Source organism: Manacus candei, unplaced genomic scaffold (assembly GCF_025592945.1).
Source record: "Manacus candei isolate 608988 ecotype Guabito, Panama unplaced genomic scaffold, ASM2559294v1 h1tg000023l, whole genome shotgun sequence".
NCBI lineage: Eukaryota > Metazoa > Chordata > Aves > Passeriformes > Pipridae > Manacus > Manacus candei.
Genome location: NW_026138071.1, coordinates 7,585,320 through 7,852,210, shown reverse-complemented (window position 1 = coordinate 7,852,210; position 266,891 = coordinate 7,585,320). Strand labels below are relative to the sequence as shown.

General features: G+C 56.5%; 19 protein-coding genes across 45 annotated transcripts in view; 13 read left to right on the top strand and 6 right to left on the bottom strand.

Annotated features, from left to right (window-relative positions):
• SPEG (striated muscle enriched protein kinase) overlaps nt 1-18,647 on the bottom strand; it is a 39,100-nt gene extending 20,453 nt beyond the window's left edge. Inside the window, exons 1-8 of one of the 4 annotated variants that reach the window (XM_051787908.1) lie at nt 10,301-10,510; nt 7,094-7,133; nt 5,978-6,007; nt 5,497-5,586; nt 4,854-5,235; nt 2,215-3,746; nt 1,078-1,221; nt 105-287 (exon numbers count right to left, since the gene is read on the bottom strand). In XM_051787908.1, the coding sequence (XP_051643868.1) occupies nt 105-287; nt 1,078-1,221; nt 2,215-3,746; nt 4,854-5,235; nt 5,497-5,586; nt 5,978-6,007; nt 7,094-7,133; nt 10,301-10,333 (2,434 nt within the window). In that variant the 5' untranslated portion in view covers nt 10,334-10,510. Of the gene's footprint in view, nt 1-104; nt 288-1,077; nt 1,222-2,214; nt 3,747-4,853; nt 5,236-5,496; nt 5,587-5,977; nt 6,008-7,093; nt 7,134-10,300; nt 10,511-17,792 lie in introns of those variants that run through there. The other 3 variants (XM_051787905.1, XM_051787906.1, XM_051787907.1) reach the window with 3 other exon arrangements.
• Nucleotides 18,648-20,629: 1,982 nt separating this feature from the next.
• DES (desmin) lies at nt 20,630-26,046 on the bottom strand. Its single transcript, XM_051787921.1, has 9 exons — nt 25,409-26,046; nt 23,884-23,944; nt 23,613-23,708; nt 23,364-23,525; nt 23,147-23,272; nt 22,221-22,441; nt 22,039-22,088; nt 21,693-21,775; nt 20,630-21,574 (listed from the first exon to the last, which is right to left on the bottom strand). The coding sequence occupies exons 1-9, from the start codon at nt 25,957-25,959 to the stop codon at nt 21,533-21,535; spliced, it is 1,392 nt and encodes a 463-aa protein (XP_051643881.1). The 5' UTR covers nt 25,960-26,046; the 3' UTR covers nt 20,630-21,532.
• Nucleotides 26,047-32,406: 6,360 nt separating this feature from the next.
• On the top strand, nt 32,407-37,705 carry DNPEP (aspartyl aminopeptidase). Its single transcript, XM_051787920.1, has 15 exons — nt 32,407-32,547; nt 32,674-32,761; nt 32,839-32,927; nt 33,010-33,123; nt 33,440-33,565; nt 33,704-33,834; nt 34,196-34,280; nt 34,707-34,814; nt 35,049-35,126; nt 35,455-35,538; nt 35,806-35,966; nt 36,121-36,160; nt 36,557-36,658; nt 37,013-37,180; nt 37,593-37,705. The coding sequence occupies exons 1-15, from the start codon at nt 32,542-32,544 to the stop codon at nt 37,641-37,643; spliced, it is 1,431 nt and encodes a 476-aa protein (XP_051643880.1). The 5' UTR covers nt 32,407-32,541; the 3' UTR covers nt 37,644-37,705.
• A 756-nt stretch (nt 37,706-38,461) lies between these two features.
• PTPRN (protein tyrosine phosphatase receptor type N) lies at nt 38,462-50,130 on the top strand. Of its 3 annotated transcripts, none has more exons than XM_051788049.1 (23): nt 38,462-38,587; nt 40,255-40,305; nt 40,460-40,573; nt 40,829-40,934; nt 41,068-41,266; nt 41,586-41,745; nt 41,954-42,070; nt 42,198-42,277; nt 42,353-42,639; nt 43,080-43,166; nt 43,318-43,397; nt 43,632-43,696; nt 46,038-46,250; nt 46,379-46,588; nt 46,677-46,824; nt 46,990-47,063; nt 47,362-47,439; nt 47,573-47,692; nt 47,800-47,966; nt 49,025-49,078; nt 49,195-49,259; nt 49,360-49,433; nt 49,525-50,130. In XM_051788049.1, exons 1-23 carry the CDS (start codon nt 38,491-38,493, stop codon nt 49,594-49,596), a joined length of 2,718 nt encoding a protein of 905 aa, XP_051644009.1. In that variant the 5' UTR covers nt 38,462-38,490; the 3' UTR covers nt 49,597-50,130. The 3 variants fall into 3 exon arrangements, with proteins under 3 accessions (XP_051644009.1, XP_051644008.1, XP_051644006.1); XM_051788048.1 differs by having other exon boundaries at nt 41,421-41,745; nt 42,198-42,232; XM_051788046.1 differs by having other exon boundaries at nt 41,421-41,745.
• Nucleotides 50,063-56,064, bottom strand: DNAJB2 (DnaJ heat shock protein family (Hsp40) member B2). Of its 4 annotated transcripts, none has more exons than XM_051788058.1 (10): nt 55,661-55,769; nt 54,677-54,765; nt 53,499-53,608; nt 53,034-53,087; nt 52,763-52,879; nt 52,500-52,589; nt 52,268-52,373; nt 52,062-52,132; nt 51,632-51,853; nt 50,063-50,235 (listed from the first exon to the last, which is right to left on the bottom strand). In XM_051788058.1, the coding sequence occupies exons 2-10, from the start codon at nt 54,739-54,741 to the stop codon at nt 50,195-50,197; spliced, it is 876 nt and encodes a 291-aa protein (XP_051644018.1). In that variant the 5' UTR covers nt 54,742-54,765; nt 55,661-55,769; the 3' UTR covers nt 50,063-50,194. The 4 variants fall into 4 exon arrangements, with proteins under 4 accessions (XP_051644018.1, XP_051644019.1, XP_051644017.1 ...); XM_051788059.1 differs by lacking the exon at nt 50,063-50,235 and adding an exon at nt 50,290-50,689; XM_051788057.1 differs by lacking the exons at nt 50,063-50,235; nt 55,661-55,769 and adding an exon at nt 55,967-56,064 and having other exon boundaries at nt 50,707-51,853.
• A 10,528-nt stretch (nt 56,065-66,592) lies between these two features.
• On the top strand, nt 66,593-70,501 carry LOC127471263 (tubulin alpha-5 chain-like). Of its 2 annotated transcripts, XM_051788054.1 has the most exons (4): nt 66,593-66,610; nt 68,739-68,961; nt 69,101-69,249; nt 69,435-70,501. In XM_051788054.1, the coding sequence occupies exons 1-4, from the start codon at nt 66,608-66,610 to the stop codon at nt 70,404-70,406; spliced, it is 1,347 nt and encodes a 448-aa protein (XP_051644014.1). In that variant the 5' UTR covers nt 66,593-66,607; the 3' UTR covers nt 70,407-70,501. The 2 variants fall into 2 exon arrangements, with proteins under 2 accessions (XP_051644014.1, XP_051644013.1); XM_051788053.1 differs by lacking the exon at nt 66,593-66,610 and having other exon boundaries at nt 67,950-68,961.
• A 1,709-nt stretch (nt 70,502-72,210) lies between these two features.
• LOC127471264 (tubulin alpha-4A chain) lies at nt 72,211-76,126 on the top strand. Its single transcript, XM_051788055.1, has 4 exons — nt 72,211-72,325; nt 73,990-74,212; nt 74,700-74,848; nt 75,060-76,126. Exons 1-4 carry the CDS (start codon nt 72,323-72,325, stop codon nt 76,029-76,031), a joined length of 1,347 nt encoding a protein of 448 aa, XP_051644015.1. The 5' UTR covers nt 72,211-72,322; the 3' UTR covers nt 76,032-76,126.
• Nucleotides 76,127-77,192: 1,066 nt separating this feature from the next.
• Nucleotides 77,193-92,654, bottom strand: STK16 (serine/threonine kinase 16). 2 transcript variants are annotated; one of them, XM_051788062.1, is made up of 20 exons: nt 92,448-92,654; nt 92,035-92,144; nt 91,544-91,646; nt 90,969-91,153; nt 90,579-90,694; nt 90,308-90,455; nt 89,854-90,076; nt 89,576-89,677; nt 89,222-89,377; nt 89,008-89,124; nt 88,292-88,565; nt 87,699-87,810; nt 87,408-87,575; nt 87,219-87,289; nt 78,658-78,877; nt 78,452-78,585; nt 78,257-78,377; nt 78,087-78,182; nt 77,895-78,016; nt 77,193-77,806 (listed from the first exon to the last, which is right to left on the bottom strand). In XM_051788062.1, the coding sequence occupies exons 1-20, from the start codon at nt 92,572-92,574 to the stop codon at nt 77,668-77,670; spliced, it is 2,844 nt and encodes a 947-aa protein (XP_051644022.1). In that variant the 5' UTR covers nt 92,575-92,654; the 3' UTR covers nt 77,193-77,667. The 2 variants fall into 2 exon arrangements, with proteins under 2 accessions (XP_051644022.1, XP_051644021.1); XM_051788061.1 differs by lacking the exons at nt 87,219-87,289; nt 87,408-87,575; nt 87,699-87,810; ... (9 more) ...; nt 92,035-92,144; nt 92,448-92,654 and adding an exon at nt 79,581-79,709.
• Nucleotides 80,408-85,816, top strand: GLB1L (galactosidase beta 1 like). Of its 3 annotated transcripts, XM_051788052.1 has the most exons (17): nt 80,408-80,573; nt 81,018-81,190; nt 81,506-81,656; nt 81,890-81,950; nt 82,225-82,319; nt 82,703-82,883; nt 82,972-83,030; nt 83,198-83,319; nt 83,500-83,540; nt 83,836-83,954; nt 84,092-84,166; nt 84,244-84,333; nt 84,465-84,578; nt 84,836-84,967; nt 85,295-85,372; nt 85,431-85,510; nt 85,580-85,816. In XM_051788052.1, the coding sequence occupies exons 1-16, from the start codon at nt 80,460-80,462 to the stop codon at nt 85,488-85,490; spliced, it is 1,665 nt and encodes a 554-aa protein (XP_051644012.1). In that variant the 5' UTR covers nt 80,408-80,459; the 3' UTR covers nt 85,491-85,510; nt 85,580-85,816. The 3 variants fall into 3 exon arrangements, with proteins under 3 accessions (XP_051644012.1, XP_051644010.1, XP_051644011.1); XM_051788050.1 differs by having other exon boundaries at nt 85,295-85,510; XM_051788051.1 differs by lacking the exons at nt 84,092-84,166; nt 84,244-84,333 and having other exon boundaries at nt 85,295-85,510.
• Nucleotides 92,655-93,294: 640 nt separating the features above from the next.
• ATG9A (autophagy related 9A) lies at nt 93,295-103,590 on the top strand. Of its 2 annotated transcripts, none has more exons than XM_051787883.1 (14): nt 93,295-93,457; nt 93,684-93,727; nt 95,050-95,114; nt 95,417-95,578; nt 95,682-95,823; nt 96,752-97,500; nt 97,825-97,978; nt 98,203-98,382; nt 99,243-99,488; nt 99,789-100,009; nt 100,423-100,540; nt 100,718-100,940; nt 101,071-101,213; nt 101,315-103,590. In XM_051787883.1, exons 1-14 carry the CDS (start codon nt 93,355-93,357, stop codon nt 101,318-101,320), a joined length of 2,556 nt encoding a protein of 851 aa, XP_051643843.1. In that variant the 5' UTR covers nt 93,295-93,354; the 3' UTR covers nt 101,321-103,590. The 2 variants fall into 2 exon arrangements, with proteins under 2 accessions (XP_051643843.1, XP_051643844.1); XM_051787884.1 differs by having other exon boundaries at nt 93,295-93,476.
• A 226-nt stretch (nt 103,591-103,816) lies between these two features.
• ABCB6 (ATP binding cassette subfamily B member 6 (Langereis blood group)) lies at nt 103,817-110,881 on the top strand. 3 transcript variants are annotated; one of them, XM_051787886.1, is made up of 20 exons: nt 103,819-103,994; nt 104,831-105,362; nt 105,908-106,045; nt 106,330-106,519; nt 106,711-106,803; nt 107,060-107,252; nt 107,338-107,459; nt 107,540-107,649; nt 107,733-107,798; nt 107,934-108,059; nt 108,148-108,224; nt 108,329-108,392; nt 108,489-108,574; nt 108,681-108,738; nt 108,915-109,019; nt 109,421-109,595; nt 109,901-110,013; nt 110,111-110,205; nt 110,401-110,469; nt 110,569-110,881. In XM_051787886.1, the coding sequence occupies exons 2-20, from the start codon at nt 104,847-104,849 to the stop codon at nt 110,672-110,674; spliced, it is 2,502 nt and encodes an 833-aa protein (XP_051643846.1). In that variant the 5' UTR covers nt 103,819-103,994; nt 104,831-104,846; the 3' UTR covers nt 110,675-110,881. The 3 variants fall into 3 exon arrangements, with proteins under 3 accessions (XP_051643847.1, XP_051643846.1, XP_051643845.1); XM_051787885.1 differs by having other exon boundaries at nt 103,819-104,218; XM_051787887.1 differs by lacking the exons at nt 109,901-110,013; nt 110,111-110,205 and having other exon boundaries at nt 103,817-104,218.
• Nucleotides 110,882-111,184: 303 nt separating this feature from the next.
• ZFAND2B (zinc finger AN1-type containing 2B) lies at nt 111,185-117,042 on the bottom strand. Of its 2 annotated transcripts, none has more exons than XM_051787895.1 (9): nt 116,889-117,042; nt 116,133-116,227; nt 115,574-115,705; nt 114,772-114,923; nt 114,195-114,302; nt 113,978-114,047; nt 113,371-113,447; nt 112,727-112,808; nt 111,185-112,460 (listed from the first exon to the last, which is right to left on the bottom strand). In XM_051787895.1, the coding sequence occupies exons 1-9, from the start codon at nt 116,941-116,943 to the stop codon at nt 112,422-112,424; spliced, it is 810 nt and encodes a 269-aa protein (XP_051643855.1). In that variant the 5' UTR covers nt 116,944-117,042; the 3' UTR covers nt 111,185-112,421. The 2 variants fall into 2 exon arrangements, with proteins under 2 accessions (XP_051643855.1, XP_051643856.1); XM_051787896.1 differs by having other exon boundaries at nt 112,727-112,805.
• Nucleotides 117,043-117,391: 349 nt separating this feature from the next.
• On the bottom strand, nt 117,392-131,586 carry RETREG2 (reticulophagy regulator family member 2). Its single transcript, XM_051787893.1, has 9 exons — nt 131,280-131,586; nt 128,949-129,055; nt 124,157-124,187; nt 123,277-123,412; nt 121,886-121,970; nt 121,015-121,152; nt 120,607-120,701; nt 119,578-119,713; nt 117,392-118,845 (listed from the first exon to the last, which is right to left on the bottom strand). Exons 1-9 carry the CDS (start codon nt 131,492-131,494, stop codon nt 118,115-118,117), a joined length of 1,674 nt encoding a protein of 557 aa, XP_051643853.1. The 5' UTR covers nt 131,495-131,586; the 3' UTR covers nt 117,392-118,114.
• A 117-nt stretch (nt 131,587-131,703) lies between these two features.
• Nucleotides 131,704-138,248, top strand: CNPPD1 (cyclin Pas1/PHO80 domain containing 1). The gene is made up of 8 exons (XM_051787894.1): nt 131,704-131,954; nt 132,171-132,273; nt 134,688-134,769; nt 135,360-135,480; nt 135,571-135,699; nt 135,875-135,936; nt 136,166-136,283; nt 136,781-138,248. The coding sequence occupies exons 1-8, from the start codon at nt 131,886-131,888 to the stop codon at nt 137,411-137,413; spliced, it is 1,317 nt and encodes a 438-aa protein (XP_051643854.1). The 5' UTR covers nt 131,704-131,885; the 3' UTR covers nt 137,414-138,248.
• A 662-nt stretch (nt 138,249-138,910) lies between these two features.
• Nucleotides 138,911-143,920, top strand: SLC23A3 (solute carrier family 23 member 3). 4 transcript variants are annotated; one of them, XM_051787888.1, is made up of 12 exons: nt 138,934-139,275; nt 139,545-139,705; nt 140,191-140,285; nt 140,622-140,695; nt 141,009-141,190; nt 141,339-141,462; nt 141,759-141,906; nt 141,987-142,240; nt 142,419-142,524; nt 142,609-142,776; nt 142,979-143,074; nt 143,246-143,756. In XM_051787888.1, the coding sequence occupies exons 1-12, from the start codon at nt 139,168-139,170 to the stop codon at nt 143,578-143,580; spliced, it is 1,851 nt and encodes a 616-aa protein (XP_051643848.1). In that variant the 5' UTR covers nt 138,934-139,167; the 3' UTR covers nt 143,581-143,756. The 4 variants fall into 4 exon arrangements, with proteins under 4 accessions (XP_051643852.1, XP_051643848.1, XP_051643850.1 ...); XM_051787890.1 differs by lacking the exon at nt 143,246-143,756 and adding an exon at nt 143,772-143,920 and having other exon boundaries at nt 138,944-139,275; XM_051787889.1 differs by having other exon boundaries at nt 139,039-139,275; nt 142,152-142,240.
• A 1,121-nt stretch (nt 143,921-145,041) lies between these two features.
• NHEJ1 (non-homologous end joining factor 1) lies at nt 145,042-190,250 on the top strand. 2 transcript variants are annotated; one of them, XM_051787899.1, is made up of 8 exons: nt 145,047-145,851; nt 146,411-146,596; nt 147,475-147,684; nt 151,238-151,376; nt 152,844-152,902; nt 189,047-189,164; nt 189,396-189,499; nt 189,803-190,008. In XM_051787899.1, exons 2-8 carry the CDS (start codon nt 146,411-146,413, stop codon nt 189,881-189,883), a joined length of 897 nt encoding a protein of 298 aa, XP_051643859.1. In that variant the 5' UTR covers nt 145,047-145,851; the 3' UTR covers nt 189,884-190,008. The 2 variants fall into 2 exon arrangements, with proteins under 2 accessions (XP_051643858.1, XP_051643859.1); XM_051787898.1 differs by lacking the exon at nt 189,047-189,164 and having other exon boundaries at nt 145,042-145,851; nt 189,803-190,250.
• A 4,527-nt stretch (nt 190,251-194,777) lies between these two features.
• Nucleotides 194,778-206,045, top strand: IHH (Indian hedgehog signaling molecule). The gene is made up of 3 exons (XM_051787897.1): nt 194,778-195,600; nt 200,830-201,091; nt 204,172-206,045. Exons 1-3 carry the CDS (start codon nt 195,298-195,300, stop codon nt 204,831-204,833), a joined length of 1,227 nt encoding a protein of 408 aa, XP_051643857.1. The 5' UTR covers nt 194,778-195,297; the 3' UTR covers nt 204,834-206,045.
• Nucleotides 206,046-218,460: 12,415 nt separating this feature from the next.
• On the top strand, nt 218,461-227,412 carry LOC127471196 (motor neuron and pancreas homeobox protein 1-like). The gene is made up of 3 exons (XM_051787902.1): nt 218,461-219,211; nt 226,234-226,394; nt 226,918-227,412. Exons 1-3 carry the CDS (start codon nt 218,776-218,778, stop codon nt 227,230-227,232), a joined length of 912 nt encoding a protein of 303 aa, XP_051643862.1. The 5' UTR covers nt 218,461-218,775; the 3' UTR covers nt 227,233-227,412.
• Nucleotides 227,413-230,301: 2,889 nt separating this feature from the next.
• Nucleotides 230,302-262,480, top strand: CFAP65 (cilia and flagella associated protein 65). 7 transcript variants are annotated; one of them, XR_007904587.1, is made up of 33 exons: nt 230,303-230,462; nt 231,403-231,557; nt 232,252-232,354; nt 233,773-233,939; nt 235,028-235,227; nt 235,897-236,042; nt 237,139-237,361; nt 237,703-237,968; nt 239,188-239,388; nt 239,819-240,181; nt 240,993-241,130; nt 241,997-242,242; nt 242,661-242,885; nt 243,157-243,309; nt 244,590-244,755; nt 245,318-245,446; nt 245,952-246,177; nt 247,050-247,178; nt 247,479-247,655; nt 248,350-248,416; nt 252,246-252,356; nt 253,125-253,316; nt 254,050-254,208; nt 255,480-255,623; nt 256,069-256,185; nt 256,741-256,878; nt 257,364-257,429; nt 258,993-259,207; nt 259,582-259,731; nt 260,237-260,518; nt 261,186-261,323; nt 261,894-262,068; nt 262,232-262,480. XR_007904587.1 is itself a non-coding variant. In XM_051787879.1 (32 exons), the coding sequence occupies exons 1-32, from the start codon at nt 230,388-230,390 to the stop codon at nt 262,132-262,134; spliced, it is 5,304 nt and encodes a 1,767-aa protein (XP_051643839.1). In that variant the 5' UTR covers nt 230,302-230,387; the 3' UTR covers nt 262,135-262,480. The 7 variants fall into 7 exon arrangements, 6 of the variants coding, with proteins under 6 accessions (XP_051643839.1, XP_051643836.1, XP_051643842.1 ...); XM_051787879.1 differs by lacking the exon at nt 261,894-262,068 and having other exon boundaries at nt 230,302-230,462; nt 245,958-246,177; nt 262,092-262,480; XM_051787876.1 differs by lacking the exon at nt 261,894-262,068 and having other exon boundaries at nt 230,302-230,462; nt 262,092-262,480.
• Nucleotides 262,481-266,891: the final 4,411 nt, after the last annotated feature.

The following is a 266,891-nucleotide window of genomic DNA, read 5'->3' as shown; positions in this document are numbered from 1 at the left end:
CCGAGCTGGCAGCCAGCCTGCCGCGGCGCCAGACCTTGCTCCACGCTTGCCTGCCGCCCTCCTTCCCTTCCTCCCTCCCTCCATCCGCCGGCCGCGGCACTCACCGGGCCGCACGCTGAGGATGGCACTGCAGCAGGTGGCCCCCACTTCGTTGGTCGCGGTGACAGTGTACAGCCCGGCGTCGGCCACCCGGGCGCTCCGCACCAGCAGCGTGTGGCGCTCGCCCTCCGCCTTGATGGGGCGCGTGGTGCTGCTTCGCAGCGGAACCCCGTCCTTCCTCCAGGACACTGCCGGCAGAGGCGGGGGTCACGAGTGGGCAGGACAGCTCGAGCTCCCCCGGGGGTCTGCGCAGGGTCCCAGAGAGACCAGGCGCTCCCCTGCCTGGCCTGAGGACCCATTTGCCATAGGTAGCAGCCCCTGGATCCCACAGCCCCTGACAGAGAGACCGGGGCTGGTCCCTTTCTGCTTCCTGGCATCCGCCTGCCCTCCAGTGGAGGCTGAAAGAGGGAATCAAGGCGGCTTCGCGTCTGACCGGCTTTGGCGACTGCTACCGGCTTTGGATGCCCAGCTGCCCACGTCCTAGCTACGGCGTGCCCGGAGTCCATCAGCCCTGAGCCTCTGCCCCAGGAAGACACCTGAGCTGTCCCGACAGCAGCCCAGAGTATCATTGAATCATAGAATGGTTTGGGTTGGAAGGCATCCTGTTGATCATCTAGTTCCAACACCCCCTCCCCCACCATGGGCAGCGCTGCCACCCACTGGATCAGGTTGCGTCACCCGTCCCTGCCCGCGCAGGGCTCAGCAGCCCTTCTCCCACTTTCCCAACAGCCCAGCCCAGCACAGGCAGACAGCAGGCATCCTGCCCTCTGCATACTGGCAGGCGGTGCCCAAGCACTTCGCTCCTGTCTGGGGGGAGTTAGGGCAGAAGAGGTGCTCCCAGGGTGGGCACATCACCTCCCCTGAGACACCCAGCTCAGGTTTGGGTGTCCCACTCACACAGTGGGGGTGGGACAAGGACATGCAGAAAGCCCCTCTGCCACACTCGCACCCCTGACCCCCAGCCCCGGGGTCACTCACCTTCTGGCTGGGGGTTGGCTGTCACAATGCACTTGAGCAGCACCTCTGCCCCCACGACCACTGCCATGTCCTGGATGGGGATCTCAAAGATGGGGGCTTCCAGGGGGTCTTCACCCGCTGAGACGTAGGAGTCGTCTGAGGACTCTGCACAGGGAGAGACGAGCCCCGTGGCTGTCAGTGGGGTGGAGCAAGTGGGTCCTGTGCCACGCTGGGCTGCATGCAGGCAGAGCAGGGGTCTCACAACCCTCTGCCCATCCCTGCCACCACGTGCTCCACACCCTCACTGGGGCATTAGCAAGTACCCAGGCCATGCAGTGGAGGAAAAGGCCACATCAGGGGCCACCTCAGCACAGAGCAAGAAGCAGGACAGGGCAAGGGACAATAGGGCAGGAAGTGTACAGCCTATTTTACATCCCCATAGGACATATGAGGTGACAGTGGGATGTGAAAGGAGGGGCAGCTGCTGCCCCCACTCTGAGCTTCCCCCAACCCCGCATGGGATGCTGGCCGCTGTAATCCATCATATCAGCACCCACCTCCCAGTTCCTTCCCTCTCATGGACCCAGCACACGAGCAAAGGTCTTGGGGCTATGCCAGGAGCATCAGGCATGTGGACCTGGCACTGCTCTGGCCAGAGCAGAGCCTAGAAGCTCCCAGCCCAGGTATAGTCTGGTCTCACTGTTGCATGCTAGGACGGGCAGGACATCTTTCCCCCAGCCATGCCACCACAGCATCCCCTGGGGATGCTTGGACTTCATGCCCTCCCTGGAGCACCAAGCACAGTCTAAATGGCACAAGCTGCAATGGGTGCCCTGTGCCCCAGGGTGCTGAACCAGTACAGGGCTAGAAGTCAGCACCCTGCATCTTCGCTGTGCCAGGCAAGAGATATGGAGAAGACAGCAAGCATCATGACCTCAAAGCCCAGAAAAACTGGTAGCTAGGCTGGTCTATCTTATGGCATTGGTTCGTGCCAACTATCCCAGCCTCCAGTCACATCCCTCCACTCCACCCTTGTGCTCTCTGTCACAGCCTGGACTTCCCATGCCTCCCAGGGGTAGGCTGGAGGTCCCCCATCCCACTCAGGGGCTGGTCAGGCCAGCTCTGTGCCTGCAGGAGGACAGAAAGCTGTGCCCCTACCTAGCTCTGGAGAGGTGGGCCTGGCTCGGCGTCCCTTCCCCTTGCTCCGCGTGCTCCTGCCTTCTTGAGCCATCCGACCACTCTCTTTCTTCTCTGACACTTTCATCTGCCTTCTCTCCACGTCCCTGCCCACACCATGCTGTCCTGCCAAGCTCCTCTCCAGACGAGCCTCCTGCTCCATCCCTGGTTTCGCCCAGGGCAGGAATCGCACCTCCGTGGGTGTCTCCGGCCGCCGATACAGTCCATGGGGCACAGCCAGTCGGGCAGCCAGAGCTTCGCTCACTGCCCTGGGGCCACGGGCTCCACTGGTGGGGCCTCCATCTGGGCATGGGCTGCCTTCAGTGGGACCTGCCTGCGAAAGGGACATCCTTCCCTGCGGGGTGGCTTGTGCTAATGGCCACTGCTCCTTCTTCTTCACTTCCCCAGTGCCTTCTTGCTGCAGACCCTTCCTGGCAGCCGCATCCTCCGCTGAGCTGAGCTGTCCAGCCCCCCCACCACCCACTGCTGGGGCTCTCTTCCCCCGCTGTCCCCCTGTCTCTGGCTCCCCGTCGGGTCCCACCAGCACCACGCTGGAAAGTGCCAGGTGCTGGATGACGTGCGTGCTCTCTGCTGGTGGGCAGGTCTTTGGTGGCAGTGCCTTGCGTCCGCCGGCGCCCTGAGTGGAGGGGGTGCGAGGGGTACGGGGGCCAGGGGGCTCGCTGGCTGCTGGGGGCGAGGGTGCCGGGGGCAACCCGGCTTTGCACAGCTCCTGGGAGCGCCGCAGCTGCTGCTTGGAGACCGTCCGTTTGATGCGGGTCAGCTCCTCTGCAAACTTGTGCTCGATGGCATAGACACGGTTGGCGAACTTGCCCCGCTCGTCAAAGGATGCAGCTTTCTGCCGGAAGGCCAAACGCCGGCACGCTGCCGTGCTGCCCGGCTCCCAGTGGCCGCCTTCCCGCAGGTCCTCCCGCGAGCCACCCGGCGTGCTGGCATGGCGCAAGCCAGAGCCAGGCTGGTCAAATGAGCGCGTCTTGCGCAAGGGCAGGCTGGAGTGTGGGGGGAAGGGGCTGTCAGCCTGCTCCAGGCTCCTCTGCCGCTCCTCAAAGTACTGCAGCCTCTCAAAGATCCTGGAGCCAGCACGCACCAGCTTGGGGGATGCCCGGACAGAGATGCGGCCAGATGTGTCACTCATTGGTGTCTGGGGACGGGACTCTTGTGTGCTGCCCTGTGAGTACCCACAGGACTTGGGCCTCTTGATCTTCTCCTCGTACTCCTCAGGGACAACGTCCTGGTACTCAACTGGCACTGAGGACTTCTTCCGAGGGGTCACGGGTGTGAAGGAGGGGACGCCAGGGCCACGGGCAGCAGGCTGGGATGCTGCACCAGTGGGCGGTGGCAGGCACGTGCCAGCACGGGGAGATGGTGAGCGGACGATGGGTGGCTTGGCAGTCAGTGGCAGGGCAGCGGGGGATCTCGGGGGCTCTGCCCCAGGCTTCGGAGAGACGGGGCCTCTGTGGAGGTCATCTCTCCGGTAGCCCCCCTGGGGGATGCTGCTGCAAGGGCAGAGACAGAGGAGCATGGTTCAGAGCCCACCCTCACACCTGGCTGCATCCCAGCTCCCAGCCTGCGCCACAGTGCCCAATGGGACATGGCAAGGGGGGCAGACAGTCAGAGCAGCTATGGAACATGGGAGCCTCAAGGAGCCCTGGTGAGGGCATCTGGTCATCCCAAGGCCACTGGGAGCTGGCTGAGTTATGTGAGAGTCCTGGGCTGCTGGAACACAGCCATGTCCCCTTGCCCAGGAATACTCACGTGGGGCAGCAGGGTGATGCTGGAATACCCAGTGAATGCCCTCCTCAGGGCCACCATGCAGACAGGACCCAGGGCTGGGGAGGTGCCCCAGTTTGCTGGAGTGTCTTGGTGTGCCGAGGCAGGGCAGCACAGGCCAACTTTTCCACAAGCCAGAGGGGGTCCCCAAGGCTACAAGCCCTGCCTGTGCACATGCTGCTGTGGGCCCATCCTCCCACCCCACTGCCCACAGAGGGCCTCAGCAAATGCAGAGCAGAAATCATAAGGTGGAGATGAGGTTCTGGTGGAACAAGCAGCCTTGAACAAAAAAAAGGGCGGGATGGAAGTCGAAGGAGCAGGCCTGCAGGGATGGGAACCAAAAGTGGCAGGGAGGGACAGGGGCTCTGAGCATGTCAGCAGGACCTGCGGAAGCAGCATGTCCTTGGCCCCTACTGCCGCCCCTATGTGGTGGAGGCTCTTGGTGATAGAGACTTGCCAGTAGGTGTCCCAGACTGCCATGCACCTCCAGCTCCTGACACTCTAGGCTGCACAGAGTGCCATGTCTCGGTGGGATGGGAAACATCCATGGCACAGTCTGTGGGTGGGATACTGTGGCTCACGCAGTGGCGCAGAGGACACCCCCAGCCTCAACCTGGCCACAGCAGAAAGGGACCCTACCCTACATCACCCCTAGCCTCGGCTGCTCCCACCTCCTCACTAGAAACAGGCTGCCTATTGCTCAGAGTCCCCACTCCTCATCCAGGATGGTAAAGGCAAAGAAAGCCCAGGCAGAGGGGAGGAGATGGCTGCAGGGATTGGAAGGAGATGGCCCCAGCATGATGTCCCCTCCATGTGCTTCCCCGGCTACTTACACGTGGAGCGAGAGCGCCCGTCCTCGGTACAGGCTGAAGGCGCTGCCGTAGGGGTCGCTGGCCACTGAAAGGCTATCCTCCGACCCCCAGCTTGTGCCCACCAGATTAGCCCGTGATGCCCGCACTAGCGGCTCCACGCCCAGGTGCCGGACCTCGGCGCCACGTGGGGCCGGTGTGTTTGCTTGCCTTGGGGTTCCCTGTGGCTGCGGCCAGGCAGCGGGGCGGAGGTAGGGTCCCCGTGAGGGGAGGCTGGCATCTGTCTCCTTCTCCACCACGGTCTGCTGGCTGCCGGACCAGCTGGAGCGCTCCTCTGCCTGTGACAGGGCCAGCACCGAGGTTGGCGTCGTGTTCATGGAGGCGTCCACGAGGGTGTCAGACCCACCTGAAAGGAGAGGGATGAGCCGACACCAGGTGCATGTGGAGACAAGCCCAGTATCCTGCTTGAAGAGGGCTGAGCCACCATGGGGTGTCCCAACATGTCCTGAGCAGCACCCTACTGCCTCAAGCCCTCTCCCCTTTGCATGGGTGGATCACAGCTCCCCCTCCCTGGAGACCCTCGAAGCTGGGTCAGCAGAGGCTTTGCAAGGAGTCATGTCCAGCAGCCAGCGCTGGGTCTCTGCGCCAGGCAGGCATCCCTGCTCACCCGTGGGGGTGCTGAAGGCCGTCTCATCCTGGAGATCGCTGCGCTGCGTCACCTGGGGGTCGCTGGATTCATCCTCGCCTGTCTCCGAGTCTGGGATGGAAAGGGAAAGCAGGTGGTGAGGGAATACGGAGACAGCAGACCACACTGGCACTGCCCCTTGCAGACCCACTGGCTCCAGAAGGAGGAGAGCAGTGCCCAGGCAGCTCCAGGGCAGGGGCCATGATTGTGACCTGCAAGGACAAGCTGCCTGGGAAAGGCAGGACTGAGAGTGGGAAAGTGCAGCAAGGCAAAGCAGGCAGGAGCAGCGTTAGATGATGGGAGAAAGGGAGACAGTGCCAATGATGGGAATGCAGCTGGCAGAGGCGGCATGGGGATGAAAAGGCAGAGCAGGGGGATAATGGTGGTGATGGGGCAGGGTGGCAGGCTGGGGCACAGGGCCCACTATGGGTACAGAGCTGGCATCAGGAAGGGGTCTTCCTACCGTAGCTTTGTTTCCTGCAGGAGCGGAAAACTTCGCTTCCATAGGGGCAGCAAGAGAGAGAGAGACATCAACACCCGGTTATCGGCCCGGCCTGCAGAGACGCGGGGGGCAGCAGGGAGGGCTCTCGTCCCCAGCATTTCCCCACCATGTCTCCAGTCTGCACCATATTCACTGCACGCCGCTCCAGCACTGCACAGAGACCCTCTTCGCACACGCCCTCCCACCTGCACAGTGCACAGCACCATCCCCTCCCCCACGCCACAGCCACATCCTGCCCAGCAGGACAGCCACCTCCTGTCCCTGGAGCTGCTGGCCTCACCACTGCAGTATCCATACATCACTATGCTTCGCAGGACACCGCAGCCTGGGACTGGACCTCCCAATATGTGCCCCAGATGGGTGCTCTGAGGGTGCTGGAGTACACGGAGACGCGTGTCCATGTGCAAGAAGCCTCCCTCTGGCATGTACATGTGCATCCCCTGCCCCACCAGTGCAAGAGTTGCACAATACAGCTGTGCTGTGGGGCACAGCTGCGGTTAAAAGCCAAGATGCTCAGGGTATCAGTAAGAACCTCCCCATGGGCAGGATGTGGCAAGGCCAGATCAGTGTTATCCTAATGTCCCATTCCAGGAAAGCCAGTGCGATGCTGCCTGGGAGAGACTGAGTATCCTCCTTGCCACTGCCCAAGCTCTCGCAAGCTGCCACAACAGACACCTGCAGTAAGGAACATGTCCCCCGCCCTACAACTGCTCCCCTCCCCTGCACTGTCAAGGCATAAGGGGGAGCCACGCTGCTTCCTCCATTCCAAGCCACCCCTCTGCAGCTCGGCACACCACCAGCTGCCCCATGCACTGCCACTGCCATTGCATCAGGCTCCCCATCCTGGCCACAACAGCCTGGCAGCCCCTAAGGAAGTAGAGCTGCAGGGCCAGGAGCAGACCAGCCTTGTGGGGAACACTATGAGTCCCTGGCTGACCAGGACCCTATTTTGGAATTGGCAAGATGCAGCCCAGCCCTGCCTAGCCTCTGCTCGCTGCCCCATGCAGCATGGTGGAGGACCCCATCCTGGCACACTTGGGGTGGCGGGGGGAGTCGGGTCCTGGTAACTCAACGCACCATGCGTGAAGCGCCCGAAGCGCCGCGAGTGGCCTGTCTTCTGCAAAGGAAAAGAGAAGAGAGTGTTACCCATGGCAGGGCGATATGCACCTGCTCACACACGCACACACGCACACTGCTGGCATGGCGCATCCGCACGCACACACCCCACCCTGACACACGCAGCGCTGCTCACACCCACAGCTGCTCACACACAGTCCGGCACAGCGCACTCGGTGCTGCTCACACCCTCCCACTGGCAGGGCACACCCGGCACCACACACACGCACACTCGCTGCACACCCGCAGGGTACCCACAGGCATACACCCCCACACGCACGCGGAGATGGATGGGTGTAGGTGGGCACGTGTAGCGCATGCCCAGCCATGCACGCACACTCACATACACCTGTGCGCGCACGCACACACACACAGAGTCCCCCTGGTGATGGCACTGTGCACCCCATCCTTGCACCTCAGCCCATGCCCAGGAGTGACAGCCCTGGGCAGCACAGGTGCCCCAGAACCGCTGCCTGTAGCCAGCACCACCTGCAGCAAGGTTTTTGCCTGGGTTGCTGCCAAATGCCCCTTCAAAGCCACCCAGCCAGTGTGGAGACTGGGCCAGCAAAATGTCTTTCAAGCACTGGCCCAGGCACTGCCATGGGCACTGTCCCAGCCACTGTCCCCCATCCCCAGAGGAAGCTGTGCCAGTTGCAAGAGAGCTTGCCTGGCACATGCAGCACGGAACTGGCCCATCAGTGCAGGGCTGGAAGTGAGGGGTTGTGCTCGCCCACGCTGTCTGGGCAGGCAGGTGGGACCTGAGCATGGTTTGGAGATGCCAAGAGCTCCCTGCCAACTTGGCTGCCCTCTGCGCCGCAGCCCAGGGCTGGGCACCTACTTGCCAAGGGAGGGACGGGCTAAGGGCAGCCTGTCTGCCAGGCTGTGCACCAGCATCATCTCCCAGGAAAGTAGAGGGATGGGGTGATCTCCAAGGCAGGCAGGAGCGGGAATGTGGAGTGCAGACAGGCAGGGTTGGGCTGCCAGGACTAAGCATCCTTCCCAGCCAGTCTGGGTGACAGGGTCTCCCCAGGACACTGACATCCCATGCCCTATCTCCCCAGCATGGAGCCTAGGGCTGGACACCCAGCTGTCTTAAAGCTCTTTGTTCTGCCAGCCCCTCCTGCCCCCCACAGCTCCCAAGTAGGTCATGGACAGCTAGACCCCAGGGACAGCCAGCCACCAGGAACAGACAGCCAAGCATGGCCAGCAGTTAGTTGCCCTTGGAAGGGCAGCAGGCTCATTTTACATGTCCCAAAGCTGCTGCCACTGTAGCAGCAGCCCCTGCACATGGGCAGAATTTGGGGGCTCCCACCAGCCCCCTGCCTGCATGCAGTGCTGGCCAGAGGGCAGCGGCTGCACGAGACACATTTGTATTCAGGCTGAGCCAGGCTTCACCTCCCCTCCTCGGCTGACTGTGCTGGTTCTGGCTGGCAGCCCGTCTTCCAGGCCAGGGAAAGATAGATGAGTGATTAACTGCACCATCGGCGGATAATTCCCCCATTAAAAAATGAAAATGCAATTGAGTGCCATTATCGGGTACTCTTGTGGCTTCCCCAGGGACTGGCGCCATCGGCTCCCCATCAAATATGGTGACTGCACCCAGCAGGCCTGGGCTGGGCTCCGTTGCCCAGAGCTACGAGACCCCTCCCCTCTGCCCCACAACCGGTCCCTGCGGGATCAGGGCTCCCCACAGACTGGACCCGCCTCGGGCACACAGCGCCCACCCACAGCCCATCAGGGAGCAAGCACTGGGTGATGCAGTGTCACCCCCAACCAGGAGGTGAAAAGGGGGCAGGAGCAGCTCGGGGCTCGCTGTGGGGCCGGGGTCTGCACAAAGGTGACAGACGGAGAGCAAGGTGATCCTCCTACCTGAGATTTCATTTGCATTTGGGGTGGAGGAGCCCCAGGAGCATGCTCTGTGCCTACCCAGCCCAGGGTGGAGAGAAGAGCTGGCTGAGACCAGCACCCAGTTTCAGCACTGCCCCACAGGGCAGCTAGGTGAGGTCTTCTTCCCATGTGCTAGACATGGATCCACCTGCTCAGGTTGGGGTCCTGCCCTGGCCCAGGTATGAGACATCCCTCACCATGGCCATAGGGCCAAGAGGAGTCAGGGGAGTGAAGAGCTCCTGGGACCATGGAGCCTGCCACCACCTTACATGTGGAGCCCAGCACCACACGGCATGGTGCCACTCGTGACAGGTAGACAAGGAGCAGGGATGCAGCGAGGAGGAGAGGGAATGTGTGGCTTGCCTGGTGCAGAGACACGGCCACTGTGGGTGTTCTGATACTCCCCCATGCTCGGCCAGCGGTGCAGGACCCTGCCCCACCACACGGGCAAGTCCCTGGGCTTGCTGCCCCCAAGGGCGTATGGGGCAGCCAGGCTGTGCAAACCCCCCTGCCTCAGAGGGATGCCCAACACCTGGCTCCCAGCGCCCCTGCAGACCTGTATCCCCCCCAGTGCATCCTGCACCCCTGGGAAGGAGCTGCGGGTGACAGCCGCTCCTCGGTCCCTTCTGGGCCACCAGGCGGGGTGACAGCGGGGAGGTTATGTGCCCGCATCGGGTCTATATGCCTCGGGGAACTGGGGCTTGGGGGCTTCCTGGAAGTATGCTTTCCATCCTCCACCCCCCGCCGAGGCCAAGTGACGTCCTTGCTCCTTGCTCGGCAGCGGAGCGTGCGGCGGGCCCGCGGAGGAGCCTTGCCTGTGCCAGGCATGCTCCTGACGCGGAGGGGATGACGCATGCAAAGCCTCGTCTCCAGCTCCGTGACCACCGGCAGCGGGGCTGGGGGGAGCCATGAAGCAGCCTCCATTTCCCCCCGGCTCCAGAGGGCAGCGAGGGGAGAGAGTGGCGTGGGGGAAAGCCCCCGACGGGTGTCCCATCCTGGCTGCTGGCACAGGCGGTGCTGATCCCCTGCCCCCTGCCCCTCCTGCCCGGGCTTGCGAGGCCAGGCAAGCAGCTGGAGGCTCTGCAAGCGGGGCTGGAGCCGGCGATGGGCAAAGCCCTGGGGAGCTCCGGCGGTAACGGCAGGGCTGGAGGAACATCCCCATCCCCATCTTTATCCCCATCTCCATCCCCGTCCCCACTAGCATCCATTCGCATCCCGATACGCTCCCGGCACTGCCCCCTCCTCCCGGCACCCGCCGGCGCGGCAGCCCAGAGCCCTTACCTGGAAACGCTTCTTCACCCAGATCTTCTTCATGCTTCTGCAGAGCCCTGCTGGCGCGGTGACGCCGGCTCAGGCCCGTCAGGACGGCAGCCCGCTCCCGGCGGGGTCCCCTCTGTCAGCACGCCGGGGGGGCAAGCGGTGCTCCGTGCATCCTCCACCGCCGGCAGCCGAGGACGGTGGAGGGAGAGGAACGGGCTAGCCAGGTTGGGCTCTCAGAAGGGCTGGAGCATGAAGCATCACTGGAGCGCTCCTCCCTCCATCCTTCCCCCGCCTGCCTCCGCCTCCGCCTCCCCGCCAGCCCTGGCACACAGTGACAGCGGCGGGGGACAGGCAGGGCACAGGTGGTGCCGACGTTGGGGACGGGGGGAGAGAGGTGCAGCTGGGGCGGGCACATGGCCTCCCCTCCTCTGGCTTTGGCTGTACAGCACCCAGGACTCCGAGTCCCTTGCCAGGCAATGTGGCTGTATCACTGTTCTCCATCCTGCCCCACAGCTTGGGACAGGGGTTCTTCTCTCCTAGGACACAGACCACCACTGCAACTCCCACATGAAGGCCAACTGGAATAGCAACAGCACAACACACCACGCCAGCACTCCATGTGCTACCTCCAAAGTGTCCCCAAACAGGGCAGTTTCACTGCCACAGCTCCACAACCCTGCACCTAGCAGCACAGCCACAATGTGCTATGGCACTGCCCAGCCAAGATCCAGGTTTGCCATCACTCTGCCAGCCTCCACGCAGTCCCCCACATCTTCCAGTCACTGGCAATGCAGAAAGATCCCCTTACCAAGACAGGTGTGGGTCACAGCGCTGCTGACCTGCTTGTATGTGACAGGAGCTAATATGGGCACAGTCTTTCACAGCAATCCCCCTGGCAAACCACATGGTCTCCAGCCCCAAGCACCCAGTGCTCTAGGGCAGACCTGCCCCCCAGGTGCCTCAGGGCCCACACAGGATGGCAGGGCTGGGCTGCTCAGCCCTGGGGTAGCATCACTGCCTCGTGGCTGGGGACACGATCTTGACCAGGGAAGGTAGGTTGTTCTCCCTGTCCATGTGGCGTGACACACCCAAGACATCCCCTTGTGCTGGGGTGAGGACCCACAGCACAGCTCAGAGCCAAGAGTGGGTGCCCAGGACTGAGCTGTGATGGGGCTCCTAGGATGTGGGCAGAAGCTGTGGGTGGGAGTCCCCAGTGAGGTTGGTCAGGGCCATTAAGACCTATTAGTGCTCCTGGGGTGCTGGCACACCTGCCCTAGCTGACTGTTCCCACCCCTGCTGGCCTATCCCTGTTCTCTGGGTGATGCTGAAAATAGGACAGAGGGGCAGTTTCAGCCCCACAGCCTCAGCAGGGTCTGCCCTGCCTGCCATGCCACCCACAGCTCTTGGTGCCCCACAGCTCAGTGCCCTGCCTCACCAACTCACCAAACCCCACCATGCTCATCAGCCCCCTTCCCAGGCTCCTGGATAGGCTGCCAAGGTCCCAGCCCCATCAGCTGTTTGCGCTGCCTCCTCCCACTGCAGAGCATCCATGGGGACACTGCTGGAGGCCTCCCCACCCAGTGCTTGTCCCCATGCTGTTCACCTGTCCCCTGGGGAGGCAGCCACCCCACAAATGGCTGTACACAGGCATCACACTCCCCATGATCCTTGGCAGCGCTGGCAGATTTTTTTCTGCTTCCCCTCCCAGCTCATGACTCCAAACGTGAGGCTTTTCATGACTCCATAATAACTTGCAAATTACCCAGTACAAAAGTAGCTGTTTATACAACATTTCTGTCAGTCCCACAATTCGAGTGATGCTGCGGGGTTTCCGTGGAGACCCCGCACGTCAGACGAATCCTACAAATGCCAGAACTGGCATTAAGGGAATCTCCTGTCAGAGCCAGAGGTCTGTGCTGGGCTCCCCAGCACTGGGGACAGAGATGGGTACCCCTGAGCCAGGGCCAGGTAAAGAGGTGAATTATGGGGCTCATGTCTGTCAGAGTACCTGCATCCAGGGTTTCCCTGCCAGGTGCTGTCACCCTGGCTGTGCATGCCTGTGATCCTGATGCATACCCACAGAGCCTGTGCCTTTTTTTTCACACTCCAGTGGGATTAAAAGCCTCATCAGGGATGCTGGGAAGAAGCACCAAGGCTTGGATTTGGCACATGGTGGTGCCAGGGCAAGGGTGCTGTCACCACAGCACCCTCAGGTCCAGCCCCAGTGCTGGCCCCAGGGAGCGACCACCTGTATCCAGCCAAAATATGGTCACTCTTGTATCCTCCGACTGACAGATCTGCTGCCTCATTGGCCACGGCTCCTGGCTGGCTGGGCACAAAGCCCTTCCCTGCAACTGTGGCTCTGTAGCCATCCCTCAGCAAAAGCCTCAGGAGTGACTGGTCTGCCCCAGAGATGCTGCACTCCTGGGAATAACTGGGTCACCTCCAAGGGGCTGTGCCAGCTGCAGGGACCAAAAGTCCTTTCCAGAGGCAACAGCACCTGCAAATCCCTGCTCCAGGGCAAAGCCAGGGTCTGCAGAAGGGGTCTTTTATGGGAGGTAATGGCTGCCTGCACCCAGGGCAGCCCCTCTGCCCTGCCCCAGCCCGCGGGCAGCCCTGACACTGCCCTGCTCCTGTGCAGGTCAGGGACATAGGGCAGGGGATGGGAGCCAATGCAACCATAAGATGAACAAGAGGCAGAGCTGAAGCAGGTCACCCGTTGCCACCCAGCTCCAGCTTCACCCACTGGACACGCATTGGCCCTGAGCAAGGCAGACAGCAAACATTTGCTCAAAATGCAGAATCAATTCCACTGTTCCAAGAACCGAAGCTCTCTATGCCTTGCTGGGCCTCTTAGGAGCCCTGCATGGATCCTGATCCAGCACCACATCTCCAGCCTGGCACCAGCGCCCGGCCCCAGCCAGCAGCCCACTTTTCTCCGTGCTTGAATAATTGATGTTGGTGTGTGCATGCAGCGTCTTGGGTAGGAGGAGATCAGGGCATGAATCTTTCATGCATTTGCACCTTCCGGAGCTGCTGGGGATGGTCTGCAGGAGGAGGTGATGTTCTGGGAGCCTGGGAAGGTGGGGACCATCCCCAGTCCTGTCCCCAGAGGAAATAAGTACGGCAGCAGGATGTCCCTTGTCAATGGGCAGGGCAGCACCACAGCAGTTTTTGGCCCTGGGCAAGAGCAGTACTGTGCTGTGACCCCTCTCCCAAGGGCTGGGACACCCCAGTGCCCTCCCCAGCATCACTTCCCCTTGCTGCCATGAGAATGGTTCCTGAGCACACAGTGCTCACTGCAGGCAGAGAGCACAAGGATGCAGGACAGCAACGTGACCTTGGCTTTGGGTGCCTGAACATAGAGCAGGACAGCAGAAGGCATTTCATCTCTGCCCTGCCAGCCCCACTCCCGGCATCCCCCTTGCCAGGACTGAAGGGCTGCATGCAGCGGATGGGGGAAAGCAGGCAAGAGTGCAGGCAGCAGGGTGGAAGTAACCAGCCCTTTCCCAGTGCTACCATGCCAGGGCAGTAACCTTTTGGTGTCAGGAGGTGGGAGGGGCACTGGGAGTGCTGGGAGGAGGAAAAGGCTGTCATCCCATCATGCAGTCCTGAACGTCGGTGCTATATTTACCCAACTGCAGGCCTGGGTTTCGGCCTCATGCCTGTAACACAAGCCCTGCAGCCCGCCAGAATCCGAGGGGATGGCACATTCCTCAGCAAAAATAACCCCCCAGCAGCAGGCGAGAGGGCAGGGGTGGAGGTGACTGACTGGACAGCTGCACCCACCACCCTGCTCACCGGGGAGCAGCACTCTCACTCCACCAGACCTGGGATGGGGACCCAGCACATGTGGCCACCACACCAGCCCCCTGCCCAGGTGGCTGGGGGCAGAGCTGGGAGCTGCTCTGGGGCAGCTGGCATTCGACATGGGCATGGCACCACAAAGTATGGGACTAAAATTAGGCACTGAGATAAATGGCTAGAGATGCCGAGCCATCGGGGACACTGTTATCACAGCCATCCCCAGTGGGGTTCATTGTCATCACCATGCACCACCAGCTGAAAAATAACGCCTACACTGTCCCACTGTAACTCCCTGCACAGGAAAGGGCTTTGCAGGGCCACCACACACAAGCAGCTCCTGCCCCCAAATCCAGGCGGGTGCAAGCTGTTCCTTGGGCAGAGGAAAGGTTCCAAGGCAGTTTGATTGCTGAGTCCAGGTGGAGGCAAACAGAGCAAGACTCTGCACTGGGAGCCCAAGATGGACACATCCAACCTTGAAACAAGAGGCAGCTCAGATGGGGAGGATCAGGCAGTGCTGGCACAGTGAGAGAGGGCTGGGCTCTAAAAGGATATTAGCTCAGGTTCTTAAGAGGTGATTTAATCCAGTTTACAGGGAAAAAATTCAGAAGATACAGCTGAGAGGTGATAGAGGCTTTAGCAAGCCTTGTGGCAGTGGAGCCATGGTGGGGACCAGGGCTAGCTGGAAGAGTGTGGAAGGAGGATCTCTGAATGGACCTGGGAAGCCCCTGGATCAGCCTGGTGCTGGTGTGAGAAGAGTCAATGCACCCTACCTGCACCCATGTAGCCAGGGCATGAGGGAGAACCTGCAGCAGGAGAAGGACAGAGCAATGGGACAAGGAGAAGACGGCATGGTACAGTGGGGATGATATGCCCCTGGTAGCCCCTGCCCCTGGCTGTCTGGACAGCCCCACACATGTGCTCCCCACTCCCCTTGCCGAGCACTGACGCACTCAGGGAACCTGGGAGAAGAGCAGGAGAAAATCATTAGTGGGGTGGAGCGACAGATTCAGGGCAAGAGATTAGAAGAGCTAAATCGGGCTTGTGTGAGCAAGGGGGACTGCTGAGCTGGTGCAGGAGGAGCTGCCAGGGCTGAGTGCAGAGATGGGCAGCATAGAGCCCCCCTTAAGCCACCTGAGCTGATGCTGGCCCCAGAGAGAGCTGCAGCCTGGCCTGTGCACCACAGAGAAAAGGGGGAGGACTGGACTCTGTGCCCACCAGAGACCACAACCCATCAGACGCAAATGGAGCAAGGGCATCCCAATACCTCTAGATACAGGGGATTGAGACTGCAAGTTCAGAGAAAGACTTCATCCTGCCCGGGGACCTTGCACACATTTCCCTTGCCCCACAACTGGCTGATGACCTGGCTCACAGAGTGCCCCAGGGAGCAAGGATGCAGTGTCCCTTCCCGGTATAAGGATAGTGGAGCCATGAGTGGAACTTCCACAATCCCTGGAGAGCTAGGTCTTGGTGGGAAGTGTGTGTAGGCCCTAAGCAGGGCCTCTATGCCAGAGGCCAGTGAGCCATGGCACATGTCCCAGCAAGGTGTCAGGGCAGATGGGTGTAGAGCAGTGACACAGCTCCTCTCTTTTCACACAATGACCTGTCTCACTGCTCAGCTGATGGCAGGGAGAAAGTGGCCACAGGAGGTGAACACGTTGAGTGCCAGAACCCCTCAATGGGGCCGGGTGATAGGGCTGGACCCCCACTGCATCCCATCCATCACCTCCACATCAGCATCCAGCAGGACATGGTGCTCCCTGGGCACTGCCACATCACACCACAGAGACTGTTCTGCCCTGGTGCAGGGACAAACCCACATTGGGGGCTGCCCTGCTCCTCACCCATCCCTGTGCCCCAGATTGTGCATAGCACCAGAGGCATCTCTGCCACAGGGCTGGTTTTTTGGGTGCCCGTTTGCTCAACGGTGGTGCATCCATGGCCAAGAGCCTGCTGGGAGGAGTGCCCATGGCAGGGTGACATTCACACTGCACGTTAGGCAATCCTGGCTGCTCGATCCCTCCCTCAGCTGTCCCAGAAAGGCGGTGGTGAGGGCCAGCAGCTGGGAATTGGGAGCAGGGACGAGTGCGTCAGCACAACGGGAACGGGCACCTGGGGAAATCAGACTGGGCCATGCTGCTGGGCAGAGGCAGTGAGGCCCAGGCTGGTGTGGCCATGGTAAGGTGCAGCTGCACACCAGAGTGTGAGAACAGGGTGATGCCCTGCTGCCCCACCCCTGGGACAGTGTCTGTCTCCCATTCTGCACACATCACACCACACATCCGACTGCACAGTGACACCATTCCCAAAGGTGTGATGTACTGTCACACTCTGCAGATCCACTGCAGGGCAGAACCCCTCTTGCATGCTTCTCCAATCCTCCTGTTATCCCACCAGGCTCGTGAGCAGCACATACATCTTCTTCCATCCTCCAAACACCACTTTTCCAGACTCCTGGCTCTCAGAGCACAATACCTCCTATTCCTCCAGTGCTCCTCTTCAGCACTGACAGCATTTCTTATGACCTGCCACTGCCATCCAGTCCCCCCTCAAGGGGCAACATCTCTGCTGTGCCTCCTGTGCTGCAGCTCCTTCCCTGGAATCTCAGGGCTCAGTGTTGCTTTCCTCACTCCATGCCCTCATTGTCCCCATGCAGGCAGCTCAGCTCACATTTCAGAGCAGTGCCACCAGCCTCCACATTTCCCAACACTTCAGTGTCTCAAGCAGGTTGCATCCATCCTCCATGGGGAAATGGCCTCCATTTGTGCCAGGGAAGACTTAGTACTGGAACAGGATGCCCAGGGAAGTGGTGGAGTCACCATCCCCAGAGGTATTTAGAAGACATGCAGTTGTGTCACTTGGGGACATGGTTTGATGATGGACTTGACAGTGATGGGTTAACAGTTGGACTCAATGATCTTAGAGGTCTTTTCTGACACAAATGATTCTATGACGTGATTCCATGATGATGGGGCAGAGTGGGCTGAGCCCCAAACCTGCCTGGCCCCTGTACAGGATGAGGCCCACTCCCTGTCTGGCTGCTGCACTCAGAGGTCATGGTGATGAGCAGAGGGGCTGCCACAGGGACCAGCAAATGCTGTTTAATTTTCCTTGGCTAATTAACAACTAGGTCCCGCCCACTGCAGGGCACAGGCTCCACCTACTTGTCAGCCCTGCCTCTTACCATGTTGTGTTCACCCAGCCCACCGGGGTCCCTGTTTTCCCAGTGCAGCTCCAGTGCCTGGTAAAGCTGTGATGGTGATACCACAGAAGTTCTGCCCACGGACAGCTGGTGCTCAGGGTGTATTGGGGACCATGTTGGTAGCTGTGGTGGGTGGTACCACCAATGCTGTGCGCCCGACCCCCATACCTATCTCTCTCTGTCTCTATCTCTCTCTCTCCTCCTGCCCTGAGCAGGCTTGGCATCACATGCTCCCGACAGCTCTGTGCCCAGCCCTGGCACCCAGCCTTGCCTGGCAGTGAGTACTGCAGCCACATGCTTGCTCCAGGCAGGAGAGCCACCCCGGTGCTGCCGGCACTGGGCACCCCAGCCTGCAGCAGGGTGAAAACAGCAAAGCTCAGCAACCCTGTCTGGCCCCAGGGCACACACTGAATCAAGAGCTTGCAAAGCACCTCTGCCACCCTCGGCAAACCTGTGCCCCCATCTGTGCCAGCACACCCATGCTGGCAGCCACGCCACCCTTACCTTCCATGTCAATGATGGCCAGCACAGCGCTGGTCATGGCTTCTCCCCGCTCATTTTCAGCGACGCATGTGTACACGCCAGCGTCCTCCTTCTTGCTGTCTCGGATCCAGAGGGTGCCATACTCCTCCCCGCCCTGGGGCAGCTGCTCTTGGTTTCGGTACCAGCGGAGGCTGGGCCGGGGGTTGCCCACCACCACCACCCGCAGCCGGATGTCACAGCCAGTGCCGATTGCAGCGTTCTTCAATTTCCGCACAAAACATGGTGCCGCCAGGCGAACCGGGCCCTCCTTGGGCACTCCCGGTTCCACTGTGACCTTGGCACGCTTTGGGGGGATGCCGGGGCTCGGCGGGGCTGCACGGGGCTCTCCACCATCCCTACTCGTGCCACCACATCCCTGTGCTCGGTGCATGGTCTGCAGCTCCCCCACCACCACCCGTGACTCCTGTCACCCCAAACCAGCACGTTGTGCCCCTCTTCTCCCCCTGCCTGCAGTCTGGGGGTGTTGGGTGCCTGCCAGGGGCACCGGGGCAGTAGCAACCCCCCGGTCCTGATGCTGTCTAGTTCAGCGTCTCCCCCCCACAGCCTGCAGCCCCGAAGGTCGAAGTGCTGTGGGTAAGCAAGGGGCTATATTTAGGCCGGGGGTCGGGTTCCTGCTTGCCCAGCCGCCGCTCACCGAGCGCCCAATGCAGCGTGGCACTCGCACCCCATGCTCCGCTGCAACCCCAAGCCCGCCCAGCACCTCGGCACCTGCTCCTTGCCAGCCTGGGTATGAGTCCCACGGTGCCGGCCGCTCGCTGAGCCGTCCCAGTGCTGGGGCCGTGGCGTCCCCCCCCCTCACCCGTCCCGTCCCGCACGGCCCCCGGCGAGCTGTGCTCTCTCTGCCCCCTCTCCTGAAGTGGCAGCTGCCTCTGATATGTCACATTCCTTGGCTAGGCTCCCCTTCTCCGCGCCTGCCGCCCTGGGCCTGCAGCTCAGCTCCACTTGCAAAGATAGAAAAGGGCCAGCACCTTTCCATATTAGCAGAGAGGCTCGTGGGGAACCTAGCCGACCTCCCCCTCTTCCCCTTCTCCAGCAGTGTCATTGGATCAGGGCAGAGAGAGACCCTGGCGGCATGTGGAGGGAAAGGACACCATCATACTTCCTGCAACGCGAGACCCCAGGCAGGAGCCAGCCTGAGGGGCCCCTTCGTCCCATTCCCAGCAGGCAGTAGAGGCAGGGATCCCAGCATCCCTGATGACCCCAAATCCATCCTCCCAGGGGGCTGCAAACACAACAAGACTGTATTTCCCTCACCAAACCCCTGCCTCACTGCCTAAGGGTAACCAGAGTCCTGGTCAGCCCTGCTTGGAGCAGGAGCACCCCACCATTTGGTTTTTGGGGCACCCCATTGGAGCTCCCACATGCTGTGCTCCAGGCAGCAAGCAGCCAGGACTATCTGTAACAGATGCTGCCTGGCCACCCCCGGGCAAGGCAGGGCTTCCCCATCTCTGGTGTGATGGCACCTGGCCCCAGCCGCCCTCGCCAGGGGCTGTAAATCTGGGTGAACAGGATGCCAGTGACATGGCACGGTGCTTCCCAGCTGCAGGCCAACCCTGATGTCTTTGGCACAGCCCACTGCCACCAGCCCGAAGGTGCCAGCATCAGTGGAGCATCACCAGTGAGGAGAAGACCCCAGGATCTCCCAACTTGGATAGCTGGGGCACAACAGAGTGGGATGCCTTGCTAGACCCACATCCTCACTGCAGAGTGGCTGAGCCAGCCCCAGGGTCTTTGTGACTGGAGAAGAAGCCCGAGAGAGGCCTGGAGGAAGGAAAAGGAATGCTCTGTCTCCTGTCTGTCCCCAGGGGATGAGCTCTGTCACAGCTAGTCTGGGCCAGTGGGGAGGGAGGTGTCATCCCTCCCCATCCAGCCTGGGGACTGTCCTCGATGTCACAGGGCCACCTGCTGGAGACAGACCTTGAAATCCAACACCCTCTAACTGGGGTTTGACACACTGGCCTCTCCATCAGGGACCCCTCAGCCCTGCTGGTAGTGGCACATGCCTTGTCCTAAAACATCACTCCCTGCCAGGCCCACTACCCTCCCTGGGATCTGCTTCCTAGCAGAGGAGTGTGAACCCTTCAGCACCTCCTGGGGCAGAACAACCCTGAATTGCTCTCTCTCATGGGATACTTGACCCTGGGTTCCCCTGCAGCATCCCCCATCGCTGAGGTGAAGGACACAAAGCCAAAACCCCCACATTCTGACCACAGGGAGCACGGCACATACATTGGGAGGAAGGTACTGGCAGGTTGAGGCTGCAGGCTGAGCCTGGAATGCAAGCATAGGGTGGTGGGTCTGATGCTCACAGGGTACCAGGAAGGAGTTTGATTTGGGATGAGGGGGGCTTTGCTTGCAGGTCAGTGACAGTGGGCAGGGCTGTGAAAAGCCCCAGGCAGGTGTGGATTTGGGCAGGGCTGTCCCAGATGAGGGCAAAAAGGAGGTGGCTGTAGAGCCCCCAGGACATGGTGTGTGGCCCTGGGTGTGTGTGGGGGACATGGCACCATCACCGAGAGCCCCTCTAAACCTGATCAGGGCTTGACTGTTACTGCCTCCTGTCCCAGCAGGGCTCCCCCACCCAGCGCAACTGGGAAATGCACCACCACAAGCAACAAAATGCTCTGGGACACCTTCAGCGTGAGGGCCCACAGCTTTTGGGGGACCCAGCAGCCAGGGAAGAGCAGCCCAGGGAATTACTGGCCCCTCCATCCACCTGGCCCTTGTGATGGCCCCCCCCACGTGCTGCCTCCTCACCACCCACCCTTTCTCTGCCCCAGAGATGCACTGAGAGGACAGGGTGATGCTCCGCTGTTTATTTTGGCCGCCTGAAGAGTCACATAGATGTGGTGGGGTGGGGGTGCATTGGGGTGAGGGGTGGGGATGCCTGCCCTGGCCCCCCGGGCCTCTCTCTGGCTCCTCCCATTCTCTCCCCCCTCTCTCCCATTCACTCACTCCTCATCTCTCCTACGTCCACCTACGGGTACCCTCTCGGCTCACGAGCCCAGACCCGTGCAGCCTCCGGCTGCTGGGGGTCCCCGCCATGGTGGGGGCGGGCACTGCCCTCCTCTGCCCCACAGGCCTTTATCTTGGCTGGGGGGAGCAAAGGGCCCCAGCCCCCCTGGGCTGGGGGGGACATGCAAGCTGGGAGCCCCCTTGCTCTGAGCCAGGCAGAGAACAAGGGGCTCAGCCCGGACCACCCCTAGTTTGTCCCCATCCCTGGCATCGCCACTATGCACCTGGAGAAGCGCCAGCTCCAGGAGGACGGCAGTGCTGGCACAGGGGGACGGGTTCCCCAATCCTATAGAATGAACCCCAAGCCTGTGCCCGGTGTGGGAGGGGCCTGTGGGGGGATCCAGAACCCGCTGCTGGGACCGTCCAGCTCTCCATGGAGCTGGTCCAGGCCACCACCTGCTCCCCCCAGCCCCTCCTGCCTGTCCCCTCCCTCCTGCCACCCCCCTTTGGCCCCAGCCTGATCCTGACACTGGTGTGGCTGCTGTGAAGCTGCGAAAGCAGACCAAGTCTTTCGAAGCCAAAGGAGAGAGCCCAGGGGGTGTGGGGGGCCCAGAGGCGGCTGCATGGGGAAACCCCTCAGGCAGTGCCAGGGGATCACTGAGGGGCGAGGCAGGGGGGCAGGAGGGAGGCATGGCGGCAGGACGGAGGCAGGGACAGAAGGTGCCAGTGGGCTGCTGGAGCAACGTCCTCTACAGCACTTCATGCTGCTGCTGGGTCGCCTCACTCACCACCTGTGGGAGAGAGGCACTGTGAGTCTCCGTGCCACACTAGTGCCCAGAGTGCAGGAACAGGCGTCGTGCTCGGCCCCCTGTCTCCCCACCACCGTTGGGTGGCACCCTCTGTGCTCACCTCCCCATCACGGGTTTCGATGGTTTTGATCATCACGGTCTTTTTGGTGTGCACTTCAGAGCCCCGCTGCTCTGGGCTGGTCTCTGCAGGGAGAGGACACAGGATAGGACCACAGGATATGTGGGGGCATGGGGGCACAGCAGTGGGGCTGGGGCTGCTGGGGGGCTTCAGCAACCCTGGCTCAACCCCTCTCTCAGCTCATGGCAACACCCAAACAAGTGCCCCCACATCAGGAACTCCATGTGGCAGCTGTGGGTCCCCAACTTGCCAGCTTGGCTGCAGCCCCCCAAGAGGGAGCTTTGCCCCCAAACTGGGGACCCTGGGGGACTCATGGGGTGATGCTCACCTCGGAAATTAAGTGCAGAGGCGAAGGTCTGGTGCATGGGGATGCTGATCCTGCGGGGACACAGAGGGGAAGCTTAGTGCCAGTTAGCTCTAGCCCTCAGGTGGCTGCTCACGAGGTTGGAGCCCCAAAAAACAGCTGACCCTGCTGGTCTCCCCAGCCTGTCCTGCACCCCTGCCACTCACCGGTTCTCCTCGCCCTCCAGCAGCTTGCGGTATGTGGCGATCTCTACATCCAAGGCCATCTTGACATTGAGCAGGTCCTGGTACTCACGCAGATGCCGGGCCATCTCATCCTTCAGATGCCGGATCTCCTCCTCCAGGCGGGCAATGGTGTCCTGGTACCCACCGGCCTCCCCCGCAAAGCGCTCCTCCATCTCCCTCATCTGGCGCATCAGCGAGTCGTTCTGGAGAGACAGAGGTCTCAATAAGGGACAGAACCCAGAGGAGCCAGGAGTCACCTGGGGTGGGAGCTGGGGATGACAGGGGGTCCTGGGGAGAGCTGTGGTCAGCCCTGGGCTGGATCCAGCTGATGTGGGACCATGATGAGTGACTGTCATCCTCCATCAGCCCAGTGCTGACCAGCAGGATCTGGCAGGGCAAGCTGGGCATATCCTGGGCAACCCTAGCACTCTGGTGTCCAGGCTCCTCAGCAAAGCCATCCTACCCCAGCAGGAGGGCAAGGAGAGCTGCAGGAGCACTGGATAGCTGCCTGGGGTTGGCACTGACACACTGGTGGCTGCTGGCTGGCTTCTTTGAGTATGACTGTGTCGGAATGGAACTGTTGTGTACTGTTTGTTTGCAACCACCTTCCCAGCCTGCAACCAGACACCCTGAGCCCTGCGCCCGCCTGCCTGGAGCCTCCCAGTCTGGATCACCTTTTACAATCTGTGCCTTGATCCCAGGACTCTGTCAAAACACCTCGCAGGAGCCAGGCCACTGTTGGGGGAGGTACAGCCCACATGTGGGGTACAAGTTCCCTTGTGGCAGCAACTCAGAGAGCTGGAAAGAGCCCTCCACCCCAGAGATGTCCCAGAGGTCCCTGAGCAGCCCTGGAGCAGCAGGTCCCTGCAGGAAAGCTGGAGGTCTCCCCAGTGCTGCCCTCAGCTCACCGTGCCCTTGAGGGCATCAATCTCGCAGGTGTAGGACTGGATCTGGTGCCGGTACTCCAGCATCTCCTGTTTTGCTTGCCGCAGTGCATCATTGTTCTTGTTGGCTGCCTGCGTCAGGTCGTTCACCTGAGGAGAGACCAGGGTCAGTGGGCATGGCCACCAAGATGGCCGAGACCCACCGCACTGGAGCCAGCCTGGAGCCCACCACCCCCTGTACCTTGGACTTGTACCACTCCTCGGCCTCAGCGATGTTCTTGGCAGCAATGCTCTCGTACTGAGCACGGATGTCCCGCAGCGCAGCCGTCAAGTCGGGCTTGGAGATGTCCATCTCCACCTGAATGTGCTGCTCCTGCAGCTGTGCCTGCAGCTCCCGGATTTCCTGGGTGGGCAAGGTGACATCTCAGGGCACCCACTCCACCCTCCCTGCCCCACAGGTGCCACTGGGAAAGGGGACACCCCAACCAACCTCTTCGTGCACCTTCTTGAGGAAGGCGATCTCCTCCTGTAGGGACTCGATACGTCTTTCCAGGTCGATGCGTGCCAGTGTGGCCGCGTCCACATCCTGGGGGGGACACAGAGTGAGGGGTATTGGGGGGTTGCTGGGAGAGCACCAGGGTTGGAAAGTGCAAAGCTGTGTCCAGGACCATGCCATGGTGCTGGGGCCAGGCTACCGGGGGAAGATGGAAGTGGGAAGGGAGGCAAGGGTCTCACACCACATGAAGGGGACAGGTACTCACAGCTCTGAATGCAGCGAGGTTGTTCTCAGCCTCCTCCTTCAGCTGGATCTCCTCTTGGAGCCTGTGGACAGAGAGGGGAGGCTAGGGGGTTCTGGAGGAAGCCCTGTCCCTCCGTGGTGATGTCCCCCCAAGCTGTCCCTTAGTCCAGCATGTCCTGGTGGGAAGACGGCAGATTGTCCTGTGTTCCTGGCAGGCAGCAGAGGGCTGGCAGGGGGCCAGGGGCTCTTCCTCCCATTCCCTATTATAGTCAACGCCGGAGAGATCACAAAGGCATGAGGTCAGCTCGGTGCCATGCGTGCTGCCCCAGCCCTTATAGGGGAGAGTGACCAGCAGCTGGGGGGGATCTGGCACTAGGGGTCCAAGAGATAGCCATCAACTGAGCCATCCCAGGCAGAGCAGGAGGACAGACAGGTCTCAGCGATGCTGCAGGATGGGGTATGGAAAAGGGACTGCTGCTGGGGGTCCCAGCTCAGGGTTGGAGATCCGGGCTTGTGCCAGGGGACAGGACACTACTGAAGGCTGCAGGCCCATGGAAAGGCAGTGGGGAGGAGATGGAGGTACCCAGGCAGTACTGGCACATGAGGTGACAGGAACCTGACACCTGTTTGTTCTGGGCCTTGCTCCTCCCCTGTCATTGAAAGTTCCTCCATGCCACCACTCCCAACCCCCCAGCACTGGGGCTTTGCCCCATTAGGAGCATCTATGTTGTGGCTGGGGTTACAGAGGGATGCAGCAGGCTGTGTCACCCCCAGGGGATGGGTACTGGTGTCCCCAGGGCACAGGGTCCAGGAGGGAAGGTGCAGGTCAGCATCAGAACATGCAGCTCCCCCTGATCATTCGCCCCTACTGCCAGGTGCCCCACACTGTTCAGTCCCTGGGGGTTCCTTCAGCCTGGCCACCCTTGTGGCTAATCCCCACTGGCCCCAGCTCTCTTCCCCAGCATCAGCCAGGTCCACAGCATCCTTGGGATCTCCTGCCACTCACAGGGCATTATGGACACCCACAGCAGGCCTGGAGCATCTCTGGCCTGCGGAAGTGCTGCTTCCTCCCCTCCCTCCTTCATGTCCGGAGCTGATGGAGCACCCTCCCCGGGTTATCCTCCCCCTCACTTCCGCCTGTCTGGCTGCCTCTGTCTGCTCATTTATCCCACAGAGCTCAGCTCACTCATGGGCTCGCCAGCCCTCCCTGGTGTGAGCAGAGATGGGGACCCCATGGTGAGGTGCACTTCGATCTCCCTTCTCTGGGTGTCCTGTGGCATCCCAGCCCAGCCTCAGCTCCACCGTAAGGGAGGGCATAGGGACACCCCTACTACCAGAGCCGTCCTGCCCACTGGGTGCTGCCTGGGCATCGGGACAGGGGTCAAGGGGAACAGAGTAGTGGGGACATGATAGTCTATGAGCATGAGGCACAAGGATGACAGTAACCACCAAAGGGGCTGTCAGGGCGATCTCTGCCACCACCCATCCCTGGGGATAGAGATGCACAGATGGATGCCCGCAGGGACACTCCAAGGGCCCCCACTCACTTCTGCTTGAGCTTCTGCAGGTCATCGAGCAGGTTGTCGCGCTCGACCTCCACACGAGCTCGCTGGTTGGTGAGCAGGTCCACCTGGCGCCGGAGCTCCCGCAGCTCCTCCTCATACATCTCAGCCACACGGGTGGGCTCCTTGCCCCGCAGGCGGTTCACCTCGGCCACCATGAGGGCATTCTGCTGCTCCAAGAACCTCACCTTTTCAATGTAGTTGGCAAAACGGTCATTGAGCTCCTGCAGCTCCACCTTCTCATTGGTGCGGGTCTGAAGGAACTCCTGGTTCATGGCATCGGCCAGGCTGAAGTCCAGCAGCTCACCGGCACCTTGGTAGGCACTTTGGTAGGAGCGCAGGGGCGTCACACGGGTGGTGCGGAAGCTGGACAGGCTGGGGACGGCCGAGGTGCGGGACACCTGGTAGACGCGGGAGGTGACGGAGCTCCCGCTGCTGCCCTTGCTCCCGAAGGAGGCACGGGGAAAGACCGGGGAGCCGCCGAAGGTGCGGCGGTAAGAAGAGACGCGCTGGCTGGAGGAGTAGGACTGGCTCATGGTGGTGGCGTGGGTCGGCGAGGCCGGAGCAGGGAGCAGGCGGCGGGGCTGGCGAGCGGCCGGCAGCTCGGAGAGGCGTCAGGAGGGGAGCTGCGCGCCGCTATTTGTATCCTGCTGACATCACCCGCCCCTCCTGCTGCCGGGCAGCTGGGGGATGCTGCTGCGGGGGGGATGGCCACCAGCCCCCGCCCACTGCCCCTCACCTGCCCGCACCCCCTGGCAGACAAGAATGATACAACGATACCCATGGACCCCTGAGCACCGCCGGAGTCCCCTGGAGCCTTGACTCCGGCCCCCAGTGCTCTGCCCTGTCCCTGGGGGTGTGAGGAGAGTTAACTGGGGCAGGCTGATTGTGACCCCCCTATCAGGGTGCAGTGCCACCCACGAGGGGCCCAGACAGACAGACAGCTTAGGTGGGTGCCACGAGGGAGAGAAGGGGACTCAGACCCTCACAACAAACCCTCATTTGACACTCTTAAGCCAAACCTCATGACTGCTAGCCATGGTCCCAAAATTGGTCTTGAGAGCCCCAAAAGGCCTCTGATGATGCCCTGACCCACCCCCTGTCAAGAGTACCAGGGGTGCCCACAGCTCTCCATGTGGGGCCAGACTCCAGCCCCCCAGAGAGTGAACAAGGAAGAGCCCAGGAGAGGGGTTGATGTGGGGGGACTCCTGCCCTGAGTGTGCTTGTACAGACCCACCACCCCAACTCCCTTTCTGACATGGGGGGCTGAGCACTGGCCAGGGTCTGGGCACTTTTGAGTGCTGCTGAGTGACCCCAAGCAGGTGCTGGGTCTGAGCCCCAGTGACGGTGACGTCAGCCCCCTGTCCTTGCTCAGGCACATTCCCAAAGCAGCAGGCACCCAACCAAAATAGCCTTTCGAGCTCATACTCATGGGGCGTGGGACATACATACATGGTATTTATAGCTGGGTGCCTCCCTGTTAACCCTTCTTGCTCCAGGCATGTGGAGAGCACAGCTGGATGGGGACCCTGCCTGGAGCAGCTCCAGGCCCTCTCTGGCCCCCATCACTCCAAGAGCAGAACAAGGTCCCCAGGTTATCCCGAGGCACTGCAGGCTCTGTCCTGTCTCCTCAGTCTTCCTCTTGGCCAGAAAGTACATTGAGGATCAGAAAGCCCAGCCCATCTCTGCAAAAATTCACAGAATGGGGAATACCCCAGTCCTGTATAGGCAGCCCCACAGCTTCCCACTTCCTGGACAGATGGTAGGCCAGATCAGGGAACCCCAGGGCCATGCACAAACCTGTGCCAGCTAAAGAGGTCATCCTGAGGGAGGGGAGCTGTGCTGGGGGAGGGTGCCCCTTGCCTGGGAAGCACCCCCTCCTCTCAAGCCCCCCAGCACACTTGGTGACCCCCAGCTCTGTCCAAGCTGCACTGTTTTGGCTGACATCAGCTGGCTCAGCTCCAGTGACTCTGTCCCTGGAGGCCCTGGTGTAGGGGACCGTGGTGCCACTGGGCACGGGGTGACTCAGCAGCAGGAGCAGTGCTCAGCCCTGACTGGCCCCGCACCTTCTGGCCTTCTGTCCTGTCTGTAACATAGACACCAAGCAGTGCCATGGCTCACCCATGGCAGCATCAGGATGGCAAAAGGTTGGGCTTAATCATGGAATCATTCTCAACTGCCCTGGCTCTGGAGGCACTCCTGCCTGCTGCCTGCCTGCTCCATGCCATCTGAGGGCCAGCGAGGGTCTTGGTCCCATATCCATGCAGGTGGGCAGGGGCTTGATGCCCCACATCCCTTTAGCCCCTCCAAGCCCCCCATCCCTGGAGCTCCTCCCAGCCACCCAGTTGCAGCATGATGTGGCATCTTCCCAAGGGTGCAAGCTGCCTGGCGGAGCCTGCCTTTAAAAGGGAAGGTATTTCCAGATGGGGTTGTTTCATACCATCACAGGGGGAGGATGGAAGAAAGGGGGGCTTGTGGGGGGAGAGTAGATGGAAAAACAGACAGCATCCTTCCTCCTTCTGGCCCTGTGCCGAGCATGCCCTGCACATCCCTGAGCTCCGCACGTGTGCCCTGCAGGGTGGCAAGCCAGTCCTTAGCTTGTGTGCAGAGGGGTAGGCAGGTGCCCACACCAGTGAGGGGGACCCCAGGGATCTGGGACAGCACACCTCCAGCTGTGGAATTCAGCCATCCCTTCCCATGACCCTATCCTGCTGCCGTGCCAGCTGGGGTGTGGGGAGGAGGGACTCCCTAGGGGTGCTGTGTCCAGCAGTGCCTGGCACCGTACCCTGGTAGGGCAATGCAAACCCCATCCCAGTCCCAGGGAGCCCTTGTTTCCATCGTCATCCCACATAGCAGGGGTATGCAGGGTTGGGGTGCTCCAGGGAGGGGAAATGCACTCTTGGGCACTGGTGCTTGGAGGGGAAGTAGCTCAGAGTGGTTAACAAGGAGCATCCTCCTGGCCCTGTTCTAGGACAGAGTGCTTGAAGTGGCCTTTCCTCAGCTGCTGTGACAACCTTCCGGGCTGGCTCTGTGCAGGCAGGGGGCCCCATGGCTTGCAGAGGGTGGACAAAAGCCTTGGACTTTCCACAGCCTCTTAGGAAAGCCCCGTCTGTTTGCAGGACCCAGCATAACGGGAAGAAGGGACAAAGTGCAGGACCCAGAAACCCTGCCTGAATCCCACGACAGGGACATGACGCCAAATTCCATGCCGACCAAAGACCCAGAGGCTGCAGAAAGTGAGGAGGCTGCAGAGAGCAACAGTGCAAGGCTGATTCCTGTCCTGTCCAGCCCCATTCTGCCTCCCCACAACTACATCCCAGGCCAGGCTGACCCAGACCAGCAGAGCCTGGGAAGCGGCTCCTGAACCCCCGCACTGGCTTGGTCCCAACTTCCACCGAGCTGTGGATGAGGCTGCTGCTGGAGAGGCATTTGGAGCTGGAATGTCAAACAACTCCCTCTGGTCATGACATCCCTGTGAGCAAAGCCAGCTGCATCCTGCAGCCACCCCTCCTCCCCAGCCCTCCCTCCCTCCCTCCCGCTCCCCCAGGATTTAAGCCCTTCACAGTCTCCCCAGGCTGCGGGCATCTCGGGGCTCAAAGGATGCAGGGACGGGGTGCTGACCCCTCCTTGGCCCTGGACCCTGCCACCAGACCCCAGTGCCCCCCTCACGCCTGGCCCTAGCTCAGGGATGAGTGGAGGGATGGGAATGAAGCAGCGAGGGCATCCATCCCCTCACTCCTGACCCCTAGCTGTCTCCCTTCATCCCACTCCTTTTACAGCCATGAGCCTCCCAGGCATCTTTACCCTAAGAGGGAAGGACTGTGTGGCCCATTCCTCGGTGCTGACGGACCCAGGGCACGATCTATTGTCTAAATAAGAGATGTTCTCCTTCCTTGCCTGGACCATGGCCCAGCCTGGCACAACAGGGTCCCAGAAGCTGGTGGGTGCCCTAAAGTCTTCAGCCCCCCATCCACTGTTCACCTCAGCTGTCCCCATGCCTTCACCCACTCCAGAGCTCAGGACAGCACCAGTGGGCACACAGCCTGTCTGGCTGTTTCTGGTCCCCATCCCTGTGTCCCCAAGTGATGGGGATGCTGAGGACAATGTCCTGTCTCTGAGTGGCACAAGGATGCTGGGGGCGCCTGGATGCCCCATGGCATGAATGGATGCTGCCGGTGTCCAGCTGCAACCTTTGTGGATGCCGAGAGGTGTTCACTTGCCCCCCTTGGTCTTTGAATATCCTTGGGTTGAGTTGTTGTCTCCATGTTTCACAAAGTTGCTGGGGGTGACCTGTTGCTCCCAGGGCCATGTAGCTGCTGGGGATGATCAGCTACCTCCGTGTCCACGCAGATGCCTGAAGCATGCGTCTGCCCCTCCATCTAGAGCTAGCCCTGTCATCTGTGGGGATGTTGGGAGTGTTCACCCATCCCTGCAGCCCAGGGGCAGGCTTGGTGCCCTCATGGTCCATGGGGGTGTTCACCTGCCCCAGTGGTGTGGAGACACTAGGGATGCTCAGCTGCCCTCGTGGTCCACATGGATGTAGGGATGACTGGGTGGCCCACGAGGACGCTGGGGTGTCTGTCTGCCCTCCCACAGGCCTCGATAGTGTCACCCATGCCAGTGAGATGAGGTAGCATTAGCCACTGCATCGCTGGCAGCTCACGTAAGGCATGGTGGCCATTCACTCAGCCTCCAGCAATGCCTGGGCAGTGATTTCACTTTCCCATGCTCAGACACGTGGGCTGGGATGCGGGGGACCGCCTTTGATGGATGCCATCCTTTTGCTCATCCTGGCAGGGCTGGCTAGGGGGGATCCAGGCAGCCTGGCAGGCAGTGGGAGAAGGGGGTGGCACTTCCTGGAGCTCTGGCTGTTTACAGGCTCTGTCCTGGGCCGTCTTTCCATTAACCCCTTCCAGCAGGGCTAAGCACTGTCTGCCAATTCCCGAAGAGTCCTACCATCAGGGAACACTTCCCAGAACAAACCCTGCCCAGAATCCCACTCTGGGCTGCCAGGGGACATGGGAAGGGCCACAGTGCCCTGTCCCTACTGGTTCTGTCCCTGCCAGGCACCCCTGGGCACATGCATGAGCCCAGTTCCAAGGTGCATGCACTCCAAGGATAAGCTGGTGCCTTTTTGGGAGGGCTGCACTAGGTGGTCCACGGGGCAGTGTGGAATGCGGACAGGAGCAGTGTCTTCCCAGGAGCATGGTGATGGGGTGGGGGGCAGCCACGACAGGTGCTGCGCAGCCCTTGGCACCCAGCCAGGGGTGAGTCAGAGCCCACCCGGAAATAGCCATCGTGAGCTTTTTCTGGAAGCCTCTCTGTTCCGGGAATAGCTGTGGCATGCCAAGGCACTGCCCTTTGCCCGCTCCAGCAGGGCTGGACGAAGGCCACACCCGGCCCTGCCACTCACCCCTGTTCTGACACCCCAGATCCAGGCACCCCCTGCTCCTGCACACATCCCCACTGGGACCCATCTACCCTGGGCACCTGGCTACTCACCCGCTCTGGGTATCTACCAGCTGGGGAGCCATGGGCTCCAAATGTCCCCAGGTGTCCTTCAGGCAGAGCCCGGAAACCACCCAACAGCATCTGACCCTGAGCTGGGTGCTGGCAGCAGCAGGGGGTGATGCTGGCAGGAGGAGCATGGGCACAGCCGCCTGGTACCCACTTCCCTTTGGCTGGGGTGTACTGGGCAGTGGCACATGCATGCCAGCTCCGGGCAGGGGTGCTGGGTGCTCCCAGTCTGGTCCCGTTTCAGTGGGATGCTGGTCCTGTGTTTTGCTGTGGTTGACTTGGAGACCCTCCAGCTGTCTGTTTGCATGGTGCCAGGCAGTGGGAGTGCTTGTTCCCTTTTTCTGGGGAGGAGAGGCAGGTGCTGGGGGCTGGGAGCATAAATCCAGAGCTGTCAGGAGCTCTTGGCACGATAGGTCACAGGGTCAGGTGGAACAGGACCACCATTTTCCAGTCCCCAGGACACAGACAGCATTCTCCAGCTAACAGGGTGTCCATGCTAGTGACTCAGGAGATGGGAATTCAACTGGCACCCAACACCTGGGCCCTATGCAGCTCTCACAGGCTGCCACATCCCTCTCCCAAGGCTGCACACCCATTGTCTGGAAGACAAAGGATCCTGCTGGGAAACGATACACATGGACTGATGGAAACCCAAAACCCCACTGCTGCACCCAGCCCATGCAGAGGACCCAGCCAAGAGTAAGAGGCACCCCAACCCATGCGAGTCCAAGGGCTCCTATCCCCTGGGAGCACCCCAGCTGGGGTGCTGCCCTGCCACTGTGCCAACTCTCAGAACCCTGTGCATCACTGTCACTTGGAGACATTGGTCCTCAACATGGCACCAGGGGCTTGTGCCTTGTTTCCTGTGAGGGTTGAGCAGTACCAAGGCAGGGGAGCAGCAATGATGGGGGGCAACATCTTGCTTTACACCAGCGACCTACCCTAGAGATACTCAGCCTTTGGGAAGTGTTCCCCTGTGCACCTGTACCCCACTGTGCATGGGCCAAGCCCTGTTTTGGGGCAGCCCCTATTCACCCAGTGGCTGCAATTCGGGCACACCCCAGGGCAGGATAGGTGATCATCCCTGGAGAGCCTGTGTCAGCGCCTTCTGGCTGTGTCCCACTTCCACTCACCCATAACACAGCTCTGTCCTGGCTTTGGCAGGCACCGGGTTTGCCTGGCCTGGGCCATGGTGCAGGGTGAGTGGTGCATGGTGTGGATTGCAGGGTGCGAATTTTCAGGGGGCAGGGTGTGGGTTGTGGGATGCGGGGTGCAGGATGCAGGGTGAGGGGTGTGGGGTTAGGGTGTGCGGTGCAGGGTGCACAATGTAGATTGCATGACGTGGGGTGCAGGGTGAGGGTGCGACGTGCAAGGCATGGGGTGCATGGGGTGCATAGGGTGCAAGGTGCAGGGTGCAGGGTGTGGATTGCAAGGTGTGGATTGCATGGTGCGGGGCGTATGGTGTGGATTGCGGGGTGCGGATTGCGGGGTGCGGATTGCGGGGTGCGGATTGCGGGGTGCAGGGTTCGGGGTTCCGGGTGCGCGTTCCTCCGCGCCGGCAGGGGGCGCTGTGCGGCGCGGGGCGCGGGGCGGTGGCGGCCATGCAGGTACCGGGCGGGCGGCGGGCGCGGGGCGGGAGGGGCGCGCCCGGGCTGGGGGTCCCCAGTCCCGCGGGGATCCCCGGCCCGGGGCGGGGTGTTGCCGGTGCTGTGCGGTGACGGCGGTGCCCACAGGCGGCGGCGCAGGGCTCGAAGGCGGCGGCGCAGGCGGCGGCGCAGGAGCTGGTGAAGTTCGTGAACCGCAGCCCCTCGCCGTACCACGGTGAGGAGCCGCCCGGGCCCCCGCCCTGCCCTATTCCCCTCCCTGCAGGCGGCCCTGACGGCTCTTCCCCCCCGCAGTGGTGGCCGAGTGCCGCAGCCGGCTGCTGCAGGCCGGTTTCCAGGAGCTGAAGGAGACGGAGCACTGGGACGTGCGGCCGGCGCAGAAGGTGAGCCCGGCGGGGACGAGACGGCGGGGGCTGGATGGGGCCGAGGGGCCCTCACCCCTCACCTCTGGCCCTCTGCCCCCAGTATTTCATCACTAGAAACTACTCCACCCTCATCGCCTTCGCCGTCGGCGGCCAGTTCCAGCCCGGGAATGGGTTCAGCCTTCTGGGGGCCCACACCGACAGCCCCTGCCTCAGGGTAAGGCCGCCCAGCCAAGTGCTGGGACCTTCTCTGGGGCCCTCCAGTTTCATGCCACAAGCAAAAACAACCCTTACTTCCCCTGTACCAAGGAGCACCATTGTTGGCTCCTTACACATCCCAGATCTTCCTCCCAGAGCAGCCCATGCTGACCCACTGCATTGCTTTGCCTGCTGCTGTGTCCTCTGTGTCCCCTGTCCTGCAAAGCCCCTTGCAGCACCCTGTGCTGGCACCGTCAGCGATGAGGCTCTGGGCCTGCTGTGGCCAGTCCCCAGCATTTCGCAGTGCCATTAGTGACACCTCTGCTGTCACTCAGGTGAAACGTCGCTCTAAGCGGGGGCAGGTGGGCATAGTCCAAGTTGGTGTGGAGACCTATGGAGGTGGCATCTGGAACACCTGGTTTGACCGTGACCTCACCGTGGCTGGGAGGGTGATCATAAAGGTGAGTCTGATTTGGGGCAGGCACAGTGGGATAGCTGTGTGCCCCCAGCTCTGGGTCCTTGACTCCCACACAGAGTGAGACCTGCTGCAACCTCTCAGCTTTACAGGCCTGGCCCCAGCAGCCCTCCTTGTGTTTCAGGACCCGGCCACAGGGCGCCTGGAGCAGCGCCTGGTACGCGTGGAACGGCCCATCCTCCGCATCCCTCACCTGGCCATCCATCTGCAGCGCAGCATCAATGAGAACTTTGGGCCCAACACCGAGCATCACCTGTAAGGCCTGGTCCGGCCCCAACCCCTGGCCAGCCCTTGGGAGGGATGGGACGCAGCTGGAGCAGTTGCCCACCCTCAGCTCGCCCTTTGCCAGCTGCTGATTGCAGTGAGGAGGTCTACAGTGGCTTTTCTTAGCCCCACAGAGTCCTTTCAGGAGATGCTTCCAAGCTTAGGACTTGGGAAGGACACTGGGGTGTCCTGAGGTGGCACAATAGATCTGTGCTTCAGGGGCTACCATGTTCAGCATGGTAGTTGCTCCCTGGAGGAGCAAGGCAGACACTTGGGAAGGATTTGTTGTGTGTGGCCCAAGCAGGTGAGGTGAGCAAAGCCCTGGGGGCTAACATCATTGTCTCCCACACAGGGTTCCCATTCTGGCCACTGCTGTGCAGGAGGAGCTGGAAAAGGAGGTGCTTATGGAGTCCACACCTTGCAGTGCTGTGGCCCAGGTGAGCTGGGTGCCAAGGATCAGTGGGGACTCTTGCTAGGACCTCACACTTGTCACCTTTGATCTCCATTCCTCAGGGACCTCCCACCAGGTTCCTCTTCCCCTTCTCCCCATGGACTGGTGGTAAACTTCCACTTGGCCTCACAGCTGTGTATGTGGCACATCTGCTCAGCCATCTCTGTCTTCTCACCCTGCTCTGCAGCCACTGTGTAGAATTGGGTGCACTTCCCCAAGGAGGCAGGGCAGGGGCCTTGCACAGGGGGCAGAGACCTGTCCTGGATGAGGTGGGGGCTTGAGCACAGGACATGTTAGCAGGAGAGAGGACACATCAACATGAGTGGGGTGTGGGACAGCTCTGCAGGGTGAAACAGGGAGCTTCCCCTGCCACCCACAGCCTGCCCTGCCCACAGCTCTGCTTTCTTCCCAGGCAGAGCGCCACAGCCCTGTCCTGCTTTCCCTGATCTGCCCCCAGCTGGGGGTGAAACCGGAGCAGATTGTAGAGCTGGAACTATGCCTGGCAGATACACAGCCAGCGGTGAGTAAGGGCAGGAGCCTCCTTCTGCCGGCACACAGCCTGCGGGCTGGCACTACACAGGTGTTTCCTGGCACACGTCCTCGGCCTGGGGCATGCCAGGGCTGGAAGCTGAGTGGAACAAGAGGAGGCAGCTCCTTAGGGGCACAGATGAGGGGACTGGAATGGGGACCCCGTGCAGATACTTTTTGGTGTGCCAGAGGCTGTGCCCTACTCCTCCTGGCTCTCTAATTGCAGACACTGGGTGGTGCCTTCGATGAGTTCATCTTCTCCCCACGTCTGGACAACTTGCACAGCTGCTACTGCGCCCTGCAGGTGAGAGTGAAAAGAGCCTGGAGGCTGCAGCATGGTCCCAAGGCACCCTGGCTCAACTTTGAGCTGGCCCAAGGCTTTGCAAGGAGGTGTGTTCCCATGAGATGGCTCTGGCTTATAGGAGGATCTGGTTTTGGGAGCTGCCCACTTTGCTGAGTGTGTGGGGTTCCCAGCAGCTCCCAGGGGTGTCTCCTGCTGTCACCGGGCCATGTGTGTGCCCACAGCTCCCTTCCTCCATGCTTTGGGCTCTCCTGGGAAAGTTCCTGATGGCTCGGTCCTCAGACTCCCAGGATGGCACTCAGGCTGATGTCCATTCCCCCCAATCCTGCAGGCCTTGATTGACTCGTGTGCGGCGCCCTCCTCACTCTCCCAGGAGCCCAATGTGCGTCTCATCGCACTCTATGACAATGAGGAGGTGAGTAAAGGCACAGTCTGGGATGGCTGGCACTGGGAGGGGCTCCATGTTCTTTGCTCTCCCCCAGCCATGCCTGGCAAGAGAGAGACATCCCATGCCCCAGTGGAGGAAGCTGGGATTTGCCTACACCTACATGGAGTGTGGCCTGGTCAGGGGGTGGAAAGCACTCGTGTGATAGGAAGCAACTCTGCTGGCTTTGGGGAGTCCCCTGTCACTCAGCTGGCCCCTGGAGTGTTGGGGGGTTGTGCTGATGGTGGTTCTTGGCAGGTAGGGTCGGAGAGTGCACAGGGCGCGGAGTCCTTGCTAACGGAGCTGGTGCTGCGTCGGATCTCGGCATCACCACACAACCTGACAGCCTTTGAGGAGGCCGTGGCCAAGTCCTACATGATCAGCGCTGATATGGCCCATGCTGTGCACCCCAACTATGTGTGAGTAGCCTGAGCAGTGCCACAGGTCAGGACAGCTTCCCCTGCCACCTGAGGGGACATGTCCCCATCATTCCCCAGGGAGTACAGACCATGCAGTCTTTGTTGTGGCAGGGAGGGAGGGCTGTAGCATGAAACTCCTGCTTCTCTTTCGCAGGGACAAGCATGAGGAAAATCATCGTCCAGCCTTCCACAAGGTGAGGGCAGCCCTCTGCTTTGTGTTGGGACAGACACTTTGGGTCTGTCCTGCAGTGCTGTGGATTGTCCAGCTGCTCCCTGGAGCACAGTTTCGGGGTGCAACTCAGCAGCTCTCAAATGGGAAACATTTGTCCTGCAACAGGATTTGCCTGTGCCACACGTCTGATGTTGATCACTTGGGATCTCAGTCTTGTCCCTGGAGCCCTTCCCTGCTCTGAGCTGGGCTGCCCCTGTCGCAGGGCTGTCTCCATCCCCATAGGCTCACCCAGGGAGGAGAGAATGGTCTGGTGTGATGTGTGATGGGGTGGGACAGCATTGCCTGGGCATGAGTGTTTCCAGAGCCACTGATTATCCCTGGGTCCCATCATGGACCTGCGGCGCCTTTGCTTGTGCAGGGCCCTGTCATCAAAGTGAACAGCAACCAGCGCTACGCCTCCACAGCTGTCACCGAAGCCATAATCCGGGACATCGCCGCCCGCGTGGGTGTCCCTCTGCAGGTGAGCGCAGCTGAGTGAGCCCTCCTGGAACATTGCGAGTTTGGGCTGCAGCCCTGCCCCTCAGTTCATGAGAGGGGGCCTGTGCCAGAGCCCCACTCCTGTTACCATATCTGTGCCCACTGTGGTCTGTGCTGCCTGCTGCTCTGGGGCTCCAGCTCCACTGCTGCCTCAGGGAGCAGGCTGGGGAACAGGAAGGGAATCTGGCCTCAGTGTGTCCCACCTCTGGAGGATTTTGCACCCTGGCTTGGATCAGTGCTGCTTCCTTGTCCCAGGTTGTCTCCCTTCAGGGCTGAGGGCCCATGTGGGAGGCCATGGGGCAGCATGGGGAGCTGCTGAGGCCTTGTCCCCCTGCAGGAGTTCATGGTGCGCAACGACACGCCCTGCGGCACCACCATTGGCCCCATCCTGGCCTCCCGCCTGGGGCTGCGCGTGCTGGACATTGGCTGCCCGCAGCTGGCCATGCATTCCATCCGGGAGATGTGCTGCACCTCAGGGGTGCTCCAGAGCATTACCCTCTTCAAGGTAAGCCCTATGGACTTCATCCTGTGCTGAATCCCCCTCCCTGCTCCTCTGCATTTCTTGCATCCCCATGTCCCTATCCAACCCCTGCCTTGGGACTGAGCTTTCCCACTCTCGAACCCTCTGGAGCAGCGCAGGTACCGGCTGCTTCCAGAGGTGCCCCCTTGCATACCAGCCTCCCCCAGTGACTGCCATCCCCAAATAGTTACTATGGCAACCAGTGCTAGCCTTGAGTCAGTGATGGGTTACTATGGCGACGTGGTCCTGCTCTCTGCGAGTAGCATGCCTGCTACAACGCTGCCTGCGTAACCCAACAGGGAGCCACTGCCTGCCCCCGCTGCCTGTCCCCCCACTCCACCCCACCCCACCCTAAGTTACCCTGCCTGGCCCACTCTGACAGCCTCTCTCCTTCCAGGGCTTCTTCGAACTTCTGCCGACAGTCAGCAGCAGCCTGGTGGTCGACTGAGCACAGTGGGGAGGGAGCAGCAGTGGGTTCAGTGCTGGGGCCATTAAAGCATCTCTAGCTCACTGGCGAGTGGTCCATGACTGCGGCTGGGGTTGGGGGTAACATATGTAGCTACCACTGGGGACTCCCATGGCTCCTAATCCATGCTGTCCTCCCCTGGGGCTGGGAGCGGAACCTATTCACCCACCCCCAGCACTGGCGATCTCAGCTGAGGGGCAGAACATGGCTTTGCCTGCACCCAGGGAGAACTGGCTGGATGATGTCCCCTCTCTCTGCGGTGCTGAGGCCGCCCCTTTCCGCAGGGCTGAGCCTGCCGTGTGTGCAGCTGCTCTCCGGGGCCGGGCCGGGGGTCCCTGCGCGGGGGCTGCGCGCTCCCCTCGGTGGGTGCCGGGGCGCTGCCACTGGGCGGGGCACGAGGGTGCGGCTCCGCGCTCGCCGCCCATTGGCCCCTTCTCAGGGGCGTGTCCCGCCCAGGAGCCAGTGGGATCGCAGAACTGGGCAGGGGCCGGCACTGATTGGCGGAGGCGCTCCTGGCGCGGTGACACACCCCCGGGGGCGTGGCTCACCCCCAAGGAGGCCGCGATTGGCGCGCCGCTGGGCCGCCTCTTCCCCAGGCGCGACGTGATTGGCCACGCTCGACAGCGAGGGGCGTGAGCGCGGCGCCGGGGGCAGCAGCACGGGTTTCTGATTGGCTGCGGCGCGGGGGGGCGCGGCGCGGCGGCAGCGCGCCCGGCGCCATTGGCCGGGCGGTGGCGGTGGGCGGGGCGCGCGGCTCGGCGGGGCGCGGGTTGGCGGCGGCGGCGGGGGCGCGGCCGCGGGTGCGCCATGGTGCGACCGTGAGCGGAGCATGGGGCGGCGGCTCCTCCGGGCGCTCCTCTGCCTCCTCCTCCTGGCCGGCCGCGGGCAGCTGCGGGACGGCGCCTCCGCCGCCACCGCCGCGCACGGTGAGACCGCGATCCCGCGCGGGGCGGCTTTGCGGGGGCCAGGGGGCGCCTTCCGGGGAGCGGCGGGGCAGGGGGCTCCGCGGCCGGTGCGGTCGTCGCAGCCGTAGGTGCTGTCACGGCGCGCGGCGGTGGAGCCGACCGATCCCCGGCGGAGAACAGGGGACGGGGGCCCGGGACCGGCACCGCGGGTGCGTCACTGGCGCCGGGGGCGCCCCTCTCCCGGGGCTGCCGCACCAGTGGGGGTGCTGGTCCCGGGGCCCCCCGTCGGCTGAGAGTTTCCGCCCCGTCGGGGCCGGCGAGACAGGACGGGAGCAAAACGGTGCTTGCTCATGCCCGAGGCAAAGCCAGTGCCTGGAGCTGCCGCGAGAATGGGGAGCCCGGGGCAGCGGCCCTGAGCGCGGCTCCCTCCGGGACCCCACCGCCCCTCGGCCACCTTCCTCTAGTGAGTGCGGCCCAGGCCGGGCCGGCGCACCCGCTCTTCTCCATCTCGGCCCGTGTGGCCTCTGCCTGCGACTCTCGGGGACCCGAGTGTCGCTGCCGGTAGCAGGGCTGGAGCCCCTCGCACGGCACGGCACGGCCCCAGCCACCGCTGACTCACTACCGGGCACCCGGGGCTGCTGCGCCCCTTGTCCTCCAGCGGCCCAGGAACGCCGGGATGGGTCTGGCCAGCCCGCGGGGTCCCCGCTGTCCCCGGCAGCAGGCGGGGATGGTGCCGGGGCGGCTGTAGCCGAGCCCCGTCCTGGCCGAGGGAGCCCCCCTGGGCCGGGGCCACCGCCCCTCCCGGCGAAGCGGGGCGTCCCGGCGGGAGAGCGATACGTCGCTTCAGCACCGCGGACAGCGCCGGCCCGGCCCCGCCACCCCGGCCCTGCCTCCGCTCCCGCCGCCCCCGGGGTCTCCCCTGGCAGAGGGGTCCTGTGCCCCGCACCCGCGTGGCTCTTGCCCCGGGGGACGCTGGCCCGCGGGTGCCCGGGTTTCAGAGACCCCCATCTCCATTAGCCCCCTTCCCCCGCGGCGGGCTCGGCGGGCCCCTCCCTCCCCTCCCCCCGGTTGTTTTCTCGTTCCTTCCTTGCCATCCGGGGCTGAGTCATCGCCTGCTGCCGTCTCGCTGCTGACGGTCTTGGACCGAGACGGGGGGGGAGAGCAAGAGGGAAGCGGCCCCCTGCCCAAGTGCTGCCCCCCGAAGGGGATGGAGAGGCACACACCCCACCCCCCCACCCGCTACCGCTGCTGCATCCATGCTTTGGGGTCCCTCTTGCAGGGCGAGTGGGTCCCTGGTGTGACTGAGTTGCATCTCTGCCTCGTAGTACCACATGTAGGAGGGCAACAGATGTGGTTTTGCAGGTCTCTGCCCCCTCAGTCTTCCCTGCCTAACTGCCAGCACCCCAAAAAACTCCAGGCCTTCTCCACTCCCCCAAGCCAAGGGCATTCTGTGTACACATCCCCCTTCTTGGCTCTGAGGGGCAGAAAAGGCTGGCACTGAGGCTCTGCCCTTAGCTACAAAGCTGTGCCCTCTCCCACCATCACCACATTGCATCCCTGTGCCACTTTCCTGGAGAGTGGGGGTCCCCAAGCAGCTGGTGACAAGCAAACCCAATTGAAGCCCCCTTGGATGCTGTGCTGACTGGCCTGCCTGCCTGTCTTTCTGTCTGTCTGTCTGTCCGTCGCAGGCTGCCTGTTTGACCGGAGGTTGTGCTCCCCTCAGGAGGTGTGTGTGCAGGGTAAGTGTCTATCAGGGGTGCAGGGATTCCCTTCCCAAGGAAGGGATGCAATGCAGGGGAATATGGTAGAAGAAAGGTAGGGCTGTGCCTGAAGACCCTCAACCTCACCCCAGCGTGTTTGTTGTCTGGCCATGCTGCCTCCCCTCTCTTGCAGATGGGCTGTTTGGGCAGTGCCAGGTGGGCTCCGTGCAGGACAGACCCTACTTCCAGATCACCTCTCCTGTGCTCCAGCGCCTGCAGGATGTCTTACGGCATCTCATGGCACAAGGTGAAGGGGGGAGCGTGGGGGGAGTCTCGGAGGCCATGCAGGGCAAGGGTGTCAGGCAGCATTGCCTGGTGGCACTAGGGCTGTCCAAGGTCCTGCTGGCCCGGGGGCCAGAGTGCGCTAAGGAGGGTGATCCTGGGAGGAGTGGGACCAAACCCAGGCCATAAGACCCAGGGTCAGGACATCAGGACAGCCTCCCGTGCACTCACACCGTGTTCTCAGGCTGCCCCCACATCTCACAGCCCTCTCCCATGGCAGGGCTCTCGTGGCAGGACAGCATCACGCAGTATGTGATTTCACAGGAGATGGAGCGCATCCCCCGCCTCCGCCTGCCACCCTCGCTGGAGCCAGTGGCCAGGGACAGGTAGGGCAATGCCAGCTGCCAGCCTGTGAGGAGAGCCCAGCAGAGCAGTGAGGGCTTTGCTCCCCTAATGGGGTTTAGGGGAGGGAATTCTCCCTTACCCAGATGAGTCACCCCAGTGCTGTTTGCCTTCAAGGTTCCTGCCCCTCCGTGTTGAGCCCCGGCGAGCCCCGCTTCCCCTAGACCGTGGCCTGCCAGCAGCTCAGCATCTGGGGCAGCCCCCACCACTATTACCTTCCCCACTGGTGCAAAGGTACCTGGAGCACCTCCTGCTGCCCTCCCCATCCCAGCTGGGCTATGAGGAGGCTCTACTCAACCCCTACTCCTACCACAAGGTAAGCTGGGGGTTGAGCCCTCTTCTCTCAAGCAGAAAGGTAGAGATTTGCAGGGGGCCTCTGCACTCCCAGCATCCTCCTGCTGGGGTACCCCCTACTTCCACCATGGGGTGACAGGAGCCCTGTGGATTTTGACCATGTGTTTTGGTTGCAGTTTGGCTACCAGGATGGTGCTCACCAGCATCCCAGCGGCTCAGCCAGGCAGAGCTCTGAAACCTCCTCGCTACTGGGCCGGGTCCCTGCCCAGGCCCTTTTTGGGGCTGGCCCTGTGCCCTCCTATGGTGCACAGCCAGGAATGGATGGGGGGCATCTCTTCCAGGACTTGGGCATGCTTTCCCTGCCCAGAGAGAAAGCCAGCCGCCCAGACCCTGCCAGCACCAGGCTCCAGCACAGCTTGCGACTCCCCAGTGACTACAGAAGCACGGAGGAGAGGGAGCAGCCAGCACCCTTGGCTGCCCAGCCACCCTCTACACAGACAGGTACCTTGTTCTCCAGCCAGGCACCAACCCTTGTCTCTACCCTGTACTAACATCCATGTTCCTCATGTCTCACACTCTCCCTCCTCTTTGGCTTTATGCCCAGGGGCAGCATATTCCCCCAACCCCAGTTGGCTCATTTGCTACATCCTTAGCCCCTGGTCTCCATGCAGATGCAGGGCATCCAACCTTATGCTGTATCCTCTTGCAGATGCTGCCCTAAAGAGACTGGCCTCCCTCCTGGCCAGCTATGGCCTCGGGCTGCCAGAGCTGAGCCCCCAGCAACTGAGCAGCCTCTCCAGCCTCCTCCAACTGCTCCAGAGCTCTGGTGAGCTGGGTGAAGGGATGGGGTGGGCAGGTACTGGCCATGGTGGGTGCCAGCATGCCCTGTTTCAGAATAGGGCATGTTGCCTTTTTGGGGTGGATGCTGCAAGATTTGTCTCTCTCCTTTCCAGGTGTTGTTGGCCCTGAAGTGCCCACAGTCAAACGGGTGGGTTTGCAGCAGGGTGGTGCTGGAGGAGATGCCACAGCACAGGTGGGATGGGGTGGAGGAGGCAGTCCCCCAGGGCTCTCCTCAGAGGTCCCAGTTTCTCCCTTTCCCTCCCTTCAGGTGACAGAGGGGGACATGCAGCACGGAGAGGAGCCAGTGCCCCCTTCCTCCACAATGCCACCCCCTAAAATCCCAGCCAGCAGCTCCCCAGGGGATGGGCCAAAGGGCAGAGTAGCATCCTCGTCAGCTCCCCAGGCCGAGCCACAGGGGGCACATGGTGGAGATGCAGTCAGCCCCAGGCAGCAGATTCTGGTGGAGAAGAAGAGTTACACGGAGACAAAGGATGGTGGGGCACAGCGGCACATGCATCCACCAGACGAGTATGGCTACATCATCACAGACCAGAAGTGAGAGCAGGGGGTCAGGCTGAGGGGGTCTGTGTGTGTGGAGGGTCTGTGTCTCCCCACCTACAGCTGTCACAGCTCCGCATGTTTGGCCAAGCCTGTTTGGGATGGGGTTGGTCAGCTTCTCCCTGTCCCCTCTCTATCCACACCCTTGTCCCACCCCAAAGCCTTCCTTTCTCAGCCCACACCAAGGCTAGAGCTTGCTGTTGCGGAATGGGAGGCTGGGAGTGTGTGTGCAAGGATGAGGGGGTCAGCTCACTCCCACCACCACACATCCCCGTGCTCTTACCAACTGCCCATCCTGACACCCCTGCAGCTAGCACTGCTCTCACTGCATGCTTGGAACTCCCTGAGCCTGCCCATCCCTGTGCCCTGACTGTGGGGAGCGTGGACTGTCCCCTTGCCCTCGCTACCTGCTCCTCACCCTGACCCTGTTCCCTCAGGCCCCTGGGGCTGGCTGCTGGTGTGCGGCTGCTGGAGCTCCTTGCCAAGCACCTCCACCTCTCCACCACCAGCTTCATCAACATCAGGTGAGAGGAGCAGGGCCATGGGTGCTGCTGTCTCAGCCTTGGCTGTGCTCAGCCCTCTCGGGCAGGAGTCCAGGAGGGACTGGTCTGTGGTGGGGATAGGAAGGGGGTCTGCACTTCCCAGTCTCACACTGTGTCCCCCTTCTCCCTGCAGCGTTGTGGGTCCTGCACTTACCTTCCGCATCCGGCAGAACCCTCAGAACTTCTCCCTGACAGATGTGGCCAGCCAGACTGGTGAGTTGAGCACCTAGTCCTGTTCCTCTCTTCCCCCTGCAATGTGGGGTGCTCCTTCCCAGGGACTGGAAAGAGGGGAACTCCCACCATACATCCCAATGTCTTTGGCTGAATGGGGGAGCTGATATGAGGTAAAGAGCTGCTGGGGCTATCCCTTGGCTCTATCTTTGTTGCGGGTGGGTCTCTTGTGTGGAAAGGCAAGCATCCCTCTGACCATCTCCTCTCCATCCACAGAGCAAGTGAAGACAGAGCTGGAGCATGAGCTGGGCCTGAAGATTGTGCAAACAGGAGTGGGAGAGGTAGGAGGGAGCAAGCATGCCTGTCCCTTGGGGCTAGGGTGGCCAGGGACAGGGCAGTGGGAGTGCTGCCACTGAGTATGAGCAGGAAGCATGCTGTTGCCCACCCCTTGGTCACAGGGGTCTTCATGACTGAGACATCCCTGTGGGTCTGTGGGGCAGTTTAGGAACAGAGGGCTCTGGGCAGTGTTTGGGATGCTGTGTTGGGGGCAGACTCAGGTTATCTGGGATGGCCCAGAGCAGAACTGCTCCAGTCCCATCCATCCATCATTCCCCCTGATGCCCAGCAGCACGATGTTGCTCTGTTGCTTGTACTCCCAGGGCTCTCGGCTCTTTGCAAAACAAAATCTCCATAAGGTTTCAAGATGATTTGTGAGGGACTCCCAGGGGCTTTTCTACCCCTCCAAGACTGGGGGGCTGTGGGCTGTACCCCACAGGGCTCATCCTCACCCTTGCCTCCCTCCAGCCTGCACCCCCCATCTTCGCTGCAGCCTGGGCATTCGAGCACTGGGCTGTTTCCAAAGCACCCCAGAGATCACAGCTAGGCAGGCAAAATGCCATCATGTCCCCAGAGAATGGCAAAGCAGCTGACGACAAGGATGGAACAGGAACCATCTGTTTGGAGAGGGATACCCCCTCCCCTTGCTCCTCTAGGGATCCACAGGAAGAGTCTCCTGGGAGGGGAGCAGGGGTTGGAGATGGGGACGAAACCTGGCTTCTGTGTTTGCAGCCTGAGGAGGGGAAGTGGTGTAGCACATTCCCAACCCGGGATCCCCATTTCCCACCCTCTTGCCCTGTGACCATATCTGTGGGCAAGGAGGAAGGAAGGGGGAACTTTGGAGGAGGAGGCCATGGAGAAGGGGTGGCCTGGCCACCTGTCTCCATCAGTAATGTGTGGAGTGTCGCTATGGCAATGCCTTTTGATGTGGCAAGTGGCAGGAACTGGGAGAGATGTCAGCGATGACAGAGATGGAGCTCAGAGGAGGCTGTGGCAGCTTTGCAAGCCCTCTTCTGCATCAGCCTCTCTAGTCCTCACCAGCTTGTGCTTTTCCTTCATTCCCTGCTGGCTCTGAATTTGATGGGACTGGTGCATGATTTGGGGAAGGAGCGATGTAGAGAGTTAGGGAGACAGCAGGGCCTGGGCAGCCTTGGGAGGGAAGTGCCTTCTGTCCCCCCTGGCTCTGCTGATACCTCCAGGGGCTACAGAGCTGTTCCTGCTCGGGTGCCTAGGAGAGCTGGGAGGTGCTGGCCCTGGTGGGTTCCCTGACTGCAGGACTGGCTGGACCCTGACGGGGGGCTGATGCAGCTGGGGGGCAAGTGGCAGCGGGAACACCTAGGCTGGGGACATCCCCAGGCGATTATGATGATGCTGATGTAGATGATGATGGTGCAGTGTTCCCTCGGTAACCTCATCAGGCTCATAGCCAATGGGAGGCTGTGGCAATGAGGTAATGCTGGGCTCTGGCACCTCATTGGGCACAGGGTATTTGAAGTGCTGATGCCTCAGCATCCCTGTGCTGCCCCACCAACATCCTGATCACAAGACGCTCTGGGGCAAGGACCTGGGCATTGGCAGGAAGGTCTTGTCCAGCAAGGGCTGAGCAGCATCCTGTTCCAGCATGGCTTAGGGTGTCTCCCCCAGCCACACGAAAGGAGCCCTAGAGACACTACCTGCAAGGTGGCAGGGGCTGCTCTGTGTCCTAGCTGAGGAGGGCAATGGGCAGGACCTGTCCCCCAGCCACTACAGCTAGGATGGCACCAGCCCTCTGGCAGTGCTGGACATCTGGCCCCCCTGACTTCCCCCAATGTTCTGTTCTGGAGCAGTGACTGCAGAGGAGAGCAAGCCTCATTTGGGGAAGTCCCCTGAGAGCGGCACATCCAGCGCTGCAGTGGCCCATCCTTCACCATTAACCCCTTGGGCTGAATTCAGCCCTTTTTGACCTCCAGCTGGGCAGAAAGAGCGCATTGAACCAAAGTTCTGTGGGGCTACTGCCTGGTCTGAAAGGGAACAGCTCAGGCCAGGGCTGCCTTGGGCAGCACCCATGGGTGCTGGGAGCACAGAGGCAGGAAGTCACTGCTGCCTGGGCTTGGCCAGGCTCCTGCAGCCCCAGGGACACCACTGTGAGCAGTGCCCCATGTGACATGCAGGTGGGTGCACCCTGCCTCACCCCAATGACACCATCTTTGTCCCAGCTCTGGGTGCTGAGAGAATCAGCACCCTCAGGTAGAGGAAGAAAGAGCCCTTGTCCTGTTTGAACCCCCAGCAACCCCAAATGTAGAGCAGAATAGGGTCTCAGCCTGATGCAGATGTCCCCCACTAACCCTTGCTTGGCTCTGCCCCCAGCGAAACGAGGCTGCTGCCTATTCGCGCCCATCCCACTTCAGGGATGGCTTCCACTCGGTGCTGCTGACCTTCATAGCGCTGGCCTGCGTGGCGGGCATTGCCATCGCAGTTTCTGCAGCCTTCTGCCTCCGGCGCCATGCCAAGCAGCGGGAGAAGGAGCGCCTGGCCGCCCTGGGGCCAGAGGGTGCTGCTGACACCACCTTCGAGTACCAGGTAGGACCCTGTGGGATGCAGGATCCTGCAGGATGTGTCACTGCTGTGTCAGCATCGCTTGGGGTGCATGGGGCTGTCCTATGGCAGCACTGTGGCCGAGGGACCGGGCTATTGCTGGTGTTCCCCAGGAGCTGTGCCGCCAGCACATGGCTGCCAAGTCTCTCTTTGGCCGCACTGAGACAGCAGCAGCACCAGCAGAGACCTCAAGGGTCAGCAGCATCTCATCCCAGTTCAGCGACGCCCCACAGCCCAGCCCCAGCTCTCACAGCAGCACACCCTCCTGGTGCGAGGAGCCCGTCCAGTCCAACATGGACATCTCCACTGGACACATGATCCTGGTGAGCCAGCCTGGCAGGGTGGCAGCACCCCTGCCCAGCACCCTTCCTCCCCCCTGCTGCTGGGCTGACCCCTGCCCCTCTACCCCAGGCCTATATGGAGGACCACCTCCGCAACCGGGACCGGCTGGCCAAGGAGTGGCAGGCGCTCTGCGCCTACCAAGCTGAGCCCAGCATCTGCTCCATTGCCCAGAGCGAAGCCAACCTGAAGAAGAACCGCAACCCTGACTATGTGCCATGTGAGCATCCCAGCCACCCTGCCCCAGGGACCAGCTCCTGCCAAAGCCATGGCTGGAGCAGGGTGTGGGGCATGGGGATGCTTTGGGGCCACAGCTGGTTGCAGTATTGGTTTGCCCTCAGCTACCCTAGACACTCACAACTTTTCCTGGCCTGTGTTTCCCCAGATGATCACGTGAGGATCAAACTGAAAGCCGAGAGCAACCCCTCCCGCAGTGACTTCATCAACGCCAGCCCAATTGTGAGTGATCACCAGCGGCTCCTGCCCTGCCACCCTACTCTGTGATGTGCCCAGCTCGGGCAAGGCTCTCACTCTGGGATAGAGATAGACTGAGCTCACATTCCTGAAGGCTATGGATGTGAGCCTTGTGCCTGCCCCATTGCTCAGACATAGTTCAATCTCATTTTCCTCCTGGCTGTGGCACCTGAATCTCCCTCTCCAGCCCTCCCATCACCCCTGGAGTATCCCCCCACTCCTCTCAGTGTCACCAACCCCTGGCCAAAGAGCATGCAGTCTGACACCCCCTATTCTGCTCCAGATCGAGCATGACCCACGGATGCCAGCGTACATTGCCACACAGGGGCCACTGTCCCACACTATTGCTGACTTCTGGCAGGTGAGTGTCACCTGCCTGTGCCAGCCCATTGGGGCCCCTTTGTGTGCTGCCCACAAGATGGGTCACAGTGGCTTGACTGCCCTCCTGTCTGTCCTGCTGCCCGGCGGTGACAACCCCCTTGCCTTGCCTGCAGATGGTGTGGGAACATGGCTGCACTGTCATTGTCATGCTGAGCCCTCTGGCTGAGGACAGTGTCAAGCAGTGTGACCGCTACTGGCCAGATGAAGGTTCCTCTCTCTACCACATCTACGAGGCAAGTGTGGCGAGTAGCCTTGGGCAAGGAGCATCCTCCAGCCCCTGCCCCCCTGAGCGCAGCGCCCTTGCCGGCACTGGCGCCCACGAGCTGCCTCTCTTGGGCAGGTGAACCTGGTGTCAGAGCACATCTGGTGCGAGGATTTCCTGGTGCGCAGCTTCTACCTGAAGAACGTGCAGTCGCAGGAGACCCGCACCCTGACGCAATTCCACTTCCTCAGCTGGCCAGCCGAGGGCATCCCCACCACCACCCGGCCCCTCCTCGACTTCCGCAGGTGAGTGCCCACCCGGCACCGTGCCAGCCCACGGGGAGCCAGCGGTGGTCCCAGATGCAGGTGACTGATGGGCGAGGAAATTGCTGCCAATGTGATGAGAGTTAGGGCCGTGGCATGGACTGGGTGCAGGGACACCGTGCATGGGAGAGAGCAGAAGATCCAGGTTCTGGCCAGCTTGGGATGAGGCTCAACAGAGCTTGGTGGGCAAGAAACCTCCAGCTGAGGTTGCCAGGGCTCTCCAGCCTTCATGGGGATGGTGGGAAAGTGCTCTTCTCTAGAGCTAGCATGGGAGACAGTGCTGCCTGGTACCCTCCCCACCCATGGGTGCACAAGAAGCCCCTAGACCCAGCCTTAAACAGCTGTGACCCATTGCTCCCAATGCATTGCAACCAGTGGTGGGTCCCCAGGTAGCCCAGGGCAAGGACTTCAAAGCTGGGACTGCTCCCAGGAGGTCAGCACCTGCTCAGGTCTTTAGGTCCCTGGGTGGCAGTGGGCTCTTGCCAGGGGCAGGCTGCTTACTGTCCCTAGGCTGTGTGGGGCCAGGGACCCAGTTTAGGGCAGCAGGGGTTCTCTGAGCACGTTACCCTCCTCTCAGTCCCGCTCACGCTCTTTCTCTCTGTCTGTCTCTCTCTCGCAGCTGCCGGCGTCATTTTTGTGATTTGCAGCTAGTAATCTGGCTCCAGTTGCATAGTCACAAAAGTGATCGTTGGCAGCCGTGCCTGCTGCATGGAGCACACCGGGAGCCGAGCCGGCACCTGGCCCCAAGCTTCGTGCTCCACCGGACCAGAGTTACTCCCTTGGGGGTTCTGCCACTGCTCCCCTCTCCGGGCTGGGCACCCAAGGAACTGAGCTCCTCTCTCTGTCCCGGCCACTTTCCACACATGGTCCCCATCCCATGTCCAGCACCACTGTGGAGGCAGGAGGAGCCATGAGCTGGACCCCCAGGGCCACATCATGGTGTGCTGCTGCCCTGTCCTGCTCAGCACAGCAAGGGACACCTAGCACAGCCTTGTCGCTGGCACAGCAGGGCACTAACCTGTTCCCTCTTATCCTTGCAGGAAGGTGAATAAGTGCTACCGGGGTCGCTCCTGCCCTATTATTGTGCACTGCAGGTACTGCGGGGGATGGAGGGGCATAGGGGCTGGAGGGTGGCTGCAAAGCTGGGACTCGCTGCCCAGGACCAGTTCCTGGAGCCAGTCCCCCTGGGCCAAGCATCTGTGTCTTGCAGTGACGGTGCAGGCAGGACCGGGACGTATATCCTTGTCGACATGGTCCTGAACCGAATGGCCAAAGGTACGTGCAGGGACCATTTCTGCTCTGTCTGGGGGCTACGGGGCCATGAGCTTGGCCTGTGTCTCCCCTGTTCTAGCACCCCTCTCCCCCTCTTCCCCAGGGGTGAAGGAAATAGACATAGCTGCTACACTGGAGCACATCCGAGACCAGCGGCCTGGCATGGTGCAGACCAAGGTACTCCCCAAACTGGCGATCTCCTCCCTCCATAAGCCCCCTTGGGGCCGGGCTGGCAGGGACCCTCATGCCCCTTGCTGTGCTCCCACAGGACCAATTTGAGTTTGCGCTGACGGCCGTGGCCGAAGAAGTGAATGCCATTCTGAAGGCACTCCCGCAGTGATGGCGAGGAGTTCTCCTCTCATCTGTCTCTGTGCCCCTGCTTCATGCTCTCCTCATTCTGCCTTTGGGGCTGCTCTCCCTGTAAAATGCTGTCTGTGCTTCTGGCTCTGTTCCCCCTGCCCCCAGGCCCCCCTTTCCCTCTCCCCAAGAACACTAACCTCAGGCCCTCTGTGTGCAGGAACCCCATTGCACCTGCTGTCACCAGAGGGGACAGGGTTTGTGTCCCCTATGCCTGCAGAGGAGGGGAGCAGGTGGTGCTGCTGGGAACTGGTGGGAGGGACCCCCCAGCTGGTCTCCTGCACCCCAGTCTGTCAGTCCTGTGTTAGCTCTCTCCCTGTACCCACATGAGGGGCAGAAGTGGGCAGGGGTCCCCTACAGCTGAGGGGAGCACAGGGTGCAGGGGAACCTGGCCCAGCCCCAGGTCCCCTTTGTGTGCTCCCTGCCTTGTCACTTGAGCAGAAGAGAAATTTCTAGAGAAATATAATTTTGTATCTTGATGTGAATAAAGTTCTCGTGTCACGTTCGTGCAGCTGCAGCCAGGCCTGGCCTCTGATTGTGTGTACTGGAGGAGCACAGGGAGATCTCATGTCTGTCCATCTCTATCCCTGCATTCCACAACTCCTGGACAAGAACAGCTCACCTGCAGGCAAAGATGGGAGGGACCCCAGCTCAGAGAGACCCCACAGGCAGAAGCTACTGCAAACAGGTTTATTGACAGCTGTCAGTAGAAGGGGGTTAGAGGGGGGGGGCTACAGCAAGGAGGGGGGCAGAGCCCAGTCCTGCTGGCTGAGCCCAGCCATGCTGCCCCTCACTGCCTCCTCCCAGCACCCCCCAGCAGCCTAATCTACAGCAACCCCCATCACCACCCTCCCCACCACCTTGTGGTGCCCAGGGCATCTCCCCTCAGCTCCAGGTATTGCTCAGCCATAAGCCCTGTTGTGCCCCCCAAACTGCGTCCCACGGAGCCAGAGGATGCTGGGGGAAGGGGGTGGCAGGGGATGGCCGTGCAGGGAAAAAGCGGAGTCCTGGCTGGGAGAGCCTCCATGGGCGAGTGGGTGTGTGCAGTCCCCGGGCGCAGCAGCCTCAGAACACACCTGGGGAGACAAGCGGAGGGGGGGACACAACAGCATCTGTGAAATCCTCCTCGGCCCAGGGCTGGGTAGGGGCAGGGATGGAGAAAGGTCCCAGGAAGAGGAGGAAGAAAGCCAAGGCAGAACCACAGACAACAGAGAGGTTGGAAACACTTGTGAGCATCACGGAGAGTCACTGGTGCTGTGGGAAGCAAGGATGAACAAAGCCCTGGAGGGTGTGCAAGGCACAGGGAAGGGGGTGACCAGGCTGGGTTTACAAAGAGACAGGAGGAGGGGATACAGGCAGGAGTGACAGCATCCAGAGGGGAGAGACAAACACGAGGCACCAAGCAGAGGCCGTGTGCGCACCCCTTCTTGCAAGAAGGAGGAGCCCAACCCAGTACTGCCCCCAGCCGGGGCAGGAGCAGGCAGCAGGCAGGGAGGCACCGGCTGGAGATCCTGCTCATCTGCAGGCAGGCAGGGAGAGAGCAGCAGGCAGAGCCAGGGCATGCCTGCCTGCGGGCACACCATGCTTCCAGGAGCCAGGGCAGGGAGTGCCCCTCTTCCTGGGACCCCACCAACAGAGTCCCTCTTTAAGCCACTATCTCCAAGTCTGGAAGCCCCCAACCTAGGGATGCCACCAGCTGCCCACTCACATGAACAAAGATGCAGGGCAGGAGAGACCCCCTCCCTTGCTGGAGTAACCTGGAGCCAAGTTCCAGGCAGTGAGACTCCACCCCCCTTTTCTTCTCCCTACCCCATGGAGAGGGGCACAACCCCAACACCATGATCAGAGCAGGGGGCAGTGCCACAGCTTCACTTTGGGGGCAACTTCATGCCCTGCTGTAGCAGGGCTGCTGGCCCCCAGTGGCTCCTGCTCTGGCCTCCCCCGGGGGCCACGGGCTCTGCGGCTGGAGGATGGGGTGCTGTGGCTGCCCCCCGGTGCCGGCAGGGAGCTGTGCCCACCTGCTTGGTGGTGCCCTGCAGCTTCCATCTCAGAGAGGCTGTAGGCCATGGCCAGCTGCAAGTCCTCATCCTCATCCTCGCTGTCCGTGTAGAGGCAGACGGGTGAGGAGCTGGAGGGCTGGTGTGGGGCCGGTGGTGGGGGCGAGGGGGGCCGTGGCCTGGGGAAGGCTTGCTGCTCCCGCCGGCTCAGCTCCAGCCCCAGTGCCATGTCATCAGGAACGCCTGTGGGGACAGAGCTGGTATGGAGCCCCAGCAATTCCTACCCACCCCACTAATCCTTCACAGCAGAGCTCCAAACCAGGGCTGACCAGGGCTCAGTCCAAAACCAAGCCTGGATGTAGCACCTCCCAGATACCCCAAAGGAGGAGAGGGGTCCCCAAAGGGATAGGGTGCAGACCCCAACAAGTCAGTCTGCAGTGCTGCTTCTCACCATCGATGTGGATTGACTTTAGCTCCCCGTCCTCCTCCACTTCCACCCGCTCCCGTCCGTTCTCAATAATCCTGCAGACAAGACAGACAGATGGATGGACAGTCAAGGGCCACGCAGCCAGAGCACTGCAGTAGGAAGCTGCAGGGTCTGGGGCCCACCAACAGAGACGGGTCTATGAGGGCAAGGTGGGCCAGCACCGCCCTCACCTCTTGGTGGTGATGCGCTTGCCATTAACGAAGGTGGTGGAGGTGGAGACAGAGCGGAAGCCCAGCCCTGCGTCCGCGCCAGAGCTGAAGGATGATGCGAAGAAATCTGGAGAAGGGAGCGACAAGGTCAGTGCCAGGGTGGGGGTCACAAGGAAAGTAGGGGACAGATCTTGGAGAGGGGGACATGATGTTCCAGGACTCCTCTGCTGGGAGGAATGGCAGCATCTCCTACCTGAGGATCCTGGGAAGGCAGAAAAGAAGTGGCCTCCCCCATGGTGCCGGGGTCCAGGTCCTCGCAGCTCAGAGAAGGGAAGCACATCATCTGAAAGGCAGGACCCCCTCAAAAGCATTACCCTTGCAGCATGGTAACCCAGGAGCAGGGCACCGATGTGGTGACCCCCTGCTGGGGCCAGCCTGAGCTCTGTCCCCAGGCCCAGTGGCTGCCCCAGGGTTAGAGAGATGCCCCAGAGTCAGCCCTCCTCGCCCTGCACATACCAAAGAATTCAGCAAAGGGGTCTCGCCCACCGAAGAACTCCCGGAAGACATCGTGAGCGCTGCGGAAGGTGAAGGTGAATTCGGGCGCCCCAGCATTGGCCCTGGAGCCCCCTGCTCCTGTAAGAGGGAAGAGGCTCAGAGTTAAGTGGAGTTGTGGGTGAGAACTCCCCTGAAGGATGGGGAGCCCTGGTGGCACCAACCCACACCAGGTCCTCAGACTTGGATGTATCCAGAACTGCACTAACCTCCATGGCCCTGCTCACACACTCACCTGCTCCCATGAGTCCATCCTTGCCATAGCGGTCGTAGACATCACGCTTCTGCTCTGGAAGAAGAAAGGGGGCTGCGGGGAAGCCAGCTGCCAGGCATTGGCAGGAGCACTGACACTTCTCCCAACTAAGGGAAGTGCAAGACAGCAGGGAGCAAGAGGAAGCGCGTTGCACAAGCCCCTGCCACACCAGCATTGTACCCAAACCCAAGAAAGAGCAAGGGCACACAAGCCTCAGCTCTGTGGGGGAGATGCCATCGTGGAGGCCAGCATCCCTCCCAAGAGCTCTTTCAGGGGATGTATGGAGAAGTAACCAAGCCCCACAAGCTGTGTGGTCCCCTTCAGGGACCCACTGCCTCCTGGGAACATCCAGGAATGCAACCTGGGTGAGCTCAGCAGCAGGACACCTATGGGCGAGCAGCCCCAAGGGCAGGGATGCACACACGAGACATCACCGTGGCCTCTTACTGTCCGACAGCACTTCGTAGGCCTCGGCAATCTCCTTGAATCTCTGCTCAGCGTACTCCTTGTTGTCTGGGTTTTTATCTGGGTGCCATTTCAGCGCAGCCTTCCTGTACCTGCACAGAGGGACAGTGATGGGCATGCAGCAGCCCTCAGGCTCCTGGGACAGCAACCCCCATCTGAGCCAACACCCCCCACTCCGCGGGCAGGGGCACCCCAACCCATGTCACCCAGTGCCCTACAGCCTCAGGCACCAAACAGGACCTTCCTGGACTGGTTCTGCCTCCTCAGGAGAATATAAATTTTATATATCTCTCTCTATATAATTTATATTTATACATACACACACCAATACACACAGAGTAAAAGAACAAACAAAACAGAAATGACCCCAGAATTGCGGTGTGAGCACAGCTGTGCAGCCTCTGCCCACCTCAGCTGCCCTTGGCGATGGCTCTGGACAATGCTCACAGGTTTGTTCTGGAGCCTTCCCAAGCTCCACCATGAGCATGAATGGACCAGGGGTTGTGGGGGGCCTCCTGGGGCCAGGAAAGCACCAGCAACCTTTTCCTCTCCCCTGCAGGTAACTATGCAGGTAACTATCCCAGGCTGCCCAGCTTCTTCCACCCACTCTTAGGAAGCCCCACAGCAGGCACTTCTGTCCCCCGATAGCAAGCTGACAATCTGCTGGCATTCCCCTCAGGTGATGCCTCACCCCAGTGAGAATAGGAGGATTTCAGCAGGGTGTCAAGGCAGGAGTTGCAGAGGCTCCCCAGCAATGCCTGGGGCACAATACCGACCTGACCACAGGGCCCATGTCTCTGTAAGGGGACAGGCTGCTCCTCACCCTGTGAGCTCCAGTCCCCTGATCCTGACAGCCAGTAGAGCCACTATGCCCCATCCCTCTGCCACCCCACACCCTCCAGCAGAGAGAGACGGGAGCCTCGCCTCCAGCCCCAGCCCAGGGCTGACAGCAGGGACAAAGGGACCAAAACCCACCAAGAGATGTCTTTTGCAGCCCCACTCTGGTCTCCGTACAAAGGAAACAAAGGCTGAGTTTTCACCTCTAGACCTGGGCCCTGTGCCCACCTGCCCCGCAAGGAGCCCCTGCCTAGCTGGTGCCAAGTGAGGGGTGGCTTGTGGGCCTCTGCCCAGCGGGCCTGGACACCCTGCCATGCACTTACGCCTTCTTGATGTCTTCGGCGGTGGCGTTGCGGCTCACCCCTAGGGCTTCGTAGTAGTCCACCATGACGTGAGCTGTCCCACGGGGTCACTGCAGGGGAGGGAAGGCAAAGTCAGGGGTCCACAAGCACAGCCTGGCAGTGCTGAGTGTGGGACAGCAAGGGCAGACTGTCTGCCCTCTCCAGCACCCCAGCCACCTCACAGCCATCCCAAGAGCAGCTCAGTGCAATCCCATGTCCAGCTGCCCAGCACCCTGCCTGCACCTCGGCCACCTGGGAGCACCCACAGCCCCAGCCGGGGCCCCCCCTGCTGCTGCCGCACCGCCGTCCCACCGGCGTCACCCCAACTCGCCCAGGCAAGGGGTCAGGGTTTCCCGCTGCCAGCGCCCCTCCCCGCCCGCTTCCCGCGGGGGGTTCAGTCCCGGGGCGGTGTGGGGGGGCAGCGGAGGGCGCAGCCCGCTAAGGTGCTTAGCGGCTGGAGCGGATTAAGGGCTCAGGGGGGACCCTCCCCATCCCCGGGTACAGCGGGACACTTCCAACGGCCGACCCGCTCCAGGTGGGGGACGGGAGCAGGATGCGGCCGCTCCAGCCCCCCTCCTCGACCCCGCGGTACCGTCCCGCCCCCGGTACTCGCTCCGGCCCGTGCGCCCCAGCTGCCGGGAGGGCGGCGCTGGCCCCGGTCCCGGCCCCAGCACGGCGGCGCTGGGACCGCCCCCCGGCCCGGCCGTAAACACGGCGCTCCCGGGGCCGCCAGCTGCTGCTGGAAGTTTCCGCACCCCACCCCGCCGCCACCGGCGGGCGGCCCTGGGCTGCGGCCAGCGGATCTGGGGCACCGGGAGGGGCGGGGGCGGCAGCGCGGGAGGAACCGCACTGGCCCTGCCGCCCCCGTGCGTCGCGTTCCGCCGGTGCCCCCGCTGCCCCCTTGCGCCCCGCTGCCCCCTTGCGCCCCGCTCCCCCCGTCACGGCACGTCCCGCCCCGGTGCCCACCTGAGCGCCGCAGCCGAGCCCTCCCCGCCCGCCCCGGGCCGCCCGCGGCCGGTGTCGCGCGTCCCCGCGCCCGGGCCAGCGCGGGCCTGGAGGCGGCTCCGCTGCCTGACGGGCGGCGGCGGCAGCCAACGACGGCCCCTGACGTCACGGCCCCGCCGTTGGGACGGGCGGCGTCACGGGGGGCGGGGGGAGCGGGGGCCGCTCCGCCTGACGGGCACTGCTCAGCCCCGGCCCCTGCTCGGCCCCGGCCCCAGCACCGAGGGCCGCGGGTGCGCCCGGGGCAGGGCGCGGGGGGGTGGCACTGACCTGGGCCGCTGGTCCCTCTGTGCCCGCGATACCGGGGCACGGCCGCCGCCCCGGGGCAGCCCCGGCGCCGCGTGCCCCTGGCGTCCCGCCAAGTCAGCTGCCCGGCCGGTCCCGCCGGGAAGGAGGAGCCGGCTGGGGGGACAGCTGGGGTGACTCAGCGCTTTGTCGGGGCGGGGGACGTGACGGGGCGCGGGACGTGACGGGGCGCAGCCCTGCCAGACCGGCGGGCACAGGTCCCGGCCTGGAGCCTGAGCCGCCTGGCACCACTGTGGCACCGGCAGCCGGAACCGGCAGGCCACCCCGAGCACCAGGGTACCCAGGCATCCAGAGAAACGGAGACCTGCACTGGGAAGCTCGTTGTGGACTTCCCCTGCATGGCCCCTGCCCAGGCAGCTGCTGCAGAGGGGCTGTACTCACCCGTCCTCAGCATCCTGGGTGGTCTCACCTAGGGACACTCACCTGCACCCGTGAATGTGTCCTGGCCACGGAGATCCATGATTCCTTCTTGCTGTCTGGATGGGAGAAGGAGGGAGCTTGATCTCTCTGCAGGAAGGCCTCTTGGACCCTCTGCCACTCCAGCACCACAGCTAGGATATCTTCCTCACCTCCCATAAATCCCTAGCTGGGAAGCCTGGCTGGATGGAAAGGCCTGGATGTTGAGACAGGACATTCCCAATGCTCCTCAGAGACCAGTTTCAAGACAGTCATCCCTGAGAAGAGCCTTTCCCAGCCATAACCTGTGGGCCTGGGTGAGCACTAGGGTGTGTGAAATGCCAAGGGCATCATCTCCTGTGCCAAGGGCATTGCCCTCACCAAGGGATGGGAGATCTGTCTCCTGCCATCAGACAGCACTTGATAATTTCCTTGAGCAATGGCTTGGAGTATTCCCTTCCATTGGGGATTTTTTTCCTGGATGCCACTGCAGCACTGTCCCCCTGTACCTGCCTGCCCAGGAGCAGGAAGTGGGTTCCCTGGCAAGTTGCCTCTGACCAGAGTGTCCTCACCGGCTACCGGGGCTCTGATTTGGCCCATCTGCCCAGCAATGGGTGCAGAGCTGGCATGGACACTAGATGGTGCCACAGGCTGTTTCACAGGGACCCCATCCTGCTGCTTTTGCAGCTGATGTGGGGACAAGGAAGCCCCAGAGTTTACAGGTCTCAGCCCACTCTGTCCCCACCAGCGGGGAGACCTTCATGCTGGGAAAGGAGAGGAATCCACATACTGGCTGGGACTTTGCAGCCAGGGGAACAAATTGCTGATGCCTTCATGGCATCAACAAGTTTCCCCCACCCTTCAGATCAGGATATGGAGTGAGAAGGTCTAACAACTCCCTAATGTCCTTAGGAGATGTGGTGCAGAGTTGGGCAGTAGCTGGTGCTGGTAGGATAGAGGATGTGGTGCCAACCAAACCTCACCCCACAGCTGCCACAGTCACTCCCCTGCTCAAACCTGGCAGCAGCCACAGAGAAGCAGTCCATCACCCACCAGTGCCTCACACAGAGTGTACACCTTCAGCCACCTTGGCCTCTTTTCCCTTTCCTCCTAGGTCTGCCCGAAGTCCTGATGCACCAACCTGCCAGCCTGGCTCACACCAGCTTCAAACCCCGCACAGGCATCCTGAGTATGTCTCGAGAAGATCCTTATTTCTTTACAAATTCTGGAGGTCACTGTGTTGCGAGCTTGTTTTCACCTCTCCAGTCTCAAAAATGCTCATGAAATACTCTTGAGGTTTTCTGAGAAAAGAGGTTTCGGCTGAGCAAAGCAGGACCCCAAAGGACCAAATTTTTTTATCCTGGTTTACCCAATCTCTCAGGAAGCCAGCAAAATTGCACCATAAACCTGTGCTATATTATTATGCAAACCACAAATTAAGAGATATATTTTTTTCAGCGCTGCACAACATTTCAGCTTTTGATTTCCACAGGAAAACATAAACCTTCTCACAGCCTCATCAAAACTGGCAGTTATGTACTGCAAAATTGTATTCTTGGCAATTTTTGAGCTGTGGAGTGAAATGCTCAACAAGTGGTGTGGCCACTGCTCCCCTCATCACATGCAGCTGTTTTCCTTCCTCTTGTCCCTGCTCCCCAAGGGAAGGTGCCCATTCCTTGCAGTGGAACTGCAGCAGAGAAGGAGCAAGAGCCAGAGCCAGTGGGATGGAGGGAGAAAGGGCTGAGTAGAGCAAGACAGACTCCTGTGTGCCATTTCTGTGTCACCTTCCTCTGTCTGCCCACTCCGAGGACAGTCAGCAGCAGCCATGGCCATGGTCCCCATCGCTGGGCATGGCCACAGGGTCAGTGCAGCCCCCAGAAAGGGGGTCAGTGGGAGCTCCAGGGTTTGCTCACTCCAGAAAGGGCTGTGCCAGGGGGGGGATCCCCAAGTGCAGGGGACTGATGAGGACTTCACTTGAGCAGGCACCCATTTTTAAAATCTACATTTTTTCTTTTGCCCTCAGTTCTGCTATCAAATCGAAAGAGCCCTGCTCAGCTTCCCTGACTTCCCTGCACAGTCAATTTCTTCACATCTTTGTGTTTTTGATGCTCCTAGTGTTTGTCTCAGTGGCCAAGCTCTTTCTAATTCACTTCTTGTCCTAGCTGGTTGTTCTAGAATTTTACCTTCTAGACACCGGGGAGAATCCAGGGAGGCAAAGTCATGCAGCTGCTTTTAGTTTGCATAGCAGGACAGAGAAGTGAGAAACAGCAAAGTCAGGGTGACTTTCGTTCAAGCAGGGTGATGACAGTGGGCCAGATTTAGCAATGTGACAGATCCAGGCTGTGCATCCCAGGCTCTGCCTTGCAGGAGTGCTCGCCTGCGCTTACAATGGGGCTGCTGCCCCAGCCAAAACCCAGGCAAAACCGAGGTGCTTGCAGATTTCAAATCAACAGAGGCTGGCAGAGGTGTCAGATGCCCATGACTAAATAAGTTAGCCATGATAAGCAGGCTCACGGGCCCAGGAAGCAGCTGAGCCTCGTGGCAGCAGGGTTTCACCCCTATCCCTGGCACGTGGTTGGTGACAGGGTGGGCTGGATAACCCTGTGGTTCACAGGAGCAGGACACCCCAAACCCACCCATGGTGGGGCTGGAGGCTGCATGGTGTGGATTGGATCTGAAGGTGATGAGAGAGGAAGGATAATGAAAAGACTGATACCACACTCCCTCTCCAAAGGCTGGAGAGCCCTTCAGCTGCAGAGGGGAGAAGAATCTGTGGCTGACACTGGGCAGGAAGGGATTTTACTGTGAACCAAAACCTGATTTCATTCATGCACACCAACACATCCATGCCCACACACTTCCAAGCACCAAGACCCTCCTGTCCATCTGGCTTGGCCATGATTTTCCACAGAGCCTGGTAGGATTGAGATCACAAGCTGTCTGGTCCTCACCATTCCCTCCAGCTACATGGCCAACCTTGGCTCATTGACTTCCTACTAGGCATGGCTCAAAGGCAAAAAACAAGCCAAGCAAGGGCAAATAAAAAAAGGAGATAAAGCTAATGCATTTGCATGAGAAGAAAGTAAGAAAAAGCAAAAAGAATGCCAGTAAACAGCCTTCTGCTCTTTTCCACAGCCCTTGGTGCCTAAATACCAGTGCAACGATGCAACCAGTGCTGTGGATGAAATGGAGAAGGCTGCAGTTTGGATGCCATCTGTAACAAATCAGCATGTAAAGTGTCATCTGTTGATATCAACATTTTAAATTCATCAGGCCCACACTGAAAGCATTAATGGACTTAACTGAGAGTCTTATTGAGCTGCTGATGGCAATTTTTAATAGAGTTAGGAAAACTGGGGTAATTCCAAAGAACTGAGAACAGAAATCACCTTGATCATTAAGAAAATAAACTAGTTGGCCCAGAAAACCCTAGATTACTGATAATACCAGAAAAAAAAAAAAGGAATTAATTTTGATTCTATCAGGAGAGAATTAAATACTGAAAAATGCATTTAGTACTGATAGCCTTGTCTCAGGGAAGGCAGGTATTGCTATGCAAACTTATCAGCACCTGAAACACGATTACATGTCTGGCTGATTCAGATCAACACCACTGGTATGATATCCTCACTTGGAAGCTGGTAGGAGATAATGATAACAGCATTTGCATAAATCACAATATTGCTGCAAAGAGGGATGGAACAATTAGTGTTCCCTGTCCACAAAAGAAGGAAGTTCTTAGCTGCTGCTGATGGTCTTTGCCAGTCTACTTTTTGTGTTGCCCTGAATATTTATCTCAGCATGCCAAGCCAGCCTGTTTGTATTCCTGCATTGCACCAGAGGGATCAATAGCAAAGGTGTGTTTGTTAGCCAAGAGCTATACTGCCAAGGACCTTTGCAGGGGGAGATCCCTAGGGGTGGGTGCAAGGCCCACAGTGATAAGAAATGTTTACTAGGAAAAATTTGGGATAATGCTAAGCTTGGTGGGGTAGCAGCCAGTGAAGAGGATGATTAACTCTCAGGGATGGTTTAGAACTCCCTGATTAAAAGGCTACGTTGTGGCAAAATTTGCTTTACATAATTCATTTGAGAATTGGTAGGAAGGGGCAGTCTTGTCATTTATTGCTCTGCACACCCACTTGCCACCCTCACACTTTATCAGCAGTGGTCTGGGATTCATTTCAAGACCATTGATTAAACCATCAAAGCCGGTGGTGCTTGGCATGGATCCCTGCAGAAGCCCAGCAGCTCCTCGCTGATGATTCACTGTTGCCAACCAGCATTTTGTTCCCCAGGCTGCCTGCTAGGCACCACACTGACAGTGCTGCTCACTTCCTGGGACGCCCTCCTCTCAGCAAGCCAGTTACATCCCTGCCTTTTCTCCTGAGCAGGCCTGTCATCTCGAGAATTGAAACCAGGCTTGTTTGGCAGGAAGGTCTTCCGTGTTAATCAGCACCTGGTAAGGATGCTGAGGGTGCCCCAACATATGCAGGAGTCCTTGGGGCCCGGCTCTTGCCAGACTTTGCATCCTCCTGCCTGGGAGGTGGTAAAGCCCCTCCTGGCTGTGTCCAATAATGGGCTATTAAGTGGCAGAATGAGAACCACACTGTCCAAGCCATGCCATCTCAGGGAAGGGCACAGCAGCCCCGATGTGCACAGAGTGCCTGTAGATGCCTCGTCCTAATGAGGAGAGTCACGTTAGGCATGGAAACTCAGCAAACTGGGGCTCCTAAGATCTTGCAACAGAGAAATTCTGCCAAATAGCTTTTTTTTCACATGCACAGCTTCTCATCATCTGACTTAACTCTGCTAGAAAGCTCTCAGATATGTGTTTGAGCCAGGCATCCTCAAGATGCCCATTGAACACAAGCTCTCAGCCCAGTAACCTGAGGCCACTGACTCCCAGCACTCAGGCTCTGGGAGGAGCAGGGAGGACAGCCCTGGTTTTGCAATACTGCACTCTCTCTGCACACAAACAGCTCTGGGCAGGAGCACCCTGGGAGCCATTACCCAGCTGAGTTATTAAATGCATCTTTTATCACATTAACTATTTCCCTCTGACATCCACCAGCACTTGGCCAGATGCCAGCACCTCCTTTCCACTTTTAACAACTCTACAGCAATCCCCTAGACTCCAGCCTAGTTTCTCCATGTGTAGCTCTGATCTTGGTGTGCCCTCAGGCCAACAAGCTGTTTGCATTTGATACCACCAACTTCCACGTGCAAAAAAAATGCTTGTAGATATCCGTCCAGCCATGGGATGCTCTCCAAAGGCCAGGGTAGAGCAGAGCCATTGGCAAGACGCTCCTGTACCAGGAATCGTTTGCTTTCCCAGTGGATGCTGGACTGTCCACCCGGCAGTGGTTTATCTACCTCGAAGGAGTGGGTGCACCTGCAGAGCTGCCCTGTGTGAATCTGCTGTGTCCCCTCCATTGCCCAGGGTGAGACGTGTGCTCCTGAGAGCAGGGGAATGGCTGCCTCTTGCCCCATCAGTGCCAGCTCACACGGGCACGCTCTGTGGCATTGCAACAGAGCTGACCACAGCTTTGTTGCAAGTCTGAGAACTTGTAAGACAGGAAGGCCTAAAGGGCTGGGGATGAAGACATCACCGTGCCTACATTTCTGTCTGGGGCATGCAGGGCCCTTCTGCCTCATGGGATAACCCCTCTCCCTCCAGGAGCTCCTGCCATTACACAACCTTGCAGAATACATTGCACTTCTGTTTCCAGCTATTCCTACACTGTCTGTGCCATTGCCAGCTCTGAGCTGCTGAAGAGGAGAAGCATCACTGGCCCCTCCACATGGCCCATTAGTGCTGAATACCGGCAGTTCCTGAGACCACAGCTTGTGGGGGGAACACCTCAGCAGGCTCAGCCCGTCATCACCTGCCTGGAGGCAGCTTGTTCATACCAGGCATGCTCAGAGCTCTGACATGAAGTCACTGCAATTAGACAGCTGCGGTTTTATTTTGCTCCCGTGGGTGTGTAGCTGCCTTTCCCAGCACATGAGGAAAGGCAGGTGACACTGGCAGCCAGGGCAGCTGGCTCTGACCCAGGGAGGCTGCTCACCCGGGACTTCTGTGCCCAAGAAAGAGCTAGTCAGAGCTCGTCCAACAGCTCCTTTTAGCCTCCCAGGTTGGGGCTCGGCAAGCAGGACTGCCCATGTCCCTGGGAGTGCCTCCCTGCTCTTGCCCTGTGATTCAGGGCTTAGGACTGTAGCGAGATCTGGAATTAGCTTTATTGTTCCTGTACTGAGGCACACGCTCTGGGCAATGCAGCAGGCGTTGCACAATTGACTTCATTATATCTGAACCAGCAATTATGCTGCTGTTGCTCAGCTCCAGCAGAGAAAACTTCTGTCAGATCACTTCTGTGCCCTACATCCCAGCAGGTCTCTAGGAGTAAATGCCACACTTGGGTTATTGAAGATGTTCAGTGATGAAGATCCCTTGGCCCTAAGGCAATCATGCTTCACTGCCCTTACTGCAGGCCTTAAACATGCGTCTTCTTTCCCTGAGCATGCAGAACAGTTAATCCTCTTTCTATCTGCATCTACCTTAAATATATTTTAAGACTTTTATTGAGTCTCTGCTTGGTCTTCTTGTAGTCCCCATTCCTTCAGCCTTTCATAACAGCCCATGACATCTCGCCTTCCAGTCACCCTTGTTTCTCTTCTCTGGATCATCTCCACCTTCTCCAGATGAAGGATGAGGGCCCTTTCTGACCTTGACAAGGCATGCATATCTTAAGGAATGGCAAAGGGAGCATTTTCTGCCCATCTCCATGCTGTGCTAGAACTTTTCAGGGCAGCAAAGTATGTCTCAAATGCTGCCACATTAGAACTGCAGCAGCACTCAGACGTACAATTCTGGGCCATCACTGAGAGCCAGCTGGGCTTTAGGGGCCCTGCACAATGGCTCAGTGGGGTACTGCTGGAGCAGTTAGCATCACAAGGGCCTCGTTTGAATTCACAATGTCTGCAATATGCAGTCAAGCCCCAAACTTTCAACAGACCTATTAGTTTCACCAACCAACGTTTGTCTGACTTGTACTAACGCAGAGCAGCCACTGCTGGAGAGCAAACTGCACAGGGCACTGATGGGCTGGAGGCGCATGCCAGCTTCTCCGACTCCCCGCCTGACTACGCTGCTAAGAGGATTATGAGCAGAGCAACTGTGTGAGGATGGAGTGAGGGGTAAGCAGGGCAAGCACGGATGTAACATCTTTGTGAAGCTCCTGGCTGAGGTTAAAGATGCAGACAGGGGCTCTGTTCCTGAAACACTCCTCATAATCTTGTGTTTGCTGAAAAGGCTGGGCTTAAAGTGGAGGGCACTGGGCTTCTTTGCCAGACCCACAGCACAGCTGTGCTCTCTTCTACCTTCCCAAGAAAGCCATGTCCCCAAACTGCCTTGTGACACTGTTTGCTCTGCCTGGAACAGGCTGGGTGGAGCTGAGATCTGAAAAGCTGGAACAATAATTTGGGCTTTCCTCAGCAGAGAGTGCAGAGAACTGGGGTGTGGATGGGAGGTACCAGGCTGGACTCTGAACCCATCTCCTCCCCACTTTCAGCTCTGGGTGCTTTAGGTGTGGCAGTCTTTAACATACTTCTTGAAGACAGCTGTGTGAGAGGCTTTGTTTGGGTAACTGCAGGCTGTGCTGACAGGGGTTCCTGTACCAGCAGGTACCTGTCAAGATCTGGCTGGTTCCCGAGAGTGGCAAGTAGGGGCTTTCCCCTGCAGTGGGCAAGGCTCTGCCCCTCGGGTATCTTCAATCTGTTTTTCCCATCCTTCAATAAAGAGATGATTGAATTCTGACTCTATAGCCTAGAATTTGCCTTGCTTGCTTTTTGTATCTCTCTGGTTGCTGATGCAGAGTCCAACCATGTTCTGCACAACGACGAAAATGTTTCCTGAGCAATTTTGGCAATCTTGTGATTTCTAATGTGGTCTGAAAACATTTGTAGGGTCTTCTTAGACATGTGGGTTACACCTCTGTAAGAGAGGGGTCGCCTCAGGACAAATCCAGTCAGAGTGAGCTCAGCCTCTGCTGTGTGCTTGCAGGCTGCTGCTACCAGCATCTGGCAGGCTGCTGAGCAGTTAGGCACTGACAAGATGCAGGCGATTGGTGCTCCCTGGATTTAGCCAGATGTTCTTAAGCATTTCAAAAAAGCTTAGACATCTGTTTGGACATTTCAGATCAGAGGCACATGGGGATGCACAGCTCCACATGACTCATGGCTCTCTTGTCATTTGGTGCCGCTCTGATTGTCCAACAAAACAGCATCTGAGTGGGTATTTTCACTGTTGAACATGCATTTGCAGCAACGACAAATCAGGGATATTTCACCCTCAGCTCTCTACCAGGATGGTATGTAAACAGTTCCAGGCATTTCATGGAGAAGTATAACATCATTTTACACCCCTAGGTGCCCCAGATTGTCATACAAATGTTCAGAATTTGGGTGAAGTGTGCAAGCCTTCACGCACAAACTGTGGCCTCAAGCTGTGTGGCCACCTGAGATGCTGCTTGCTGCTTAGCTCAACACTTGTGCTTCCAACCACTACTGCAAAGCATTGTGTTAAAAATACCCCAGAATTAATTGGCACCGTGGAATTAAGAAGGGTGCTTGGACACACCCAGTCAGAAGTGATGCCTTGACATCCACCATGCATTTCAATGAACACCTTGGCAAAGATTTTCACAGAGAAAGATGATACCATTGCTCCTTTTCACTCCAATTAACTTCTGGGTTCAAATTTTGATGCCTCAGTGCTACCAATTACTCTCTCACTCTCATGGACTGTCTGCATCAGCATGGTCTGTGTTATCTAGTGATCTCTGAGGTCACTCAAAGGACATTTATACCGGGGGAGGCATTTCCAGAGTTTTCTAGTCACCACAGCATCCTGTGTATGTTCAGCAGCACTCACAACCTGGGTCACCTCTGTAGAAAAAAACCTCAACATTTTCCCACCAGCTTGATTAAACCCATTCTGATCCTTTGGCTCAGCCATTTCTGAAGGTCTCAAAAAATGTGTTGCTTAGACACCAGCACAGGCTTCTCAGCAGTACTTTTGCTTTCAGTCACTTTACACATGCACATCAGTGAAGGTGACACTTTTCAGGTGACTCAGGCACAAAGAAAGGCCATTGTGGGTGGATAATTTAGGTCCAGCTTTCAACTTTCAGATCAAGCTGAGAGATGACAGCAACTTTCAGTGAAAACTCATTAAATCACAGTGCTCAGGCAGAGGCAGGACTGGTTCTGCACCACAGTGGATGCTGCGAGCATTTTGGAGGGGATAGGACATGTTATTCACTGTAGTAAAGCCAGACATCAGTGAAGTCACTGCAGACTCCAATAAACCCTGTCTGAAGTCCTTCATGCTCTCCCCATCCCCTCACCATTCCTTTCATAAAGCTTTGTGAAATCATATCAAAACTGTGGAGGCAGTGGAGAACCAGGCTGGAGAAGAAGCCCTTCAGCAGGCAGGGCTTTCAGACACAGCCCTGGGGTACAACAGTCCTTGATGCAAAGGACAGGACAGAATTCTCTTGCTTTTGTTTCCCACTGATCTCCAAAGAGGTCAGGAAAGCTTGTTCTCATCTCTAAAGAGTTTCCTCTGCCCATGTTTCCTCTAGAAATTCCCCCAGATGTTTTTTGGAGGCTTTGGGTGACTGGCAGAGACCTGGCTCTGTGCTTGTCCAGGGATCACATCAGCACTTACACCCACCAGGAGGGAAGACCTGGGCCAGGTCCTTTCTTGGCTTTCCCGCCTCAGCCCCAGAGTCTCTCTGGGTTAGTGCCTGGATAGTGGCCAGTAGAGCACTAAAGTGGAAGGTGCCATCTCTGCTCTTTAACAGAAGCCCCTCTGCCAAGACCGGCAAGCGTAGCAAGGCCAACACTTATGGCCCTTTCCTCGAGGGTATCCCTGGGTCTCCCGTGCTCCTGTCAGGGGATGCTGCTTCCCGATGGCCCAACCCATGCACCCCGCCGGCTATCGGGCAGTACAGCCCCATCTATGCAAATCTATGCAAATATGAGCAATGCTCGCAAATCTATGCAAGCGTGTGGGGCCGTTTCGGGCGGGGCAGCCCGCCCCGGAGCGCCGGTGCCGCCCCCGGTATAAGGCGGCGGCAGCGCCGCCGTCCCGGGGCGCGGAGCTGCAGCAGCCCGGGGACAGGCAGGTCGTGCGGCAGCGGCGGCATCATGGTGAGTGCCAGCCCCCGCTGCTCCTTCCCTCTGGTCCCATGAGTGCTCCCGGGAGCGGGGGAACCCCGTCGGGACCGTCCTCGGAGCGGGCTGGTCCCCGTGGCTTCCCGGGAGGGCTCTGCCGGGAGCCCAGAGGTGCGGGCAGCTTGCCGGCAGGAGTGCCCGCCTGCTTGCCCTGCCTTTCCCTGGCTTCAGCCACTTTCTGAGCTGCTCCCTCTCCGGCTCTCAGCAGCCTCCCTCCTTTGAGCATCCCCTTGTACCCGTGGCAAGGAGGTCCCCTACGAGCCCCGCCGTCTTTGGAGACCGGCGCTCGGGCAGACTCTCTCACCACTCTTTCCGACTTTGGTAGTGTCGATTCCTGCCTATGTCCCGCGGTACCATCCCCGGCTGCGCAGAGCCAGCCCCCCACGCTGCCGACCCACAGCTGAGCCGTGGCAGGAAGCTGTGGCTTCCTCCACCCACTGCCCTGCTCCAAGGGTGGGCATCACTGTGGGTGGGCTTCCGGGCTGCCCTGCCGCCGTGGTCCTACGGCGAGCTCTTGTCTCCTGAGCTCTCCATATGCCCTGGAGAGTATCTCGGCCCCAAGGTTCCCTAGGCACCCTACCTGCTGTCCTGCGGGCCCATGCTCCCAGCCCTTCCTGTGCCAGACCTTGCCGTGAAGAAGGCACTCTGCTGGCTGGTGACCAGCACTGCTTCTTGCTGGTGCTGCTGGGCTCTGCCCAGCCTGCTGTCAGTGCTGGGTCCCACAGAGCCAGTCCTGGCTGCTGCATGTTGGTGGGGTGAAGTGCAGTGAGCAGTATAACCCTCTGCACCCTCACACTGATTTGCAAGGCCCTTGGCCATGAAGGAGTCCTTTCTCATCTCTTCTTTCTTGAGGTGCTTGCAGCTGTGCCAAGTGTTTTCTGTGTCCTTCTGTAGAGGATCCTGGAGGACTTACCTCAGGACTTAAGTCCTCAGGACTTACCCTTGGCTCCTTGTGTTACACAACCTTTATGGACCTGCTGGGAGGGATAAGCGGGGTATTGCTTTGCTGGTCCTTGCACCTCAGCTTTGGGAAAGGTGGGAAGATGGGCTTCTGTCTCTCACCATGGGTATTAAGGGCTTATTTTTCTGTCATTTCTTGCTGTCACTGCTGCCTCTGAAATGCAGTGACAGCACTGAAAGCACTCTAGATGCAGAGAGCCAGGACTTGCTGCAACCTGTGTAACTTCCTCGGATGGCAGTCACTGCCCTGCTCCTGAGTGCAAAATGGCTGGTTCCACCGGCTTCCTGCGAGCTGACTCACACTGGGGCACTCATGGCTCTGGAAATCCGGTTTGATTTTGATGCTTCTCTGCCTCAGTTGTGCCTGATGACGCATCCAAATCCTTGGCAACAGCAGGTCTAAGGCACTGAATATTTTGGTTCTTGTTCAAAGGACTGCAGGCTCTGGGGTGCCTCACCTGAAGGGAGTGAGGCTGCAGGGCCCTCCTCAGCCTGTCTTTTCCTGAGGAACCTGAGACTACCCTCAAAGTTGTAATCTAGGTGACTCTCCCCGCTCAGCCTTTGGTTCAGTTAAGTAGTGCAGCTAATGCTTCCTCCTCCTCCAGAGCTAGTTTAGGGAAGCTGAGCCTCAGAACATGGCAACCATTCATGACTGCAAATCCCCACCCTTGCTGGGCACCCATCCTCAGTGCCATCACCTCCTCAGCTCCCAGCGCCTGGGTGGTGCTCTGCCATCTCAGCCTCCAGCCCTGTTGTTGGAATAGCAGAGGCTGTGCCAGCTGATGCAGGGCCCCAGACCTTAAGCCGTGTGGGTGTTTGCAGAATGGAGAAGATGCTCACGGGATGCTTCCCAGGGCTGTGGATGGGGGCAGTCCAGGGAATCAGTGGCCTGGTATCCTGGGCTCCAGCAGATGGGTCTCCATCTCCTTGGGGCAGTGAGGTGGTCAGTGCAGTGATGAGAGGCAGAGCACCAGATCTGGGAGACCACAGTTGATTGGGATGGACACAGGACACCCAGGCACCAGAGCAGTGTGGCTTGCCTGAGATGACAAGGGCCCAGGCTGCCCTGTCTGGGCTGTGCAGCACCTGCAGTGATTGCATTTCTGGTCTCTGCTGGGATGTGACCCTGCCTCCCCCTCCCCAGCGCGAGTGCATCTCCATCCACGTCGGCCAGGCCGGCGTCCAGATGGGCAACACCTGCTGGGAGCTGTACTGCCTGGAGCACGGCATCCAGCCCGATGGGCAGATGCCCAGTGACAAAACCATTGGCGGAGGGGATGACTCCTTCACCACCTTCTTCTGTGAGACCGGGGCTGGGAAGCATGTCCCACGGGCCATCTTTGTGGACCTGGAGCCCACTGTGATTGGTGAGTGTACCCTATTGGGCAGTGACAGTGGTCATTATTTCTGTGAACAACCCATTGCAGGACACTCCCTAGAGTGGCTCCTGCCACCTTTCCCCAGGACCAGTTAGAAAATCTCTGTCATTGTGCCAATGTCTCCTAGATGAGGTTCGGGGAGGAGTCTACCGCCAGCTCTTCCACCCTGAACAAATGATCACTGGCAAGGAGGATGCTGCCAACAACTATGCCCGTGGGCACTACACTATTGGCAAAGAGATCATTGACCAAGTGCTGGACAGGATCCGGAAGCTGGTAAGTGACTGCAGAGAGGGGACATGTCCCCCTGACTGGTGGGATCCAGCATCCTTTGAGGAATGGGAGCAGGGAGTGAGCTCCTCTATACGCTGGGAGGAATCTGGAGCTACCCAAGCAAACTTTTGAAACTTCCCTTGAGCCAAGTCAGTGCTTGGAGGAACCTTACTTGTCTCTTTCTGCAGGCTGACCAGTGCACAGGACTCCAGGGATTCCTTGTGTTTCGTAGTTTTGGAGGTGGCACGGGCTCTGGGTTCACCTCCCTGTTGATGGAACGACTCTCTGTTGACTACGGCAAGAAGTCCAAGCTGGAGTTCTCCATCTACCCTGCACCACAAGTCTCCACTGCTGTGGTAGAGCCCTACAACTCCATCCTCACCACACACAGCACATTGGAGCACTCAGACTGTGCTTTCATGGTGGACAACGAGGCCATCTATGACATCTGCCGCAGGAACCTGGACATCGAGCGCCCAACCTACACCAACTTGAACAGACTCATCAGCCAGGTTGTCTCATCCATCACAGCATCACTGAGGTTTGATGGAGCCCTGAATGTTGATCTGACCGAGTTCCAGACCAACCTGGTGCCCTACCCTCGCATCCATTTCCCCCTGGCCACCTATGCCCCTGTAGTTTCAGCTGAGAGAGCTTATCATGAGCAGCTGTCAGTGGCCGAGATCACCAACTCCTGCTTTGAGCCAGCCAACCAGATGGTGAAGTGCGACCCTCGCCATGGCAAGTACATGGCCTGCTGCCTGCTGTACCGCGGGGACGTGGTGCCCAAGGACGTCAATGCCGCCATTGCCACCATCAAGACCAAGCGCAGCATCCAGTTTGTGGACTGGTGCCCCACGGGCTTCAAGGTGGGCATCAACTACCAGCCGCCCACGGTGGTGCCAGGGGGTGACCTGGCCAAGGTGCAGCGCGCCGTCTGCATGCTGAGCAACACCACAGCCATCGCTGAGGCCTGGGCTCGCCTGGACCACAAGTTCGACCTGATGTACGCCAAGCGCGCCTTTGTGCACTGGTACGTGGGCGAGGGCATGGAGGAAGGGGAGTTCTCTGAGGCACGGGAGGACATGGCTGCTCTGGAGAAGGATTACGAGGAGGTGGGCCTGGACTCCTACGAGGATGAAGAGGAGGGTGAGGAGTAGAGAAGCCTCAGCCAAAAAGGACCATGCTCCTTCCCAATGTTACCTGCAGAAACCCTTTGCAATAAACCGTTTCAGAGCCTCTGTGTCTCCCACTATCCCCCCAGCTGTATCGGTTTCTTGCCAGGTCAGGTGTGTGGTGAGTGCTTCAGCCCTGGTACTGGTGCTGCTATGCTTCCTCCCAGTGCTCTGCTCCAGCTCTGCCTCCCTGCATAAGGAAAAGCCCCATACCAGAGGGATATAGCCAGGACACATGGCAAGCTCTGGGCCAGTGCCCAAGCATGTCCATCAAAGGGATCCAGAAGAGTACTGTTGATGTGATAGGAGAAGCACCTAGCTCAGGCATGGGGTCTTCTGTCTGGGATTACCTCTATCTGCCCTGCTCTGCCTGTGCTCTGCCATCCTTCTGGGGCACGTGGCCCCACTCTACCTGCCCCAGATCATCTTCTGCATTGTCCCCATTCTGACTCTCACTGCCCTGCCTGTTGGTGAGTAGTCCCAGCATCAGCTCCTGGCTCCAGTTGCAAACTGGAGATTTCTGTTACCCATTATCCAGCATGCTGGTTCCAGAGATTAATTTTCCCTGCTTACCACTAATGCTACAGCTATATTGACCCACGGGAGCTGTCCTCCCCTGCCCTTCTCCTCCCGACATGCACCCGTGTCAGCTGGAGGGGGAGTGGGAGCCACCCCCAGCTGCTGGAGCACAGCCAGGCACTCATCCCACTGTGCAGGGCTGCTGGCATTGCTCTGCACGTCTGTGACCAGAGCACTGGGCTCAGACTGAGTGGTGCCTGCTGCTGTGCCAGGGCAGGAGTTAACGCCCCTCACACCAGGTGCTGCTCTGATCTACTCTTTCCTGAGGTCTGAGTGTGGGGAAAGGAAGGAACCTGCTCCTCCAGGAGTAATTCCACCACAGATACCTCCCTGGGTATTCACAGAGATCTGATTCTGCAACCAAAAGGATGAAGGAGTTGGAATTGCATCCTACTATTATTTTCTAAAAGTTATCCTGCACCTCTGATCTGGACCCTGAGGGACACAGCACTGCCCCTGGTGTGCTACTCCTGGCATGCTGCTGAGCAGCAGAGCCCCAGCCATCCCCATGTCCAGGGAGGGGTAGCTGTGTGAGCCCAGGCCCTGGCAGACAGCATGCAAGGCTGGTGGTCCAGGCATCCTCAGCAGCAGGATCATCCCTGGCCCTGGCCAGGGCTCAAACAGAGCTGCTGCTCTGAATGTAGTCACAAGTTATTAACAGCAAGCGGTCTGCAATGACCCTTTTTTGGCAGCCCAGATTTGTCATGCAGATCTGCAGCCTCACAGGGTTGTGCAGAACTGACTGTTTGTCCCTACTGGGAGAGAAAGGCAAACCTTGGCTGGAGGCTTCCAGAGTATTGATGGCAAAGGGAGGTTTGGGGGTACCCTGGCTCCAGAGTCTCATGTGTGTCTGTATCATGTTTCTCCTTATTTCTCCTGTTCTAGAGGCCCAAGCGGTCTCGGGGTGTCCTCATGTCCCAGGGGGAAGCTGGTGACAGAGCAGGTTAGGGGCTGCTCTACCTGCTCGGATTCCGGTGCTGGTGGTTGAGCACCGCCGGTCACCCCTGGGGGTTGGTGCCCAAGTCTTCTGCCCGCAGCCTGGCCAGGTGTCCCCGCTTCCCTCCCGGCAGAGAAGGGGGAGCAGCCCCGGCCCCCGCACCTCGGAGTTCCTCCGCAGCTGGAAAGACCCCGCCAGGTTTCCAAGGACCCCGAAGTGGGTACTCCCCCCTTACATGCAAGCGTACCCAAAATAAGGGGGCGTGGCGGCAGCAAGCCCCTCCCCCCTATAAGAGAGCGCTGCGGCGGGGATTGCAGCAGCCGCAGCTCAGCGCCGAGCCCCGCAGCACCGAGCAACCGGGACAGCCCGCACCCCCCGCCGCAACATGGTGAGTGTGGGCCGGCGGCGGGCACGGCGGTGGGGAGGGCGCCCGGCAGCCCCCCGGCGATGCCCCTGCAGCCCCCCCGCGGCACCTTGCCCGGCGGAGCGGCCGCGACGCGCCCCCTCCTTCCCCGCCGTGACCTTGGGCAGCTCTACCGGCCCCTGCCCGGGGGCAGCCGTGCCCCCTCGCCCGCTCCCCCCGCCGCCGATGCCGGGGTGCCTGCCCTCACCCCGCTGCCGCCGCGGGGAGGGCCCTGGGGATGGAGGGGGGTGACCTCTCCGGTGGGGAGCGGTGTCGGGGGACGGACGGGGACAGCTGCTGGGGGTGGAGGCGCCAGCCAGGCTCCGGGGGCCGGAGCTGGGCGCTCGGCAGGGCTCCCCCTACGGCAGCGGACGCCCCGTCGGGGCTGGTGGTGGGGCGCTGTTGTGGGGGTCTCGTCCCTCCAGTCCCGTCCCGCGGGGGTATGGCAGCGGCAGAGCGGGCCGGGGCCGCTCTCCGAAGCGGGCAGTCGCCGCTGCCCTCGCCCGGGGCCGGGGCTGTCTATATTTAGCGGCTCAGGAGTGGGCCAGGGCCGTGCCAGGAGGCGCAGCGCTCTGCCCTCCCCGCCGCAGTGCTGACCGGGCTCTGCCGGGGGCTCTGCTGGGGACCCTGCACAGGACTGCCCTCCCTTCCTCCCGGCGGCTGGCCCTCCCGCAGGAGGCAGGAGCCCTTGTCCTACTCTGGCGCTGAACGGAGGCACGGACCCCATCATAGCTCAGGGCACTGTGCAGTTGGGAAATGCAGGAGGAAAATCCTCCAGGATGCCCAGGCTGAGTCGGGGTGTCCCGCCAGGGGAAGCAGGGATGCTGGGAGTAATGAAACAGGGATGCTAGTACTAGCAGAGGCGGGTTGCCAGGGATAGGGGACCAAGGGTGCCAGGGGCAGCAGAGGAGGGATGCCGGGGTAGCAGAGCAGGCCTAAACTTAATGTATGGGGTTGCACAAGGTACATCTCCAGCTCACAGCCTGATCCCCAGCACTTCTGCCAACGCAGGTTTTGCAGCACAGCGTTGGGACTGTGTAGCCTAGGGAGTCTGTATGCTGCCTCAGAAACTGCTGGGCTTCGCTGCCAGCCCTCACCTGGCTGCCACCCACCACCCTTGCATCTCCAAGGCCACTCACCCCAGGAAACTGAGGGCTTATCTGGCTCTGGAGCAGCAGGCAGGACAGTTCCCCCATGCTAGTTGCCACTCATGGGTTAAATGTGTGCCCCTGTCAACTCAGCCCCTCACTGGACTGCTGTGGCAAGGGGAAGGAGCTGGGTCTGCCAGGGACCCTGGCAAAGTGGCTGGGGCAGGGAAGCTGGACGAGGCTCTGCTCCCCATGCTGCTGGAGGACAGGCCTGGCCAGAGTCTGTTGTGCTAGTGGCCGCCAGCAAGGGCAGGGCAAGAGGGATGCCAGAGCTGGCTCTCGACCCAGCAAGTGTTTGTGCATGGCTGAGGGCAATGACAGACGTATGGGGCCCCTCAGGGGCACACAGGAGGTCACTCAAAGGAAAACATGCTCTTGAGGGTCACTAACCAGAGCAAGTCATGTGTGGGTGACTCTGTGGCACTGGCACCAGGCAGAGCGCTCCCTGGGACAGGCAGAACAGAGCTGTGCCAGGATCTGACCCTGCCTCCCCCTCCCCAGCGCGAGTGCATCTCCGTCCACGTCGGCCAGGCCGGCGTCCAGATGGGCAACACCTGCTGGGAGCTGTACTGCCTGGAGCACGGCATCCAGCCCGATGGGCAGATGCCCAGTGACAAAACCATTGGTGGAGGGGATGACTCCTTCACCACCTTCTTCTGTGAGACCGGGGCTGGGAAGCATGTCCCACGGGCCATCTTTGTGGACCTGGAGCCCACTGTGATTGGTGAGTACTGGAGATCACATGGCCTGGGGTGCCCCCATGGGTGGGTAGCAGGCAGCAGGTGTGTGGTGCTTGTGCTCTGCTGACAATATCCTGCACTGGGTTCAACCCGAGGGCCCTTCTTTTTCCCCAGGAGAAGCCACAAACCTGAGCACCTGCTTTTGTTCTTGAAGTGTCCTAGAGGCAGCGGTGCTTGTACCACATGTGCGCAGAGAGAAACCAGCCCAACCGGCAAGGCAGCTCCTGCTGTGCTTGTGGGCAGGGAGCTCCGGATGGGTGGGAGAAGCTGAGCTGCACAGGGAGGTGGCAGCCACCTCCTGCTGCCAGAGAAACCTGATGCTGGTGTTGGCCTTGCTGACTTGTGGGTCCTTGGCCATGGCAGTGGCAGGCGGAGCCAAGGTGAGGGATGGCTGCTGGCATCCACTCTGCTTGGCGGCTGGCTCAAACCAACTGCCTCCACCGGGCTCAACCTGCCCCTCTTCTCTCCTAGATGAGGTTCGGGGAGGAGTCTACCGCCAGCTCTTCCATCCTGAGCAGCTGATCACTGGCAAGGAGGATGCTGCCAACAACTATGCCCGTGGGCACTACACTATTGGCAAAGAGATCATTGACCAAGTGCTGGACAGGATCCGGAAGCTGGTAAGTGACTGCAGAGAGGGGACATGTCCCCCTGACTGGTGGGATCCAGCATCCTGCTGGGGCTCAGAGCACACTGCAAGCCCTGCTGCACCCTGGGAGGATTCTGCAGCTGCCCAAGGCAGGGATGGACCAGGTCCTGAAGGGACTTCTGGATAGTCAGGCCTTCACAAAGAAATGTGTCTCAGAAAATCTTGTGCATCTCTCTCTGCAGGCTGACCAGTGCACAGGACTCCAGGGATTCCTTGTGTTTCACAGTTTTGGAGGTGGCACAGGCTCTGGGTTCACCTCCCTGTTGATGGAACGACTCTCTGTTGACTACGGCAAGAAGTCCAAGCTGGAGTTCTCCATCTACCCTGCACCACAAGTCTCCACTGCTGTGGTAGAGCCCTACAACTCCATCCTCACCACACACACTACCCTGGAGCACTCAGACTGTGCTTTCATGGTGGACAACGAGGCCATCTATGACATCTGCCGCAGGAACCTGGACATCGAGCGCCCAACCTACACCAACTTGAACAGACTCATCAGTCAGATTGTCTCATCCATCACAGCATCACTGAGGTTTGATGGAGCCCTGAATGTTGATCTGACCGAGTTCCAGACCAACCTGGTGCCCTACCCTCGCATCCATTTCCCCCTGGCCACCTATGCCCCTGTCATCTCCGCAGAGAAGGCTTATCATGAGCAGCTGTCAGTGGCCGAGATCACCAACGCCTGCTTTGAGCCAGCCAACCAGATGGTGAAGTGCGACCCTCGCCATGGCAAGTACATGGCCTGCTGCCTGCTGTACCGCGGGGACGTGGTGCCCAAGGACGTCAATGCCGCCATTGCCACCATCAAGACCAAGCGCAGCATCCAGTTTGTGGACTGGTGCCCCACGGGCTTCAAGGTGGGCATCAACTACCAGCCGCCCACGGTGGTGCCAGGGGGTGACCTGGCCAAGGTGCAGCGCGCCGTCTGCATGCTGAGCAACACCACAGCCATCGCTGAGGCCTGGGCTCGCCTGGACCACAAGTTCGACCTGATGTACGCCAAGCGCGCCTTTGTGCACTGGTACGTGGGCGAGGGCATGGAGGAAGGGGAGTTCTCTGAGGCACGGGAGGACATGGCTGCTCTGGAGAAGGATTACGAGGAGGTGGGCCTGGACTCCTACGAGGATGAAGAGGAGGGTGAGGAGTAGAGAAGCCTCAGCCAAAAAGGACCATGCTCCTTCCCAATGTTACCTGCAGAAACCCTTTGCAATAAACCGTTTCAGAGCCTCTGTGTCTCCCACTATCCCCCCAGCTGTATCGGTTTCTTGCCAGGTCAGGTGTGTGGTGAGTGCTTCAGCCCTGGTACTGGTGCTGCTATGCTTCCTCCCAGTGCTCTGTTCCAGCTCCGGCTTGCTTCCCATGTAGGTAATAGCCCTGGGGTCCAGTCCCTGGGGCTGTAGCACACATCCCACCCCCCTCACTGCTCCAGCCAGCGGTGAATACCACTCCCTCATGTGATGTATGGCCCCATGTTCTACCCTGGAGCTTAGGGGAGCAGATTTGGTCTGAGCAGGAAAAGATCAGCAGCTGCGGAGTCTTCTCCCCATGTGCAGCGTGTGGATAGGCAGGCTCATCTGGAAGGATAGTGGTTGAAGCAGTGGGAGCAGTCTGGCACCCCTGCCCCTGTGGCCACAACGCAGGGCAAAGGGTATGCACGGCTCACTGGTGCAGTGGGTGCACCCCGCAAGGGCACCCGGCATGGCACAAACCCCCGCGGCTGCTGTACTGCTGTGTGTGGTGAGAGGATTAAAGGAGGGGAATGCTCCCTGTGAAACTGCTTGTCTGCATCTTTTTTTTTTTAGCACCCCTCTGTGGACAGCCCAGCTGCTGTGTGTCCCAGTGAGCCCCTCCAGCCAAGGCTGCCTGCTGGACTGGGAGTGTCCCCAGCACTGGGATGGTTGTGCTGTCCCCAGGCTCTGCTCATTCCCACTGGAGCAGAACTCCTGCTCCTGCCTCCCAAGGTCTGGCAGCTTCCCGGTCTGGGCACCCACCTCCCTCTCCCTGGGCAGCAGAGAAGTCTGGCCTGTACCCCTGCCACCACCCTTCTGCCTGCGCTGAGCCCAGCCCCAGAGGCTCTGAACAGCAGTGCCTGGCTCCAGCTGTGGAGTTGTGTTAGCTTCTGTCAGGACAGTTCTGGGGCCAGGGATTAACTTTCCCTGCTTACTGCTAATGCTCTGTCTGTGCCTCCCCAGCTGGCCTCTGCTGCCCTTCCCCTCTAGTAACGCTTGGCTGCTTAACCCAGACAGTGTGCCCTGCTCTCCTCATGACCCGGCAGGATCCCTCCCCACAGAGAGGGACACAGCCACACCTCCGCAAGAACGTATTTTACTTCAAACACAAGGCAACGTTGGTGCCAAGAGCAGTGGCAGAGTGGGCACTGGGGCCCTCTGCCTCCCTCCAGCACAGCACCGGGACCCAGCCTGCAGTTCTGCCCCGGGCAGGAGTGACCTTCCTGGGACACGGAGCTGCGGTACTGTGGCTCCTGCCCCCTGGGGGGTCCTACAACATCCTCTTCTGTCACCCCTGGGGGAGGCAGCAGCCAGCGAGGGCCCCATGTTTAGCAGCAGATCACACGTCCACAGCTCTGAGGCACAGACCAAGGCCCAGGTAGCAGCATCCAGGGCACAGAACACTCCAAATCCAACACACCTCCAGCATAGCGCAGCAGCTCTCCCCCAGGGCATTAGTTCCCTCTGCAACAGGTCTGCAGGGGAGCAGGGATTAGGGCAGCTGCTTTTCTCCTGGCTCAGCCTCGGGGCGCATCACTGCTGGAATGGGATGGGCTCAGATCTGTGTGGTGTCCTGTCCGGCCAGTGCTGGCTGCAGCCCCTCCAGCTGACAAAGGATGTCATCTATGTTGGGTCGCTCCTGGGGGTTCACTGTCATCATGGAGGAGAGCAGGCGCTGCAAACCAGCTGAGTACCTGGAGGAAAGACAGCGACAGGAAGACCCATGTGGAGCACAGGACAGGGGGCTACCCAGGAGTGGGGTCACCCTCCCCAGCCCCTCACCTGGTTGTGGGGGGAAACGTGATCGGGTTCTGCACTGCCAGAGCCACACTGTCACCCTTCTGGAAAATGGCATCAAAGGGGCCCTCCCCAAACATCATGCAGTACAGCACACAGCCTAGGGACTGGAGCACAGTTGGGTCAGGGCAGCTTCGTGGCAGTGGGACAGGGTGGGCCAGAAGGCTGGATCCTTACCCAGATATCTGTGCGCTCATCTATGACGCACTGGCTCGGCACCGTGAAGAGCTCAGGAGCACGGTAGGAGATGGTGCAGCGCTGGGCAGCCCAGTCCTGCAGAGGGGAGAGCGGGGATAAAGGGCTTGGGGCAGGGAGAGGCTGGTGGGGTGATGTCCCAGGCCACCCACCTGCACAGCCATGGCCTCCCGAGAGCTGTTGACTTCGATGCGAGCTTGGTTCATGGAACCCAGATCCATCAGCACAGGCTGGTCATCCTCATCCAGCAGCACATTGGTGGGCTTGAGGTCTCTGTGGGGATAGACATCACCAAGCACCCACTGGGGCCCCTGCCAACCCCCCAGCCAGCACTGCCAGCCCCTCACCTGTGTGCATAGCCCTTGCTGTGGATGGCTTGCAGCCCGTGGCAGATCCCATGGAGGATGAGGAGGATCCGCTGCTCTGGCATGAAGGTCCCTTTCTCTCGCAGTGCTTCCACCTCTCTCCAGAGGGTCCCGCCCTGGCAAACACAAGCAGCTGGTCACCACTGCTGCTCCTGGGGTGGTGAGGCAGCCAGGAAAGCCCCTCTCACCTTCACATAGGGCAGGAGAAGCCAGGCCTCGTGCTTGGCACCCTTCTCCACCATGGCATGGGCCACCAGGCGCAGGATGTTGGGATGGTCGAAGAGGCCATGCATCTCCACCTCGTGCAGGGCGGCCTGGCGGTCCTCCTTGTCGTGGCACAGGATGCGCTTCAGGGCGTAGAAGCGCCCATCCCGCAGCCCCTCCACCAGGTCCACATAGCTGAAGCCCCTGCAAGGAGTCAAGCATGGCGTGGGCTGAGCACTGTGGCATCCATGTCAGGGCCTTGAGCCCAGTCTAAACTATCAACACTCAGAGGAGAGGCCAGAGGGAATTCCTCAGCCATGCCAAAGCATCCCCTCTCTGCATGAAAAACCCCACTGGTCCAATCACCCCCACTCCCATGGCTCTGAGCACCCACTCCTTGGCATGACCAACCCTGCCACCCAGCATGAGAATCCATCGCCATGCACAAGCATCCCTTATGCTGAAGCATCAACCCCCACCAAGCCCAAGTATTTCCCCCATGCCCCAACGTGACCTGAGCTCAAGCATTTCCCCACCCTGCCCGACCATTCCCTGCGCCAGAGCATCACCCCCCTGCCCAAGCATGTCCCTACGCACAAGCACCCCCCTTATCTAAGCATCTCCTTATGCCTGAGCATCACCCCCACGCCTGGACATTCCCATGCCAAATCATCCCCCATGCACAAGCACACCCCTGCCCAAGCACGCCCCCCAAACTCGAGCACTCCCCCTGCACAAGCGCCCCCAGGCCCGCGCGCCTCCCCATACCCGAGCATCTCCCAAGCCCGAGCATTCCCCAAGCCCTAGCACATCGCCCCCCCGCCCGTAGATCCCCCTTGCCCGAGCATCCCTCGCAGACCCCGGGGACCCCCCGCCCGAGCCCCCCGCGCCCCAGCCAGCCGCGCACCCCTCTGCCAGGCGGTGGAGCAGGAGGTACCGCGCTCCCCCCAGGCTGACGGTGCCCCGGGAGCAGACGCACAGCGTCTGCCCCATCGCCCGCCCGCGTCATCGCCCGCCGCCGCGCGTCACCCCCGGCGTCACCCGCCGCGTCACCCACCGGGCGGGGCGCCGCCGCCTCCCGCCGCTCGGGGATCCCGGGCTCCCTCCTCCGTGCGAGCGGGGACCGCAGCGCCCGGCAGCCCCGCGCGGTGCCCCCGGCGCGGTGGCATCCCCCGGTGGCGGTGGCGGCAGCAGCCCGCAGCCCCGCCGCTCCCGGGGCTGGCCCCGGTGAGCCAAACCCCTCGCACAGGTGAGCGGGTCGGCGCTGCAGGGGACAGAGATGACGGAGCCACCTCAGCGGAGCTCGTCCTTCCCTGCGGCATCTCCCGACACACCTGTCATCAGCTCTAGCCCCAGCTCTGACCCTCTGTCCGGGGATGTTTTCCTTTCCCTCAGCCGGCAGCAGCATCCCTCCTACTAGAGCTACAGCCGAGGTTTCCATCACCACCTCTTTGATGGAAGAAGCGGGCTGAGCTCACTGGAAGGGTTCTGCTTGGTGGTGATACTTTTATGAGGCTCCTTGTCCCCCCACATGTGTCACCCACTATCCCGGGGGGCACCGGGGATGTGCCCGCCGGCCGGAGCCTTCTTGGTGGTGTGCCGCCAGCATCCCCTGCTGGATGGGCTTTGGAGGGGCTGATGTGCGGCTGGCCAGGCGTGGAGAGTCGGACCCGCCCATCCCCGTCCCATGATCCCGCCCCAGCCGTGCTGCAGTTCCAGCTGCTTGCACTGAATATCTGGAGGAAGCAGCACTCGGCGCTGGCTAAGATCCTTCTCGGATCATGTGATGGTGGTGTCCACGTCCAGCTTCGTCCTCTGCCCCGGGCCTGCCGAGCACCCGGCGAGGATGGGGCTGCCGGCCCTCGCCCTGCTGCTGGCGGTGAGGCTCCTGAGTACGCAGGTTAGCAAACATGGGTGGAAAAGTTTGTGAGAACCGTGTGGAGCTAGGCTATGAAGGATCCGGTGGAACGACACCGGAATCTGCCTTGCTTCCCTCTCCGTGTTCCTACTCTTCCTGCTATGGCTTCCTTGTGCTGCCGCCCACGTCCCGCTCCAGTGTCCCGCTTGCATTTCCAGCTCCCTGCCTGTCCTTTTAGCACCCCTCCCAGCAGCACCCATTCCCCAAAATGCCACTAGCTCAGCCGCTGGATGTTTGATTAGCAGGGAGGGTGTGAATGGTTGCTCTGCTTATCCCTTCTGCTCTCCCAGGGCAGTGTGGTACCCTCCTCGGGGAATAGCCCCCCCAGAAATAGCCCCCATCAGTCCCTGTCCCAGGGAGCATGGGAGGGGGCAGCTGGGCTTGCAGAGAGTCTTCTGCCTCCCCAAAACTGCCACTCTCCTGCAGGCCTCTCCCTCACCACGCTCCTTCCAGGTGGATTATGAGCGCAACTGCTTCCTTAAGGATGGTGTCCCTTTCCGCTACATCTCAGGCAGCATCCACTACGCCCGTGTCCCGCGGCCTGCCTGGAGGGACCGGCTGCTCAAGATGCACATGAGTGGGCTCAGCACTGTGCAGGTGTAAGCCCCAACGGCGCACAGCCCACTGCCACCACAGCCACTTGGGGTTTCTGGGATCTCTGGAGTAGGAACAGAGACAAAGGTGTTGTCTGACCACAGGGAGAAAGGTCCAACACTTGCACTGGGCTGTTGTTCCAGGACAACCCTGCCAGACACAAGCATGAACCTGGGCTAGTGCCAGTCCAACCCCAGTTGCCATAATCAGCTCAGGCTGGAGGCCAGTTCCCAGAAGCAAAGGGACCAGCTGGTGGGATGGTTCCCTGTTCTGCTGGAGTACCCTTAACCCCTGCATGCTGATCTCCCCTCTTGCCCCAGCTATGTCCCCTGGAACTACCATGAGACGCTGCCAGGGGTTTATGACTTTGCTGGGAACCGGGATGTGGAAGCCTTCTTGGACCTGACAGCTGAGCTGGGACTTCTGGTGATCCTGTGGCCAGGGCCCTACATCTGTGCAGAGTGGGAGATGGTGAGCCCTGGCCCCCAGCATGGCAGAGGGGTGACGGGTGGTCTAGGAAGGGCTCAGTGGGGTTGGCCTTTCTGGCTGCCACAGTGACTCCAGTGTCATGCCAGCCAAAGTTGCTGCCCTGTGGGGCACATGCTGCACTGGTGCTGAGCATTAGCACTGCGCTGGCTGGTTTCAGCTGTGTGTCAGCCCGGGCTGCTGAGCAGTTTCTTTGCTTCCCCACCCTGTTTCTCCAGGGTGGCCTACCTGCCTGGCTGCTGTGGAAACCAGACATCATCCTGCGCTCCTCTGACCCCGGTGAGGCTCAGCACAGGGCTCTGGCCACTGTGTTCTTACAGCCTGGTGCCAGCCCTAGCACACTGGTGTCTCTCCACACACCTGCCAGCCCCACGTGTGTTGTCTTTCTTATAGTCTTCTCCATCTTTTGGGAGCCTCGTGGTTTGTACTCCACCTCCGCTTCCCCATTGTGCTTGGCCCTTCCCTGTCTTTTCTGTCTTCCTCCTGGCAGGCTGATTGCAAGTGGGCTGGGGTGGATGCTGCAGCCAGGCTGAGCTGCCCTCTGTCACCCCAGCCTACCTGGCAGCTGTGGACTCCTGGCTCCATGTCCTGCTGCCCAAGATCAAGCCACACCTGTACCAGCATGGGGGGAACATCATCAGCGTGCAGGTACGGTGCCGTGGGGCCCAGCTCCCTGCCCTGCTCTGGGTCATCTTTGGATGTGCCCCAAAAAGGCACCTGTACACCCTACACCATGACCTCACCCAGTACAGCTCAGATAAATCCCTCTCAACTTCTGGACCTGGGTCTAAATCCAAAGGCTGGGACTCTGAGGTACCTGTCATCACCCCAGTTGTGGTTTGAGGGACACTGGCAGATAGGGCTCATGGTGGGGCTGAAAGGTCATTTTCAGGACACACCTGGGGGGTTTCACTACATCTAATGATGTCAGGAGGAAAGGGGGGAGCTGGGTGTTTATCCCAGTGGGTGGTGGGACCTGGCTGCAGCCCTGTCATATGCATCCTGGGTGGCAGTCCATGCCTTGCTCACAGGTGGAGAATGAATATGGGAGCTACTATGCCTGTGACTATGGATACCTGCGGCACCTGCTGGGCTCCTTTCGGGCGCTGCTGGGGAGCGAGGTGCTGCTCTTCACCACCGACAGCACGGGAGCGGAGGAGCTGCGCTGTGGCACCCTGCAGGGGCTCTACACCACCATCGACTTCGGGCCAGGTACCCCTACGGGGGAGGAGGAGGACAAGGAGAGAGAATGGGGATTCCTTCTCTATCCTGCTCAAACCTCCTCTCTTCACCTCCACAGGATCCAATGTGACAGAGCTGTTTGATGCCCAGCGCCGTGTGGAACCGAAGGGCCCCCTGGTGAGCTTGGCATGGGCACTGTGGGGGAATGCCCTGTGATGGCTTTGGGGAGGCAGAGGCAAAGAGGGGTGTTGGGGCCAGGCTGCAGGTGAGCAGGTGGAATGTGGATGACAAATGGGTGCCAGGAGCCCCAGGTCCAGGCGGGTGACAGTCCCTTTCTCCCCTAGGTAAACTCTGAGTACTACACAGGTTGGCTGGACTACTGGGGGGAGGCGCACGCCAGCACCAGTGCAGCGTGGGTGGCCCAGGGGCTGGAGGACATACTGCAGCTGGGAGCCAGTGTCAACATGCAAGTAGTCAGCTGGCAGGGGGCACAGCCAGCAGGGGAGGTGGCATCACCTCTACCTTCATCCCACGGGGTTTGGGCAGGCAGGGCTGGGACTGTGGGTGCAGCAGGGAGGGGCCAGTGCCTGGTGAGTCCCTGCCAAGTCTGTGTGGGTTCTGACTGGGTTCTCTGGGGTTATCATAGGTACATGTTTCATGGAGGGACGAACTTTGCCTACTGGAGTGGTGAGTAGGGCCTTGCCCTAGGGAGGGGGCACTGCGGGGCTTGGGGGGCTTTCCTTGGCCATCCCTGAGGAGCCTGCTTCAGGCTGTTGTTCTGTCTCATGGGGCAGGCTGACACATAGCCAAGGGTCCCTGAACCCAAGCTTGTCCTCGCCTGGGGACTCCTTTTGTCCCTAGGCAGGGGTCCACAGTTGGGGATCATGCCCTCCAATTGCATTGCAGCCAGCCTGGGGCTGGCTTCCATGCCCTGGGCTGTGCCAGAGCCCCTTCCTCCTGCTCACATTGCTTCCCCGGCCAGGTGCTGACTACAAGGACCAGTACAAACCAGTGACCACCAGCTATGACTATGATGCCCCCCTGTCAGAGGCAGGAGACCCCACCGAGAAGCTGTTTGCCATCCGCATGGTCATCAGCAAGGTATTGAACTTGGCAGGAAGGGGACAGTACTGGGTACTGCTGCCTGTGCCAGGGCAGAGGGGAACATAGAGGGTCCCAGCAGGGCAAGGGACATCTCCCTGCTTGCCCCAGGGGGCAGCTGACAGTTTGCTGTTCAGTTCCAGCCCCTGCCAGTCGGTCCGATGCCACCTGCCACTCCCAAGTATGCCTATGGCAGGGTAGCCCTGCGGAAGGTGAGTGCCTGTCCTAAAGGCTGTGCTGCCCTGGCCTGGCACTGCTCAACTGCCCAGCACCCATCCCTCCTTTGCAGTATGCTGACCTCCTGGATGTCTTGGATGTGCTGTGCCCCTCTGGGCCCATCCAGAGCCAGTTCCCCCTCACCTTTGAGGCCATAAAGCAGGTGAAGGGCTGGGAATAGTGGGGAACACTTGGGGAGATGCCCCTGTCTGCCTGGCCCTGGCTCTGGGGCAGAGGAGCAGAGCTCGTCTCCAGCCCCATTTCCCCTCTGTGCTGCTGTGCTGTGTCCTGCAGGCCCATGGCTTTGTGCTGTACCGCACACAGCTGCCCCGGGACATCCTGGACCCAGCCACGCTCACTGCTCCTCCCCACAGCATCTGTGACCGTGGCTACGTGATGCTGCACAAGGTGAGGTTGTGGGAGCACACCAGTCGCTGGGCCAGTGCTGAGGGCTGTGGGACAGCCAGCAGTGGAGCTGTGCCATGCCAGGGCCTTGGGGACAGCCAGAGTGCTGAGAGCCACACTGAGCCCTTGTGGTGTGGCTCTCTAGCCTGAATCTGTCCACTTTGGGCAGAGGGCAGCCCTGGGCTGGCTCTGCAAGGGCTGGCAGCACTGGGGTGGTGGGATCTGAGCACAGACTGGCAGCACTGACCTTGCGGCTTTAGGAGTACCAGGGGATGCTGGAGAGGGATGGGCAGATGACACTGCGTGTGACAGGCAAGGCAGGGGACACCCTGGACATGCTCCTGGAGAACATGGGCAGGATCAGCTTCGGTGCCAATGTCAGTGACTTCAAGGTAAGAGGAGAGAGCCCTCCAGAGGGAATGGCCTGGCCACCCACATGACCAAACACCTCCTCTACTGCCACCTGTGACAGACCCCAGCCTTCAGGGGGGCCACCCCAAGTCCTGTTCCTTGGTTCATCTCACACCATTCCCTGGCAAACCTGCCAGGACAGGACTGAGAGACTGGCACCCCTCTCCCACTTAAGGTGCCATGGCAGCCACGGCCCTTCAGGCCCTCAGAGGGAATCCTATTCCACCTTCACTGCTGCTAGGGAAGCCAAGTATCCTTCTGCCTGTGGCAGACACTGCTACCTCATTTTCCCTCCTGTTCCATCTCAGGGCTTGTTGGGAAACATCTCCTTGGACTCTATCCCTCTCAACAACTGGCTGATCTATCCCCTGGCCATAGATACTGCAGTCCAGCAGGGCTGGCCCCACGCTGCCATGCCAAAATCAAGCAGCAGGGGCAGAGCAGGGCCAGCCTTCTACACCGGGACCTTTGAGACCCCTGGCATTGCCTGGGACACCTTCGTGAAGTTCCCAGGTTGGAGCAAGGTAAGGCAGTGCCAGGAAAGGGGGTGAAGGTAGAGAACACAGCTCAGTCCCATCTCCATCATCTTCTAGGGACAGCTGTGGATAAACGGCTTCAACCTGGGCCGGTACTGGACCCACCGTGGGCCCCAGCAGACCCTCTTCGTGCCCGGCTCGGTGCTGCACGTCGGCTGTCCCAACAACATCACAGTGCTGGAGCTGGAAGGGGCACCCCTCACCCCCCTCTTGCTCTTTCTCGACCGACCCCTTTTCAACAGGACCCTCAGCCACAGCATCTCAGCCACAGAATAAACACAGTGCTGTTGGGCACTGGCCTTGCTTCTTGCTGGGGCTGCAGAGATGGCAGGGGGCTGGTGAAGTACAGAGGCTGCAGGATCCTAGGAAAGTGGCACAAATCCTGACATAGACATACAGAGCTTCTGCCCTCCTCTCAGGCCAGGCAGGGCTTGTGCTAATGAGAAAGGGGCCCAGGATTGAGATTTATTTGCATGTTAATCCCACATTCATCCCAAATAGTTCCAGTACTCATGCTGACTCTGCCCCTGTCTAAGGAGTCAAGGCACCTTTTTATTGACAATGTAGGCAGAAGAGGTAGTTGCTAACATGAAAGGGCTGAGCTGCTGAGGGCAGCCAGGAGAGGAGAGGGCAAAGAACCACCTCAAAGGTGCCCATAAGCGTGGCTGGAGGTAGCTCAGGGCTGCAGGGTCTGTATGTGTCAGGATCTGTCCCTCCACCACAGACAGCAGCCTACAAGGTAGCCATGAGAAAATCTGGAAGCAGGACCCCCAGCTGGAGCCGGGCCACCAAACAGTCCTGGCACCACACAGTAGCACAACCTCTCAGTTATAACGTCCCCAGAGTCAGCACCCAGAGTGACATTCATGCCTAGAGCCTTGCCAGTGCTGCCCCAGAGTGACATGGTCCACAGGCTCTCCCTCGCTGCACAGCCAGTGCTCAGCTGTGTCCCCACATTGGTCCTTGGCAGGTGGCAGCAGTCCCCAGCCTTAGGTGTGTCTGGCCTGTGCCCGGCGGTGGGTTTGCAGGCAGGCCGTGGAGCAGAAGGAGAAGTCAAGGTAATGGAAAGGGATCCGTCCCAGCAGGGACTCTCCACAGTGCCAGCAGCGGCTGCAGGAAAGAACAGAGCTGGCCCTGAGTAAAGGGGACACTTGAAGAGAGTTAGAGGAGGAGAAGATTCACTGCCTGGGCTGTGACATGAGACACCAGCAGCATGAGGGAGCTGATGCTTGTCTGGTCCTGCAGGGCTGATGTGCTCACCCAGCAGCCTAGCCAGGACATGCTCCCTGAAGGAGATGCTGTGTGGGAGGATAGTGTGAGGACACTTCGAGGCAGAATAAACATGGAGGAATTTGGCCTCATATGTAGTTGTAAAGCCCCTGCCCAGATCAGCACAGGCTGTGCTGGCTGCCAGTAAGCCTGTGGGATGGCAGAGGGAAGAGGGAACAGGGGCACAGGAGTGGCTGGGGAGTTGGCTTGCCATAGATCTGGCTGCAGGTGGACCGAGTCATCCTTTGCAAAATATTTCAGGGGAGCAGGGCAAGACAGAAAGCAATCTTTTATACAAGCACTGCAGGGAATTGAGTGGACAGGAATAGCTTTAGACTGGAAATGAGACCTGGAGCAAGAAGGGTAGGGAAGAGCTGTGCTGACATGGGAGAGTTTGTGTGCAGAGCCATGCTGCTGGGACCATTACCTGATGTTGGTAAGCGTTGTGCCGGTGTCCTGCAGCTGCGCAGCCAACCTCCGCTCGGCAGCCAGCGCCCTCTGGGGAGCAGAGAGACAGCTCAGCCACCCCTAGCCCCTGGGAGCTGCTGTGCCCAGAGCCCACCACAGTAGCACTGCCTCAGCCGGGCTCAATCCCCTTCCCAATGCACAGCCTCACCTTCTCCCTGTCAGACAGAGCCGCGAACCTCTGCTTCTCTTCCTGCTCCTGCTCCCAGCGCTGCCGCTCCTCCCGCTGCACTTGCTCCCGTTGCTTCCTCTGGGCTTTCTGTGCCCGCTTCTTCTCCAGCTTTTTGGCTTCCATCTCCTGTGTCAGGGGCCCTGGTACCTGGGGGCAGAGGGCAGGCAGCATTTCTCACTGAGCCTGGGGCAACAGCACAAGTGGAAGAGGGGCACTTTGCTCTGGGGTCCCCCAGCTTCCAGAAGGCAAGGGCAGAGGGCAGGCACCCACCTTGGCACGGCTGTAGTCGTACTTGTCTGGATGGTCCACCATGAACTTGCGGAAAGCGTTGCGGGTCGTTCTGTCAGCAGAGACGCAGTACGGGGTCCTTTCCTGCCTGTCCCTGCAAGACAAGGGAGACCAGCTCACCCTGCCACCTTACTGCCCGTGTCCCACTGGACTGTGAGCCCAGTGACTTCCCAGAAATATGCAATGTGTACTGCAGGCCATGGTATCACAGCCAAGGAGGGGAAAGTTCCTTATTCCTACACTAGAATCCTCAAAATCCTCCCCTTCTTGCATCTCAAAGCCCCAGCACGAGGCTTTGGTCTCATCCCTACCCTCAGAACTGCTCACCAATAAACCTGGGTGCACTTTGGGGCATTGCCTTGCCTGCTGCTGTGCCAGACCAGGCAGGCAGAGAAAAGGACGGTTCAGTGCTTAGGCCTCCCATAACAAACCCAGACATCTGGGGTGGTAGTGACCAATCCTGTCTGTCCCAGGACAAGGGTGGCACCAGTTTCCTGCAGCTGAGACAGGAACGAGTTGCTGGACTCCCACAGCAGAGCTGTGGTTGTCAACTGCTAGGGACTCTGCAACCATACCTGAGGGCAGGGTCCGCCCCTGCCTCCAGCAGCAGGGACACGGCCTCCGCCTTGCCTGCCCGCGCTGCCACGTGGAGCAGAGTGCAGCCACGCTCATCCACAGGCTGATTGAGCAGGGAGTAGGCCATATCCAGAGTCTGTGTGACCTCCCCATCCTCGCTGTCCCCTGGCAGGCCCTCGCTCTCTCGCACACCCAGGAGGTGCCGCAGGGTCTGCACATCCCCTGTTTTGCAGGCGGTGAATAAGGCATCGCGGAGCTGGGTCTGAGGGTCTCCTATGAGGGGAGAACAGGAGAGAGTCTGATGCCTCCCTGGGCAGAGTGGTGCTCTGGTCTGACTAGGAAACATGCATGATGCAGTTAAAGCATCATCCTGCTAGCTGGATTTGGGCACTGCAGGATCTCCAGCACCTTCAGAGTCTCTGACAATGTACCATGGCATTGCTGGGCACTGTTGGTAGCAGCCAAGTCCTTTCCTGAGATAAGACCCACTCCAATCCCCTCAAAACACCTGGCTTAGCCAGGTGCTGCCTGGCCCTCCGGTTCAGAGCTACTGCTCCTACATACACACAGCTCACTCAAAGGCACATGGCTGCACTGCAGACATCCCACACCCAGCTGCTCTGGGCACCTGCATGACATGCTCTTCACCCCACTGCAAAGCCACCAGTAAATGGGGCACAGGCATCCAGGTGATCCAGCTCCTGACCCCACTTACCTCCATCACCCCAGAGAAGGGGCCCAGCCTCAGTCTCTCCCTGCAGCTCCGTCACTGGTTCCCAGCCAGGCTGCACACACTGAGTACAATGGTATCCAGTCTCTTCAGCACAGGGCTCTGCACAAGGAACACATGGTAAGGAAGAGGAACAGGGTCAGCCTGCACCTCAGCCATGGCCTTCCTACACCGCCCCCAGACAGCTCTTCCCCCTCACCTTTCTTCACCTTCTTGTCCCTCTTCTTCTTCCTTTTGCGGTTTCGCTTGGGCATCACTTCGAACTCCCGGAGGTCCAAGGTCCCCAGTGTCACTTCGACAGTCTCCAGCTCCCCTGCAGGGCTTTCCTCCTCCTCTTCCTCCTCCACCTCTGGAGCTGAGTGAGTAATAAGACTGAGGCTTACACAGGAGCAATCACTTAGGTCTCTCAGCTGAGCACACTCTATCTTTCTCCTGTCCAAATGAGGCCACATTCCACAGCTTCTTCTCTGGGTTACAAATCTGGTCCATGTCTCCTATCTGGTCAGACTCCTCCTGTTTGCTCAGTTATGTTTCCCTCCATGGCTCAACTCACCAGTTGTGTTCTCCTGTGGGGGATTTGTCTCTGCTTTCCGCTGCCTTTTCTGCCAGACCTTCCTGGGGGACCCAGTGATATCCTCCAGTGGTGTATCCTTCCCTGGGCAGCAAGGGTGCTCCTGTTATTGCCTGGGGACAGGGAACACCCCATGTCTCCAGGGATTGAGGGCTGGAGAGCTAGCACCTCCACCCCATAGGGCATCATCCCCTCCCGCACAAGAGATTACATCACCCCACCTGCCCTGACCCACAGGAACAAGGGCTGGTCTGACCTACCATACACCTGCAGGCTGGCCAGCGTGGCGTGGACTCGCAGCACCTCTCGCAGAGTGGCCCTGCGGGTGCTGAGGGGGATGTGGCAGATGCGAGGGTCCCCTCGGGTGAGGGGTGGGTTCCTGCCACCAAAGAGCAGCGCACGGTTGTGACGAGGGGCCCGGAGGAAGATGCGCTGAGCTTCATTCAGGTGCTGTGCCCAGGCTGCCAGGAGGTCCTGAATATCCTGGGGAGGAAGGGGAAGCACTGTGGGATCCTGAGCACATTGCATGGGCAAAGGTATCTCTGGAGCAGGGACAGACCCAGGAGGGCCTCAGAGCAGCCTTGTTTATGCCCTGACCCTCTTGCAGAGCCCACACTCCTGCTATGCCCTCCAGCAGCAGTGTGGTACCACCTCACACAGCCAGATAAGACCACGTCTCCCTGACAAGAGCCCAGTGCTGTGGTGCATCCTCACCTTGAGCAGAGCAGCCTCATTGTAACGCCGCAAGGAAGCTCCAGCCGACCTGGGTGCTGACCCCTGGGCATCCCGCAGGCCCTGGGCTGTGCCACGCCGTGCTCGCACCGTGTAGCGGTGGAAGGTCTTGTGTTCCTGCACCTGGGGGCTGGGGAGAGGGGCAGGCATGAGCAACAGGGCTCAGTGCGCGTGGGATTAACACGCAAAAGTAGCTCCACTTGACCATGCAACCCCGGCCAAGGAGTAAGCCCAGCTGTCGCTCTGTACTCACCCCCGGAACACAGCTCCTGCGAAGTGCCCGCCACCCATCATCAGCACAACCCAGCACGTGCTCATGCTGAGGCTCTGCAGTGATGCTGTCAGCTCTGCTGGCTCCTCGATGTCACCCTGATACACAGACACCCTTGCTAGCAGGGATCACCTCCTTAGCTCTTGCTGTCCCCCAGGGCAGAGATCAGCCCCTCTGCTGGCACCAGAAATAGGTTTCTGGGAGCACCCCAGAGCCAAAAAATAGGCCACCAGCAAGTCTAGTGCTCTGATCTGGCACCAGAGACCACCCTTCCCATCATGGGAAGTCAGGGACTGTCAGACAGATGTCTACCCCCCAGTGCCACCCACCTTCTCTGAGGTCCCTCTCCCAAAAAGCTGGACTGTGACTTGCCTTCCCTGTGACCAGCACGCAGCGATATGCAGAGATGAGCTGGCCCTTCGCATTGCGGACCAGCACCTTGTGGGAGCGGGAAGTCTGTGGGGTCCCAGGGCTGTTAGTGGCAGAGGGCAGCAACTCTGACTCACTGCTTGTATCAGAGCTCTCTGAATCGGATCCTGAGATGCTCGAAACATCACCTGCAAGGGAAAAAAAAAGGTGCAGTGAAACAGGGCAAAGATTAACCAAACAGCCTCCCCAAAACTCTGCAGGTGACTCCAAGAACAAGCCCACAACCCCATGAATGTTCTGTCCAGTACCCTACATATCACAAGGGGGCTGTGGGTTGAGGAGATAGGGGCTTGGGGTTCTGGATCTGCAGGTACGCCTAGGCAGCAGCTCAGTTATAATGCCCCCTTCGCCCTAAAAAAATCATCAAGGCTCAGGAGCAGTGCTGGAACCCCAGAAGACCCCACAGGGGCAGAATAAAGGAACCCTGAGCTAGCAGAAGGCTTCATCCTTGCACAGAACAGGCCCAGCAAGGTCGCTGACAGCCCCTGGGCTCCAATGCAGACAGCCCCCTTCCTCACCTGTGCGGGTCTTCTCCTCAAACACTTCCACAGGCACTGCCCGGCGCCCCCGGAGTCGCTGCTTCAGGTTGAAGCGGTGCCAGTCGAGACGGTAGTGCTCAGTCTGTGGGGCAAAGAGGTATGAGCCAGCAGGGTCTTAGTGGTCCATGGAAACCCCCACCACCAAAGGGCATGAGGTGACAGACCCTGAGGGCTAAACTTATGCTGGGACTCTTCAGTTATCCTGATTGGAAGACTGCAGTACATTACGGAACAGTTAACCTAAAGAGGTACAGGCCTGTGCTATACTTACATTTCCTTCCACTAAATGACACTTCTAATCAATAACATGCAAGGTTTGAGTGCCAGATACCAACAGGACGTGAGCAGTAGAGCTCCAGGAAACAGCCAGCACTGGGCTGCATCACGCTGGGGCTGAGCTTGCACAGCAGGACCTCACCAGTCATGCCAGCCCCACGCCCACCTCATGGTGGCTGCCCGGCCCCGCTCACCTGCTCCTCCCGGCTTCCGAACACCTGCCCACAGGTTGAGCAGCACATCCTCTCTGGCATCTCAGGGACCTCATGGACCTTCTCCTTGCAGCTGGCGGCTGCAGGCTTCTCTGTAGGAAGAAGGAAGCGCTCTGCACAGGCAGCTCCCCAGACTACGCCACAAGGAGCAGAGCGTCCTGGGTCCCTTCTCAGCCACCCAAAGAGCCCTATGGTTGTAGAAGAAGCTTCGGGGACCTTGGGGTGACACTGAGAAAAGCCCATTTATCTGTCCACAAGGCAGCTCCCATGGCCAAGCTCCAGTGTGGCCACCCATGCTCTATTAGGGACAGAGTTCCTAACCTGTGGCTTGGGGCTGGGGGGCAAGAGCTTAGACAAATACTTCCCTCATGCCGTCCCCACGGAGTCCCACGCACCGTGGCTCACTAGTGCCAACTCAGCAGCACCTGCATCTGCAGCAACTCCACCGACAAGGGTCAGACCGTGAAGAAGGACGGGGTCCTGGGCAGCCTCGAACACGGACCTGTTCTCCGGGGCCAGCATCGCTCCTGCTCCTGGCGAATGGGACGGTGCCTGAGCGACAGGCCCGGCAGGAACCACCCGCGGGTGACCCACGGGCACACCGCTCTCTCTGCACCCGAGCCCCCCCTGCGGCCGGGACCTTCCCGCCGTCGCTGCCCCCGGAATCCTGCACCACCCAGGGACATTACCCCCGCGATCATCCCCCCCCAAGCTGCATATCCCCATGAGCTGCCGTACCATCACTCCCCCAAACCTGCCGTGCCCCCATCACCCCCCCAAAGCTGCCGTACCCCAATGAACTCCCCAAGCTGCTGTACCCCCATCGCCCCCCCAAACCTGCTGTACCCCCATCACCCCCCCAAAGCTGTTGTACCCCCACTGCCCCCCAAAAGCTGCCGTACCCCAATGACCTCCCGAAACCTGCCGTACCGCGATGACCCCCGCAAAGCCGCCATACCTCCACTGCCCCCCGAAAGCTGCCATACCTCCACGGCCCCCCGAAAGCTGCCATACCTCCATCACCCCCAAACCTGCCGTACCCCGATGACCCCCCGCGCCGCTCACGCGCGGCCGCCGCCGCTCGGCCCGGAAGCACCTCCCGTCACATCCCGCCGCCGCCGCGGGGCCCGCCCCCCCCGCCCATTGGCCACCGCGCCCGCCCCCCACCTGCCCATTGGCCGCCCGCGTCCCACCCCGCGGTCGCCATTGGGCGCCGCTGCCGCCAGTCGCGGGCGGGGCCGAGCGGGCCGCGCCGGGCCGGGCCGGGCCAGGCCGGGCCGGTGGCGGCGGGGGGGCCCCGCCATGGCCCACTTCGAAACGCAGTACCAGCGCCTGGAGAGCTCCTCCACCGAGTCCCCTCCCGGCGGCGGCGACCTGCTTGTCCACGTCCCCGAGGGTGCCAAGTGTGAGCGGCGGCAGGGGAGGTTGGGGCCTGGCGGCGGCGGGATGCGGGGAGAGGCCAGAGACGGAGGGGAGAGGCTAGACACCGAGAGAAGCCGGGAGTGGGGGCTGCGGGGCCGGTTTGGGACATCGGGGGCCCGGGGCAGCGGGAGAGAAGTGTGTTGTGCCGATCACAACAGCAGGGGTGGGTGTGCTGAGGGCCCCTCACCCTGTGCTGCTTCTTCCTTCAGCTCCGTGGCATCACATCGAGAACCTGGACCTCTTCTTTTCTCGAATATCCTTTCGCAGGGCGGGGGTCAGTTGGGATGCAACTCCCGCCTAACGGGCTCTCAGTGCGGGGAAAACATGGGGTTTGGTGTAACTTGGAGCTTGGGCAGTGTCTGCCCCTTCCAGTAGGACACCACACGGCTCCAGAGGGGCTGGCAGAAGCCCCAAACCTTGGGATGCTGTCACCTGACACTGAGGGTCAGACAGCTGCTTCCAGGGATTCTTGGCAGAGTGATGACAGTACTAAGTTGTAGTTACAATTAATGCTTTATTTTCTTAACAGATTTTATTGCTAGCATAGCATTTATAATCAGAGTAGCGGAGGGTTTCTGTAAGCAGAATCAGTGTAGGACAATTTTTTAAGTAGCACAGCACAGAATTTTATAGCATCTCTTAGCTTATGGTTTCTAATCACATGGATTCTCTACAGATCAGGTCATATCTTAATACATGGTTTGCTATATCAGTATAACAGTCATAATGAGAATCAAAAATCCTATAAAAGAATACAAGTCACTCAGTTCTCAGAGGAAGCAGATGACAAGTGGAGGTGTCCCTGGCTACTGGGGGATCCTGGGTCTCACTGTCCAGCAGCAGTTCTGTTACAAGTTCCCACTTAGGACTTGTAACTCCTTGATTTTGTGGGCAATGCTCTGGGTGGGGTTACACTTCCGTGTTCTCTGACTGGGTCATCACCTCTGTCAGGTTGGCCAGGTGCCTGGGACCTTCAAGGACAGCATGGGAGAGAGTAATCAGCCTGGAGCCAAGGAATCTTGAGGCTGGTAGGGAGAGGAAAGAGAAATCTGTTTGATTTGTGTACTTGGTTCACAGGACTCTCAGGGCCTGATAACTGGGGAAAGGGTGACCCTCTCGGTCATGGAGAATGGCTGCTTGCCTTATAGAATGGTGTTAGTTATGCTGACCACATTGCCTGGGTCAGAAACAGGGACACCAGTCATAGGTGCTAGGTGCCATTGAATGCATTTTTGCCTGCCTCTGTGTTGTCCTGCCTTGCCCTACCCATCCTTGTGCAACCTGAGGGCAGGCTGAGTTTCTTCTCTGTGCTGGGACAGACCCTGTTCTGGGTGTTGGGTGGGGGAAGAAAGGAGCACGGATGAAACCAAGTCCTCCAGTTGTGCTTTACCTGGGCAGAGTATGTTTTCCTGCAGTGGGGAACCAGCTTGTTGTTGAGGAGGGTTGGGAAGGATTTTCTGCTGGTAGTGGAGGGAGACTTGACTGGGGAGCTGTGGAACACCAGTGGGACAGAAACTTCTCCATCCTTCATCAGAGAGGAGTGTCCAAGCTGTTCTCCTTGACTGTAGCTTTCACGTCTATAACCTGCATCAGAAGAATGGCTTCACTTGCATGCTCATTGGAGAGATCTTTGAGCTCATGTAAGTGCAGATTCCCCTCTGTTGTGGCTGTGACACCTGCTGGGGAACAGTCATAGGCATTTGCCAAGCTCATGCATCTGGGAGGGTGGAAGGGCTCCTTTCATAGTTGTCCTGTCTCCCCCTCATTAGGGTTTTCCATGCCCCAAACCTGCATTTCACTTTGAGGAACCATTGTCCATGAGCTTTCCTGCTCCAATGGCTGTGGGAATGCATCACCGTGACGTGTGACCCTGGCTGCTTCATGTTTTGGGGAGGAGAGCAGAAGGGTGATTCTCTCACACCTGCTCCTTTTTTTTTCACAGGCAGTTCATCTTTGTGGTGGCATTCACCACCTTTCTTATCAGCTGTGTTGATTATGACATCCTCTTTGCCAACAAAGCATTAAATCACAGCCAGCATCCCAGCGAGCCCATTAAGGTGACTTTGCCAGATGCCTTCCTGCCTCCAAATGTCTGCAGTGCAAGGTGGGTGCAGTGGAGGGCATGTTAGCCACTGCTCTTGCTTTCTCAGGTACTCAGGGCACCTGTCTGGGCCTGTCTCCCCCTACTTGCCTCTTCTTGCTTACAGAATCCAGGCAAACAGCTTCCTCATCTGCATCCTGGTGATAGCTGGGGTTTTCTGGATCCACCGACTTGTCAAATTTATCTACAACATTTGCTGCTACTGGGAGATTCACTCTTTCTACATCAATGCCCTGAAAATCCCTATGGTAAGTAGCCGAGCCAGGGGCTGTGTGTGAGGATGCTGAGGGTCATGGGAAGCATTTGCTGGGTGAAGCAACTTTCCTGCATGCCTCTCTGCTTCTCCTCAGACTTCTACAAAGCACTCTTCCCTCTGCTCCATAACCACATGGTCTCCCTTCAGCCTCTTCTCCAGCAGCTAGCTTATTCCATGTTAACCCCTCTCTGCCCAGCCTGCCTCTCTGCCTGCTGGCACGCGTCTCTGCCATCTGCCACTCAATATGTGTATTCTTCACTGATGGCCTTTTCTGTGCTGCCTTCCACGGAAAAGGCATAAGCACGGATATCCTCATACCCCTCTGGATTGTGGACAACCTCATCTTCCTTGTTTACTTTTGGGGGAACCAAGGCGTGCAGCTACTTAGTTGTTGAAGGTCACACAGGAGATTGGCATGTCAAAGGTGGGGTTTGAGGCTTGCACATACATCCTAATCCAGAGTCCTTGCTCTGATGGACAACATGAAAAGGTGTGTGCGCATCCCGTGAAGGGAGAAAGTGTCTTGAGAGAGGTGGGGTGAGCCAAGAGGCCCAGTTTCTCACCACCTTTTCCATGGGCTCCCTCAGGGACACTGCTTAAGTCCCTTCCCCTGTTTGTGTCTCCCTGCTGACTCCAAATGGCAGCTCTGGGAGGACCCATGGGAGCCTGGAGCTGTGTTTGTGCCTCCAAGGCAGCTGGTATGTGAGTGGCTGGGAAACAGTCATCTGTGCTAATCCAGGGGTAAAGGGCAACAGGGCAAGGTGTGGGGTTTGCCCACTGCAGGCTGAAGCGGTGCCAGGAGGTGCCTTGTGTCCTGGTGTTGCATGGGTTTTGTCAGCACCCCAAGGCGTGCGCTGGGACCTGCTGCTTCTGACCCTGGATGCCTCCTGCCCCTAATCTTGCTGCTTGTCCCCTTCCAGTCCACCTTGCCCTACTACACCTGGCAGGAGGTGCAGGCCCGCATAGTGCAGATCCAGAAGGAGCACCAGATCTGCATCCACAAGAAGGAGCTGACAGAGCTGGACATCTATCACCGCATCCTCCGCTTCAAGAACTACATGGTGGCCATGGTGAACAAGTCACTGCTGCCCATCCGCTTCCGCCTACCACTGCTGGGAGACACAGTCTTCTACACACGTGGGCTCAAGTACAACTTTGAGCTCATCTTCTTCTGGGGTCCTGGCTCCCTCTTTGAGAACGAGTGGAGCCTGAAGGCTGAGTACAAGCGGGCCGGGAACCGCCTAGAGCTGGCTGAGAAGCTTAGCACTCGCATCCTCTGGATTGGCATTGCTAACTTCCTCCTCTGCCCCCTCATCCTCATCTGGCAGATCCTCTATGCTTTCTTCAGCTACACGGAGATCCTGAAGCGGGAGCCGGGCAGCCTGGGCGCCCGCTGCTGGTCTCTCTATGGCCGCTGTTACCTCCGTCACTTCAATGAGCTGGATCATGAACTGCACTCACGCCTCAGCAAGGGGTACAAGCCAGCTTCCAAGTACATGAACTGCTTTATCTCCCCGCTTCTCACCATCGTGGCCAAGAACGTGGCTTTCTTTGCTGGCTCCATCCTGGCCGTGCTCATCGCTCTCACCATCTATGATGAGGACGTGCTGGCAGTCGAGCATGTCCTGACCACGGTCACCCTGCTCGGGGTGGGCATCACGGTGTGCAGGTGAGGTTGGGTCTATGCTGCCCCTGTGCTCCTGGCAGCGCTGTGGGGAGCAGTGGGGCTGGTAATCCATGTAAACATGCTCTTTGCTTGCAAATGGATGTGAATCTGCCTGAGTGAGGGGCACAGCTGGGGAGAGGCAGGACCAAGCAGAAGAAAGGGGGTAGCGGTGATCCTGGGTGCAGTAATTGCATGATATGAAGGGCTGGGCTGGCAGGAAGGTTACAGGTGGAGCTGTGATATGGGGCAGTCACCCTGCCCTCCTAGGATGACGCCTCACAGGAACTGAGGTGTGATGCTGTGATGTTTCCCTGTCCTGTCCTGCAGGTCTTTCATTCCTGACCAGCACCTGGTGTTTTGCCCAGAGCAGCTGCTGCGAGTCATCCTGGCACACATCCACTACATGCCTGACCACTGGCAGGGCAACGCCCACCGCTACGAGACCAGGGATGAGTTTGCCCAGCTCTTCCAGTACAAAGCGGTGAGCTTGGCTTGTGTGGGGCAGGGCTGTGGACTCTGCCCCATCCCTGCAGGAGGAAGAAGCTGCTGGAGAGCTGAGCAGCTCCTGGGCTGCTAGAGGAGCAGGGCAGCGTTCTCAGAGACACCCTGCCCAGGAGATGGAGGGCTGGATCTGGGGGCTGGCTTTGGGATTGTGGGTTTTTTGACATCCTCAAGCTTGTGCTGAACCCATCTGTCTGTGCTCAGGTCTTCATCCTGGAGGAGCTCCTGAGTCCCATTATTACACCCCTGATCCTCATCATCTTCCTGCGGCCCAAGTCCTTGGACATTGTTGACTTCTTCCGCAACTTCACTGTGGAGGTGGTGGGTGTGGGTGACACCTGCTCCTTCGCCCAGATGGATGTGCGCCAGCATGGCCACCCGGCGGTAGGTGCCATGGGAGGTGGGAGAGCAGCCTGGGCTGCCCACCAGCATGTCTGGTCCTTTAGACCTATGAGAGGCCCTAACTCAGCCCACAGCCCAGCCACTCACCTCCGGGTAGGGTGTCTGCGTTTGCCAACATAGATCACCAGCCCCAGAAGGCTCTTGTGGCCCAGCTGTGATTATTGACCAGATACTTTCTGAACCAGGCTTTGTCATTTCTTTGACGCCGTTGCCTGTCTTCACAATCAAGAGTCTTGTGTCCTCAGGAGAGAGGAATGGGGATATTTGGACATTTAGAAAGTGTGACCACTAAGAACTGATGTGAAGAAGCTGGGTTGGTTGTGCTCAAGAGAGAGGCAGCCTTGAGGAAATGGGAAGCATTTTCCATTATGTAAAATCTAGTACGGAGGGAAAAGGGATTCATCTGTTTCCTGTGCCTGGGAATTTAGGTTACTTGTCTAGGGAAAGACTCCCTAGTGACAGAGTCATGAACTAGGGAGGGGGTGAATTCAGTGGTGGGAAGCTTTTAAGAACAGTCATTTGTTGGCTGCAATCACTCCTGCTGTGAGCTGTAGAGTGCAAGACAAGGCGTTCAGCTCCATATTTTGTGACTGTCCCCAGCTCCAGTTCCCTTGCAGTGATGCTCGTTCTGGGAGGTGGAAGACTCCATGCTTGTTGCTTCTTCTCCAGGCTGTGAGGGCTGAATGAATGTGGGACTTTTGGTGTAGCACCTGCTACACAGGGAGCTGCAGCCCAGCTTGTGCTGGGTGTTGCATGCTTTGCCCAGTCTGATTGCAGGATTCCCAGGCCTGGCTGGGTTTCAAAGCAGACCCTGTCCCTCATTACTTTTCTGTTGTCTGCAGTGGATGTCGGCAGGAAAGACGGAGGCCTCCATTTACCAGCAGGCCGAGGACGGCAAGACGGAGTTGTCCCTCATGCACTTTGCCATCACCAACCCCAAGTGGCAGCCGCCCCGTGAGAGCACAGCTTTCATTGGCTTCCTGAAGGAACGGGTGCACCGAGATAGCAGCGTGGCGCTGGCTCAGCAGGCTGTGCTCCCTGAAAATGCCCTCTTCAGCTCCATCCAGTCCCTGCAGTCAGAATCAGAGGTGCCTGGGCTCAGGGAATGCAGGGTGTTCTTGGGGTGCTTGCTCGATGCTGGCAAACTGATCCTCAGACCCTCTAGGCAATTTTGCCCTTGCCTGGGATGTATGTGGGGATGCAAATGTGATAGAATAGCACTAACTGGGACACTTCAGGGTTTCAGGAGAAGACAGAAGGCTGTCCTGGAGCTCTGTGAGGTGGGAGAGGGGCTGGAATAGCTGAGGTGTCGCAGCTGTGTGCTGCTGGTGGGGATCATTTCTCCAGCTCTGCACAGGACAGTGACTCTCTCTCCTTCAACTCTGCAGCCTCACAGCCTGATTGCCAATGTGATAGCAGGCTCCTCAGCACTGGGCTTCCACATGAGCCGGGACGGACAGGCATCCCGCCATCTCTCTGAAGTGGCCTCGGCCCTACGTTCCTTCTCCCCACTCCAGTCTACCCAGCAGCCTCCCAGCAGCTTTCAGGCGGCAGGGAGGGATGGAGAGGGAGCCCAGCCTCGTGGCACCAGTGCCATGACAGCCTCTGGGTAAGGTGCCAGCTGGAGAGGGGCAGACCTTGCACATTCCTTTACCCCATGCCCAACTGCCATCCTGTTGTCCTAGGTGCATGGTGGCATTTTTCTCTGCAGCCCGGGACAGCAAGGGACATACTCAAAAGTACAGTTAGACTGAGGTGCTTAGGCTGGCCCCAAAGGACAGGGTAGAGGTCCTGTTGTTCTGTAGGTATCACAGTGGTGAGAGACCCCCATAGGGAAGAGGCAGTGCCATAACAGGGCTGGTCACCTTGTGCATTTGGGGAGGTACCGCGGAAGGAACTGGGTAGGAACTGTTCCTACCCAATTCAGGAGCAGATCTCTATGAGCCTGACATTAGAGTGTAGAGGGGCTGGGCAGTGTGGGGCTACCTGAGCACCAAACACCACTTGTGTGTCTCATGGCAGTGCCGATGCGAGGACCATGAGCTCGGGGAGCAGCGCCTGGGAGGGTCAGCTCCAGAGCATGATCCTGTCGGAGTATGCCTCCACTGAGATGAGTCTCCATGCACTCTACATGCACGAGGTGAGCAACCCAGAGCCGGGCTGGACAGAGGGGTGTGGAGCAAAGCAGGCTGCCTTGCTCCTGGGCTGCCCTGTCTGTTGTGACCTGGAGACCGAGTGTGTGCAGTGCTGCAGAGAGGGTGTGTTTGGGCGTATGGGCTCTCCCACGCAGCTGAGTCACTCGTGCTTTGTCATGCAGTTGCACAAGCAGCACGCCCAGCTGGAGCCTGAGCGGCACACTTGGCACCGACGAGAGAGCGACGAGAGCGGGGAGAGCGCCCACGAAGAGCTGGACACTCAGCGGGGTGGCCCCGTCCCCATTCCTCGCTCTGCCAGCTACCCCTTCTCCTCGCCGCGGCAGCCCACCGAGGAGACAGCCACGCTGCAGACTGGCTTCCAGCGGCGATACGGGGGCATCACAGGTGTGGGAGCCAGGGCAGAGGTCTGAGCCCAATAACCCATGCCCTTTATGGACTGGCACAAGCAACTTGCCTGCTGCTGAGCACTAGCAGTCCCCCAGGTAGCTAATCTTCCTTCTTGCCTCTCCTGCAGACCCAGGCACAGTGCACAGAGCTCCATCACACTTCTCCCGTCTCCCTCTGGGAGGTTGGGCCGAGGATGGGCAGTCAGCAAGGCACCCAGAGCCTGTGCCAGAGGAGAGCTCAGAGGATGAGCTTCCGCCACAGATCCACAAGGTAGGGGCTGTGGCTCAGAGGGCCACAGGGTACTCTGCATGTCAGGTTGGGGTGCTGGCAGCTGGTCCCAGTAGGTGTCACCTTCCCTCTCTGTCTTGCAGGTATAGCCTTGTAGACTGGGGAATCTCATGGGGCTTGCAGACTGGGAGCCACCTGGGCAGCAGGATGTGGCATCGGCCTGATTCTTCTCCTGTCCTGAGTGGACATTTTGTTGCCATCAATTGCCGAAGAGACAAAACTGCCAGGCTGGCTGCTTTGCTGTGGCACCTTGTGTCCAGCCATGTGTCAAGTCAACACCACTCTGACTTGTGGGGTGAATGCGTGTGTGAGTACATACATGTGTCTGTGTTCACATCTGTGTCGTCCGTGTCGGAGGATCTCTGCAGAGGCTGTGGAAGCTGACGTGACAGGACTAGCATCGAGGAGCTGTGGACTGTCTTGGAGGTGGCAGCAGCAGCTGCTCTTTGAAGGGATGTGAGATGGCACCAGCTTTATCCAGATGTCCTTCCGGAGCTGGGCCCTGCCTCCAAAATGAGGGCAGGAGTTGTTGAGGGTGGTCTAGCTCAGTTTGTAGCACCACACTGCCCTGCCTGCAACCCTGAGGAGGTGCCCAGGACCATGCTTGTCCTTCCAGAGGGGACCAGTGTTGTGCCTCTCAGCCCTGAGCAGGACAGCAGTGGGGCAGTAACCCACCCCTCTGCCTCAGCACCCTGCAGAGGGATGGGCCCTGGTAGCTGCTGCTGTGAGTACGGGTGGGATATAGAGCTGGTGGGAACAGCTCTGGCTCAATCCCAGGATACTGCAGCTCTTCCCTGACTCTCACAACAGCTGGTCCATTCCCTGCATGCAAGAAAGGGTCAGTGAGATGAAAGTCCTGGGTCCCTGATGTCCCTCCCATCTGGCAGCCTCCGTGCCATGCCTCTGGGCTGGGGCAGCAGCATCTTCCCCCTGTGCAGCACCCATGGGATGCAGGCTGCTAGTGGGCCCTCCTGCAGTGCCAAAGAGACCCCAGTGTGGAGCAGCTGGGCTCTCCGGGTAGTGCTCACAGCCCCTTCAGAGCCCATCCTGAAAGTCTTGTGCTCTGTGTGTTGGTTCCTTCTCTCCAGGCACAAAAAAGGCCTTTTTCCCCATGCCCAGGTGCTGTTGCATTGGGTCTGTCCTGATGCTCTTCCTGTGGAAGTGGGCCTTTCCTCTTCCCCAGGCAAAGGTTTTGGTGCATCTCGCCCAGAGGCTCACAGCTCCTCCTTTCCTCCTGAAACCTTCCTTTTGCTTGCAACATGGTTTCAGCTGCTGTGGAGACCATGTACCAAGCAGCTGTGTCATGCCTGGATAGGAGTCCTGAAGAAGAGAGCTCAGCCTGGGGATCATGGTGGGGAATCAGGATCCCAGCTGTGCCGTGTAGCCTCAGACGAGACCTTCCCACCATCCTTCTGGTTTCCCTCTCTTCTCTTTGCAGCTTCTGAGGATTTGCATCCCAGCTAACTCTTGCCAGGATTTGCTTTCCATTCTTCTTGCCTCTGGCAGGGGCTGCTTGCTTTTGCCATGCCCTCTGCAAGCACTGCACACTGCGAGCCCTCTGCTGTCCCTGGAGTCCAGGGCCACCCCTCTTCCCCTGCCAGGGTTATTGCCCTCTGCCCTTTGAGCATGGGACAGAATGTGCTGCCAAGCCACCTACTCCCAGGGGTACTACACCTATGTAGCCCGGGCATGAGCAGGGCTGAGGGGCTTGTGCAGGGTCAGGCTCTTTGAGGTAGCAGGCTCCCTGCTGCCATGGAAAGGGCTGGGCTGGGGCTACAGTTGCTCTGGGGTCTGTATGAGATCAAACAGAGCATGCTAAAGCATAGCTTGGGTGGAGTTCAGCTCTTCAGTGCTGGGGTCAGGGCTCTGTGGACCTGGATGTTGCTGGGGTCTTTCCATGGAGGAGTGGCTGCAACAGCCCCACAGCAGCTTTGGCTTGGGACTGTCATGGCTTGGTGAAAGGAAACTGAAAGCAAATCCCCAGGAACCCAAGCTTTCCAGTGGCTTCCCTGGTTGCCCAGGCTGCTGCCCTGCTCGAGGTGAGCCTCTCTGGGGCTGTGGGACACTGTGTTTGGGCTTCCCAGTACTGTTGCTGCTGGTCTGTAAGCTGAGTGGCTACAGGCAGTGCCCAAGGGGACAGCCTAGGCCTTTCCCTGGGCTGTCAGAAGGGAAAGGCCGGGCAGAGCAGGCCTGAGACTTTGCCGCATGTTGTGCTTGTGTCAGTGTCCCATGTGCATGGCGAGCCACTCTTCCTCATCTCCTCCGGGGCGTGCGGGGGTCCCTGAGGAGCGCGGTACCGCACCCTCATGCCCTCGCTGTACAGCTGTATAGCCGTCTAATAAAGATGGGGTGTATCATCCCTTCCCGCGTCCGAGTCTCCCTTCGCTCTACGGCACTGCGCAGCCCACCTGGGCCCAGCCACGGTACGGGGCACCGAGGAAACCGCTGAGCAGAATGCCTGCCATGGCAGATGGGAGCTGCGAGGAGCCCGGAGGAGGCTCCGGTGGCCAGGAGCACGGTCCCGGCCGCGGGGGGAGGCAAGGGCTATATTTATCCCCGGGAGGGCAGTGCCTCGTCCTGCCTGACCTCTGCGGCGGGAGGGCCCCGCTGGGGCTCCGGAGGCTATCGCGGCACTGCAGGGCCGGGCTGGCGGCGGCGATAAGCGGGAACGGGGCATCTCACCTCGGCTGCGGGGACCGCCCCCGGCCCAGTAGGGCGTCCCACTGCACTGGCACCTCCCCCTGCCCGGCGCTGCGGGGGCAGGTCCATACTGCCGGGGCTGGGCAACGGAGCCCGGGGAAGGGACACACGCTGGGGTTGCAGTGCCGGCGCCGGGAAGGGAGGGCCGGCGGGCAGGATCCTGGCGGGGCGGGCGCGGCGCAGTGCAGGGCGCGGCGCGGGGCGGTGCGGGGCAGAGAGGCGCCGGGGCCCGGCTGGCAGCGGTGGCGCGGGGCCTGGAGCGGGCCGAGGCCGCGGGCGCGGGGCAGGTGAGCGGGGTCGGATGGGGCAGGCGTGGCGGCTGCACGGCTGAGCGGCACCGACACTGCCGGGGCATTGGGCCGGCCCGGCCCCGCCCCTGCCTTGCTCTGCGCGAACGTTTCCCCGGTGTGTCCCCGGCTTTGCCCTTGCCTCTCCTCTGCTCGGCCTCGCGGTTCCCCGAGCATCCTCCGCATGCCCGCCTCCACCCCCGCCCCGCACTGCTGCTGCATCACCCCCGTTGTTCCCTCCCACTCAAGACTGGTCCCAGCACCCCTCTGCCTTCCTATTCCTTCGTCTTCCGTTGTCCCCCTGTCCGAGAGCTTCCCCAGGGGCCCGGGTGGCTCTGAGGGACCCAGTCCAGTGTTGCCCCCCCGTCCAGGGCACACAGCAGGTCCTAGTGTGGTGCTCGTGGTCATCCTTACGCAAAGCTAGCCCTGCTTGCACACACAGCTCTGTGTGTGTTGCATGCAGCACATCCTGTGTGCCCGTGTGCAGTGGTGCTTGCCCCTGTCCCATGAGGGCCCCTGCTGCTTGGCCATGCCATCCCACCGTGGGTCCCTTTGTGTAGCCGTACTACAGCCCATCCTGAAACGTGTCCTCAGATCCTCTTCTCTCTACAGCTGGTGACCTGCCAGGATGGCCATGCTGGGGGGCTACTGTGAGGGCAACAGCTCCATTGCCCAGGCCTGGGTCCAGCAGGGCTTCCAGCCCTGCTTCTTCTTCACACTGGTGCCGGCCGTGCTGCTGAGCATCTGCCTGTTGCTGGGCGCTCTGCAGTATGCCTGCTATGCCCGCTTTGGCCGTGCCATGGAGCCCAAGTACATCCTCCACTCCCGCCTCTACCGTGGCCAGGTCCTGCTGTCCCTGCTCCTGGCCCTGCAGCCCTTCGGTGGGCTGCTGTGGCAAGGAGTGGGGCTGGGACGACTCTACGGGTACATGTTGCTGCACGCCTGCCTCTGGGCCCTCAGCTGGGGCTGCGCCATCGCCCTCCTGCAACTGGAGCGTACGCGGGTGCTGGCGCACGACCGGACACGGGGCCATGGCACTGTCCTCCTCCTCTTCTGGGCGCTGGCCTTTGCTGCCGAGAACCTGACCCTGGTGTGCTGGAGGAGCCCGCTGTGGTGGTGGGCACTGGAGGACACCAACCAGAAGGTGAGCTGGTGGGCTCTGGGCAGGGATGGAACCTTTTCTGGCACCGGGGGGTGACCTGCACCATCACAGTGCAGGAATGGGATGTGCATGCCATGATCTGCCATGCCCAGGGTGTTTACGCTCCTGGGTTGCACCCACACATCTTCCACGTGCCTTGGCCCCAAGCTTATCTATCACACATCTCTCCATTCCACCATTCAGCTCATCTCCTGCTTCTGCCTGGCCCAGACCCAAGTGCAGAGGTGGGGGTATCTGCCTGCTTCCCACATTCCTTTTACCCTCTGCTCCCCCCAGGGCTGGTGCACCCAGAGCCAGAGGGCACAGAACGAGATGTGGCAGGGAGGAAGAAAGGGGTCTGGGTGCTGCCTGAGGTGCTGTGCTCAAGCAGGGGCTCCCATTGAGCTGTGTGGGGTGTCCCCTCTCTCCTGGCTGCACTGCATCCCATCTCCATGCCCCAATCATTGTCTCTCTCAGCTCGTACCCATTCCATGCCCAGGGTTGTGCTGAGGGCTGGTTGTGACACTGACCCCACACTCTCCATCCAGGTGCAGTTTGGCTTCTGGCTACTGCGTTACATCTGCACATTCATGCTCTTCATCCTGGGTATGAAAGCCCCAGGGCTGCCCCGCCAGCCATACATGCTGCTGATCAATGAGGAGGAACGGGATGTGGAGAACAGCCAGGTGAGTCCCAAGGCTGGAGCAATTTTAGGACATCCTCCAGGGAGGAGCTGGGGATAAAATGGAAATACAGCTGTCCTGGAATCAGCATCTTCAGGAGACGTGGGAGGGGTGAGGTTTGGGGCTGCCCAAGCTCCCTGCCCACTGTCAGCAGGATGGGGCCCTGCTGTGAGGATGGAGTGGGCACTCTGGGAGGACGGATGGTTTCCTTGATGAAGTGTTCCCCAGGGCCATTGCTACCTGGGTTGGGGTGCCAAGGCAGTGACCCTTGCTCTGCTCTCCCACAGCTGCTCCTGACCAATGCCAGCAGGACCACCTCCACCTGGAAGGATTTCCGGAGGAAGCTGCGGCTACTGGTGCCATACATGTGGCCCAGAGGCAACCACCTGCTGCAGGGGCTGGTGTTGTTCTGCATGGCGCTCATGGGACTGGAGCGGGCGATCAATGTCTTCGTCCCTATCTACTACAAGAACATTGGTGAGACACCTGGAGCTCAGCATGTGAGGCTGCTCATGGCCTCACCAAGTGCTGGGAGGTGTGCTGCAGGGGGCTGGTAGGAGCAGAATCTAGGGTGTCAGGGACCAGCACTAAGTGCTGGGGCTTGTTCCCATGGGCACCCAATAATGCTTCCTGCCCCTCCATCCTCACCCTTGCCTCCCTCTCCTCAGTGAATGAGCTGACAGTGGGCGCTCCCTGGCACACCCTGGCCTGGACTGTCTGCAGCTACGTGGGGCTGAAATTCCTGCAGGGTGGAGGTGCTGGTAAGGACCACTGGGAAGGACAGGGCACTGGGGAGAGACAGGGTGGGGAACGTCTTGCCAGGGCTGGAGTGGCCAGGGATGCCCTTATCCCCCATAACTGCTGTTCTCTCTTGGAAGCAGCAACCAGTGCTGATCCTGGGCTGGGGACAGCAGGTGGACCTCATCCCAAATCCCCCTTTCCCAGCTGGGCTTTCTGAATCTTGCTTCATGCCCCAGGGGGGCTGATCCCGGTTGACCTTTTCATGTTGCCCTGCAGGCTCCACTGGCTTCGTGAGCAACCTGCGCACCTTCCTGTGGGTGTGGGTGCAGCAGTTCACCAACCGGCAGGTGCAGGTGCAGCTCTTTGCCCACCTGCATGGGTTGTCCCTGCGCTGGCACCTGGGGCGTCGCACTGGCGAGGTCCTGCGCAGCGTGGACCGGGGCACCAGCAGCATCGACAGCTTGCTCAGGTCAGAGCGTGCCTGTGGCAGGTCGGGGGTGGCCAAGCAGCCCCACCGGGCCAGGCTGATGCGCCATCCCCCTTCCCTCCCTCAGCTACATCGTGTTCAGCATTGTCCCCACCATTGCGGACATTGTCATCGGCATAGTTTACTTCACCTCGGTCTTCAGCGCCTGGTTTGGCCTCATCATCTTCGTGTGCATGAGCCTGTATCTGAGTGAGTGGGGGGTCAGGATGCAGGGCTTCCAGGCTGTGGGGTGACAGGAACTTGCCAATGCAGCTCCCTCCTGCCCACAGCTCTGACCATCTTCATCACTGAGTGGAGGACCAAGTACCGGCGGGAGATGAACACGTGGGACAATGATGCCAAGTCGCGGGCTGTGGACTCGCTCCTCAATTTTGAGACGGTACTGTAGGCATTGGAGGAGTCACTGAGCACTGCTTGGTGCTCAGACCATTTGGGTGCTGACCCCTGGTCTGTCTCCTGCAGGTGAAGTACTACAATGCAGAGAGCTATGAGGTGAACCGCTTTAATGATGCCATCGTCAAGTACCAGGTATGGGGTGCTCAGCACCAGTGGGGGAGTTGAAGGGGAAGGAGCTGAGCCTCACAGTCACCTGCAGGGAAGATGAAGCTCACCATGGGTCTGCTTTGGACACAGCAGCATCCCACAGGACTTTGCCTCTTCCAGGTCTCGGAGTGGAAGGTCAGTGCCTCGCTGGGCCTCCTCAACCAGACCCAGAACATAATCATTGGTCTGGGGCTGCTGGCAGGGTCCCTGCTCTGTGCCTACTTTGTCACCGAAAACAAGCTGCAGGTAAGGCTTGTGCCAGCCTGGGCAGCCTCCTGCTGAGCTGGGGCTCTGGGTCTGGTGGTGATGGACCCCTATACCGCGTCCTTTCCAGGTGGGGGACTTTGTCCTCTTTGGCACCTACATCATCCAGCTCTACACGCCACTCAACTGGTTTGGGACTTACTACAGGTAACACAGAGCTGTGGAGGTGCCTGGGGTCCTCCTTTCCATGGGTGACTGGTTCTAGATGTGCTCCTCCAAACCCTTCTCTCTGGTCTTTGCCCCCCTTCCAGGGTGATCCAGAAGTCCTTCGTGGACATGGAAAACATGTTTGAGCTCTTCTGCGAGGAGCAGGAGGTAGGTGCTGCCTTTCCTGGACCCCATTCCCTGGGTTGCCCCGTGGTCGTGCCCTGGGGACAGGCTAGCTCTGAGGCCACATCTCTCCTCTGGCAGGTGAAGGATGTGGTGAATGCTGATGACCTGCACTTGGAGGCTGGGCAGATCGAGTTTGAGAATGTGCACTTCAGCTATATGGATGGGTATGGGGTGGTGGGTGCAGGGTGGAACAATGAGCTATGGGACCTGACATATGGGGATATGGGGACGTGGAGTGGCCCTGAGCCCCTCTCAATCTCCCTCTTCCAGGAGAGAAATCCTGCATGACATCTCCTTCTCTGTGATGCCTGGGCAGACTCTGGCTCTGGTAAGAGTAGGAGCTTGGGTGTGGGTTCACTGCGGGAGGGTGGGATGGAGGAAGAGGGGCTGGAAAATACGAGGGTGGGAAGGACAGACCCCCAACAGGGCCAACTCTTCCCTGCCCAGCTCTACTGGCAGCTGGGAGACTCTGGCATCTCCAAGTCCCTTTACCTTTGCCTGCAGGTGGGACCTTCGGGCTCAGGGAAGAGCACCATCATCCGCCTGCTCTTCCGCTTCTACGACGTGCAAGGTGGCTGCATCCGCATCGATGGGCAGGACATATCCCAGGTAAGGGTGGGAGGCCTGCAGGGACCCGGAGGGGGGACACACCAGCTCCTCTGGGCCGCACAGCGCTACTTGGTGCAGGCACTAGCACCCCCCAGGGGCAGGGATGAGCACACATGGCCCCTTTGCAGGCTGATGGCTATGCCAGGTCAATGGCATGACTGCGGGACCCCTGGGCTGAAATGCTGGAGACTGGCCAGGGCTCCCTGGGAAGGGCCAGGCCACTGTCAGGGTGCTCCACCACAGGGTGGAGATTCAGCTGAGCCTGTGGTGCACAGGATCCTACAGCACACACCCTGCAAAGAGTGGGGGTCATAGCAGAGGGGCAGGATTGGGTTTTTTGGGGGGGGGTGTCTTTGCAAGGGTTTTGCATCTGCCTGAGCCCTCTCCCCCTGCCTCCCCAGGTGAAACAGGCATCGCTGCGTGCTCACATTGGGGTGGTGCCCCAGGACACAGTGCTCTTCAATGACACCATCGCCAACAACATCCGCTATGGACGGATCCTGGCCACTGACCAGGAGGTGCAGGAGGCAGCCCGGGCTGCTGATATCCACGACCGCATCCTTTCCTTTCCTGATGGTGAGACAGTTGCAGTCCCCTCCTGATCTTCCCCTGCGATCCCAGGGTTCCTCATGACCTTCTAGCTGCGCTCACAGGTGTCCTTAGGTGACATGGCCCATGGGGACACTTGCGTGACCCTGTGCCTTGCTTTGCCTCGCCCTGCCTGCTCTCCAGGGCTTAGATCAGCTCCTGGTTAGGGATGGGCAGAGGCTGTGCCAGGTGATTGTGTGGTCCCAGCAGGATCTCCCTGGGCAACAGAGCCTGGTCCCCATCCCCATCTCGGAGGGCACCAGCACAGTATGTTCCCGCCCTTGTGCCTGTAGGATACAACACGCAAGTCGGGGAGCGGGGGCTGAAGCTGAGTGGGGGTGAGAAGCAGCGTGTTGCCATCGCACGCACCATCCTGAAGGGCCCCCGCATCATCCTGCTGGATGAGGTAATGGCAAGGGCCTCCTCCCGCTCTGCAGCAGCCCCACCCTCAGCGGCTGCCTGCACTGCCTCCATCCTTTCCCCACACCTTGCCTCTCCCACAGGCCACATCCGCACTCGACACAGAGACTGAGAGACACATCCAGGCCTCACTGGCCAAGGTCTGCACCCACCGCACCACCATCGTTGTTGCACATAGGTAGGGATGAGAAGAAAGGGCTGATCCAGGGGGTGCTGAGCATTCTGAGCTGGCCAGCCCCTCCCAGAGGGGCACATAGACCTGTCCCCTGCTCAGGGGGTGACAGTTCCTGGGATTGCATCTCCTTACACTATCCAAACCCCACTCCCACACCTCTCCCCTCAGAGTCAGGATAACACCTGCCTTTCCCTGCAGGCTCTCCACCGTGGTGGGTGCAGACCAGATCCTAGTGCTCAAGGATGGGTGCATCGTGGAGCGAGGGAGGTGAGCATGGAGAGGGGCTGGGTACTGTCTGCCCATGGGGATCCACTCCCTGGTTCTGAGGCCAGCTCAGGACCCTGAACCCCTCTGCTCTCCCCACAGGCATGAGGAACTGCTGCAGAAGGGTGGCGTGTATGCTGGCATGTGGCTACAGCAGCAAGCTGGGGATGAGGAAGAGAACAAGGAACACCACACTGAGAAGCCCTAGGGCAGCAAGAAGGGGTCGTGAGCATGACTGGCGTCTCTGCTGTGACACTGACTCGGGGCCAGGCCCCCACACTGACAGGGAGCCCTTTGCTGGCTGTGGGCTGGAGCCCGGTCCGTCCTGGAGCTGCAGGGGCTTGGTTGGACACTCCACTATATTTGTACCTGTTTGTTTTGCTGTTGTACAATTTCTTAAACCAGGTCCTTCTCAGCTCCTCGTCTGTGTATTCTGAGCAGGGTACATGCCTCGGGGCAAGGGCAGGCAGGGTTAGTGCCTGTGCCCTTGGGTCAACCAGCAGCTCTCTGCCACAGGTTGAGCTCCATGGGCTTAGGCAGGCAAGGGGCCCCACACAAAGGGCCCCACACAAAAGGCTGAGCTTGGCAGGGGACTGCACCCCAACAGGAAAGGAAGAAGCAGGGCAGTTGGTGCCCCCTCACCGCCATGTGCCCCCCCTTGCACTCCCATCTGCAGAGATGTGCCCCTCTGGGCCAGATACCAAGTGACCACTCCCCCTAAGTGCCTCTGCATCTTGTGCTATGCTTTTATTTTCTCCCAAGCAGCACTTTGACAAGTCTCAATGTTCCCTCAGCCCAGCCAGATGCCCCCTCCCTCAGCTGGACATGGCTCAGAGCAGGACAGCCCAGTCCTGTGCAGAACCAGGCATAGCCCTGCAGGCCAGAATGGTTCCAGCAGCAGGAGGAAAAGCAGCACCACCCTGCACAGCAGCAGACCCCCTGCCAGAGGCCAATGGGACAAATCCCCCCAACCCACTCATCAGCTCCAGCCTTCAAACACCAGCAAGGAAGAGCTGGCTCAAGGCTCAGGGCTCTGTTTCTAAGAAGGGGTTCTGTGCCGCTGCTACCCCAAAGGGGATTCCCTGCAGCATGGCTGGAAAGAGGGAGGCATTCTTGCCCCAGCAGCACTAAAAAGGGGCCCTGGGGTAGGTTAGGGCAGCAGAGAGCAGCCAGCAGCAGGAAGGCAGCTGCAGCCCTCCCATGCGAGCCATGCTGGCACAGTCAACTCACCGCCAAGGTTACGTTTCAGTTAATGGCCCTTGTTATATTAAACCAGAAAGGAAACAGCTCCATTCAGTCTCAGAGAGGTCCTGTGCCCCAGCCAAACAGGGTAAGGCCCAACGTGCTCTTGTGCATGCAAACAGCAGGGAGGCACCGAGGGTGTGGGGAGCAGGGAAGGGGCTGTCTTCACACTGCCGGGAGGCTGCACATTCAGCCATGCTGTGTCCAGGCAAAAGACCATCCCAGCCACGGTTGTTCTTTGCTGAGGGGCTGGCAGGGCCCTCCCCAGAGCATGAAATCCAGCCCCCTCCTACTGCAGTGGGCAGCTGCATCCCAGCAGCTGTATGTCCAAGCATGCGGAGATGTCCCCATGTGGCTCTGCCCTCACGCCACAGTCCCACCAGTGTTGTGACATGGCTGTGGCAGCCGTGGGTAAGTGCAGGCCCTGGGCTGCTGCCTGCTTTGGTCAGTGTGTGCTCAGCCTCGTCCTGCACCGTCTTCATCTCCCCAGGAGCATCAGTGATTTGCTGCACTAATTTTATACAGGTGCTGGGCCGAGGTTCCAGTGTGTGTTCGGTGGCTTACAGCTCCCAGAGAGACAAGCTGTCCCTGGTGAAGGGCTCTTGTCACCAGTGCCCAGGCCAGAACCCCACAGCATCCATGTGGGAGGCTAGAGCCACTCCTTGGGTCACAAGCAGGATCTCATGTCTGCTGGCACACCCTGCCTCTGCTGCCTATGACATGCTGCAGTTCAATGGCTTTGAACTGTGTGCCTGAAATGGGAAGAAGCACAGAGTGAGCAAGAGAAGACAGGCTTTCTCCTCTGTCCTACAATGGGGCATATCCAGTGCTCAAGTCCCTAGGGCTGTGTGCTCAGCAGTGATGCTGCCACTGCCCCAGGCCCAGGCTGCCCTTCTGGTGAAGAAAGCCAGTCTAGACAGAGTGTAGAGGAAGCAGAACACAGGGAAACTCCCTCCGTGACATAGCTAGGCAGGATCAACCCCACGACAGTGCAGAGCCTATAGCCAGCTTCACTCACCTGCCGCTGCGACTGCTGGTACTCAGCTTCACTCGCTGACAGTGCCTGGGCCAGTGCCAGATCCTCCTCCTCCTGCGTGCTGCTGGGACAACACTGCATTATGTGCCTCAGCCTCCCCCAGGCTCAGGGGACCAGTGCTCAGAGCCCTTTGGAGTGGCAGCATCTCACTGCAACTCTCCAGTACAGATAAGGGTGGGGAGCAACTGAGGATCACCCTAAAGAAGCCAGGGGCTGGGGAAGGAGCAGAGGATCCAGCTGGGGCTGGCAGCCACCATTCTGGGCCAAGGAGAGCCATGATAACTCCAGTCTGTAAGACAGTGCTTTTAGCACCATTGGGCGCTGTGCCTGAGGACATGAGCTCCTGGATGTCCTCTGTGAGCAACCCTACTCTGCTTCTGTCATGCTCACCCTATTCTCTGTGTCAGTCACCATCCCCTCCCAGCTCCCCCAAGGGCTGAGGGCTTGCTTGCTGAACAGAGCTCCCTGATGGCTCTAGACTATTCCTTTTTTCCCCTGTCAGCCACAGAGAGGCATCATATGGAGACACGTGCTGAGAGAAATATCCCAGAGTCACATGATGCTTCCCCAGGCACCTCTCACACACAGGCTGGGCGCATGACACACCACGTGTTTTGGGGTTGTACCTGGGTGGCTGCACTGAGCTGTCTGCTGACTCTGCCAGGGACATCTCCAGAGCTCGCTGCAGCGCCTCTTCCTCGCTCTGAAACAAAACACCTTGTCACCAGCTTAGCCAGGGTGGGGGGCAGGAGGCAGCCCTAAGGGACATGTGGCAGGTACAGTCTTGACTTGCCAAGGGTAGGTGAATCTCCTCTCTCCAGGAGGCCAGACACAGCCAAGGTGAAGGTCTGGGGCTCAGGACAGACCTGCAGTGCTCTCCCCCTGTCCAAGGGAACACACCCCTGTCTGCTAATACAAGAGTATGCCAAGAATACCAGTGGGAAGCAGCTTCCAGTCTCCTCCTCCACCCTTGGCTTGCAGAACAGAAACACAACACCTGGGGAAAATGGCTGGTGCGCTTTATCCCTTTGGAGAAAACTGAGCACCAAGGGCAGCATAGCTGCAAGCTCTGATTTCCCACAGAGCATCCAGGGTCCCTGTTTGCCAGGGAAGGCCCAGCTAGGACCACATAGTCTCCTACAGAATGTGGGTTAGAAAGCAGTTGTTGCAGTCACTTCCCAGGTCACAGGAACCACCCAAACCCACCCCAAATGCCCAGGCCAAGCCACTCACCAGCCCGTTCAGCAGCATGGCAGCTGGAGGGGAGGTGCTACGACTCTGCAACACAGCTGCTCTGCCTCCTCTGCAAACAGGAAAGAAGCTGGGTTATTGTCGGCAGGGAGCTGAGTTCTGCTGATGCACAAGAAGCTGTCACTCTGGCGTTCCATGGGAAGCCAAGCAGAGCCTGGTCATCCCCACCTCAGAATTACAAGTTGGGCCATCACTTTACCTGGCAGAGGCTGGAGAAGAGGAGCTGTCTGCTGGTCGGGCAGCTCCGCTGCTTGATGCGGTGACTATTTTGGAGGAGGATGCCTGGGCTCTCGTAACTGCAGCGTGCCTAGGACAGACAGGACGCCTGTGAGCAACTGTTTTACCATCACAAGCTGTTACTGGGCACTGAACACCCCGGGAGATGAAGGTGGGTAAGCAAGAGGCCTCCTTGGCTCCCCACCCCCCTTCCTCCCAAGAGTACCCATGTTGTGGCTCAGTTATTGCCAAGAGTTTCAAGTGCCGTTTCTCTACCTGAAACTGTGTACCAGGATAGGCAGAAGCCATTAGCTCCAGAATGAGATGGGCAAAGAAGCAAGTGCAAAGCAGTCAGTGGGCAGTATCAGCAGCTTTTGCTACAGGAGACTGTACACATATCTCTGCTTGGTGCTGCTGGAGGACACCCAGACACACCACGCAGGGAGTGTGAGAATGCAGCAGTCCCAGACAACAGGCCAGGAGGAGCGGGGCTCTCTCTTATCACCCATCTGGCAAGCACAGACCCATCTGTGCCAGCCTGTCTGTCCCCAGGCCCTCACCCTGCTTTGGAGAGGGGACGCCCTGCCCCGCTGCAGTCATGGTCCAGGGGGTGCCGGTGCTTGAGGCAGTAATTCTTGTGGCACTGGTCACAGATCACCTTCATCATCTCCTTCTGCTTGCAGCCAGGTTTCAAACACTTGTTGGTGAAGATCTGAAAAATGACACAGCAGTGGTGAAAAGGAGCACGGCGCTGCAGGTCTAGGGTTGTCCCCTCCCTCCATGCCAGGCCCTGGGCATTGACCAGCTTTTCCCATCAGTGTGTTATCTGCAGGGTTCTAGAGTTTGTCTCTGAATACCAGCTTTCTTTAGATAGTTTATTAGTAATTCACTGGTGCTTTGGTCTCCATAGATGAGAATTTCCACAACCACAGAATGCAGAGCAGGAGAAAGCACGCCTCACCCAGGGACTCCTGCCTTCCATGCCAGTGCAGTGGGGACAGTCCAGAGCCCTTAGCTGTTGCTGGGCTGGATTCCTGCAGGGCCAGCTCCCTGCAGCAATTTCATCTCCTGGCAAGATGAGGCAGCTAATTGCTGACTGCATTTTCTTAATGGCAGCATGCAGTTTCCCATCCTCACATCCCAGGTGGCTGCACAGCCCTGCTCTGTCCCAGGCCTCAGACTGCATTCACAAAGCCCCATGGATGCTCACACCTCCAGCTCACCAACCGTCCCTGCCTTCAGCTTGTGCCAACATGGAAAGCACTGGGCAGGGGCAAATCTGTGTTGTTTTCATCCCATTCCCAGGTTTTGTCAGGGACCCAGCAGAGCTCAGCAGCCACGCAGAGAGCATCAGGTTCATACCTTGCGCTTGCGCTGTGCGGGATCGGATTTGCAGTCACGGTCAATGTGCTCACCCACCACAACATCAGGCATCTCCCCCCGCCTCACGGGGACTGGGGTGTTGCAGAGCGGACACACTGGGACCTGCACATCCTGCAGAGATAACAAAAAGGGGCTGGGAGCAGGTAGCTGGGCAACCTTGAGTGCTGTGCAGCCATCTCCCTCCCTTTCTGGACCTGCCTATCACAGCTTCTACAGCATCAGCTGCAGTTTGAGATTCTGCTCACAACCCTCCAACCAGCTTGCACAGCTGGTGCACAGGCATGGATACACATTCCGGGAAGGGAAGACAGTATGGCTGGGAGATGCCCAAACCATTTCACCCAGTGGCAGAGGGAGGGCTGGATGTTTGTGGCATTGAGATGCACATCCTGCTTTCAGGGGCACCTTCAGACTCAGCACACATCCCAAGGGGGATTGCCCAAGTGATCAAAGAAATCACAGATTATTCTGACCCCTGGCTGGAAAAACTCAGCAGCTCCATGCAGGAGGGTGGATGAGGTCTCCTCTCTGCACTTACCTTCTTGTAGGCAGAGGTGCAGTCATGCTGGGCATAAGCAATGTGGTCGGTGCAGAAGATCTGCTCGCAGGCATCGCACTTCAGGGGGAGGAAGTCTGGGAGCGGGGAGATGCCGCGGGCAGAGAGCACGGAGGTCAGCACTGCCCACCTGCAGCCCGGGGGCCTCCCCCACTTCCCGAGGGCACAACCCTGACCCGCGGCAAAGCCAGGGCCGTACTTCTCATCCCCCAGCACGGAAGCAAAAGATCTGCAGCTCCATAGCCACGTCTTAGAATTACCCAGGGCTCCTCCTTAAAACGTGCCCTCCCCGGGATCAGGAGTAGCACCCGGAACCACACCGAGCTCCCCATGGGCTGCTGGCCTCAAGCCGGCGGCGACCGATGCCGCCACAGCCACCACGGGATTCGCCCATCGTGATAATCGGAAGACGAACAGGCCCCAGCGGCCCCTCGGCACCGCCGTCCCCAGCCTGCGGCACCGAGGGCCCTTCCCTGCTGTCCCCGGCCCAGAGCCGCTGCCCGCCGGGGCAGAGCCGTGTCCCCGGGCTACCGGCACCGGCAGGCAGCCCCGCCCTGGCAGCGGGAAGGACCAGTGACCCCTCCGCCAAGGGCGAGCCGGGCGGCACGGCTCGCCCTTCACCCCCCGCTGCACCGCCCCGCCGCCTCCCCGCAGGCCGGACTGCCCGGTCCGCACCACCCAGGCCCGAGCCCGCGGCCGTGTCGCCCGGGCGGGAGCCGCGGCACCCCTGGTGCTCACCCAGGCGCTGGCACGCGGGCCAGGAGCAGTGCGCGCCCAGGTCCGGGAACTCCATGGCGGCCCCGCCGCACCAGCACCGGCGGCCCCGCCGCGCCCGCTTCCGGCGGGGCGTTACGGGCGGGCCCGAGCGCGGCACCGCCCCGGCGGCACCGCCCCGCCCCGCAGCATCCCCTTCCTCCGGAAGCACCGCCGGGAGCCGGCGGCAGAACCACCTCCAGAGATCGCTGCAGCGCTCGGGGCAAGGCGGAGCCCAGAAGGGCCAGCAAGACGTGTCTCTGCCCACATGGGACAACTTGAACTCGGGGGAATTCCCTCTACCCTCCCCCTGCCCCAAGGGGACACAAACCATGGATATTCTGCTGTGTAACACAGCTTCTGGCTCTCTTCCAGCCACTTCGGAGTCCCCAGGTGCCACGCTACGATGCCCAACTAAGCACAGAAGGGGTGCTTGTGGGGTCAGGGGTGCAGAAGGCATGAGATGCCACAACAGCAAGCAACTGGAGTACTGAACAGGGCTAGGAGTGAATTTCATTGATTGCAAAAAACTCAACTCCACACCCACCCAGCAGCAGAACTCAAACAAGACAGGGAAAACAATCACCCAATACCCTGTTACAACAGTGACACAAAAGATGGTATAGTCTGCAGAAGGGGGTCTCTTCACTGCATAGCACCCATCTGCTTTTGTCTCCTTAATGCTACCCTCTGTTCCAAAGACCCCTTTCCCTCCACTAGCCCCTAAGAGCCCCTTTCGACTATGCACCCCATCCCTTTCCCCCAAACAAAACCAAGGAAAGTTAAAATTATTTACACTTTTAGCCATTTAAAAACCCAATAAAATAAGATTGCATATGTCCTACTGGGGATGCGGGTATTAGCAGCAGCTACAGCTAGCTTGGTACTCTGCGTGCAAAACGAAAGACAAACAGAAGACAGACCGAAATACTGCACCATTACTAGGAAGCGTTTGCTGGGGTTGGTGTTTCAGTTGTGGCATAAGGCTTCTAGGAGCCGGCTCTTCCCCAGCTGCAGGGCCTCCCGCTCAGCCAGTGAAGGCCGGGCTCGAGAAGGATGGAAAGGATTCATTATTCCAGACACAGCACATTAACACTGACGCATTTCCATCCCAGTCAACACAAACATTTAAAAACCCGCTGCACGTTCACCGTGTGAGTTTTTCCTTCTTTCCAGTGACAATGGAGGAAAAGGGGGTGCACGAAGAAGACCTAAGACATAGATGCTGCTGTCATCACTGCCTCCTCCTCATCTCCTTGCTTAGGCAGCTCAGCAAGCACAGCAGAGGAGGGAGATGGAGCGGCAGGAGACTCTTGTGCCTCCTGCTCCTCTCCAAGCCCTAGCTCTACATCCATTTGCTCCAGCTCCCCCTGATCCAGTAGCTCAAAGTCATCTGCTTCCTCCTCATCCTCTGGTGAAGCTTCTGTTTCTGTCTCCACCACTTCACTCTCTGACAGCTGTGCTTGGAAACTCAGTTTCTCTTCAGGCTCGGTGGGGAGGAACTCAGAGAGGGAGGGCCCCTCGCTGGCCTCTGAGGACCGCAGCAGGGCAGAGAGGGTGTTCTGCACCGCCGTGGTGATGGCAGTGGTGACAATCTCCTCACTCAGCGTGTTAATGCAGATGCCCAGGCCCGGGGCAGGGGCAGTCTTTGGCTCTGTGCTGCCTCCTGCCGCTTGACCACTCCCATTGAAGTGCGTATTTACAAAATGGAGAGGAGACGCGAGGTGAAGGATGGAGAGGTCAGAGTCCACGGCCTCTTTCTCTGCTGAGTCCAGCTCACAGGCAGCGTGGGCAAGCTCAGGACCCAGAGGCACACCAAACGCGTCTTCATCGCTCTGTGGTCCCAGGTCTCTGGAATGATATTCTTCCACGGATGGAAACTCTGCCAGGTCCTTGGAAAATGACTCCTCTGGCTCACTGTGCAGGCTCTGTTGATCCAGGTCTGAAAGGCACCAACATTAAGGCACAGGTTCTCTCATCTCTACCTCCCACCCACCTTCTCCTAGATGACACACCATGGCTGACTTTTGGGCATCTTCCCCATCCTTGGAGCACAGCAGGAAGAGGTCTGTAGTTATCCCATTCTCTCAGTGGCATGACTCACATGGGAGTGTCCCTTTTGTCATCCTGTTCTATGTGCTCTGTGCTCAGAGTGGACTTCCTGCACCAGCTCATGCTCTCTGCATCTAGAGCCCCCCACGAAAACCCTCAGGGTCAGGGAAATGGTGCTTACAACACATCACCTGTGTGCTCCTCCCCAGACACCGAAGTGACCACATCCGAGTGGGTACCTCCATGCTCCTCACCACTAACCAGACCTCCTCTGAGCTAGGAAGTCTGACAGGGTGGCATGTCAGACCTGTTTCACCCAGCATCATATATAGGTGTGTGACTATCTATGCAGTTATTTCTGTGGGACTTTGTGAGTGCCTTTGCTCCCTCGCTGGTGTCACAAGACAGCATTGCTTTGTGGGGCAGTAATTAGAGGCAGATGTCCACTGGGGACCAGCTTATGATCAGCCATGAAGTCACAGCATGCTGTGCTGCTTTTCCTCCTCCTTTCAATGCTTTTCCCACGCAAATAGCTGGGTTCCCTCCCTGTCCTCCCATTCATAAGGCTCATTGTTCTGGAATAAAATATCCAGGGTAAGGGGGGCAGCAAGGCATCACATACCTTCCGAAACATCTGTCAGCTGTGGGGTGGTAGCCCTTGAGACAGAAAAGCCCCCACTTTCCAGGATAGAAGCCTCCTCATCAGAGAGCTCAGAATCTGTGATTGACAGTGCCAGGGCAGTTTTCTTCACATCCACCTGGACGGAATGAAGGCAGAGGGACAAATTCATGTGTGTCTGGCTAACAGTGCTGCCTACAGGTGCCTCTAGAGCTTCCAGGCAGAAGTCCTTGCTGGAGGGACAGTATGCTGGGCAAAGTGCTCACTGCACTACAGGGAAGGGCGGTCTCAGCTCATTGGCTTTCCTGCAATAAATCACTGCCTGAAGCTTTGCCTGCTCTCAGTGAAAAACCCAAAAGAGGCAGTACAAGATGGGATCAGACTGTGGGAGTCTCAGGAGGCTTTGATCCTTCTTCCTTTCCTGGGATGACAAAGAAACAGAACGCCCCTTCCCTTTTGCATTCACACTGAGCCCAATGAAGCCTTCTACAAGAAGCAGTGGTTCGAGTATCCACATTCTTTTGGAAACTTAAGCTTCCCACCTCACAGCCCAGCTATATGCCCAGAGCTCCTGAAAAGAAAGACACTTGGTCTATTTCTGCAGTGCAAATACAGAAAGGTCACACACAGTCTGCCTGAGAGCAGGGAACAGTGTAAGAGACACTAGTGCTGCTCATCTCCCTTTTTCAGTGTTGAAGAGCCCCTGTACATTACACCAGGATGAGTTCATTTCTTCAAGAGACACTCGTTCTCTGAGCATGAAGCATAACCACCAAAGTCATTCTGAGGTCAGGAGGAGGCTGGGGCATGTCCTCACCAGCATTGTGGCACTGAATTCTCAATACCCACATTGGAGACAATGGCCTTCATCAAACACATACCCTTCTCTCCTTTGAACTATGTCACTAAGAAATGACTTAGTGCTCTGCTGTTTGTTATCAATGCAGCTGTACTCAGACCACCCCTTGGCTCTCAAGCTGTTACAGATCAGACAGGAGGGACTGGTTTCCGCTCAGATCTTTGTGCTCTTACCACTGGGGAGAAGCCCGACAGCTCTGCCTCACTCTCACTCTCTGTCTCTGCTGTTGGCTCATCACCTATGGTGGGCTCGCTCTTCGCTTGTCGCTCTATGAGAAAGAGAAGAAAGGCTTTACATGACACTGAAGGAATTTTCTGCCTTTATATATTACTTTCCCACTACTTCTACTACCACATGAAAGTGTACAGGGTTCCCAGAGACAACCATAATCTGCTGCTCTTGTGTGCAGTTCTCGGGATCACCTGGGAGCACCTAATTGTTCTCCCCATAAACCTCAAGTTTCCACCTGCTTTCCTCTGCTCCTCCAGTGTTGGCAGATGTGGCTTCCTATTGTCTCTTTGCTAGGGCTCCACCTTAGGAGTACAGCAACAAAAAAACCCAGACAGAAGGTGGGTCCTTACTCTTCTTCTCATGCTTGTGGTGCAGCGTCTCTGCCTTCATACTGTAGTCCAGTTTCATCAGGACAGGCTCCAAACGCGTGTACATCCTCTGGATCAGCTCGTGGTAGACCACCAGAGGCCAGAGCAGAATGCTGAGCACTGTGGACACAGGATGCAGTGAGTGTGAGAGACAGACCAAGCACAACCCAATCCTCCCTGTGGCGCCACCGAGAAAGACTGCATCAAGGGAAACGCAGTTGAATGGCATCTGCTTTCCCATCTGACTCTGCTTAAAAATCCTCATCCATGGCTATTCTTACTCACTCCAAAGCTGCTTGATTAACTGGGCTTTACTGCCAGATCTCTGTTAGAATATAGATTTATGTTAAGATGAAGTGTAAGTCCTTTTCTTCAGCCACTACATCCCAGCCCCAACATGCAACACAAGCCCTGAAATGAGGTTATTAAAACTAAGTATCATCAAAACTTCTACAAGGGCAGCAGCACAGAGCTCATATGCAGATGTGCTCGCAGCAGAGCACCAGAACAGTTATTAGGGCCTCATGATGCAGTGAAAAAGGTCTATTTACCAAACACACAGCTGCATTAACAACACTCTCAATACAGAAGCTTCCCACTTCCCTGGCGCCTCGGCAGCACAGCCTCAGCCGTGGGGAGCAGAGGGCAGCAATATTTTAGCCACGGCTCCCTCTCCTGCCTTTGCAGTCGTACTGCACGCATGCACACACAGAGACTTCCCGGAGCGCACTCCCCGTATTGATTCATCATTTAGCACAGATCCCCTTGAGAAAACCACAAATCTGCTTCTACCAGCGTATCAACAGCACAGTTAGGTCACGTTTCAGCTTTCAAGAGAGCTGCTTATACTCACAAATGATGTAGGAGATCATTATGCCTGGAACATAGTGTCCAACTACAGCCAGAATCAGGCAGCCTGAACAGACACTCATGCAGAACTGAAGGAAGAGAGAGGAACAAAGAGAAGTGACAAGAGGCAGAGATACATCTACGCAACCAGAGCCGGAAACCCAGTTAGCGCAACACAAGGGATGCTCCTAACAGTCAGTCAGCCAGCTCTGCACGGAGTACATTCAGGTGCTGACAGTCACAACTCGGACAGCTTGGTTGGGTTAAGCTGTAAGCATTAGAGGTTCAAGCGCAGGACAACCAAGGTAACCCAACACCCCAGTAAAACATATCAAAAATTTATTGGACAGTTCTTTATGAAGTAAATTATGTTCCTTGAGGATAGGATTGGATATTGCAAATTGCCATTTTGGAGTTCATGAGGAACAGACAGGAACCTGTCACAGAGTCACCAGATGCTGTGCCACTGCTGTGCCATAAACCAGCTGGCAGAAGCATTAGCAGAACCCACGCTCCCACCAGACCAGGACCTTCCTCCTCTGGAAAAAGCAGAAGTATACTGGTGCAGCTCTAACAACTTGTCTTGCATTCTCCTGGGGAGGGGCAGAAGTGAGAACAGACACTCTGCAAGCCAGCGCATGGATTCAGATAGGGACTAAATCCAGCAATGAAGAGTTTAACTCATAATGGAAAGGGTCTGCAAAAGCTAAGGGCCCTCTATAGGCTTTGTTCCCAATGAATTCATCCTTTAAGGGCATCCTGGGTCCTGGTCTTCTACTCCCTGTGGCTGGGACAGGATTTTAACAGAAAAGGAGTAACAAGCAGTGTTAGAAACCCACTCCTTTTGGCACACTGAGCCCCAGGAAGCCTGACACAATCCTAGTGGTTGGTTGGTCCTATTTTTTGTCATGCTAAGCCAGCTCCTGTCTACAAACCCTTTCCAAACAGCACGTCACAGCCATCATAACATGTTTGATGACAAGTTTCCATTCACTCAGAAACATTGCTGCATTTGGACTTGGCTAGCTACAATCCTGACTAGCAAAATAGGTAAGACCAGCTTCAGTATGGAGCCTGCGAAAGGGGTAGAAACTGTAGGCCTCCCTTTTTTCCTCTCCACTCCCAATCTAAGAGCTTCCTTTGCACACTGAGAAATAAAACTAAGTACAGCAGGCCATTCACAGGAGGGGTTAAGTTCAGCTTCAGTCTACAAGTACTGGAAGTCAATTACTCATTATTTAAACTTCCCATGGCGCAGAGTCTGAAAGGAATGAACAGCAAATATTGAACAGGGACAGCAATTGTAAAAATATTGAATTTACATTCTTCCATCTCCTAAGCCATACTAATGGAAAGAAAAGCCCCTGCACAGAAGAGTAGGTATCTCCAGCTTACCTTGGCAGGATTTTGCCTCTTGTACTGTAGCAGTTCCTGCAGGTACAGCCTGAAGGTGACCCAGCTCTCTGCCAGACAGTGGCACAGCTCAGGGACACTGAGCAGGTGAGGTTGTGCCCCTGAAGTCACCCCCTCACTAGAGACAGACAAGAGCAAGAAGACAATCTTTGAACATGGTCTGTTTTGCTGGAGGGGAGGAACAGCTGCACTGGGAAGCAGAGTTCCCTACCAAAGGCTGACAATACTGACTGCATCTTCAACTGAACTATGGAAGATGCTTAATTTGGAGACAGTTTTTTTTCTTTAATCAGGAAGAGTCAAGAGACACTTGAGCCAAGCAGCAGCAGCAGACATCATGCCACAGAATCCTCATGCCACAGGCCCAAGATGCAAAGTGGTTTACTCAAAGCCACGCAGACAAAAGTGCTGAAGGTGGAACTAGTTACATGGCCTCCCCTTGCACCAAGTCCAAGATAGCCAGAGTGTGGTGCTCAGACCTACAACCATGGCCAAGGATGCAAGCCACGCCACACAGAGAGCACATACGGCTTGCAAAAGTCAGTCTCTGTGATTTTCTTCTCTTTGGAGGATTCTTAAAATAGTTCAGGAGAGAGTCAGGGAAGAAACCCGAGAGTTCCTAACATCAGAAGTACTTGAGCTTTAATTGCTACTGAAAGAACACTAGCTTTCCCCAGAGTTTCAAAATGTGGCTCCTGAGCTGATAAGCAGCTCCCAGTGCAGGAGAAATGGCTAGCAATGTTTCACAGCAGGAGCCATGCAGTTTATCAACAACAGAAAAAAAAGGACAGGTGAGATCACCACAGTAAATTAAGGCTTCCCCACTCTCCCCTCCCACCAAGGAGCACATCAGTGAGCTTACCTCTCCCCTCTCAGCTCCTCTGATGGTTGTGCTGTAGAGAGAACACAGCAGATTAGTCAGCCAAGTGAAAAATACAATCTGACATTTTTACCAGTTGGAACAGAGCAGAGATGGAGATGTATCATACTTAGCTAGGGATGCACCCTGGGGATCTTCTTCATGCTCTCACGCAAGCAGAAATCACTGGCTTGGAGTCTGAGCTGCGCAGGCTGCAGTGAAGCGTGCCTGGAGGCTCGGAGAGACCGGAGCACTGGGCTCTGGGCACCCCAGTATACCCTGCAACCTGCATCGACACACATATGCCAGTACACTCATATCTGAGGTGCACCCTGGTGCTAACATTTGGGCTCTCCGCTGCAGGGATCACACAGCTTATCCCAGTCTCCCAAAAATCTAGGCAGTGCCATTCCCATGGCAGCTGCGAGCCCTTGTCATTCACAGGGGGCTGCCAGCACAATTTCTGAGCTAGGGAAAGCTTCAGCTTCCACCTCAGAGCTAAACATGGCACCAGGAGGTCTGAGCTGCATTTTCCATTGACCAGCCCAGTCCCTGGCAGGATGCTGTGTACAAATACCAGAGACATCTCCGTTGTCTCCATCTTATCCCATGGAATTGCATAAAAAATAGCAGTCTTGTGCATAATTTTCTAACTTTAGGTCTTTTTTATGTCCCCTGAGAGCCTTTTGTGCCAGGCACAGATAAAACTACACTCCTAGGGTCCATCAGTCTGGATACAAGCAAGGAAGGGAAAGGCTCTCCCATTTCTCTCCGCACTCAACTCAGTGATGATCAAACAGGGACTCATGGAGTTTATGTAGTACTGAAGGGAGGAGTGGTGATTCAACGGCAGAGGTCACATATGATTATGTTCTGACTTTAAATACAGAGAGGAAAAAATATTTCTGTGACAACTGGAACTCACAAGCCTGGTTGCTCACGGATTTGGGTGTCCTGACTAGCTGACTAGTGTCTCAGGATGTACAGAGCTCAACCAAAGCTCTTCTATCAACACAGCCTTTATAAGTCTCCTGTGTTTAATGAGGCCCTGTTCACACTGTGATGGCTTATCAAGGTCTACCCTCCTCTACCAGTCTGCCCACTGTCCTTAAGCTGTCAGGGCCAGATACATCTTTGATGCTGTCTGACAGCAGCCAACTTGGGCCAAGAGACTCTAAAAGTCAGTAGGACCCTGTCCCTCACATGCGTGGCACCATGTAAACAGATCTAAAATAAAGGAAGAGAGTTTATGTTCAGAGACCAGGCTTATAATTAGAAATGGGCTAATAAAATGCAACATGCAAAAAAAGGGGGTTGAATCCTCCCTGGAGTCATGAGCCCATCCCAAAGCCCAAGCCTGGCAGTGACGCCCGCAGGGAAATGCACAGAAGAGGAGAGCAAACATCACTGCCATCACCCATCCAGACTTTAGACTCCATCCAGCTCAAGCCACACAAGGGAGCAAATGCTTGTAGCCGCCCTGCCATTGTTCTCCCAAGACACAGGACATTGGGCCAAGTATGCCAGACTCCTCCTCCTCCTGCTGCAGGCACTGCACCAGCCCGCTCGTGCAGTGCAGCGGAGCGGGAGGCCATCCGCCCGGGGAGGAGGCGATTCTTTGAGAGCATGACCCAGATTTCCAGTAATCAGGCCTGACAAGAGGAGTCAACTGCTCGCACACTGGGCTGCCCATCCGCTCCTCTGCCCACGAGTGTTTGGCACGGTGGCTGGGGAAGCTCACAGAGGGAGCTTGGGGTGCAAAGTGAATATTACGGATGCAGCTCCACCTTCACGGGGCAGCCGCTTCCCTCCTGTGACCGCCATTGCTGTTTTGTTATTGTGCTCAGGAATCTAAAGCTGCTTAATCACAGCACACAGAAATCCAGCTCTATCTCTAAGCCTCATCTATTACCTGCACTAAATCACCAAACACATTACATCTGGCACTGGCCAGGCTGTGAGGGCTGTCTACATGGGTCACACCAGCTACCAGATGAGGTGCTGGGACACTTGCCAACTCTGCTGGACAGATATGCCAGCAACACAGTAAGTGGGATAGCACAGGAACCCCACTCCTCTCCAACTGGCTGCAGTCATCCAAGCCATCCAAAATACACCAGCAGAGGGAGTGAAACAATTCTCCTCAGTTGATCCTGAATCTTTCAGAGACACTTTGGGAAGCTGCAGAACATTTCAGCAGGCTGCCGGGCCTTCACGTGATTTCAACTATCTGGCAAAACACAAGCTGTCTTTAAGATCAACAGTATGTTGCTTCCTGTAGTAGAGTAGTCTGCCTGCTGGTCATCCCAAAGCGTTGAAGTCTTACACCAGTTGGAAGAACAGCCCAACCACAAACCTAGAGCATTTCCAACAGGATATGTTCACTTAGTTAAGGCTTAACTCCAGCCTGCGCTGCAATACTGTCTAGCACAAGTACAACTAAGCTGGCAAGCAGGACACCCAGGGCTGGCCTCAGATCATCAATAACTGGCTGAAATCTTTCTGTTAGTATTTCATACTGGATTGTGGATTAATACAAAACACTTGACATACACCAGACTCTTCTGGGAGACCAGTCAGCCATGCAGGAGTTTAGGTTACATGTTGGTACTGACAAATTATCGCTGATGGATTCCTTGGCTCTTACAGGTTTTCAACACTTCTTCATCTGTGTGTAAACTTTAGCTAGAAAGCAGGGGCCCTTTTTAAGGAGTACTAGCATTCAATTGCAATGCAACCTTTGCTAGAGCTCTTCCACACTGCACTCTCCTGCACTGACCAAAACACAGCTGCCAAACAACAACACTACTGAAAACATCCCTACTTGATACCCATTTCAGGAGAAAATGGAGGTGCTTCCTAAGTCCTTAAACAATATTTAAGTGGAACTCTATGTAGATATTGAGACTGCATGGGAGCTGAAAATACGCAGTCCCTTCTGACAGGGCCCAAAAAAGTTGCACATTTCAATGTTGTTAGTATGTCCCTGATCACAGTGTGTGAGTAACTGCAAAATACATGCTGAGGTTTTAGCATTCCTTCAGAAGTGATGTTATAAGCAGTCACCCAAGACATACACAACTGCCATAAACCAAGGTTTGTGTACGTACGTGCTGACTCTTGAAGGTATGGTACTGACCCACTTCCCAAAGCTCCAGGAAAGGCTTACAGGAAGCACTGAGAAGAAAAGCCACAAAGCTGCAGCTCTGTGTCAGTGGGAAGTGAGAGCCAAACAAGAGCCCCTAAGTATTCAGGAGTGTCAATTCAATGGGAGGTCCCTCAGGAATGCAGAGCACCACTCCTTCCTTGTGGCTGAGGAAACACGGTCCAGTGGACCATGTCAAAATCAGGGCTGTGACCTAACCAGGCACATCAAAGAGGTGTCCCTGTTCTCTGCTGTCAGCACCAGAAGAGCAGGAAGGAGTGAAATGTGTGAAGAACACCGAGGAGCGGCGCAGTAGGATGTGCACCGATTTCTCACAGAGCCTATGACACAGGACGAGTCTAACCCCCACTGGTGCTGGTTTGTTTGGTCTTCTTTTTTATTCCTCACTACTCTGCACCATATAAGTTGATTTCAGTATGGATTTCCTATTTCTTCTATGATAACACCACTTTTACAGGCCTAGTACTTGCTGGAGCGATTCCACCCCCACCTGTCTCAATGACACCATTCTGTACTGGACCCCAGGATTTTGCATTTCTGGACACATTTCAAGTGAAATGGTTTGGGTTGGCTTTAAACTATTCCCTTAAAAAACTATTGCGAATAAGCAGGAAATTAAATTGGCCAGTGCAGTTTAGCTGCCTAGTTACCTGAACCACACAAAGCAAACAGTTTCAAGACTACAGCTGAAATATATCTAATCTTATCAGGACTTCTGTGAAAGCAGCCTTTAAGTTAGTAGGCTTTTAGGTCAAATAAAGGGCACCTTACAAACACACATATAGAGGGGCTTTCATTCAGAAACCCTCCCTACAGTAGGGGGGCAGGGATGGAGGGCCCCAAGCTGCCTTTGAACAGCAGCAGTAAATGCAGTAGGCAGGTCTGGGTCCAGCCATTTAATAAACTTCAATGAAGGAGGCACTCAAAGCAGACAGCAGCCAATCCATGTCTATCATCATTATGAGGCTATTCCTCTTGCTGCTTTTGTGGCTAATGTCAGCAAAGACCCTTCAATAAACAGGAAAGATAAGACAAGTGATTGGACTCACTGATTAGGTGGAGATCAGATGCTGTTCAGTAAAGGTACAATACATTAACTGTCCCTGCTGCCAGACCTCATCATCCACTCTGCTATCTGCCACAAAAAGTGGCTCTCATCTGCTCTGCCTCTTTCAGGGCATAAGCCCACACTGAACTTAACCAAAACCAAAACACTTCAACAGTCCCCATTTTCCTTCCCTCAGCTCATCGGGCCATACATGCTCTGATTTGAAATTATCTTTTTGCCATGACATTTGCAGGAGAAAAAAAGACACACCAGAAACATCACATCATCCCTGTCACCAGCTTCCCTGGCAAGCTAGCTGGGCCCCTTCCCTTAATCACTCTCAAAATGAAACACTCCCAGAACTTTTCAGCACTGGAAGCAATTCTCCCCATGCCTAGAGTATTAGGATACATCCTAATCCTCTGACACAAATAGGTAAGAGGCAGCACCAGTACCTGGGCCTGCAGTTACAGTTGGAAAGTGCTTACATGACCTATGAGAGAGCCAGGGAAGGGCCAGCAATAGCCCAGCAGCTGGTAACACTAGAACTGTGTCACTAGGTACAGTGCTATATCACATACCTGAGAAATCAAACAGGAACTTGGGCTTCCACTTCTCCAACAAGAGGATGCCAAGAAGGGACATGCTGAGGAGAAAGAGGGGTCTCAGGGAAGTGGAGGAAAACAACCTAGAAATCAAAAAAGGAATTGTTAGGCAGGGGCAGGAAAAAGGCAGCAAATGACTGCTCTTGATAAGCAAACAGATACAGCTCAGAGCACAAATATCCAACTGCTATGGGCCACTGTAGCAAGCATTGTACTCTGCAGACACCCATCCTTGCCACAGCACATTCTCAAATGGTGCCTTTGGCTCACCACCTAACAACTAACTCCCTGCCATCTCCCAGTGCTCTCCTCCCTTGCTTCTGAGCTCCTCCATTGGTTGTAAAACAAGGCTAATGCTCCCTTGTACAAGTCTCTCCAAAGCCTCAAGGTGAAGGCTCTAGATAACATAAATACAGATTGCTGTAGAAGAAAACTGGTTGCGACTCAGCCTGTTTGCTGAAAACTTACATTTGTCATCACAAGATCCAGCACTACACACAGGTAATACATCTTGCCATTCTAGATGCCCATTCTCTTATTACCATTTCACCAGAGCCCAGCTAGCACTTAAATGGTTTAGTTGCTCACTTGACTTTATCATAAAACCTTTCATGTCCCTCATCCACACACTGGCTTGAGCCACTTGCCAGCTCACACAATACTACTCACACATGGTTGCACAATGCCACCATCAAAGAGTTTATCTCCCCACTCCACAGAGATTCAACAGTAAAGGTCCCAGGACGGCAACGTGTGCCAGCAGCGGCTGTCTACATTCATCCTTTCCTCCAACCCAGAGGAGCTGTTTTTAAGTCACTCCAGAAACAAATGCCAGGGAAATGCGTTCACCTTCACCCCTTTAATGAACATTCCTTTCCAGAAAGAAAGAGCCACTGCTATTTTACCTTTCTCCTCTTCAGTGAATGTTTGCCAATATCTAATCTCAAATACACCAAACAATGACTGGAGTCAGGGAGCATCTCAGTGCAGAGCAGGGAAGGGTTGTGCTTCCTACCAAGCCAGAGGCAGAGGACCTGGATGTAAGATCTGCCTTACTGGGCAGCACAGAACAGAAGCTGCACTTTCCACGGACTTACAGAACCTCTAATGATCTAAACAACGTTTGTATCCCTTCTCACAGGACAACAATTCTGTAGCTTCATACTATCTCTGAAAGACTTTCCTCATATTCTATCTCATTTATGGACTGCAGTTGAAGGATGCTGGGCTGAATCTTCCATGGGACCATAAATGATTCCTCCTCTCCCTCTGTGATATTTAAATCTCTCTCTGCTGTCCGATATTCTGGGCACTCTTTGCTCTTCTCAACCTTTTTGTGTACAGTCCCTGGGCCAGCATTGTCTATCACCCTTGACATCTCACCTGTGCTTCTCACCCTCCCCCTCACTTCAAAGCTCTGCTCTGAGACCTTTCCAGCTGGCAGAGTAGTCCAAAACTGTTTAAGCACCTGTCTACCAGAAATAGTATGGATGAAGGAACAGAATGTAAGCTGCCTCATCACAGTGACTTCAGAGGTTATTTGGTCACATACTTTCTCCTCCTCTGACTTCAGAATCTGTCCCTTCCTATGTCATCTATGACCAACGTTTAACCCTTTCCCTGGACACTTTTGACCTTTTCTGCTGGGAAAGCCACTGGCTGAGAGCATTTTCATCAGTAAAACTGACTCAATGTTTATACAAACAAACAGGATGTTTTTCATTCCCATCCACAGCTGGGCTCTGCCACTCACACTCCCAGCTCCTCGTGCTGCTGCCCTGCCCGAGAGGCAGAGAAAGGAAAACAGGGAAGGGGGAACACTCCCATGCCAAAACTGACTGGCCTAGGCTTTGGCATGAAGAATCAGCATCTCCTGGGAAAGATCAACGAGCAGAAAGGCTTAAATAAAACGCCTCAGGGCAGCTGCCGCTGCAGGAGGCCATGGTGCTCGCTGACCGCCGTAGTGGGATGAAGTGAACCGATAAAAGCACGGATGCAAAAATTAACCAGAAACGTGCCTGGGCGAGGCTCCAGTTGGGCCCATCTGCATTTTATTATCGCGGGGCAAAGCAAATCCTCCTGGCACTTTCTCCCCTCAGGGAGGGGCCTGTTTATGCCTGTCAGAGGAAAACAGCGAGGCTACTCCCGGCTGTGCACATCCCACGGCGATGCGGGCTGCGGGAACGCGAACAGCAGGCACCCGGGGGGCATTGCCCTGGGCCCCGAAACCGCCGCATGCCGCGGGCACCGGCACGGCCCGGACGGGCGGTACCGACAGCCCCGGTCCTCCCCCCAGCCCCAGCTCACCAGAGGGCCCCACCGAGCGCGGCCGCGGTGACCAGGCTGTGCAGCGGCCTCTCCCACACCAGCAGCCGCTGCGCCGCCGCCAGCGCCGCCTCCCAGCCCCGCAGCCGCTGCCGCAGCGCCGCCGCCAGACGCGCCGCTGCCGCCGCCGCCGCCTCCTCCTCCTCCTCCTCGGCCGCCGCCGCCGCCGCCGCCTCCTCGGCGCGGCCGCTCGCCATGGCTGCGGGGGGGAGGAGGTGCCGCTGTCACCGGCCCGGGCGGGCGGTACCGCCTGGGGGACCGGCGGCCGCTGCCGCCGCGCGCGTGCGCCCGGGGACGGAGCGGGGCGGGGGGGGGACCGGGGGAAACCGGCGGCGCGTGCGCCCGGCGGCGGGAGGGGCGGGCGGCGGCCGCGCCCCCCGCGCCGGAACAGGAAGGGCGGGCAGGGGGAGGCCGGCGGCGCTGCTCGGCCTGGGAGCGGCTCCGCGGGCCCCGGTCCCGACACCGCGCTCGGCCTCGGCGCGCACCGGTCCCCCGGAGGACACCGGCCCTGCGCCCTCGGAACGGCCCCGGAGCCGGCCCCGCACCGCCCGAGGGGACCTGTCAGCGCCTGCCCCGTGAGCGGGCAGGATGGAGCTGGACGAGCTGCTGCTGGACGAGGAGGGCGCCTTTTCCCTCAGCGGGTTCCAGGAGTTCACGGTGAGTGCCCCCGGCCCAGCCTGGCCCCAGCAGGACCCGAGGTGATTCCCCGATATCCTCCGCCCCCGGAGAGCCCTGTGTGGCCGCACGGCGGGGCCCCGGCCGAGCCCGTGGCCTTGTTGGGCTCGGTGTAACCATGAGCTGGGTTGGGGTGGAGAGAGAATCCGGCACGGGGAGTGCTCTGGGCGTTTCTCACGTTCCGCCGTCTGCCTTCAGTTCCTGCCCAGGCACCAACAGCTGAGCGAGAGAGTGCGGAAGCGGCTCTACTATGGCTGGGACAAAGACTGCAGCCTGGATAATCTCTCCAGCCCCGTGGCAGGTGGGTTGCTGATTGTCCTCAGATGGGAATGCTGAGTCAAGGGGGTTGGAAGTAGCCCAAGGGGCCGAGACCAACAGGTCACCTGCTTCCTTCCCAGTGCCAAATCCCACCCCTGCCCAGCCTTTCCCGCTCAGTGCAGCACAGCAGGGCAGGGTGCCAGAGCCTCATGGCTCCTGTTCTCTGTTTTATTGCCCTGTCTGGCCCACTGCTGCGTTTTTGGCATCTCACTGGTGTGCAAAGTCCTTTAGGTTGCTTGTGGATTCCTAGGCAGTGAACGTTGTGAACCTGTCCCCGATGAGAGCTGTCTTGGACAATTTCTTGTGCTCTGCAAAATACCAGGAAATTTCTTTAGCTTTTAGTTCTGAGCACTAATGGAACAAATTCCTGTGGTGTGTTTGTCTGGATCACATCCTTTTTGTTTTTTCCTGTTGATTCAGCAGTGTTTGGGGGAGCAGATGGACATGACTGGGTTGAGGCTGAGGAGGTGGTGCAGGTGATGGTGGAGAGGAGTGGACAAGGGCAAGGAGTGGTTTACTAGAGGGCCTTCATGGTGTGTTTGTCTCAGTATTTGCATTAGCTGCTTGCTAGGGAAAAAGTCTGAAGTTGCCGGGAGGCTGTGTGATCTGCCTCAGTGAGGAGGAGGATGCTGGGCAGATCCAGGCAGGATCTGCCTGGGTGCTGCTGGGAGTCACGAGTTCTGACACGAGCGGTGTGAGGGAGGCTCGGGGCTGGCATTACACCGGGCTGCGAGGTGGGACTGTTCCATGGGATGCTACCGGTGTTTAAAGTTCAAAGGACATAGTCATGGAAGAAGACTGTTGAGGGCTATTAGCTCTAAGGACTGCCTTGCACCCAGGAAATGCCTTAGCTCTAGCAGTTGGGGGGTGAGAGCAGTGCACAGAGAATGTGTCTGTGGGCTGATCTGCTTTTACAGCCTTCCTTAACCAGCCACTGCCAAAAAACAGAGCATAGGGCTATGGCATCTCTCATGGTACAGCTGTACCACTGCTGTATGGCAAGTTTATGGCACTGCTCTTCAAACAAGTTAGAGACTTGTTGGGAGAGTTCAGAGGAGCAGGAGGAGCAGGAAAAGGTCCTTGGTATTGGGGATAGTTGCAGGAGGCAGTATGTCACTGACTGAAGAAAGAAGTTGAAAAGTTAATTTGTTCCTTTGGGAAAGGAGGAACAGTAACCACTTCAGCGCGCTGTGGCTGTGAGATGGGGACAGGGCAGGGCACACTGTTGTGAAGAATTTGATTTCATACTGGGACAGAGCCTAGAGGGACCTCCTGTCATTTCCATCGCTCCGGACATTGCCGCTGGTTCTGCAGCGGCACAAGGGTGGCCAGACAGGGTAGCAGCAGTGGGAGAGGCTGGGAGCAGTCAACAGGTGGCTGGAGCTGTTTCTGCCTGGCTGTGCATTATATTGGTGGTGTGGCTTGAATGGTCTGGGAAGGTCCCTTAGAGGTGCTTCCGAGTTTGGTGGTTGCTGTTTGGGCAAATAACTCTTCTCTTAGTTGCTGGAGAGACATGGAAAGGAGGGGTGTGGAGAGAAGAGGTTATGTGGTGATGCTTCCCCTGGGAGCTGAAAATGCAAGGCTGCTGAGATGAGCTCTGCTCTTGACTCGGTGGGACAAGGGCTCAGCAGCAAAATGGAGCTGGAGTTTCCTGTCTAAAGCACTTCTTGCCAAGCACCAGACTGTAGTGCTGCTTGGGATGCTCCCAGCTGGTTCTATCGTGTAGGGAAGTGAGATGGGAGCTGCTGAAGCCATCTGCCAGTATACGTCAGTCTCTGGCCTTTTGAGTGGGTGAATGCTGAGGCACATCTTGAGCACAGGAGAAGCAGGCTGAGATGAGCTGCAGTTACACTGTATCGCTGCTTTCATATTCTGTTGGTGCCTTTGGGCTCCTGCTCACATGGATATGTTGTACATCATCATTTCAGGAGCCCTAGGGTTGTGGTGCGGGGGAAGCTGGATCAATGCTGATGAGATCTGGAGGGGGAGGATGCTGCTGGTTGGAGGGGAGCAAAGGACTGGGAAAAGTAGTGTGACCTCAGGTGCAAAAAAGCCTCCAGAAGGGCTGCCTGAGGTTCTGCAGGGTGAGTGGGAGGATGTTAGCCTCTCTGCAGCTGACTGCTGGTGACTCCCCGTGACACAGACCTGCTGATCTGGCACTGCCGCAGGGCCTTGGTCACTCACATCCTCTTCCTGCTGTGGTCTGCCTGTCCTGCATATTTGTTTGTTCCTCACTTGTCCCTGACCTCTGATAAGGCCTGTCCTGCCTTCATAGTTGAATTTAAACTTGAGGAGCTGAGCAAATGCCAAGAATTGATGGGCTTGGAGGGAGAAGGGGAAGGGTGGGGGTGGACTGTGCCACATGGGGCTAACACTTTTGCTGCTTTTCTGTCCTAGATATTGCTGTGGAGTTGCTGCAGAAAGTGGCTCCCAGTCCTATCCGCAGACTCCAGAAGAAGTATGTGTCTCATGTGTCTCGGTAAGAAGCAAAACCTGTTCCTTCATGTCCTGTGTCAGAACTTGGAGCTCTGGTCTTTACCTGTGATTCACTTCTGTCCCTGGGCCAGCACTGGCTTTGTGCTTAGGCCTGATTAGTATCAAAAAGGAGCTGGGGGCAGGTGTCAAGGACAGCAGGCACACTGACTTCCTGACACAGCCAGGCCTGCTTCAGGTTTGTCCTGCTCTCTGGGGTGCAGGAGTGCTCTTGTTACTGTGAGTCTGTACTGGCTGGACCTGAAGCTCACTGCGTAACCAGGTTTGAACCCAGGGTCTGCCCTTGCAGGTGAGCCCTCATAGCATGCCTGGCTGCAGGCAGGGCTGCTCAGTTTGGAGCTGGCTGTGCCTGGGAACAGAAGCCAGGGCTTTCTGCTCTCCACTTTGCATTTCCTGCACTTTCTCTTGCTGCAGCTCAGGACACCCAGCCCAGAGCTCACGAGGCTGCGATCTGTCTAGTGATTTACTAAACCTCCCGCTGCCTACATGGGGAGGGAGCAGCCAAGTTGTGCCATGGTGGCTGGCATGTCTGCAGCACATGGATAACCTTTGTGTTGGTTCTTGCCTGTGCCACAGGGAAGCTTGCATCTCTCCCTGCTCCATGATGTTGGCACTGGTTTACATTGAAAGACTCCGGCACCGGAACCCCGAATACCTTCAGCAAATCTCATCTTCTGACCTCTTCCTGATCTCCATGGTGAGTGGTGGGCTGGGGGATAACTGGGTTGGAGGGAAGCCTGGAGGAGTGCAGTGGAGGCTGAGATCCTGTCCTTTGTTCTGCTTTTAGATGGTTGCTAGTAAGTACCTGTATGATGAGGGTGAGGAGGAGGAGGTGTTTAACGACGAGTGGGGAGCAGCAGGGAAGGTGGACGTCCAGACCATGAACACACTGGAGATGAACTTCCTGAGCGCTATTGTAAGTGAGCCATCACTGCTGCTGACTTACACAGAGCAGGGGAAAAGAGGCATTGAGGGGAGTCTGGATGTCTGTTTTTTCCCCCACATGTTCCCATGAAGGAACAGAGAAAGATGTGTCCGGGTGCTGGGTGGCCTGTCCTGACTGCACTGACCTTTCACTGCTGTCTCCACAGGACTGGAGTCTCTACACAGACCCTCGGGAGCTGTTTGAAGTGCTGAGCTGGCTGGAAGGACGGTAGGTGTCTGGGGTGGGGGCTACCCCTTCATCCATGTTGCAACCTCTGCTTGGAGGTAGCCCTGCTGCAGTGAAATAAGAGGTTGGGACACTTGTGAGCCTTTGGTAGGCTCTGCAGCTTCCTTCTACAGACCTTGAACAGGGTCTCCTCCAAGCCTGCTTGGGCTGAAGCTGCCTTGATGGGGAAGGTCCATGCCACATCCACCATTCCCTTTTTTTTTCCTTGCAGCGTGGCAGAAAAACAGGGTATGTGGCGTGGCTGGTTCACCTACACAGATCTGTGTGTCCTCATGGAACAGTCTGTGTGGCAGCATGTGCTGGGCCAGTTCTACCAGCAAGTGGTGAAGGTAAGGACATGGGAGAGCAACTACTTGCAAGAACATGAGACCCAGCAGGCTGTGGATTTGGAGGGAGACCCTCTTTTCCCCTGGGAACAGCAGCTGTTGAAAAGGGAAGCTGTCAGAAGATGCTGATTTGCAGCTGCACTGCCTGAGGCACTGCAGCCTGGTGCTGGGTAGTGTGCCCTGTACTGGACTATAGCCCCACAAGTCATGGTGCAAAGACGTGGTGGTGGCATGGAGGGAACAGGATGCTGGCTGGGATTTTGAATAGGAACTGTTAGCTTTTAGCTGGAGCATTTTGGTTTGTGGTACTTAGGCCCTGCTTTGGGCAGGCTGTGTGCCACCCGCTGTTAGCAGCATGGCTGCCTGCTCCCTGGCACCCAGCCCTAGAGCTGGTGATGCCTTTTACCATCATAGCTGCTGGATTGATCGTGACCATGCAGGTCATGACTGGCTGGGAGGTCCTGCTGGAGGGTCTGGGCTAACGGTTGGCTTCTCCACAGCTGGCCTGCCTCCTGGGCGTGGTGTACCTGACAGGTTTTGCTGCCGTCTTTGCCTCCGTCACCGTGGTGCACCGGTCCATGTGCATGAGGAGCATCAGTCCTGCAGCCCCCCAGCCTGCGCTGTTCCCCGAGGAGAGGAGGTACCAGCTGAATGCCCAGCCAGCCCCAGGCCCTGGCCAGCCCCAGCCCAAGCTGCCTGATGTCTCCTCAGCCAGCAGCACCCATTGCCTGGGGGAGAACGAGACGACTGAGGAGCCACGTCGTGGGAGTGTCACAGCAACTGCGCTCTACCTGTGGAGCAGTGTGATGACAGCTCTGTCCTACCCAAAGGCACCTGATCTAGCCCAACATAGGAGGCTCCCACAAAGTCTTTTCCGGAAAGTACCCACTGCCTGTGAGAGATCCAACCGTACCACCCCTGCTGCAGCCCCAGGCCAGCCTGGCCCCTTCGGACTCGCCGTGCTCCCGGCTCCTCCGGCGCTCCACTGCCATGCCTGCTCAGCCGATGCAGGCCCCACGTGGGATGCAACCCCCAACCATGAGGACTGGCTGGACCCCCTGGGGCTGAAGCAGTGCTTCTTACACACTGCTATGGATCTCAGTAGAATCAAGAACTTCATTTTTCCCAGCTAGGAGTACAGGGCAGCAACTTCTTTCCCCTTCCTTTGTAGTGTGGCACAACTCACTTCCTTGCACTTCTGGAAACCCTAATCCCTGGGGCTGCATGGGGCTGGAGGCCCCTGCATTACTTCCAAACCAGCATTTGTGTCCCCCCACCCAGGGCAGGGGTATCCTTCACTTTGGGGGCTGCTGGGACAGACTGGGGCAGAGCTGGCTTGCTGGGTGCTGGGGTGGGAACCTACTAGCTGAAGGATAGAAATGGATTGCCTTTAGGCTGGGATGCCAGTGCAAAGGGGGTGTTGTACCTCTTCCTATAGTGAGTGGGTGGCCCGTGGCGGTGTTGGACAGAGGTGGCATGTGGGATGTAGGATGCTGGGGATGTATGTGCAGGGTGGAGAGGCTGAGGCAGTGACCCTAGTCAGAGAGAAGGTTGAAGGAGGGGGGAGTGACTAGTTATAGCAGTAAAATTACACTTAGGGGCTGTTAAGCCACTTCTTGAGAGGTGCAAGGGTGACACCAAGGAGGGACCCCAATATGACTGTGCCCCCGGGAAAGGTTGTGCCCCTCTGGGCTTGGTGGGGGTGAGGTGTGGTTAGGGCTGAGCTTCCTTATCCTGCCTGTGTTGGGTGTTTTGAATCTGGGGTGCTCTGTGACCCCATCCGAGACCCCAGCTGTTTGTGTCTGTGAGCAAACAGTGCCTGACTGCTCTCAGAGCGGGGAGAAGGCACCTTGTCTTGCTGACCAGTCGAGCTCATCATGCCCCTTCTTTTTACCGTGGATTTTACACCTGTTTTTCACTCTTTTGTAGATGCAAATCTCTTCCAATAAAAGTAATTCTTGCTGTGTGCCTGCCTTGTCCTGCTGAGCTGCTCTGTGCTGGCAGCATGTCTGCCCCAGAGCAGAGCCCCATCCATCAGCTATGCCTGCTCCCTCAGCTGCTGTATGAGGCAGATCCTGAGTGCTGCTGGTGAGCTCAGGAGCACTGTGGAACCTGTCCTGCAGGGCTCAAGAGGAACCAGGCTCTCTGGTGACAGGAGGAATATCACTTCTGCTGCCTGTGGAAGGCAGGAGAGAGGAGGTTCCACATCCTTGGGAATGCGGGGAATGCACAGTCTCCAAAGTCTTATTAATGAGTGAGCCCTGCACAGCAAGGGCTCAGCCAGGTCACTGGCACATCCACCTCTGCCCCATGACAAAAACATGACCATCCCCTGCCTGTGCGCCCTTGGGATCCTTCCCAACCAAGCAGGTAGCTCTTGTCTCTGACATCCTTGTCCAGTGGTAGGATTCAGCAGAATGAGTAATGTGACAGATCCCCATCGGAGACCAGGCTGGACCAGGAGGACAGGGGCTGCTGTGCTGAAGAGGAACAGGTATGGGCAGGGCATACTGGGACTGGAGGATGCTGCTCATGGAGATGCCCCAAGCACATGGAGGAAGAGGTGTCTGTGCTGTGGCCCACCCAGCCCCTGCCCTGTGTATCACAAGAGGCCAGGATGGCATCCGGGCTGTGGCCAGTTGGCACTGCAGTAGTGTCTGGTGTCCTGGCTGTGGTTGGCTGTCATTTGGCCCTTGTAGTGACAAGCCAGAGTGACACTTGCATTCCTGGCCACAAGGGCAGGTTACTCACCAACTCAAGTTAATGGCTAACCCTGGGGCAGCTCCTGCAGAAGGTGGAAGTTCAGCAGTGAGGAGCCCTGAGGGGGGTGGGATCCCACCCACCCTCTTTGAAACACAAACTGGGAGCAGCGTGGCAAGGCAACAGCATGAATGGGGGCCATGGCAGAGTGCCTGGAGCTGGGAGCCCCATGCTCACATCCTGCTTCTCTCCAAAGATGTGCTCCTGGATGCTGACCTGTTGCTTAGCCCTTCAGGTGAGGGGGGACCATAGTGAGGAGCCAGAGAGACAGGATGATGAGGAGAGGGCTGGGATCTTCTCAAGTGGCAGGGCAGGGACTGCATCCTGTCAGAAAAAGGGTGTGTGGGACTCTGGCCAGTGGGTGCTGGGAGGGAAGTGGGTGGTGGTGAGTGCTGCCTAGGTGGTGTTAGTGGGCATCCACCCACTCAGGGCGCCTGGGCATGGGGAGCTGCAGCTTTGGGTACTGCAGGGGAATTGTGACTGCTCCATCTCTTCCCTGCACAGCACCTGGCCGTGCAGGCCTCCTTGCTCTGCATCTTCCACCTCCTCCTGCTGCCTACCCTGCCCAAGGAGCTGCTTCATGGCCAGGCCACCAGCGAGCTGCTGGCATGCAGCCTCTTTGCCTGTGGCATCTCCACAGTGCTGCAGACCACCCTGGGGAGCCGGTGAGCAAGGGGAATGACGGGGGTGCAGCTGTCACCAGGAGGTGGGTGATGCCATGGCAGGGCATGTCTCTGCCCTCTCCTAGGCTGTGGGAAGACAGGCTTTGCTGGAGGTGGAAAGGGGCACAAGGAAACTGTCTTGCCCTGTATCTCTGCGCAGCTGTCCCGTCCCTCTCACACATCCCTCTAGAAAAACCACTGTGCTTTCCCTCTAGCTCCTGCCTGCGCTGCACACACAAGGGCTGGGTATAGGATTTGGCAAAGCCTCTGACCTCTGCACACATCCCATGTGCTGGCACTTGGGATGTACTAGGACGTCCCAAGAATATACTAGGACATACTAGGACTGGATTATGTGATGACCTCCTGCCACTTTGAAGTTTCTAGCCGGTTTCCTTCCCACTCCTGCTCCTCTGGCAGCCTAGGCTTTTGGAGCAGCCTTCTCCCCTCCTTCCTCCCTAATGTGCCTTTGCTGTCCCTTTCTTCAGGTTGCCGCTGGTTCAAATCCCATCCTTTGAGTACCTGGTCCCTGCCATGGTGCTGAGCTCCCACCTGTCCCCCAGTGCCAGCACAGACAAGAATGGTGAGCACAGCCCTGGAGCCTCTGTGCCTTGGGGCCCAGGCCATGCTGGTGCCAGGGGAATGGCAATGATGGGATGCCTGGTACATGGAGTAGAGATGAGGGATAGCAAGGGATCCTGCCTGCTGGCCCCTCTGGTGATGGTACACAGCACCCTACTCACCCCTGAGTGCACCTGCAATGCATCTGGTCACCTCCCCAGTGTCAGGGCTTGTGGGGATGGGGATACTGGCAAATTGCTCCTTCTCTAGCCAGGAGCTTCCATGCTGTGTGCTCTTGGACACGGCTCCAGGAGCCCAGCATCCATGTGCATCACATCCCTCCAAAATTCTCTTCCAGGAACAGCCATGGCCAGCACATGCCCTGCACCACATTGCACTGTCACAGGGAGCCGGGCTGCCTCGTTGCAAGAGGTGGGTGCTCCCTTGCTGAGATGGGGGTCCCTGTCCTGCTCTATCAGCTTCCCAGTTTTCATCCATATACCTGCACCACTGGTCTCTTTTTCCGTCCCTCTGGGGGATTGCTATGAGTAGAGGGGACACAAGGGGATGCACAAAGGCAATGGGGATCCTGATGTATGTGCATGTATATGTTCCTCTGGGCTTGGGGTGAGCAGAACATGTGGAACAAGTGATGCTACTGGGGCAGTGGGAGTGTGGCCAAGGGAAAGTATTGGACTGCTCTTCATGTATCCTGCCCCACTGGCCCCACCCTTTCCTCTTGCAGGTCTCTGGAGCAGTGCTGGTCTCTGGGCTGATTCAGTTGGTACTGGGAGTGTCTGGCACGTGCGGGTGGGCAGCTCGCCACTGTGGGCCCATGGTCCTGGCTCCCAGCCTCTCCATCATCGGGCTGTCTGCATACAAGGAAGCCGCTTTCTTCTGCTCCACTAACTGGGGTGTAGCGCTGCTGTATGTGAGCTGGGGACCATACTGGTGTGCGGCTCCTGGGGCTTTCCTTCACCACTGGGACAGGGATGGGGCACCCCTGTGGTGCACAGCACATATTTGGGGCCCCACCACTGTGATGCTGTGTGGTGACCTATGCTCCCTTTCCTAGGCTCATGTTCCTTGCTGTCACCTTCTCCCAGCACCTGCGGTCCTGCCGCCTGCCCTTCTGCGCCTGGCCCCACACTCGGGAGGGCTCCACAGAGCCATCAGTTCCCACCCTGCGCACGTTCTCGGTACTGTGTCTGTGACCAGGCTTCTCTCCAAGCCTTGCTCTTTGGTGTGGGGTTAGGTGAAACCTGGAGCAGAGGCAGGGGTGAGAAGTTCTGGTGCAGCTCTGGGGAAGCGCTGGGAACCTAGGGTGTTGGGGCAGCAGAGCCTGGGATGCTCCCTGCAGGGGTAAGGGGAGATGTGGCATGGCTCCATGGAAGAGATGATAGGACAAGGACCTGCTGTCTGGGGCACAGCAGACAGTGCACTGGCCACGGCAGGCAGGGGAGGAGGGTCCTGAGGGTCCCCTTTTGCCTTGCAGGTACTGCTCCCTTTTGCTGCTGTCTGCATTGTCTGTGCCATCCTCAGTTGCTTCCACATACCCTGGGAATCACTGGACCTGGCCATTGCAGAGCTGTCCTGGGCCAACAGCACCTTCCATGCCCCTTGGGTCCGCATCCCCTATGCAGGTGAGGGGCAGCAGGGCTGAGTGCAGCCATTCACCTTTGGCTGGGGCCTCTATCATCCATCCCTCTTCCCTCTGCTGCAGGTGAGTGGGGGTGGCCGCTGCTCACCCCCCGGGCGCTGGCAGTGGGCGTTGCCATGGCCATCGGCTGCAGCATGAACTCAGTGGGCTGCTACGTGCTGTGTGGGAGGTTGCTGCGAGCCTCCCGGCTGCCCACTCATGCCTGCAACCGGGGCCTTTGCATGGAAGGGTTGGGCAGCCTCCTGGCAGGACTGCTGGGCACCCCGGGGGGCACGGCCTCCAGCATTGCCAACACCTGCGCCACTGGCCTCACTCAGGTATGCCAGGGTAGGGGGATAAAGGTTGGCAAGGGACAGGGAGGCAATGGAGCAGGTGTGGGGGACCTGTAGTGCCCAGGCTGTCACTGGGAAAGGCAGGTGCGCACGGCAGAACGGGGGCGGAGACAGAGTAGGGGGTGGTGCTACCCATCCTCACTTCCATTCTTCTTTCCGCTAGGCTGGCTCTCGCCTCTCGGTGCAAGTAAGCGCGCTGGCATGCGTGGTACTGGGCATGTCCCCGAGGCTGGCAGGGCTCCTCACCCGCATCCCGCTGGCAGTTCACGGTGGGTACCCTGCCCTGCCCTGCCCTGCCCCTCATTGCGGCACCTGCAGCCTGCCTGGCGCTGCCTGACTCCCACCCCTCGCAGGAGGGGTGCTCTGTGTCACCTACGCCGTGGCTGTGGGCACGGGGATCTCCTACTTCCAGTACGCAGACATCGACTCAGGGAGGAACATCTTCATTGTCGGCTTTGCCATGTTCATGGCGCTGCTGGTGCCGCGGTGGTTCAGTGCAGCTCTGACTCACCTGGCCACAGGTAGAAGGGACATTCCCCAGGCAAGGCAAAGCTTTGGGTCCCATAGCATGGTGACCACACATCTCTGGTGTCCTGGGAGGCTGGGTCAGCTCATGGTATCAGGCAGCTCCCTCTTCAATCCCTGGGTCTGCCATGGCTGCTCCAGCCCCTTTCCCCCAGCTGAGCTGGGACCTCCGGACTGATTCTGGCACTGTCCCTGCAGGCTGGGTGCCACTGGACCTCCTCTTCCTCTCCTTGCTCATGGTGCCTGTCTTCTTAACTGGCTTCTTGTCATTTTTTCTGGAGAACACGGTCTCAGGTGAGGGGCTGTTCTAGGTACTCTGCATAGTTCCTGCTCTGAGGGCTGGATCCATCATTTCCTATACCACCAGCTCTGCCTCCAGGCAGTCCTGCTAGGGTCCTGAGGCTGGTGTGGGCTGGGAGCATGCACCTGGAGGATGGGGCTCCCATCTCACTGCCTACCTCCCAGGAACCCTGGAGGAACGAGGGCTGCTCTCTGATCTGGCACCTGGGAAAGCTGGGGCAGGTGACCGTCACCCCCGTGGAGAGAGGGGAGAAGTCAGCCAAGCATACAGGCTCCCCACTGGGCTGAGGAGGCTGCTGCCATCCTCCTGCAAAGCCTTCCCCTGCTGCTTCCTCTGCCCAAGAATTGAGGAAGAGGAGGAGGGCAGCTGTGCCACTGAGCAGGGGACTGCTGCTCCAGGGGAAGGGACACACCTGCTCCCCAAACCCAGCTCTGGGGAGCTGCAGCCAGCAATGAGGCCAAGCCAGACAGAGGTGCCCGCATGGCACGCTGTGGCCTGACCCTGTGGTGTGGGGATGTCTTGTGTGAAACAAGGGCTGTGTCCCCAAGGCAGCTTGTGAGCCACTTTGCTTCTCATTTCTGAAGCCCATGTGGACTGGAGGGATCTGAGATTCCACCCTCCCAGTACAAACCTGATTTCCCTGCTTGGGAGCAAGATATAAAAACCTTCAACCAACTTCACCCTTTCCAGGGGTTTCCTTTCCAGACAGGATTTGCCTGGGGAATCCCCTACTGCCCTGAGGACTGTGACTAGAGGGCATGGCCACCTGGTGACTCTGCTGCTGAGGATGTGGGTGCCTCTAAAACCCACCATCACTCTGTGGACATGACTAGGGGAGGGCTCAGTGCTTTGGCCAGCCCCAAAGGACTGGCCTAACCCTACCCCTAGGCGTGCTCACCTGCCGGCACTGTGCTGAGGAAGGGCTGGCTCTCCACCTCCTCCCTGTTGTGTCCCAGTTGTGCCCATGGCTCCTTGATGGCAATAGCACCAGGTGCATAGTAATGCTCTGGCACTCCAGGATGCCCCAGGCTGGGGGTGCAACTCAGCTCAGAATCAAAACTCAGCTCAGCTCAAAACAATTAAGGCCCTTTCACCTACAGTAGGATGGTGCCAGCAGTGCTTACCACATAATTGCCCCCTAGGTATTGCTCTTGTGACTAAACCACCTAACAGCGGATTTCCCTGGAGAAGAAAACATGTCCTTTGACCTAAGGGGATAAGCTGAGTGCCTGGGTTGTTTCCCACTGCCATCTGCAGCAGAGTCTGCACCAGCCCTGCTCACTGCTCCAGCGTTTACAGCAGATCAGAGTCCACAGAAAGGACTCTGTTGCCTCCCCTCCATGTCACCTTCACCAGTCTGAACTGCCCTGGGTGCAAATTCGAAGGGAGGATGGACTTTTGCTGGGAGGAAGCTAGAGCTGGTCCATGGGTGTGATGTGCTTGGGCTGGATCACAGCTCCAAGTTGTGGCTGCCCCCTCCACCTAGTCCCAAGGAGGCCCTCAGCACCCAGAAACACCCAAAGGTGGATGCAAGGTGGAAGAGATGTGGTGGCACTGTGTGTGCAGGTCCCCAGCTGTGAGGCCTCTTTCCCCAGCTCTCTCCGATCCCCACAGCTGGGTCCTGTGCACCCATGGGCACGGGGTGTAATGCACAGCTCATCTTCATCCAGCCAGCACCCCAACCTGGCCCTACGTTCCAGCTGTGCACTAGTTGGACTAGTCCAACTAGTCCTGCACACCAAACTCTCCTGCACTCTAACCTGGCCATGCAACCCAGTCTGTCCTGTGCCCCAAAGTCCCTACCTTCTCTGCTGTTCCCTGGCACCTCTTCAGGATGAAAACCTTCTGAGGTGACCATCTGCCCTTGGCCCTGCTCTGAGGTGCAGCTGCAGCCTGCATGCTAGGGAGAGGGGTGAGTGGAAGGGTGTGTGAATAGAGCGTAAACGGGGGGCTCAGGGGCAGCACGTGGGTGCACAGGAGGCATTTTGTGGGAGCCGGAGGGATGGCCTCAATGCACGGAGTGCACATTGGGGATTGCAGTCAGTGTGGTTGCTGGGGTTTCCAAGGTCAGTGCCTGGGGTAAGGACGGGGCTGTGCTCAGTGTGGAGAGCACTGAAGGTGTGTAGTGTGCCAAGCTGGCACAGCCCTGCTCTGTGGTGTCTTGTGAGCCCAGTCCCCACACATGTGGGACAGAGGCACCTGCAGCCACAGCTATGGCTGTGGCGCAGCAGCCCAGTTCCCGCACAGCCGCGGAGAACAGCGGTGCAGGGTGCCTGCCCTGTGCCGTGCCTGCGCCGGCACCCTGGGGCTGAGCAATAAACCCGGGGCCAAGGGACATGAGGAATCCCTCGCTACCGCTGCCTCTCCGGCTGTACCGTGCCCTGTCCCCAGCTGGGCACTTGTGCCAGGACATTTCATAACAGGCGCAAGCGCAAAACAAAGTCGTAAGGCATTTCGGTCCCCACCAGCCGTAGCACCTCCTGCGGCAACTGGGAATGCTCTAGAGGGACGCGCCAGCTCGGTTCGCTGTCCTTAGCAGCAGCGGAGAAGCAGCAGGAGCAGTGACTCCCCATGCTCTAAGGAAGATACGGCAGCGCCCGTGGCTCATCCAGCTGCACCTCCCGGCGTGCCCCGGCCCCGCTGGCCGCGGAAGAGAGCAGCATGCCGGGAGCCGTAGTCTGCCCTCGCCTCTCGCCCGCGGCCCGGCGCCGATCGCGGCTGCAAGCCCTCGCCTCGGCAGTCTCCGTCCGCCTCCCCCTCCTGCCTTCGGGTAACGCCGCGGCTTCGCACAGCCCCAGGCTTGCGGGTACCCCGCGGGTGCTGGGTCCCTGAACGTTTTGGGAGGCATGGAGTCCGTCCTAGGGAGGAGCGGGAAGCAGCAGTGGGCTGCCGGCACTCTGCCGGTGTCGCTGCCGGCAGGGACGGCGCGGGCTCGCGTGGAGCGCGGGGACGGGATGCCCCAGCAGGAGGAGGACTGCAGCGTCCTGCTGCCTGCGGGGCAGCTTAATTGTTAATTTGTGCATAGAGGTCTAGTCATGTTGCCGTCAGCAAGCACGAGGTAACCCGGGCGGCAGCAGTTACACTGCCGTGCATCTGCTGGTGCATCTGGGATGCTTATTGTGAACTGTGGTGGGAACTGCACTGCACTGAGCTCCCCAAAACGGCCACCCCAGCTCTGCTGCATGCATGTGCAGGGATGTGAGTCACCAGAGCTGGCTGAGCATCCTCACCTCTGCGCTGTGGGGTGGGGCTGCATCGTGAAGGGGCCAGCAAGAACCAAGGTCTTCCTGGGTGGAGGCTGAGGCAGAGGCCTGATTGCTCTCTTGCAGATGGAGGTCTCAGAGGAACTGGAGAGCAGTCTCCTGACCCAGCCCTGGGCTTCTGTTCACTTTGGCGAGTCTGCTTTTCTTGCAAAAGTGTGCTTCAAGGATACTGGCTATATCCTGCTGATCTCCGACCTCAGTAGTGTCTGGTACGAGAGCGCAGACACCAAGGCTGTGGGACAGAGGTCCAAGGTGAGTGCCTGAAAAGTCCAGGGACCTTCTTTTCTCCTTGTAGCAGCTGACATCCCAGCATAAACTGCTTGGGGACACAATGACTGTTGGATCTGACAAGGCTTGGGTGCAAACACCAAGCCCAGGAAGTCCCTGGGCAGCTTTGCCCAAGCACTGTCATCCCAGTTGGCCAAACACTCTCCTCCTGTGAGAGTGGGCCAAGCTATTTAGCATGCTGAAGGCAACTGGGTGTTCACTGAGTCTGTGTGCAGAGGATGGCACACTCCTTTCACTTGTGAGTCGGATGGGCAGCTGGTTTCCCCAGTAACGGTGTACTAAGGAGGAGCTTGAAACAGGGTTGCCAACCATCTGGCGGCAGAGAGATTATGCTTACATTCATAGCTAGGACAGTCTCTCATGGGCTATCCTGTCAGCCCAGCCCCCAGAAACACATGGAGCCATGCCTCAGCTCCTCATTCTAGTCCATGTGTCCAGGCCCCCAGTGCCACTGAAGTGGCATGTCTCTGTGTCACATAATGGCTGTGCTGAATGGCTGGTGCCAGGAAGAGTTGGCATATGGTGGCAGCCATCCCGCAGCTCTGGCAGTTTGTCCTGCTGTCGGCTCTTGGCCAGCCTGTGACACTTGTGGTGGCATGCAGATGTGCTAGTGGAAACCACTGCACTCTGCCCATCCTGGGCTGGCAGGACAGGGGAGCCTTCCCAGCTTGGCTGGCCTGGAAGAACCAGTGGGGAATGTCCTGTCATAAGGTTGAATCTCAGGCCCAGGAATGGCTTTTTGCAGTGAGACATGGACTAGTTTGGCTCTTTCTGTGCTGTTTTCTCCCCGATGCTGAGCTCTCCAGGGCGTTGCTGTGCCCCCTAACCTTGCCTTTCCTTAGGAGCTGAACAAGCGGCTGACGGTCAATGTGTCCTCCTTCCTGAACCACTTGTGCAACCTGATGTGCCCCTTGCTGGCAGGGCAGCCAGCACCTGCCACCACCTTCTCCTGCAACCGCTCTGCCAGTGGCCTCATCCTGCATGTAAAGAGCGAGCTGTCAGGACTGCCCTTCTACTGGGACTTCCACTGCTGCCCTGCTCCCTTGGAAATGGTGAGCAAAGCTGTGGAGAGTTTGGGGAGGGAGTGGCCAAAGTAAGGGATTGTCTTCTAATGCTTGGAAGCTTTTGTATGATCTTGAGCCATGCTGGTGACTGTAGGTTGCTGGCTCTGCCTGCTGCCCCTCCCAAGGTTTACTGTCCCTGTTTCTTCCCACTGAGACCTTGACACCTTGGTTTTGCCTTGCGGTGAGGCAGGGATGGCCCAGCACATGTTGCTGTCAGGGCAGGAGGGAGATGCCCTCATGAGAGCCCACCTGGAGTTCTGCATTCAGGTCTGGGGTCCTCGGCGCAAGAAAGACGTGGATCTGTTAGAACAGATCCAGAGGAGAGCCACAAAGATGATGGGTGGACTGCAGCACCTCTCCTACAAGGACAGGCTGGGAGAGATGAGATTGTTCAGCATGGAGAAGTGAAGGCTCATTGCAGCCTTCCAGTACTTGAGGAGGATTTATAAAAAAACAAGAGAGCACCTTTTACATGGGCAAATAGTGATACGGTTTTTTAACTAAAAGAGGACACATTTATATTAGCTGCTAGGAAGAAATTCTTCACTATGAGGGTGATGAGGCACTGGAACAGGTTGCCCAGAGACATTGTGGATGCTCCTTGAAGTGTTCAAGACCAGACTGGATGGAGCTTTGAGCAACCTGGTCTAGTGGGTGGCATCCTTGCCCATGGCAGGGGATTGGAACGAGATGATCTTGAAGGTCCCTTTCAACTCAAACCTTTCTATGATTCTGTGTCCACTGTGGGGTGATGCCTTGTCAGTGCCCTGTAGAGCAGAGTGATGCTATTCTCTTTTGGTACACCTTGCGAAACGGGCCACAGGGCAGCAGGTACCCCTGGAGGACCTGCAAGTGATCTGTCATGATGGAGGGAATTAAAGCAGGGTCTCCCTGGCTTTTAAGGGGACCTGTCCAGGGGGCTGCTCAGGATGTTGCATTTCTGGAGGAAGCCCCTCTGCTGGATCCCTGCAGGTGGGACAGGGCTGTGGACCGGGGCTCCTACAATATCCTTCTGGACAAAATGTGCAGCATACAGCTGGACAGACACATCATGCAGTGGGTGAGCAATTGGCTTACGGGTCGAGCACAGACGGTAATAGTGAATGGGGTAACATCAGGCTGGTGATCTGTCACCAGTAGTGTTCCACAGGGCTCCATCTTAGGCCCTGTGCTCTTCAACATCTTTATAAATGACTTGGATGTAGGACTGGAAGGGATACTGAGCAAGTTTGCAGATGACACAAAACTGGGAGGAGCTGTTGACTCCCTTAAAGGCAGGGAGGCCCTGCAGAGAGCTCAACAAATTAAAGTATGGGCAATCACCAACCATATGAAGTTCAACAAGGAAAAGTGCCAGATTCTGCACCTTGGATGGTGCAACCTGGGGAATGAGATGCTGGAAGACAGTGCTGGGGAAAGGGACCCAGGGATCCTGGTCAATGGCAAGTTGAATATGAGTCAGCAGTGCCCTGGCAGCCAGGAGGGCCAACTGCGTTCTGGGGGCATCAGGCAAAGCATCGCCAGCCAGTCAAGGGAGGGGATTGTCTTGCTCTGCTCTGCCCTGGTGCGGCCTCACCTTGAATATTGTGTGCAGTTTTGGGCACCACAATATAAGAAAAATATAAAGCTATTGGAGAGTGTGCAGAGGAGGACAACAAAGATGGTGAAGGGTGTTGAGGGGAAGACGTATGAGGAGCAGCTGAGGGCACTTGGTCTGTTCAGCCTGGAGGAGACTGAGGGGAGACCTCATTGCAGTTACAACTTCCTTGTGAGGGGAAGAGGGGGGGCAGGCACTGATCTCTTCTCTCTGGTGACCAGTGGCAGAACCTAAGGGAATGGCCTGAAGTTGTGTCACAGGAGCTTTAGGTTGGATATTAGAAAAAGGTTCTTCACCCAGACGGTGGTTGGGTGCTGGAACAGGCTCCCCAGGGAAGTGATCACAGCACCAAGCCTGACAGAGTTCAAGCATTTGGATGATATTCTCAAGCACATGGTGTGACTCCTGGGGATGGTCCTGTGCAGGGCTAAGTATTGGAATCCATGATCCTCATGGGTCCCGTACAACAGCATTTTCTGTGATTCTGTGATCCCCCGGGGCCCTTCGTCCCTGCGCGCACAAGAGGGCGCCCGGCGCCCGCGAACCGGCCCGGCGGGAGCCTCCGGCGGAGCCCCGGCCCCGGGCCGGCCCTGCGGCTCCGCTGCCGGCGGGAGGCAGCGCCCTACAGCCCCGGCACTCCGCTCCCGGAGGGTCGCGCTGCGGAGCACGGCTCCTCTCCCCAGAAACCGCTGTGCTTGAGCATCACCGGTGGAGAGCCGGGCTGCTGCGGGACCTGTCCTCACCGTCAAGGTCGGACTGGGGAGCAAATAATCGGGGTCTCGGCTTCGCTTGCCTCAGGGGTTTAATGTCCCTCCTCGAGCAAGGCTCGCGGAGGCTGAGCTGAGGAGGTGCAAAGCTTATGCTCTCAGCTGCTCCTCTCCTTTAGCTTGGACACACACTGGAGGTCTGCAAGGCACCACAGAGGTGGGAAGCGGTTGGAGTCCTGAGCATGGTTGGTGTGGATGCTGCAATGAAACCAACTCTGCCCCAGCCAGGGGCTTGAGGTGGGCACAGAGGCCACCTGTCTTGCCCTGTCCCATCCCTGCTGTGGATGGTGCACTCTGAATGCATGGGTGGGTGATGACTGCCACTTCTGTGGCTTGTGCCTGAGTGTGTGAGCAGAGCGTGGAGGTCACTTGTCACAGGAGCAAGAATGCTTTAGGAGCAATGCTGGGTTTGCTGTCCTCTCACCTGTGGGCTCAGCCTAGCCACAGAGACAAGGGGTATGATGGGTTGGGGAGATCTCAAATACCCTGCCAGAGACTGAAGAAGGTGATTTGAGGGAGGCTGCTTCATGTGCCTGCTGGGCCAGAGTAGCCAAGCCTGGCTCTGGGGCAGTGGACATGCCCAGGGCTTGTGTGGGTGTAAGCTCGGGGTGGCACTAATGGGCTGTGATGGGGAGCTGCAACCTCCGTGAGTCCTATGTGTTGGGGTCTCTTCTGCTTGTGATCTTACCTCCCTGAGAGAGTCTCTCCTGTTCCTCAAGCTGCAGTTTGATACCTTGCAGTTTTTTGCCCAACTGTGCCTGTTTCCTGCATAAGAACATGCCATGAGGTATGCAGAGCCTTGGGGAGGGTCTGGGTGGCACATGGGGACTCTCTGCCTCCTGCTGCACCTCAAATGGTGGATGGAGCATTGCCTATCCCTGCACACTATTCCCACTGGGCTCTCCCACCTAAGCTCTCCCCTGCTACGGCCCACAGCTGTGAAAGGATGGAACTTGGATAGAGGGATGAGTCCCACAGCATCTGGCCTACCTTCTTCCAGCTCACATCTTTTGACCACTTCCCACTGTATTTGGGTGAGATGTGGGGTATTTTGGGGAGCCCTGTGTGTGACCTGGGCTTCAGCTCTTGCTAGGACCTTGCTGGCTGTCCTGCTTTGACCACTCTATGTGCCTCCCTGAGCCTGGACCTTTCCTAGAGTGTCCCTCCTCCATCATAGGTGTCCCGTCACCTCGTGCGGCCCTTGATTCGGATGAACCTGGCGCTGCAGCACCAGGTGCAAGAGCTGATCTCCCTGGTGCTCCAGAAGGATGCTGAGATTGAAGATTACAGGGAGAGCGGGGCCACTCTCAGCAGAGGTGAGGAGGAATACCTGGGGCAGGGAGCGACTTTCCTCCTTAGCACAGGACTGGTGTGCTCTGCTCCCTCTGGTGATTACTCAGCCAGGCTTGTGCTTCCTGTTGAGCTGAGCCAGCAGCATGATGGTAGCCAGAAGGCTGGGGAAAAGCCCCTGGGGAGAACTGGGGGAGGAACAGCCCTTGACCGATAGCTGGAGGAGTTGGGGAGTTACCAAGGGGTTCTCCACTACTCCGAGAGCACCTGGCTGGTCCCCAGGAGCTGGCGGGGATGCCAGCAAGGGCTGGTCCTGTAGAGGTGTCAGGCTCCCTTCCCGAACACAGTAGCTCACTGAGTGCTTGGAGAGCAAGCAGGGGCTCCTGGCTCTCTCATACATGGAAAGTGCAACGATACTCATTGCTCCCCCTCCAGCGCCCAGCCCACTTTGCCATCAGGCAGAACAGGCAGGCAGTAGCCCTCTTAGGGGTAGGATGTGGGTCAGGACCTGCCGGGGGGAGCCACCTTAGAGGGCAGTTTGTCCTCCACCCATGGAGGTTGGCTGGATGCTCGTTTTTGGGTTGTCCCTTGCTAGTGCCGTGCTTTGTCCTGCCGCCACAGGTGATACCTGCCCTTCTGTGGAAACCTTGCCCCCTTGGATGTGGGGACTGATGGGGGTCAGCCCTGGCTTTTATATCATGTCCAGGAAGGTGATGTGGTCTCATGACAGGTGCCCCACCACAGGAGCCTGGATCTGCCCCACAGGTGCACTAGAGATGCATCAGCTGGCTGCGCTCCCCTCTCTCCTGCTGCGTGCCAGTTCTGCAGGACTCAGAGCAGCCAGGACAGCCTGGCTTGGGTCTAGGGATGGAAGCTCGTGAGCAGGTGACCTCTCTTGTCCCTTACTTGGTGCAGGGCAGGAGGCTGGGAGTAAGCTTTGCACCATAGCTGCTGAAGGAATCCGGCCAGGTGCTTCTCCAGACCACATCATTTTTCCCCCCGTCACATGGGGAAAAACTAGTGTTTTCAACAAGGTGCAGAGCAGAATATAACAGGGCTATGTCCCTGTCCTGCAAGAGGAGGACACAGGCTGGCTCACTCCTTCAGAAAAGCAGCTGGACAAGCAGTGCCCTGTCCCATAGACTCAGGCAACTCTTTCCAACTGTAAGATCTGGGAATAGTGCTGAGCATGTGCTGCCACTGCTCTACAGTGTAGGAGGGTGCTGGGCAAGGGCTCTTGGCTCTGCTACCTGGTTGCTGTGTGCATCAGCAGGCTCAACCATGTTTCTCCCACTTCCTTGTGGTCCTTGCACCTTCTGTTAACTGGGTGATGTGTTCCTAGCCCAAGGGACCTGCTTGGCTCTCCTGCTGGCTCTGATGAGTGTACTAGAGCTTTTTCCCTGCAGCTTCCTCACCCCACAGGCAGGGGAAGGGGAAGCTGGGGCAGGAGGATTGCCCAGACCTGCCCAGGCTGATCCCTCTCTCACTTGCAGACCGACTGCGGACAGAGCCCTTCCAGGAGGAGACGTTTCAGCAGAACTTCATGACTGAGGTAAGAAGTGGTGCAAGTCCTCCATCCTTTGGCACAGGAGTGGTCAGGAGCTGGCATCAGCAGCCCCAGTGTGAGGTGGCCAGGCTGGATGGGAGCACTGATGGGACTGACTGAACTTATCTGAAGAGGAGTCAAGCCCTCTGGCTCTCCTATGGCCCTCTCTGTGTCCTTGCACCTGATCTGCAGGGTGAGCAGAGCTGGGGACATGCCTGGCATGGCTGGATGGGCACTACCTGGCTGCCCAGAGGTGCCAGCCAGGCTGGCTGCTCCACAGGAGTATGCTATTGTTGGGCCATCCTCACCTGCCTCCCACAGTTGCTGTGGACTTGAAACACTGATGCTTATGGCAGGCAGGTATTAGGTGAGTGAGGAGAAGCCATCTGGTCCTTTTGGTTCACCTCTTGCTTTTAGAGGTGACTTTGCAGTGGCGAATTGTGGGGACAAGTGCTTTTCACCATGTTATCCGTGCTGTGTCCACCACTGTCCCCTTGGCACACTCGGCTCTAAAATCAGACATGTGCTTTGGAGAAACTGGGACTGGAAGAGAGTCTTTCCTCTGATCCTTTTTCATGGCTGGAAATCATCACAGAAGCACTAAAATGATTCAAACTAATGTGTCAAGGTCAGAAATGATTGATGCTCATTGATGCAAAAAGACTCAGGATGCTTCTGAGTGTTCCTGTGCTCACTGTAAAGGCAAAGGAGTAGGGAGCAGTGGTGCCTGCTGGGGTCCAGGGAGTCAACCAGAGTGTCAGTGGTATCACACAGACTTTGTGAGGATATTGCTTTATGAGACAAGCTGATGCTCTTGTGCAACCAGGAATAAATGATCTGCAGAGTTTCTAAAAACTAGAGATGATCCCTTTTTTATATGTGAGGCATTGCATCCAGTGCAGGCAACTTTCGTTTCCCCCTGCTTATGAAGGATAGAGATGAATTTACTGCTGGACTGCAACTTGGATGTTGCCTAGGCACCGATGATCATGACCAGATTACATTCACCCTGGGCAAAGAAAGAACATTCCTACACAGTAATTTATATCCTTCATGCTTTTGAAAGGGCTAATTTCCCAAAGCAGGGGGAAAATTATGAGTGAAATCAGCTCAGAGGAAACATTTAGATAGAAAAATGTGAATGAAAATGGTGAGCTCTTTCAGAAGAATCTCAGAAGCCACAAAAAGCCACAATTCCACAATCAAGAAAGAGGGCAGTGCTGGCCAAGAGCCCGTTCTGGTTCAGCAGTGAAGTGAAGGCAGCAATTAGAAATAAAAGAGCAGTTTATAACAAATGGGAGAGTGGGAGTAGATAGCAATCAATATAAATTAGAAATTATGAAGTGTAGAAAATGGATAACAGAAGCTAAAAACATCAGTGAAAAATCATGGTGAAGGACAGAAGGAAAGGCTTTTATTTAGTGTAGTAGGAGAAAACCCCAAGCTCCCAGCAGTGGGATAAGCTTATTAGTAGACAGAGGTGGTAAAATGATTGATACTGGAACAGACATGGCAGAAACAATTGGTAAATGTTTCAGTGCTGTCACTGGAAGGATGTAGGCAGATGTGCCAGGATCGGGGGATGATGAAGTGTGTCTTTGTCCAAGGGTAGGCTGAACAACATCTGCTAAAGATGAACATCAGGCTTGAAACTCAGCATCCTCCGAGAGCTGGTAGGGTGTCGGGTACAAGGGAAGGTGCAGGCTGGGTAGGAGGGGAGTGAGGCAGCCCTGCACAGAACCTTGCAAAAGCAGCTGGTGGGGATCACATCTGCAGAGACTGAAAAGATGAGACAGCAGCTGGTGCTGTATCCCAAAAACAGTCCAGGAGCAGTGTCTTGGGGCCAGAGGGAATGAAAGGTTCTGGGAGATGCTCCCCCTCTGCGTCCCCTGGTAGCCATGTTTGAGCACTGGCCACAGAGGAGAGGCTGGGGCTTGTGTGTTTGGTCTGCCGGGGCGATGTCTGTCCTCTCATCTGTCATCTCTGCATTTATCCCGTTCTTTGTAAACCCACCAATGATGCTTTTTGGCCCATGTGCCTTCCTGCAGCAGCGAGCTGTGAGATGTGAACAGCTGCTGCCTTTGGTTTAAATGTGGTACCCTATTATTCCTCCAGATGTCTTCTAGGTCTTGTGCTAGCGAGGAACACCAAATATGGGATTTCAGCTCTCTCCGCCACCAAAACTGGCTCTTCACCCCAGTCTCTCCTCTTTTCTTGCAGCTGAAGGGTGGGTTTCTCTGTGCAGGGATTTCAGAGCACCCAGGCAATTTAGTACTCCTTTTAGTACTCCTGAAAGGAGCACCACAAGGAACTGGGGTCCCTTGGGGTTTGCTATGGGGAGCTGGGAATGCTGTGACCAGCTCCTGTGTCTAGGTTTTCAAAAAGACACCAGACAATCAAGCACAGAGTCAAGGAATGAATTGAGGGCTGGAGAGAGAGCCCAGCATTGAGAAACTTGGAAGGAAAGAGCTTTTCTAGCTTATCAGGGAGAAAATTGAGAGGTGCCTTGATTACAGTGTGTGAGGGTCTTTACAAGGAGAAAATGCTGGTTAGTGAAGGGCTCTCTTTAATCTCACAGAGAGCAGTGGAGAACAAGCCAGGCACTGGGAGACACAGCCAGGCAATTTTGAGCTAGGATGGAGGGACTTGGGTTTGCTCCTGCAAGTGATTAACGATTGGGGCATTCTCCCAAGGGCAGTGGTTGATCCTCCATCTCTTGATGTCTCCAGAAGTTGGGCTGGGAGCCTGCCTGGAAGAAAACCAGGTTGCTGGGTTTGGTCTTGGGATGTGCGTGGTTGAACATCTGCGGGCAGGAGGTCAGGAGGAGAAGTCTGATGGTCCTTCCAGCCTCTCCACTTGGAAAATGCAGCTTCAGGTTGTGAATGTTTGGTAGCAGTAAGCATGTCCTGGCTGGAAAGGGATTGCGATGGTGTGGCACAGGGCTGGATGCGGGAAAGTGCTCCACAGCTCTGCTCATTTCCCAAACCTTTGCGGCATCCCCTATGAAGAGGAAAGGACCTGTCAGTCCCCGAAGGCAGATCTGCTCAGCCGCTCAGCTTAAACATGCCCTTTCCCTGGGCTTGTGTGCACTTGGCTGTCCAGGGCATTTTAACTAACCGTGGGGAGTTTTCCAGCAAATCCCTGGTAATATTTATACGTTTAGGAAACGATGCTTTCACACACACAGTTTTTGGCAAGGGTTCACTGCTGAGCAGCTGCCTAGGCTTGGGCAGAGCTGGAAGGAGACTGGTGGCTGTGCACAAGCTGAGGCAAAGCCGGTGGCTTTTATTGGCAAGCCCAGGGGTTCACACCATGAGAGGAAGGAGCAGGTGGCTGGAGAGGGCTCAGTGCCTTGGAGCTGCCCCGGCACTGTTCCCAGCAGCCTAGGACCTAGCAGGTTGGGGATATTTTGTCCCCAGGTGTCCCTTTGGGTTACAGAAATGACCCCACAGGGCAACGTGGGGTGCCCACCCATGGGTTTTGAGAGCTTGTCCTAGCTTGGCTACAGTCAGCGTTTCATGACATAGCTTCTGCCAGAGTCAATGATCCGGCTCTGTGGAGGGGCAGGGTCAGGGGGTCCATGCAGTGCTGTGCCCCGTGCTCTGACAAGGGCAGGGACAGGTACACCGAGGACAAGCTCACCGATACCATCAGTGCAAATATAGCCCCCGCTCCCCAGGATGCTCTGCCCTGTGTATTTTTATCTGCTGCGGCCGGCGCGGGGGTGGCTGCTCCGCACCTCCGCAAGCGGGGCGCGGGACCTCGGCAAACAGGACGCGGCGGGTTCACGGCTCGACCCCGGGGCCCGGTGAGGAGGAGGAGGATGTGCCATCAAAACAAGCAATGCTGGAGAGGAAGATAAACAAACAGGCGGCTTCCAGTGCGGCCCCAGCCGAGGGCGAGTGGGAGCCCCGGGGCCAGAGCTGGCTGTGGTGCCGGCGGCGGTGCTGGCTGACGTCAGGGCGCCCGGGGGTCAGCATCCCTCTTATTGTTCCCCACCGGGGCTGGGACCAGGGCCAGGCGCCTGTCCCCCTCCCGTGAAGGGACACAGGCCAGCAGGGCAGGTGGAGGACGGCTGGGACGCACTCTGGAGCCACAGGCCATTGCCACCCCGGGGCCAGCTGAGCACCTGCCTGCCTCCAGCACCCTGCCTCGCCTTTTTAACAGGCACTAAAAATAAGCCCCAGGGAGTGGAGTGGCCACGGTCAGTGGGCGAAGGCGGTAGCGGCCTGCACATTTTGCAGGGTGGGGATGACATCCCTCAAACCCACGCCAGCCCAGTGCAGTGGAGAGGAAGTGGCCCTTTGGCTCCTTCAAAGGAGGGATGTTTTTAATTAGCGCAAGGTAGCTGTGGCTTTGCAGCTGCTAGTTAGCCAGAGTGGGGCCGGCAGTGTGTGTGTGACATGGACTGCTTGCACACAGGGTGAACAGCTCACAGAGAAGATGGCATGGGCGCTCGGCTGGGCTGAGGTCCCTTGGCAGGTTGGATCAGGGCAGAGGTGGCAGCATAGGGCTGGCTTATGGAGCTGCTGGATGAGCAGAGCAAGCTCGATGAGCAGAGCAAGCTCTTGTGTGCAGCAAAGCATTCATGCTGTGCTTGCCCAGTGAGACACATGGGTGCTTGTGTCTTGTTCTGAATTGGGGCCACTTGGGCAGTCCTTGTTTCATTCCTGAGCAAGCTTTGTTCACACCATCCCATTGCCGCCCTGGGGTCCAAGTCCCACACTGGAAATGCAGTAGGCTGTGGCTGTGCTGGGGGGAGCAGGACGCTCCTTGCACACACTAAAGGAGCTGCCTTGCACACCCTCAAGGAGCTGCATGCTGCTGCAAGCAGGAGGGGAGGATCACTTGTGCTCAGTGTGAGTGTGTGTACAAGAGCAGGAGCATGTGAACTAGACTGGGAGTGTGCATGCTGGCACTGATGGGAGCAAGGGGCAAAGTGCCACAACTGCTGGCTGAAGGAGACAGGGGCTAGCACTTGGTGCCCTCAGTGGGGCATTTGGGGGCACAGGTGCTCACCACTGCTTGGGTGCTGACCACTGCGTGGGCACCGGCCCCCTGCAGTGTTTGCCATGGAGGTGCGTGGCAGTCAGTGCTGTGGCATTATTTATTTATTTGCTGAGGCCCGATCAGGTGAGGGGCACCCAGCCAGTATGCACTTTCTGGGCCACTCCTGGCAGCCACAGGCTGCTTGCACAAGCAGTGAGTCAGTGTAGCTGCATGTTGCTAAAACCAGACTTGGCACAGGCACCCCAGAGCAGCAGCCTGCCCAAAAGTGCCCAGACCTCGGGCAAGCAGCAAGTCCCCAGCAGCTGGACCAGGGCTATGCTGTCCGTGATTACTCCAGACCTCGCATCTGCTGGGAATGTGGATGCTGTCCCAGGAGCCCTGAGGGAATGCTCCTGCTGGGGATGGGGGGACTTCACAGCCCAAACCCCTGTGACTGGCTGTGCCACTGCAGAAAGTGCATGGCATCTGGGCCAGGTACAGGAAGCTGTCTGCTTGGTCCCATCCCACTTCAGCCCAGCATCACCTGGTGTTTTGTTTGGGTGTAGAGGAATGGACAGGCACCAACACAGCCACCCTTCCTGGGGTGCTGCACAGCCCTTGGCTCTGCAGTGGCATATGTGGTCTGGCACATGCAGGGAACCCTCCTTTGTAGCTGGAGTCTTCCTCATCCTCTCCATGCCATGTCATGCTGTGCCATACCCTGCAAAGCTGTGCTAGGCCATGCTGTGCTGTGATGTGCCAGGTTGTGCCATGCCAGGTGCCACTGCAGGCAGGAAGAGGGGCATCACAGGCCATCTGGCAGAAGGGGCCAGACCCTGCTTCTGCGGGAGAGGCCCCAGCCCATGCATGGGCACTGACTGCAGAGTGCTGCTGAGGAGCAACTCAGCTCAGGGAATGATTGATCTCGTGTCAGCAAGGCAGTGGTTTGAGCCAGTGCCAGGCCTCAGCTCAAATGGGAGCATTGAAGGGGGATAGCCCCCTCCTCCTCCTGAAAGCAGAGCAGCAATCCCCCTGCCACCACCCCTGGCCCTGCTCCCACATCTTGGCCATTATAGGCCCCGTGGCTGCAGGCAGCTGCCTGGCCCTGGGGAGCACGCAAGGGGCAGCAGGCAGCACAGAGGTGTCTGGGGTCCCAATCTTGCCAGGCTGTGTTTGGGTTAGAGGAGGGCGAATGGAGCATGCAGGGACAGTTGGTAGGGGAAAAGGTGTGGGACATGGTCTGTCCCTTGCCACTGTACCCCACAGCTGCCGGTCCAGCCCTTCAGCTCAGGATGTGGCAGTAACTCCTGCAAGCAAAGGACCTTTTGGGGAGTAAAACAAGGTAGACTAATGGCACTGCTCTGTGGTAACTTCTCTGTCCCCAGCTGATGGGGTTTGGACTGAGTGTTGCCATCCCCGCTGTCTCCACTGGCCTAGGGCAGGGCAGAGGAGCAGTGTTGCCTGCACCATTGGTGCTGCCCTCTGCAGCCCCCTGCACCCCTTCTGCGCCTGAAATAGGCTGTCAGGTTTTTTCACCATGTCCCTGCATGTCCCAAGCCCTTTGCCAGCTTCCCCCATACCCACAGCTACACCCCTTCTCCAGTGGCATCCACTGGCAGATTTTATTGGTGTTTCTGAGAGCTGATTCCTCCCTATCCCTTGGGCCAAAGCCCCTGTAGCCCCTTCCAGTTGTGCCAGCCCATGCAGAGGTGATACTGAACAGCTGAGCACATCTGGGCAGGCAGCAGCACCTGGGGAGGGGTTGCTCTGCACCCCAGGGGGTACAACCATCAGATTCTTGAGGCTGCCTGCTCCCACTCTGCTCCGACCTTCGTGCCCTATGTATCTGTGTAAGGAAACAGGGCCATTCATGTATTTCTCTCTCTATTTATACCTCTCCCTTTCTGTATTTAGTGTGTACGCAGGCAGAGGGGGCAGCAAATGCCGGGGCCACTGATGTTCTTGGCTCCAGTGCTGGCTGGAATTTCGTCCTGGAATGTATCCTGAACCGCTCTGAAAACACGAATAAATCTCTGTGTGTTTTGTGCGTGTGTGTACACAAATATATAGACAACATATAGACATGGAGCCATATAGGGCATTTGTGAGCTTTGCTATTTAAAGGAAAGAGTAGTTAGAGGGTTTTCAGTGAGGCAAACACCTCTGGATCAAAGGGCTGCAGGGTGCTCTGCTAGTGGCCAGGCATCTTGGGAGATAGGTGGCACCAGCTTTGTCTTCTCCAGGGACCTGAAGCCACCCTTTGGTGACATACCTAAGGTAGCACACCCACTGAGCCCCGAGCAGTGCTCTGGTCCCTTGGTTCCTACATTTGGTGGAGGTCTCTGCTCCCTGGCCTCCAGCTTCCCAGTGAGAGCCCCAGAGAACCAACTGCTGTGCTGATGACGCAGGCTGCAAAACCTTATGTGCAGCTGGATGGAATAGGGCAAGGATATCAGCCCCTCTGTGGCACAGGCTGGTCCAGGGCTTCTGGAGTGTCACATCAACTAGTGCTCACAGCTCTTGAGAAAATATGTGGGAAAGGAAAAAATAGATGTTGGGTAGCAGGTCCCAAGTAGGTGCTGAGTTGGGCATCTCCTTGGGATGCTGCAGCACAGCTGGTGTTCACAGTTGTCTGGGAATGACAATGAAAAGGGGAAAATAGAAATTTGGTCCCAGATCCCAAACAGGATGCTTGGCCATGCCAGGAGGGCACTCTTCAGGAGCGGCTGGCAGCTGTCTTGCTGTGGATGCTGAATGAGGCCCCCCGGTGGGAGCACCACTGAGTGTCCCAGCACCCCTTGGCTGGGGAGGAGGGACCTATTTAGCCCAGGTCAGGGTCATGGTGGCTTCTTGTCTTCTGGGTGCTAAAACCCCTGATATCTTGGGCTGAAAATGCCCACATTTGGTCTCTGGCCAAAGGCGATGTGTTTGTGGGTGGGGGAAATTGGAGCAAATTCCTCCTGTGAGTCCTGCACGTGTGCGCGGGCGTGTGGATAGGGGAAATATAGTTTTCCTTTTGAAAAAAAAGCCCTGCTTATTTTTATACAGAACTCCAGAAGGGCTGAAGGTGGAAACTTGGTCTGTCAGCAGCTGTCACGGGGGAGCAGGTCCCTGCCTGAGTTTGGGGGGAAACCACAGCTGGGTGTTAATGGGACTGTTAATGAATTAATGTTGGCTGCTAGGGGCCGGCAGGGAACCTGGCTCGGTGCAGCATGAGCACATGGAGCCCTGCCCAGCACACGGGCTCCGGCACAGCTGCAGAAAGCTCCAGCTCTGGGAGCCTTGCACTTGGGGAGGTGTGAGTCTCTCCTCCTAGTCATGTCTCACTTTTTGGGTTGTGGAAACACTTGGTAATGTGGCCACGTTGCAGGGGGAGAGGGTCCCACACCAGAGAGCGTGGAAACACCCACTGTAGGTGTGCTGCCTTTCGACTCTGGGCATCTGCTGCCTGAGTTGATGATACCGCTTCATGCTGGGTCTACTCAGTTGCCGAAACCAAATCCTTAAAGCCATTTAAAGAAAACAGGCTGGAAGGGAAATCCCTCCAGGTTTATTTGTGGGTTGGAGAGCCTGTGCTGCTCGGTCAGTGCAATGCCTGCAGCAGCAGTGGTCTTTGCATGGCACTGCCTGTCTGCAGCCCTTCTCGGGGTTATTCCTCTTTCTCCCCAAAATGTGGAGGAGCACCCATGGGAATGTGGTGAGCACAGCTATGCCCCATGCTGCAGGCTCAGCAGTATCTTTGCACATTTTTCACACCTGGTTTGCTGGGAACAGCTCTGGAGGAAGATGAGGAGGTTGTGCTAACATGCTGAACTGATGCCAAAATGGTAGGGGTGCAGTGGGGCTGAGGAATAGCACTGTATCCTCGTTGGACTGGAAATAAGAGGGAAAATGCAGAGAGGATCTGGGAAAGAGAGGACAAATTCTTCTCTGTAGACTACTCCTACTCTGTCCTTCAGTCTCTGCGTGAGAGATTGGAAATCTCAGCCATGGGCAAGTGTGTGGCATCTCCTGGGTTTTCTCCCTCTGGTATCAGACAACTGTTGAACCAAGAGGAAAGATTGACCATCCTGAGGGATGGATGACTGCAGAGAAAGAGATGACAATGTCAAAGAAGGGCTGACCATGCTGAAGAAGGAAAGACCACACCAAGGAAGGGATAGATATACTGGAGAAGGGAAGACCATGCTGAAGTAGGGATGACCATGCCCAGAATGGCACTGTGTATGGACTGTTTCCCCAGCAGAAGATGCTGTTATGAATGGAGGGAGGCAGAGCCTCCTCTGCTGAGAGGAAGGCTGGAATAGTGTGAGACTTTGGGATCTCTGCGTTCTCCCCAGAGATGCTGTACTTGATGCAAAGACCACTCAGTCAGGCAGACCCTCACCTTACTAAGGAAACCTCTCTGGGCATTTCAACCCAATACCTTTCCTGGGACATTGTGCTGGTCTTTCAGAGTCAATCTCCAAGTGTGTAGCCAACACCTGCCACCCAGTGCCAAAGCCAGCCAGTGGGACTGAGGACCTGGAGAGGGCAGTGCCTGGGCCTCTCTTGCAGTCCTTCTCCTAGCACGGGTGAACTTTACACAACCTGCTCCTCAACACTAGAGAAGGTCCTTCAGAGGATCCCAAATTCCAGTTTGGAGGGACTCTGAGGCTCCTCTGTGCCCAGTTGCCCGCACTTGCAGACTGGCTCTGGCTCCACTGGGCCCAGAGTCTTTCCCAACCCTATCCCAGACAGACGGATATCCCAAAACCCACTGGTCCCAGAGGCTCCCACTCAGTGTCCCCCTGGCTGAATGAGGTGGTGTGCGTGTGCCCAGACTGTCCCCTCCTGTGACTGTACAGTACACACGGCTAAATATATGTCTGTGCAGATACAGGAACTCAGAGGGGCTGAGTGATGCTCCCTTTCTATACCTCTTTTCATGGAGAAAACTAATGAGATTCATGTCATTAAAGGGCTCATGTTTTGTGGGATGGGAACCTTTTAAACGGGATGTGTCCTGGCTTAGTCATGGCAAATATTTACCAAAAAAAAAAAAAAAAAAAAGAGAAAGAGGAAAAAAAAGGGACATACCATATAAAATTAGAATTCTGAAAATAGTATTTAAAGCAAGTGAGAGAGAGGAACCTAAAACAGAAAATACAGCTCGGTCTGTTCAAGAGTCAGGGGAAGAGAGAGCGGGGCGGGGGGGGAAAGCCAGAGATAAAACGAGAGAAACCTCGGCAGTAAAAACAGCATCTTGGTAAATAGACTATTAAAAAAATTCTGACTCGCTTTATGGCTTTCTTGGCTGCCGTTCAGCTGTCCTGCCCTGGCCGGCACGGAGGGAAGGTAGCAGGAGCTGGCGTCTGTGTGGATGCTCAGAGCCTCGGGACGCGGCTTCCCCCCACCCGCCCCGAGCAGCCGCGCAGGGCGTTAAATTTAGCCACATAATGATGGCCCTGAGGAGGCAGCCTTTTGTAGCCACACTGTAATTACTGCCTCGCTTATAAATTTTATTTTTCTTATTATGTTTCCTCCTCTGCTGGGGAAGGGGTGGGGAGGTCTCCCCCACCCTCATCAAACCTGCAGCTCTCCTGGGAGCAGGGGGTACCATGGGATGGAGGGGAAGGTGGAAATGGCTGCTCAAACCCTGTGCTGCTCTCCTGTCCCAATATAGGGCTGAGCCCCCCATTTGGGGATGGGGGAGGTGTTGAGCTAACCCTAGTGTGGTAGGGTCCCCAAAGCCCAAAGCATAGGTGTCTTGACCCCCCTGGTCCTTAGCCTTACCCTCTCAGGGTGCTTGGGAGATGTACTTGTGCCAGCAGGACCAGGGGATCTCCAGCAGGGCTGCAAGCCCACTTCACAGCCAGGCTGAGGAGGCAGCCAGGACCCCCACCAGGGTGTGGGGGATGCAAGCAGCAGCTGTCTGGCCCCACTTGGCGAGTCACCGGCTTCAGCCCTGCTCCTCACAGAGGTGGGAAAGGCGAAAGGGCAAGGGGTGGCCCCAGCCACCTCCTCCTGCCAGGGGCGGGCAGAGGGTACAGCTCCTCTCTGAGCTGGTGCAAGTGGGGGACAGCTTCAGGCCAGGCAAGAACGTGCCAGAAAAGGCCTCGTTCCCCTCTTGTTTTCCCAAAACAAAGGAAACAGTCTTGCATTGCTGGAAGTCGCGTGCTTGGGCTGTGCTGGCTTGTTATCATCCGATAACCTGCCGACCTGGGAGCTGCCCTGCTCCTCACCCGTTGAGCCTGCACTACGGGATGCGAACAGCTTCCGCATAAGCTGCCCTTTGCAGAGATCCGTTTTCCGCTCCCTGGGCTGGGGGGAACAGTGGTGGGGGCTGCAACGATGGCCCCAGCTGGCCCCAGGCTCACCATGTGCCTGGTGAGACCTGCCCCTGCAGGTGATGGTGGATGATGAGGGAAGAGGAAAAGCAGAGGTGGCAGGTGCCTTGATGTGGTCCAGGTACTACCATCCCATGTGCAGCTTGGAAGGTGATTTGGGGCTCTGCTATATCTTGCTTTGTCCCATACCACTTCCCTGAGAGCACCAGGGCCAGGCTCTGCCATGAAGCTGGGTGGGTAGTGTACAGGGCTGAAGGTGGCTGGGGTCCCTTGGGGCACATGGTGAGTCCTTCAGGGAAAGGACCCTTGCAAACTGCCAAGGAAGGCTGTGTAGCACCAGGACTGCCTGCTTTCCCTTCCAGCTTTGTGCCTTCTCCCAGGCTCGTGCCCTGGGTAGGGTGCAGTGGCACCAAGGTGCTGGTGGGGCTGGTGGTCACGGTGATGTTCATACATCACTATGGGAACGTGTTTGGGGGAGCATCTCCTTGGTAGAGATGTGCATGAGGGACAGGCAGGACCACAGCAGTCTCACCCAGCTGTGCCCAGGGAGGTGAGCTTATACCAAAGCATCCCCTTTCTCCAGCCCTGTGCTGTGAGGGCTCTGTTCAGCACAACGATGACCCGAAGCAACCTCCATCCCATGCTCAAATGTCCATTTCAGGGCAGGTAGGACAATACTAAATCAACTCCTTTAAAACCTCCTGACCTGCAGCCCCACGGACGTGCCAGTCCCCATCCCTCCCTCATCTGTGGGCACACTGGGGTCTGGTGCGCTGGCTGGCTGCCCAGGCATGGGGCTGCCTTGGCTGCTGGCCAGGAGGCTCCTGGCCTGGCTGGGTCCATGCCCTGACCCTCCATCCCACTGCGGGGTCCGTGGCTTGTGCCAGGCGCCAGGAATTCAGCACAGAGGTGGTCATAGGAACCCCTGGGGACAGTGGCCACCACCTCACCGGTGGGGCTTGGGAGCCCAGGTGTATAGAGCACCGTGGACCAAAAGACAAAGTGCCCTTTCAGCCTAAGCTCTGGAAAGATGCGTGTGTGTGTGTGTGCAGAGGTTAATGCCTTCGGCCCTGGGGAGAGGAGAGGAGAGAGCACGGGCTGAGTCCATCCCCACTGGGAGTTGGCCCCATCCCCACCGGGAGCTGGCCCCACACATGTGCCTCTGCATGTGCCTGCGTGTGCTTCTGTGTGCAGGAGGCTTATGCATTTCCGTCTCGGTGTATTTACATACGTCATGTGTGTATCTTACTCATCGCTGTGTTTTTCTTTCCTTGTTCTTAGGTCTTTCCCCCACCCCCGCTATGGATCTATAATTCTTATGACATTTTATTCTTCCCCCTTTTTTTTTTTAAAAAAAACCTCCAGTTTTAGAAGTTGCTGGCTTCTTAGGAAAATAAACTGTATTTTTAGTGCTTGTCTGCAAGGCAGGCTGCTGATCCCGCCTGCCCCTGCTCATCGCTTACTCACTACTTGTTTAAGCTTTTATTTTCCCCTTCACCCTGTGCCGGGTTGTGGGGGCAGCCAGCGGCATTCTGGAGCTGAGCAGCACGGTGGGAGCGCACCAAAGTTGTCAATGAGGGAAAGGCAGCTCCAATCTGGCCTTTATTGAGGTCTGGGTTTGCGTAGCTCTGGAGCAGCCTGCCCTGTAATCAGCCAGCCACCAGAGTTGGCCAGCCTTGTAATAAAGTAGCTCTATATTTATTTGTTGTGCTTATACACCGCTCTGTAATAAGTTAGGAGCCTTCCCCACTCCCCTCATTTTCTTTGGGAAGTTCCTCTGGATCTCTGAAGGGAACTGCCATCCGATTCACAGTGGATGCCTGGGGCCCTGCATCCTGTGAGCTGCTCTGTCCACATCTGGGCCACATGCCTTTAGCTCTGTGTGCCCCAAACACCCCATGCCCAACTGTCCCCATGCTCTCCCCAGCATACCAGCCCTTTTCCCCAATTCTGAGAGACCCAGTGGCTCTCCCAGTACCCCGCATTCCCCCCGTCCGCTTGTCCCCATCCCTGCTGCCCCCAGCACTGCCTCTGCGAGCCCCCCTCCCTCCCTCTCTATTCCAAGCTTGGGTCTTTTTAAAATACATTCATTAAAGGGAGCTCAGTTGCCCTTTCCCCGGCGAGGCTGGAACACTGACAGCCTGTTTGCCTGCGTGTCTGTAATTAAACTCAATCTCTAGGTGAATACAACAATGTGACTGCACAGAATAATTCCTGGAGATCCTGACGCCGAGGAGGAGTGTGGCCTGTAAGCAGCCCATTCACGCCTGACTTTCTATAAATACTTTACTATGTGGCATTAAGAAAACTTCAAGCCCTTTCTCCCCCTCTCTTTTTTTTTTTTTTTTATTAGTGCTACATAATATAGTAATTGTGTAACTAGAAGGTCCCCCCTGTGCCTGCCTGGGTTCACAGGCTTGGGTGTGACCTTGCGCTGCACTGGCTGAGCTCAGGAGCCTGCTGCCATGCCCAGGGACTGCTGTGCCCAGGGACCCGCAGGGATGCAGGTGGCCTGCAGCACCCTTCATCCTGGAGCTGGGATGATGCCATGGGGATATTCTGCCAACCCAAAAGGCTTATGCCCCTAAAACCCCTCCTAGTGGTGTCCATGCTGGCAGCAGTGCTTGGCTGATACATGTCCTGTGGTCCTGGGAGCTGTGGCTGCTAGGGAAGTACAGATGGATATTGGGGCAAAAGGAGGAAGGACAGGTATTTGGAAACACACCTACATTCCCATAGCCATCAATGTGGCTGCTCCTCAGGTTTGAGCCCGGGAGCTCTCTAGCCCAGGGTCCTTGGGAAGCCCCAGGGCAGGTGCTCCCCCGGTCCTGTCCTGCCCAAGGGCAGGGGTGAAGTGTGTGTCCCACCTGTTGTCCCTGTGCCTCCCTGGAGCCTTGCCTCCCCTCCCCTCCCCTGGAGCCTATTGGTGGCATGGCTGGAAGGGTGCTCAAACACCTCCAGCTCCCTGGGGAATCCTTCCTCTGGCTCTGTAACCTTCATCAATGATGCCTTCTAAAGCATGACTGGCCCATGCAGACCCTGCCAGCTTGGGCTACCCCTTGCCCAGAGAGACTGGAGTCAGAGCAATTTTCCCCAGCCGCGGGGCATGCCAGCCCCACACGCTGCCCAGCTCCCCAGGCAGCATCCCTTGCTGGCTCCTGGGGTACCACGACCCACGTACCTGCCAAGGTGCAGGTGCCATGGCCACGATCACAGTGCTGCCAGCTCCCTGCCCGCCTGGCTCTTGCTACCTATGTTTTAGGACCTCAGGGTTGCAGAGAGAGCACAGCTCCCATCCCACTCCTCTAGGCTGCTGGAGGGCTTGAGCAAAGAGCCTGGGTCCAGAAGATGGGCATCCCACCCTCACCCTGGGACGGTGCTGGCAGGGCTGACATGATGATGTTGCTGCATTTGCGTGGCCGGGAGTAATATTAGATCTTTGTGCTGTGGTGATGTTCCTGAAAGCTGAAATGTACATTAATATTCATGAACCCACTTGGCCTCATCCGTATTTGTGTAGCATCCCTCAACAGTGTGGCCCCTACATGTTTTCCACTGCTTGGCAGTGTGAGGCCCTGGAAGGTGGCACCATGCGGAGCCGGAGGTGCCAATTTGCCACCAGCCAAAGCTGAGCAAGGGCCACAGTTGCTGGTGCAGAATGAGCTGTGGGAATTTGGGGACCAGCTCTCCCTGAGTGCTGCCTTGTTTTGTGGCTGCCTAGTTTGGCTTGGAGATGAGCAGACCCACGGGTAGTGCCTGGGAACAGGGACCTCCAGTGTTGCTGCTCTCCCCTGCAACCTGGCATTTCTCCAGCCCCTACAGCCATGTTCCTGCCATGGCACCTCTGCCTTGGTGGGGTAACCCGTAAACCTGTCCCTCAAAAGCTCCCCAGTGTCTCTGGAAGCCCTTGATTAGGGTCTGTTTCTGGTGATGCAGAGTAGAGTGCCACGAGAGTCTCGAGTGCCTCCCATCCCCTCCATCTCTTGCCCCCTCTCTGTCTCTCTCTGTCTGTTTTGCTGCTGATGTCCCCCTGCATGCTGCTTCCCAGATTTATTCTGTAGGACAACCCAAACTCCCCACCAGCCCCAGCACTACGGGCTTGGAGCCCAAAGGAGGACAGCCCAGAAGCATTTGCATCCTCATGACTGCCACACTGCTACAAGACGGATGCCCTGGGTGTCAAAGCCGCGGAGAAGGGGCTAAGGCAGGGTACGCGGGTGGCTCGGTGCTGGCACGTCTGGGGACATGCCACGCGCGCCGGCAGGTGACAGGGACGCGGCAGATGGCGCCCTGGCTCCGGCCAGCACCCGCCTGATGGCCCGCTGCGGCGGCGGAGGGGGGGCTGCGGATCCAGCACTGCACCTCTGCATCCCAAGCACTGCATCCTGTATCCCTGGCACTGCATCTCTGTGTCCCAGGCACTGCATCTCTGCATGCCAGGCACTGTATCACTGCAGCCCTGGCCTTGCATCTCTGCATCGCCTTGGCTGCAGCCTCTGTGACAGGGCTCCTCCAAGGCAGCAGGGCTGGCATCTACATTGAGCCTTCACCCTGCTCAGCAATGCAGCAGGAGCCAAACAGGGGCTGTCAAGCAGCAGGGATGCAGCCAAGGAGCTTTCCCCCATCACCACAGCATCAGCCCTGTGTGGGTTAGGAGCAGGGTTGTGCCTGCAGCTGGATCCTGCGCTGGGTCTCCCTGCTGCAGAGACCCCTCCATGCTCACTGCTCTCAGGGCAAATGGATCAGGGCAGATGAGTGGGGTTAGGCCCCAAATTTTGGGGGTGGGGGCCTGCGTTTTGCTTTAGGAAGGCTACAAGTAGTGAAAGGTTTTGGTGGGAGCAGCAAAGGGCTGGGGTCCCAGCTCCCCAGCCCCCCCTGAGGCAAGGCAAGAGGGACTGGAGCCAACTGGGTGCTCCCCAGCACAGTGTGGGGAACAAACAGCATCAGTGGTGACAGCAAACTGCCAAAGCTCACCTCCTCTCAACATTTATTGCTTACTCCTTGGCAAGGGCCCTCTGTTTGCCAATATGTTTATGATTTTTCTGCAAAATCTATTGATAGATTAGAAATTTTACTAAAATCTCAGCTCTTGCAGTGATGGGATAGTAGGAAAAGGGGACTCTGCTGTATATGAGCACAGGGCCTCCCAGCTGGTTCATGGCAGGTGTCTGTGATGGGACGCTGATGGCAGCAAGGCTCTGCTTGCTCCTCAGCCAGTCGTTTTGCCTCTGTCCATGCATCACTACTCCTGCAGAGAAGGGCAGCAGAGGTGCCCAGCAGGCAAGTAGAGCCCTTTCAAGAGCTCCTTGTGCTGTGGGCCCACCTCAGGAGCACTGCACGTTTGGGGTTGTGCATATGCTTTGCATTTGGTGTGTCCCCTTGAAGCAGAAATAGAAATTGCTTGCTCTAGTCACTCACCCTTGGGGATGGGGCATTCCTAAAGGGACATTTAGATTGCTTGATCTCCAGGGCTGCCATTGGCTGCTTCACCATGCTCAGCCGGTGCTGGCCCTTTTTTTCCAGCTGGGGTCAGTGATTATTGTCTCAGACATCAATACCACTGTGGGCTGTTGTCATCCACAGCAGAGACCTTTGTGCATCTCCCCTCTCCAGCCTCTCACTTCTCACTTTGGCAGCTCATCTTCAAGCTGCTTCCAAGTTCAGGGGTACTGCTGGGGTCTACCCACATCTGGGCTTCCTGCCTCTAACCATAGTGAGGGTTTGGGCTGCTGAGAAGCCCTTGCGAGGCTTCCCCAAACCTACACAGGGATCTGTACCATGCAGCTCCACAGAGGTCCCTCCATTCCAGAGGCTTCTCGTGGGCTCAGGTCTTGGCAGAGCTGCATAATGCAGAGCCGGGGTGCCCTTCCCCTGGCTCCTGACCGTGCCAGCCTGTCTGTGCAGCTGCCGGCTCTGCTGCTTCCCCTGCCTTTCACTTGTGTGTTTTTACGGCTCGGAGGGAGCCGTCCTGCCCCAATTCCCCGCGTGCTCCTAATTTCATAGTTCTCTCCATATATCCATATATATCCATATAGCATTTGATACAGGTTTTATGGGCATTTCCATACGTTTTACAGACACAGCCATTACAGAGCCAGGTTTCACCCGAGAAACCTCATGGGAACAGAGCACTGAATCGCCTTAGTCTTGGCCCCAGAACAAGGCTCTCTTCTCTCCCTTGCCGGGGCTGCCGCTATCAGCACTGCAGAGGGCTGGGGGACGGCGGGGGGCTGGTGGTGCCAGCCCCAAGAGCCAGGATGCTGCCTGCAGCCTCATCCATCCTGCTTCTTGCAGCCTCATCCTGCAAACCCCAGGGCTGTCATTGCTGCCTCTTGCTCCCTCCCCAGCTGGATGCCACTAGCAGAGGACTGCTTTGAGCAAGGCTGCTTGGTGCAGATCAGGACCATAATCTGTATGGCCAGGTTGCCAGGATCTGGCCTGTTTACCTGCCTGTTTGCCTGCCTGTTGGGCTGTGCATCCCACACAGATTGTGGGACTGGACACCCTTGGTGGTGGTGCAGAGAGTGATGCCATCCCAGCTGTCAGGGCAGGGACGCACAAGGCTCTGAGCATTGCAGCTGCTGCAGTGCACACACAGCATCTGAGCTCTGGCAAGGTGGCTTCTGGCTGGCAGAGGGGCAGGAAACAGATCCAGGTACATGCAGCTCTCTGCACATTTTCTAGCCTGTTGTGGAGGCTGCCAGCACTGCAGTAATGCCCAGAACTGCTCAGGGGCTGATCGTATTACCGGCACAGGGGAAGAAGCCTCAGATCTTGTTTAAAAAGAAGCCAAGTGATACATGCCTTCATCATCACTGTGGTCAGACCCTGGAGCAGCCTGATGTGCAAATCTAGGGCACCCCCATGACGTTGGACCTAGGCGCTGGGCTGTCGAGCACCGTCTGCAGATTGGGACAAGTGGGTGCAGAGTTGGGTCCTCCCTTGGCACCCTCCAACCATTGCTGCTTGACAGGGGCAAACATAGCAGCACCTAACCTCACTTCAGGTCCCCAGTTCTCCTGGCCTCACACTGGACTGATGAAATGAGGAATTTTCCACTCTGTATGTGAATTCCCATTTGCAGGGCAAATGCCCACTCCCACCCAGCACAGCCTCAAGGGCTGCTCCTTCCCACACGGCTGTGGCATCATCCAATCCAGCCCTGCATGTGAGCAATGCTCAGCTATTAATAGCAGCTCCCCTCTCCCTTTTTGAGGGCTGGTGGGAGCCCAGGGTACATCCCACTCTACTTTCTTGAACAGGTCCTGAAAGCAGGAACCATTTGTGGCTTCCCTGGCCAGCATGTCTCTCCTTGGCCTCCATCATGTTCTATTTTCTGTGCTGTTTACTGTTCTTCTGCGGGCTGTCAGATTTCCGCGCTGAGGAAAGGCTTGTAAATGGGGGGGTGGGCAGCGAGTCTGCACAGAGTGGCTACGGGAAGGGGGGGATGGAGGAGCACAGACATGGCCTTTATCACAGCCTAGGGGATGTGTGGCTCATAAATCCGACCCAGGCAGATAGGGGATAAATCATCCCAGCTGGGACACTGGTGGTTACCCATGGTTAGAAATTAACTTTGTGTTGGATGGGTCCCAGGCTGTGGGATGGGAAGGGAAGGCTGCGCCGGGCAGCGTGCCTCCTGCTCAGCCGGCCCTGGAGCCAAGCTGCAGGCAGGCGAGCAGATGCCACTGCCTGGCCCAGGCAGGCAGGGCTGGTGGGCACAATTAAAGCCAGAGTGATGAAGCAAACAACCTGGGGTGGATGCTGTGGCTGAACCTGTGCTGCAGGCAATGATGCTCTGGCACTCACTCCAACCTAGCTGGACTTTGGCACTTCGATGAATGGCTGTAGCCACTGCACCACCCATCCTTGGGCTGCAGCGCACTGGGCACTAGGAAACACTGGTCTGCATGGGAAGGGATAGGGACCCGAGATGCCAGGGAAGATGGCAAGGTGGGCAGGAGAAGGTATGTGCTCACAGCAGGACTGTCGTCTCTCCTACAGGGTTTGGCGGAGATGGGAACCCCATCCTGGTCTCACAGGGACACACAGGCTGGGGCAGTCTCTGGCCTGGCTCTGCACCTCTGAGGGTGGGAGGAGGCAGTGAAGCCTACAGACCTTGTTCACTTCCCATCTCCAGCTGCAGCATCCTTCTAGTCCCAATTCCCCTTTCTCCCATCCCCAGCGCTCCCTGCCCAGCTCCATAAGCATCCCGAAACTCTGCTCTGTGTAGGACCAAGACTTTCACAAGGGCTTTTAGGCGTGCCACTAGAGCAACCTCTTCTCCATCTGCTCAGGCCATGTGCCCACAGTTGGAACCATGTCACTCTGGGGATCCCAGAGCACCCACTGAGGGGGGAGAGAGGAAGGGGCAGGAGTGATGGGGACACCCCTCCTGCAGTGGGTCTCCAGGCATCTGGCTCAGCTCACTCCTGGCCAGCTTTCTAATAGCTCCTCAGCTTTCCTTTCTAATGAGGCTCTAATTGGAAGCCGGTTGTGCTTCCCTTCCCCTCCTCTCAGAGCTCTCCAGTCCCAGTGCTGCAGGGTGATTAAGCTGAGGTTTTGGTTTTTTTTAATATGGCAGAATTATTTTGGAAGGGCCAGGATCGTTACATGACGGGCTTCTTGAAAAACCCCAGGCTTTGCCTTTCAGACGAGGTCTTTTCAAGTGGTTTTGCACAGTACACGTCTCTGGGCAGCGACCGTCTCGAACAGTTACTGTTAATTATAGATGCCTCTTTCCCGCTCGCCCATTACTCAAAGGATTTTTGTGTGTTTTAACAGTGTTTTACATCAGTCTGAATAAGACTCTATTCAGTCTTTCCGAGAGCTGGAACTTGGGCATCCCCTGCTGTATGTGTCGTGCTCTCCTCCCTGCATCCCTGGGGCCAGGGACCAGGCAGCTGACTTGGGCACAAGCCTTCCTCTCACTGCCCAGATGGTGCATGCACTGCTCTTGGTGCAGGAGTTGTGCCTGCTGCATGCACACCCTCTTTGCACCCCTCTCCTGGCAATGTATGGCCGTGGGTCTGCATGCTGAGCGCCTTGGGCCATCTGCTGAATTCACCCTCCATTATCCTTCTTGTATGCTGAGCTCTGCTGCCCACTGGTGCATGCTCAGCCAGACCATGTGCCCACTGCCATGTCATCCTCGTTGCCCAAGGATTCAGGATCAATGACAGCTCCAGACACAATGACCCTATCCTCGTCTCCTCAGGATGTGCAGGATCATCTGCACCTCACTGAGTCCCAGGCCAGTGTGTTCCTCTTGCATAAACCCAGTAGCTGAGGCTGTACCCCATGTCTTCCTTCATTGCCCACCTATTCAACAGTAACTTTTTGCACTTATATCCTTGAAAAATGCTCTTGTGTCCCGTGCCACTCCATTTGTACCCTCTGCCTTCAAAAACCACTGTTTATTCCAGCTTGCCTCCTGTGTTTTACCATAGGTGTAGGCTAGAAAAGAGCTTGCATCTTCTCCCATGACAGCCAAGCTGATGTATCCATCCCCAGGGAAACATCTTGTCCTAAGTATTTTCCCATTCCCACTGTAAACCCACTATGCTCAGCTGGGCATGCTGGCCCCTTCGGAGAGCTCTGGTGGGTTTGAGAGGGGTGATTTCCCTCTGCAGAGGGGTGCTGTGCCTTTTCTCCAGCTGCAGGCTACTGGTGTTTCTGCAGCTCCCAAAGCCTTCCCAGATGCAGGAACGAGCCCTGAGATGTGGGTCCCCCTTCAAAGATGGGAACCGCCACCCAGGATGTGCTGAATGCTCTGCAGAGGGGGCACAGACCCACTCATGGGTGGAGCCGCCTGCCCAAGTCCTGGGCAACTGGAGCTTGGCAGTGGGTGCCAGACAGTGAGGCTCTGGTCAATGCAAAGGTTTGGAAGGGTTGGAAGCAGCTTCAGAACTGCTCTGCTGAACAATTTCACGAGGCCAGAGGTGACAAGAGCTTCCCCTGGGTGCTCCAGGGCTATCTGTGAGCTGCTGGCTGCTCCCTCAAGAAACCACAAGTTAGAGGGAAAAAAAAGTGGATCCTCATACCAACCATCCATCTTCCTTCAGGCTGGAGTGGGGACTTTGTGGAGAGTGGGGGGCATTGTTTGAGGAGAGTCCCATTTGGGGAAGGTGGGGATGCACTTTGTTTGGGCACCTCTGCAGCCCTCACCTCCTCCACCTCAGCGTATAGGGCACTGTGGTCAGGCCCATTTATAAAACTGGTAAATATATTGGCAGAGTTTGTGTCCCCTCCAAAGGTCAATATTTGTGCAGAGTTTAATTTTAACTTAACAAGCAGTTGTTTGCAGAGGCTGCCCTGTGTTTGTGTGTGTGTGTGTGTGCGCACGTGTGTGTGCTTCCCCATCGATCGATGCCTGTGGGGAGGTGTGTGAGTGGCTTGTGTGTGTGCACTGACTCACTGGGGTGCACAGGGGGTTGGTGATGCTTCCTGGCCCCGGAGATGCTCCAGATGCAGGGGCAGCACTATGCGGTCCAGAGGCACAAGGTCCATGGTCTGTGGACAAGTCTATAAATGCAACCCACAAACCTCTCTGGGAGGTGACAGCGGGCAACATGTGCCCCGTGAGGCTCCGAGCAGCAGTTGATGGGGACGATGGCTTTCCCAGCCTGTTCTGACCTGTGCTCTGGGCTTGTTGCAGGCAGCTCTGCGGCCACACAGCCCCCAGTCTTGCCCCTCCTGAACTCGTGTGGCTTTTGTGGCTCTCACCCATGTCCTGACAACATGGGTCTCCAAGCTGAGCACATCGTTCAGGATGGTTTCAGGGCTCTTCCAGTATCACTGCCCATGGGGTTTGATACCCCACATCCATCCTACCACCCTGCCATATAAGGCAAACCTGCATTCCACATGCACCTGCAACATCTGACTGAGGCTAGTGGCTCATCTTTGAGAGGTCTAGAGCTGAAGTGCCCTCGTGGTGTCAGGGAAGAGTGGGGAGGTACTGGCAGGGAAGAGTAGGGAGGTGCTGGCCTTGTCTGTGCCCAGGCACCTGAGGCTTCTGTTTCTGCTACTCCCAAAGGTCTTCTAGCTGAAACCCCGGGCTGTACTTTACCCAGGGGTAGCCACATGTTCCCAGCTGGGTTTGGGGACAGGCTGTGCCACTGACGCACTCGATAGTGTCTCACCTCTTGGAATAGAGGCTGTGATTTCTCAGGTACTTGCAGTGTATATCAACATCCTAGGGTGGGACAGGACAACAAGTTGGATCCAATACCTTCCCCCAGCCCATCTTGCCAACAGTACAGAATGTGTTGTCTGTGGGAAAATGGGAGAATAACAGTGGGCATAGCCCTGGCTGCAGTAATTTTTCCAGCAGCTTAGAGGCAGGAAGTGGGGGATGCAGCTGAAGGAGAAACAGGAGGGCTGGGACAGAGCTCGCCATCCCTGCAGCACGGCTGCTGGGGCTCCGTGTTTTGCAGCCCGCCTTGTGGACGCTGAGGTTTGGTTTCCTTCTCTCTGCTCTTTTCCTCTTCCTCGCCAGGCCCCGGGGCTGCCGACTGACCTCAAAGGGAAAAGCGGGCTGTGAGGGACAGCAGCAGGGATGGGCAGGGGTAAACACGGGGCTGGGGCTGGCCAGGCAGTGGAAGATGGAGGTGAAGTCATGCTGTGACGTCAGTCCTGTGGCTTTGGGGACAGCCGTGGTTAGGCTGCTCAAGGAGAGGCGGCTGTTTTCCTGCAGCTCTGCCGCTTGCTCCTGGTGCCCGTCTAACTTATAAACTTTAATGGCCAGTTTAAAAGGTTCCTGCCATGGGCACCCTCTCGCCAGTTTTAGGTTTTTAATTTGGAAACTTTCCTCTCTGTGGTCAGGGAAGGAAGGACTTGGGTCCACTCAGGGCCAGTCATCAGGACACGTGGGTGCCAAAGACACGGTCCAGAAGGACTCTGCTGTCGTCACTGGTGTCGGGACAGGGTTGGCCATGCATGGGGCAGACAGGCTGGAGGAGCCCCCTGGTCCCCTCCCGCTGCCTACATATTGATGGAATAAATATAGCTCTTCCTCGGCCTCTGGCTGGGGGAGCACTGGGAGCTGCCACCTGCTCCCGATCATCACAGTCCTACCCCCCAGGGTCACCATTGCTCTGGGATGTGTGAGCAGCATCCTCACCCTGCAGACCTTGGGAGACACTGGGAGCCCCTGAACCTCTGCTTACAGGGGTGAGGAGACCTGGGGCTACAGCCACATTTGCTCTTCCAGGTGTTGGCAGAGTGGGGTTAGACACACACCTGGGGTCAGGTGCAGAGCTGGGATTATACACAGTCATGCCTGGATGTGCTGCTTGGCAGGAGAAGAGGATGTGGGGTCAGCACTGTGGGAGACAGTGAGGGCATATCACTGCTGCTCTTCATCCTCTTCCTCGCTTCCCACCTTTCCCAAAGCTTTGGCAGCCCGCACGAGGTGTGTGTTAGCAGAATCACATTTCACTAGTGTAAGCTCAGCTCTCCTCTGCCTTCAGAGACTCAAGAAGCCCTTGCAAATGCCCAGAAATTGCTGGGTGCTGGGGCACAGGGCCAGAGCCTGATCCCTCCCATGCAACAAGGAAACCAGCGTACAAGCTTGAGGGGAGCCTCCCCACAGCCTTTCCACTCAGCCCTGGAGAGAGCACGGACATCTTCCCCCACCCCAGCTGCAGCCACCTGGAGTTACTAACAGTGTGGCTCCAAGGAGTGATCATGGCTTGGCTGGGTCTCTCCTTGTCACCAGACAGGTGTGGCAGGGCTTGTCCATATGTTCCTGCTATACATGCTGGTTGTCTGAGGGTGCTGCATGTGGGCTGGTCCTTCCAGAGCAGAATGATGCATCCATGCTGTGAATCCCTGTGATGGGCTGGGTCAAAGCCCACCCTAGAGCATCTTAGCTATCAGGAGGGTCCAGGACTTTGCTGGGGGCCTGGGGAGCTGCATGGCAGACAGGATGGCTGGCTTGGCAAAAGTCTGCACCCTAGGGGTTGAACTCCCCCACGGTGGGCACCCAGAGCACTATAAATAGCACATGAAGCCAGAGGAGCAGAGGAGTGGCCCTGGTTTACCAGCACTTTCATACCATGTCTTTCAAGTGGTTCCCCTGCCTCTTCCCCATGAGCCAGTGGCACATCTGCACCCAGCTGGCTGCCTCCGGTGCCATGCCACGTGCGCTGTGGCCACTGGAACTGATGCCACGTGCCAGCCCTGGAGCAACCCTGCCTTTGCCAGCCCTGTAATTGATTCCTGTTCTCCTGAACGGGTGGAGGCTGCAGATGTGCAGCCTAGTAGGAGGCAGTGGGCTGCAGATACCACCTCCAGGGGCCAGCCTGGGCAGAGCGAGGAGCAGCCCAGTCCTTGCCTTGCTTCTGATGTCTACTTGGAGAGCCAGATGTTTGGAGAGGTTCTCCCCAGCCTCAGCTCCTGGAGCATTCAAGCGAACCCTGCTCCCCAACTTTGGCACTACTGGCAGAGCTGGGGTTTTTGGGGGCCAAAGAAACAGCTCCCTGAATATCACTGTCTGTCTGCTGATGACAAGCTCATGTTTTGAGATGATGGCAGCTGATGGCAGTGCAGGGATGGGCTCTAGAGGTCCCCTATTATTGCTCTGAGGCTGCAGAAAGACCTGGCCATGGTGATGGCAGGAGTTTAAATTGATGAGGATTTTGTAGCCTAGTGCCATATATGAGACAATATATTGGAACACACTGTTGTGGATAAGGTTAAAGATAAACCAGTTTTAGGCTGGAAGGTTATGGTGGTCCAGGAGAGAGGGCCTGCAAGCAGGTCAGTTTTGATATGAGCACAGGGCAGCTGGAAGCAGGGACCCTTGGTACCTTGTTTTCCAGTGCTGCTGATGACAGATAGTGCTGCATGGAAGAAGATGCCTAGAAAAAAAGGGAGGAAAATGGTGAAGCTTTTAAAAAACCCTGTATTTAGCCAAAGGGCATGGTTTTGCTGTCTGGAGATTGTAAGGAGTGGGTGAGCCCTTCAGAGCAAGGCAAGCATGAATGGAGAGAGTAGTGTGATGAGTGGGCAGGGGGCTGGAAAAAGCAGTGGTTACCAGAGCTGAGGAGGTCTTTGCCCACAGGGGAGTGGTGAGGCTCAGAGCATCTCTCCCAGCACAGGCTGGGATCCCTGCCCTTGAAAGTGAGGAGCAACTCAGGCTACAGTGGCTGAACGTGGCAGGACAGAGATGAAAGGGGCTGCAGCAGCAAGGGGTAATCTACTTGCCTGGGTGGAGGGGAACAGCATGGGGCAGCGTTGGACCCACGTCTCCCAGCTCCCCCAGGTGGAGGACTGCAGCATGGGGCAGGGTCAGGGCCATGGCTCCCAGCTCTCCCAGCCCTCTGTGTCCCCCCTAGGCAGCACCACAGGGACCCTGTCCCTTTCTCCAAAGGCTGAGAGGGCGAAGGTGCCCTGACAGAGTGTTTTATTAGCGGCAGGTGCCTGAAATCCAACCGTGGTGGAGCAGTAATCCCTCCGCTCACCTGGAGATGAACCCATCTTGAGGGACATGGCTGTGCAGGGTCAGGCCCCACCGGTGCTGGGATTGCCCCAGCCATAACCAGTGTCTCCCTGGCAGCCTGATGGGCTGGTCCTGCCGTGGGCGACAGGCGCGTAATGCCTGATTTCACAGCACTGGCATTTTCTGTTTGCTTGTGGCAGTGATCTCTCCTGCCCTTCCAGCTCCAGCCCTGGCCATGTGTGGCAGCTCCCAGACCTGCTTTCAGAGATGGGGCAGGAGCATCTCTGGTCTTGCCCTGCAGCCAGCACTGGAGCTTTGCAAATGCCATGGCAGTGCCATGGCTGGGAACGTGTCCCACACAGAAGAGGAGGGGGAAGGCAGAGACTCCCCTATCTCTCAGATGCTAAGGTGGTCCATGAGATGGGCATAGGTCCCTGGGCTGTCTGCAACAAACCAAGGGGATGTATGTGAGGGAGAGGAACAGGAGCGGTCCATACAGGAAGGGTCTCCTCTCTGCCGTCCAGAGCCCTGCTCCCAAAGTGCTCTTTGCTGTGTCCACCTTTTTCCATCAAAGCCATGTCCGGAAGGAGGAGCTATAGGACAGATGCTGCCCAGCAGCCCCCTGCCCTCAGTGCCTCCATGCTCAGAACTGGGAGTGGTTTGGCAGCAGATGAGCAGTGATGTCCTCTAGGATGGCCAGTGCAGCTAGTGCAGCTAGTGCCACGGGGAGGCAGACCAGGATCTGTGGCACCCTGGCAAACACCAGCCTTGGACTTGCAGGAGCACTGTATCTGCATCTCACTATTGCATGGTGCTGTGCCCAAGCTGAGGATACTCATCACCTTGTCATTGGGTGCACAGCCCTGACCAGCCTTCTCTGTCCCCGCAGTCTTACCCTCTCCCGAAGTGCTGCTTTCTGCTCATCTCACTGGACCCTGGCTTTGTTGGCTGAGCTTATTTAGCTTTGACAAAGTTTATAGCACTGGAATGCAGAATGGCTGCTGGCCTCCCTCCAGCCTAAACATCCCCACCCCACAGTGCGACAGGCGCTGATAAGGGTGAGTGCTGCAGCGGGCAGGTATCTCGTGCCCAGCCCGTGACCTTACAGCCACACGACCTTGAAGGTTGTCATTTATCTCACGCGTGTGAGTGTGTATGCACATGAGCTGTCTCCCATCCCCAAGAAATGTTCTCCTCATCTCTGGTTTTCTCTCTGGGCCAAACCCACATGCACGTTGCCCGAAACCGACTCCGAACAGAGTCCTTTGATGAGCAGGGCTTAAATATATATTTGGCATTCCAGCGGCAGCATGCCGAGCCTGGCCAAGGGTGTGAAAGTGTTTGCTTGACAAACTCCGGGGGCTCTCGCCTCTCTGCTGGCTCTAGGGATTCACAGGAGAGAAATATCAAGGAATTTTTCACCTCTCTGTTTTGTTTTGTGCTTTTATTTTGTTTTCCTTCTGTGAGTGCATTTTTAGCTCTGGTGAAAAGTCCCTGATTGACAGTCACAGAGACTGAGTCCCCTCTCTTCACTGAGACAGAGACAGCAGCAGCAAACATCCCACCCCAGGCCCAGGAGAGAGAGGGAACAGCCCTGAGAGAATTGTAATGACCCCGGAGGGCTCCTATCTCCTCTCCACTGTCCCTGTCCCTTCTGTGAGCCCAGCGCTGTCATGGATGGATTTGGGTACCAGCAGGATGGAGATGCCCCACATCCTAGATGTCTCAGGCTGTGGTCTGCTCAGAGCTGGCCCTTCTGCGAAGACCCTCTCTCTGCTGAGGTCAAGGGTTTTCAGTCACAGGGTCCTTTGTCACCACTCAGCTGGCCCCAAAGAGCCCCAGCCCCACACTGTGAAGACATCTATGCCCATTGTTCCACCACGGATTTCCCAGCCAGTGTCCCCATGTGCCATGGCACCAGCTTTGGGTACACACTGGCCCCCAGGTACCTTTGGAATTGCAGAGGGGTCTTGTCACCTTGCGCTTGTGTGGGGAGAGATGGAGCAAGAGGAGGAGCAGAAGAATGTCTCCATGGGTAAGTTTCAGATGGATGGGCTGGTTGCTTGCAGCCTCCTAAAATGATGCATGGGAGGTGCTGGGGGCATGAAGTCAAAACCACCCTTGATCTTCACTTGCCACTCAGCTCCTTCTGGGCAGGAGAGGCAGCTCTGTCACCAATTTGCATGTGATGCAGGATCCATGGAGGGGCTGGGATGTGCGGAGCAGCCTGGGGTGCAGAGCTGGGATCCTGGGCTTGGATGGGATCCCAAGAGTGTCTCCTGTATGGAGAGAAGGAGGAAGGCAGATCTCCTCCATGACTCCAGCTGCTGCATCCTGCACCTATGGGAAATGGGGAGGGGAAGCCCAGGGCAGTGGATTTGGTTTCAGAGCCCATGTCTGCAATGCCTGCCAGAGCAGAGCGAGAACTTGGCTGGCTCTTGGGGAGGGGGCTGAGGGGGCTGCGTTTGTGTGTTCTCAGCTGTCCCCAGCGTAATCCCTCATGAAAGAGAACCCCCTGCCCTGCTGCATCCCCACTGTCTGGTGGCAGCGCTGCCTGGCCCTAAATCACCTGCCAGTCCCAACCTGATGGATCACCATGGAAATGGGGGTGCTGCCCCCCAGATCAGCAGAGAGAAAGGGTCTGGAGTCTGAGGGGTAGGAGTACAGACTCTGGAGGCTGCAGAGCAGGGATTAGGATGAAGCTCGATGCCCAGGGACAGCAGGGCAGAGGTTGGTACCATCTTGCAGAGAAAGATCGGGCTGCTGTGAATTGCAGATGGTGAGAAAGGGATAGAGAGAGATTGTGGAGCCAGGTTGGAGATCCTGGAGGGCCATGAGGCTGGGGGCAGGCTTTATTTCTGGGGCAAGGGCAGGCTTGGCTTGGGCTCCCCGAGGTTTCCTTCCTGGCCCACTGAAGAATCGCTGGCTTGTCTGAAGATTGCTGACGGATCATGGACCTGTGGATTTCCTGGGCAGTGAGTCCCTTTCATGTGGCCGCTTGAAAACTCTCATGACATCACCAGGGGCTGCTCCTCCTGGAGACAAACCTAGTGCTTTTTAGGGTTTTGCCTTCCCCCTCGCCCCAGCCTCTGTGTTTTGGCCAGGGGGGACCTGGGGAACCATGTCCAAGAACAGCCGCTCTGGCAGGGAGATGGTACACGGGGCTGGGGAGCAGGGAGAGGGCAGTGTGTCCCCCCCCATACTGAATAAACATGGGCTGGCCAGGGCTGGAGGGGGCTTTTCCAGGCGGGACCACACCCCGGGGGGCTATTTTTTGCCATGAATGAAGGGGCTGTGTGCTCTCAGGGCTGGCTGGCCTCCTGCTGCTGCTGCTGTGCACGGAGAGCTCGCCTGACACTCAATCCTGGTGCCTGGCTGGGGACCAACATCTGCACTTACCACAGCTGGGCACTGCCTGTGGGACACCTGGGTACCTGGAACAGCTTGGCACTGCCTGGGGGGACACCTGGGCACCTGGTACAGCTGGGCACTGCCCACAGGGACACCAGCAGGCTGCCATGCTTGGGAAACACAGTCTGTCACAGAGCATGGGGAAGTGATGGTGACTCAGTGGCTGCGCCAGGGGCAGTGCCAGGGCTGCTGGGGCATGTTGGACCCAACCCTGCTGGGACCATGTGCCTGGGGACCCGCCTGAGGCAGCCTAGTGGTGAGCCCTGCTGCCCCCCTGCCCCACATAGAAATGCTTCCTGCTGCAGTTTCGAGTGATGATGGGGCAGCATCTCCAGGGACTGCCCCTCCAGCTGTACCCATGCTTGGGAGGAACTGCAAAGCCACAAGGGTGGAGCAGCTGCCTCCTGCTCAACCTGGTCCTGAACGCACCCAGATTCTCCCCAAAGCCCCTAATCCCACCTGGCTCAGCCCCAGCTTCCGCTCTGGGCCTTGTTAGCTCAGCTAATCCCTTGTGTGCCAGGTTTAGGGATGCGCTGGGTGCAACATCTCCATGGTTGTCAGACACATATCCCTCTATCACCCCCAGATTTTGTTTCTCAAGGGGTCTGAGGGCTGCTTTGCCAACCCCCAGCCCTGACCCATACTCCTGCTGCCTTCCAAGCCCCAGTGCCCCGTAGGTCCCAGGGGTTAGCTGCATGTGTTTGTGCCCTTGAATGAGTGACCTATCCTTGCCGGGTGGAGACAAAGTGCTGGATCCCACCCCTCACTGTTCCTTATCGCCACACAGCATCCTTATGATTCACCAGGTGTGGCTCCCTTTCCGTCACCCCACTTTGCAGGAAGTTTCCTGGCCAGCCCCCCATGAGCTCTGTGCAATAATAACAAGCTGGGATGAGCTGGCTGGCCTTCCTGAGCAACCCTACAATAACAGACCAGTGCAATGTGTCCAGCTTTCCTGGGCAGACAATAATAAACCCACATGAGCTGGCACACTTTGCGGAGGAACCCTACAATAATAAGCCTGGATGATGTGTCCATATTCACCAAGTCAGACTAAAATAACAAGGCAGTATGAGCCACCCAACTTCATCACAGATAAGAGGGGTCCTGAGCTGTCCCCCTGGGACAGGAGGCACACTTGGCCACCAGGTCTCCACATCTTCTTCTCTTGACTGTGGAGAAGACAGCTGGTGTCGTTGATGGGCTGGGTTGGTTGAGGTGATGCCCGTAGGTGCCATCAGCCTGTGACTCTGCCTTCCTGGAAGCCAGCAGCAAGTCCTCACTAGTCCTGGCATGCTGGAACCTGCTGCTCTTCAGGGCATCCTCCTTGTCCAGCTCCCTTGCCAAACTGGTACCCGGTGCCAGCTTCCCCAGAGGCTCTCCTGCTGTTGCTCCATGGGCTGCTGGACAGGAGGACAGGTGCCCATGGTCAGGCTGGATGTGGGGGTGACACCAGCAGCTACCTCCAGACCCTGAGCAGCACCCGGGTGGGGAGGCAAGGCTAGTGCTGGATGCTACTATTTTCAGGGAGTTTGTTGGCACTTGGGCAGTGGGAGGGCTTGGTTGTCCATGGATTTGCTGGGCATTGTGGCAGGATGGCCTCTTTCCAAATGGCATGGGGGAGGGACTGTCCCCACTGGGGACTGGAACCCCTCGCTCCCCATCAGCCCTCTGCCAAGCCCTAGGGCCTGGAAGGCTGGTCCTCACATGACTGGGGAGAAGATGCTGCAACCTCCTGCCCTACCTCTGCGCTGCTGCTGACCCTCCTTTCCCTGGGATTTGTCCCTGGAAGTTGGATGCAGGAGCGGGTGGGCAGGGCAGGGTCAGGACCCCCCCAGCATCCCTTCATTGGGGGGACCAGCATCACACCAGCGTGGTGGCAGCACAATGCAGAGCCTCGCTGCCACCACGCCCCTCTGCTCAGTGTCTGCGAGAAAGGCTGTAACCCAAGCCACAAAAACAGCACAAGGAGAAAGAAAAGGGTATTGAGCGGCAGGGCTGCTGCGGTCACCGGCCAACATAGACTGCTGGTTGTTAAGCGTGTGCCTCGCTTGCAAAGGCTGCCTTGATGAAGTGTGAGACAGCACTTACGGAGGGACGCGGGCAGGCATTCTCGCTCCATCTTCCTCTCACAGTGCCGGCCTTTATGTGCCTGACATTTGCTTGCTGGAAAGGCCCCTAAAATCAGGGGGAAAGGAAAACATTGCTTGCAGCAGGGCCAGAGCGGTGCTGGGAGGAGTGCTGTGCTGTGCCGTGCTGGGCTGCGCTGGGCTGGGTCGAGCTGGGATGCTCGCCTGTCCTGGCCTCACCACCCGCTCTTCCCCGGGGTGACCCCTTCACCTCTCAGCAGCTCTCCGGTTGCCTTCCCCTGCCGGCACCGCCACTTCCTGTCAGGTGTGCTCAGCCTGGCTGCCTGCCTGTGAAGTCCTGGCCATCCTGCCCGTGCCTGCTTCAAGGGCGGGCTGGCAGCACTGCCAGCTCTCTTAGCTGCTGCTGGTGTGTGTCCCCTGGGGCTGCATGGTAGGGTACAGTGATAGTGCAAGGTCAGAGCTGGTCCTTTAGCCACCTGCTGCTGGAGTGCCCCAGGGACTGCTGAAGGCTGGGGTGGGTATGTGCAAGCACATCTAAGAGCTGGACGAGCTGGGAAAGGGCATCAATGGTCAATGTAAGGTATCTCGGGGGGCCTGGAGGGAGCTTGGCCCCAAGAAGAGGGGTCATTGCCCCACCAGGGAGCTGGGGCAAGAGACTAGGCTTATGCGGCCTGCTTCATCCCAGGGAGTTAAGTCCCACCTTTCTCTGCCCTTGATCCCAGCTGGAATGGAACAGTTCAACCCTCTCCATCTATTTTCCTGCAGACAGATTCTACTGGGATCCCTTGGTCCAGTGCTACTAGCAGAGGCTGGTTGAGCATCTCTCTGGATCCCAGAGTGGATCCCTCTCCAGCCTAACTGACACTGGCACAACCATGGGCAGAGATGCCCAGCACAGATCCAGCAAGCCATCCACAGATCCAGCATCCCCATTCCCAGGAGCATGCACAAAACTCATGGCAGGGGAGAGCGCCAAGGGCAGCCTGGCCACAAGGCACAGGAACACTCCAGTCATGGAGCTCTTCCCCTGCCCTGCATGGATTGACACAGCATCATCAGACTTTGCCCATGCCAGTGTGATGACAGCCATTCCAATTGCTGGAGAGCCAGTCTGCCATTCCTGGGCTGCCACTCCACCACACCGCTTCCATGGAGCCTGCTGGCGGGGGCGGCCTGGGGAAGCCATGCCCCCCCTTGGCCCACAGCACTTGGCTCCTGCCCCCGGCAGGAATTATTAAGTGTGCCTCTGAGGAGCATGTGCTGAGGCTGGCCACGGGAATGTGGGCAGATCTGACATACAAGCCACAGCAGCCAGGCTGTAATTTCCAAACAGGGCCCATTCGCTCTGTTTTCCAGTTAAAAATATATTAAAAAATAGGAATGTGGGATTTGTAGTGAAGAATGTTGGTAACCGCTTTGAACGTCTGGTGTGATAATGAAAGGGTCAGTCCCCAGCTTTGAGCATGACCAATTTAGACTCTGGTGCTTGGCACTAGTTTGGGGGCCCAGCACAGTCCAGCCTGCCTGCGAACCCATCCTGGGCCAGGGAAAGGTGATGCTTCTGTGTTGGTGGTGTGGTGCTGGGCTTGGTGATGTGCCCCTTCTGCTCATGCTGTAAAGAGGACATCCAAATTGCCATCTCTTATGGCCTCTTGAGAAGGGAGTCTGGGTAGGGGTGGGTGAAGGCAGCATGCTTTGGAGATAGATGCCATGCCCTGCCCACCATTGCCTCTCCACACTGGGGTGCAGCCTCATAGCAGAGCCCTCTTGGGATGGGGGTCACTGAGTGAGGCTGCAGCCCAGTTCCCCCTGAGCTGCCCCTCCACACTGCAGGGCTGTCAGTGAGCACAGCTTGCTCCCAGCACGGGGTCAGGCACCTGCCCCCCTTTACCGGGCACCCCTCCTGGCTGGACTAATCACAGTTCAGGGTGTGCCTCCCGTGCCACTACCGCAGCCTTGAGTCCCTCCTGATACTGGGGCATCCCACTTGGCCTTGTGGCCAGGTAGTCATAACAGGCGGGACAAGCCATGCCAGCTCCTCAGGCATCGCTTCCCGGTGCCTGGCAAGCCCCGTGAGCAACCCGGACAGCACTCCCCCAGCTGCCAGCTCTCTGCCCGTGCTGCTCCCCAGACCTCAGGCGTCATGTTTATCCTGGAGATGGGTAATCAGGGAAAAACAAGTCACCAGAGGCCAAGCCTGATGTTGCAGCGGGGACAAGTTGTCTGCAGCAGGGTTCAGCTTCGGGATGTGCTGGAGCAGTGGAGCAAGGAGGAAGGAGAAAATCACCAGTAGCCAGGGCTTGTCCCCCATCCAGCCCCTTCCAGGGACACCTCGCTGTCCCTCTCAGCCTCCGGGGCCATCAGGTGGCCGGTGGCTGGCACAACACGCTCCGCTCCCTGCTGAGTCACAGCTCTGCAGGGAAACGCTTCCAGCTCTGGTTATAACCCATTTCCCTCCGGGGCTGTGAAGCGCAGCCTCCCCCGTCCCGCCGCGGGCCGGCTCCGGCCGCCCCATGGCCCTGAGCCCGCGGGCTCCAGCCGCCGGGAAGGGCAGCGGCAGGAAGTGGCCGCTGACTCCCAAATTCCACCCTGGGCTTGCTGGAGCTAAGCCTTTCCCGCGGGCGTGGGCAGCAGGTGCCCTGCACCTGCAGACCCCTGTGCCATCCCAGATGCCCATCTCTCCCAGGGGTGCTAGGTACCCTTCTCCCAGTGCCTCCCCAGGATGCCACTTCAGTGTGTGCGTGGGTGCTGATCTTGGGGACACTGGGTGGCTGCAAGGATGGTTTGTCCCATCCCTTTGGGCAGCTGGGACTGAGCACTGAGTGAGCAGCTGCCCTGCTCAGATCCTCACCTGAATGCTGTGCAGAGGAGCAGACTGAGCAGCCCTGGAGCTCGAGGCACATCCCAGGTGCCATCCTGGATGGGTTGGAGCAGAGGGGGATGGGCAGCACCCTACACCTGGATGCATAGCCTGCCCCATTGCCCTGGCATTCCCCAAGGACCCGTTGTTGGCAGGGAGAGGGGGTGGGCACCAGATTAGTGGCATCCAGGGCTGTCTGGCTCTGCAGGGGACTCTCCTGCCCTCCTGGGGCACTGACCCACACAACACTATCTAGTACACTTTGCTCACTTCACTGCCATTCCTGGCTTTCCTGGGAGCTGCTGTTTGCTTTTCTCTGAATTATGACTCCAGCTTGCGCCTTTGATCTGGGCTGTGTCGGCCACCAGTTGTCAGCCCCTCTCCTGCCTTTGAAGTGCAGTTGCCTTCCCAACCTCGGATGCTGCTTTTGCAATCTTGGGTGCAACCCTGGCCCCGTGGGGTGAGACACCAAGGGCAAGAGCATCCCCAGGGTGTCTGAGGTGCTCAGCATCCCTCCTCCTCCCTGAGACCTTGTGATGGGCCATCACAGCTCATGGCTTGGAGGCTGGGCAGTAAGGCACTGAGAGGTGTGCTTGCCCAGTGGCAAGCAACCCTAGGGATGCTGGCAGGTTGCTGGGACCAGAGTATCGCTCCCTCCTGTGGCAGTGGGCAGGGACACAGGAGGTGACCTGTGTTTGCCTGGCCAGTGCCATGCATATCCTGCAGCTAAGGGGCCTTTCGTGCCCACAACTGCAGCAGAAGGGATGAGACCTGCATGGAAGGTGTCTTTCTGGGCACCAGCCAACTCATCCTGGCATCAGCCCTGTCCTCCCACCTATCTGGCAGAGAGCAGCCGGAGGAGGGCTCAGCTCACCCGGTCTGCCACTGGGAAGCTGGGATCAGGCTTTGGACTTTGGCCTTGAGTGGGTCTGAGTGTCCCCATCCCCTCCCCACTCCTCTGGCCCAGAGAGGATCCTGCCTTATCTGTTACACTTTGTTCTCCTGCTGTCTGGGTGTGGAGCAGGGCAGAGATTAGTGTGCAGACCTTTGACACACACACACATACACAGCCACACAACCAGCCACGCGTGCATCCCCAGCCACGCTCATCTGCACACCACTGCACATACAGTCCCCATGCACGTCAGCATGCTCACACTCACCTGCACGTGTATGCCCACACTGTGCTCCACACACCCCCCACAGCCACCCCCTCCAGGGCATACACGCATTTCCCCATCCTTGTACATGTTTGTTTGCTCTCTGTGAGCTGTGTTATGTTCCCACTGGAGTGTGGCACTTTCCCGGCCTGCCAGCTAAGGTCTGCCATGTGCATCGGCATGGCCCAGTGGGTAAAAGTGGCATCAGGCAGGCAGGGGGTGCAGGCAGGAGGAGAGGGGCTTCCCTATGTCAAGCCTGGAGGGAATAAAAATGTTTGCAGGGAGGTGGGAGCTGTTCTGGCAGACTGGGAGCAAACCTGGGCACCCCTCGTCCAACTTGTTACATTGCCCTCACTTGCCATGGGGCCGCTGGAGATGTCTTATGCTGCACACATAGACATGCTGAAGGCTGTAGTGGCGGGCTGGGGCTCCCTGTTCCCACCTCTTGCCGAAGTCCTGCCCCTGCCCAGGGCTTACTGTCCATGTCTGCAAGCTGCAGCCCCTGCTGCTCCAGCCAGGGAAGTCAGAGCACTTCCAGTGTGATTTTATCTCTGGCATTTCATGAAAGAGTCTGCAGTCTCCCTCTAAATGGGAAGGCAGCCTACTGGTCAGAGCAGGTGTGCAGGTGTGTGCACGAATGTGTGTGTGCATGTGTGTGTGCACAACAGGGGAGCAGCCACATCCTATCCAGTGCCAGAGCTGGCTGTTCCTGCAAGCTGTGCTGCAGTCCCTGGGGTGAAGCAAATGGAGCCTGACAGGCAGAGGGAGGCACAGCCTCTTCTTTGCCCCCCCAGCAGCACCGCGGCAGGGTGACCTGGCAGGTGATTTCCTGGCAGGGTGATGGTGCCTCTGCTCTCTCCTGCAGAGGCTGCCCCAGATCTTTGGTGCGGGAGAAGGGCAGGCGTTTGCCTCTGCTCTGCAGCAGCTCTACACGGCAGTGATGCAGCAGGAGGCCAAGCAGGCTCAGAAACGGCAGTGCTCAGGTGAGGAGCTCTTTGGCTGTGGGATGGGGAGTACACGAAGCAGTTGTCCCCCATACAGCTGAGCCCCATATCTCAGGGAAGGGGAGCGTGGCCTCAGGTGCAGTTCCCCCCATGCAAAAGTCTCTCCTTTTGCTTTTCCCCCATGCAACCATAATTCCTGGAGTGGGTATCAGCAATGCCCCATGCTCCCTCATCTCAATCTAAAATTGCATCTTTTTCTACTGGTACCAGAGGACGATGCAGACCTGGTGTCCGCTGCAGAAATCACAAGGGACCCCCATTCACCTCCTCCATCCCAGGAGGATGAAACAACATCTTACAGAGAGAGAACCACGGTAAGTGCAGCTCTAGAAACAGCCTCTCTGTACCAATGGCAGATGGGGCCCGCACATCCTTTCCCACCTCACATCCAAGCCCTGTGCCCCTTCAGGATGGCCCGGGGGTCTCAGCTTGGTTCTTAGCCCATCCTACCCCATGTGCCCTGACTGGGGAGCGTGTGATTGCACACGTGTGTGTGGTTTGCACTCCCACAACAGGGATGACAGGTGTGTCACTGCTTGCACACATGCACCCATCCTGCATGACCCCTGACATTGCCTTCTGAGGGGGCACTGACTCTACCTTCTCTTTGCTTGCAGCCAGCCTGCTCCCCAGCTCAGAAACCTCGGCTGCCTGCAGCCAAGGCCAAGCCAAAGAAGGCAAAGGGGCTCTTCAGCTGAAAGGTTTCTGCCACCCCTCCCTGATGGTCTCTGCTCCCCCCAGCATCCGAGAAAGGGAGTGCAGGGCACCCATGCATCCTCTGCCTCTTCTCCTGCATCTCCTGGTGAACCCTGTGCAAGGTCATGGTCCCCTCCCAAGGTACCTCCAGCTGAGGAAATGGAGCTCCTTTCTTCAAGAGTGCCTCTGAAAACAGCTTTTCTTCCCTGGTGCAGAGCTTGCCCAGGGTTCTTCTCATGGCAAAGCCAGTGCTGGACCTTGGGGAAGTGGGAAGGATGCTGCCAGTGGGTGTGGGACAGCCAAGTCTCTGGCAGAGCTGTAGGATTTGACTGCTGTCATGTGGGTTTTCAATAAAGGGCTGTGTCTGGCTGTGTCCCTCTCCTGCTCTGTCCCACCAAGCCTATAATGTCCAGGAAGGGGTGCAACCCCTGGTGCTGCTGGGTCCTCCTCAGTCTGGTCCTGCTGTCCCAGGGGCTTGCAGCAGCTCTGGACAGAGAGGAGGTGGCAGCAGCTCATTGCTGTGGCGTGTGACGGCAGCTCCCAGACCATGCTGTGCCTCACCCTGAGCAGCAGCATGTGGATTGGGGCGTGCACAAGAGGACACCCAGATCATGGGGGCACAGTAAGCTGAGAGGGCTGGAGCCCATGTTCTCCTTGTCCTACACCATGCGCTGGTGCCTGGAGCCAAGTGAAGCCCTTGCAGCAACAGGCTGGCAAAGGCAGCAGACACCTCCACCATGGTTACTGGGCAGATGATATGGGCCTCCAAAGAGCAGGAGACAACCAAAACACTAACACACTGAATGCTTCCAGGCCTGGGGGCAGCTCTGGAGCAAATTACAGGTGCTCCCTGGACACAAAGCACCACCTCCGCCCCTTCACAGCCAACCCATCCATCCATTAACTCCTGCTCTCTTCTTCTTCTAGCCCTTGTGTCCACATGCTTCCTTTGGGACTGGGACCTCATTCCTGTGCCCAAGTTAGGTCCTAAAACAGCAGGCAGAAAAACAGGCAACAGGCAGGCTGCAGCCCGTGGTGCTGCTCTCCTGGGGCAGAGACCTGTGCCCCCAGCTGCCCTGCTCCCTGGGGCTGGGCCAGCTGCAGTCATGCTGCCTGTTCTCCTGGTCAGCAAGGGGGAAACAAAAACATCCGGAGCAGCCCCTGTGTCTTATGGAAGGGGAATGAAAGGGCCTTTGCTGGACCACAGCCAATCAGCCACAGAGCAAGTGCAAACGGTTGCTTTTTATATTTCCTCTCTAAGGGAGCAGCATGCAGGGCAGAGTGGGTGGTGAGGAGAAGACATGGGATGGGGAGCTTGTTCCAACAGCCGTAACTACATATCCTGCATTCTCCCATCTGCAAGCATCTTACTTTGGCAGCTTTAGGTCTGCCTCCTGGGCACTTTTCCTCAGGGAGAGTCCTGCTACTAGCTAAGGGGGTATGACTGGGGCAGCAGGAGCTTAACTGCTCTCTGTTTCATGTCTGCTGTCACCAAGTTGTCCCCTGGTGCAACCTCTGATCCATTCATGTGGGCTCTGTCTCCTGGCCCAGGAGCTGCTCTGTTGCAAACCAGGTCCCTCGAGTCCCTGCTGGTTCTGGGATTCATGCTGTTCCCCCATGCATGCCAGCACATTCAGGAGGAGGATTTATTACCCCAGTAAGGGCATCTGGCTTGTCTGTCCTCTTTGGGCTTGAGGAGACATCATGGGAAGGGGCAGAGGGGACACATTCCCAACCCGGCTGTGCCAGTGACTGGTGGACTCTGTAGAGGGGGAGCAGGTGGTGCAAACCATCACCTGTACCCCTGGGTCATCCCAGATACCAGCTGCACCCAGACTGTGTCTCTGCTTCTCCCTGGGGTGCTCAACTCAGGGGAACCAGTGCCAGGGATGCTTCAGGAACGTTGCTCATGAGCCCTATTCTGCTGCACAGTAAGTCTCTGTGGAGTGTCCTGCAGTCTGTGCTCATGGATGGATGAGCACCCCAGTGGGCATCAGGTGGGTGTGAAGACCTGCTGCAGGGACAGATCCTGTTCCATTTACCCTGCTCCCAAGGCAAGGGAAGGTGAGGATGGAGGAGAATGGATGGGGGATAAATAAAAACAGGAGAGTGAAGATAGCAAGAAAAAGAGCTGTGCCAATGCCCCCCAGAGAACCACAGGGACCCTGGCCCCCAAGACTCCAGCATGGGGCCACTGGTGCCTCCCTGGCCCAGGTTGTCGCCAGCTCTGGGGAATGCCACTACTCATTGTCCCATCCTGTCCCGCTGGGGTCTCCTTCCCTGTCCCCAGCCCCTCCTCCCTGGAGCCGGCTGGATTTGAGCTCCCGACACACATTAAAGGCCACAAGTTCGGCCTTGGCCTCCATAAATTTGATTCCATAAATATTAGTTTTCGCAGGGTTTAATGAAGCCGTTATGCCGGGCACGGCCCAGCACCCCGACCCGTGCCCTTAATAAGGGCTCTGTGGCCTCGATTAAAGGGACCTTTCAATCGCTGTCAAGTATTTTTAGAAAAGGAAAAGAAAAAAAAAGGGAGAGAGAGAGAGGGAGAGAGAGAGGGAGAGAGAGAGAGAGAAGAAGACGACCAAGGCAGCAAATAGGGAGAGGAAAATCTCAAACCCGTCCAGTGCAAAAATAGAGAAATAGCACCACCTAGACTGCTTGGCCCTGCTCCGCCACCCGTTCCTCCTGCGCAGTGCCCAGCTCCGGGCAGCCCTGGGAGCCCAGCAAGGGGTATGTGGGATGCTACACTCCCGCTTGGGGCAGGGACAGTGGGATGCAGTGGTGGAGAAAGCTGAGGTGCAGAGGAAAGAGCAACTGGTGCACAGTTGGAATGCAGGCAGGAGCAGCGTGTGATGGCCAGGCATCCCAGTGGTGCCTGAGAGTGGCTGAGTGTTGTGGGAGATGCTGTGCAATGCAGGGATGGATGTTGCATCTCTCCCCACCTCCACTAGAAGGTAATTCCTCCCTGTGACCTAGTGCTGCAGCAGCAAGCGTCCCTTCCCACTAGCTGTCTGAGCAGGAATCCCACTCCCCAAGCAAAATTCTCTCTTTACCCACTGGTTATCTGCCCCTGTTCCAGCCTGCAGCCACCTGCCCACCCATCCAGCTCTGGCTGCTCTGTCATGCCTGGGGCACCTATCCCGAGTGGCCCCATGTGCCAGTGGGCTTTGCCTGGCAGGGACACTGACTGACATTGGGAATGCTGCATGGAGAGATGATGAACTCTGCACCCTGCAACAGGGCACTGTCACTGCTTGGCCAGAACCAATGCAGGATGCCGGGGCCCCTGCATGGGTAGGAGTTGCTGGCAAACTCAACTCCAAGTCTTTCACCCTGGATCTCCATGGGATATAAATGCTGTTACCAGCAAGGGCAGGGCTAGGCTGCTTGCTGTGAGCCTGGAGCTGTTGGGAGGGGGACAGAGGTGTGTGATATGCATGCTGCATGCTGGCAGGCTGCAGAGGTTATTTGGAGGTCTGGGTTTGGGTCATTGGCAACCCAATGAGGAACTTGTCCCTGGGAAGTACCCTAGCCCCCAGATGCAGCGCTATCCCAGATGATCCTGCTCCACAGTCCCTGGTGATGAGCAAAGTGAGAAGCTGAGCTTATTCCTTTCGCTGGGAGTACAAACAACTCTGGAGGATCCTGTGGACCGAGTCCAGGGTGCACAGGGTCTGATTTTCCTGTGCCAGTGATGCACAAAGAGTTGTGTCCCTTCTGCAGCCCTTAGAAGCCAAAGGCAGGGATGGAGAATGGTGCTATGGCATGTCTCCTCTGCTCTTTCTGCTAATGCCATTAGGATGCTCCACTGGAAGGATCAGCTGAAGAGATGTAGAAGGGGGGTGGCCTGAGGCTGCTGGCCAGACACTCTTACTCCATCATGTGCAGGAGCAGTGGGACATCTGCACCCCACCATCCTGCACAGAGGCAGGAATTCACAGAGGCTCTGGGCACTGGTTTTGGGTACCTAGTATGAAAACCAGTATGAAAACTGGCTGGAATGGGGCTACTGATTATGAAAACCTGATGGAGACACCTCTGGCCAGCTGCACTTTGCTGCAGCTCCTGCAGAGGAAATGGTCTACTGGGGCCACTGGACAGCAGCATTCCAAGCCTGTGGGTGCTGCTGGATCCCCAGCCTGCATCCCTCCTGCCCAGGTTGATTGGTCCTGCTAAGATGAGCAAAGTCCTGGAGCCGGAGCTGGATGTCTGGCTGGGCTACTCTAGCCTGGTCACTGCATATGAGTGACCTGTGCCCTGTGCCCCCTGAAGAGCTGGCGAGGGGACATCTCTGAGAGAGTTGTGTGCACGGGGGCATCCCAAGGCACTGCTTCACCTGGGAAGATCCTAGAGAGCCAGAAGGGGTGCAAGCAGAGCTGTGCAAGACCCCTCCCCGGCATGCAGCTGGGGGAGAACCGGGGGGGCCCTGCAAACCCTCGCTCCTGAAATCAGGGTGTTATATTTACTTTCCCCTTTTGGCAGCTAGAAGGGGAAGCCCATCCCAGCCCCTCATTGTTGTCTCAGCGAGTTAATCAGATGCCATAATCCTGTTGTGGAAATATCGGGCCTCCCTGGAAACAATGGGGAGCGAGAATATTGTGGTTAAATTTCAACCAGCTGCCTCCCTGCTCTGTTTGATCCCCGCCCGCAGGCCCGGGCCCCTGGCGAGCAGGCGGCGCAGCGGGGCCCGGAGCCTCGGGGGTGCCACCCCGTGCCCAGTCCACCGCGAGGGAGCCCCCGCGGGTCGTACCGCGAAGGGGGGTGAAGGGTGTGCAGCGGCCCGGGCACGTCTCGGGGTGGCAGCGGGGCTGCCCCGGGGGGCAGGTGTCGGCGGGCACTACCGACGGGGTGGGCTGCGGGGCTCGGCAGGGGGGAGGAGGCTGCGGGCGGCCCGGGGCAGGTTCCACGGGGAGGAGGAGAGAGAGGGAGGGCTCTGGGAGGCTGGGACACGGGCAGGGTGCGGTCCTGGCGGTTCCCGGTCCCGGATCTCTTCAATTTCCCCTCTCACTCCTGCCCGGGGAGCGGAGGCAGCGGCGGCTCCGGCTCCGGCTCCAGCCCCGCCGCGCTGACCGCCGAGGCGCAAACCGCGGAGGGCTCCGGCAGCGCCGAGCCCCGCGCCCCGCGCCCCGCAAGCGGCCGCTCGCCTGCCAAAACAAACGGCCCTTCGCTATTTATTGCCGCCGCCGAGCCACAGCAGCTCAGAGCGGGCCGACGCCAGCCCGCCGCACCGGGCAGCCGGAGCGCACCCGCGCCGGGCAGCCGCCGCGCCCCGCCGTCGCCGGCACCGGCACCTGCCCGCCGGCTGCGCGCCGCATGGGGAGCCCCGGGGCGGGCGGCGGGAGCGACGGCCGAGCCTAGCGGGGAACCCGGAGCCGCCGGTGCCCCGGGCCGCCCCGGGGCCGCCGGGCGCGCCATGAAGCCGGCGCGGCTGCTGCTGCTGCTGAGCGGGTGCGCGCTGCTACTGGCGCCGGCCGTGCGCGGCTGCGGGCCGGGCAGGGTGGTGGGCAGCCGCCGCCGCCCGCCCCGCAAGCTCATCCCGCTCGCCTACAAGCAGTTCAGCCCCAACGTCCCCGAGAAGACGCTGGGGGCCAGCGGCCGCTACGAGGGCAAGATCGCGCGTAACTCGGAGCGCTTCAAGGAGCTCACGCCCAACTACAACCCCGACATCATCTTCAAGGACGAGGAGAATACCGGCGCCGACCGGCTTATGACCCAGGTACGGCCCCACCGCCGCCCGCTTCTACCCCCGCGCCGGGCATCTGCGGGCACCGAGGCTGCTCTGGAGCGCCCTACTCCCCACTCTCCGGGGGCAGTGCGACCCGCAGCACCCGGCGCTGCGGCTTCCCCGTCCTGCCCTGGGTATCCCGATGCCCGGCCCGGGCTGCCGGCGGTGCAGCGAGTGCATCTTCCTTCGCCGGGCGCTGCAAAGCTCTGTCCCTTTGGTTGCGCTGTGCGCGTCGGACAGCACGCTGCGCCCTGGTACGGCAGCACCCTGCTCCCGGAGCCGGTAGCACCCTGTCCTCCCAGATGGCAGCAGCTTTCCCCACTGCCCCTCGGAGCCTGTGGCACCCGTGTCTGGCTGCACCCCGAGGTGTGCCCTTGTGCCTCCCGAGCTGGCAGCACACTGCAATGGTGCCTCTTAACCCATGTCCCACTGGCCCCCGAACTAGCAGCACCCTGCCCTCCAAACTGGCATCAACCTGTCCTGGTGCCCCTGAACTATGCCACACTGCCCCAGATCCAGCTGCATCCTCCCACATCCCCCCGATCCAGCAGAGCTGTGCCACGCTGTTCCCTGGTTGGGCAGCGCCCTGACCCACTGCACCCATCCTGCCTTTGCCCCTCTGCTCTGCCTACCCACTGGCAGAGCAGGCAGCCTGCCTGTTGGATCCGAGGGACAGAGCAGAGCCTGGTGTGTTGGCAGGGAGGAGAGTAGGCTCCAGGAGTGCTCTTGCTGACCTTGTCCCCAGTCTGACACTGATGCAGTGCCCCCTCTTTCTGCATGTCTCGGGTGGGATGGTGAAGGGTGCTCGATGGGGACTATTTGCTGCACTCAGGGATGGGGACAACCTGTTACTACAGTCAACTTACAAGTGCCCTGGGTCAGCGGGAAGGAGGTGGGGGGGAATGACACAGAGGACGGCAGAGAAGGGAGGGTGATGCTGGACGAAGGTTACTCCATGTTTTAATATTGCCAAGAGAATGCCTGAGGGTTTCAGGAATGCAGATAAGGAGCCGCACGGCCTTGCTAAGAAACCTGGCCACCAGCTTCAGCACTGGGTTACAGCCCGAGTGAGCTCCTGATGAAAGTGGGGGGGGAGCTGGTGCTGCCCCTCTGACCACTGCACTCTCCAGTCGGGGGCTGGTGGGTGAGCGTGGGTGGCTGTGATGGCAGGCACTGAGAAAGGCTCTGACTGGGGTTTCTGACTGAGGTGTTGATAACACTGGGAGGAGAAACTGCTTGCATGCTGGCTTGACATCTCTGCAACTCTATGTGTCCTGGAAGCAGATCCCTTAGGGCAGGGACCATGGTCCAGGGTGGTTCTCAGGCTGGGGACTGTAGCAGAGGATCCCCTGCAAGGCATCACCAAGACTGGGGACTTGCACAAGTTGTAGTTGCTGGTGACTGGAGCCCTAGGTTTAGGCTGGAATCTGCCTCCTCTGGGGAACAGCTTTAAGGATGCTCGTGGAAGCAGTGAGCTCCTCTGGTCCATGCACCGGGGAAGTAGGTGACATCATATTGCTTGAGTTGGAGGCAGGAGAGTGCTTCTGGCTCTGTTGTCCTGAGAGTGCTCCCACCACCTGCTCTAACCCAGCCAGTGCCTCTCGGTGCCCTTGGGAGAGGGAGACTTCCATGTGCCACCTACCAGCCTAACATTTCCCACTCTACTGCTACATTGCTGGCAGAGTACCTGGAAGCTCCCTGGTCTTCTTGGAGTGCCCAAATGAGGGTTCTTATTTCATCAGGGTCCCTGGCCACCACACATCCATGCCCAGATGGGTACCGCTGTGCCTTGGGCAGCTCTGCAGGGAATTATTCCCCTTGCTATGGAGGCAGCATGATTTCTAGTAGCTTGCTGCCATTCCCACAGCCCTTTGGGCTTGTCCTATGGCCCCTGACTGTGGGACATACCCCCAGACATGGGAACTCTGGCTCTGGCACCATGTCCTGTGTTGCTATGGGTTGGGAAAGGCCATTGACCCAACTCCTTGTCCCTTCCCCCAGTGCACTGGCTTTTACTGCTGTTGACTCACTTCAAACCTGTTTTCTTTCCCCAAGTCCAAGGGTCTGGGTGTCCCAGGCAGCCGGAAGATGCCGCCTGCTTAGAGGAGTGGGTAGTGCTGCTCTCTGCCCGCCTTTCCTTTATCGTTTCATCTTCCTCAAGAATTCCAGTGTGTTTGCTCTCACTGGTCCCACTCGGAGGTGCTGAGATAAGGCTGGAGGCAGAGCATGCCTCACCTCTCCCCAGCAGCCTGGCCCAGGAATGTCTTGGGTCCCCTGCCCCCATGGAGTCCCAACCCTAAGCCTCTCCCTACCCCAACCATCACTCCTTGCAGCCACTGTTTGCCCAACTGACATGGAGACCATGGTACCAGACCTTGCAGTGGTGAAGACTTTATCATGGAGACCTTGGAATAGGACTTTTGGCTTCCTTTGGGAGAAACCTCACTTGAGGAGGAGATGCTAGTAGGACCCCTCTTCTCCTGGCCAGGCTCTGGACATGGGGGAAGCTGTGACCAAGCACACTCCATTCACAACACCTCTGCTGAGACTGTGGTCACACCTGAGTGTCCTGCATACCTCCCCTGAGATGATCCTGAGGTCCCTTCTGGCTGCACCCCATCTTGGAGCTCTGCTGTTCCTTCCAGACCTGCTGCCTTCTCTAAAGAGGTTTGGCTTGCCCCATAGGACATAGTTCTGTCCCTAGTCTGAACTCGAGAAGGGAGATGCAAAGGTTGGGCCGTGGGTAGAACTTCTCTGCTCAGCCCAGCCCAACATCCCCAGGGTCTTCACCATGATATGTATGGGGCAGCAGAACCACCAGCTCAGCATGGTCATATGGGGCTCTGTTCTACATGTGACCTGGCGGTGCCCCGTCATCTGCACCACTGCAGGGACAAGCTGTGTCCTCCCTGCAGCCACCATCAGGCACAGACCCTGTGGATGGCCCATGCTTATGGGTTTCTTGGTCCCTGCCTACCTGTCTATGCCGGCAGCAGAGCTTCTGGGTGGGCAGTGCCCATCCCTACCTGCTTCTTGCTGCCCATGCCTGCTCCCTGACCATTGCTGCCTGCTCCTTGCCCATCCCTGTACATCCCCATCCTTTGTTGTCTTCTCTCTGCCTCCTGTGCCTGCTCCCTGCCCATCCCCACCTGCTCATCCTTGCCTATCATTACTTGCTCCCTACTTATTTTTGCTCATCCCTGCCTGGTCCCTCATTATAGTTGCTTCTTCCCTACCCATCGATGACCCTTCCTTGTCCACTGCTGCCCTGCCAACCCGTGCCTGTTCCCCACCCCTTACTACCTGCTCCCTCCCCGACCTGCCTGTGCCTGCCTGGTCCTTGTCCATTGGTTCTTGTTCCCTGCCCGTCCCTGCCGGTCCCTGCCCGCGCTCTGACACCTGCTGGCCACCAATGGCACCGGCAGAGCCGGGGACAGGATGCTCCGAGGCTCTGCCTGACGCTGTCCCTGCTTAGGGGAAAAGGCTTGGAGGGTCTCTGTGTTTCTTTGAGGGCAGAGTGCCCCTCGAGGACAGAAGGGCTGGCAATGAGGGCAGGAGGGGTGCCCAGAGCGGTGTGCTGGCGCGGGAGTGGCAAGGGGATGCCTGAGTGATGGCGGGAGGATGCAGGGGGGCATTGCATTGCCTCCAATGCTGAACCCCCTTACTGCGGGGTCTCGGTGGGGGTAGGGGCTTTGGGAGCAGCTTGTGCCATATGCCAAGTGTCACCACGGTGGTGCTGGATGGGGACAAAAGTCACTCCCTCCCTCTTCCTCCTCCCCTCACCTAGCAAACTGTTTGTCCAGCACCTTCCTGGCTTATCTCCCCACACCCAGGGAGCCATGGGATGACGGCAGATCTCATGTGGGGCAAAGGCCTGCCTGGCACTGCCCTTCCCAGGGCCCAGACCCTGCCAAGTTCAAACGGGTTTCCCCAAGAGCAGCAGCACCCACCTTCCTGGGATGAGAGCAGGTGCTTGGGGATAGGCACTCCCTACATTTTTGGGAGTGCAGCTCCCTGCAGAAGCAGTGCTGGGCCATTTTTGAGCCCAGGGATGTAGCCTGCATCAAGTTTTAAAGCTCTGGCTCACGCTTGCTGTGGCTGTCTCAGTGATCCATGACATACTGTGGTGGGGAGTCCCAGTACTGAGCTGGGCATCATGCAAAAATGTCCCCAGGTGTGGCTGTTTTTTAAGCTGCTGTCCAGTCATTTCATTTAATGCTTCCCAGAACTGGCCTTGTGCATGGTAATGAATGCTCTGTCCTTTGCCTTGATTTTATGGGACTCTTCAGGACCTCACAACATCTCCTTTCCGGGCTGCGCAGCCCTAGTCTGTTCAGCTGGGTTTCTGTAGAAGCTTCCATATTGCTTTTCCTACACTTTTTCTATGTCTCCTCCATCCCTTTAGCAGCAGGACAAGGGACCAGAAGTGGGAGCTGTACTTATGCAAGTCAAGCAGACAGTTTTGGACCCTCCCTGAACTTCGGGTGTAGCTGGGGGATGTGGAGCAGTGCAGAATGAGGCTGGGAGGACTGCAGGACAGGCATTTGGGACTGGCATCCCTCTGCTTGCTGGGGAGCATCACCACAGGGGGATGAGGCAGGGCATTTACCTTGCTTGTGTGGCACTCTGAGCACCAGGTCTGGTGCTTTTAAGATCTGCTACTGTTCCTCAGCCCAGGCTTTTCACTCCTCTTGTGGTGGGCAGAGGTGAAGGGGGCTTCACATCCTTTCTACTCCAGCACAACAGAGCTCTTGAGCAGTTATGGCACTACCCATGCGAGCAGAGGACGAAGCTGTGAGGCTGCTCAGTGCTGTGTCCTTGTTACTTAGTACTTGAGGAGTCATACCAAGCAGAGCTCTTCTGAGGACTGGGCAAGTTGTTTTATTTGTGCCTGGGGATAGTGCTAGGGACCCTGGGCCATCTTCCCAGCCAGGAGGCAACAGAACTGAAGCTCCTGCATCCTCCTCCTTTCCCAGATGGGAACCCCTGGTGTGGTGCACACCTCTGCCAAACAGTGGTATCAGGCATGCAGGGAGTCTGGAGGGCATGGGATAGACAAGGCACCTCATGTTCTCAGATCTTACTCTGCTGGACCAGTCCCCAATAGGCCTGAGGGCCCAAAGAGGCTTAATGGAAGCATGGCGGGATACAACCTGCCAACCAGGCAGCTAACCCCTCTCTCCAAAAAGCTTTTACTGACTCTGTCCCTCTGCCCTGCAGCGCTGCAAGGACCGCTTGAACTCCCTGGCCATCTCTGTCATGAATCAGTGGCCAGGGGTGAAGCTGAGGGTGACAGAGGGCTGGGATGAGGATGGGCACCACTCAGAGGAGTCGCTGCATTACGAGGGCCGAGCTGTGGACATCACAACCTCAGACAGGGACCGCAACAAGTACGGCATGCTGGCTCGCCTGGCTGTGGAGGCTGGCTTTGACTGGGTCTACTACGAGTCCAAAGCACACATCCACTGCTCTGTCAAGTCAGGTAAGACAGGGGTAGGGGGCAGTGAGCAGGGCCAGGGGCCAGACCCCCTCTTGCAGCATGCCTGGGGATCTTGGCTGGCTGGGTGAGGTGCTCCTGCAGGGGGTGCTGGCTCTTGCAACCTGATTTCCCTATCTAGGCCAGACAGTCAGGTGGGGAGTGAGTCACACACCTGTGGCCAGCAGTGCCATAGGGCAAATTCCCCATCTGGCTCCCATAGACCTACATCCTGACCCACTCTCTCTACTCCCCTCCTTTTCTTGGCCCACATCCCCTTCTCCCCAGCTTGTCTGCCCAGTCTGCCCATTGCATCTGTCTCCATGCCTCTGCCCTTGCAGTCCCTTAGTGCCCATGCTCAGCCTTATTCAGCCCTGCCCTCCTCCACTGCTGCCTGCTCTCGAGCATCCGCTGTCCAGCAGCATCTGTCCAGCCTTGCCTAGCCAGGGATGGGGGCAGAGACACCCAGACAGGAATAGGCCAGAGTGCCTTGGGATCAGCTTTTCACTGTGCAGCACCATCTGCGGAGGGGAGCAGAGATGGGTGGTGCTGTGAGGGGCGCTATCGTCGCTGGTGGCGTTTGCTTCCCTCCGTGTGGTGCATGGGGGGCAAGGAGGGAGCTGCTCTCAGCTGCCCGTGGCCAGGAGGGGATTGCGTAGGGTGCGAGGTCCCCCCAGCCCGGGCAGAAGCAGCCCTGCCCGGGATGCTGCGCTCGCCGGAGCGGCCTCGCTGGCTGCGGGCTGCAGAGGGCAGCAGCGCCCCGCGCACGGCACCGGCCACCGCCGGGAGGGGGCCGTGCTACTGCCCGTGTCGCGACAAGCTGGGGAGGGCTCTGCCTGTGCGTGGGCTTACGTGGACACAGAGGCAGCCTCGGCGGCTGCATGCACAGCCCCCCGTACCGAGAGCCGTGCTTGCATGCGGAGCCCTTGCACACGCAGGCACAGAGGGCTGTGCCAGCACACGCACGCCCACACCCGTGCCCGCGTTCCCGTGTGCCACACGCCGTACCGCGGCGGTGCCGGGGCTGGTGCGTCGATGCTGCTCCGCGCCTCTTGTCCCCGGGCTCGGCTCCCACCGCGCTCTGCCTGTCCTACTGCCCTAGCCCGCAGCCAGCGGCTCGACACCCCCAGACGCCAGCCTGGCCCCCCGCGCTGACCCGCTCCCCCGTGCTGATGCCAGGACGGGCACAACACCAGCCGGCGATGGAAGTGGGGCGACCGCGCCATGGAGAGGGAGTGATGCGCCCCCGAAGAAGAGGGACAAAACGTGGGAGAAGGACCAGGGCTTCCGTGCCCGGTGACACCCTCTGGGGCTGACCAGAGGAGTGGGGCCAGGCTCTGAAGCAAAGACAATGACCCCGGAGCCTTGGGGCTGGCCAGAGGAGTGTGGCTGTGCCCCTGGAGAAGGACAGAGGCTCTTGAATCCTGGGATGTCCCCCCGGACCAACCAAAGAGGGATGCCATGACCCAAGCAGCAGACTGGGGCCCTGAGGCCCTGAAGGGCTTCTAGAGGCTGGTCATATTCCCCTTGCTCTGCAGCAGCTCCTCAGGGCTCTGGGTCCCCCATATTTATCCCCAAGGTCTGGGGAACCCAAGGGTGCATTGCGGAGGCTGTGGGGTACACATCCTGATCCCTGCAGAACTGTGTACAGAGGGCAGCCGGGCTGCCCCTGCCTCTTAGTAAATGGCTTTTATTTTTGTATGGATGGCCACACGACCTGTTGTATTGTATTGTGTCTCCTCGGGTCCTCCTCTGCACCTGCATACCCCTCCATGCCCAGCATCTATGCCTTCCACTTTCCGCCAGATGCCCCTCTCTCCCTTCTGCAACCCCTCCCCACAGCTCTGCTGCCTGCCATGGGATGCAGGGTGCAAGATTTGGGACCTGGCCTTCCAGGGCAAGGACAGGGCAGACACTGCACCTCATCTGAGCAATAAAAGGATTCTGTCCCAGAGATGGATGCCTCTCTTCATGGGCCTGGGGGCTGGGATGTGGCTCTGCCCAAAGCTGGGGAGTGATGGGAGCTGTGCCATTGGGGTCGGAACACTCAGGGATTAGATGAGGGTGTTGGGAGAGGGTCCTGAGAAGGGCTTAAAACTCAAGGATGGAACTGTGCAGGGCTAGAGCAGGACCTTAAGGTGAGATGCCACTGACAGATGGTGGGAGGGCATAATATAGACACTAAGATGGGGGTTGCTGGGACTTGAGGGAACAGGGCAGCTGGGATAGATAATCACCATTTCTTGGGAAGCCAGGGTTACCCTGCTAAGTGCCAGGATGGACCCCTTGTGACACTTGGTGACTTGCTGCACCTTTTCATCTGGGGAAGGGTAGGACCTCTGTGACACCATCCCAGAAGACAAGCCCCAGAGAGTTTGGGTCCTTTACCCTGTGGCAGGGAAGCCCTGCCCAGGAGGCTGGTGACTTTTGCCTGATAATGGCCACAGGTTGTGACAACTCCCTGCAATCTAGAGAAGGGGGGTTGGCTGGCATAAGTGGTGCAGGGTTGAGCAGGTGGTAGAAGGAGCAGGGCTGCAGCACGGAGTGGAGTGGTGCTGCAGTGCTGGGGAAGGACACTGCATCCTGCACTGTTCTTGTAGTAGCCTCCCAGGTGGTACTCAGGACCAGCACTGCAAGGAACAGAGATGCTGTGTGTATGCAGACTGAGACCAGGCACTTTGCTCCTCAGCCTGCCACTGCTCAGGACTCTGCCACTGCTTTTTCAAGCTTCAGGTGCCCCCTGGCACTGACTGTCTTGCACATTTGGAGCTGTGGTTGTGTCCCGTTCCCCCCGCTAGGTTGGTTTTGGGACCTGGCTCTTTAGAGCAGACCCAATGCCCTGGTACCATGCTAGAGCCCCCAAGTGTCACCTCAAGTGACATGGTGGCTGGGGACTAGGTGCCTAGGGGGGCTGGATTGATGGCTGGGGGTGTGTAGGGAACACACTTATATTTGTGATGCCAGGACCAGGTTATCCCTGGGTGGGCAAAGCTGGGCAGCCTGGGAAGGTGTCCACGCCTTGTGGAAGGGTGATGCCGAGGCTCTGGCTAATGGGTAACCCTCCTGTCCTCTCTCTCCCTGCGCAGAGCACTCGGCCGCTGCGAAGACAGGGGGCTGCTTTCCTGGGAGGGCACTGGCAACGCTGGAGGACGGTGCCCAGACACCACTGTGGGCACTGCGGCCGGGCCAGCGAGTGCTGGCAATGGACGGGGCGGGCAGGCCCACCTACAGTGACTTCTTGGCTTTCCTGGACAAGGAGCCCCGTGCCCTAACCACCTTCCATGTCATCGAGACGCAGGAGCCGCCCCGGCGCCTGGTCCTGACGCCCACCCACCTGCTCTTTGTGGCAGAGAACGCTTCAGCACCCACCGCCCACTTCCGCCCCATCTTTGCCAGCCTTGTGCGCCCTGGACATTTCGTGCTGGTGGCTGCAGGGGGAGGCAGCTTGCAGCCTGCCAAAGTGGTGGGGGTGCGGGACCGGAGGGACGTGGGAGCCTATGCCCCGCTGACACGCCATGGGACACTGGTGGTGGACGGTGTGGTGGCCTCCTGCTTCGCCCTGGTGCAGGAGCAACAGCTGGCACAGCTGGCCTTCTGGCCACTCCGGCTCTACCACAGCCTGGTGGGGTGGCCAGGGGCACAGGGGGATGGTGTGCACTGGTACTCAGGGCTGCTCTACCGCCTGGGCAGGCTGCTCCTGCCCCCCGACAGCTTCCACCCACTGGGGGTACCCCGGGCGGAGAGCTGAGGGTGCACCACAGCTGCAGCCAGCACTGCTGGTGGAGGTGGTGGCTGCAGGGTGACTCACTGGGGGCCAGCATCCCCTCCCAAACCTGGATGCCCATGGGGAGCTGCCTCCAGCCCTGCCTGCTTGGGGTACAGCCACCTCCTGGTCAGGGGGCACTGAGGCTCCCCGGCTTGCCTACTCCATGCCCAACCCCCCCTCCCCTCCTGTTCCTGGGGGCACGGGGGAGGCATGAAGGGCTTCCCCTGGGACAGGGGGATGCCCCAGCTGGATCCACATGCTGCTATGTGTGTGTGTGTGTGTGTGTGTGTATGAGATGTGTGTGTGCATGGGCTGAATTAGCTAATGATGGAGGTCTGATCAAGGAGTGGGGCCTGGAAGAGGAGAGAGCTGTGGCTGCTACTCCGGGACTCCCAGACCGTCTGCACCCAGGGGGGAGGCTTTGGGAGAGGGGCCTTGGGCCCCTTTGCTAGGCAACCTGGGTGGGAGGGCAGGCAATGCTGTTTCCACCTCTGGGACATGGTAGATAGGAAGACGGTGGTCCAGGTACTGGGACAGCTCTGGCGTGAGAGCTCTGTCTTGGTGACAGAAGTGCCACTGGAGTGATAGACTGGGGAGTGGGATGTCAAACTCTGCAAAGCGAGCACTGTAGCCACCCAGTTGGTCATGCCCATGGGGCTCCTGTGACAGCATGGAGGGCTCTGGCTGCAAAGGGGGGGCTGCGGAGGCAAGCACATGGGCAAGAGGGTGCAAGTGTCAGCCAGATATGGGCACACACTAGTAGGAGTAGGGGTGGGGAGAGCAAGGGCTGCAGCCCCAGTCTGCTGGAGCCTGGGGAAAGAAAGCGGCAGGGAAGAAAGCAGTCCCTCCCTTGCCTTCCCAGTATCCTGCCCTGAGATGGCTTAGCCCAAAAGCCTGTCCCACTGCAAAGCTAAAAAAACTCCTCAAGCTTCAGACCCTGCCTGGCCTGACCTCCACAACCCACCAGTACCCCAAAGCCTCAGGGTAACTCATTGCTGCTCACCCACTCCTGGGACCTGCAGGGAGTTAGAGCTGTGACCACAGTTCCCCCCCTCCAAACCCTAGCTGGAGCCTCAGCCTCCCCTAGCTCCACATTAGCAAAGGTGAGAGGGCTGAGGGGGACTCTGACCCACATTCCCCCTGCAGCATCAGGCGTCTTTATTTATTTATCTGCTCTTTGTATGTACCATAGAGGCAGCGTGGGGGCATGCAGGCTGAGATGGGAGTGGTGGGGGGAAAGCTGTTTGGTTGGGGGGTAATTTTTTTTTTAAACAAAAAGCAGAAATTATTTAAAGATTATTTTAAAGCACAGCTTTTTTGGTGATTGTTGTCCAAGACGAAGTGAGGGAGTGTGAGCATGGCCGACAGCAGGTGTATTTTTGTCTCTTCACTGGATGTACCTTTCCTTATTAGGGACACGGCCCAATAAATCCATCATCTCCCAGGAGGGAGCTCTGAGCTCTGGTGTGGAGAGGGCAGGCAGAGATTGGGGATGCTTAATGCGCCCATCATAGCTGGAGGCTGTGGGTTTGACCCAGGGTACATGGGACCAAAGTGTTATTGAGGCCACCTGGAAACTAGAGCAAGAGGGGTAGGATGTAATAGGTATGGCCAATGCAGGACTACCAGGACACCTCTCTATCCCAGTTTGGACCCATCACCCCAGCATCCATCCGTGCTGGGACACCTTTCCCCACCATTCCTATCACCGCTACACCCACCAACCCAGTCCTACCAGAGAAGATGGACCCCATACCCTGTAGACAGGGTTTCCGATGTCACTAGTGCTAGTCACTGCTGACTGTCTCCTCACCCTCTGCCAGCCCTCTCGCCCCTCTACCACATCCCCATGCCAGCAGAAGGGAAGATCACCAACCAGCACCCCACAGTGTATCCCCATACCTGTCCCACCCACACACCCTTCTATGCACCCCCTGCCCCATCTCCAAGCTGCCCTGCCTTGGTATCTTGGGTGGGGCTGGGAGCAAAGTCCCCTCAGGGCTTTCCCTGGACCCCACAGCATGGTAAGTGCTAAGCAATTCCACAGCAGGCTGTCAGTGAGGGCCCTCATCACCATGGCTAATTTAAGGGCACTTCGAGGCGGCTTAGCTAATTTAATTAGGTTCTTATTACAGAGAAGGACAAATTGGTCCCCGTGGGGGCCATGGGGTCAGGCTTTTGAGAGGCACTTTATGGAGTGAAATTTCAATCAAGCTGTCGTCGCAGACAGGGGGAGCTGGAGGCAGAGGATTCATAGGGAGAGGATATGCTCTTTGGGGGGCCTGGTGGTGGTGTGGGGCAATCATCTCCATGCTCCAGTGAGCATGTCAGAAGAACTCTGCCGCATTAGGAGGATGCTGCAGGGTATATGGGGGCTCCTTTGGGGTGGAGGCAGGAAAAGTGGGGCAGGAAAAGCTCCTGGCTCTCAGCTGGCCCCAGGGCAGTGAGAGGAAGAGTGGGACATCCTTAAGTAAGATTCTGCAGTCTTTCTGAGGCTCCATTAACTCCCCCATAGCCCCATAACCCCCCATGGTGAGGATGTTGAGGGCAAAATGATGTCCAGCTGATAGATGAGACATATGGGGGTCTCTTCCTTGCCTGGATGTCCTCCCCTCTCTTGTCAGTCAGCCCCAGGAGAGCCAGGACAGCCTGGGGGCTGCCCCACTGCCCATGGGCACCTGAAGCAGCCCCATCTCCCAGCATGCCAGTTCTGGGCAGGTCCCAGCACCACCAACCATCCCAGCTGGGCAGTGATGGATGGGGATGCTGGTGGGTGGCCGGCAGAAGGGCTGGGCTGGAGAGTCCAACAATGGATGTCTCTCCATCAATTTGTCCTCATTACCATGTGAATGGTGGGCGGGATGGAGAGGAAGGGCATGTGGCCCAGGAGAAACCCCCCACATGCTCCCATCTGGGGTAGCATGTTCCCCCTTCCCATCCCTCCAACCCTGTCTGAGCATGTTAAACCATCTTCAACACCCCTCGGGCCTCTAATTCAGGAGAAGAGAGGTACCACCCTCTATTCAGAGCCTTGAAAAGGCTACAGCATCCGGCGCTGTTAACAAGGGGGGACATGGTCCCTGTCCCCGCCTCTCCCGTCTGTCCCTTGCCCCACGGCCTTCTGCTGTGGCAGCACAAGCCAAACCCGCTCCCAGCTCCAGGCTGGCATGCTAAGCGCCAGGATCCCGGCAAAGGAGCAGCAGGGAGGCACTGGGGCTTGAAGAGCGGGAGCAGAGCGTCCTAAGTGCATCCCCTGTTTGTGGTAGTTTTGGGCAGCACAGGCAGTGAGAGAGCAGAGTGGGATCCTGTGGGTCTTCAAGGCCAAACCTGCCCCTCCGGGCATGGCAGTGGTATGTCTCCAACGTCCCTGAGCTCTGGGTCCAACGAGGTCCCCATGGCCTGGGCAGTGATGATGATGGGAGGTGGGGGGTCACCCTGAAATATTTGTACCTGCAGGCATCAGTACAGCAGGTTGCAGAGATTCTTCTTCTGGCGAGGCCACACCAAACCAAACTGCTCCCCTAAAAGCCCAGAAGAAGCTGCTTAGCCCTGCACACTGCCCACCAGCAGGTGTCCACAGAGGGAGCTGGTACCAGCTTCCCACTCTCACTTGCATTAGCGTAATTAAACTTAATGGCTTTTTGGAGTGCTGCTGCTCCAGGAGCAGAGGCAGGACCCTGTTCTCTGCAGCTTTGTTGTGGGTGGTGTCCCAGTGCCCTGTCCTCGAGCCCACAGAAGCCCCAGGAAGGTGTGTAGTGTGTGCTCTGGAACCCATCCTGCACAGCAAACTCCTCCCCCACATATTGCCCCTCTGCCCTGAGCCCCCCAGCTTCTGCCCCTCTGTCAACTGTGGCACCCATGAGGGGACAATCCTGGGGACATCCCCACATTGCAAGTCTGCAGAACCCCTCTGCCTCTGTGTGGCAGCTCCTCACGGTCAGGGATTAAGGTGTTTTAGCCTCTGGGAGTCAACCACAGCCAGCTGTGCCTGTATGGACACCTTGGACAAACAGACACACGCATCCATCCCCTACACATACCTTTATCCCCTGAACAGACACCTGCCCATGACCTCACTAGCTGAGCCTGAACACCTACCAGCTCTCAGAATCACCATGAAGTCTCCCAAATTACTCCCTTTCCATTCTATATCCTTTATATCCCAGCAGCACCCAGGTGTCCCTGTGTCCCTGATCTCTGTTCCCTCCAGGGACAGTCAGGGGGACATGTACATGGCCCATTGTGACAGCACAGACACTAAGATGGAAGGACATGGGCAACCTGTGGCAGTGCCCATCTCTCCAGCCATACCCACCCCACATCTCCGGGGTGCAGAGAGCACCCCGGACCCACAGAGTGGGCTGACATCTCCCCTCATCCAGGGTGAGCCCTGTTGACCCTCCTGCCGGAGGGGCACCCTTAGCTCCCTCTCCCACAATGTAGGGTACAGAGCTAACACACCAAAGCCCACCTTTCCCTTCCCATACGCCCTCCCCAGTCATCAGGACCCACTCAGCACCCACTGTGGGTCCCCACTACAGGGTAGGCAGAGCTGGGCATGATGCCAGTAGTCCCCCACCTTCCAAACAAGTGAGGGGCAGGCAGAGGCAACTGGGGACCATGCAGGGGGCCTGGCACCAGGCATCAGTTGCTACCTCATACACTATCCCAGTATGAGATGGGGGGCTCCCAGCACCACAAGAGCAGCCAGCAGGATACAGTCCCAGGAGAAACCCCACAGCCATCCGGCACTGACTGACACTGGCTGTGTGGTGCCCCAGGGGGAGTCAGGATGGGGGGTGTATGAGTATGCATCCACACGCAGGGAATGAGTAAGAATCTAATCAGAGTCCTTTTCCTTAATAAATCATTCGTCTTAATCCAACGCCCTCCCTCCTGCTCTAATAACTCCCAGCGCTGGGCCCCACAGCCACAACAATGCAGCTAATGGAACGATTTATTTTCATAATGGTGCTAGTGGGGAGAAGGGGTGGCCGGGGTGGGGGCAGCATGCTCTGGGGCAGGAGTTTCTAATTAGTGAATGAAACTTGATGTAAGGCTGGAGGAAGATGGATGCGCTTCCTGACAAGGGGCCTTTCAGCTCATCAAAGCACCCGATCAGGGAGGTAAATTAAATTATTTCTAATTCTTCACTAACCTCCAGGGAGTCACTCTTCCACCAGCAAAGGTGGGTCCATTCCTGAAATGAAGAGGCACTTGAAGGACTGAGGTTAGGTAGAAGGGACTGGTGGAAGGGATGGGGAAGACAATATGGGATGGAGTGGGACAGTGGAGCAGGACATGCCATTGACTTTGCTGGAAGACCAGGGAGAGAACAAGTGGTGATGGAGGGGAGAGTTGCAAATGGTCAATAAACAAACAACTCCAGGTACTAATGACTAATTTGTTGCAAGTTATCCATCCATGCCTGTCACATAACTAGACCCAGAGCAGGGCTGAAACTCAGCCAGTGCTGGGACGGAGCAGAGCAGCCCAGCAACAAGGAAATGGCATTCCAGCCCTCAGGGAATTTGATGAGGGACAGCATTTGGTTTTGAAGGAGCGACTAATTCTGAAGTAGGCAAAGGGTCCAGCACAGAGGAATGCTTCAGCAAAGGCCCTTGTTCTCATGACTTTGTATGATTTAAGGTCAACACCAGTGATGTTAATGCTTGTGGCATAAAGCTGTTCTTGAGATGCCCAGCGATTTTTTTAAGCACCTAGCTCCTGGAATCCTGTGATGGAGACTTGTTTTACAGAGAACAAATGCACTCTCTCCTAGCCCTCCCTCTTTCAGAGGAACTTTCAAATGTCAACCCGCCACTAGCCCAGATGTCCCCAGTAGGAGAAGTGCAAAGAGGAAGGCTCAGTGCTGCGGCTGAAATCAGCCCCTGACTCTGCCTGGAGCAGGGAGCTACCCTGAAAGCACCCAGGGTTGCCCCGCAGCTCCACTCCCTGCAGTGCCAAGGAAACACATTCATGGACAGCAGGCAGGTCCCTGAGGGTCTTTCCATATGAAATCATGGACTGCATTTCCTGCAAGATCTGCCCTCCTAACCATCCTCAGCACTGCCAAGCAGTTGTGATTGGAGCACAGCCCAGGAAAGGAAATAGGGGGATTAGGGGGGCTGTGTCTTACTGCAAGGGGTTGGGGAGGCATGACGGGACCAGGGCTCTGCAGCAGTGCGTGGTTTACTGCAGGCTGGGGAGCACAGTCCCCTCCCCACGGCTGAGCTAGGTAGAGCTGGGACAGGCGCAGAGCTGGCTGTGCTGACCCAACACTCCAGGAATTTAATTTGTTTAATATATTCCCTGGGAAAGAAGAAAATAAATAAGTGGCACCTTGCGTGCCCCCATGTCTCACTCTCGCAACGGAGGTGTCAGCTTAACGAGCCGAAGCCCTCAGCCTGATTAACCAGCCGCTGCTCCCGCTAATAGGGAGCCGCCGAGCAGCGTGATTGATGTACACAGAGCATTAGCCCCCCCAGCCTGGTGCTGGACTGCCGAGCGGGGGCACTGTATCCACCCCAGGCCCCTTGCTCCTGCCCTCCATACACAGCCCCGGGTCAAGGGCATGTCAAAGGCTTTCTCTTCCTCTGGGGCAGATCATCATGCCCCACTGCTCTAGAGCATAGACAGTGTCTGGGGAGATGGAGCTGGGGCTGCTTTTGCCTCTGGAGACAGGGACACACACTGGTGACTTCCCACGAGCTGCAGGTCTGTGTGGCACCTTCTCAAACTAGGGGCTGAGGACCAAAGTTGTGCAGGGGTTCTGTGCCGAGCTCTAGGTCTCAGCCACATTGCCACACTATCCCCCATGGGCTGGGGCAGGGACACTTGGGGACACTGAGGCACAGGGATGTGCTAGTTGTGATGGTGACAATCCAGGGGGAGCCCACGAGTCTTGGTAGCTCCTTCAAGGCTTCAATCCAGCAAGCCTTTACCACACTATCAGGAAAAGATACTTCACCTTGTCCCATCCACTCCTCACTCAGGCTCGCTCTTCTGCAGTCCTGCTTGCCTGTCCCTTCATCTGCCCCCTCCCCTTACTGAAGTGTCCCTGGGTCTCACTGTAGAGACGTCACTGGCTCCCACCATTCCTGTCCCATAGTATCACTACCCCCTGCCCCCACCCTGGGAAAGGGTTAATCAGCAGCCAGGGAGACAGGGTAATAAATAGCCGTTATCTTGGTAATGAGCGGACATTAATTAGAGCCCAAGGTCTTGGGAGGAGCAGCTGATTTATCCTGTCACCCTGGGAGCAGGTTAGGAGCTGACTCCATGGAAAGGCCATTACCAGGGAAGAGGTGAGGCTGTGTTGCTGAGGCGGAGTGCGTGTGTCCCACCCTTTCACCCCCAGAGCCCAGATCTGACTCTATTCCCTCACAGGGAGAAACTCTGGCCTTGGGACAAGACCTGGTAAAGCCAAAACAGAAGGTCCTGGAGTTGACAGGAAAAAGCAGGGCTGGGAAATCCCCCTGTGTGCCCAGCGATAGCGGTGCCAGGGGGAGGGCGAGCCTGGCTGTGCCAGAGATGTGTGGCACAGGACACAATGTGCTGAGCAAGGGCTGGGGGAGTGGGGGCATGAGGAAGCAGCAGGAGGGATAGTGTGCGTTCAGTCACTTCCCTGCCTTTCTGGATGACTCCTGTGCTGAGCTATAGGAGATGCTGGCTGTTTAGCCTCTCTCCACAAAAGCCAAGGCCTGGGGTGAGGACAGGACAGATACTGATGATGAGCCAAGGTGCTCCCTCATTTGGGGGCAGTAGGATGAAGGAGATCTCTGTGTGGGTCCTGTGGGATCATGGTGTTTCAGGATCAGGTATTTCAGACTGGTCAGGGACTAACAGGACTGGAAATGAAGCAGTCATACCCTGACTTCTGAGAAATAGATCTGAGTGACGGGGTCTGTTCCTCCAGTGCATATGTTTACAAGGCAACAAGCCCTCTGTCTCCACACCCGAGCACCTCTGCAGTGCATCGCTGAATCCCAGGAAGACAACAGCTAACAGAAGGGAGCCTTAGGGCATCCCTTGCCTGTCCACTGCAGCCCTACTATGGCTGATCCTACACGATGCTGGTACTCAGCCCTCAGCAGTGTGCTGGGATCTGGTGTGATATGCCAGAGCTGCCCTGGCTGTTTCTGCCGGGGGAGGCACCCTCCCTTCCCTGCCAGCCTTCCCGTGCTGGTTTACTGTCCCCCTGCTCCAGGGTGGGAGCTGTTAACACATTTTTCTGCTCAGCCTTGCCATGTCCCATCAGAGATGAAGCTGCTTATTTGAGAAATTGCTTGGCTAAATAAACAGCTGCCCAGAAATCCCTGCAGGAGGCTGTCTGGGAGGGACTGAGCCATGTTTGCTTTGCCTGTTAACCCCTTCAGTGGGGGCAAGTACCTGGGGCTCCACGCAGAGGGAAGGGTGATAGTTGGGTAAGGTGAGAAGGGGGTGTGGGATTTCTGCCTTCCAGGACAGATCCCTGCCTGTTGGACCAAGCAGCTGATGTGCCAGGATGAAGAAGGTCTCAAGAGCCTGTGGCTGGCTCAGAAGTCTCCACAGTGGGCAGGAACAGGCCGACCCATGTGAGAGGGGATGCAGGCAGGGACACAGCATGGCAGTGACTGAGCACAGCACCCTGGAAGCAGGCAGGGAGGTTGCTTCATTGACTTGTCTGCTGTCACCATCAGAGCAGGGGGAGTCCCCTAAAGACAGATGAGGGGCCCCTATGAGCATTTTTGCAGACAGCTGCTCTGTGTGGATGCCTCTGCCAATGTTTCTGTAGAGGGCACAGCCACCAAGCAACCTGGGACCTCAGGGCTAGCTGTGCCAGGTCTGACACAGGCTGGGCTCAGCTCCCATCGCTACAGGGCTGATTAAAACCTATTATCTGGTTGGTTAACAGCCGCAGGCCATGCACAGGTGACTTCAACTGTTCATTTAGCCACAAATCATCACTGGGCTGGCAGTTTATTTACCTTCCCCACCAGCCTCCTGTGGCTTCCCAGACTCCAGAGATAGTGGATGGCCTGGCTGTGAGGGGCAGGGGAAGGGCAACATCCTTCCATGGGCAATAGTCAGGGCTCCCGCAAAACCTGGGACAGCCCAAACTGGAGTAGACCAGCAGCTGTAACACCCAGCACTTCTTACCAGGGGCTTAGCCTGGTCTGGGATAAGAGAGGGATGCTTCTACAGCCCCTCTCATGGTTGAAGAGCTGGGAAAACACTTGTGAGCAGGCTTATATCATGTATCTCCAGCATCCATGGTGCCTCCAGGCTGTATTTCTCCACTAGCTGGCTACAGACTTTGGAGTGGTGCAAGATGACTTGAGGCACCAGGGCCACAGCAGCAAGATCTCTGTCTCCTCAGACATGGTTTAAACAAGGTTGTTGCACTGTAGGTTTCTTACAGAGAAGTAATTTCTAAACATGGAAAGCTCTGGGGACTGTGACCTGGTGAGTAGTTAATGGTTAGAAAATGGGTACAGCCATCCTGGGGACAGGGAGATCTTTCAAGGCTTAAAAGCTTAAATGACTTGGGTAGAAATGAGGGTGCCTGTCACCTCTCTGTGACAGGCTATGCATTGGTTCCTGCACAGTCTCTATGTCAAAGGTAACTTCTATTGACTCAGGGCAGGGGGTGACCCAAAGCCACCAGAAGGACCTGGTGCTAAATTGTGCATCCAGGAACGGCCAAAATGAGAGGTTAGGTGAAAATCAAGACACCTCAGCATGGGTCATGCCATATCTGATATCTGGAAGGAAGACTCGATTCTGGGAAAATGGAAGTCTGGTCCCGGTCGGAAATTTTTTTATTAGGGTATGGATTTTCCTCGGCACCCTTGGCTTTGATCTTGGGGCAGTTTGGTTTGCTGAGGGACATTACGTTGCTTCCCAAGGTGATACCGAGGAAGTAGTGAGGCTGTAAAACTGAACTGTGCTCCCAAATACTACTTGTGACCCCCATGGCTTGTTTTTGAGGGCTCAGATACTGCTGGCTACAGATTGGGGAAGTATGTGAAGTGATGTAAGTAGTGTTGTGGGGCTCTAAAGCTGCTGAAAACTTAAGTGCGCCAGAGCTGGGTGTCTTTGGTGGCCATGTCAGTGTTAGCTCTTCTAATTTTACTCCTGCTGTTTGACCTCACATGGATGGGAGTCTCAATGGAAACAATCCATATGAGGCTATGGACACAGCAAAGAGCTCCAGTTGTCTATACAGGACCTTCCCATCAGCAACAAAAGGCTTTGCAGGGCTTACATGTACCTGCATGGATGCTGCTGTGACTGCTGCTTTCAGGTGACTGAAGGAAGACTGAGCTCTGAATGCCCACAAAATCCAGAAAATCCCCCCAAAATACCTGGGCGAATTAAAGACTCCCAGGAAGCTCTGGGCTGTGTGAACACTCACAGTGCTGCCCATTGTCCAGCAAGGGATGCTATGATCAGTCCCCCCAGAGAGGTGAGGGAGCTGGGGAACCTTGCTGCTCTCTGGGCAGCAAGGACCTGCTGCTGGTTTGTGCTTGTTGGACTGAATAGTCTAAGTGGTTAAAAGCAGAGGCATCTTTAGAGCACACTGAACATGAGGTGCATCAGGCAGGGGACAAATGGAGATGTTGACAGGATGGGCTTGAGCCAGTAAAGGACGAGGAGATGAGAAAAGCACCCTGACTGGTTCAGGGCTTTGAGCCGGTCCATCTAGCTGCATATGGGGCTCGGAAGATCTGTCCTGGATGTGCTCAAGATCTCCCACAGCAGCAAGGTAGCGTGCGCTGGCCAGTTTCACAGACCTTGGGAGGGCTCTGCTACCATGGGGTGAGCAGAGGAGGCCATGGGGTAACAGCATAGGGTGAGCTGTGGTGGAACTGGGAGAAATATGGTGCTGACTGGGAACATCCTGCCTTGAACTCCACCTCATCCTGAACTGGGGTTGTTTCTTAGAACAGCTTCCCTTTCATAGTGCTCTGAACCCTCAGGATGGGGGAATGATCTGGATCTCTGGCTGGTATCTTGGGGTCTGCCACTCGTGGCTGATGTTCAAGGTTGCCTTAGACCTTCCTATGAAGGAAGGATGCTGGGCAGAGGTAAGGGGCCAGGCCATAGTCATGTTCACTTACTACAGTCCTCAGATCTAGTTAGCAAACAGGTGAGCTGTCACCAGAGGATCTGATGGATGGCAAAGAGAGTTCCCTCCTTCCTGAGGCGGGAAATGAAGCTAATCAGACCTTGGACACCTTAATCCAGCTCTGATCTGATTAATGACCCTGAAGACTGTGAACTCATCAGCACCCTGGCATCTATCACTGCCTTGCATCCTGCCCCTTCTGCTGTCCACCACCCAGCCCGGCTCTCCTGTTCACAACCCTGGACTCTGCCCCGCATGGCATGGGCTGCGTGCCACCTGCTCCAGTCCTGGACAATCCTCTTGCAGGGTTCCAGTGTCTAGTCCAAGTGTCTTCACTTGGAGGAGGGAATTCCTTCCATCATTTTCCTACATTTCTTTATTGGGATTTTTCTTTATTTCCACCCAGGTTTTATGGCTGTGTCAGCAAAGATTTCTTGCTTGTGCAATTCAAAGGCTGCAGCTTTGTTGGTTGTACTTGCATAACCCCAGGATGGGCTGCTGATCCTTGAGGGAGCTGCTTGTCTTTGGAAAGCCTCCTTGGGTAGTGCAGGGGACTTCCATGAGGACAGTAAGGCTGTGACCCAGACCCTTCGTTCAAGCTACAGTGGGTACAGTCACAGTCTCAGGGCTTGGCAGGGGTTACCTGGGCTCTCCTGGACTTGCTACCTGCCTGTTACCCCATGGTTGTCACTGAGATGGTGATTTCTCTGTTGTGCCCCAGTCTTTGCTCTGGATCTCAAGGAATGTTCCCTGTGCAGAGCTAACAAGCCATTGCAATCCTCAGAGTCAGTCCTGAGGGCTCAGATAAGAAAATGATGGCTTCCCCCTTGTCACTGTCACCAGTGCAGGCTACTGCCCTGCAGTGGAAGAGTTGTTCTATTTCCACTGTGATCTCTGTTCCCTGGATACTTCTTGCAGTTTTCCCCTGTCCTTGGGAGTCAGTCTGCTCCATTCCTCCCCAAATCTTGTCCTGATGCTTGGCAGTGCTGGCTACTCGCAATGGGGGAGAGAGAGAAAGGGCTTGGTCTCCTTTCGCTTGGCAGGGACGTTGGTTTCTGTCCTGGGCAAGTGGAGAGGGATGAACTGGGGGGGGAGGAAGGAGGGAGGTCCCTACAACCTCCCTGATGGCAGAGAGGGTAGAGGAGCAGGTGCAGCTGAGTTGAGGTGAAAAGGAACACTGTTCCACCTTCAGTACCTTCTGTCCAAATTGGGGGTGTTACTGTGGGGTGACATCCACCCCAAATCCCCTTCTGAGAAAATCCAGCTCTAGACTGTCCATGTGGCTGATTTCTGCCCTCCTCTCTCCCAGAAAGGCATCTGGAAAAGGGCTGTTGTGTGTCTGTCTGCACATAAGGATTTTGGACCGCCCAGTGAAGCTGTTTGAGGCTAGACTCAGGCAATGGAAGGAGGAAGTTGTTACACACGTGGGAGCTTTGAAGCTCCCTGCAACAGGGTGAGGTGTGTGCAGGGAGATCAGCAGGTTGCATGGGTGTAGGGAAGAGAAGTCCCTGGGGTTACTGAGCAGAGAAAAGAAGGAGGCTGAGGAAGGCCCCGTATGCCCCTGCCTTCCTCCTCTCTGGGCATCTGCTTGCAGCCTCTGTGGGACACAGGATACAGTGGAATGGGCCCATCTCTTCCTCAGGGAATAGAGCAGAGCTGAAAATGCTGAAGGGAGAAGAAATACAGGGGTAGGAACTCCCTTTAGCCATTATAACATTTAGCCAGCATAATAGCAGCTGTCTTACTTCTCTTCCAAAGAGCAGCACATGCCATTGGGCACCAACAAGAAGAGGCTTGTCTCACTGTGTCAGCAGGACACAAAAAAGTGGGACCCAGAGACACATAGGCACAGACCCTCAGTGGCAGAGATCACTGATGCACTTGCATACACTCTGCCTCTCCCTGAAGGCCAGTGTTACGGGGTCTGGGCCAGCTCTGCTCCTGTTCACCCACAGTTCCCAGACCAGCCAAGGCTTTCCTCTCTACCTTTCCCAGGTGCTACTGTCTAAGCTGTGGGCACCTGCTCTGTTGGCATCTTGAACAGACATGAGTGATAGAGGGTGGTTGGCCCTGTGTGTGTCCAGCTCAGGTCCACTGATCTCCCTGGCTCAGAGCAATGCAATGGGAAATGGCACAGCTGGGCATTGGTGATGATCCCTGGTGCACAGGATATGGAGGAGCCTGCTAGTAAGCAACTGCCTCTCCTGCCCTTCCAGCCGGGCCTTCTGCCCTCCAAGTGCCTGGGGGCTTCATCGGAACCCAACAGGGCTTTACCTACTCGTGCTGAAGTCTGTCTAGTCTCTCCAGGTCTCCTCCAGCCACTGCAACCACAGACCTGCTTCTCTGCCATAGGGCTCTGGATCAGGATGATGGGCTCAGCACCCTGGGTGGTGAGTCCTTCAGGCTGGGGGACCCCCGAGTGTGAAGGGGCTGGGCTGGACTATGAGGCTGAGGAAGGGGCAGGGTCAGGCCCTGGCATGTGCCCGCTGCTGCGGCCGGGAGCTGAGGAAGCCGAAGAAGGGCGGCCGGGCCGGCGGGGCGGGGGGCCGGAGCCGAGCCAATGGGGAGCTGGGGCAGGTGGAGGGGGCGTTAAAACCCCCCCCGATGCCGGCGGGTGAGCGAGTGCCCGGGAGGCGGAGCGGAGAGGAGGGTTGCCCTCGAGGGCAGCCGCGCTGAGCGCGGCGCGGCGGGGCCCCGCGGGTGGATGCCCGCCGGTGCCGGGGCTGGCCCGGGGCTGGCCGGCCGGGCTGTGCCCTGGCAGGGGAGCGGCGGGGCGCTCGGAGGCTCGACGGCTCCGCACGGGGTAGGGCTATGCACAAGCCCATGGAGAAGTCCCAAAACTTCCGCATCGAGGCGCTCCTGGCCGAAGAGCCGGCGCGGAGCGCCTCCCCGTCGGGGCTGAGCCCCGGGAGCCCCGCGGTGAGCCCTGGCCCCGCCGGGCGCTCCGATACCCCCTCACCGCGGGCGCCCCCGGCCGCCGGGCCGCTCGCCCCGACCGGCTTCCTCCCCAAGCCTGGCTTGCTGCACCTCTCCGGCCCCGGGCTCGGCGCCCTGCCAGCCCTGTACCCGACTGCCGTGTATCCACTCCCTACCCTGGGGGGCCAGCACCCCGCTTTCGCCTACTCCGGCATCCCCCACCTGCCGCCGCCCGGCGCGGAGCACCTGAAGGCGGCCGTGGCCGGCTCCTTCCCGCTGGAGCACTGGATCCGAGCCGGGATGGTGGTGCCGAGGCTCTCCGACTTCCACGGTGAGTGACCCGGGGACCGACTCTCCCGTCAGGCGGAACACGGCTCTCGCCCCTTCCAGCCCCCGAGGGTCTCCGCCAACACATCGCGGTGCAGGTCCCTTAGGGAACTGAGGACTGAGGTTTTCCAAACCCGCCCTTTCGAGGCTCCCCGGCCGTTCGGGTCGGGACCGCTATGCGGGGTTCTTTCAATGCCTAGACCCGCTCCCAGCCCGGCACGGTTCGGGGTCCCACTGCTGCGGTAACATGACTCGCCGGAGGCTGCGGGGCCCCGGGAAACCCATCCGAAGGGCAAAGTCTCGCCTTATCCCGGCGCAGTGCTCCGGAACAGCCCGGAGGGGCACTGCCCGCGCCGCTGCCGGCAGAGCCGAATCGCTCTCAGGCCGAGCAAACCGCGCCGACCCCGCCTGCCAGCCCCGCACGGCCGCCGCGGGCTTGTTGGGCTCCGCCGTGGCGGGAAGGAAACGAGAATAAAGAAGGGGCAGCCAGAACCTGCACTGGAAAACGAATAAATTCCGCCTGCTGTGGTTGGGAACGAACCCGCAGGATGCGCTGCCGGATTGGGCCCCCCTGCGGGAACGGGCAGGGGATCCGTGTTCTCCCCGCCGTCGCGCTCGGCTCGTGGGGGTGAGGGGCCGGTGAGTCCATCGGCCGGCGGGAGCCAGGGGGCCCGACAGTGTGCTCGGCTCTAGCCCTGCCCCGGTCCCTCCTGGTGGGTACGACCAGGGCTACAGGAAGCCGCCGTATCCTACATTGCAATGATGGGCCACGGGTGGGAAGGGTCCTGCAGGGCACGGACGGCACAAGGCTTCAGGCTCTTGTCCCGTTGGGGACTGTCACTGGCATCCCTGGCAGTGTGACTTGGACTCTGCCCTGTGCTTGTGGTGATCAGAGCTCTGGTCAGCGCAAAGATGGTCCATAGACTAGAGTGTCTGGTTAATAACCCCCCGGCAGAGTATCCAGATTTATTGGCTGAATGTAGCATCTTAATAACTTGGGAGCCCATTTATAAAATAGTACTAATAAAAAACAAGGCTGGAAAAGTAATTTAATTGATAAACTGGCTGAATGCATAATAGTATAAAAATGGAGAATTAACATGAAAGGTCCCATTTGTTGCTCCTTCCTCAAATTACTCCTGGACAGGTTAAAGGGAAGCAGACTGTTTTCTTCCCCGTTCTGTTTCTCTTTCCCTGGACTTCAGGTTACGTACATTTGTGAATCTAGAGGTGTAGAATAAGCTTCTGGTGCTATGGGCTGTGTGTACTCTTCAAGCATGTCATTAAGACAAGAGAAAAGAAATCTCTGTTTGTTAGGTGGTAAAACACCTTCCTGCTCTTCTGCAGAGGCCATGTTATCCTTGAAAGGTCTGGGTCTGTTGGTGTATCTCAGCATCCCGTGGCTTAATGCAGGGTTATGTTTCACCAGAGTGGGAACACACCACTGCATCTGCTCCTGTGGCCCTGAGTGCAGCTTCTGGCTGGGATAGCGTAGACGTATTTGTGCATCAGCCCTACTCCTCTCAAGTACACGTTCTGCTCTACAGCTGGTTATATCTAAAACCTCACCAGAAGGAGAGAAATCCCAAATTATGGGCATGAGAACAGCTTGTGGAGGGAGGTTTGGGGCTGTGCAGAATGCACTAGAACAGAATGTCAATGGATATCGTGGGAAGCACTGAAAAGGACTCCTATGGAAGCTCAGAGGGAGGAAAAGCAATCTCTGACCCAAATATTACTTGACTGGGTTTTGGAGTAACCAAAACAATGTAGACACATGGGGGTGTAACAAGGATGGAGCAAAAGCTGACAAAGCTGTAGATTTTTAAGTCAGAGTGATCACTGCCTCAATCCATATCCTTACTAAAATGTTTTTGCTCACAGTTCTGGGGAGCCCTTTGCGGTGGGGATGCTTTCTCTCCAGAATGTCCTGTTTAGTATTCCAGTGGTTCTTCTGCTGTGCAGGACAGAACCTCATCCATCTTCAGATCCTTGTTTCAGTCCATTGGGAACATCAGGATTCTCAAGTGTGTCCTCAGCCCTTGCTCTTGGCGGACTCACTGAAGCTCTGAAATCTGGTTCCTTTGCCTTGTCCTTGTACTCACCAGTGCTGGCCCCAGCTGCATTTTATGGCTGTGTCTGGCCTCATACTGCCCAGTGTGCTGGCCAGGGTGTAGGGACAGGGACAGGAAGGGGCACTTGCCTAGGATGTGCTGCTTCCATGGCCCTTCCTCATCTCTCTGAGAAGGGCGGTGGGCTGGGCTGTAGCCTCACACTGTTGGCACAGGGATCCTGGGCTGCCTGTAGTTTTATGGGAGTCCCTGTCCCACCACTCAGCCTAGACAGACAGATGGACAGACCAGCCTGGCTGAAGTTTCCAGAGGGACTGAGTACAAGTGTCAACAGTGCTGGTGCCAGTCATGTTCAACGCTCTCATAGCAGTAAGAGATGAATCTGAAAGCTTCCTAGGACATGTTACGGATCATTCCAGAGGGAGATCACCCTTGTGACTTATTTATAGGGAATTCCAGGACTTAATTCTGGAATAAATTCTTTCTTTAGCTGCATGTGTAGAGACGTTTTGCAGGCACGGTCTAGTTTGGTCTCCTGGGTACAATCAGGGTGGGGGAAAGAGCAGGATAGCCCATGAACTGAAGCCACAAGCTCTGTGGTTATGCATTGCACGCATTCTCCCTGCTCTCACCTGTGTATGGGGAGACAGTCTGAGATGGTATCCTTAGGAACCCAACCTGGGCTTGGGTGCTGGGATTGCTCAGAGCAGTGCTCCTGGCTGTGAGGCAAGCGGGTGCTGTGCTTCCCTCTCTGGCTCCTGGTGCAGAGCTGCACGCAGTGCCTGACTGCCGCTGCTGCAATGCGGACTGAGAGGGTAGTGGGAAGGCCTGGGTGCAGGAGCAGGCATGCACTTGCTGCAGATGTCAGGGATGCTCACTACCCAGGCTTTGCTGTCCCCAGCCTGGGTCCCTGTCCTGGGGCTTTGAGCGCCTCCCGAACTGCACAGAGGTAGCATTTGGCACTGGAGTGCTGTGCCTACCAGTTTCACTGGGAGCTGTGACTCATTTGCCAGTGTGGAAATGCAGCACAGCAGTGGGAGCCAAGTGCAGAGACCCACCTCAGCCAAGAGCTGTAGGAGTGGGGAACAGTGACATACAGCTGTAGACTCTCAGAGCAAATGATCCCTGCTGGGGACCTGGTGCTTAGATGGCTTTCCTTGCACACAGCTTCCCTGCATCGCCTACTCACGACCTTGATGGCCCGGAGCCCAATTCAGATCCTGCTCATGGTGGCAGAGAGCTTGTTGATGGGTTGTGCTGGGCTAGGAGAGGGGACAGGATAAGTCTTATCAAACGTCTTCAAAAATCAACGCCTTCCAAGGCTCACCAGGTGCACAGTGGTCTGGTGTCAGCAGGAAATACGTGCTGGGAAACAGCTGGCAAGCAGCAATCAAGGTTAAATTGTGGAGCAAGCAAGGGGCTAGTAGAGATAGCAAGTGCCCTTACACATGCTGCCCCACGGATAATGGCCGGAGCTGCTGACAGGCCAGGAGGAGCCTTTGGTGATGGCCCTGACACTGATGAGACCACTTCTCTCCCTTCCAGCTCTGACATCTGGAGAAACACCTCCAAAGCAGTTAGGGTGCTAATTTCCTCTTCTTTATCTGCCAGCACACAAAGTTAAGTGAACTATAGCTAAACAAACCAAATTAAAACCAAGTGAGTTAATATCAACCTAGGATTACTCTTGTTATCAAGTAGACGGAACTGTGTCAAATAAACCAACAATTTTTTATAAGCTTTATCTAATTATCCAGGAGGCAGCTGCCTTGTAGAGCTCCTGGCCTCAGACTCGGAGGGTATTCCCAGCCACAGGCCAAGCAATTTATTTACTGATACTTCAGCCAAATGCCAGGCACCCATCAAGGGGTTTAAGCCCTGCCAGGCTGAAGGGATGTTAAGACAAGCTCTAATCTTGGATACAGTGCTGGAAGAGATGGTTGAGCAGATAGTAAATCCTTTGGCAAGCAAAGGTGTGATGCTGAGGCACTCAGTGGTCTTCTGGTAGGAACTGGATAAGGGGGAGAGCCTTTCCAAAGGGTTATTCTTTCTATGGGATGTTGGTTGTGATGCGGATGGGTTCATAGCTCAGCTGACACTGACTGGAGGAGGTAAGCCCTGTGGGGGATGCTTCCTGTGCATCCCTTGGAAGGATTCTGTCCATGTCAGTGTGACAGCGTGCCATAGGACAGGAAGGGACAGGATTCCACAAAGCACACTGGCAGGACAGGCTGGAGCTACCAACAGCCACAAAGCATTGTCTCCTCTTTTTGTGGGAAACTGGAACCTACTTCGTTCCCTATTTCATTTCAGTCTCCACTTCCTCCTTCTGCCTTTGCTCCTTCCCCAGTGAGAAACTGCAGACCCTCTTCCTCCATACTCTCCCTACACAAAGAAGCCAGAGCCCTTCAGGTAAGCTAACAGCAGAGCTGAGGCCAAAGATGTTGTTCATTCAGGTCCACGACAACCTGCTGCTGTGGGTGGCTGAAGGTCAGCTGTGTTGGTTTGGGTTTGCCCCACCTTGTCTGCAGGCAACAAGTCATAGTGGGGAGCACTGATGATGGATAATAATAGCTGCTGAAGGGTGTACTGTCAGAGGAGGTCACAGGTTAGGTGGCCAGCAACCTGTGCAGGCTGGCCTTTGGACTGGTGGTGGTGGCTTGAACTGTATGACAACACCAGAGAGGGGTTTAAGGGCTGGGTTTTTCTTTTCAGCACTGGAGCAGGAGGCACGGTGGGTTTCCAAGGAGGTCAAGGTCTGTACAATCTTTGTAATGGACACCACTGCACTGAGCCTGAACTGGACACTAAGAAGGAGAAATGGGGACTGGCAGACAGACCATGCTCCAGCAGTCAGTCCCCTGCAGTGGTAGTCATTTGGGTTATATCCCTTTTGAATTTATTTGACTTTTGGGCAAACTTTCTGTTCTTCTTTTCCCTACTGGACCATGCAGTTCTTAGCACCTTACCTGAAGAAGAGTGAGTTGCTTGAGGGGGTGTTGTTAAAGCAAGCTGCCCTCCAGCCTCCTCTGAAGCTGGAAAGACCTGCACTGCTTTTGGGATAGATACTTCTGTGCCTTCACTCCTTCCTACATGTGGTTGTAGTCTGGCCACATACGACCTTGCAAGAGGGTGCACTGAGGAGCCTTTTGGGGTGGTCTGAAGGATTTCTGTGCTCCCCGAGGCTGGGAATCAATGCCCTAGGAGCTGAACCCTGGGCTCTCTGCTATGGAGTGGGAAGTTTAAACTGGGAATATGATATTTATTCACCCCTGGACCCTTCAGCTCCAAAAAGCATAGGACTCCTGGATTGCTGGATGCTGAGATGTGGGCACACCCTCTTCCCTTCTCTTTCCCCAAAACATCCTTTACAGACCATGCCCAGAAAGAGTAACTGCTCAGAGGAACCCTTGCTTAACCCAGTATGGCCAGCCTGTGCAGTGCAGCCCCTACAACGGGGAGGGACTGGGGCATCAGGTGCTCCAGCCACCCTCCTGTCTCTGTCAGCAGAGGGGGCTTGCTGGGAGCCGGAGTCATTGGGCTGCTGGACACTGCCTGGGACTGCTTTTTGCCTCCCACCAAGACAGACTGAATTAATTTCTTCTCTGGTTCTTTCTGATGCACCTCTGCCCTTTCCCTCAATGACGAGCTGCAAAGCGTGTAGGCTTGGGCTGCCCCATCCCTGCAGATGCTAGTTCCCATAACACCTCCTTTTCCTAGCCAAAGGGAGCCTTTGCAGGTCTGTTTGGTCCCATGTCTCCATTGAGGATTTGTGCAGCCAGAGCATCCACAGCCAGCCAGAGCCCAGACAGCTGCCAAACTCTGCAGAGCTGAGCAGTCTTTCATGTGACATTCGTATTTGTCCTGGAAATCCTTTGAGCCTCTCATTTGATTTTAGCCTTGAATATCTTTTGTATGCAAAATAATGCACTGCATATGTGAGAGCCATTGGCACAGCCTGTCTCTTTAATCCCTAGTATAACTTCCCAGTAGCTGCAAGGTGGGTCCCACAGGCTGTCTCTCCTGGCACTGTGGGGCTACAGGCACAGTAGGGGTTGTATCTGTCATGCTCTCACAAGAAGTTTGCACAGCCCCAGTCCAGCCTGTGCTCTGTCTGATTGACCCATACCACCCAGCATCCAGCTACTTGGGATCAAACCTGGATTGCGATCAGTTAATGCCCCTTTCATAAATTCCTGCCTCATGCGTCACTGCTGTTTTTGAAGGGTTTGGTGGACACCTCAGGAGATGGGCAGGTGGGATCAAAGCTGGAATCTGGGGAAGATAACAAGAATGGTGCCCCATGCCCAGCAAAGCGGGTGAGCTGGAGTGGCCCTTGCCAAGCAGGGGCACAATGAGGCCACAATGCTCTATCATATGCCCCTAGATGCATCAGCAGGGATATGCCAAGGACCTTTCCCATTAGTGGCCCCCCACGCTGCTCCAGCACTTTACTCCTGACTGCAAACCCCTGGGTTTGATTGCCGCTTCAGTGGTGGGAGAAGCAGTAAAAGCTGAACCCCGGGGGGACAATAAAGCCATCGGAGAGGAGATAAGGAGGGATCAAACAGAGCGCAGCAGCCACCCCGTGCTGGACTCTCAAAGGTTTCTTTGTTCCCGCTGCCTCCTGGTTCAGTGCCGCACTGCCTTCAAGGGCTGCGAGTGAGATAGCAGGGCTCTTGGGCAGCCCTGCTGCCGCAGCCCCTGGCAGTTGAGCTGCCACCTGTGCGGCCCAGCAATAAAAAAAGAGGATTAATTTCAGTCACAGGACTGATCCTAGTTGCACACTGAGGCCTGATAACGTATCTCACTGGTTCCTATCAGTCAGGCAATAAAGCCATTATTGGGATGGGAGATGACAGGAGACACCTTCCTCCTCATCCCAGGTTTGCTGAGAGGATGTCCCCCTCTTGCTCTTCTGCCTCCTGACTCCTGCTTACTGTCTGCTCCACAGCTGCCCCACAGTCTGGCTTGATGGGGAAGTGCCGCCGGCCCCGCACAGCCTTCACCAGCCAACAGCTCCTGGAGCTAGAGAACCAGTTCAAGCTGAATAAGTACCTGTCCAGGCCCAAGCGTTTCGAGGTGGCCACGTCGCTGATGCTCACCGAGACACAGGTACCTTGGTCCTGGGGAAATGGAGCATAGCACCATGCAGCTGTATATGAGGGAAGTCAATGTCATGGGCAATGCTGATGCCATCAGCCCCGCACCCCAATGCTCCCATCAGTGCCCCTTCCAGGGCATCTCCTGCAGAGACCTGCCTGGTGGGTTCCAGGCTCTTCTCTTTTGAAGGGCACTCCAGAATACTGCTCTTTTTATCCATCACCCCCAACTTGGGTTTCAGAGCCTTCCCATCCCTCAGCATGCTGTGGGAGGGGGCTTTTTGTGGGGCTAAAATGAAAATGTCCCTGTGCATGTCCTTGGCCATCCTGTGGAGGCCAGATGGAGAGAAGGCAGCAGTCCCCCAGTATTCCTCTCCCCATGACAACTTCAGTCTCTTTGCACAGACCCGCAGCACCACAGAATGCCCCACAGCAGAGAGGCTTTGGGGGGACCCTCCATGCAGGGAAGGTGGGGGGGGTGGGGGCAGAATGGGGTGGAGGACACACTCTCTCCTCTGGGGGCTTTCCCTTTGCAGGTGAAGATCTGGTTCCAGAACCGCCGCATGAAGTGGAAACGGAGTCGCAAAGCCAAGGAGCAGGGGGCTCAGGCAGAGGCTGACAAGCAACGAGGGCTCAGCAAAACCTGCGAGAAGCTGCTGCCCAGCGAGCCTCAGGGACAAGCTGCCGAAAGCCCCGAGTTCATGGGGCACAGCCCTGACTCAGGCTTCCTGCGCTGCAGCACTACCGAGCTGAACTACGGCCCCGATTCCTCCTGCTCAGGGGGCGAGGAAGAGGAAGAGGAGGAGAATGAAATGGGTGCCACGGAGAGGAAGATCGGCTCTGTGTTGTGAAAGACGAATGGAGCCAGCCAGGGAGAGGGGCTGGGCTGTGGTGTGGGGGTTCTCTTTGCTGGCAGACACAGACTGTGCCTGGGTAGAGCAGGGGGTGCAGGGCACCTGCCCCCCTTTAACTTATGTGTATTTGGATCCTATTTAACTCGTAAATATTCCTCTGTGTGTATCTGGAGGAGTCCCCACATCCCTCCTTTATAAAGATGTTATCTGGATGCCTGTGCTTTTCCTTAGGGGATGGGAGGCTCTGCCCCACTCCTGCTACTCTGCTGTCCTGCCAGGGTCCCTGGGGGAAAGGGTGGGGAGAGCAAACTTACACAGCTGGCAGCCTGCTGGTACAGGTGGAAGAGAGAGACCATGGACCCTTCTTGGACTGCACTGCCACTTCCTTGCAGATCTGACAGTGCTTGGAGCAACACATCCCTGTGTGGTGGTGCCAGCTGCCCTTCCCCTTGGTGAATGAAAGGCTGTGAAGGAGGATTCCCAGGTTGCCTGCCAGCCTGCCTTGCCTCTTCCTTCACTGGCAGAATTCCTGGTGGGGTCGGCACTTTGCAGAGCAAATTTTATCTGTCCTGTGAAGCAAAGCTCTCAATCCCTTTCTGGGCTCGTTTCATGATGCTCTTGGAATGCTGCTTGAGCTGACTGGGCTCAAATCAACCCCTGGTGGTAGGATGACAACCGACACCCTCTACCACCTCCCTAGAAGCACTAGGGTTAAGCACCGACTCCCCATAACTAAGCAGGCTGCACTTGTTCTCAGAGGATGCTGGTGGGTCCTGGCAGACACTATAGACCTCCTATGCCTCCTGCACACTTAATTGGGTCTCTCCTTAGGGTGCTGAGGTAGCCGTGAAGGCAGGGGGGCAACCTGAGGGGCAGCCTTAGTTCACCACCCTGGTGCACGTAGTGCTGCAGGAGCGTGGCAGACTGGACTGGGCTGTCCCATTCCTGGACGGACCATGATGTCTCTCCTGTCCCACATCCTGCTGTCCTCTTCTCTCTTCTCCCTGTCCCTACCTAGGGGTGGCAGGGACGGCTGCTTGCTCTGGGACCTGCGGTGGGGGTGGGAATTGCCGAGGGGCAACATTTTCCGTGGAATCCCGGGTCACCTTTGGCAGACAGTCAGTGATGGATGGGACAGGTAAGCATTGGTGCACCGCCGTCACACCTCGCAGGGCTGGGAAAAGCCTGGCAGCAGCTGGGGAACAGTACCCTGGGCAAAGGGACAGATACGATGCTTTTGAAACAGAAGGATGGACCAGGGAAGCAGATGATGGGAGAGAGAAGTATGGACACAGATGGATGGATGGATGGATGGACGGACCTGTGTGGGGAGACAGTGACCCGCAGTGGCTGCTGGCAGCTCAGCAGCTTCCCCCTGGATGTATGACATCCTCGGTGCCCAGATCTCCTGTCCTCAAGCAATGCATCATAGGGCACGGTAGGGCCCCTCTGCTCACGTGGAAGGTGCCCAGACCCTCGGCGCTGCCCGCTGGGAAGCTCTGGTTCTGAGGAGGCTGCAGCACTTGCTCCAAGGGGGCAGATATGAGCCAGGGTAGGAGCCAGGTGCCAGGAGCCTGTGTTGGTTGGTGTAACATGGAGCAAGAGAGGAAATAATGTGGAGAAGGAGGAAAAAAAGGGCAGGAAAGGAGAAGGGGAGAGGGAAGTATGAAAGGATGGTACCCGATTCCCTGCCATTGCCCTGTGAGGACAGCAGACCAGGAGAGACCCATTGCCCAAGGGTAGCTGTGCCCAATACCAGCAGGCATGTAGGACTGGGCACAGAGATGCTGGGAGATTCCAGCCCATGGCTGCAGGAGCCTCAGGGCCAAAGACATCTACCACCTGATGTGCAACCTGGTCCTTGTTCAGCGGGGGACCAGAGAGGACCACAGGATGGAGCTGGGCACACAGGTGCAGTGGTGACAGGGGTGGTAGAGGCATACAAGAAAAGGCAAGAAGGAAAGCAACAAAAAATTAAGTGCCAGGAAGGAGGAGGGGAGCTGAAGGCATGTCACAGACTTAAAACGTTCACCTTGATGGGCTATGACAGGTTTAATTTCCAGAGTACAATCATTAAAGTGATGGATGGGAAGCGTTCATCTCACGCCTGGCACACTCACGCCTTCTGTGGCTGCAGGAGGGTTTGTTTTGTTGCTGTTATTTATGAGGTTTTTTCTGCAGGAGCCAGGCGCTCATCAGTGCTGGGGGGACAGAGGAGGGGACACAATTGATGCAGGAGGAGTTGGGGTGCTGATTTATGGCTGCTTAGCTGGATGACTCATGTCGTAGACACCGACAAATGCCATTAAAGCTGCATCTCCCTCCTGCCTCTGTCCTGGCACCCTCTCTGTGCTGCGGGATGTGGCCAGCCCTGCTCTACACCATACTGCTGCCTGTGCACCCTGGAGGGTGTCCTCCCCATCGGGAAAACGAGGGTCCCACCTCCTTGAGGGTCATCCAGGGCACTGGGAAGATGTAGGACTGTCCTGTTGTGGTGGTGGTGCCCCATGGGAATAATACCTGGGATACCTGATAGGGCTGTGCAGCCAGGGCTTCCTAACCTGTTTGTTCATCTCGGCCCCACAACTTCTTGTGACAATGATCACAACTTGTTACTTGTGTCACCAATGCTTTAAGGAACTCAGGGTGTCCTGGCCCCATTAAGGTGCCACCCCATCCCTATGGCAGCACTCTCCAGCCTGTTACACACCATGACCCCTTGCCCACAGTCTCCTCATCCACTCATCCCGCACACCCACGTACTTCAGAGCCCCCCCATTGCTGGCTCAGCTTTGTACTGTCTCCCTCCCCTGCACCCCTCCTGGGAGAGAGCCCCGGGCTCTCTCTCACACTCCTGCAACGCCTGCACCCCTCCGTCTGCCACCCGCCTCTCTCCATCTCCCTGTCCCTGGACTCGCCATCTTCCCCTGCTCCCCATCTCCCCGCCGGACCCCCGAGAACTTCTGACCTGCCCCCTCGCCCCCTCCATCTGCCCCCGATCCCCTGCTGCTCCCGCCCTCTCTCTCTGCCCCGTTCTCCGCGTCCCGCCGCCGCCCCCTGGCGGCCACCGCAACCCGCGCGGATTGACCCGAGGCGGCCGCCGTCGTCGCTCCGGGAGCGTCCTGTCTCCATGGCAACGCGGGCCTGCCCACATGGCGCTGAGCGGCCGGGACTGGTCCGGGACGGTGCCCGAGGCACCCCGAGCTCCCGGTGCTTCAGGGGGCCGGGTAGGGCTCAGGGGAGTCGGGCTGGCCGTGCGGGCCCCGGGGGGCAGCGGTGACTCGCGGCCTGGGCTCCGCTCCGGGGCAAGGCGGGGTGATAAAGGAGCGGGCGGTGCCCTGGGGAACTGGGCAGGCGGTCGCTGTGGGGAACACGGCCCTGCCATAGTCATCCATACGGGGTTTTAGTGAGCCAGGCCAGGCTACAAAGCAGGGCTTTGATATACTGGGCTCTGTGGGGCGATAGTGGTCAGGGCTGGGCTGGGCTGGATTCGGCTCGGCTCGGCTCTGCTCTGCTCTCCCCTCCCCGAGGAGAGCCCTGCCACAGGGGCTAGGCTGTGAGTCATGACCACTAGGTCATGGGGACGACGTGGTTTCTGGAGAGGGCTGCACTCACCTGACAAAATGGGGACACAAAGGGGCACGTTACATCAGCCCCTACAGGGAAGAGGCTCAGTGACACCCTGAGCCAGAGGAGGGGGCATTGGGTCTCTGGGAGCGCCCAGCTCTTGGCAAAAAAGGCTCTCTGGGTGCAGAAGCAGCATACGTGAGGACTTTTTCCTCTTGTTTCTCAGATGCTTGCTCAGCAGCATGGCAAGCCCCAGAATTCTGACTCTTTTCTGAAGAAGTTCTGTGGCTATGACAGGAAGGTGAACGGAGGCTTAAAGGGTGCTTATTGTCGTGGGTGGATTGTCTGGCAGGCAGGGAGAGGAGAGAAGCAGAAAAACGTTTAGCCTTTGCTTCCCTCGTTCATCACCCCGTTTAGTATCTGCTGTTTGGGCTGTGGCCAGGAGGTGTCTCCTCTGGACTCCTGAACCAGGTCTTTTGGTGACTCCTGGAGTTTTGCCGCAGGGTGGCTCCTTTCGTCCATATCCACTGAGAAACCTTTAGCATAGAGAAACAGCCGTTTGAGTGATTTCTCCTCCCTTCCCAACTACTATTCCCTAAGGTGTCTGTAAGACAGGCAAAGAAGAAGAAATGCATATTCTGGGGCATTGAGGTGGCTGAAACACTCATTTGGCATGGCTGGGAACTTGGACAAGAGATGATCAGACACTTGACCTTGAAAAATGTTCATGAGAAAACCCAGAAGCTGAGCTACAGGTGCGTGGGAAGTTTGTTTGTCCTTTGTACTCCTCATGCTCTCGCTTCATCTTCATCCCTCCTGCTGTATCAGTAACATCAGCAGTTTTTCTCAGACTCACCTTCCCCCTCTCCCCTTGAGTGCTGTGCTGGAGACAGTGTGTGCACACTTATGTAGCAGGACAGAAACCTGCTAATTCAGAAACACAGCCCTTGTTCCTGGCAGAAGTGTGTTAAATGAAATGCCTTTTTTTAAATTCTGTTTTGCTGATACTTCTGTCTGTGAGGCGTTTCCAGTCTAGTGAGATTTTAATTGTGGATGTATGCCAGCCAGTCACTAGTGTGTCCTAAAACCATTGCTCCCGGGAGTCCCACTGGATATTGAGCCACTCCAGCACTCCCTATGACCCTCCGTGCTCTGAAACTCAAATGTGTCTGCCCAATGTGTTTTGCTCATACTGCATGGCCTGAAAACGTAAAATACTGTTCAAGGATAGGGTAGGTACTTAGAGCTGGGAATGGGTTTTCAGAACACCTGGGTTCTGTCCCTCTTTCTGCTGCTGTGCTACCAAGGTACCCTTGGGGTCAGGTGTGTAAGGTGCTTCTAAACTGTGGGGTCTGGAGGTTTTGTTTATTTGTTCTCTTTTCTGCTACCTAACTGAAGAACAGCTGTATGCCCTCACACAAAATCTCTTGTTTTGCTGTTGTTATCTAGGTGTCCTCCCACGCCATTCTTCTTCACTGTTTTTCCGCAGCCGATTACTCTCAGCCCTGGAATGTCCATAACTCTGCCCATCGTTTTCCGGCCCAGTGAAAAGGTAAAGCACTAATGTCATAACTGCTCCCAGTGCTCAGGCTGCCTTCTGGGTGAGCAGTGGGCCTCTGCCTCTCGTGTTCTTTCTGATTTTTCACTTGAATGAATCAGTCCTTGGGGAACATTCTAACATAGGAAGAGTGGCCAGAGTGACCTTCCTGCTCTCTGCACATCTTCATCACCGGAGGGAGCCCTAATCTTGACTTATCTACAGAGTTTGCCCGTGGTTATGAGAGGGATCCTCACAAAAAGTATTCCCAGTTTTTCGCGTTCTACTTCTGGCCATGAGATCAATAAGATGAAGTGCTTGAACTGGCCACACCTGGTTTGATACCAGGGAACCTCAGCTGTATGGTTTTAGTGCAGAACCTTGGGTCGAGGGACTCTCTGCTTTACTACAGAAGACCCAAAGCCCCTACAATAAAAGGCTACTGGTTTTCCATAAGGGACATGTCAAAGGCCTCCTTTTTTCTGGATGGGGGTGGGTTTCTTTATGCTTTATTTTTAACAGCAATGATTCTTTTTACCCAGTCTCTTTTCTTGCTTTTCAACTTGTTTGTAGTATCCGTCTTGTCTCTGAGTGTTGATCTCTGGCTCTTGTCAACAGCTGTATGTCTTTGATGTGGATCTCTGTCCTAGCCATAGAGCATTATTACTGGACAGATTCCCAGTACCCTGCTCTCAGTATCATGATTTTTTGATGACTGTTCAGTGTCCCCTTTATGAAATAAGCTGTTGGCCTTGTTCCATTTTCAGTGGATAGTTTGTCTGCAGCACATCAGTCGCTAAAGCAGGAGGCTGCCTTTCTTAGAGTGAGCAAGGATTGTGTGTGCTGCAGTGCCCAAGGTCGCTCCTTACCTGGATAGGTGGTACTCAGGAGGGGTGACAAATGGGAAACACGTATCTTGCTATTCCTTCTATCTTAGCTGCTTAGCAGATGTCCTGGGGCTATTTGTACACAGTGCTGTCAACACTGCATCTTTAAGTTGTGCGTTATCTGCTTGGGTTTCCAGCTGACAAAGCATTTAATCAAAGACTAATATTTCTGTGCTTGTGGAGCTCAAAGAAAGGTTGTACATGCTTCAGTTCAGCTGAATTGGGATCTTGGAAATACTGAGAGAAATCCATCTGCGTTGAAACAAATCAGGTGAAACAAATGTGGCCTTCAACTGCTCTTCCTGAGAGTGTTTGTGTGTTCCCTGACAGAGTTAGGAGTATGCCTGAGTACCTTCCACGCTGCCTGCCTTTTCCAAATGATTCATATGCTCTGTCCTGCACAGAGGCCTCCGCTGGTGTCTCTGTTGCTGACATTTTTTCCCTAACACCTGCAGAGGTGAAGGTGATGGGTATTCATGGGTGGAGCTGCAGTACCTGCAAGGTGGAGTCCTTCTAACTGCTGTCTCCTCTTGCTTTTCTGTGCAGAGGGAGTATGAAGACAGCATCTGCTTTGTGAAAGCTGAGGGTGAGTTCTCTGTTGCCCTGCGTGCTGTGCTTCCACGCCTCCGTCTCTCCTTCCTGGCTGCTCTCCGGTTGCCTGTCTGTGCTGTCCACAGTGTCACAGAGACGACATTCCCTGTGCGTAATGTTGGGTGAGTGAGATGTGACTGAGCAGACACTCCTTCTGTTTTGCCAGGTATTTTGCTACCCTCTTGGACTATCCGTTAAATGCAGCTCGTTCCAGTTGTTGTTAGATCTGCTAGCTGCCTTAACAGGCAGCAAAACTCTACTTCCCCTGAGGTCCTGGCAGAAAAACCAGCAGAATGGTAGTACAGGTCACTGTGGGCTCATCTGGGCATCTCATATCCATCTGTTTCCAGCATATGCCGAGAACCATTTGTGCCCAGGAACTAGGTGGGGACCAGCACAGTGTCCCACTGAGAACATCCCACATTCAAAGGAGAGGCCTGAGCTTCCAGTTAATTAAAGGCAGCCTTCCCAGCATGAGCAGGGAGAGATGAGCAACCAGCTGGAAACATTTTAGTCATTTAGGAGCAAAGATGCTCCCAGTTATCGAGGAGGCTTAGTAAGGGAAGGACAGTAAATGAAGCAGTACTATAGAAAGGAATGTAGTGAAGTTCCCAGGCAAGGAGGGGTGTACAGCCATTTCATGTGATTCATTCTCCACTTAGAGAAATAATTTGTACTGACTGAGAGGTCCAGGGTGTTGGAGGATGTGAATGGTAACTAACACACAGTTTGGAATCAATAAAATAGAAAAAGCTGATGGCATATCATGTTCTTTGCGGAAGTCAAACAAGCAAAGGGAGTTCTGGAGAGCTGAATGAGGTATTAGGGGAATAGCTCAAGCCTTTCTTCCCACCTGGGTGTATAACAGAGGAACAAATGTTCATTTGGAATTAAGTAGCAGCAAAGTTAGATACAGGAAAAGCGAATACTAATTCTGGAGCACATGATGAAAAATTTCACAGCCATTAGTAAAGTTCTTAGACATAATAGCTAAGATTCCTTAAAGTGTGAATAGAAGATTTGCAGAGACTAGAGACAAAGTTCTTCTCAGCATTACATATTTGTCCAGATGCATTAGAGATTCTGCCGTTCAGCATTGGTTGCTTCACATCCTAATTGAATAACCCATTGGGAAAGGCTCATTCTATGCATGATTGCACAGGCAGCAAATGATCCATTCGTCTGCTTAAAATGTATCTCCATTTCCTAGTGATCTCTTTACCACATTTACCTGGAAGACACCAAGTCCTTTCTGCATGATTCCTGACCATGGCAAGCTGAAACCAGGTGCTGAGTGCATGGTCAAGGTGGTCTTCCAACCCAAAGTGGCTGGGGTTCATGATGGGGCAGCCACATGCTGGTTTGGAGATCAAGAGAAACAAAAGAGGATAATCCAGCTAAAAGCCATAGGTGAGTCTTTCTTGCATTTAACACTCAAAGAAATATGTATCACCCCTAACTGTGGAACAGCATTCCACAGAGATACAGGGAGGGCCTGCACTCTAAGGCTGTGCCACTACTGGCTCAATGCATTGATGAGCAAGTGAGGCCCATGGTTTGAAAGTGGCCTGTGAAATTCTCTAATGTACTTTTGCCAATTTGGAAGTGTTATCTGAAGGGACAGAGTGTCCAATATATCTTGTGGCATGCTTTGGCCAAAACAGCATTTCTGAGGCCTGCTTAAGTTGACGAAGGGGAAGAAATGAGAGGATTTCACTGGAAAAAACCTCCACAAACTCCTGGCTTTGTCTGCACTCAGTGTCTTGTCTGTCCCTGCTAGACAGAGGCAGAGGGAAATTTCTAAAGCTTTCTGGATGCAAGATAAAATAAGCAATGGTTAGCAAGTCCTTGCCTGAAGTGCCTTGTGTGGCCACTGACAAAAAAAAGATGTGATTCTGAGTTAAGTAAATTAGGGCTGGAAGGGAGCTTATTTGGTGCAAACCAGGGCCAACTTTGAAGGTAGATCCAACTTCAGAGTAATCTGAGGTTCTTCAGAGGCTTGTCCAGTTGAGTGTTGAATATCAAGGGATGGAGATTCCCTCTCTCTTTCCTAATCCAGTATACTATTCTCTTTAACAGCCAAGTACCCCTATCTCCGTGTGCATGTGACAGGGAAGAAGTGTGAAGGTGTACAGGCTGGGAAGTTTCGGGATGTCCTGTGCTTTGGATCAGTGCCAGTGGGGACAACTGTGGAAAAGTGTGTAGAAATCTTCAACCTGTCTGTGGTATGTGGAGAGGGAGATTGACTTCTTGTGAGAAGCTGGCATGCTGACACATTTCCATGGCACATATGGTCTTGTGTATCTCCCTTAATGCTGTGAAAATAACCTAAGTGTGAATGTGAATGAAACAGAGATGATGAGCCTTCCCCTACCAACCAGGCTATTCACCCTTGCCTTCCAGCTACAGCGCTAAAAACATAGCCATTTGCAGCATAGTATTGCAGTTCCCACCTGCTTCCCACTGTGCTTGGTCCAGATCAGGCAGCCACCACTGTCCTTTGCATCCTGCAGGTCTCCTGCTCGCTCTGGACAAGCCCATCAGTCCTGTGTGGCAGTCTCAAATTGGTGTGCATATGTCCCAGGCAGGTGATGGGTCTTCTGCTGCCTTCAGTGGACTGCAGCCCAGTGAATTGTTCTAAAAGTTAGAAGGGCTGCATTTGAGCACCTTGTTACCTGTGCCAGCTCAGCCCATCCCAGCCCCTTAAATGATGGATGTACCCACAGACTGCTGACATGGATGACAGCAGTGCTCCCTCCCCAGGCTCCGCAACTCAGGAGTGGCAAAGACGCACTTGTTTGTTGTACTGTTATTATTCGCACTGCAGTGATGCTCAGCATCACCAGGCAAGGATCAGGACCTTCTTTTAAGGGGCTTGAGGAAGGTGTCAGAGCACTGGCTTTTTTTTTTTTTTTTTTTTTTTTGTGAAAAGAAAATCCCTAGACAGGGTGGAACTGTGGATACAGGGAAATAAGTTATTTGCCTTCCTGTTCCCATGGTCACAGAAGTCACTTAGGCTACTTTAGCCCCTGAGAACACCTTGAGTCATCCTTCTCCCTACCAGGAGGGCTACTCCAACCCCAGAGATCACAGAGTTTTGCTGTAGCCCACTGACTTCTGAGAGTATTGTGGGAGTTAGCTGCTGCCAGTTCTCCATCAGGGCAGAAGTTTGTTGCACAGGATTTCTGTGGTGTCCTTGGTGTTCTTGTTGGTGTTCAGCTCTGATGAAAACTGCAGTTCTTACTTGATCAGTGCCCTGCATTCAGAGCCATCCTGGCTCATGTTGGCCCCTTTGTTAACCTATCTCTCTTCTACTTGCAGGTTGATGCACCATGTAGGATAAAGCGAGCAAAACATCCTCTGCTTTGTGATTATGTTTTCTCCTGTGATGTGTCCCATGGCATTGTTCCTGCCAAAGGGAAGCTGGTCTTGCGCATACAGTTTCAGCCTCAAGTAGTAGGAGAACACAGTACTGACTATTTCATTATCACATCTGCTGGATGCCTCCTGGAGACTGTTCTGAAGGTGGTTGGCTCGTGTAAAGGTACCAGAGTGAAAGACTTCCCTGTTTCTCCCTGCCATCTTCTTACCACTGCAGGGAGATGGTTAATGCTTGGGGAAGGACTAGGAACTGTCATAGCCCACAGTCACAGGCTTACCTTCTGCTGGGATCCTGGCTGTCCCTGGTGCACTGTCTGGGGTTTACACTTGCTTGAGACAGATGTTTGACTGTTTTAAGTGAATGTCCAGCTGTTTGCTAGGGCTGGTGTGTTGGCTGTTGAGGTGATCTGGTTTGGGAAGATCAGTTAAGTACAGCAGTGGCTTGTGACATGTTGACAGAAACAGCTGTGACAAGTCCAGGATCTGTCTTGCATGTTGTGCTAGGTCCTTTGGTGTCCCTGGACCAATATTCTGTGGACTTTGAATGGATCAATCTTGGAGAAAGTTTGATGCAGACACTGAAAATCAGCAACATGTCAGATGTCCCAGCCTTTTACCAGTTTGATATTGATTGCAAAGGAAGTGTCTTCTCCTTGGATCGCCCTTGTGGAGTCTTGGAGGGCACAACAACACTAACGCTGAAGGTGACCTTTCGACCTACTCACCCAATGACCTATCACCGTAGAGTCGTGTGCCTTGTCCACCATCAGGTATGGGAGGCAAAGGGTGGTTTCATTGCCGTGATACTTTAGAAGGATCTTCCACTGTAATCCAACAGGGCTGGCCTCTTTCACTTAGTAGCCCCTGAAAATCTCTTCCCCCTGCGTTTTCATTGATACCTATCATGGAATCATTAAGACTGGAAAAGACCTCTAAGATAATTGAATCCAACCATTAACCCAGCACTGCCAAGTTCATCACTAACCATATCCCCAGGTGCCACATCTACATGTCTTTTAAATACCTCCAGGGATGTTGACTCAGCTACTTCCCTGGACAGCCTCACAGTGCTTGACAACCATTTTAGTGAAGAAATTTTTCCCAATATCCAATCTAAACCTCCCCTAGCATAACTTAAGTTTGTCTCCTCTTGTCCTATTACTTCTTAACTTGAGAGAAGAGACAAACTCCCACCTGGCTACAACCTCCTTTCAGGTAGTTGTAGTGAGCCTTCTTTTCTCCAGGCTAAACACCCCCAGCTCCCTCAGTCACTCCTCATAAGACTTGTGCTCCAAACCCTTCACCAGCTTCACTGCCCTTCTCTGGACACACTCCAGGTCCTCAATGTTTTTCTTGTAGTGAGGGGCCCAAAACTGAACACGGTATTCAAGGCATAGTCTCACAAGTGCCAAGTACAGGGGGGTGATCATTTCCCTAGTCTTGCTGGCCACGCTATTTCTGATACAAGCCAGAATGCCATTGGCCTTCCTGGCCACCTGGGCACACTGCTGGCTCATGATCAGCCAACTGTCAACCATCACCCACAGGTCCTTTTCTGATGAGCAGCTTTCCAAGCACTCTGTCCCAAGCCTGTAGTGCTGCCTGGGATTGTCGTGACCCAAGTGCAGGACCTGGGCTCTTGTTGAGTGGAATCCCCATGGTGCAGGTTCCTACCAGCAATAGGATGTGGACAGACAGTCAGTAATGCCTGTGGGTGGGGTGAGGTGCATCTTCAGTGGCTTCTGTCCATTTAGGGCTCTGAGTTAAATTTAGCTGCACAGCTGTGCACTGAGTGCCTTCAATTTTCACTCCAGTTTCGAGAAAGTTCTTGTGTCACAAAAAGACATAAAGTAAGTGGCAGCCTAGCATTGCCGATGCTAAGCCTTTCCCAGGCATGGTTTTGGAAGTGAGGTACTGTCATGGTGTACCTTTCAAAGCAATCACAGAAGGACAGTTTATTTCTTATTATTCTTGTTGGTGTTTTCCCAGGAGCCCATGTATGTGGACTTTTTTGGTACCTGCCATTCAGGCACAGCTAAGCCAACCACCCTTCAGGCAAGCCACCTCTCCTCATACCGAACCAACATGGTGAGGGGACTGACCTTCTATCCCCCTGATATCCTGAGTGTGATGCTAAAGGATGGGAAGTTGCAGATGGATGGAAAGGGAGCCCTCATGCTGCCCCCTGAGGTATGAGCTGCCCTCACTGGAATCTAAGACATTCCCAGCTGTTCACTGCATATGCTGAGTTTCTGTTGCACAGGAGACAGATGTAGAAGGACTTGCAGGTGCCAGATTGATTTCTTTAGTATCTCTGCTGTTAATGTTCCCAGCACACACCAACACTATCTTTTTCAGCTGGATTTTACCCCCGCTCAGCCACTAAGCTGCTTTCTGGATTTAACTCAGTCACAGGTTTGTCTTTGGTTCATGTAGTTTTAGATTGAGGACTGGCTTACAAACAGGAGCCTCCCTGAATCCTAAACTTTGAGCTGTTCAGGAAACTGTTACTGAAGTGTATCTTGTTTTCCCTCTTGCTCATGAAGGCAGTCAGGACTGTAGTGTCTGGTGTCTCCCACAGGTACACTTCTGCTCACACTGAGATATTTCCATCCTGTAGATCTCTCAAGACAAGCCTCCCAAGGAATACTTTGAACCCAACTCCATGACTGAATATTTCTGTGATGGCGTAAGAAGTGATCTCGCCTCGTTTCCCACTCATGTTAGTGTCAGCCCCAGGGAGTACGATTTTGGTTGCTGTGTACCACCTCACAGGGCAGAACCTCTTCCTCTCTATGTGACCAACCACACCAAAGGAAATATCATTGTTGCCTGGACTCCAAGCCATGGCAGTGCCTTCCTAGTGCACCCTGAAATCTGTGACATCCCACCTCTGAAGACTTCAGCCTTCCGTGTCCTTTTCAAGCCCACTCAGGTCAACAGTCTCTATGCAGCAGAGCTAGAAGGTTTTGCCTTCTACAAGGTTAGTAGAAATTACTTAGACCAGAGAGGACCTAGTAAGCAATTGTTTCCAGAATAAAGGCTTTTGAAGGAGTTTAAATTCAATTGAAACCCTTAATTTTGAATTTGACAAACTAGCATCTTTATTAACTCCTTTGGCTCCTGCTTTGATACGGTAGTGGGTTAAAATTTCTCCTTCACTTGTGTCTTGGCAAAGAAGTGAGAGAAGCAAGGACAGCCCATGCATGTGGACAGGTACACTTGCTCTTACCCCCAGTGAACATGAAGCAATGTACACCTCCTTGAAGCAGGAATTATGTGAATTACTGCACCGTTATTGTAGATGAGAGCCTACACAAGGATGGTTATCATGGCCTGGGTAATGGACAGTAAATTGTTTTTTTTGTCTGGCCCTCCACAAGTAAAGCTGCTGAGGGCACTGTATATTACTGCAGCCTCTTCTTCCAAATGGCATAGGATTCATGCCACACAGGTCTGCAGTTACAGGAGTTTTAGCACCTAGAAATATCCTGGTAGGTGAAACTTAACATTTGCAAGTCTCTCAAACTGCACTAGAGTGTCTATAGATGTTTCTTCCTAAAGCAACTCTTGTAATATCACAGAATAGCTTGGATATATCCTTCTGCTTGAAAGTTACTCACTGGTCTTTTGTTCCTCATCTGGCACTGGTTAGTCCTTCTTCCCTGAAAAAGTAAATTCCTTAGCCCCAGGGATGTCATTGAACAAATAGCTGCTTGCAATGGTACATACACTTGAAGGCACTTTGCCACACTCCCTGCACACACTCTGTGCTGTCCCTTACATGTCTGCAGGTGATGAGACACTACACCAATGTTGAGAATGATGCCACCATCTGTCCGTCATGGTGCCTGACTGTGAAGCTGAGAGCACACACGTATGAAGCAGGACGGGAACACTTCATTCCACGGTACATCCTCGATGTCCCCAAGGTGTGTAACTGATTGACATTTGGGTATTTGCAGAGACACTTAGTCTGAAGTCTTTACTTTCTCTTCCATTGCACCATCCTCAGATGTGACTTTGGTGGTTTCTGATGGTGTGGAGATTCCTGCTTTGGTACAGAAGTAGGATGCTCTTTTTCCTGCATTAGCTTCCCAGCCTCCAACATATCAGGTTGTACTGAGCATCTCATTAGCTCTGAGAGGAAAGCTGTTGGGATCTCGTTCCTTTCTGTTTAAGTGAACATAGGCACTAACAAGGGTGTTCAGTTCCCTCCCAGGAGCATCAAGTACTCTGCATGCACTTAGACAAACACAGAATCCACACTTAAGGAAGAGAAGTGGTTGCAAGGTAGAATGGAAGTTTTCTTCACACTTCCTGCTGTTTCTGTAGCACAATAAAGTATTGTTCATATGAGGTAAAGTGATATCTGATCCTAGGAAGTAAGAATAGTCTTGAGAACCTCTTAGAAAATCTCCTCAACTAATCCAGGACATGCAGCCTGATATGTATGAATTGGAGCAAATTCCAGCCTGCTGGAATTCTTGATCCAGGAGGTTGGTCTCCATGCAGAAATGAGCAAGCAGCTTTCTTACTAAATGAACATAAAGCATTCCATAAAGGAAAGTAGCTTCACTGATCTCATGAGCATATGAAAGATGAGGGCCATTGTGGGAAGGAAAAAGCCCATATTTTTTATACCCTTGGGTGGTTTCATTTCTTTCCTTGAAAAGAAGTGTTACATAAACTCAGGGCAGTGCTTGTTGGAACCTGGAATTCAATATCATGAAAGCTTTTTCTTTAAACTGGTTTTCTAAATCCAGCGAAAACAACCCTTCTTGCTTGTCTCCACCAGACTTTTCCTCCTGTGGTTCCTGACACTGATGCCTACTGCAGCATGCTGCTGTTGAACATGAGCACCTCTTTGATGACTTTCAGTGTGAACCAAACTGCCTGTCCCTCTGTTTTGGTCAAGCCCAGCTCAGGACACATCATTCCAGGAGGCCACCAGATTTTTTTTCTCTCCACTCACCCAGTCAACACAGTCTCACAGCAGCATATCCTGCCTTTACAGCTGAACTCTTATCCTGGATACACCAAGGTAGGGCAAGGGAAGTGGAAGATGGTGAGCAAAGTTTTATTCCTTTGTAGTCTTCCCTTTTCACAGTGACTTGCACTATGATGCCTATTATATCTCCTAATGGTTAGTTTGGATTTTTCTCTTTGGAAATAGGAATGAAAGAATATTTTCAACACTTAATTGTGGGATCAGCACTGTATAAAGAAGGTGCTTGTGGTGCCAAACATCCTGTAGCCCTTATTCCCTTGCATTTCCATCTGCTGGAATGCACTGTATTATGCTCAGGGCTCTACTTCACAGCACAACCTAAGGAACTTCCCCTCTCCTTCAGATCCTGTTTGTTCTTATTTCTGGGAAGGAGCAACATCTTTGCAAAGTCCCTTCAGAGGTAGCTGAAACTTCTAGCTAATGTCTGTTACCTTTCCCCTTAATCCCACAGGAGATTTCTCTCCAGAGTTGTGGGGAGTCCCTTCTTTTGCTGTTAGAAGGTGATGGAAATCTATACTTCAAGCCTCTCTATGTAGGGACCTCCTCTACACGAATGTACACCATAAAAAACTGCACAAGGCTACCCATGATTTTCACATGGAAGATACCTCAATCTTACAGTAAGATCCTGTCTGTCAGCCCCACTGCAGGGATCCTCCAGCCCTATGAAGCCATGGTAAGTTTAAGGTCTACCAAAGTTGTACTTTGCTCTCTACAATACAGCCACAGCCTGACTTTGAATATCTGAATGTGCATTCCCAATATGAGTCTTTGACACAGATGGAGGTGGTGGATGATTGAAGGGAGAGTGTCTCCAGAGTTCTCTGTAAAGACTTAGGTTAGCTGTAATGGAGGAAGGAACTGTGCATGGAATGCAACTGTTGAGGTGTTTGGGTTTGTCTCTGGTCTGGAGCTCCTGTGAGCACTCTCTTCTCTTCTGATTGCAGGCTCAGGCATGGACTTTTACTCCAGATGAGGAGACCAAGTATCTGCTACAAGCTATGGTGTTTGTGAGGTGGAAAATCTCAGATCCTGTGTCTCCTGAAAGTGTCTGTTATGCCTTACAGGTTGTTGGAGAGGGGGCACTGGGCACCATCAGGGTAAGGAACTGGGGCCCACTGGGTAGTAGGAGGGGTACTAGGGTGGGATGGGGATCTTGGACTTTCCTTTTTTGTGCAATCTGTACTGGAGGCAATCAATAAAGATTCACAGCAAAATTCCCAGACAGTGCTTTCAGTGTAGAAAATAGAACTAATTCTAGTGGCCTAATGGGCAACAGCATATTGCAAATGTCCTGCCAGTTCAAATGTGACATTCCCAAATCCTCTGGGATTGCTCTCAAATCCTCTGTTTCAAACTGAACCAAGCAAGCCGTTTGGCTCCTTGGGAATCATGGTTCTCTCCTCTGTTCTGTCTGCTCTCCTCCATTTGTTCTGCCGTTACTCTGATTTTTAAGTGCAGTGGACCTTTTCAAGTGGTATAGCCAGTACACATCCACCTGGCTTTCCTCCTATTATCTGCAGATCGGTGCAGCCACCTTCATTTTCAGTCAGGCTTCTTAAGCAACCAGAGGTAAATAAAATAATACTTTGTAAGGCATTGCCCCGTGTCAACCATGTGGGACAGATGGGTGATAATGTGTTAGAGGTACCTAGTCACTATAAATTGTATGTGAGTGCACAACTATCCAAAAGAGAGGGGGACTCAATGCAGTCATGAAAGGGCCAGCAAACATCTCTCAGCCCTTGACCCAAGTGCAGCTGGCCAGCTAGTCTCCTCACAGCCCTAAATATACTACATCCTACCCGGCAAGCAGCCTAAATAATGGTAGGAGAAAGCATTTACAGGAAGGATTGAGCCCCTTGCAGGCCCATTATAATGCCTTAACTGCTCTCTAACTACCTGAAAGGAGGTTGTAGCAAGGTGGGTGTTGGTTTCTTCTCCCAGGTAATAAGCAATAAGGCAAGAGCAAATGGCCTCAAAGTGCACCTGGAGAAGTTTAGATTGGATATTGGGAAAAATTTATTCACAGAAAGGGTTGTCAGTCAATGGAATGGGCTGCCCAGGGAAGTGGTTAAGTCACCATTCCTGGAGGTATTTAAAAGATATGTAGATGTGGCACTTGGGGACTTGGTTTCGTGGTGGACTTGACAGTGTGAGTTCTATGGTTGGATATGATGATCTTAGAGACCTTTCTCAACCTTCATGATTCTCTGATTCTATCTCCCAAGGCATGCCAGGTCCTACATGAAGCAGGGAGCCCTTTGCACTGCGCTGCACATGCCAAGGGATCAGCATATGGGGAGATAAGTGGTGGCTACACTCAACCACTATGCTTGACATGTAACAGTGACCTTAGCGTGGTGGGTTTGTATTCCAGGCGCAAAAGAGGTGCCTGGACCTTGGAAATGTTCTGGTTGGTGACCTGCAAAGCTGCAGCATTGTACTGCTAAATGATGGGATCTGTTCTCTGAATTACATCCTCAGTGTGGAACAACTCATCACTGGGCCCTGTGACCCTGAGGAGGTCCGCAGCGATCCACTAGGTACTGTAAAGGAGTTAGCATGGGATGGGGCCTTAGCTTTTCCCTCTTTTCTCCAAAATCAATCTAGCATGAACTCAGAGGTCGGTCTGCTTGCTGGCTAGCTTGCATTGATTATCTCAAACCTTAAGGTGTCTGCTCCTTTGTGTAGGAGGGGACTCTTCTATCTTGCTAGAAAAAGCATAACCCAGAGCCTGACAACTGAAGTTAGACCAATCTGGACCTTGAAATAAGATGCAATTTCCCAGCAGAGAAGGAAGTTAAATAAAGGAACTTCCCAAAAGAAATGTTGGAGTGCAACCCTTAGCTGCTTTTTTAGAGGATCTCCTCTGGAGCAGTTCCCTCTTCTTTGCTGGCCAAAGGCAGGCTGGGTACTCCCCATAAACTGCCTACAGTTGTAGCCTGGGAATCCCAACTTCCACACCTGAAGCTGATCCTAACAATTAGAAAAAGGGTGGCAGTGGCTTGAGTGCAGGTAGGCTTAGAGATCTGTGTGCTGAACATACATGTGGTGTAAGAGGGACCAGTGATGCCACAAGCTTATACCATCTCTTGTCTCCTACAGCTCTAGAGTTGGACTGCTCCAGAGGGACAATCCCTGCAAGATCAAAAGCTTTCGTTGGAATAACAGTAAGGCCAGCCCGTCGGCTGCATTACACCTGGTCAATCAAATATGCTCTTTGCACCCCGACAGGTGAGATGGATGTTTTGGGGTGTTCAGAGGTGGGGAACAGCATTTATAAAGGAAGAGACTAGCTAGACAAAGACTTTTCAGCTTGGAAAGTGGAAAATAGCAATGTCACGTGAATGGTAGGAAGAAGACAAGATATAAACAACTGTTTATTATTTTTCATTGTGAAAACAAGGCACACTTCATAAAATAACTAGACTGTAGGTTTAAATCAAAAAAAGGCTTTTTTCACATAGTGCAGAACTAAATTGTGTAAATACAGCTGAAAAGGATCACATTCATAGTCTTCTGGTGATCTCTAAATACACAGCAAGGTACAACTAGAAGCCAGTGGTCTGGAGGTTTTGAGAAGCTGCCAAAGTAAAGACTATGTACAAGTCTCTCTCTTTCTCTCTTTCTTTCTCTGGTCTTGGTAGGGTCTCACTGCCCCTTGTTGCAGGCAAAAGGACCCAGGCAGCTTCCCCTTAATGATTCATGACTACTTTTTGGTGTTTCTTTCTCTCCCAAGCTACAGATCATGCAAGCACAAAAGAGGAGCAGCAGCCCCTCTGCTGCATTGTAGCAACGGGCATCTACCCAACTTTGTGCATCACAGATGCCTGTTCAGCAGGAAGTGCCAACAATATCAGCAAGTTGCACCTCTGGAAGCTCTTCTCCTTGGACACACTGAATGAATACTTGGAGCGAGACCCGACTCCCGGCGAGCTCACCTACAGAGTTCCCACAAGGCACAGGTGAGATGAGGAAATGGCTTAGAGGATTTTTGAGTCTCTTGCACGAGCCAGACAGAGATGCTGTGGCCGTTGGCATGTGTTGCAGCTCATCTTAGGTGCTACAGGCATTTGCTCACCTCCACTTCTCTGCTTACCCACCCTTGAAAGAAGCCACCAAAACAAAGAATAATTTAATTGCAATGGACCTCTAAAAGTCTCTGGTCTAAACCCATGCTCAAAGCAGGGACATATAGGTCAGGTTTCCCAGGACCTTGTTCAGTACAAAGCTGAACATCTCTGAGGACGAAGAAACGACAGTCTGAGCATCTGTTTAACCACTTCCATGGTAGAAAATTTTTTCCTGGTATCTGATCGGATTACCTTGTGCAGTTGCTGTCCCTTAGCCCTTGCTTCAAAAGGCTGAACAAACCCAGGTCTCTTAGTTGCTCCTTGTAAATAATCATAGAATGGTTTGGGTTGGAAGGGGCCTTAAAGATCATCTAGTTCCAGCCCCCCTGCCATGGACAGGGACACCTTCCACTAGACCAAGTTGCTCAGAGCCCCATTCAGCCTGGCCAATGTGCACCAGCTCTCAGCCATCTTGGTGGCCCTCCACTGGACCTGCTCCAGTATGTCAGTGACTTTGTTGTACTGGGGAGCTGAAGAGAGACTTCAGCTAAGCAGGACTCTCTTATGCAACTCACTCTCATTAGGCATTTATGAAAGATTTTTTTTTTAGAAAGTCAGAAGGCCTGCCTTATGCCCAGCATCTCTTCTCCCCAAAGGGCCAAGAGTGTAAGGTCAGATAAGAATTATAAGGAAAGGAGCCAGTCATGCCCTGCTGACCCTTCCTCCTGTTTCAATTTAATCTCTTCTTTCTCTGTTGCGACCAGCACATGCTTGATCCCTCCAGTGTATACTCCTCTTCTGCTGGATTTCAACTTTGGGTCTGCCCCTGTAGGCTCAGAGCCTGCCCTTGTGATGCTTCTGCTGGAGAACAAGGGTGTGGTGCCTGTGGACTGGTAAGCAATGCTCACTGGAGCTCAGCCTTCTTTTTGGGGTCTGTTTGGGTGTCTGGAAGTGCTCACAGGGCTGTGAGATATTTGCAAATTAATAGGGTGGGGTTTTTGGGTGCAGCCTGTGTTATGGAGCTGCAACTGAAATCTGTTTGGTGGGTCTGGGTGGGGAAGCAAGCAGAGAGCTGCAGGGACCTGATGAAATGGGATGTGTCCCCCAGCTAAGCCCAGCTGGACTGAATGTGCTGACCATGGACCTGGGGAAGTTTCATGTCCTTGTTGCTGATCAGCTCATTGGTTCCCTAGGGCCTTCTTGTTTCCTTCTGATCAGAAGATGGACATGGAGCTTTGGGCAGAGGATATTGAGTTTAGCCCTCGGGAGCTGCACCAGATGAGAATTCAGGATAACCAGCTCTTCAGTGTTTCCCCAAAGTCAGGAACACTTCTTCCAGGACAGGAGAAATCTGTCCAGCTCTCACACAGGTGACAAGGACAACTACCTATACTTCAGAGCCTTGTGCTATGTGCCAGAACAGCACATGCCATCAGTCCCCTGTGTTTCCATGCCAGATCCTTTCCCTTCACATGTCCCTTACTCAGCAGAGAATGGGCAAGTAAAAGATTCCTGAGCATGTCCAGTTTCTGGACTCCATAGACTTTGTCTTCCCCAGGGGAATGTTTTAATGTCCTTTAACACTGCAGTGCAAAACGCATTTAGTGTGACATGCTGGGGACACTTGTCTGCCTTGATCTGACAGTTGAGGAGATGAACAAGATGCTGCACTTCCTGTGATTTTGATTATGCAGTTATAGTCATATTTTTGTCCTCAGCTAGAGCTGCTAGCCCTTGTGTGCCTGTAGAGGGTATGAAGGAAAGTGAACACCTCCCCTTTCACAGCAGACCATATTTGAGAAGTACTGGCATTTTGTTGGCCTAGAAACTTGGGTTCCTAAATAGGTGTATGACTAAAATCATCACTGTATCACTCATTCCAGCCCAAACACCAATGTTCTCCCACCACCAGCTCCCATCCCCGCCTCCCCGGGGATCTTATGCAACAGTGACTCTTTAGCTGGGAAGTGAATTGTCTCTAATGCTCCGTGTGACCCTGATTCTATCACCCTGGGCACAAGGTTGGTTTCTAATGTTTTCGACTCTCTCCTCTTTCACTGCTAGACATGATTTCATTGGCACTGATCGCCTCCCCGTCCTGCTGAAGGTTTCCTATGGCCATGAGATTCTGGTAAGATAGCAGGTGTCACCTCCTTCCATTTGCAGAACAACAGTTAGGAACTGATTTAAGAGGTGTTTTCCCCAGAAGCTGCATGGTGTACAGGGACTGTGGCCTTCCCCTGGCATTTGCACTAGCCAGGCAGTAGCAGAGGGCCAAGCAGAGACATAAAACCAACATTCTGACAAACTTGTGGCTCCAGCACAGTGTGATGTGGGCAATGCACTGACAAAATGGCCCTTGGATATCACATCTGCTAGTTTTCTCAGCAAGAGGACCATTATTTATTATTAACCTTTGTACTTTATTACTGGTGTTAGTGTAGAACTACTTCTTCCTTCAAGGGAACTCCAAGTCCAAAACAGCCTCCCCAGGTTTTACAGTCCCTGCATGTTTTCCACACTCTAGTGTAACTCATGGCCAGGATTTCTGTGCGTGCTTCCCCTCATTTCATCTGCTTTTCCATGCAGTCTTCCTGGAGTTCAGATCTTCAACCATCCTACTTCTCTTATATGCAGCTTTCCTGAATCTCTCCATCACATCAACTCTTCTAAGCTCTTCAAAGCCCCCAGAAATGTGCTCTCCTCCAAAAATATCACCTGCACTGACTGCAGTTTGGGGAAGCACAGGGTGGCAGAGCACCCTTCAGTTCTGGAGGTACAGAAGCAGCTGCCTCTCCAAGCCCAGAAGGTACTCCCTGGGTTCCTGGTTGGCTGTAACCTTTGTCCACCCACTTATTTCTCCTGCCAATGATAGAGGAGATTCTTACTCATTCTTCCTGCTTCGTTGCTTCCTAAAGCATCCCAGAGCTGATCTATGATGTGTTTTTCCTGAGCATTTTCTCAGGCTTGGAACTAATTTCTCTCTCTCTCCCCCTCTCTAAAACTGTCAGTTAGAGTCAAAGTCACCTTGTGCTCTGCCGGGCACAGCTCATGCCCGGCTGAGCCTTCCTGTCTGTCTCTGAAGTTTCCTATGAGACCATTGTGTTCACACATCTCTTTTATTTTTCTTTTCTTTCGGGACTGTTGTCAGCTGAAAATCCAACCCTTTGACCAAGCTGTTCAAACAGTGGCTTAACTGTGCCTTCCCTCAAAGCCCTTGGACAGGCTCCCTGTGCTCTGCCTGCCTGGCACAATCCTGAGAGCGACTGTGAGCATTTCACCAGCTGGCCCATGAGGGAATAGGCTTTGGAGCACCAGAAGCCCATAGGGCATGCATCCTCTCTTGCCACATAGCCAGTGGCTTTGATGGCTACCAGAGGCCACCACTCTGCCTCATGCTGTCACTGCAGAAGGGGCTGAGAAAGCATAGGAGGCCCTGAGGATGAAAAGATTCCTGGGTGCATTTGAGCTCTGGCAATAGGAGCTGCAGAGGCCAGTCCAGAAACATGGAGCAGTGCAAGTAGTTGCAACCTGCAGTGATGCAGTGCCAGTACTGAACTACTGATATCAGAAAGTAGGAGTGGAAGAGGCTCCTCCTTCTGCAGAGAGGGCAGCTGAGGGGCTGAGCACAGTGTACCTTCTTTCCTTTCACTCATGGCATGAAGTACACAGAGCTGGCAGCCCCCATGGCAGAGACTGTCCTAAGGGTGCTCACATGCCAGGGTGGAGCAAATCCTCACCTGAGAATCTGGTGAAATGTGTAGAATATAGGCTAACCTTAAGGGAAGCAAATGCTGTAATGTCACCCCAGAAGTTAAGTTTTGGAAATTTCAGAAAGCAACAATAAGCAGAGGACAAAACCATTGAGCTGAGGTATTGCTTGGTTATTCTGTCAAATTCCAAATTACTTGGCCTTGGAGCAGTGTTGTTAGCCAGCTGCAAGCCAATGCCTGTTTTTGGGGAGGGGCCTAAATTCACTTCTGTGATTACTCTGCTCATGTGGATAGATTTTGACCTTCCACTCTGTTTCCCCAACAGAGCCTGTCTACTGCATTTTCACGAGAAGCTCCCTCTCCATTACTTCTTCCCATTCAGTGACCTTCTTTCAGTCCTGTGATGACTGGATTTATAGGTGCTCTGAAGAACCCAAACTGATTTTCCATTGGCATTTTCTTCTGGCTACAGGAGGAGACTCTGTGGGACTTGTGTGTTACCCAATTCCTTGTGCAGTAGGGTAACATGGCCTCCCACCGCCTAATGCTCTCACAGGCTGTCCTTTGTCCCATTGCCTGTAAGAGTGCAGCTGTGACCTTGTTCTCAGAGCTCCAGAATTGTTTGGCCAGGCAGAATCTGCAGCTCTTAGCAGTTTCACTAGGAAAAGCCCAGCCAGGTGCAGGTGTTGCAGGATGAAGCCAGTTTGCAAAACTCCCTGGAGAAAAGGGCTGGAGAAGGAGAATCCCTGAGCACACAGGTTTCATAAACTGGAAGTGTTTGCAGTTCACTTCTTAGCTGTTAATTAGGTATTGTGAGATGTTACACCTGCAGCACATGTTTTCCAGGCAGCTCTCCTCCCTGGGGAATTTGCATCCCTCTTATGCTCTAAGTCTTCACTGTGGGATGAAGTCTATGCACTCGAAGCAGAATTGATTGCAGCAGGTCTTCACGTTTCTCCGTTTATCTCCCTTTAAGTGATAGTCCTCTAAATGTCACATCCTGTCTCAAATGGAAACTAATTACAGTTTTTCCTGGGCATTTGTGGTCTGTTGGAATTCAAGGTGTTTTTTTGACTGAAGGAATATAAATGTGTGCTTCAATTACAAAGCTCACAAAGTTTCCTGTCCCTTTTACCCTTGAAGTTTGAAAGTGTCAGCTTATGTCCTGCTCCTGTTATCATTTTGTCTGGCATATCGTGGCCCTCAGGAGGCTGAATGCTCATGTAGTGCTTTGAAAAGATCCCTTGAGGGACCTTTTTAGCATTGTATTTCTAGTCCTCTCTTCTTCCTCACTTTGCTTATGGAACTGAACCAGAATGGGTTGTTTTGAAGGAATTGTCATTCTCTGCTCCTTTTTAAGTAGCTGATACAGTATCTCCTTCAGGTGTCTATCTAAGGCATCCACCTGCCATTGCAAGCATCCTCTCTGTTTTCTGCACATGCACTTGAAAAATAGCTGTGCTTCAGGTTTAACTTACTGTGAATTGCAGCAACTCAGCTCCCACTGGCCCATGCAGAGACATTACTAACTCTGTGACTGCTTTGCAGACTCTACCCCAAGGGAGACAGCTCAAAGGAGCTTTGGGGTGATTGTGCAGGAAATCATGCATCATGACTCATCTTTGGCCTGATGGCAGTTTTTCTCAAAATGCAGGATCCTGAGTGAATGTAGAATCCCTTCTATGAAATAGCTCTGTAAATCTCTCCATGTTACTTGGAGTGCCTGGTGGCTGCTTTGCTGACAAAATACTGTTGGTCATTATTTGAACACAGCTGGGATCTTCTTGCAGCTTTCGGACTGTTAGACACATTCATGGAGCAGATGTCCTTTGTAGTGAGGACATCCAGATGGTCCTTTCCAAGAGGAGGCCATTACTTACCTAAAATCATGTCTTTCAAAAGGGTTTGGCTGTCACAGCTGCATGCTCTCCTATGTACAGCCTAGACACTTTAATTCATGGAGAATTTCCACCATACATTTGCACAGAGAAGCACTGACACTGGTGCCTGACAGAGCAGAGACAAAAGAATGTTCTTTCTGAAACAAGAGGGAACCTTTCAGAGAAAAGTTAACAGTTGAGTATGTTCTCCATCTCCTTGATTTTTTTCTTAGGACCCTCTATCCTGGTATCACCAAGTTAGGTCTGTAACCGTGTTGCCTTCAGCTTGCTAAGTACTTCAGAATCCTTGTGTTAGTGATGGGTGCAAGGCCCTGTGAGAAAGTGACTGCATTTCTTTCCACTGTAGCTGACCTTCATTGGCGTGACAGTGGAACATGACCAGCGGTATGCTCATTTTGCATCCACTAAGCACCTTTTCACACCCATTGCCGTTGGAGGCTCCCGCCCCCCCACACAGGTGAGCATCTTGGAGCCAAACCCAGCAGCAAGTTAGGGAAGGAGCTAGTGCCACTGTGTCCCAAGGACAGGCAGTGCCTGAGGCGATTCTAAGGAAATGGAATGGCCTCCACAGGAAAGCATTACAGCAGAACTTTGAGACTAGTCCTAGGCAGAGTCTGGAAATGGTACCAGGGAAAGTACTCACCATCTCCAGTTTGACAAGATTTGGTGTTCACTCTAATCAGAATAATTATGGGGCATGTTGGGCTGTTCCCTTATTCTCTTGTATTGTCTCTGAGTGAAAACTTGCCTACCTGCTCCAGGTACTCTGGAAATAAATTCTAATTAGTTTTTTGGTAAATTAATTAAACTTCCTTAAACACTTATTCAGCAAAAAGGCAGCTTTGATTCTGTTCTGCCTAATTTACTTGGGAAATTAATATGTCTGAATTGCATTAAGATCACTTTAATATGAGTGGTTTTGCATTTTAAGTAATCTGCTTTACAGTGATCCCTTTAGCTAATTTGTATTAATTTTCTCCTAATGTGAATTTGCAAGGCACCATTTGGAGAGACGTGGTGGTTATCAATGTACATGTGTGGTGATAAACTTTCAGCACAGTCTCCTATCAGAGCCTCAGTGCTAAGTCTTGACACTATAAGGTCTCCTCGTTCTTAGGAGACAAGCTGACTAATTATTAATGGTTATCCGAGTCCTCTGGGGAAGTGTTAACTAGTTTAACTCGTACGTGGTATAATAAGGACAGCTCTTTCTGACTCATTTCAGATTTATAAACTCTACAACGGTGGCTCCATGCCTGTGATGTTTGAGGTTCAGCTGGACAACCTCATGAGGATACAGGAGGAGAATTTTCAGCATCCTGTGTTTGTCTGCCTAACTCCTAGAGGAGAAATCCCCCCTGGCAAAACAGGCCACATTGAGTGGATCTTCTCACCACTGGAAGCTAAAACGTACTTGGTAAGGTCCTCCTCATGACTACCAGAAACAGATTCTTTCTGTTGACCTAAAATTCTTTAGGTTTCTTACTGATGGTTAGTCCATGTCATGCTACAGCTGAACTGAGCTCCATTCCTCCAAGACACGATCTTCAGATCAAGTGAGTGGCTGGTCTGATCAAGAAATGGAGCAAATAAATTGTTATAGCATAAGAACAGATTTCTTCCACAACCAGAGTCATCCCAGTCTATATATTTCAAGGACCAAACAGTAACTGGGAATATCAAACAGTATCTGTTCAGATTTGTGGTTCATTGTTGGCCTCCAAAAACTCCCACCAAAGAGACTGAAGTCAGTGTCTTTTATCATTGCAGCACATACTGCTGCAGACCTCTGGCAACAGCTTTCCCAAAGGCCTCTGTCCTGGGCTGCAGCAAGCAGGCAGGGCCAGAGGTGGAGCACTACTTATTGCCTCACTCTGTGGTGGATGCATGGAAAAATAAATAAATTTAATTTTAAAACTCCAACTTTTGCTCCAAGTCTCTGACCATCTCATGCTGCAACTGGCTAATTGACTACTTTAACAGCTTTCCTGGGCTAGCAGGAAAGGTCAAGGCCTGAAAAAGAGACTAGATTTCTCTTCTTCCATGCATGTGGTGTATTTTAGACCAATCCATTAGCAAGTGTGCTAGCTTATTGCACATCTCTACCAAAAATTACTCTGGACTTAAAACTCTTATCTTGTCCGAGGCAGGTTGATGTTCCCATCCACATCCTGGGGGGTGAATCAGCCCTGATCACTTTCCAGGGAGTAGGCTACAATCCAAATGCTGTAGGAGAGGCTACCACATCCAGCAAAGCTTTGTCTCCTTCAGTCTTTCCAGGTTCTAACAAGCTAATTGTGCCTGGACAGGTAAGTGATATGAGCAATATGATCAGTCCAGAAATGTGTGAGAGAGACTGAAATATGCACATGGTTCATTCTAGCAGTAGCCCGTGTTGCAGGAGAGTTCATTTGCCATGAGATTGAACAAGACATTTCCCTTCCAGCAGGTCGTCTAGAGCCTAACTCATGAAAGCTGAATGGTGCCTTCCTTCCAGCTTGCTGCTTCCATAGTCATTAAAACCAAAAAGGGTTTTGGATTTGTTTGTGTACCAAATTTTCCCTTAGAAGTTACCCCCATCACAGCTGCCTTTGTCATTTGCAGCTACAACACCTTTTTCTTTGGTAATTCATTCACAAAAAGACCATCATACTCCTACATACCTTGTCAAGGCTTGACTCCCACCATTTCACAGCCAAACTCAGATGATTCATAACCTGAACACTGACTGCAGGATGGTCACTAATGCAGGCACATCCCGAGGAATGTACTTGTTTGATCTGCCGCTGGCTCAGCAGGAGCTTGTCTGGCCTGGCTAGAGCTGGCCTGCTAGCCTGGACAGTCTGTTAAACTCACCCACAGATCCCAACATAGTGAATCAGCGTTAAACAGCATCAGCAGAGGCATTCTGCAGTCAGGTAAAGAATCCATCCTCTGTGACATTAGCATGCCTTCCTTGGATCCCAGACACAGCTCCGTATGCTCTTTGGCTTCTGTAGGGCAATTATGTTCCTGGATACAGCAAAGAGAAGTTGGTTAAAAACCTCTCTTGGGCTGCCAATGAAGATGCCATGACACAAGGCTCTGTTATCTGAAACCAAGTCATTAGTTTCTTTCTCTAATGATCAGTGTACATAATTAGAGTTCGCACTGGGCCTGGAGAATGGGACAAACTAGTAGCATACTAGTACCAACATGTGTTAGGGTACTAGTAACTTACATTCAGGTTGATGAGGATTATACACAAGCACGTGCCTGGCAAGTACTGCAGAGAATCTGAGTTTACTGGTCCTCTGTGCTCCTTAGATCCTCTCTTGTCTGGCACCAGTGTTATGTCCTATTCATTGCTTACCCAGTCCCACTGCAACAGGGCTGTCCTCTTGTGATAAGGTCGTTGCAACCAGAGCAAAGATGGGAGAAATGTAACACTCCCTTAAGTTGTTATGGTAAAGGCAACTGGTGAATATTATCTATGAATTGCTGGATAAATTAGATATGACAGGGTGACTGCCCTTCCCCAGTGGCCACATCCCATCTTCCTTCCCTGGTGTTCCTTCTGGTTTCACCTTGTTTCCTGCAGGTAGCCACCTTGTCACACCACAGGATTTGCTTTGGAAATATCCCAGACTGCACCAAAGCCAGTCGACTTGTCTTTCTCAACAATATCTCGGAGAGCAAGGCTGTTGTGTTTGCCTGGCAGATAAGCCCCTGTAAAGACAAGAGGGTGAGTCCTCTTTGTTCTACAGCCTTCTTGGCCATGTCTGTTGGGTCATGAAAGGACCTTACAACTCCATTTTCAGCAAGACACTCAGTCCTAGAGAACTGGCTTTTACTAGCTGATGAAAGGAAAAGGCAGAGAAAAGTGAAGGCAAGGGTTCGGAGAGGGGGAAAAGACAGGAATTCAGAGGGGAAATCTGAAGACTTAAGTGAGGTAACATAAAGCTGGAACTACAGGATGTGAAAACAAACCTCAGAACTCTGTCCACCAGCAAAGTCCATGGTTATTCTTTGAATGTATCAGCTGCATCTCTCTCATGCCACATACCTCTAAGAAGGACACGTGTGTTTCCTGCAAAGAGAAGGCACATAGGAAGGTCCCAGGACCATGAAACAGCTCATCTGGGGATGAATTTTGTTTTGGTTTATTTTGTTTTCCCCCCTCATCCCAGGTGTTGCAGATTGCTCCAGAGTCAGGGGTTGTGCAGCCTGGAGAGAACATCCCTTGCTTCATCACACTGGGACCCACAGGGAATCCCTCCTCCTGCAGCACAGATCTGGTGTGTGAGGTGAGACCCAAGAGGTACCTGTATATTACCATTACCTGGGCATGTCATTGTGGTTCCCAAATGGCTGACCCCAGCAGTCCGCTGCCTGCTGCTTCCAGCTGAAGGAATCCTTCTCTGCTATGCACTTCTCATTCCTGAAGGCACTTAGCTTCATCCTTCCTGATGCTTTAAGTGTCTCTCTCTCTCTATGTGGCTCACTAGATGAGGTGTAACTGTGCAACATATGGTTTTGTGAGTGGCTTTCAGTGGATGTCAAAGATTTGAAATCTGTAAAAAAGAAGTCTTGCAGCTTTAATATTAGTGGGGGCACAGACTTATAGTAGTCTCCCTCTGGACATTCTCCAGGTTTTCTTTGGCAAGAGAATATTTCTTCTCTGTATGAGTCTTATAATAGCACTGTTCTTTCCTCTTTCTTCCACTGGAATACATGGAAAGCCAGTGGGCTTATTTCTGGGACCTCCTGAAAAGAGAGAAATTGGTGACAGGCATGGAATTGAGCCAGAGACTGTGTTATTTGCAGCTCCCTGCTCCTTCCAGTCATGGTTTCCTTCATAGGTATACATACAGGAGTCCCTGGTTCAGTATGAGAGGGACCTGCAGGAGTGGCAAAAGGAGAAGGAACGGCAAGCTGTGGAATTCACCATCACAGAGAAGGACCTTGGGACTAAGAGTAAGCCAATGTCACCTGCAATGGTAAGCGCTCTCAAAACTTTATGCCCGCTTAGCTCAGCTCAGAAACAGCAGACAGTGTCAACAAGAAATGTTCTTTAAAAAAATCTAGGCAAGTTTATAAGAGAATATGAGCCTCTGATCTGTTCAAGACCTCAAAGCTGATCTGTGGATCATGGAAAATGAGATCATGGTTTCCAGCCAAGAATTGCCTTACAAACTCTGAAATTGCTAGTGACCATCTGAAATTTGGAAGTGCATGAGAAGCCTTAGGAGAAACAAAGCCAGTGGCTGTGGAAACCAGGGTTTGGATTTTTAACCATGAATAAACATTGGAGAGAAATGTGTAGCTAGCAGTAAGAATGTGGCCTGACTGAAGAATGGGAGGATGAGATCATTGACTATCAGCTGGCACAAAGTAAAAAAAAAAATTCTAGTCTTGTTCTGCTCCATATCTTTCTTACATGGTAATTTCTCTTACTTTTTTAATATACATATTTTATTTTTAGAGGTTATCAGATTCTGCTGAGACAGAAAATCTTCCTGAATCCTCAGCTGTAATCAGGAAATACAAGGTAAGTCAGGCCTGTCTTGCCCGTAGTAGAATCAAACTGATTGCTTTAGAAAAGAGGCAGATGCTGGATATCACAGCGTGGGAGTCTGGACAGAGAGTACAACAGGATTTGTAGCTTCAAGGCTTTGGGAGACAGACTGTTTGGAGGAGCCAGAAGAATTAGACTGTCTGGCTGTGTTCTGTGGGCAGTAACTTTCCAGCTGAGGTGAATGGGAATCGGAATTGGAACCAAATGTGTACCCATGACTAGAGAAAGGGGGAAAGGTTTCAAATAAGCAAGAAAAGATGCAGGGCAGTTGGCACCTGGACTGATTTCATGCTGGGAATACAATGGAAGGCAGCAGGACTCTGGCAGGATGTGGTGCAGACTTTGCCCTCACCACTAGAAGAACTGTGCTCTGTGCCTCAGGAGAAGCTGCAAGACAAACTGCTGGAAGACAGCTTTTCCTGCAGTGGTGGGAAGGTGTGAGACAAGGTTCCAGTCAATGCTCTGCAGAACTGTCTAGGTCCAAAGTCACAGCCACGCTGCACCTATAGCTGTCAGCAGGACATGCTATGGGAATGGCAGGGCTCACAGAGAACCAGCTAACCCAAGATGTGGAAGGGTTTAGGGGAGCTGAGGGCAGGCTGGGCCTGTGAAGACTGAGGTCACTAGGAGATGCAGCTTGTTATCTTCGGAGTGTCACCAGAGTCAGGCTGTAGCAGTGCTCCTGGGACCCTGTGGAGTGCCTGTGCATGCCTTTCACTGTCCAGGTGAAGGAATCAGCTCAGGGTGGCTCTAGCTTGGACTGTCTGCCCTGTGCTATTAGGTGTGATCAGTGATGCAGATCAAGGAATTCACTTGGGATGAACATAAGAATTGCTGCAGAAAAGTAAAAACAATTTAATTTAGTCATCTAGAGTTTTAACCCCTAGTGTCAATTTGGAGCCTGCAACCACTTGCTGTGTCTGTGTAAGGAGCAGTGAAGGCCCCTGGCCTCATATTCAGTGGCGGGACAGCTACGTCTCAAAGATCATTGAAGTCCTGCGATGCCTGAGGGCTTCCCCAGATATCGGTAATGTCCTTCTGGCCCAGGCTTCTTGCCTATTGCCCTTAGAAACTTCCCCCAAACTGACTGCTGGTAATGCAACCCCAGGTTGGCCCATGTAGTGTGGCTGGAGTCAGTTCTTGGTTTCCTTCCAGGTTGGGGGACAATTTCCCCATGCGTTCCATCCATGTACTCCACTTCTCACACAGCACTCCTGGTGTGCTCATAAGAGCAAAGATGATCTCCCAGAGTTCCACAGTGATAGACTGGAGTACAACAGCCCCAAGTGGGGAGGCTCTGAAGCCCTGCTGACACTTGGGGCAGGCACACTAGGCAGTGAGGAGGGAACAGACCTGATTTTCACTATGGCTGCTTGTGCCTGATAGCAGTACTGTGGTGCTAAGATCATTTTGACACCAGGATCTGGCAGCTCTGGCTGCTGGGCTTTCTGTTCTTATGCCTGTGCTTAAGCCTACACCAGCGTACCTGTGACCAAAGGAGCAACTATATACCCGCCATTTCTTTCTTTCCAACAGACATTACCCCCTATTAAAAGCCACTCTAAGCCCAGTCAGCCATCTGGACCCCTTGAGAGGAGGCTGCTGTTGGGCAAAGACACCAGCCGGGTGCGGGTCAAACCAGAGCATCCCAAGCCCATGCTCTTACACCTTGATGTGTCAGCCAGGTCCCATGCTATTGAGGACTTTCTCAGGAACTTCGCTTTGGAGTTGCCCAAATACTTCTTGTCCCGGTAAGAGATAGAGTTTTTTGGATTGGCTTCCTCTTCTGAGCCAGGGCTGCCCATGCTCTGATATGCACTGAACTTGGAGCTCTGCTCTGCTCTTCTCCAGTGCCTCAGAATTAGGTAAGAGTGCTCTGCTTTCCCCCGCATTAACTGACATGACCTGTTATTCTCTCTTCCACAAAGGGGAGATACTGTCAGAGCTCAGTGCTCCTCTCTTATGACAGTGTCCATGCTGCTGTCACAAATACAGCAGCTCCCACTCCTTGCCTGGTTCCCTGCACTGCTTGCTACTTGCCTGAATTGCTCCAGCAGTGCCAGGATGGTGCAGGTAGTTTGGTCCAGTAGTGCTCCCACTGATGGAACAACAACTTCTTTCCCAGCTCCTTCAGCGCCCAGCCCTCAGAGAGTGAGTTTGTGGATTGGAGTAGGTACAGAAACAGGATGGACATGGAGCCCAAAAGTATGTCCCTGGTGGCTGCTTTGAAACAGGAGTTGCAGATGATGACTGACATACTCACAGGTGTCATCAGGTGCGTGTCACTTCACCCTCACCTGGTTTAGAGTCCCTGTCCTCCAGAGAATTCATGCAGCCCTCTGCTAATCCCAGAGGAATCTGTGCACTCTTATTGCACCATAACAGGGGATCCACCTGCCAAAGGACTATGAGCTCAGGGATCCTGGTGTGACAGCCAAAGGCAGGGTCTTGCTCCCCAACCAGAGACTGAGTCCATCTCTCCGTGGTTCCCAGAACTAGGGAGCTCTGCCTGCTGTGATCTTGGAAACAGGCTACATTGGAATACACCTGTTTGGTTTGTCAGCTGCATAGATGTAAAGAACAAGGGCTGGGGAAGCAGAGATAGTTTCATTAGTTCAGGCAATCTTGCTGCCACCCTGAGCCCCAGAAAGCAAGAAGGGACAGACTAAACACTGACATCAGTCAGGGTTTTCTTTTGATTTGTACTATCTTGTAATGATCCTCTGGGTCATATAGATAGCTGATTTGCTGGAACTCATCCTTTATTTTCCTATTCCCAGAGGCCTCTTGGAGAACGCCCAGTTCCACAATGCAGTGAGAAGAAGCCAGGATCAGCCTATTCCATATTTCTCCCAGTTCCGGTCTGCAAAATCAGCAGAGGTCCGGAACAGGAGACAGTGCTCCACGATCCCCTCCAGGGTCTCTGCTTCGTCAGATCTTTACCTTGAGAAAAATGGAGAGAAGAAAGAAATTAGTCAGGAAACCTCTCCCAGTGATTTGCTGCAGTCTTGGGAGATTTTTCACCACAAGCAGTTGAGTGAGAGGAAGGAGATGATAAGTAGGTGAGGAAGAGCTCACACATAAAAGGCAAGATCTTCACAGGCAGGAGAGCCATGGCAGCACACTGCCTGGCCAGAAATCCATTTCTCCTTCAGCCCTGCAGCATTTCTGCTGGGGTGTTTTGTGTTCTCTGAGTGGAAGTTGATGCTAGCCCACCTAGCCACCCTCTGCTGAGCGTGGTTTGTGGAGAGGGAAGGTTTGCTGTGTCTGGGGTTGGGCAGGGTTGGGATGCTGGTAGTTAGTGAGGTCTGCTTTACACTCGGACAGTCCTGGCTGTATTAGACATGAGGGTGAAGTGTGTGCTTACTTCACCTTTTATTTTCACTGCAGTATTTCACTACCTTGCATTTGCTGTGGCTACTCCCTTGCACACTGCTACAGGTTACAAGCATATTCACAAATACCAGCTAGAGCGCAGCTTAGAGGGAGAAATCAGTAAAACCACAGTCACCCAGCTCTGTCTGGGGTCAGGGCCTGTCACCAGCTAGCACAGTGCTAGGACAAGGGTCAGCAACCCATTGCTCAAGTTTTGGTTCATTGGCTTTAGTGCACAGGAAACAGTGTGTACTCCACTGCTGTCCCTGATGATTCCTGGGAGGAGCCACAGCAAGTAGCCTGCCTTATCTCCTTTCTGATAGCTGTCCTCTGCGCGTACTTCTGTGCCTCTAGGCAGCCGGCTATTGGGAACCTCGTGGAGCTGGTGCTGGAAAACACACTGCAGAATATCCTGATTGAAGCCAGTCGTGGGGAGGTGGTGCTGACAGCCCGGCCCAGGGTCATTGCTCTACCCCCCAGCCCTTCCCGAAGGTAGCAGAGTATATCTGTGTTCTGATGGGGTACAGGACCTGTCCTTAACATGTCAGGCTGAAGCACAGCCCATTTTTAGACCTTGTGGATTAGCTGAATCCCTGCTTATCAATGCCAAGGCTGCCTGTGCACAAGGGGGAAATCCACTCTCAAAGTCACTGCCCCTTCTTGACTTGTCCTGAGCCACAGAGCAGAGATGGTAATGACACATCCTTTCTGTGGACCTGAGACCCTTATGCAGTTCTGGGCCATGGCCCTATGGGTGAACAGCTGGCCTGACACACTGGAGAGCCCAGCACAAGGATGGTCCTATGGGAGAAGGGGTCAAAGTAGCAGGCAGCACAGCTTCTGACAGCAGAAAAGGGGCAAAGCTTTTGTAGTCCAAGATGGTGTGGGATCTAGTTGGGTTAAGGGAATGGCCATTGGTGGGAGAAGTAGATTTGGGGCTGAGGACAAAGCATGAGAGTTTGCCCCAGCTTGGACAGAATTGCAGTAAGATGGGATTGAAAGTTGATGGGAGAGGGTTGTTGGATGGAGATGTCATCACCAGAGCTGCAATCTCTTCTTCAGAGTCACCAATCCGGCACCCCCAACCACCAGAGCATAGTTGCTGGGCCCTGTGCTGCTTGAGCTCTTCAAGCACATCAGCTATCTTCATTCTTCATCCTGTCCCTGTGATGTCCAGAGCAACTCTGACCCTCCCAAACTATGACCTGAGCTCAGCATGCTGGCTGCCTCTGAGGAGGTATGTACTGATTATGTTCTCAGCTCCAATATGAATCCTCTGACAACTCCACAGCAGAGTTCATGAGATCTCTCCTTTCTGTGGCTGGCCACATCATTGGAGAAGAACTCTGTGCTACGGGGAGCACACGGAAAACCTCTGTGACAATTACCACTTGTCCCAGTCTGTACCAGCTGGGAAGGGAGTGGAATCTGCTTTGAAATGTAGCTGAGGAAGGACTGACAGCTGGGCAATGAGATGATAAGCCCCTGCCGACATCAGTAGGATGCAGGTACTGAATCCTCCTCCCCTCCTTGCTCCAGTGATGGCTGCAGGTTCCCCTTACAGCGACCAGCCTGAGGAAGCAGCTGCAGCACCATCAGCACACTGAGCAGCCAAATAAAAGCAACTTGGCCTCCGGACACAGACACCAGCGTGTAACAATACATAATTCATGTGTCTGGGCTTGTGAGCACCCTGGACAAGGTCTTTGCTTTTTAAACTGCAAGGCTGTCACCTGGGGAAGGGCATGCTTTGAGCCTTGGCCTGGCTTGGGGGGGTTTGTCAGGCTGCAGTAGGTGCCGCAGTGAAGGAGCAGGTTTGTCACAGCCGGGAGGTGGCAGTGTGAGTTGTGAGAAATCCCAGCGGCCGGCGCAGAGGCTGGTGCTGGGCCCCAGCTGCTGCTCCCAGTGGAACCTGCAGGATGGCTGTGCCAGGCAATGGGGCTTGGTTTGCAGCATGTCCCCTCTTCTGCAACCCTGCTATGGGCTCTGCAACGCTGGACTCGCACAGCTGCCCAGCTCTGGTGAGAATGCAGCTGGTGTTTCCCTCCAAACTCTCCTGCCCTGTTGTCCAGTCCAGGACCCAGCCAAGACCAGAGCTGCATCTTCTTCCCTTGCAGCCCAAGAGAAGACTGTGCACGAGGAGCTGGGGAGGGCTTTTGTCCTGCTCAGCAGAGGGCAGATGCCTGCTGTGCCTGGCGGTACCACAGCTCACCCAGCTTCACCCAACAAAGCTCCGCTTCATGCAGGAGCCCTGTGTGTGTAACTGTTATTAAGCCCCAGGGCTGAGCTGTTCCTATTGTACAGCAGAGGCACTGCCAGCTCCTGAGCTCAGCCTAAGTGCCTCAGGCCTTCACGTGGGTCCTGGATCCTTCTCATGAGAAGTGCAGACCCTCTCTTCCCTCCCCAGCACTCTGGGTGCCAGGTCTCCTATGTCACAGCAGTCTGTCTGTCTTCCTCTGGACTGTGACTAGTGCTGACCAGGTAATAGGGAACCACTTCCTCCACAGCTCAAGCAGCAGTGGTGCCTGGCTGTTCAGTCCGCTTGGGGTGATTCTGCTTGCTCCAGGCTCCTCACTAGGATTTGCTCACTGCAGATGCTCTGTAGTCCTGTGACAAGCTTCCCAAGTGGATGACACAGGCAGGGGCAGAAGCCTCACCCTTGCCTAACGCAGGTTGAATCCAGCTGCCTGCAGGAGCCCAAGGATCAGCTTAGAGCAGTGGAGACAGGGTAGTCCTAGTTTGTCCATCCTCAGACCTCTAGAATGATCTGATGCTGCCTGGGCTGCATCACTGTTAACTCCTCTGCCTGGAGTTAGTCTGCTGTAACACCCAAAAGTGAATGGATGAAGCTCAAATGCTGTCACATGTTCAGGAAATGATTTTTTTTGTCATTAAAGCTTCTATCCTTCTCACTCTTCTGTGCTGAACACAGCCTGGACTTGGAGAAAACAGAACTCACACTGTACTTACCTGTTGGAGCACTATCAGAGGTAAATTCACTTCTCTTATAAGCATCACTGTACCAGGAGAGAGCCCTAAGATGGTGCCTTAAGCAATGTGTGAGTCAGGAAACGAGGTCTGAGAGCTACCTACACCTCTGAGAGAAATCTTCCTTCACTTAGCTTTTTGCAGGGGCTGTGAGATGGTGGTATGTCATCTCTGGTGCCTGTCAACCAGAACCACTTTGTTGCATACACTAAGCAAAGACAGTAGCAGCTGTCACACTTTTTCTTCTTTTATCCTCATCCTAAAGTATAAATACACTGGGGACAGCCTCTTTCCCAGATTGTGGAAATTCCTGCTTCCTCTTTGCAGGCTGAGAACTAGACCCTGGCTGGTTTTGGAAAACACTTGCGACCAAGCCACACAGCTGTCCCTTTGGCAAATGGAGACAGCATCACCCCCAGGCACTGCCTGGGGTGAGCTCTGCAGAGTGGGGAGCCTACAGAAATGGACTCACACAGGGGGCTCCTCCCTCACTTGGATCTTGGGAGCAATGGTGAGGTGAAGAGTGGGCAGAGATGTGCAGAGCTGGCAGGGAGGGCTTTTCCCATAGCAAGAGGCTTTGTTGGTACCCACTGCCAAGGGCAATGAACTGTGGGACTGTAGTAGAGCCAGACCCACGGCCCAGCTCAGCTCCCAGAAAAGGCAAGAAGGTCTGTCTGTGCTAACCACATTTGGGTCTCAAGCAGGAGGAAGTCTGAGCTTGTTGTACTGTCTTCCAGGGCTGGATTGGGCCCCTGCTCCAACACAGCTACATTTCTAATGCACATCTCTCTAAGAGAAATATGGTAGATACGGGTCCTGCTCCTTCCCACTGGTGATGGGTGATGTTTCTACTGGGCTGGGGTTGGTGTTCAGGCCAGGCTGCCAGCAGGTATTCGACCAGCTTCAGGATGGCCGAGTGTAAGCTTCGCAAGCTAATGGGACTCCCCCTCTCCTTGTTGGAGTTATCAGGAGTACTCAGTCATCAGGCAGTTAATGCATCACACAACAGGCCTTTTCTTCTTGGCTGTTACTTCTGGCTCCCAGGGAGGGGTGAAATGGCCTTGGGGCAGGTGGGCAACAGAAGCTATCCTGAATCCCATTAAAACATTTAACACCTGCTGAATCGTGCCATTGTCCAGGAGATAAAGGGAAGGGAACAAAGCTGCTCTTGGGCTTCCCTGACAGAGAATCTGTAAGGCTCTGCTGTCCCATTGCAGCTGGGCAACCTGAATCCCCTGCAGAGACCTACTTGGTGGGTCTCTGTCTATGTGGGGGAGGTGGCAATGTTAGGAGACAGTCCCCTGGGTACCCTGCTGCCAGCGTGCACAACCTCTGGTTGGAATCAGCTCCTTCTCCCCCTGTATTCCAGGTAGGAACCTGGAAAAGTCCTGCCCTGACCAGTCTACAGTGTCTGTGCAGGCAGGGCTAAGTCTGAAGAGTAAAACCATGAGGGTGATCCTTCTGAAGCCTTTGGAAGAACTGTGCAAAGACTCTTCATCCCTGGCCTCCCATCTCCAAAATACTGGCTTTGCTGGCTCAGCTGTGTTGCTCTGGTATTTGGGAGTGGGGTCAGGTCAGGCCAGGGCACCACAACGGCTCCTGATGGACACGAGAGGTGCTCTGATGTGAGCAAGTTTGTCTTCATGGGAAAGTGAGGCAGCACAAGCCCTTGGCTGCTGAGAGAAGAGGCTGAGCCTGCCTTTCCAAGGCCAGCCCTGCTGGGGGCACAAACAGGGGCTCGGTCCTGGCTCTGCCCGCCTGCCTGGCAGGGAAGAGCACAAGCTGGTAGATGCTGCCTCAGAGATGCCATAGCCAGGGCAGGTGAAAGACATTCCCCGGGATGCAGTCCAGTGCAGGGCACTCTGCAAGCTCGAGGGACCTGCTTTTCTCTTGGTTTCCGTAGGGCAGCCCTGCGAGGACAGTATTTGCTGTTATTTGGTGAGTGGTGAGGCCCTGCCCTTGCAGGAGAGAGACTGGGGTGAGAAAGCATTTCTGGCACAGCACACAAGCTTGGAGATGTCTGCTGGAATTGCAGCAGCACCTGTGTGGTTTTGGGTTTTTTTCGGCTTCTCCAGGAATAGAGGGGGCAGCCAACCAGCTATGCCAAGAGCTGCTGCTCCGCTCTGCTGGTGCATGGCCGGGAGAGGTGGGAGTGCTGTCCAGTGCATTTCACACACTAGGAAAGGAGAAATATGCAAGTCCAAGCATCACAGCCTGTACAGCATCAAAAGGAAGGGGAACATCACATTTTTTCTTTGCACCACAACCCAGCCTAGCAGTGATACTGCATTTCCTTTGCTGCCAAAACTACGGAAAAAGAGGATTAGGATGAGCAAAGTCAGCAAGTTGGCATCACTCCAGCCCCTCCCAGTGCCAGGCCTGGGGGACCCCAACCTGCAGAGGCAGCAGCAGGCAGGAGGGATGAAGCCTGCTTTTCAAAATCCTGACTCTGAGAGGGTCAAATCTCCAAGGAGGAAGAGTTGGGTGACACTTGCTGCTAAGCATCTGCCACTACCCACCTACATTTGGGAATCCATTTACTGCAACCTGCAAGCACACTCCAGCTCTGGAAAGAGGGATGGTGACAGTTTCTAAAGCACACCCAGAACCAGGATTCCTGCAGGTGTCCACCGTGTGGGTTAAAGCAGTGCTACCCCCTTTCTCACCTGCAAACACACCCATCTACACAAACAAACAGGCCAGTGCACTTGCACAAAGGAGCTTCTCCTGGCACCGCCCGCTGCACTTCATGCTCTGTTATCCAGGGAGCTGTGGGTGCCAGAGTAATCGAGAGAGATAGCCCAGCTCCTGCTGTCTGTGGCTGAGATCAGCAGAGGGCTGTCAGGGCTGAGCAGCGTGGCTGGGCACCGCAGGAGTGTGTCTAAACTTCTGGCCCCGTGGGCTCTGCACGCTGCCCCCCAGAGCCAGCATGGGGATGTCTGCACTGGTTACCCCGCTGGGCAGTGACACAGCCCGGATGCAGGAGTGCTGTGACTCTGAGATGCAGTGACCCCACTGGGAGGCATATGCACATGGAGTGAAACACATCCTGTTCTTGCGGCTGCGTTAGCA

Excerpts from the sequence above, each read along its gene's own strand:
- DES (XM_051787921.1), bottom strand. The coding sequence starts at position 25,959 with ATGAGCCAGTCCTACTCCTCCAGCCAGCGCGTCTCTTCTTACCGCCGC. Across the intron at positions 23,709-23,883 it reads ACCTCGCTGCATTCAGAGCT|GATGTGGACGCGGCCACACT; the intron begins GTGAGTACCTGT and ends TGTCCCCCCCAG. Across the intron at positions 23,526-23,612 it reads TCAAGAAGGTGCACGAAGAG|GAAATCCGGGAGCTGCAGGC; the intron begins GTTGGTTGGGGT and ends TTGCCCACCCAG.
- ZFAND2B (XM_051787895.1), bottom strand. The coding sequence starts at position 116,943 with ATGGAGTTCCCGGACCTGGGCGCGCACTGCTCCTGGCCCGCGTGCCAG. Across the intron at positions 112,809-113,370 it reads AGCTCAGTGCAGCCACCCAG|CAGCACGCAGGAGGAGGAGG; the intron begins GTACAACCCCAA and ends GTGTTGTCCCAG. Across the intron at positions 112,461-112,726 it reads ACCAGCAGTCGCAGCGGCAG|GCACACAGTTCAAAGCCATT; the intron begins GTGAGTGAAGCT and ends TTCCCATTTCAG.
- CNPPD1 (XM_051787894.1), top strand. The coding sequence starts at position 131,886 with ATGGAGCTGGACGAGCTGCTGCTGGACGAGGAGGGCGCCTTTTCCCTC. Across the intron at positions 134,770-135,359 it reads TATGTGTCTCATGTGTCTCG|GGAAGCTTGCATCTCTCCCT; the intron begins GTAAGAAGCAAA and ends CCTGTGCCACAG. Across the intron at positions 135,937-136,165 it reads CTGAGCTGGCTGGAAGGACG|CGTGGCAGAAAAACAGGGTA; the intron begins GTAGGTGTCTGG and ends TTTTCCTTGCAG.
- PTPRN (XM_051788046.1), top strand. The coding sequence starts at position 38,491 with ATGGGGCGGCGGCTCCTCCGGGCGCTCCTCTGCCTCCTCCTCCTGGCC. Across the intron at positions 40,306-40,459 it reads TCAGGAGGTGTGTGTGCAGG|ATGGGCTGTTTGGGCAGTGC; the intron begins GTAAGTGTCTAT and ends CCTCTCTTGCAG. Across the intron at positions 49,079-49,194 it reads CCTATTATTGTGCACTGCAG|TGACGGTGCAGGCAGGACCG; the intron begins GTACTGCGGGGG and ends TGTGTCTTGCAG.
- LOC127471264 (XM_051788055.1), top strand. Across the intron at positions 74,213-74,699 it reads CCTGGAGCCCACTGTGATTG|ATGAGGTTCGGGGAGGAGTC; the intron begins GTGAGTACTGGA and ends CTTCTCTCCTAG. Across the intron at positions 74,849-75,059 it reads TGGACAGGATCCGGAAGCTG|GCTGACCAGTGCACAGGACT; the intron begins GTAAGTGACTGC and ends CTCTCTCTGCAG.
- LOC127471263 (XM_051788053.1), top strand. The coding sequence starts at position 68,640 with ATGACAAGGGCCCAGGCTGCCCTGTCTGGGCTGTGCAGCACCTGCAGT. Across the intron at positions 68,962-69,100 it reads CCTGGAGCCCACTGTGATTG|ATGAGGTTCGGGGAGGAGTC; the intron begins GTGAGTGTACCC and ends AATGTCTCCTAG. Across the intron at positions 69,250-69,434 it reads TGGACAGGATCCGGAAGCTG|GCTGACCAGTGCACAGGACT; the intron begins GTAAGTGACTGC and ends CTCTTTCTGCAG.
- SLC23A3 (XM_051787888.1), top strand. The coding sequence starts at position 139,168 with ATGAATGGGGGCCATGGCAGAGTGCCTGGAGCTGGGAGCCCCATGCTC. Across the intron at positions 140,696-141,008 it reads GGGCTGCCTCGTTGCAAGAG|GTCTCTGGAGCAGTGCTGGT; the intron begins GTGGGTGCTCCC and ends TTCCTCTTGCAG. Across the intron at positions 141,191-141,338 it reads AACTGGGGTGTAGCGCTGCT|GCTCATGTTCCTTGCTGTCA; the intron begins GTATGTGAGCTG and ends TCCCTTTCCTAG.
- ABCB6 (XM_051787886.1), top strand. The coding sequence starts at position 104,847 with ATGGCCATGCTGGGGGGCTACTGTGAGGGCAACAGCTCCATTGCCCAG. Across the intron at positions 107,650-107,732 it reads CGCTCCTCAATTTTGAGACG|GTGAAGTACTACAATGCAGA; the intron begins GTACTGTAGGCA and ends TGTCTCCTGCAG. Across the intron at positions 110,014-110,110 it reads GCATCATCCTGCTGGATGAG|GCCACATCCGCACTCGACAC; the intron begins GTAATGGCAAGG and ends CCTCTCCCACAG.
- NHEJ1 (XM_051787898.1), top strand. The coding sequence starts at position 146,411 with ATGGAGGTCTCAGAGGAACTGGAGAGCAGTCTCCTGACCCAGCCCTGG. Across the intron at positions 147,685-151,237 it reads GCCCTGCTCCCTTGGAAATG|GTGTCCCGTCACCTCGTGCG; the intron begins GTGAGCAAAGCT and ends CCTCCATCATAG. Across the intron at positions 152,903-189,395 it reads AGCAGAACTTCATGACTGAG|AGGACGATGCAGACCTGGTG; the intron begins GTAAGAAGTGGT and ends TACTGGTACCAG.
- DNAJB2 (XM_051788057.1), bottom strand. The coding sequence starts at position 54,741 with ATGGTGGACTACTACGAAGCCCTAGGGGTGAGCCGCAACGCCACCGCC. Across the intron at positions 52,590-52,762 it reads CCCCTTTGCTGAATTCTTTG|ATGATGTGCTTCCCTTCTCT; the intron begins GTATGTGCAGGG and ends CCTGCCTTTCAG. Across the intron at positions 51,854-52,061 it reads AAAGTCAATCCACATCGATG|GCGTTCCTGATGACATGGCA; the intron begins GTGAGAAGCAGC and ends CTGTCCCCACAG.
- LOC127471196 (XM_051787902.1), top strand. The coding sequence starts at position 218,776 with ATGCACAAGCCCATGGAGAAGTCCCAAAACTTCCGCATCGAGGCGCTC. Across the intron at positions 219,212-226,233 it reads GAGGCTCTCCGACTTCCACG|CTGCCCCACAGTCTGGCTTG; the intron begins GTGAGTGACCCG and ends TCTGCTCCACAG. Across the intron at positions 226,395-226,917 it reads TGATGCTCACCGAGACACAG|GTGAAGATCTGGTTCCAGAA; the intron begins GTACCTTGGTCC and ends TTCCCTTTGCAG.
- IHH (XM_051787897.1), top strand. The coding sequence starts at position 195,298 with ATGAAGCCGGCGCGGCTGCTGCTGCTGCTGAGCGGGTGCGCGCTGCTA. Across the intron at positions 195,601-200,829 it reads CCGACCGGCTTATGACCCAG|CGCTGCAAGGACCGCTTGAA; the intron begins GTACGGCCCCAC and ends TCTGCCCTGCAG. Across the intron at positions 201,092-204,171 it reads CCACTGCTCTGTCAAGTCAG|AGCACTCGGCCGCTGCGAAG; the intron begins GTAAGACAGGGG and ends CTCCCTGCGCAG.
- CFAP65 (XM_051787876.1), top strand. The coding sequence starts at position 230,388 with ATGGCGCTGAGCGGCCGGGACTGGTCCGGGACGGTGCCCGAGGCACCC. Across the intron at positions 241,131-241,996 it reads ACATCCTCGATGTCCCCAAG|ACTTTTCCTCCTGTGGTTCC; the intron begins GTGTGTAACTGA and ends TGTCTCCACCAG. Across the intron at positions 259,732-260,236 it reads ATACTCACAGGTGTCATCAG|AGGCCTCTTGGAGAACGCCC; the intron begins GTGCGTGTCACT and ends TCCTATTCCCAG.
- STK16 (XM_051788062.1), bottom strand. The coding sequence starts at position 92,574 with ATGCTGGCCCCGGAGAACAGGTCCGTGTTCGAGGCTGCCCAGGACCCC. Across the intron at positions 78,586-78,657 it reads TTCTCCTGCCCTATGTGAAG|GGCGGGACCCTCTGGAGAGA; the intron begins GTGAGAGGGGCT and ends TGTGTTTGCCAG. Across the intron at positions 78,378-78,451 it reads AGCAAGGGCTATGCACACAG|AGACCTCAAGCCCACCAATG; the intron begins GTGAGGGGCTGG and ends CTATCCCCACAG.
- DNPEP (XM_051787920.1), top strand. Across the intron at positions 33,835-34,195 it reads CCCAACACCGAGCATCACCT|GGTTCCCATTCTGGCCACTG; the intron begins GTAAGGCCTGGT and ends TCTCCCACACAG. Across the intron at positions 36,161-36,556 it reads ATCGTCCAGCCTTCCACAAG|GGCCCTGTCATCAAAGTGAA; the intron begins GTGAGGGCAGCC and ends TTGCTTGTGCAG.
- GLB1L (XM_051788050.1), top strand. The coding sequence starts at position 80,460 with ATGGTGGTGTCCACGTCCAGCTTCGTCCTCTGCCCCGGGCCTGCCGAG. Across the intron at positions 82,884-82,971 it reads CACCATCGACTTCGGGCCAG|GATCCAATGTGACAGAGCTG; the intron begins GTACCCCTACGG and ends TCACCTCCACAG. Across the intron at positions 83,541-83,835 it reads GAACTTTGCCTACTGGAGTG|GTGCTGACTACAAGGACCAG; the intron begins GTGAGTAGGGCC and ends TTCCCCGGCCAG.
- RETREG2 (XM_051787893.1), bottom strand. The coding sequence starts at position 131,494 with ATGGCGAGCGGCCGCGCCGAGGAGGCGGCGGCGGCGGCGGCGGCCGAG. Across the intron at positions 129,056-131,279 it reads GCGCTCGGTGGGGCCCTCTG|GTTGTTTTCCTCCACTTCCC; the intron begins GTGAGCTGGGGC and ends TTTGATTTCTAG. Across the intron at positions 123,413-124,156 it reads GAGGAGCTGAGAGGGGAGAG|TGAGGGGGTGACTTCAGGGG; the intron begins GTAAGCTCACTG and ends GTCTGTCTCTAG.
- ATG9A (XM_051787883.1), top strand. The coding sequence starts at position 93,355 with ATGGCCCACTTCGAAACGCAGTACCAGCGCCTGGAGAGCTCCTCCACC. Across the intron at positions 93,458-93,683 it reads CGTCCCCGAGGGTGCCAAGT|CTCCGTGGCATCACATCGAG; the intron begins GTGAGCGGCGGC and ends TTCTTCCTTCAG. Across the intron at positions 95,824-96,751 it reads ATGCCCTGAAAATCCCTATG|TCCACCTTGCCCTACTACAC; the intron begins GTAAGTAGCCGA and ends GTCCCCTTCCAG.